This window comes from Dromiciops gliroides, chromosome 6, assembly GCF_019393635.1.
Source record: "Dromiciops gliroides isolate mDroGli1 chromosome 6, mDroGli1.pri, whole genome shotgun sequence".
Lineage (NCBI taxonomy): Eukaryota > Metazoa > Chordata > Mammalia > Microbiotheria > Microbiotheriidae > Dromiciops > Dromiciops gliroides.
In genome coordinates this window covers 228,757,378-229,045,735 of record NC_057866.1, presented here as the reverse complement: position 1 = coordinate 229,045,735, position 288,358 = coordinate 228,757,378, and the positions used below count along the sequence as shown (strand labels likewise).

Here is a 288,358-nt window from a genome sequence, read left to right as displayed (position 1 = left end):
TTGTAGTCTCATTTCATGTGCTCCCCTACTGTGTGTCCTAGCCAAAGTGAACATTCTACCTCACTATCTGGAGAGTGCACTTCCTTCTTTCAAACACTCAGATTCCTCATCTTCCTTTAGGGCACAGATCATGTTTCTCCTCCTTGGTAAAGTCTTTCTAGATCTACTCCCTCCCTTCCCCACACCAGTCATCAGTGCTCTCTTACTCCTTAAGTTATTTAGTATTATGCATTAAGTTGAATCTTAACTCACCACTCACCCTCACCACCTCCACCCCTACCACCAGAATGTAATCTCCTTTAGGGTATGGGTGGCTCATTTCCAACTAGGATAGAGGTAAAGGGGAAATTTCACGAAGACGATCAGAAAACATAGTATTAATATTCTTCCAGGCTTGGGAACAGCTATGAAAGTACAAAATACAAAATGATCTTCCAACCAGAGGAAATAGTGAGAGCTAGAAAGAACACCTCTCTACCTTCCAGATTATCATAGAGTGCTACCAAAGGAAAACAGAATTTGCTTTTTTTCAATTGATTTTTTTTTTCTAATGAAGATGTACCTTCTCTCCCTCCTACTTCACCCCACCCCCACTGAAAAGGAAAGAAAAACAAAACCGTTGTTCCAAACATGTATAGTCAAGAAAAATGCGCTCATACATTAGCTACATCCAAAATAAATATATCTCAATCTGCATACTGAGTCCATTCCCTCTCTATCAGGTGGAGGGCGGTGTGTTTCATTAAAAGTCTTCTTGAGGGGCAGCTAGATGGTGCAGTGGATAGAGCACCGGCCCTGGATTCAGGAGTACCTGAGTTCAAATCCGGCCTCAGACATTTAACACTTACTAGCTGTGTGACCCTGGGCAAGTCACTTAACCCCAATTGCCCCTCAAAGGAAAAAAAAAAAGTCTTCTTGAATCAAGGTTGGTGATTGTGTTGATCAAAGTTCCTAAGTCTTTCAAAATTGGAAAACATATTAGTTATTTTGATTTTGTTTTTTAATGTAAAAAAAGAAAAAGGAAATTAATTATAAGCTATATTAGGAGGCTGACTGGGGAAAACATGTAACACAGAGAAGGAAGACAAATATTTGGAGCTAAGTAATAGATGTGAGTCTTCTCCTGTCAATCAGAAATTCTTAACCTTTTTTGCTGTTCATGGAAAAGCCTATGGACCCCTTTTCAGAATAATGACTTCAAATGCATAAAATAAAATATATAGGATGATAAAAGAAACTAATTATATAGGGAAAAAAGATTTAGATTGTTCCCATCCAGGTTCATGGATCCTTTAGATCTATCCCCAGTTTCCTTGAAGGGTATGTGTACCCCAGGTTAAGAACCTTAGCTGTGGATGATAGAATTGAATTGTCTGAGTAGAAAGCAGTTTCTTAAGCCAAAAGGAATGATGATGAGAGACAACACATCTCAATATAAGAAAAATTACCCAGAATGGGTCAGAGAAAGGAGAGCACAAGGTGGGCACAAGTGATTGTTGAATCCCTGCTGAGAGGTATAACCCATTATGAACAATCTCAATATATGCTTTCTCCCTTTGAGAATATACTCAGTTCATGATAAGGGGGGTTCCCAAACGTGTCAGAGGTGACAACCACCACCCACATCTAGTGATTTACATGAGGATAAATATAACCAGAAAGAACCTAGAAAACATTGCTAGGAACCAAGAAGTCTAAGAAAAGATGAGGACCTCGTAATTAGCCTCTGAAGAGGTATAGAGTGTATCTAACAAAAATTAGTTTAAAATAAAACATATTTGCCTGAGTCTTGAAAATTTGATCGAGGGTTTCAGGGACCTCTCTGAAAACCCCAATTCAAACTGAAAATAGGGGAGCGTGGAGGAAGAGAAAGAAACCTTCCCACAATTGTCTTCCAAGAAAGATACCACAGAAAACATCAGATACAATGCAGCAAGAAGAATGTATCTTTCTTTATATTTTTTAAAAAGGCTAGTGCTCTCTCTCTCTTTCTCTCTCTCTCTCTCTCTCTCTCTCTCTCTCTCTCTCTCTCTCTCTCACACACACACACACACACACACACACACACACACACACACACACACTCACCTGGGTTGAGAGCCTAAGGGTTACTCATGAGTCCAACCCCATTGATTAATATATAAGAGTTTTGGCATGCTTCATTCTCTAATTTGTACAGGTGTGTCCCTCCTCAGGCAACCCATTGACCCCATGTCATGGGGATTTCATCAAATTAATGCAAGACTTACTGAGAATACCCAATTAGCTTAGCCGGTTGAAGCTGAGAACTCTTGAGTTCAAGTGAACCACCAGCCTCATCCTCTCCAATAGCAAGAATTATATAGGTATGAGCCACCATACCTGACTTTAAGATTAACATTTTATAGGAGACAATATTCAAAAAATGGTCTACTAAAGAAATCCATGGCCTAAGATGTTTAAAACCAAATGTACTCCTTTCCCCGCTACCGAGAAGAGGGGTCCATACTGCGTTGTTCTCGGTTTCCGTCTTAACTTTAAAGGGAAACTTTCACAATGTCTGGAGCCCTGAATGTCTTGCAGATGAAGGAGAAGGATGTCCTCAAATTTCTCATGGCAGAAACCCATTTGGGTGGCACGAATTTGGACTTCCAGATGGAACAGTATATCTACAAAAGGAAGAGTGACAGCATCTACATCATTAATTTTAAGAGAACCTGGGAAAAGCTTCTGCTTGCTGCTCATGCCATTGTTGCCATTGAAAATCCTACTGATAGGGGCAGCTAGGTGGTGCAGTGGATAAAGCACCGGCCCTGGATTCAGGAGAACCTGAGTTCAAATCCAGTCTCAAACACTTGACACTTACTAGCTGTGTGACCCTGGGCAAGTGATTTAACCCCAATTGCCTCACCAAAAGAAAGGAGAGGAGAGGAGAGGAGAGGAGAGGAGAGGAGAGGAGAGGAGAGGAGAGGAGAGGAGAGGAGAGGAGAGGAGAGGAGAGGAGAGGAGAGGAGAGGAGAGGAGAGGAGAGGAGAGGAGAGGAGAGGAGAGGAGAGGAGAGGAGAGGAGAGGAGAGGAGAGGAGAGGAGGAAAAAATCCTGCTGATACTAGTGTTGTCTCATCCAGGAATACTGGCCAGTGAGCTATACTGAAATTTGCTGCTACCAACCGCACTGCACCTATTGCTGGACCCTTCACCCCGGGCACCTTCACTAACCAGATTCAGGCAGCTTTCAGGGAACCTCGCCTCTTGGTGGTCACTGATCCTCGGGCAGATCACCAGCTTCTAACTGAAGCATCATATGTTAACCTCTCAACCATTGCATTGTGCAACACAGATTCTCCACTTTGCTATGTGGACATTGCCATTCCATGCAACAACAAGGGAGCTCACTCTGTGGGTCTGATGTGGTGGATGCTGGCCCGTGAAGTCCTACATATGCATGGTACCATCTCCCATGAACACCCATGGGAAGTGATGCCTGATCTTTACTTCTACAAGGATCCAGAGGAGATTGAGAAGGAACAGCTGAGAAGGCCATAACTGAGAAGGCAGTGACAAAGAAGGAATGTCAGGGTGAATGGACTGCCTCTGCCCCAGAATTCACTACTGCTCAACCAGAGGTGGCCGATTGGTCTGAGGGAGTGCAGGTGTCATCTGTGCCCATTCAGCAGTTCCCTACTAAAGACTGGAGTGCTCAGCCTGCTACCCAGGACTGGTCTGAGGCTCCTACAGCTCAGGCCACTGAGTGGGTAGGGACTACCACAGAGTGGTCCTAAATTTTACCCCAGGTACTCTAATAGATATGGAAAAGATTCTTGAAGGAAAATAAATCTTGATTTCTTATTTTTTAAAAAAACAAATATAGTAAGTTTGAGTAATAAAAACATGAACTTAAAATCTTAATTCAAGGGATCAAATTAAGTAATCAAAATAATCACTGAGAAATGGGATGAAACTCATGAGTTGAATAGGGCACATTATATTCAAAAGGAAAAAATAGAAATAACTCATATATAGACTCATACTTGAGAAAAATATACCGTGTGGAAAAAATACAGGAAACAAAAGCATCCAGCATGGTGTAATGCATTTGGATGAGAATCAAAGGAGGAAGAAACAGAAGTGATACCATGATAGGAATCTACTACAACCCCCCCCAACCCACCCCACCCCCAGATAAAAGGAGGAAATGCATAGGGAATTCAAGAAGCACATATAAACATGGGAGGAGGTCCAGGGGGAGGGGAAAAGACTTGACTTATCCAGGCATTTGCCACTTACCAAACTCTCCCAAAAGCAGAGCAACTAGTCAATTCTTGACTTGCTTTAATAATGATTTGGTTCATTAAAATTAGGCAGAAGCAATGAGGGAAAATGCCCCTCTGACCCTGATTATGATGATCAAGGGTGAACTTGTTGCTCATATGAAAATTATGGGAACCTTGGAGGTGAAGAGGCCTGCCTTGTCTTAGAATTTGTAACAAAAAGAAGTAGAGAGAAGCTAAGCATAATCAGACACACCCCGCTAGATTTGGGGACAGCAGATTTCAGAGAGTTCAGAGAAAAAATAGATTCTCATGGTCTAAAATTTGGTAGGGGAAGTTAGCAAAAGAGGTATGGGAAATTTTCAGCAAATAAATTCAGAAGACATGAACACAATTTGCAATTTGATGAATAAAGGGGAGGGGAGACATTTCTAAAGAAATTAGTATGAATGCATAGGGACATCATCATCTAACTTAGATTTTAAGAAAGACTTTGTGAAATTCGGGAGCAAGATTAGAAAATGAATGAACTTCTCTTTTCTTCCTTGGAGAAATGGGAAACTATTATGTGTGGAAGGCAGATCATTGCATATGGCATTAGATATAATCATTGCACTAATGGGTTTTACTTAACTGTTTTTCTTTGCTAGGAGGCATGCTTTATTTGATAGCATGGGGTATATTTAGAAATGACCATGATTTAAAAATGAAACATATCAATAAAATATTAATTTTCAAAACTCAAAGATAGCAACAAGGGAAATGCCACAAGCATCCTAATTTTGCAAAATGGGAAAAGGACAAAACCTTTAAACTATTTTGATTTGATCATGTATTATTAAAGTAATATTTTTTGATAATAAAGTTATTTAGATAATAAAGTAGTGATCATCAAAAAGCAAGGCTGTATGAGAATAATGTCATTTCCTTTTTCTTTGACAAGGTTACTACATAAGTAGATCAGGATCATGGAAAAAGATATGGTTTGCCAAGATTTCAACAAATTGACTCATTTAGCAAATTCTCATGCTAACCTTGTTGACAAGGTGGAGTGCTATGTTCTGGGTAAGAGTGATTAGGCAGATTGGGAACTCTTTGTATGACCAGATCCAAAAAATTTGATGGAACAATATCAGCCTAGCAGTAGAGCGTTCCAGGAATGTCATTTTTATCAATGCTTTCATTAAAGCCATAGATGATGTTTATATCAAGTTTGTAAGTGGTACAGACTTGGGAAGAAAAGTTAACACAGATAACACCAAGTTACAAGCACAAAAGATCTCAACAGGCAAGAACTTTGGGCAAAATCCAGTAAGATGAAATGTAATGAGGGTACTTGTGAAAAACTGCATTTGAGTTCAAAAAATAAATTTCACAAGTAGAGAAGGTATGTCTAGACAACACTTCCTATGAAAAACATCTGAGAATAATTTAATAGACTAGAAGCTCAACATGAGTTAATATGATGAGGTAAGCAAAAAACCAATGCAGTCATCATTGAGAAACATGGTGTTCTGAGCCACTGGGACCAATCACTATCGCTGGTCCAAATATAATGCCTTTATTCTGAGATTCATTCCAATTTTGGCTGTACATATCTTGTATGTCCATAATTGTATGTATGTTATCTTCCTCATTAGACTGTAAGCTCCTTGAGAACAGAGACTGGTTTTTGTCTTTCATTCTATCTCTGGTGTTTAGCATAGCACCTAGAACATAGTAAATGCATAATAAATGCTCATTGACTTAATTTGTCAATGTTAAAATTTTGTAATTCTACGATTATCTAGACTTTTATGCCCCCTCAGCACTGACACCATGCTATCAACATTGCAGGCTATTTAATATTTATTGAATAGATTTTTGTTGAATTTAAATATAGAACCCAACCAAAATTGATATGCTTAGACTTCTCAGGGCATGTGTGTCCTTAGCTGTTTTGTTTACCCTTGAAAAAATGTGGCATCACATCTTTTTCCCCCTCAAAGGGTTTTAAATGCTTATTTAAAAAGGTCTCTTTGAAATCAAATAGCTCTTTAAAAGTGGTATTTGGATGATTTGAGTATAAATGAATGGAAAGCATATGGATTAAGTCACACATGGTTTTAAAGAATTACAGGCAAAAAGTGTCTGACAAGACACATTTAGACTTTTCCAAAATCCAAAATGTTTGAAAAAGAGATACAAAACAGGCTCTACCGCAACTGAATTTACCCACTTCTAGCTGAAACATCAATGGAGGGAAGACCATGTTTCTGCTCGGCTCTAAGTGACCAAAATGGAAAACTTGCCATCCTAGACCTCCCCTTACCATTGAACCAAGGGAATGTTTATCTCGGCAAAAAGTAAGAGTCTCATTTATTTCACTTTTATAGAGTTCTGGTTTAAGCTATTCACACATATGGCACAATTCTGGGAAAGTAATTCCATGCTGAGCAATGGGATCTGGGAGCATTCCTTAAGGGCTGGACAGGGCTTTTACTTAGGGAGAAAAAAAAGATGCTGTATTTCTTATTCATGATGTGAGATTAATTTACCACGATTGTTCTTCATGGACTATATCATCAATGAATTAATTTGATACATACAAGGGACCTGAGGTCATGGTGGTTTTGATGTTGAATTTTGATCATCCCCAGCAGGACTAGTGGTGCATGAAGAATACAACATACCCACTCTCATTTTCCCTTGAGGGATTATGTTTTTATTTTTTCAGAAGACTGGCAAACAGAGTTGAATGCAGCACAGTTGCAATCCCTCTAACCAGGGATCTCCATAAGAGATAATTGGGGGGGGGAGCAAAAGTGAGAAAGAAAAGAAGGTACCAAGTGAAAGGTACCCATTCTGATAGAAAAAGGACTCCAGACTGTTGGAATTGCCTGCGACATGTCCCTAGATACATGATTGATGCACATTTTCCAAAGAGACTCCACATTTTCTCCTGCTCCCTTTTCTAAATTACTACATCAACATAGTGTAGCACAGTGGGGAAAAACACTGGATTTGGAGTCAAGGAATCGAAGTTCTATCCTGGCTCTCATTTATTTCCTATGTGGCCTTGAAAAGTCACTTCTGTCTCTGGGACCCTGTTTCCTTATCTGTAAAATGACAGGGTTGGATTGGACAACCTCAGAATCTAAGTCTAAGAAACTTTGAAGCCTACTACTTGGTTTCTTATAAGCAAAGCATCCAACTGTATTTATTCAAGAAACTCCTCCATTATACTTTCTTGGAATTTGGGGATAGGGAGAAAATAGGTTTAGGGAAATTTTGACAAAGACATAAGTGACACTATTTAACTACCAACATGAAAAATGAAACATGCTTCAGGGGCTTAATAAAGGCCCTGGACCTTATGGTAGGTCTTTATATGGGGTAAGTAATTATAGGTCTTTCCCTCAAAGTTATCTTAATAATAGCAGTGAGAAGACTCAGGCAGACCTAAGTGCAAATCTTACCTCAGACACTTATTAGATATATGACCCTGGGCAAGCCACATAACCCTATTTGCTTGACTTTCTTCATCTATAAAATGAGCTGGAGAATAAAATGGCAAACCACTCTAATATATTTGTTTTTGTTTTTGTTTTTGTTTTTTTTTTTAGTGAGGCAATTGGGGTTAAGTGACTTGTCCAGGGTCACACAGCTAGTAAGTGTTAAGTGTCTGAGACCAGATTTGAACTCAGGTACTCCTGACTCCAGGGCCGGTGCTTTATCCACTGCACCACCTAGCCGCCCCTTAATATATTTGTTAAGAAAACTCCAAAATGGGTCATGAAGAGTCAGACACAACTGAATAGACTGAACAACAACAAAGCATTTACATAGCACTTCAAGGTTTGGTAAAGCATTGTACGTGCTATCTCATTTCATACTCCCAACAACTCTGGGAAGTAAGTACTATTTTTGTCCCTTTTTTACAAATGAGGAAACTAAGACTGAGAAAGATCAAATAACTTTGCCCAAGATCATATAATTAGTTAATACTTGAGGTAGAATTTGAACCCAGGTCTTGTGACTCCAGGTTCAATGTTCTTACACTAGCCATCTCTCCTGAGTATCCTCTGAAACTGTTAAGCCCTTAAGTGAATTTTGAATAGGAACCCTTCTCTGTAGACTTGTTGTGGGAAGTTGTTTATCCCTAAAAAGGAGGCAGGTTGTTTAGGAATCTCTGTTCTTGGGTTGCTTCAGAGCAAACACTAGGAATGTCTAAGAAATTACCTCACAGACATGGGGAATGGACAGAGGGAAAGGATATAAATTGCAGTAAAGCATATTACAATGATGTCATTGAGGAGGTTCAGAATTATCATAAAATGAATTTACACAGTTTGCCTCACTCCAATCTCAACACAACCTTCAAAGTGTCATGGTCATTCCAAAGGTCATGAGGATACAGCATTTCATGTTTTCTTTATCTCCTTCCCATTGCCTTCAGAAAGCCAGGCCCTGAGGCAGGTGAGCTAAGCCTTCTCAGCCGGGGCTCTCAACTTTCATCCCTACATTCCGTCTTTGTTGGTTGGGATCATATGGTTGACCATCCAGTTGTTTTTCCAAGCAATTCCATCAGTCCATTAAGCTTTCTGGAACCCTCTTTGTTCCTCATTGCTTTTCTAGAATAGGCAAAAGGTCAGGGAGCCCTAAGGAACTTGAAAGTGAATTAAGGGGGGCAGCCAGATGGCACAGTGGATGGAGTACCAGCCCTGGAGTCAGGAGGACCTGAGTTCAAATCCGGGCCTCAGACACTTAACACTGGCTGGCTGTGTGACCCTGGGCAAGTCACTTAACCCCAATTGCCTCACCAAAAAAAAAAAAAAAAGTGAATGAAGGTGTGAAAATTTAGGTGGGCAGTAAACCAAACCCAAGTCATAAATTTCACTACTTTTGCATTAGGCAGTCTTCTAGCTCAAGGACCTTTCACAACTCCCCTTATAGTATGTTAGGGTTATTGGTCATGAAACTCTCCTGATAGGTACCAAAGTGGAAAGGAAAGTTAACTTCCTTTCTGAAGTTTCCTGGGCTCAATGGGACTGACATTGCAGGGCATTGTCACCATAAAAGGGAAGAGAGCAATGGGGCTTTACAAAAGCAACAGCAGTCAGAGACAGGATTTGGGAATCCCACTTCCCATAGTCACCATCAATAGGAATATAATTAATACTTGCTAATCAGTCCAACATTGTGTTGCCTCAAGCACTACAGGTGCCCAAATGTAGATGAAATTCAGAAATCACCCAGGCCTTCCAACCCTGAAGGATTTTTCCTCATAATCTATAATACTCCTGGCTATAAGTTGTTCCTTCCTAACAAGTGCATACCATGATTTCAAGGGCCATTCTTATTCATTAATACCAGCTGTTTAGCAGAGCCTCAAGGTATCAGAAGAAATATGCATAGATGTTTTTGCCATATGGTTTGTTAAAAGCTTATGGAGTCCTTTCATGTAAGGTTGGGGCTGTCCAAGTACAAGGCAGACATCCAGGGATCAAGCCATATTGCAGAGCAAGAGGTCTTTTTTTCCCCTATTACCTTTGAATTATGATCTTCTTTGTACCAGCATAGTGAGAGTCCCTCAAAAATCCCAGGGTTGCCACCACAAAGCTATAAGCTATGTTCCAAAAATCATTCTTAATTATAGCCATTGATTTTTTTTAAAGTACAATTTTTGCTCATATGAAATTCCTTGATAAAAGGATAAAAATAATAGCAAACATTTATTTAGTGCTTACCATTTGCCAAGCACTGTGCTGAATGCTTTATGATTATTATTTCATTTGGTTCTCACAACAATCCTGGAAGGTAGGTGCTATTATTATCTCCATTTCACAGATAAGGAAACTGAAGCTGTTACTTAGGTGACCTGCCCAGGGCTACAGCTAGTTAAGTGTCTAAGGGTGGATGTAAGTGCAGGCCCAGCCATCTATCATGCTGTGAAAGAACCTAGACTCTATAGTGGGAGCACTTGGGTTCAAATTCCATCTATGTTACCTTGGGTGTATCACTTAATCTCCATGAGCCTCCTTTTCCACATTAGTAAAATGGGGGTGACAGTGAGGGGAGGGAGAGAAAAGAGACTAGATCTATAAGCTTCATTCCAGCTCTGGATCTATGATCCTTTGAAAATAATATTAAGTTGGTAAGAGATCACTGGCATTTATAGTTGTTACACAAACACACACACTCTCGGTTCTTTTCAGACAATGCAATATATGTTATTTGGAATTTATATTTAAGTGTAGGGGAATTTGGACTAATTCTCATTTCTAAAATTATATTGTTCTAATAGGACAGCTAGATGGCACAGTGGATAGAGAGCAGGCCCTGCAGTCAGGAGGACCTGAGTTCAAATCTTGTCTCGGATATTTATTAGCCGTGTGACCCTGGATAAGACCCTGTTTGCCTCAGTTTCCATATCTATAAAAATGAGCTAGAGAAAGAAATGGCAAACCCCTCCAGTATCTTTGCCAAATGAAACCTAAATGGCGTCATGAAGAGTCAGACATGACTGAAAAAAAAAAAAAACTGATATCAAGTAGTGGAAGTGGTAAGTGGGATTTCTGTGCTCAGACACCTAGTGGGAACAGCTCAAGATGGAAGTTCCATGAGGCACAAGACCCTCCCCTTCACAAAAATTCTCTTCCCTGACCTCTATTGTAGAAGTCACCATTGCTAATCACAAAGAAAACCAAGTCACTGCTTCTAAAAAGAAGGATTTGGAGATGTGCTTTGGTGTGCTAGTAAATGTTGAACAATTGACTCTCCAGGGGCAAAAGGCACACTCATGACTCCTTTTTAAGGTTAATATTCATTAGTAACATTTTCTCCATCTCTTAAGTCCTGACAATTAACTAAACAAAAAAATCAAGCCATGATTTGTAACTTACCAATTGCTGAAATGAAAATACTCCAACGAAACAATTTAACACCTTCTCCTAATCCTGTTCAAGCTGGTTCCAGCACATCCTTGCTAATTTCCTGAGAATGGGTGTTTACACATACTTCAACCATTGGTCCAAGCTCGTAGGTGTGGCAGTATAGAGTGATTGAAGCAGAAAGCACAGACATAGATGGCTCATATTTCTAGCACAGGAGCCATTTTCTTCTTTAAGCCCATGAACAGTGGTAAGAAGACACATCCACAGTCACTTAGTACCAAGGAAACTCTAGCCACAGCTGAAGATTGCCATTGACCACATGAAAACAAAATCTGCCATTGAATTCAGTTTCTTAGTCAATAAACCATCCAATTGGGATCTAGTTACAAATTTTTTTAAGGTCAGTGTATCCTTTGTGAAGCTGGCTAAACAGAGTACCAGATGATTATTCAATTTAATACCATGAGCATCCCTTAGGAGCACTGGGGATACAAAAACAACTAAAGGGCTAACAAAGTGATAAGAATTGACTCCCATAGCTTCTCCTATCATCTCTACACAGATAACTACTACATCAATATCTCCAGCCCAGACCTCTCTCATAATCTCCAGATGAGCATCTTGAATTCCTTATACCCTTTCACATTCCTTACTTCCTATTCACAGTTCCAGTCAAACTGGCCTACTTTGCTGTTCCTACCAAACAATATTCCATCTCTTGATGCTGGACTTTGTATAGGTTCTTCTCCCCCATATCTTCACATTTCTTCCTTCACCTCTTGGAATCTCTAGCTCCCTTTGGGGATTGGCTCAGATGCCACTGATTAAATTCCTTTCCTGATTTCACACACACACACACACTGAAGTTCTTAGTATCTTCCTCTTACCCCTCCTTACTTTAGATATTTTTTTAATTCATATTGTTTCCTTCCACGAAAATGTAAGCTCCCTGAAGGCAATGCCTGTTTGTTTTGGTTTTTGTATCCCTGGGGCATAGTGGTACATAGTGCATGGGCCTGGTACATAGTATATGCTTAATAAATGGCTGTTGGATTAAACTCTAGGTCCCCTATCACCTGGCCTCCATTTATAGGTTTTTCTCATACTATTCCCTTTTAACATACTCTACTCCAGGCAGTTAGATTAGCCACTGAGCTCTATTAATATCCCATGCTTTCCTGCCTCCAGGGTTTTGCTTGACCTCTTCCCTATGCTTAGAATGCCTTCCTTACCAGGACAGCTAGGTGGCACAGTGGATAGAGCACTGGCCCTGGAGCCAGGAGGACCTGCGTTCAAGTCCGGCCTCAGACACTTGACAACTTACTAGCTGTGTGATCCTTGGCAAATCACTTAACCCCAATTGCCTCACCAAAAAAAAAAAAAAAAAAAAAAAAGCCTTTCTTACCCTTAAAACCCAATTCAAATGTTATTACCTCCAGGAACATCACTGTGAACCCCCATCTTAGGTCTATAATGACCTCCAGAATTGCCTTGAACTTCACACAGTATTTTGTCTGTACCTCTTAGACACTCTTGTGCCCTTTTTATCACAATTATTTGAGTGTGTCACAATACTAGACTGTAAGCTTCATGAGAGCAAGAACCTATTTTATCTAAATTTATTATCTCCCTAAGCGCTTAGCAGCACACTTAATGAATTGAATGGAAATTATTAACTTAATTATTTCTGGATCCTGAATTTAAATGCCATTTAGCTTTAGTGGATTTGTTAGCAACCTTTACAACAAAACAGGATCACTTACAAAGAAGACCTAAAGAGAAATCATTATTAATAATCAATGGTTTTAGGAGATCCAGAGTTCTCCCCTTCTAAAGTCCTGATTTTTAAAAGTTCAGTCTCTTGGAGGACATTGCTAATAATGAGATTGGACTAACTTTCTTGTTCAGACCCCACCCTGGTGAAGTAGACATTGTGTTCTGCTCAGCTTTGTGGAGGGGAGGGGAGGAATATATTCTTTGAATAGATTGCCCAAACCTGGGGGTGGTCTAGGTAGAGATAAGTCTCTCTGTCTAAGGGTGACATAATGTCACTCTCTTTGAGCACTTCTATGGCCTGAGACCAATTCATATTTTTCATGGAAGCTTTGGATGTAGGAGCTTTCACAAATTTTCTTCTGAGGGTGTATTTTGATCTTCCTTGTCACCATAGAAAGTTTCTATGGTCAGCATTTTTTTCTATTTGCTCATTTTCCCAGCATATTTCTTGACTTTTAACTCTTTGTTAAAGTGGGTCACTGCTTCCACGGTGGAGTGTGCACTGTCCCAAGATTCAGGGGCTTTGTACAGCTGTTTTCAGAAATACTTTTAAGGATTTGTAAGTTTTTCGTTCTTCCAAGGTGGTTTAAGGAGAGATAAATTATGTCACTCTCAACCTCCATTGAACACCTACTGTTCAAAGGGTATATAAACTGTGAGCCCACCACCATAATTGTCTTTGGTCTGAGACAGCCTATTATTCACCATCCTTTTATTAATAATATGCTGATCTTATTAATAAAATTATTAAATTACCCAGAAACTATGTCTCTCAGAATCATTTGAATCACCACAACCTGGAATGTATTTCCTCTGACAGTGCAGAGGCTATGTCCGGCTTCTAATAAGTCTTCAGGCTTAGGCATTTGATGTCAGCTGAAACAAATAGATGTCAAAACAAAGAAACTGATCAGAGATACAATGGAATAAAAGGTCAACTGAGACACCCTCACTGACAGCTGGGCAAATGCCAAAGAAAGCAAGCTTGTCATCATACCCACCCAAAAAGTAAATGAGTAACTTTTCTGAGCACACAGTAGGCACACAGAAAGCCTTTGTTGATTGATGGGTTGAGTGTTGAGTACAAACAAGGAATCTCAGTCTGAATCTCAAAGAAAAAATAATTTAATCTTAAGTGCAATGGGAGAGAACATACAGCTGCAGTCAGACATCAAAAGAGAAGTCTTGTTTTATGATATGTCCTACTATGTAGAAAAGACTATTGGATGCACGCTGACTTTCTCAATCACACAGAGACAAAATTTGGGGTCAAAAAATCAACATGGAAAGATCCTCAGAAGTCATCTATCAATCCCCTCTATTTTTTTGATATTTGCAATGCAAAAAAATATTTGCGATGTATTTATTTTTACAAGCATTCATCTCTCCTTCCCACTGTCCCCTCCACACAGAACAATTTAAAGAAGAAAAATAAAACCCTCCTAACAATATGCCTATTCCAGCAAAACAAACTCCCACATTGGCCATATCCAAAAATATATGTCTCATGCACTTTAAATCCATCAGTTCTCTGACAGGAGCCAACCCCCTCAATTTTACAGTTGAGGAAACTGAGGCCCAAAAAGAAACAAATGACTCACCCAAAGGGACGGAGCTGGTGACACCCAGAGTTAGCACTCATTCTACTAAAGCAAGAGTTTTTTTCACCACCTCAAAAAGCTACTTCTTTTTGTAAGCAGAATGTAAGTCCCTTGAGGTCAGGAATAAGATTGGGTTGCAGGGGAGGAGGTGTGTCTTTTTATACCAGTACCAGAACTGGTGTCATACACATGGTATATGTGTTTTCTAGATCACATTGTCTTGAATTCTAATGCAAAAGCCACCAAGGAACCTCACTAAGTCACATGTTCTGGGCATTTTACCTGACTATCCCTCATGCATACCTAGAATTCTCTCCCTAATTCATTAAAGTTCCTTGAAGGTAAGACTTGCTTCTTTTTGAATCCCTGGCACCTGTCATAATGCTTGGCACTTAGTAGGTGCTTAATAAATTTTTAATGACTGACTTATTCTCATCATCATCTCCTGGCTGACCTGGCTTTATTTTAATGCTAATTCCTTCCTTCTGTTGACAATCTCCAATTTATCCTGTGTATTTCTTGTTTTTACATAGCTGCTTGCATTTTATCTCCATCATTAGACTGTGAGCTTCTTGAGATCAGAGGCCTTTTTTGCCTTACTTTGTATCCCAGTTATTAACACAGTGCCTGGTGCATAGTAGGTGTTTAATAAATGCTTTTTGATTGACTAAAGGTCATCAAGTCCCCCTGGGTTTCTTCAATCAGTTAAGACTCCTCTTAACCATTTCAGAGAATGTTTCCCTTCACTACCTTGATCACCAAGGTAGTAAATTCAAAGTTTTGTTTTGTTTTGATGGGCAAAGCAGAGACCAGGGAAGGGAAAAATCTGCTTTCATATTTTGCACTAGCTCAGCTTAAGAGGCTTGTTCACTCTACAATCTCTCCTTCTCCAGAAGCATCTGATGATTTGTCAGGAGCTAAATTCTATTTTATATTGTCTAGCTCAGGGCTCTGCCTTTGCTCCTCTGCTAAAGGGAGGGGTTGACCAGTGAATGCACTAACACTGGATTCTGCCTAAACATAAAACTAATTTGAACCATGATTTCACAGACCAACATCTAACTGAGGATAAGGAATGAAGAGTAGGGCTCAAATTCAAAACAGGCTTTGGAAAAGCTCAAAGAGTCATAAAAATCAATTTCTTTAACCATGGGTCCTAAAAGTTTCCTTTAGCTTTTTGTCGATCACCTTCCTCCAGTGGTAACTGATCTCAGGTCACTGGTGATAATGCAGGGAAGCTTGTGCAAAGGAAGGACCAGTAATCTCTAGTTGGGCTTTGTGAGGCCCAGGCAAGCATGCCACTGATTGGAAAGGACATTATGCAGAATTTGGAAAGACTAGCCTGACAGAGTATCATTAAGATAAATCAAGTGGAAAAGAATAAAGATCCAGTTTGTTGGCTCAGACCCATTAAAAAATGTTGCTTTTCATTATGAGTTCCCCTTTGTTCCTTATGGAAGTCAGGATATACATGGAAGTTATATGTATCTCTACGTGGGAGAGCCTCATCTAGGGAATATATGGTAAGGGCACTAACCAAATGCATGTAGAACAAGCCTGTGTCATGTAAGCAGGTATATATCATATGCCTAAACTAAGAGGTTAGTTGGGATCACATCATTTCAAGTCATACATTCAGTCAGTCAGTCAATCAACTAGCACTTATTAAGTGCCTGTTACACACAAAGCTAAGTGCTGGGGATACAAAGAAAAAGAAAAAAATAGTCCCAGTTCCCCAGGAGATCACTGCATGATAGGGGACATGACATGCAAACTACCATAATAACAAACAAGATACATATACAAGATAAATTGGAAATAGTCTCAAAAGGAAGGCACTGAGATTAAATGGGACTGCAGAAATCAAATGTCATCTTTTCAAAAGGTATGATTTCCAAGGGCTATTTAGCTGAGATCTAAATATCACCCAAAGGGAAGAAATAAACTCATCACACACACACACACACACACACACACACACACACACACACACACACCCAGGGTATTATTCTCTTGCTTTCCTCACTCACCACCACCACCCAAATTGACCTTTACTCTATTATCAGAAAGACTACTTATGTTGACCTTTCCTTAAACATCAAATATGATGATGAAAGCACCATTCTTTTTCCATTTGGGTGAAAGTGGGTGACTGCAGCTTACTCTTATGGAAAGCTTGGGGGAGAGGATGGAATCCATAAGGCATTTAAAAAATAAGAGCTTTAGAGGCAGAAGGGACCTTAGAGATCATGTATTTTATTTTATATATGAGAAAACTAAGACTATCAGAACCAAACACAAAGAAATCTTTTTCAACACAAGACCTGTCCTATAAAAGAGTTATTCAAGCCTATCACCTAGCAATGCTCTTCCCATGGAAATCTAGGAATCAAACATTGGAATGTAACCTAATTTTCCACACAACGAAAGGCAATTTGGCACGGTAGATAGAGCTGATCATAAAGATGGGAAGATGTGGGTACAAGTAACTTCCATTTACATTGTCTCTCTCTATTGACTCTCCCTTTAATGTCACATTGGAATGTGAGCTCCTTGAGAGCAGACTGTGTTTTTGCCTTTACATAGAACCTGTCATATAATAAACACGTAATGGTTATATATGGTTGTATGATGCTGGGCAACTCACTTAACCTCTCAGGGCCACAGTCCAGTCTCTAAAACTAAAAGTTCTGACTTTCCCCAGTCCCAGCCCCACCCCCTGCGCAATTCCTTTTCTTCTGAGATTGTCTTCCAGTGATATCTTATATGAACAGAGTTATTTGCATGCTGTGTCCATCCCAGTAGAATGTGAACTCTTTGGGAACAAGGATACCTTTTGCCCTTTTTGGCATCTCGAGTGCTTAGAATAATGTCTACCATCTAGAGTTTAATTAATGCTTGTTGACTGACTGACAAATTGCAAAAAAAAAGATAAATTAATAGAGGAAGTTGTTATTGCTGTTCAGTCATTTTTTAGTCATGTCTAACTCTTCATGACCCCTTCTGAGGTTTTCTTGGCAGATACTAGAGTGGTTTGCCATTTCCTTCTCCAGCTCATTTGGCAGATGAGGAAACTGAGGCAAACAGAGTTAAGCGACTTGCCCAGGGTCACATAGCTAGGAAATGTCTGAAGCCAGATTCGAACTCAGGAAGATGAGTCTTCCTAACTCCAGACCCAGTGCTCTATCCATTGTCCCACCTACCTGCCCTTCCCTAATCATAGGTGAGTATTTGTTTCTGAAGATGAAACTAATGATGTTGCAATGGCAAGCATTTTGAAATAATGAAAGAGCTACCCAAGGACTCAGTAACTGTAGTCTGCAGTAAAGACAATCAGATCAGCAGTCCCTCCAAAAGGTGTTGTGAGAATCAAATGAGATAATATTTGTAAAGTGCTTGCAAATCTGAAAGCTCTACAAAAATTCTAGCTAAGAATATTATTAGCTGGACTGGTCCTTTGCACCAAATGGTGTCTCAGCTTATGAGTCAATTCACTACTGGGCTGTCTCATGTCTGTTGCCAACTTGCTGGTCTGGCTTGGCCACTGCCAACACCGTGCTCTGAATCAAACCTCGGTAGCAATTTTGTGAAGGAAGAAAAGGACTCCAGGATCAGGAGTCCCAAGGCCTCCTCAGCTTCATGTTCCCTGCATATGACGCCTTTGTGCTTTAAACGTGAACCCCCTCTCCCTTAGGATCTTGGCGATGGTGGTAAGGAGATGAATGCACTTCCCAGTTTGGGAGAACTATTTTGTAACCACTTTTTTTGCAGTTTCTTCCAGGTTAATATGCCTGATCACTGTTGCAAACTGGTTAATTCATATTAAGGGGAGCACACTAGATAGGCACTTAGATAACACTAAAAGTAATAACTTGTTGGGGCTATCCATAGAATACTTAGGGGAGAAGTTGACTGCTAAGGCATCACTTGCCAGTGACTGTGGGAGTTGTGAGGAGCCCAAAGCAGGTAATAAATTATTCACAAAAACTCTAGTGCCCCTGTATGTCTTTGTTGGGCCAACTTTTAAGGCAAAGAAGAACACAAGTGAAATCCAGACATACCCCTTCTATATTATTTGTTCTAGTATATAACGTATGGGGTGTTCGGGGAGGACTAGCACCTCTGGTGTGAGGGCTAGCCAAGTCATTTTCAGGGCTACTCATCCACCTTTGGTGTCCACTTCTCACCCAACTCTCACCTGTGGTTTCAAGAAGCTATAGCATGCACAGTAGCCACACCCCAGTAAAACCGTCTTGGCAGAAAGGCTAGACCAGTTTGAGAGTAACCAGCATGTGAAGGCTTCCCCCAGCAGTATGGGTAGAGAAAACAATTTGTTCCAACAGCCATATGGGCAGCTTAAACAGGCACCATGGGGCACTTAGAGCTTGTTCAGACATTGAATATGCCGTCATCTACTGAATCCTGGGGCATCACTAGTTGTCTTGACTTTGTCTTGCCACTGGACTTCGATGATTCTAGAAGAGTGAGTGAGGCTGACTTTTATGCAACTCTGCCTCATTTAAATCCAATTCACATACAAGTCAAGTCATTATGTGTGATGCCACTGATCCTTTTCAAAAACAAAGAACAAACAACAACAGTACCATAATACAAGTGTCTATAGTCTTTTCCTGATGAGGAGCTATGTTTCATTTGCCTACAGTTGCCAATGAGGAAAGGAGGTGATTATGACAGATTAAATCACTTACCTGTAGCAGGTTTCTGAAAGAATCTACAATCGCTGGCTGAATTCCCACCTCTGCAAGTCACAGATATGGAAATGTGATAGCTACTAGCGATCCCAACCAGGCAAGATTTCCCAATCAACTAGGGTATCAACATCTACCACTTTGGTCACCAGAGGGTCATTGGATATTTAATTTAGAAGTGAAAGGCATTTTAGAGGTCATCTGATCCAATTCTCTTGTTTGACAAATGAGGAAATTAAGACCCAGGGAGATTGTGACCTTGGTCAACAAGGTCACACAGATGAAAAGTGGCAGAGCTACAATTTAAACCCATGTCCTCTGATTCCATGCCATTGCTGTGGGCTGCGCCAACTCACAAATGCTATGATTCTAGGGAAATCTAGGTGTAATGATACCTCGCTGGTTAGCTGTACACATAAGCAAAAGAGCAAAAAACAAGTAACTGAAAATAAATGTTTAAAGACCACCAGAATTTAATCATTGTCTGATCTGTTTTATCCTATGCTTACCATCTGTTTCTCTGCAGATGAATGGTCTCTATAAAGATAGTTAGAGCATGACCCAGTCATTATAGCAACATGAAAAGGAGGGAATAATTATAGGTGCAGATTTACGCAAGTCTTTTTACATCTGCGTTGAAAATAGAAATACCATTAGACTGGTATTTCTCCTTCATAGACTCTTTACCTACCACAATGACACTGAAATTGAAAGAGGTAAGTATGAATTACACCATATAGTGAACAGAAAGTGGTTTTGCTATAAAACATGGTGCTATGGCCTGTCTAGAGTAAAAATTTCCCACATGGACCTTGGCAGTCCCACACTCCCCTGGGGAAGTCCAGGTCACATTAGTTGTCCATGTAAGTTCCATGGCCCCAAGGAACATAAGTACACAAGATCTTAAAAATTGTCTTTTCCAACTTTACCACCCCATCCTCAAAAGCCTGATATTTATATAATGTGTTAAAGTTCCCTAAGTGTTTTACCAACAATTTCTCATTTGAGTCTCACAAGAACTTTTGAAGGAAAAACAAAACAAAAAAGAAACCAAAAGACACCAACCTTTCAAAGACTATGAAATTCAATTGAATTCCACAAATGTTTGTTGAGCACCTACTGTGTACAAAGTGATAGGTCCTGGAGAAGATATGAATTTTAGGAAAAGTGCAATTTTGCCTTCATGCTCCAGCTTATACTAGTAGATAGTACATGATGTCTTAGATGCCTGTTTGAAGGAGGAACTAGGAAGTGATAAACACAGGTGTGAGGAAATAACTCATTCAGAAAGGGTCTCAAGTTCACATCTGTCCCCTTTCCTCCCCCTCTTTGGTTTCCATCATAACTGGCTTCTATGGGCACAATGAATGCCACTTCTTTCCTAACCAAGATAGTTGATGCAGTGGAGTCATGAACCCTGGGTTCAAGTCCCAGCCCTACATCTTACTAACCATGTGACCCCAGGCAAAGCTCTTGGAGCTTGTTCACTCAACTCTAAAATAAGCAAGTTCCTAAGTGTTTTCCAGATCTGGCCAAAGGAATTTCCCTCCAACTTTTGCTTTAAAATTTTAAATTACTGGGGGCCGCTAGATGGCACAGTGGATAAAGCACCAGCCCTGGATTCAGGAAGACCTGAGTTCAAATCTGGCCTCAGACACTTGACACTTACTAGCTGTGTGACCCTGGGCAAGTCACTTAACCCCCATTGAAAATTTTAATTACCTTTGAGCTTAAACAAAGCAAAGTGACCAGGAGCTGAAAATTAGAGGTTATAAGAAAACCATATTGAAAAAAATATACATATAGGTTATTATGGGAAATACTATTTTATACAAACTATACACACCTCATAATCTAAATGTATTTTATCATCAAAATATATGCACAGTTGGGGGCAGCTAGGTGGCACAGTGGATAGAGCACCGGCCCTGGATTCAGGAGGACCTGAGTTCAAATCCAGCTTCAGACATTTGAAATTTACTGGCTGTGTGACTCTGGGCAAGTCACTTAACCCCAATTGCCTCAACAAAAAAAAAAAATTAAAATATATGCACAGTCTATAGAAATCACTTAATATGCGATGTCCCAAAAGTCTTAGTGCAGTTTTGAGTCTCAATAACTTTAGAACTAGAAATGCTGCAAAATTACCCCCAAAATAATTGTTTTAAAATATGACTATCTAAATTTATTTTCCACTTATTTTATTTTTGGAGTTTCAAATAATACAATTTAATATTAATTTTAACAAGATGGAGTATCCTGTCATAATATGCATTGTGTGTGCAACAAATACTGGATGGTTAGTGGAGGAGATCCTCTTGGTTATTCATCATGGTCACCTGAAACTGTCATATAGGCATCAATACCTCATTCTTTGGATGATCTTAAGGCTGTGATTACAAATGCTATCCTTTCAGTCATTGAGCAAATGCTGATGAAAGTTTTTTAAAGTTCAGAGATTGACTAGAATGATACATAGCACAAGACAGTGATTATGTTAAATTCCAATAAGATATAGATATATAAATATAAATATATATAAAATAATCAGCCCTTTGAATGTTGTTTTTTTTAATAAGTTTGAACATTTATACTTCAGAAGTTATTAATGCTTAAAACTCTACCAAGAGTTTTGGAACACCTATTTGCAAAGTCATTTAACTTTAAAATATATTACATGAAAATCTTATTAGTTTGCATCTCTGACATCCATTCCTTTTTCTCCATGAATATGGTGCTTCCCTTTATTTAGGCCCTTATCACCTGAACTATTGCAATAGCCTCCTAATTGATTTGCCTGCTTTCAGGTTCTTCCCTCTTCGATCCATCCTTAGAGACTAAGTTACTTAAGAGATTGTTACTTGCCCCAGATCGTTCAATCAATAAGTAATTAGTATTCAAATCCAAGGCTCTTGGGGCAGCCAGGTGGCACAGTAGATAAAGCACTGGCCCTGGATTCAGGAGAACCTAAGTTCAAAGCCAGCTTCAGACACTTACTAGCTGTGTGACCCTGGGCAAGTCACTTAACCCTCATTGCCCCACAAAAAATAAAAACAAATCCAAGGCTCTTGACCGTAAATCCATACCCTTTCCTCTAAACTACACTGCCAGGGTCTTTCCCCACCTTCACACACAGTGTAATATAAACTGGCTATTTCCTATTCAATCTATAAATATTTAAGTACCCAAAGGCAGGAATTTCTAAAAAATATCTTAACAGAGACTACCTGAAAAATTAAGAAAAATAGATTAAATTTGTATTCAAATAATTTGGGAAAGGAGGTATTTACCACATTAACAGCCTCTGGGAAACACTAGAAATTAGCCAACATCATTGTTAGTATTTGGTTTCTTACATATCTGCAAGCATCTACACTGTTCTCTACCCACCCCCACCCTCCCACACCCCCCAAACCCCCCACCCCTATCCTATGAGTTGCCTGCTGCAGTTCAGCTCCCCTTAGCTTTGATCTAGCTAATGGTCAATCATTTTTCAAAGGCTTAGGATAGATTCCTGCTCAACCCCCTTTGGCTCTTCTATACTCACGCAGTCAGCATGGCAGGAAGGCCACCCTTGTGTCTACTTTGGTCTTTCATAAAGTCCCCAAAGTATTTGGCAGATTTTATAACTATTGCTAACAAAGGCTGCTTGTAGCAGCTAACAGATGTGCTGGCTCCTGGAACTCAGTGGTGAAGGACAAAAACACAGCCCAGTGCCACAGAAAGGGCTGTTGGCTGCAGGATTTCCAACAGTTTCTGAGTGTCCACTGTGTGTTTGGCCCAGTATTAGGCAATATAGAACACTGAGACCTCCTCCCTTCCCTTGGGAAAGTCTATTCACAGATGGACATATTGTAAATCTTATAAAGTGGCACAGCAATAAGTAACAGATCTCTCCTTAGTATGATATTTTTGGTCAACTAGAAAAAAATAATAATAATTAAACAATAATAATGAGAGAGGAGGAGAAGAAAATGAAAACAAAAATGAAAAAGACGAAGAAGATGTAGCATTTATATAGTGCTTCATGGTTTGCAAAACAATTTGCATGTTTTCTCAGAATGTCAAAGTTGAAAGAACCCATAGAAGACATCAAGTCCAACCCCCTGAATTTCACAGATGATAAACTGGTACCCAAAGAGACTTACTTATTGAGTGACTTGCCCAAGTTCATATTCCCAATCTAAACAACAATTAAAAAGAGATATTACTATGACATGGGCTCTGCAGAGTTGGTTTCATAGTTACTCATTGTCTAAAACACACAAAAACCATTACTGGGGCATGGTGACTCCTAAAACTCTAAGGTCTTTGTGAATGGAAAGAGATCAGTGGTACTGAGGCATCTATTAATTTAAATATTTTATCATCAATAATGATGGAGTGGAAATAAATGGCACTGTTCTTGAAATCCAAAGTCCTAGGTTCAAGTCTCAGCTTCATCCCTCATGAGCTATATGACCTTATGATCCAACATACCTCCCTTGTAAGGTAATCATGAGAATAAAAGGAAATTGTAGACCATAGATTTAGGGCTGGAATGGACCTTTGGGAACAACTAATCTAATCCCCTCATTTTATAGATGAAGACAATGAGGCTCAGAGAGGTTAAGTAGCTCACTCTTTGGCCCAGCAATATCACTACTAGTTCTGTATCCAAAAGAGATTAAAAAAAAACAAAAAGGAAAAGGATAGATATAGACATAGGCATAGGCATAGATATATTTTATATATGTACACATATATACACACAAAAATATTTATGGCAGCTTTTTTAGTGGTGGAAAAAATTGGAAATTGAGGCAATGTCCATCAATTGAAGAATAGTTGTATACGTTTGTGATGGAATACTATTTTGTTATAAGAAATTATGAGCAGGATGTTCTCAGAAAAACCTAGAAAGACTTACATGAAATGATACAAAGTGAAATGACCAGAAGCAGGAGAACATTGTATATAGTAACAACAATATTGTATGATGATCAACTGTGAATGACTTAGCTATTTTCAGCAATACAGTGATCTAAGACAGTTCTGAAGAACTTATGATAAAAAAATGTTCTCCATCTCCAGAGAAAGAACTGATGGGATCTGAATTCAGACAGAAGCATGCTTTTTATTTACTTTATTTTCCTTGGGGGTTTTTTGGTCTGTTTTCTTTAACAAAAAGACTAACATGGAAATATGTTTTGCATGACTGCACATGCATAACCTATATCAAATTGCTTGCATTCTCAATGAGAGGGGAAGGCAGGAAGGGGGGGAAGAATTTGGAACTCAACTTTTTTTAATGTTAAAAATTGGTTTTATATATAATTTTGGGGAAAATATTTTTTTAAATGCATTTCTCCTCTGTTCGGTTATCTGTAGGGTCTTTGGTTCTTCTTCAGAAGCTAAGGCCTGTTGGGGTGAAACCTAACTTCAGCTGGTGACTAGCACCACCGCAACAAGTCTTTCCTCACCCAGCTCCTAGAATGACTGTCTCAAAACTCTTTTGCAGCAGGTGTAAAAGCTGAACCATTCTGGCCTGTCTTATTTGCAAAGGTAGTAAGTAGTTCTGCCCCTGCTGGAGGAGACAAAAGAGGAAGCAAAAAGAAGAATCAGAAAATAACTACATGGGCTTTGGTCTATTTAACTAAATATTTTTGTATCACTGAATAGAAAACAACTCAAAAAAATAGCACACATTGCTATGGAATTGTACAGATAGAATAAGTGTTCTAGTATATGGTGATCTCTCTCATCTCTGAACATATCTTGTGCCATATAGTCCCTGGGCAGCTAGGTGATACAGGGGATACTGTACTGGGTCTGAAGTCTACTAACTGTGTGACCCTGGGCAAGTCACTTAACCCATTTGCCTCAGTTTCCTCATCTGTAAAATGATCTGGAGAAGGAAATGGCAAACCACTCCAGTGTCTCTGAAAAAAACCCTCCAAATAGAGTCAAAGAGAATTGGTCATGACTGAAAAATGACTTAACAACAACAAAAATGCAGTCTCTCTCTCTCCAAAAAACTTTTGTGGAGCTATGAGTACCCACTTTGAGAGTGTTACCTTATGAATTGGAAAATGTACATCCTACCTGAATACTGAGCATTATGTATTTCTGAAGGCCTCCAAATTATTGGTATCTCAGTGGATAATGGAGGTGCTGGTTGCCATAATGAATAAAGCACTAGACTTGGAGTCAGGAAAACTTGACTTCAAATCTGGCCTCAAACACTAAGTAGTAGCTTGTGACCTTGAGCAAGTCACTAGAACTTCCCAGCCTCAGTTTCCTCTTCTATAAAATGGGGGTGTTAACAGCACCTACCTCATAGGCTTGCTGTAAGAATTGTGAGATAATATATGTAAAGTGCTTTCCAACTATTAAGACACCATATAAATGTTCCCTTAGAGACCACAAGGCACAGTGGAAAAAGTCACAAAATCCAAAATTAAATCCTGTTTCTAAAACCAGTGTGACCTTAGACAAATGAAGTGGATTATGCTAAATTATCTATGAAGTCCTTTCCAGCTCTAGGTCTCTTATACTCTCATCATACCTGATAAATAACAGGCTTAGGGAAAGATCCCCCCACCTAAAGTAGGCAAAGAAAGTTCAGGAAATTATATTGACACTCAACCAAGACAAGGTTTTCAGGGAGAGCAGGATGTTAGAACTTCCTCCTCCTATATGGAAAAATGCAAGTAGCCATAAGAGTGAAAATTAAGGTAGACTGTGGCACAAGGTTAAAAGCATGATCAATTTATTAGTAAAGCATGAAATTTACTAATAAATAGGATCTCTGCTTCCCCTGCAAAGCTAAAACCACAAATTAGGGAGATAGCTCTCTTATAATTTGGGGAAATAGGAAAGCTAGCAACATAAATGGAACAAAATATAACTGGATAGAAATTGGAGATGAAGGCTAACAACAACCCCTTCCTTCCCTCTTGTAACCAAGAAATGTTTATTGTTTGAGTACAACTGCATCTGCAAGGACAGAGATAGCAAACTGGACTTCTTTGGATGATAAACCAGATGCCCTTGACACAAGAATAGAACAGTCATTAATAAGAGAACTGGATTTCTAAACTTAACTAATTATAGGACAACTGAATTTCCAAACTAAGCTCAGAGACAAAGAATCACATCTTAGGCAGTTATGGAATAAAAGCAATCAATTACAAGTAGGATCAATTTTTTTTTTTTAGTGAGGCAATTGGGGTTAAGTGACTTGCCCAGGGTCACATAGCTAGTAAGTGTTAAGTGTCTAAGGCAGGATTTGAACTCAGGTCCTCCTGAATCCAGGGCCGCTGCTTTATTCACTGCGCCATCTAGGTGCCCCAGGATCAATTTTTAAATGATACAAAATTAAACTGATTATATCAAAACACAGATCATTCCTTAGGTCAATGAAGAGATGCCCAATTGCCCCGAGAAGTATTTATGTACCTACATAATTAGGTGACATCATGGCAAAAGACATGGATAAAAAGCAAAGTCCTCTTTAAAATGTATCTTCCCTGTGCCTAGGCATGGCTCCAGATCTAATTGATGCTAAGTGATAGCACCAAAAAGTTAACAAGACAGGTTTTTGCAGGAGATGAACCTTGCCTTCTTAGATCTTCCCTGGTAACTGGGTTTCAGATTCTTGGAGAGAACAAGGGCACCCACAGAGACAGGCTAGCTATCAGCTAGCTAGCCAAACAACTCTTAGCAAAACACCCTGGGCCAAAACAGCTTTCATAAAATATTTGCCATATTCCCCCCTCCCTCATTCATTATTCAAGAACACACTAATTATATGTCTCTTCCTATTGCCCCATATTTTTGCAAGTGTTTAAACGAGGAGTAAAAAACATAAACTTTTTATATCCAAAAAATATCTAAGATGAACACATACCTCATATTCTAGAACAGGAGTGGATATTAGTCCCAAAATTTCTTCTGGTTCCAGATGATCATGTCTTCCTTTCATGAGTCTTAAGTCATTCTGGCAACTGCTTTGGCTATGTGTAGCCTTAAATGTTTGATATGTCAACTCCATGAAAACAAACCAGTCATGTGAGCCTTCTATTTACTTGGCAAAATAATGAGTGACATTTATACATGAAGCTTAAATGAGATAGTACTTCACCTCTGATACATTGGTGTGGGCACAAAGACATTGGCTGAGCAGTGTTGATATAGCAGCAAGAATACTAAATTTGAAGTCCGAGGTCATAAGTTCCAATCCCAGAATTGCCATTTACTACACAAGGGGATAAGAGTGAATCTCTTCCTTGATTTTCTCTTTTGAACATGTCAATGTATAGGATGTTTCCTCGTGTGTTGAGTTTGAGATATCTATGGTAAATACAGTTTGACTTGTCCCGTAGATTGTTGGTAATACAGAACTGGGACTCAAAAGACTAGGCAAGAGTAAGGTTGAGATTCACTTCCATAGAAGTGATAATTGACCTCATGGGAGCTGATAAAGTCAACAACTGAGAGACTAGAGAGAAAAGAAATGAGGACCCATGACAGAAGTTTGGGGTAGTTTCACCCATAGTTAGTAGGCAAGGCATGAGTAAAAATCCAATCAGAAAGAGTGGTCAGTAAGGTAAGATGAGGAGAGAGAAGCATCATGAAAACTCAGAGAGGAGAGATTATCTAGGGGGTCAACAGTATAAAATGCTACAGAGAAGCAAAAAAAGAGGAAAACGTCAAGAAAGAGAAGAACTATGAAAAAACTAAGAAAAAGCCATTATATTTTAAAATTGAAATACCATTAGTAACTTCAGAGAGGGTAGTTTCAACAGAGTGATGAGGCCAGAAGCCAGATTGAGAAGATGGACATCAGAGGCAGTGAAAGGTATAGGATGTTAGCTACCAAGGATGGCAGGCCAAAATTAAGTTTTTCTAAGGATGAGGGAAAGTAGACAGCAAGGGAGGAACCAATAGATTGGGAGAAACTGAAAATTACACAGGGAGAATGATGGTAAGAACAATCAGCTAGAGAACACAGGAAGGCATTAGATCAAGATATACATGTAAAGGGATTTTTCTTAGTGTGTAGGAAGGCTATTTCATCATCCAACTATGAAATAAAGGAGGAAATACTGGAAAGATTGTATCAAAAGATCATGAGATAAGGAAGAGAGGGAAAAAAGCTGCTCTCTGGGAATGGCTTCAATCTTCTTAATAAAGTACAAAGTACCAACTTCAGCTGAGAAGGTAAAAGGTGAAAACACTACAGAAGATGAGGAGAGAAGAGATGTTTTTTGAACAGTCACTATGAAATAAATAAGCAATTAAGGGTAAGACAAAAGACTGCCTTGCTGCAGTGAGGTCCCAGTTGAAATCAGATAACATAAATTTATGATGTATTCAACTGGTGCCCTTGCAACAACTTCCTCCAGCTGTGTTCAGTAAGATGTGAGTAGGAACAGAAGAAGCAAATGGTGGAAGTAATATAGAGTCTGGGGGTTGGCAGGAAAGAGCGGACCAGCCAGCTTCCAAGACCTTTCATTCTTGACTTCCCTACTCCCCTCCATTAACTGAACAATCCCCAGCTCTCACTCTTAGCTAGATTAGCATAAGAAAATTCCTTTCAACACACTCACTCCCCTCCCCACAGCTATTGGAGCCAGGCCATGAAAATTATCTTCGATAAGCCTCAAGGGGAAATATAATAATCCTAGAGGTGTAATTTTGGATTTTTTACCTTTATGCTGATTTCTTTTTGCCATAGCAAAGGTCTCTGTCCTCTTTATATTTCATGGAATACCTAAGCAGCACAATATTGAGCCCCCTCAACATTGTGGTCCATATGGAATTCAGCCGAAGTTCCAGTGAGCAGAAACATAGGAGAAATAGTCAGAAAAGGAGAGGAAAAACCCTTACCAGTAAAGGCTTGACACTGACTTTCCTGAGGCATAAACATTTTTCTGGACTTATTGAAAATATATTGTTTAGAGTTGCAACAAAACATCAACAACTTTGGGTTAGTTGGTCATGCAAAAAAAAAAAGTTTAACTTCTGATGTAAAAAATCCACTCATAAATGGAAGGTGAAAGAAAATAAAACACTTATGATCATCAAAACACAATTTCAGGAAATGCCCTGAGGTAGATGGAGTCATTTGGGAAGAAAGCACACAGAGTTTTTGTTTGGTTCTTCATTATCTCCTTTTTTAGGTTATAAGTATCTTCTTGAGCTGAATGCCCTGACTTATTCATCTTCTCCAGGGCCTAATATTATGCTTTAGTAAATGCATAGTAGATGACTAATAACTTTATGGAATGAATGTTCACCATCCTAGTCCGGGACTTCATTACCTTCATTACCAACATTACTTCAATAACCTCTTAATTGATCTATCATTTCCACCCCCATCAATCCATTTAGACCATCACTATCAGACTAATCTTGAAATGCTATTGTCTTACAGCTATCCTTCTGATCAATGTTCTGTAATGGCTCTGTCATCAAGACCAAATTCAAATGCCTCATCCTGAGATTCAGGAGTTTCTATAATTTTCCTATCCTGACCCCTCCACCACCATTTGTAATTAATCAGTTTAACTTTGTTCAAAGCATTCTATTTTAGGGGATAGGGGCTTTTTCAAGAAACAACTTCTGATTTGTCTGTCAGTCAAGACACCATGCTAAGCACTGGGGATATCAAGAAAAAAAGGTCTTTCATAGAAGTCCAAGGGATTGCCTGTAGCCTTAGTCTCATAGAGCACTATTCCATGGTATTTACTACTTAAAAGGAAAGAGTGTGGTAGGACCCTTCCTTCTGATTAGGGAAGAGGAAAGTTACAAAGGGCTTTTTTCCCCACAGCATCGAGATTATAGCTTAAAAATGTAAGCCTTGGGGGGCAGCTAGGTGGCACAGTGGATAGAGCACTAGCCCTGGAGTCAGGAGTACCTGAGTTCAAATCTGGCTTGAGACAATTGACACTTACTAGCTGTGTGACCCTGGACAAGTCACTTAACCCCAATTGCCTCACACACACACACACACACACACACACAAATGCAAGCTTTTTGAAGTAACAGATGAAGGAGAGAAATGACATGGATACCCAAAAAGAACAGAATGTCCAGGAAGAGGAAGTAATCAACGATGTCAAATAGTGCAGAGGTAAAGAAGGATGAGTTTTGAGGGGGAAAATGATTTGATTTGGCAGCTAAGATTACAATGGCAACTTTGGAAGGATCAGTTTCAGTTGAATTATGAGATCAGAAAATAGTCTACAGAAGGTTTAGAAATGAATGAGAGGGGGCAGCTAGGTGGCACAGTGGATAAAGCACCAGCCCTGGATTCAGGAGTACCTGAGTTCAAATCCGGCCTCAGACACTTGACACTTACTAGGTGTGATCCTGGGCAAGTCACTTAACCCTCATTGACCCACAAAAACAAACAAACAAAAAGTCCATAAAAGAAATGAATGAGAGGAGAGGAAGTGAAATCACCAAATGTAGATGTCTTTTTTCAAGGGGTTAGCTAAAAGGGAAAGGAGGTCTAGAACAATTCCAATATCTATTAATCAATAAACATTCAGCAAGTGCCAGGCACTGGGGATACCAAATGAGATCCTAGAGGGGATGTATAATGTAGTAAAGATGCCTTAAGTATAAGAAAGACTTAAGTGTTTTTATAGCTCTCAAAGAAGGAACCAGGTGATATTGAGGGACTGAAGATAGAGAGGGGATATGATAGTGTGGTCAGTCTGCTGGAGAAGACAGGAGGGTACATGTAAAAGGGTCAGCCTCATCAAAGGGAAAGGCTGCTTCATCATTAGAAGTAAGGAAGTCAATAGTGTGGGTTGGGAGAAGTATCTAAGGGGATGTGAAATAAGGATGAGGGTAGAAAGGGGGCACCAAGAAGAATAGGTTTGGTTTGTTAAGTATGAGGCAAAGATTCTAACTGAAAGAGTCAGGGAGGGAGACTATGAGAAGCTAGAGAAGAAGAAAAACAGGTTTGGAATAGCAGTGATGAGTGGAAGAGCAAACAATTAAGGAAGACAAGAAGGGTCACCTTGCTGCAGTGGGGAAACAGTTAAAATCAGATAATATAAACTCGTAGTGGACCCAGTGACTTCCTCCTACTCCAATCAACAGCACATGAGCAGGAGTGAAAGAGGCAGGTGGCACCAATAAACCAAGGTTGTGGTTAGAGGAGTCAGGAGCAGTGATGGGTCAAGGGAGGCAAAATTCAAAAGCAGAGGAGAAGATAGGGTTCAACTGGTTCACAAAGTGATTGTGATTGGAAAAGAAGAAGAGTGCAGCAGAAGAAGGCATGAAGATCTGTAGAAGTACTGAGAGGGGCAAGGACTGGAGGCCATGGTGAAGATGTAATAAGGCATAAGAAGAGATGGAGCAATAAAAGAGCAATACTGAATAAAGAATGCTCAAAAGTTCTTAAACATGGAAGCAGATGGAACACTTGGGGGTTAAGGAAAGATCAAGGGTATGATTATGACTGTGGATAGTCAAGGTAAAGTAGAGGAGTGGGTCATGAGAGATTAGTATACTGAGGAAATGGAAGTTAAAACACCTGAGGGAGCATCAGTAATAATAATAGCTAACATAACTATGTACCAAACATAATACCTAAGTGCTTTAAAATCATTTCATTTGATCCTCACAACAACCTTGGGAATGTGGTGATTAAAATTATATGGGGTTGCCCTATAATTGTCCCAAGTTTTAGGGAAAATTAGCTGGGGTTCTAATATAGAACTACTTAGAAATTAGAGGCTACTGCACCAGTTTGGGGGCATTAAGCATTTATTAAAGCATATTAAATATTAGTAGAGAGAGAGAGCACATGGCTCAGAAAGATCAAGATACATACCTAGGATAGAGGGGAGAGAGAGAATAATCTGCATCCTGCTTCCTTGAGTGTTAAAAGCCAAGAGCCCATGTCAGAGCAGAAGCCTCCTACAGGTATGGAGGAGAGGTGGCCCTTCCAGACTTCTCAAAGCTAATTGGCTAGCATCATTCAAATCTATTGGTTTACTGGACTTGAGGAGGGTGGTCCATGAGCTAACTTCCTTTAGGTAGTCAGGAAGCTCAACCTACATTTCCTGAAATGGTTCTCTGGGTCTCATAGAACCCCATCATTTTCTCACAGGAGGTAGATGCTATTATTACCCCCATTTTACAGATGAGGAAACAGGCAAACAGAGGTTTAGTGACTTGCTCAGAGTCACACGGCTAATAAGTGTCTGGGGCTGGATTGGAACTCAGGCCTTCCTGACTCTAAGCCCAGCATTCTATCCACTGCACCACCTAGCTGCCCAACATGTATGCTGCAGTCCCCTTTTTGACATCAGGACTTGGAGTGGAGTGGCTGTGAGCCAGACTCTGAACTCAATGAGAAAGGGCAATGTTCTAGAGAGCTAGTATATCATTCCACCAAGATAAGGATTGAGTATATCAGACTGCTCGGTAGCACTGTGGATACAGCACCAGGCCTGGAATCAAGAAGACCTGAGTTCAAATGTGGCTACATTTACTAGAGTGAAGGCAAGAGTCAGCTCAAGCTGGTTTTAACAGCTCTCCCTATAACCCTGAAAAACTTACTTTTCTTACACTCTTGAGTTGACGTAATTCACTGGATAACGTTGCCTTACTGGTCCTTACATGCTGTTCCCTAACTGAGAAGAGTCCACTACACTAACAGGCACAATCCCTCCTCTTCTAATTGGGAGTAATGGAACTCGTCTCATTCCCTCTTTCCGAGAGTGTTTCTGCCTCATGTTCTAAATCCATGTCAATATTTCTACTCTTCTCTCATTGTCATCATTGTATACCCTGGTGGTCCTATTGGGGAGGGTTTTGTTATGGCAGTCTCAATCAATCTCTGTATCATCCCTTGGAGAAAGGGTATAATGCAACATCCTACAGCTCTGAGTATTCCAATTATTGTTATAAAAGTGGTAAAAATAAGTACTACCACCCCTTTGCATTTTCCAAACCAAGTATTTAACCATTCAGTCTAAGTTGTGTCTACTTCAAAATTTTCATCTGCTAGTGTAGAAAATCCTTTCAATGCCCTCATAATTGACCTATCTAGGGCTGTATTATTTGCTATAAATGTACAGCATTGTCCTCCCTTTTCTGCTAGCATCATATCTAACACCATTCTATTTTCCCAAGCCATCTTACTCATACAGCACAAAGAACAAATGTCAGTATCTACCAATATTATAACAGCAAATATGGTTAACAGCATTAGCTTTGTAATTTCAGTAACACTCTCATTGTCCATTTAATTAGCAATTTCATCTTGGATCTCAGATGTCCCTTGTAATTGTCTGGTCTCTGGAACTCCTTTTCTTGGGGCAGTCTGGAAGATGCCAGGGCAACACTTCAGTAGATTTACTTCTCTGGTTTCAAATGACTTGTAAAGACTCTTCAGATGTTCCTGTTAAAATCTCTTGCAAAACAGAACTCAGTACAAATTGGTACAGTCTCTCAAATTCTACTTCTCCAATAACTAGTCCATGTGGTAAAAATTACCTTAAAGTGTTTATAACATGAGTGTCCCATGCTGTTCACAACTTTATCTAATTCTGTATCTGACATGAACATTGTTAATATCAAGCGGGGGGGGGGGGGTGCAGCTAGGTGGCACAGTGGATAGAGCACACCAGCCCTGGAGTCAGGAGGACCTGAGTTCAAATTTGGCCTCAGACACTTGACACTTACTAGCTGTGTGACCCTGGGCAAGTCATTTAATCCCAATTGCCTCACACACCAAAATATATACTCATAAGATATACAAGCTAAATATTTCATAATACTACAGAAAGTAGAACTTTTAAACCTTTCTCAATTATATATATATATATCCATTTGACCCATCACTACTACACTTGATAATAGACTTATTAATATTAATTTCTCCTCCCATGCCTAAAATCTCCACCCCATTTTTGATCATGGGTTGCATGAAGGTGTATGTGGATGGGAGAGGTAATGCATCAAGGAGAATTTAGTTAGAACTCTTCCAGGAAGACTGTGAACTTAACATAACTTGGGGGAGGGACTTAGTGTGTTAGAGTTTAGGATAAATATGGGCTACACACTCTTAGCACTGGCATTCACTGATTGTTTTTACTGTGGGTGCACATTCTCATGAGAATGCAATAAAAAGCTTTTGTCATGCAAAAATTGCCTCTGAAAGAACTTATTTTGAGAAGGTGGTCAGCACCTGTTTCTCACAATTGTGAGAAAATCATGGCAAATCACTCCAGTATTGTTGCTAAAAAAAAAAAAAGCCCCTTTGCTAAAAAATTTAAAAATTTTAAAAACCCAAATGGGAGAGTCAGACATGACTAAAACAACTGAATAATAACAATAACATACATTTGAATAGAGTGAACCTCAAAGGAAATTGCTGAATTCTCAAAGAATGAAAGAAAGTGTGTTAATTATAGAGTGAGAGTTTCAGAAGTCAGAGTAAAAAAGGTGGGCAGATGTGAAATAGGGCAGTGCTAAACAATGGGAGTGAGGCATCAGACATCTGGAAAGAAAGGAGGGGTGAATTTGCTAATCACTGAGTAATGAGTGCAGGTTAAGGATCAGTAGAGAAGGGAAGCTCAGTTGATGAAGGTAGGTGATTGAAGCTTTGAGGTCTTCAAATCAATGTTGCCCCCTTGAATGGTTTATCTCTACACTTGGTGACTGTTTTCTAGCTGAGATAGTTACTATGCACTTTGGGTCTTCATGGGTAAACTACCATAGAAAATGGTGATAGTGCAAGTTAATATCTACTTGTTTTTTGGTCTCCTACTTTTTTAATATTAATTCTTTGTTTAAATGTTATCATTACCACCACTGCCTGCATTTATATAATACATTATCTTTTTTAATCATGTGATATTTGCTATAACAACCAAGTTAAACATAGAGCCATGGAAGAAATCTGAAGAGTTCTCACTCTGGCTTTTGGTTAAGATCTATCCAAACTGAAATACATGGAATTCTCTCCCTTCTCATCTCCATCTCTGATATCATTAAACTCAACCAAAGTCCCACCTTTTGCAAGAATCTTTTTCCAGTCCCTCATAATGCTAGTACCTTCCATTTGATATAATTTTCAATTCACACCATACATACTATATATATGTCATATCATGTTTGTACACAGGTGTTTACATATTATCTCCCCCCATTAGTTTGCAAGATACTTAAGGGAAGTGACTATTTGGAGACTTTCTTTGTATCCCTAGCACTTAATACCATGCTTGTCATATAGAGGGCACTTAAATTCTCATTGACTTCCATATGCTTGACTGACCATGCTTCAGGCATTCCAGGATGCAGCAACTGTCCCACTTATTGTTGGAACATCTGGTGAGTTGAAAGATTCTACTAGTTAATGAGTCAGTTGGCCATGACTTAGCATATAGTCTATTAATTCTTTCCCTACCTCCCTCTGTGAGTCCTGTCCACATGGCATAATCCTGCCACAGAAGTGACCCTCAGTTCTTGAATCTCCCAACAAAACTCAAGTTCTAGTAGGTACTACCCCTCTGAAAGGCCAACAAGTAGGATAAAATCAACATGATTGTAGTACTGCTGTTCTTTAATTCATTCATGGTCTCTATTTGTCATGGTGTGCTTAAAATCAAAATACCTACTCAAGTGGCCATGCCCAAGAATACACATCTCATTCTGCATTTTGAGCCTGTTCCTTTTCCATTAGTAGGCAGACAGTATGCTTTATCATTAGTCCTCTGGGACTAATTGTATTGAGTTCTGAAGTCTTTCAAAATTGTTTGCTTTTATAATGTTATTGTTGTATACATTGTTCTTCTGGTTCTACTCTCTGCATTGGTTTATACAAGTCTTCCCAGGTTTCTTTGAAACCATCCCTTTCCAGGGGCAGCTAGGTGGTACAGTGGATAAAACACTGGCCCTGGATTCAGGAGGGCCTGCGTTCAAATCCAGCCTCAGACACTTGACACTTACTAGCTGTGTGACCCTGGGCAAGTCATTTAACTCTTATTGCCCCACAAAAAAGGGGGGGGGAGAGAAACCATCCCTTTCCTCATTCCTTATGTTGCAATATTATATTCATAAACCATATTCATATGTTCATTATAGTCATAAACCATAATTGGTTTAGTCTTTCCCCAATAAATGAGCTCCCAGGGTGGCTCTTTTTAAAATTTTTATTTCATGCAGATTTTAAAAATACAGTATTTTATTTTCCCCAAATTACATGTAAGGGCAATTTTAACATTTGTTTTAAAATATTGAGTTCCAAATTCTTTTTGTCCCTCCCTTCCTCCCTCTCCTCCCCCCACCCGTCACTGAGGAGGGAGGCAATTTGATATAGGTTATACATGTGCAGTCATGTAAGACATATTTCCCTAGTAGTCTTTTTGTGAACAAAAACACAGGCCAAAAATAAAAACCAAGAAAAATAAAGAAAGTAAAGAAAAAGTATGCCTTAATCTGCATTCTGACTCCATCAGTTCTTTTTCTGGATATGGAGAACATTTTTCATCACAACCCCTTCAGAATTCTTAGATCATTGCATTGCTGAAAATAGCTAAGTCATTCACAGTTCATCATATAATATTGCTGTTACTATATACAATGTTCTCCTGGTTCTGTTCATCTCACTTTACATCAGTTCATGTAAAACTTTCCAGGTTTCTCTGAGAGCATCCTGCTCATTATTTCTTATAGCACAATAGCATTTCATCATGATCAACTTCTTCAGTCATTCCCTAATTAATAGGCATCCCCTCAGTTACCAATTCTTTGCCACCACTAAAGGGGCTACTATATTTTTGTACATGTATGTCCTTTTCTTTTTTATCTCTTTGGGATACAGACCACACAGAGGATGGCAGGATCTAACCTCACTAGCCACCTTTTCTCCTCACTGCCCTATGGGGCAACTGGACCATTGACCAAAAAGAGGAAAGGATTTCACTCTCTAGAAATCCCCCTAGAGTTCTGTTACTAAGAAGTAAAAATGCTTTAGGATCACCAATGAGTATGATTTTTTTTTTAATTCTGGGTCTAGGTTATAAAAAAAATAAAGCATCTTTTTTTCCTGGTCCTAGTCTCACCAGAATTGCAAAAAGGAAAACAAACAGAAGCAGCACTGTTAGCCTATTTTACAAAGCAGGGGAATACATTCTCTCCCTGAAGGAGCTTAAGATAATGAGATGCCAATAAGTAGAGTGTGAACTTCTTGAGGGTAGGGTTGAAGTTTTTATCTTTGTATCCCAGTGTGTAGCATAATGACCTATACAATTTAGGCATTTAATAAATAATAATAATTTTTTAAGTAATACATATTTTTATTTATAGTTTTGAGTTCCCATTTTTATTCCTCCTTCCCTCCCTACCCCCCACCCTGAGGCAGTAAGCAATCAGATATGTGTTATACATGTGCAATTATGTAAAACATTACCATATTAGTTATTTTGTATAAGAAAACTTGAATAAAAGAAAAAATTAAAGAAAGTGAAAAATAACATGCTTCAGTTCTTTCTTTGGAGGTGGATAGTATATTTCATCAACAATCCTTTGGGATTATTTTGGATCATTGTATTGTAGAGAATAGTTAAGTCATTCACAGTTCTTCATTAAATAGCATTGCTGTCTCTGTGCACATTGTTCTCTTGGTTCTATTCACTTCATGATACATCAGTTCATACAAGTCTTTTCCAGGACCTTCTGAAACTATCCTGCTTGTCATTTCTTATAGCACAATAATATTCCATCATCATCATATACCACAGCTTGTTTAGCCATTCCCCAACTGATGGGCATTCCTTTGATGTCCAATTCTTAGCCAGCACAAAGAGCTGCTATAAATATTTTTGTACAAATAGATCTTTTTCTCTTCTTGGGGATGTCTTTGGGATATAAACCTAGCAGTGGTGTTGCTGGATCAAAGGGTATGCACAATAATAATAATTTTAATGTTAATGAATGTTTATTGGATTATATAAGGGAGATAAAATATGTATATAAATTATTATGAGAGAACCACTGCTAAGCTGCTGTATAGATAAGTGTTTTAGGAGGCAAATGAGAGCACAGAAGAAGGAGAAATGAATTCCCACTTAAGTAAATAGATAACACATCAGAGAGAAGTCACCATTAGATTTAGACCTTAAAAGTTGGATGGGTGTGGGGCAGCTAGGTGGCGCAGTAGATAAAGCACTAGCCCAGGATTCAGGAGGACCTGAGTTCAAATCTGACCTCAGACACTTGACACTTACTAGCTGTGTGACCCTGGGCAAGTCACTTAACCGCAATTGCCCCGCAAAAAAAAAAAAAAAAAAGCAAGAATGGATTGGAAAGACCAAGAATTGAAGGTAGAGACACAGGTTTTGAGGCATTTGGAATAGCTGGAATACTGAAATAGCAAGAGGTAATGAGGGACTGGGGGGGGGGGGCGGTGCCACTAGGTGATACAATAGATAAGAGTGTCAGGACTGGAGCCAGGAAGACTCCTTTGCCTGAGTTCAAATCTGTGTGACTCTGAACAAGTCACTTAACCCCACTTGCCTCCATTTTCTCATCTGTAAAATGAGCTGGAGAAAGAAACGGCAAACCATTCCAGCCGTCTCCTCGAAGAAAACTCCAGAGTTAGACAGGACTGAAAATGACCAAATAACAACAACAACAACAACAACAACAACAACAACAACAAGAGATTGAATAAGAGTAGAGGCAGTGGCAATGAGAAAAGATATTTTTAAGGTAAAATTTACATAATTTGACATCAGATTTATAGAATTCAGAATCATAAAATATTGCAGCTAGAATAGTGATAACTATATAAATGAGGAAACTTAGACCTAGACTGATGAAGTTATTCATTCAGAGTCACAGATAGCAAGTAAAAATGCTGTAACTCAAACCCAAATCAAGGTCTTTGGGGCCCAAAGTGAGTGATCTTTCCACAGTACCCCACTGACGTGGGGGCGAGAGAGAATGCACAATATAACTGGAATATGACTGAGGTTTTGAGCTTGAATGACAGAGAAGATGGTACCATAAAGACAGAGGGAAGATAAGAAGAGGAAGAGGTGGAAACTTGCCACTTTAAGCGCAGTCCATTTCATCTAAATAGAATAGCCTGCAGCATTGGCCACTTCTCTGGAGGTGCTGGCTCTTAGCTCTCCATTGTACACTAAAGAACTGCAGTTGGTCCTTGTCTCTGGCAGGTTCTTTCCCAGTAGGTGGCAGCAGAAAGTAGCACATGGACCTGAAGAGCAGAAGTCCAGCAGAAGGTAGCAGATAGCAGTGGAGTGGCCACCAGAGGAGAGAAATGAGACTGTGGAGAGCAGGGATGTGCCCAACAGCGAGCAGAGCCCCAGAGGTTAGCAGAGAATGTGGAGAGGAGGAAAAATATTGGCAATTAGGTGGTGCAGTGGACAGAGCACTGGACCTGGAGTCAGGATGACTTCCTGAGTTAAAATCTAGCCTCAGTCACTTATTAGATGTACGACCCTGGGCAAGTCACTTAACTCTGCCTCAGTTTCTTCATCTGTAAAATGAGCTGGAGAAGGAAACTGCAAACCACTCCAGATTTTTTGCCAAAAAAACTCCAAATGGGGTCACAAAAAGTCAGACATGACTGAAACAACTGAACAACAACAAAGGGAAAATATTACACCCAAGGAAATGGGAGGCTCAGGATAAAAAGTCCAAGGTATCTCAGCCATGCATGGCCCCTAGCCACAAAAGAGCTCTGTGTGTGCCTTCCTCCTATGCTCACTGGCCATGTGCGTTCCTGTTCCATGATCCCTCATGTATGCTCTCTGCAGGTGCCCTTCCTAGAACCAGGAATGCAGATCACCCCAGAGTGACTCGGAGATGGCTGTCTTGTTTTTGAGAAACAAAAAGAAGCATTGAAGAACTCCTTAAGCAGGATTAAAAAGACTCCAGGGAGGAACAAGACTCATGTTAAGAATGAAGTCGTTACTCTAGACTTCATTTCATATCAAAATGCCCCAAGCGTCATCAATCAACAAGCATTTAATAAGCACCAACTCTGTGCCAGACATTGTGCTAGATGAGGAAGATATAAAGACGTAAGTGAAAAAGTTCCTGCCCTCATTGGGCTTACAGTCTATCAGAAGATACAAGTACATATACAAGTAAGGTTAGGGACTGGACCTGTGATTCCTCTTGTATAGGGATGTCCCAGGTAGAAAAAGTTCCTCTACTAATGCAGTTTGACACCTTCACTGCACCTTGGAGTCTTAGAGAATTGTCTAGAGCAGACTCCTGACCCACCTGTAACATGACTGCTGCCCCGACCAGAAAACATGTAACAAAATAAACAAAAATACAATGAAACATAGAAAATGTTAATTTATGGTTTTCTAAGTCAATATGCTACCCACAGGTATACATTTCTATTTGAATCTGATGCTGCTTGCTTAGAGTACTGAGAGATTGTGAGACTTGCTCAAGGTCACACAGCTGATATGTCTTGGAGGTATAACTTGTACCAAGATTTTCTTGACTTCAAGGCCAGATCTCTACCACCCTGCCTTTCTCATACACATACAAGAATATACAAAATAGATACAAGGTGTTGGGGAGGGGAGAGTATCAGGAAAGGCTTTGTGCAGAAGGTGGTAGTTCAGAGCTAAGTCCTGAAGTTAATGTAGGGTTCTAAGAGGCAGAGGTGAAGAGGTACTACATTCCTGGCATGGGGTACAAAGGTATAGTGAAGGGAAATGGAATACCATATATAAAGAACACTACAAACTGCCATCTTGAACCTCAGATTTGCCAAAACACTACAGTAACCGACAGTCAAGTCGAAGGTCCTGTGAAAATCAAAAAGATTTAACTTTCAGAGTAAAATATACTATGAAAAATATTAAAACAGATTTAGAAAAAAAACTCTGCTGTCTCAGCTTTTGGACTTTCCTCAAGGAAAAATAACACAGCTGCACAGAAACCCTTACATATTGTCTCTCAAGAGCCAGTTCCTTTGCAGCTGTTCACTTGTCAGCTGGGGTTGCAGAGCAGAACACTTGGCCTGAAGGAAGTGCTGGGACACTCAGCTTCTAGTCTTCGAATTCTATTTCGCTGAGGATCTATGTTAATGATAGTGAGCTAATTGTTGCCAGAAGGGCAAAGAAAGGAATGCATTGGAAAAGAGAGTCAGACCAGGCTATAAACAAATCAGGTGTTATAGTCAGTCAATAAACATTTATCAAGTGCCTACTGTGTGCCAAGCACCAGACTAAAGGCTGGATAAAATGTAAGGACTCACTGAGGCCAGGGGTTATTCCACACTGTAGGACCAACCATTACCATTCAAGAGGTGCTAACTCCTGAACATTCTGGTTAAATCACTGCCCTAAAGTGGCATTCTGAAGCCAATACTATACATTCAAAAGTTGGGGGGGGGGGGCGGTGTTTCATTTAAGCTGAAATTTTCCATATTGGTAGCATCTTTTTGGTTTGGTTGTAACATCCCTACTCCTGCCCCCGCCCTGAGGGTGAGCAGTTAGTGGCTGATACAACCTTGCAGAATAACACTTATGACCACACTAGAGATATGAGAATACAAAACCAAATCTTTCCTGGTTGTCCCAAGAACCATTTTAAAAGCATTTCCTATAGACCCCATTGCAGTTTTGAATTATCCATAATGCCTGCTCTGAGACACAGTAGTATAATGTTTTTCACTCTTTCCCTCTCTCCTTCAAAAAGGAAATGAAAGGGGAGAGGGAATGATTCTTACAGCCCATGGAATGCAAATTTAAACATGGAAGTTAGGAAATACAAAAGATGAATGTTCTCTGAAGACCATTAAGTAACCTACACTAGATGTGTATACAATCGTCTTCTGGACCTCTAGTTGGGCATTGAAATGTTCACTTTTGCAGACTTGTATTTCCCTTTACTATGCCAGCACACTACCCTGGTCACTACCTGCAGTGTGGTGCAAGGGTGAGCCAAAAAAAAAATTGTCAGATACTCTGGGTATAGCGTTTCCACTGGTTCTCCTTTCATGTCTTATATCTTATTCTTTACTTGGCGGTTTTAAAACTGAAAAACTAGTGTTTAGTTTGGAAAAAAGAAGACTTGAGAATTGTGATTGATATCTTCAAACATCTGAAAGTCACTCATATGGAAAAAAGATAAGACATTTTTCATACGCTCCTTCCAAAGCACTATAAGCCCATGGCAATAAGACCCAGACAAAACCAGAGTTCAGAATGGAAATGGTCTGTTTTTGTAGGACCTGGCCAAGTAAAGACATGGAATTGGTTAGGGAATTCTGGAAAGATGGAGGACAGGTTATAGGAAATGGAATTCTCTAGTAGCCTCCTCACAAAGAGCAAACCAAGAGGGGAAGAAGAACACCAACGAGTCAGCACCTACTATACCTTAGGCACTGTGGCTGGTTCTCCAGGAGCTCATGTCCTGTTGGGGAAGACAACACACAAGTACATCCAAGATGACCTTCTGGAGGCAGGCACTGGCACTCAGGGAGTGGGGGGAGGAGTGGTGAAAGGTCCCAGTCAGAAGATGGCACCTCTTTTCCCCTCCTTATAACTGAGAGGGTTGGACTGGGTGATTTCTTTTGGCATAATATGACTGAATTCCATATTGTGGACAGGGATCAGGACTGATTGGTGACATCTACCCATCACCTCTATGTATACCAATGAAGACTGGCACAGAGCCAATGCACAAAATGAAGTGAACAATTTAAATAAACAATATATCCCTGCATCCCATTCTTCCTTTCCATAGCTGATAGATTGTAAGCTACTTCAGGTTAAAGGCAGCTTCATTTCTGTCTTTGTAGCCCCAGCACCAGCAAGAGGTTGTGTGATGGTGCAGAGAGAGAAAGAGGGCTGGCCTTAGAGTCAGGAAGATCTAAGTTCAAGTTCCACCTGCAACACAAAACACATGGGCTGTATAGCCCTGACTGGACTTCTCTCTGCCTTAGGTAACTCTAATACTATAAAATACAGGAGATGGCACCAATCTACCTTGATAAAGGAAGTTCTCAAACTTCTGGTCAAAATAAAAATATCCCGGGCAGCTAGGTGGCGCAGTGGATAGAGCACCGGCCCTGGAGTCAGGAGTACCTGAGTTCAAATCCGGCCTCAGACACAACACAACACTTACTAGCTGTGTGACCCTGGGCAAGTCACTTAACCCCAATTGCCTCACTAAAAAACAAACAAACAAACAAACAAAAAATAAATAAATAAAAATATCCCTAGGATTCAACACTGTGTTTCACACATAGCTATTGTTCATCCTTCGGGTTTTTTTTTTTCTTTAATATAAATTTATTTATTTAGAATTTTCCCCAAGTTGCATGTAAAAACAAATTTTCACATTGATTTTTTAAAACTGTGTTTCAAATTCTCTTCTTCCCTCCCTCCCCAACCCTCACTAAGAAATCAAGCTGAATTCAATTTGTTATGAATTCAATATGTGCAGTCTTGAAAAACATCTCCAACTTAGGTTGTGCAAGAAAACAGACAAAATAACTTTAGAAAGAGGAACTAACAAAAAAAATTATACTTCAATCTGTATTCAGATACCATCATTCTTTTTCTGTAGATGGATTGCATTTTTCATAAGACCTTCTGATAGCATCCTGCTCATCATTTCTTCCACAGTTACTATTGCTAACTTCATTGCCCTCTACCCTATTCCTTCCCCTTGATATTTACTCTATTTTCTATCTTCTTTCACCCTATCCCTCCTCAAAAGTTTTGTGCTTTTTACTGCCCCCTCCCCCAATTAGCCCTCCCTTCCTTCACCTCTACCCCTTTATCCCCTTCCCCTCCCACTTTCCCACAGGGCAAGATATATTACTATACCAACTTGAGTGTGTATGTTATTCTCTCTTTGATCCAATTCTGATGAGAGTAATCTCACTCACTCCCCTGCTCCTTTCCCATTTTCCCCTCCACTCCATCAGCTTTTTCTTGCTTCTTTTATGTGAGCTACTTTACCCCATTCTACCTCTCCTTTCCCTTTCTTCCAGTGCATTCCTCTCACCTCTTAATTTTATTTTAAAGATATCATCATGGGGAAGCTAAGTGACACAATGAACAAAGACCCAGGAGACCCTGAGCCCAAGTCCAGCCCCAGGCATGAGCCACCCCACCCTGCCTGCCCACCACACACACACACACACACACACAAAGGATAAACAAAAAATAAATGTTTTACAGGTATCATCCCTTCATATTCAATTCACACCTGGGCCCTCTGTCTAAGTATATTCCTTTCGGCTGTCCTAATACTGAGAAAGTTCCTATGAGTTAGATGTATCATCTTCCAATGTAGGAATATAAACAGTTTAACCTTTTAACATCCCTCATGATTTCTTTTAATTGTTTATCTTTTTATGTTTCTCTAAGGTCTTGTATTTGAAAGTCAAATTTTCTATTCAATTCAGGTCTTTTCATCACGAATACCTGAAAGTCCTCTTTTTCATTGAAGTCCCATTTTTTCTTCAAAAGATAATCAGTTTTGCTGGTTAGGTGATTCTTGGTTATAATCCCAGTTCCTTTGCCCTCCAGAATATCATATTCCATGTGCTCTGATCCTTTAATGTAGAAGCTGCTAGATCTTGTGTTATCCTACTGTAGCTCTATAGTACTTGAATTGTTTCTTTCTAGCTGCTTGCAATATTTTCTCCTTAACCTGGCAGCTCTGGAATTTGGCTATAATATTCCTGAAAATTTTCATTTTGAGATCTCTTTCAGGAGGTGATAGGTGGATTCTTTCAATTTCTATTTTACCTTCTGCTTCTAGAATATCAGGGCAATTTTCCTTGACAATTACATAGAAGATGATGTCTAAGCCTTGATCGTGGTTTTTAGGTAGTCCAATAATTTTCAAATGATCTCTCCTGGATCTATTTTCCAGGTCAGCTGTTTTTCCAAGGAGATATTTCACATTGCCCTCTATTTTTTATTCATTTGGATTTGCTTTATTATGTATTGATTTCTCATAAAGTCATTAACTTCTATTTGCTTAATCCTCATTTTTAAGCAATAATTTTCTTCAGAGATCTTTTGTACCTCCTTTTCCATTTGGCCAATTTGGCTTTTCAAACTGTTGACTTTTTTTCATGACCCTCCTGCATCACTCTCATTTCTCTTTCCATTCTTTCCTGTACCTGTCTCTTACTTTATCTTCAAAGTCCTTTTTGAGCACTTCCATAGCCCGAGACCAAATCATATTTTTCTTGGAAGCTTTGGATGTAGGAGCTTTGACTTTGTTATTATCTTCTTCTGAGAGTGTATTTTGATCTCCTTTGTCACCAAAAAAACCTTTCAATGGTCTAAAGTTTTTTTTTTTTCTGCCTCCTCACTATCCTAGCCGATTTCTTGGCTTTTAACTTCTTCTTAATGTAAGGCACTGCTTTCAGGACATACTGTCCCAAATTTCAGGAGGTCCCAGGTGGTATGATTTAAGGAGAGTCTTGTTCTGAGTTCGCCTGGCCTGTAAATAACCCCAGGCCTACTTGCTCTTTAATCAGGAAGCAGAAATCTGATTCTCTGCAGTCCCAAGCTTGGCATGCCTGTGCCCCTCCCCCACTGGGCCACTGTCCCTCAAGTCTGCTTCCTGGGCAACACCACAGCACTCTGCCTCAGCTTCAGCAGAGACTCCTGTTATCTCTCCCCAGCCAAGCACTGGATCCCCTCACTACTCTGTGAGCTGAATTCCAGAAGTAGTCACTGACTGATGATTCAGGGGCTCTAGAAGTATGACCTTCCTAGGGTTGGGTCTGTGCGATGCAGCTGCACTCCTCTCTCGGCCCACTACAGCCAACCTTCCCTGCTCGTCTATTAAGCCATCTTTGGATGAAAAATGATCTCTCTGGTTTTTTGTGGGTTCTGTTGCTCCAGGAATTGTCTTATGGAATTATTTGGAGGTATGTGGACAGATCATGGGGAGCTCCAAAAGTTACAGCCTTTCCTCTGCCATCTTGGCTCTAACCCTGATGAGGAGAGTGCTTACCAACTGACTGCAAGTCCAGACCAAAAGTGAATTCCAAGATGGTGGTGCTGGCCTCATCCTTCATTTTTTGAAAAGGACCAATGACATCGTAGGTCCATGTCTAGACTTGCAAGTGAAATAGATTTAAGTGAGGCAGTTGCACAAAGTCATCAGTATCACTCTTTCTTCCAAAGTCACTGGACTCGAGTGGCAAGATGAAAGTCAAGATGACTGGCAATGGTCCAGAATGCAGTGAATGACCTTGGCATCTCTGATGCCAGATCAAACTCTAAATGTCTGCTTCAGCTACCTCCATGGCCTTTTGAACAAATTGTTCCCATCTGCCCATTCCTCAGAGGAGAGTCTTCACATGCTTGGAGTAGACACCCCCCTAATTCACTAATGGGTTTAAGGTATTTTGGTTACCCTTAATCTGGTTTAGCCCATCTGCTGAGCCAGTTTTGCCAGGGTATGGCCACTGTACATGCTCTTTTGAAACCACAGGAATGGGCTAAGTGGCAGGTGGACACCAAAGGTGACAAATAGTAGGTATTTAATAAAGACTTGTTTTATTGACCTCTTCTTATTTTGATATAATCCTGCCATTCATATCTGATTTTCAGTAATTTTATCATGTTTTATTAAATTTTCATAAATATTTGTAACTGTGTCCTTGATTTAGTTAACAGTATTCAATACAGAATTTCCCTACAGATATACAACTTAGTCCCTCAAGTGATAGGAAAGTGTAGACCCATGAGAGGGAGGTGATGTAACCAAATCAGGAGATATTTTTGACAGACCTCTATATTGTGGGGTTTTTAAATTTTTATTTGCAAATAATTATATAAGCAGACTAGCTCAGCTATCATCCAAATAATTAATAAAACTGTTCAACAGTACAGGACCAAGGGCAGATATGTCTGTCATGCTCCACTAGAAATTTCTATGTTGACACTGACCTAGTAATGACCATCTCATTTACAAAATATAGCACACTTCACTTATTCTGAATCTGGACATATTGACATGTCCACACATATCATGGTCTGTCCAAAAAGTGTTCCAACTGAGAATATCTAAAACTTCCCATCTATACCTAGAACTATCCCACAAATTGATGTCTACCAGTTATTTAGCATTTCATCTGCCTGTGAAGCATTGAGTCTTTTCGTAATGCTTATAAACTCTGAGTCTCAACCGTCCCCTCTGCAAAATAGAAGCATCCCACACTTTTCTGATTGTTAATTGCAATATTCCAAGAAGACAATACATCAGAAACTGTGGTGAAAACTACAAGGTAATTATTGTCATTGTCATCACTTATGAAACCACTACTAGAGAGAGGTCTCTCAGGAGGTGCTTTGAAAAATCAGGAACATATTAATGACCTACTGGGGAATACTGGTAGTCTGATAGAAAATTTGATTTGAGTATCCATTGGAGAGATCAGAATTCAACAGGTTTCCATAACTTGGAAACAAGAGGGACTAAAATAATAATGAAATGTACCATTATCCCTAAACCCTGTGACAACATGAGAGGGCATTGAGGATATTGTAGCAAAAAGAGGCCATCTCAAGACAAATATACAATATTTCTGTGCATTTGTCTTTCTGATGAAACAGCTATGGTTAGCATGAATTCAAGGTCTTTCACCCTTTGGCCCTTCTGGTAAGGATGACAGTTATATAGATCAGTTTGAAAGGTCTATCTGCGGCAAAGAATTGGAAATTGAGGGAATGTCCATCAATAGGGGAATGGCTGAACAAGTTGTCGCATATGAATTTAATAGAATACTATTGTGGTGTAAGAAACAATGAGCAGGAATTAATCCCGAGGACTTCTGGGGTGGAGCCAAGATGGTTGAGGAAAGGCAGTGAGCTCTTGAACTCATGACATGATCTCTCCAAAAAAACCATCCAAATAATGCCATAGGAAAATGCCCAGAGCAGCAAAACTCACAGAAGAATGTGATGAAATCATCTTTTATTTTGGGGGGGGGGGGGGGGCAATGGGCATTAAGTGACTTGCCCAGGGACACACAGCTAGTAAGTGTCAAGTGTCTGAGGCCAGATTTGAACTCAGGTACTCCTGAATCCAGGGCTGGTGCTTTATCCACTGCGCCACCTAGCTGCCCCTGAAATCATCTTCTAACCAAGAACGGCTTGGTCAGAAGGAGGGAGCTGCTGTGCTGAGACAGGAGTAGAGCCCAACCCCACAGTCACCATGACACAGATGCAGTCCCAGGAAGGTCTCACCAGAGAACAGAGAAGGAAACCCCCAGAGCCTCTGAATCACCTGAAGCACCAGTGTTGTCTGGAACTAAGCTCACAGTCTGGTGAGTGGGCTGAGCCCTGGGCAGGGGAAAGACTACAGGGGTCTATGCTGGTGCTGAGGCAGAACTTGGATTTTTCACCCCTGCTGAGAACCAGGAGGTAGGCTTGAGTAGCAGTGGCCCAGGTTGGGGAGGGGCACAGGCTCCTCAGAGCTAACAACCACAACACACAAAGCTGGTTGATTAGCAAGTTGGTCTGGGGTCATCTAAGGACCAAGGAACAGGCCAGGCCACTGAAGAACCTGATCCTCCTTAAATCATACCACCTGGGACTTCTTAAGTTTGGGATACTGCAGCCTGGAAACAGTGCCCCACTTTAAGGAGCAAGTAAAAAAAAGGCAAGATGAGCCGACAAAGAAAGGGGAGGACCATAGAAAGTTTCTTCAGTAACAAGGAAGACCGAGGTACACCCTCAGAGGAGGATGTCAACATCAGGGCCCCTATATCTAAAGCTTCCAAGAAAAATATAAATTGGTCTCAGGCAATAGAGGTGCTCAAAAAGGACTTTGAAGATAAGGTTAGAGAGGTAGAGGAAAAATGTAAAGAGAAATGAGAGGGATGCAGGAAAGACATGAAAAAAAAGTCAACAGCTTGAAAAGTCAAATTGGCTAAATGGAAAAGGAGATACAAAAGCTCTCTGATGAAAATAATTGCCTAAGAATGAGGATTGAACAAATGGAAGCCAGTGACTTTATGAGAAACCAAGACACAATAAAGCAAATCCAAATGAATAAAAAAATAGAAGGCAATGTGAAATATCTTCTGGGAAAAACTGCTGACCTGGAAAATAGGTCCAGGAGAGATCATTTGAAAAGTATTGGTCTACCTGAAAACCATGATCAAGGAAAGAGCTTAGACATCATCTTCCAAGATATCCTCAGGGAAAATTGCCCTGAAATTCTAGAAGAAGAAGCTAAAATAGAAATTGAAAGAATCCACTGATCACCTCCAGAAAGAGATCCCAAAAGGAAAACTCCTAGGAATATTATAGCCAAATTCCAGAGCTCTCAGGTCAAGGAGAAAATATTGAAAGCTGCCAAAAAGAAATAACTCAAGTACTATGGAACCCCAACCAGGATAGCACAAGATCTAGCAGCTTGTACATTAAAGGACCCGAGGTCATGGAATATGATATTCCAGAGGGCAAAGGAAATGGGATTACAACCAAGAATCACCCATCCAGCAAAACTCAGCATAATCTTTCAGTGGAAAAAATGGGACTTTAATGAAGAAGAAGACTTTCAGATATTTGTAATGAAAAGACCTGAACTGAATGGCAAATTTGACTTTCAAATACAAGACCCTAGAGAACCATAAAAAATTGGAGCTGGGGGACATACCTTGGGGTGACTGTCTTGTGTCTGAGTCCGGGTTTTGGCTGGGATCCCCCTGGGTCCATGGGTGATGCTTTGTCCATTGTGTCACCTAGCTAGGTGATGACATCTTTAGGGTTAAATTGAGGGGTGAAGGGAATGCACTGGGGGAGGGGGAAGGGCAGAGGTGAAATCCTACATGAAAGAAAAAGGAAAAGGCTTATGGAGTAGGGGAAGAGATGGGAGAGGAGCAGGGCAGTAAATGAATTTACACTCATCAAAAAAGGCTCAAAGACCTTAAACTCATTAGAGCTGCCTCAAGGAGGGACTAGCAAACACACACCCAACTGGGTGGAGTAATCTATTTAATCTGGGCAAGTAAATGAGCCTAACACTCATCAGAATTGGCTCAAAGACCTCAATCTCATTAGAACTGGCTCAAGGAGGGAATATTGTACACACTCAACTGGGTGGAGTAATTTCTCTAACCCTGTAGGAAAATAGGAGGGGAAGGGGATAAAGAGAGAGGGGCAGGGCAGCTAGGTGGTGCAGTGGATAGAGCACTGGCCCTGGATTCAGGATGACCTGAGTTCAAATCTGGCTTCAGACACTTGACAATTACTAGCTGTGTGACTCTGGGCAAGTCACTTAACCCCAGTTGCTTCACCAAAAAAAATAATAATAAACTAAAAAAAAAAGAAAAAAAAAGAGGGGCAAAAGAAGGAAGGGCAGAGTGGGGGAGGGGACAGACAGAAGCAAATCCCTTTTGAAGAGTGATAGGATGAAAGATGGATAATAGAATAAATATCATGAGGAAGGGAATAGGATGGAAGGGAAACAGTTAATGATAGTAATCATGAAAAAGAGAAAAAATATTTATGGCAACTCTTGGTGGAGGCTAAGAATTGAGAATCAAGGGAATGTCCATCAATTGAGGAATGATGGAAAAAGCTGTGCTAAATGATTGTAGTGGAATGGTCTTGTGCTATAGGAAATGATAAATGGGATGATCCCTGAAAAACCTGGAAAGACTAATGAACATAGATGTATAGTGAAGTGAGCAGAGCTGGGAGGACATTGTGTATAGTGACAGCAGTATTATTCAATGAGCAATTGTGAATGACAACTACTCTCAGAAATGCAATGATCCAAGACAATCCCAAGGAACTAATGAGGAAGCTTACTATGCACCTCCATAGAAAGAACTGATAAAAAGAACGCTTGTGGATTGTACATATATAACCTGGTTGCGATCTTGTGGAGAGGGGAGGAAAGGGAGGGAAAAAAATTTGGAACTCTAAATCTTATGAAAATGAATGTTGAAAACTACCCTTACATGTAACTGGAAAAAATAAAATAAATGTTTGTTGCTAAAAAAGAAAAAAAAGAAAGAAAGAAACGATGAGCAGGAGAAGTTCAGAGAAACCTGGAAGGACTTACATGAACTGATGCTGACTGAGAGGAACAGAACCAGAAGAACACTGTACACAGTAACAGCAACATTGTATAATGAACAATGGGGATGGACTTGGCTCTTCTCAGCAGTGCAACAATCCAAAACAGTTTCAAAGAACTTGTGATAGAAAATGTTTTCAACATCCAGAAAAAAGAACTGTGAATTATGAATGCAGATTGAATCATACTGTTTCTACTTTTGGACTGTTTTTATTTTTCTTCTTGTTTGAGGTTTTTGCTTTGTGCTCTGATTCTTTCACAAGATGACTAATGTAGAAATATGTTTGATGTGATTGTACATATGCAACCTATATCAGACTGCTTTCCATCTTGGGGAAGAGGGAGGGATGGGGGGATGGGGGAAGAAAAATTTGGAACTAAAAATCCAGTGAAAACAAATGTTGAAAACTATCCTTATATGTAATATGTAACTGGAAAATAAAATAAAATTTAAAAAAATTTTAATTTAAAAAATATTAAAGAAAAAAAAAGGAAAGGTCTACCTGGAACTCCTGTACTGACTCTATTTGCTTTCTTTAGGGGGAAAAAAGTCTTTAATAGTTGTTTTATTATTTGTTTTACATCATCTAAATTTCCCCCTGTATCCTCTGTCCTAACCCTTCCCAGACAACAATCACATATAAGAGAATTTTTTTAAAGAAAAAAAATCTGCAAAACAAATCAATATATTTTTTTAATCTCCACCCCCCATTTCTACAAAGGAATAGAAGGAGGTATTTTCTCATGTTTCTTTTTTGAAGTCAAGTTTGTTCTTTATAATTTTCTAACATTCACTTTTCATCATTTTGTGGTTGTTTTTTCTGTTTGCATACTACTAGTCATATATAATTTTCTTGGCTTTGCATATTTAGCACTAGTTCATGTCTTTCCATATTTCTCCATATTCATTACGCATATCATTCTTACAGAACAACAACAATCATATAGCAGTTTGTTTATCTATTGCCCAATTGATGGGCATCTACTTTGTTTCCATTTCTTTTCTACCACGAAAAGTGTTTCTATAAATGTTAGTGTATATTTGCACTTTGTATCAGTCATCTCCTTAGGGTACATGCTAGCCTAGGGTACAATGGAATTTCTGGGTCAAAGGGTTGTAACGATTGGAATGATGCCACCTGCTGGAGACTTACTGTAGCAAAGCTCCGCCATGAGGAGAAAGCATCTGAGGGCAAGACATCCAGCTCTTTGATGTCAGGAAGTGATGTTTGCTTGTGGGAGGAAGAAGGGGTGAGACTGGCGCTCTCACTCTCTTTCCTCAGGACTCACGTGGAGAAGGGAGCTAGGAATGCGCTCTCCCTTTAATAGAGAGATGAATCTATGCCTTTCTCTTTCTTTTCACCAAATTCTTATTCTCCTTAATCAATGCTTAAAAGTTTAACTCTTGCTAAAGCTTATAATTTACTAGGGACCACTCATTAGATATTTTAGACAGACTAGCTAGAATTTTAGCCCCTTACAGGGTATTAACATTTTACATAATTTGAAATCTCTTTACAAATGCATTTCCACATATGTCCCAACATTGACTCTTCCAACATTGTGTCTCTTTTATTTTTGCCCAATTCCTGGGTGTGATGTGAGACCTCCTGGATGTTCTAATTTGAATTTCTCTTATTATTAGTGGTTTAGTGCATCCTTTCATATGTTTACTAATTTGTAATTCTTTCAAGAACTGTTTGTTCAGATTGTTGGGCCACTTATCTTTAAGAGAATGGTTTTGGCATATATATGTGTATATGTGTACATATGTATGTGTGTATATATATATGCATATATATATATATATATATATAAACACATACATATATAGATGTAGAGATATATTGGATACCAAACCCTTATGAGAGATTTCTTACAAAGATTTCCCCCATTCAACTGCTTTCCTTCTTATTCAAGATACATTAAATTTGTTTGTGTAGAAGCTTTTCAAGTTCATGTAATAAAAATTATCTATTTTATCTTTTGTAATTGCCTCTATCCTTTTTAGGGGGTTAAGACTATACCTCCTACCCATAGTTATATTGTATTCCTTTCTCATTTTTTGTGATATTTCTAAAGGGAGGTTGTATATCCATTTTAAAAGTATTGTGGAATTTGGGGCAAGGGGTTGATCAGAGCCTAATTTCTGTCAGACTGCTTTCCAGTTTTCCCCAGATTTTATCAAAATAGGGAATTCTTTCCTAAGAAATTTGTTTTCAGGTTTATAGAACACTGGATTACTGAGTTTCATTATTCATTTCTTCCCTGTCTATTGTGTTCCATTGAACCTTTCTCAATTTTTAAACTATTTTTTAATAACTGCTACTTTATAATAATAATAATTCGAGGTCTGGAAGTGTTATTTCCCTTTCATGTCTATTTTTTCTCATTATTTCCTTTTGTATTTTAGGTCTTTTCTTTCTCCAAATAAATTTTGTAATTATTTTATCAAGTTTATAAAGTATCATTTTGATAGTTTGGGATAGCACTAAAACTGAAAATTAACTTTAATAGTACTATGAATTTTATTATATTGGTACATTGAATATTCTTCCACATATTTAAGTTGTTCTTTCTTTCTTTTTTTTTTTTGGTGGGGCAACGAGGGCTAAGTGACTTGCCCAGGGTCACAGCTAGTAAGTGTCAAGTGTCTGAGGCCGCATTTGAACTCAGGTCTTCCTGAATCCAGGGCCGGTGCTTTATCCACTGTGCCACCTAGCTACCCCCTTTATTTCTATAAGAAGCATTTTGTAACTCAATCTTCATAAGTATTTTTCCTCGTATTTACTCCTTATATTCCCCTGTCATTCACTTTCTGATTCCTTTCCCCTTTGATAGTGGGTTTGCTGCTAGCTGGAATTGGACTTCAAAACTATTTCAGCCACCTCCCATTTTGGAGAATTCATTTTTCACTAACATCAGTCCCCTACTCCAGTAACTTCTTGTTAAACAGGACTGGCCATAGCTAGATGTCAGTTCTCTTTCCTTTAAACATAGTACAGCCCCATACATTGGTCCCTTGGACAAGCTGTTTCCTTTCTTTGGGTAGAATCAATGTTTGCCACTTCTTGCTGGCTGATCAGAGTTTCTGCCCCACTGGAAACTCTAATGTCTCTAAATCTTGGTTGTTGCAGGTAAAGCATGTCTTGTTATCCTATACTACCTCATCTTTCACACGTGAATGGAGAGGTTGAGATCCACTTCTTGTTCAAACAGAATGCTGGGGTAAAGACAGAAGCAGGAAAATTACGGAATGAGTCCAAGAGTCAGCTTTGCCATTCTTATGGTTCATTCTGCTGAAATGGAGGCTGGTGGGGGAAGAGTACTGAATGAGCCCTGGAGATTAGTATTCTCCCCTGTTAATTCATAAGGCTGTTATCTCTTTGGGTTTCTTGCTTTTCAAATTCTTATAATTTCTCTACTTCTTGTACAAAATTCTTTTCTGGGATTTTTTTTAAGTTAGTGGGGAATGGACAAAATTCTAGTTCCCCATCTTGATGGTCATGTCACCTAGAACTCTCTATTTACTTTCTATGTGACAGATATGTGCTCCATGTCTTACTTGGCTTTTGTGCTTGTTTGTTTCCCAGGAATCAGATTCCTCTTGCTTTCTGCATTCCCCTTTTTATAGATTCCCTACGCAAGGCCAAGCTAGGGGAGATATTTTATTACGTTGATGATGCTTCCAGCCTATGGTCAGAAGCCCAGATGTATACTTCTCCTCAGCAGGAATTAGCCTTATTGGTAATAACGTATAAACAAAGCAGATGTCAGTACTTTTCTACCTCTCTCCTAAAGGGATAGCTCTGTGGTAATGGTCCCAAATGTTCAGATTGATGGGGCCTGCTGTGTGCTTCACTGATAGGGAAGTTTAAATCTATGGCTGCTGAAGTTATAGGTTCAAGTCCTACAGAAAGTGTCCAATTGACATGGATTCCAGTTTGAGACCTGTTGTGACCACTTACCCAACAGGCTATTTATTAGTACTTGTAGGATCATAAATTTAGAAATATAAGGGACCTTAGAGGACATTGAATTCAACCTCCTTTTCTCCCAGAAGAGAAAGCTGAGGCCATAGTGGTTAAGTGACTTGCCACAGGTCACAAGTGCTTGGGACAGGATTTGAACCCAGGTCTTTCTGATTCCAAGTCCAACACTCTATCCACTGTGGCACATTGACTTTATTTCTATTTATCTTGGCAATAAAACTACCCTCACTCCACTGAAGAGAATTCAAGATTCTTGGGGATAGGTATTACCCAGGTCACCAGCCCTTTTTCCAGACTGGCTCCTCAACACTTATAAAGGTGGCAGTTCTCCTTGCCACTGCCAATACCACTACTGGTCAACTGCTACCAACAGTCAGGTAAGCCCCAAATCTCTGGGAATAGCCAAGGCACCCAGACCACATCTTGCCTCCATCACAGCCCCCATGGCATTAGCAATAACAGCATTAGTTTGACTTCAGCCTTGAAAAATGCAAGAGATGTTGCAAAGGTAGGATGGAAGAGACTTAGGGACTGATAGGATGTAGGAAGCCTGGGTGAGGGAGAAATCAAGGAAGATATCAATCTGGAACCAGAGGGGACACGCAGGATAATAGAACAATAACCAAAAATAGGATTGTCAGGAGAAGCAGTTTCTGAGAGGCCACATGGACTTTGAGGTATCCATGGCATCCCATTAACAGGCTGGAAAGCCTTACAATAGTTGGAAATGAAAGTCTAAAAGCACAAGAAAGAAGACACTGTAAATAAATAGCTGAGTCACCCACAAAGGTCCCAGTTGAAGCCATGGGACTGAAAGACTCTATTAGAGATAAAGAACATAGGCCAGAAAGGGTGGCTTTGGTTTCTGTCACCCCAACCTCCCTGGAACTCTATTTCCAGTTCTCTTTTTTAGGCTTTCTCCATTCCCCCCCCCCCATCCAAAGAATGGTACAGTCCATCAGTGAAACTCAGGGTTGGCATTGGCCCAAGGGTAAAAATTTCCAAATCCTTAAAGGCTTTAAAGCCTAAAAGTTAAGTGGGCAGGCTTTTATTTGCCTAACAGATGCAACTATATAAATGGTAAGATTGTGGGTATGGCAGAGAAAGGAATCCAACAGGATTAGTGCCGGAGGAGCTCATAGGCCCTCTATAACAGACCTCCCCCCTCCACACACAAAGAAAAGGCCCACTGGGCAAATACCTCCCTGAGTCAATCCAACACTAAATGTGCCAATAAAAAGATACCATATGTAGGAAGCATAACTTCCGAATTTTTCATGATAGGTTAAATATTTGAGCACTGGCTTCCAAATAAGTATTCATGTTTAATCGGTCCCTTCTTGGCTAAACTCAAATATGTGGTCCTGATTATCACTGTGGAGTAAGGAACTGCCAGATTTAAAACACAACATCCTTGCCCAAGATGACTGTATGTTCTTTCCCGTTTTTAAAATGCTTTTTCCATTCACTTTTCCAGCTGATCAGTTGATAAAAATGGGGCTGAGTTTTCCAGAAGTATTTGACCAAAGAGACTTGGAGGGTGAGCTTTGGGGGAGAGGGGGTAGTCTGGACCCATTTTATGGAGTAGGAAGAGGGAAAACAATTTTTGGCTACATCAGACAACTAGATTGAATACATACATAATTCCGTATTTGTCTGCTTCTCTTCTGCTTTACCTCACTGAAAATATGATGGGGTGTAAAGCCCAAGGGATCAGGCACAAAGAACCATGCACTTATCATTCTATTCTTCTAAAAGCAAAGCAAAGAGTCTAGCTGGGACTTGGTTTGCAGAAAAGTTTGCCCAGAAGAGATACATTCACCAAGTTAAATCTCTATTACCTGTCCTCTTAAACCCAGTCCCTCCTCCTTTCAGTTACTGTCCCCTCTCTCATGCACCTTCAGTCTCTCCCTTGCTTTTAGCTAGCTCTCTCCCATACACCTATAACCCTCAAGGCTCCCTTCACTCCTCTATTCCTTTTAGCTGTCATCCCATATCATTTTTCTTCTTCACTACTAAGCTTTCCCCAAAGAAAAGTGCAGTCACCCAAACTCCTCTTCCTGAACTTCCAAACCCACTTCTACTGAATCTTTTCTACAGGTACCACTCTATTCACTCATCACCAAATTCTTGGGCCTTCCGACCCTCATTCATCTTCCTCTCCAGTACTCCAGCGTCTACTCGCTCCCTGGGGTTCTGGCTTCTGTTTGGTAAGAGTTCTTTAAATCAAACCTGACCCATACCCTCCATAATGCTTCCCAATCATCACCATGTATACCATTCATACCTTCTGAATTTATGTCCCCAATGCAGTAATTTTATTAAGAATTTCACTACTGGGGGCAGCTAGGTGGCGCAGTGGATAGAGCACCAGCCCTGGAGTCAGGAGTACCTGAGTTCAAATCCAGCTTAGGACACATAACATTTACTAGCTGTGTGACCCTGGGCAAGTCAATTAACCCCAACTGCCTCACTTAAAATAATAATAATAATAATAATAATTTCACTACCTTGATTTTATGAGTAAATAATGACCTTTGGCACTTTATGAAGATACTAAATTATCGAAGAAGCCATAACCAAATGTGTATTCTTTCCTTTTTCACATCTTAAATTGCATTTAACTCTAGATTTTGAAATTTATCATAATCCCATGTTCATTACACTGAAACACCTATTCTCTTATCCCATAAACCACTTTATAGACCTTCTTCCATGTTAGAAGGAATGCCCACATTAATAGCATTAGAGATCTACTAGAGTTTTTCCTTATTCAAATACACTTAATGAGTGTTCTAAACAATCAGAGCTACAAAAAAGGGGTTAGGGGTTATCTTGGAAAGTGGTAGGTTCTCCTTCAATGGACATTTTCAAGTACAGGATAGCTCACCACTTGCTGTGTTTATAGTAGAAGGAGACTGGAGGGAAAGGGCATAGGTTGGACTACATAGGGTCACTGACTTCCAGCTCTGAAATTCTGTGGTTCTACAAATCCAACTTTGCTTTAATCAATCCATCAATAAAGCACAACTACTATAAAATTACTAACTGTAAAAAATGACAAATAATTTCGAGTAACAACCCAAGAAATAAATACCTTAGTAGTTGCACTTGTATTGTGAGTTTTCCTTCTAGTCCACTATACCAGCTTGCTTCAATACTCCAACAGTGAGCTAAAAGCAATATACAATTGAAGGTTTTCAAGAGGATTTTATAGATTTACCTGTCAGAGATCCTTTGGCCTAAAATGTTTCTTTCTTAAGGGGCCCAAGGCACTTTTTTTTCCCCTCAGAAAATGTTAAAGAGAACTTCAAACAAGCCAATATAGAGGCTTAAATCTGAAAGGTACCATAGTTTTTCCCAGGAGTATTAAAATGCTATGATTATCTATGACTGTTAAGAGAATAAAAAAGAATACATTTATATTATGTATATGTGAAGATACAAAGGTGGGAAGTAGTCTGATTTTCCTTGTATCCACTAGGGGAAAAAATGAGAAAAATCTCTATGTTTAGGGGCAGTTGTTCATATACAACTACTCAACCTTTACTTTCCAAAATACCGCACCCCCCACCCCAAAGGCTTAAATACTATGCAATAACAATATTTTTTTAGTTACCTCCAGCAACTAACAAGACCGAGTGCCTTCCTCCAATATTCCTTACTTTATGAGTCAGATTAAACCTGCCCCCATTATAAATATATTCTGTTTAGAAACAGCTTCATTTTAAAAAGTGAGGATAGTACTGTATTAGACACAAAAACAAAGCAAACATCACATGTAGGACTTGGAGTTGGAAAGCTATTTTCTTCTCTCTCTCTCTCTCTTTTTTTTTTTTTGGTGAGGCAATTGGGGTTAAGTGACTTGCCCAGGGTCACACAGGTAGTTAAGTGTCAAGTGTCTGAGGCCGGATTTGAACTCAGGTCCTCCTGACTCCAGGGCCAGTGCTCTATCCACTGCACCACCTAGCTGCCCCTTATTTTCTTCTCTTTTTAAAATAATAATAAACATTTTTATTTAAAATTTGGAATTCCAAATTCTATCCCTCCTTCTCTCCCTCCCGTTCCCCCCTTCCTGAGGGAGTAAACAATGAAATAAAAGGTATACATTGCAATTATGTAAAACATGACCATATTAGTCCTTTCGTAGAAGAAAAGTGGAAAGGTATTGTCAAAGTTTGTGGAAGAAAGCAAGGAGGACACTGGCCTCCTTGCACATAACATTCCCTATCTGGAATCAGTGTTCCCTGCCTGCCTTCCCCTCCTCTGGGACTCTCTCTGCCTCCTCCTCTCTGGCTTCCTTCAAGTCTCGGCCTTCCACAAGAGGCCTTATTTTAGCGTCTTCCTTGAGACTATCTCCAATTTATCCTGGATATATCTTGTTTGTACACAATTGTTCACATGTCTTCTCCCATTAGATTGAGTTCCTTGACAGCAGGGACTAGTGTTTTGGGGTTTGTTTGGGGGTTTTTGCTTTTCTTTGTATATTTATAAATTTGTATACTGCCTGACGCAAAGTAGGGACTTAATAAATGCTAGCTAACTGAACAACCTCTTCAGATATTTGGTCCAGAAATAAAGCCCTTTAAGATTCAACCAAACTCAACTCTCCTCTAAGCAGGGAAGGGAAGAGACCTGGTTTTTGCCAGCTTGACCTGCATCATTTTAACCAATCTATGTTTGAAAAGGCACTCAAAGAAATCAAGAAAATAGACAACACAGCAGAGAAACCTCCTTTGGTGTGCTCATTTTTCCAGGTATCCATGAAGAAGATAAAAGATCCAGAAGGCACGTCAGGTGATAACAGAACCAGACAACTCAGACAATGAAGCAAATTAAACCAAATCCTATGCAGCAAAAGTTAATTATTTTGCACTTAGAAATGAGGAAAAGAGATGTAAGCAAGGAAGGCAATATCATAAATAAGAAGCCAAAAGTTTAATTCTGTTGCATAAAGTCAGTCAATTCTGGATTTACATACATAATAAGAAAGCTTTAGATCACAATGGTTTGGGGCTTAATAAATGATTGGAAATAAAGAGTCTGATTATATTTCAGAGTAGTAAAATCTATAATTGCTACAAATGTCTCGCAGCTCACTTACAGTACAAAAGCAAGATCAAGCCATCTCTATTGTTTTGATAGAGAGCATGGGACAGAGGATGTTCTGTTTTTAAAGAGAAGGAAAATATTTCCTTTCTAAAGAATAAAACCAACATAACAGCTGCAAAAATCATGGGAAAGAAACATAAATATGATATAAAAAGGCAAGATTTTTAAATCCTAATGCAGGATGATTAACCATAATAAAATGAAATGATACATTAAAACCAGCAGTAAATAATAGAACCTACAAGGTAGGCCAAATAAAAGATGCTAAGTTAAAGAAAAAAGGTTTGTTTTTAAGGAACAACCTCCTCCCAAACACCACAACAAAGCAGTGCAAACAGTAGCTGTGTGGTCCCCTCTGTGTTAATAAACCAAGTGTCAAAGGGTTAATAAGGTTTAGACGCTCTCCAAGGCCTTGTAGTACTCAGTCAGCACAGTCCAGGCTTTGGGTGCCATGAAACCTTCAGGAGGCTTCTGTCCTTCTCTGGCAAGTTTCCGCATCCGGGTTCCCGAAATGAATTCAAAGTCTTCATGGCTGAAAAAGAGAAAGGAAAAAAAAGATAAAATTGTCTTCCGGTGAAATGAAGAGCATTTCTGCCTTCTCAAGAGGCAATATGGATGATGGCCTCACAGTCAGAGTTGGGTGCAATGACTCTCAGTGCACCAGGCCACTCTCTAAGAGAATAAGTCGCCAAAAAATGTGTGAACTCCCTCTTCCAGGAGTCCCCTAGATCAATGAAATCATAGGGCCTGGTCTTTATCCCCGTGGCCTTCACATTGGTTTTGCCTTTGTACTTGGGACTGAGCTTAATAAATGTTTGTCAACTTAATCATGATAGTAGCTTAGCAAAAAAACCACCTGTTTAACTTGTGAATGCAAACATGATTCCATAAAGTGATGCAAATAACATTATAACATTCAGTATTACATACTTTTAGAGCCAAGAAATTTTTTTCTCTAAGTCCAGTTTGACCAACACAGATTAAAAACATCTCCAGAAAATTGGTCATCTGAAACTTAAAATGCAACTGTTGTGTCAGAAATGAACAAAGGAGGGAAATAATCAACATTTCTTAACAGCAGTTAAGAAGTGATATCTATTTTACCATGAAGTTAATGTCAACAGCAAGATCACAAATTTTAGTGATAAGTTTTAGTCTTAAAGAGTACAAATACCCTCTTTTCTGTCCCTAAACTAAAAACTTAAACTCTTCTATCTTTATAACAACTTCAATCTAGACTTAAATAATCATTGATCTTATTAGTTTTGGACCAAGTTTCTGAGCTGTACAGTTTCCATCAGAGGTATGCTGGTAAATGTTTAACTACTGGCTTGGAGGAGAGGAGTGGGAATGTACAACAATAGAATTTTAAGTTTAATGTGCATTATGCACATTTACTCCAACACTTTCTTCAGTCTAGACACCAAAAACCAAATAAATAAATAGATGAAGCCCTGATTTGTGGGATTTGCTGATTTCCCAGGTATAAATACTCAGACTGAAAATTTAGTAACCAGATCTTGAGAACCAGTTTGGGCTGACTCTAGCACACCCCTGGTTTCCAACCAGTCTAAACTCCAAGACTGAATAAGAGATTTGTATACTTTTTGATCAACCTCTTTAAGTTTCTCTCTTCCCTTCTACTGAGGGACCAATGAAATCATAATAAATGCCTATGTAACTGTATACTAGTCTTCAGAGAGAAATGAGATAGATCTGTAAGAACCAACATACTAAAAGACATGCTAAGGCCAAAATATTTACTTACTGGGTAATGTGACAACGTTAAAACTATTACAAGGTGCAAGGAACTGTGAGGAGCTGACAATATAAATATCAACAAAACTCATACCAGCTGTCTGGATGTATGAGACATCAGAGGAAATCTGGGTTCAAATTAAGAGTAGTTGGGGGCTTTTTCCCTTCCTTTTCTTTTTGACATGACACAAACCTCACAAACCTCACTTCAATTCACAGCAGATGTTAATTCCAGTAGAAATTACTGTTAAAAATAAATGCCGCCAGGCCATTGTTAAACTATAACAACAATAAAAATTGTTGGGTTTTGGTTTTGTGAGGACACAGCATATTATAGAGTTGATCCCAACTGTCAAGCTACTAAGAAGCCAAAAAAAAAAAAAAAAAAGAAAGAAAAGAAAAAAGGTAAAACATTTTAAATCTAAGACATTTAGGCTCCAAAGTTATATTTTGCAGAAAGATCAGAAAATATTTCATTTTATACTAATTACCATAATAATATTAATTATCCTAATATTATACATTAATATTGCTAATCCATTTAAAAAAATCACCCTAGAGAGAGAACATGATAAAATGCAAATTGCACTGGACTAGAAATGAAGATTTAAGACCGTTTTTAAAATCTTCAATCTCTGGAGCCTGGTAGTCATCTTTCCCTTCATATGGGGATAATGATAATACTTAAGTATAATGATGATAAATACTCAAATTTAGAGACTCTAGAGTTTACAAAGCATTTTATTCAAATACTGCGAGGCAGGGAATTCAAATATTGTGGCCCTCATTTTATCAATGAGAAAAGTAGAATTTTAAGAAGTTACTTGCTCAAGATCTGACAGCTATTAATCAACAGAGCCAGAACCTGAAGAGTGCTAGATATGGCACCCAAGTACCTGGATTCAAAGCCCAGTTCTTCCACTTGTCTGGCCTGAGGTAGACATCTACAAAATGAGATGAGTGCAACTGTCCCTCCCAACTTCAAACCTAGCCTTTGTGAGAAAATTATTAATAATAAGGGTTTGGGGGGGGCGGCTAGGTGGCGCAGTGGATAAGCACCAGCCCTGGATTCAGGAGTACCTGAGTTCAAATGCGGCCTCAGACACTTGACACTTACTAGCTGTGTGACCCTGGGCAAGTCACTTAACCCCCATTGCCCCACCAAAATAAATAAATAAATAAATGAATAAATGAATGAATGAATGAATGAATGAATAAATAGATAGATAGATAAATAAATAAGGGTTTGGGGACTCCCAGAGGCCCCCCTGCTGAGAGAGCCTGGCCTGACCTTTCTTAAGGCCAGCCCAGAATCAGGAAGTTACCTCACTCAAAACCACACCCACCTGAAAGCCTTGTTCCCGCCAGAGGATGTGTTCTCTGGGCTCTGACATCAGCACAACGGTGCCGGACCACCCTCAAATCCAGTGAACCAATAGATTTGAATGCTGCTAGCCAATTAGCTTTGTGCAGTGTGTAAGGGCTGCCTCTGGTCCTTCCCTCAGAGAGCTTATGCTCACTGATCTCTCTTGGCCTGGGATGCTCAAGGAGACAGGGCGCAGATGATTCTCCCCGCTAGATCCTAGCTAGGCTTTCCTAACTTTCAGAACCATATGTTCTATCTTTACTAATACTTAATATGATTTAATAAATGCTTAATATCCCAAAACTGGTACAGTAGCCTCTAATTTCTAAGTAACAAATATATAATAAACCTCAGCTAATTTTCCCTAAACTTGAGACAGTAACAGGGCGACCACATTTAATTTTACTTGTCACAGCTTCCAGGATTCCATACCTCCTCAGTGTCCTGACCATTATATTATACTACCTTTAGAAAGGTGCTATAAATGTATGAATTTCAAATAACCTGGTCTATATTCAACTTGGAAATAGTTCCAAAACTGGGGGGGGGGGGGGAGGGAGAGGGAGAAGAAAAGAGGATTGTGTTCCACATGGGACAGTACTAGTTGGACATGAGATAAGTAAGGGAGGGCCCAGCACATTACTCAGGAGAACACAGACAAGAGTTACACAGGGCATGGAGGAATGGATGGATTACAACTTGCATCTCTGGAGGGAAATCCAAATTAAGGAAATGACGGATCCATCAGAGCACTAGATTCCCATTCTTCATAGATTCACAATCATACCAAACTGTAACAAAGTGACCCTCCTGAAACCATGGAAGGAAGAGCCCAAAGGCTTAACAACAAAACATTTCCCATATAAAAAGCCTTTCCTACTTTATATGTGACTGTATTATTTATTCTTAATACATTACAAGCTTTTTAATTAGATGACAATTGAGATGCGCTATTCTACAGCTGTTAGCACAGTGATGACAACTTCATTTGATTAAGTAGAAAAAATACAAAAGAAGTAGAAATTCATCTGTCAATGAATGAAATAGGGTGGAAAGCACAGGGCAGTAACTCAGAGGCCCACTGAACTCAGCACTCTTGGGCTTCAGGAATTTGTGATATCATCATCATAGGTATTCTCTCCACAGGGAAGAGGCAAAGTAGAAACAGAAAAATCTACCATTCACCACCACCTGAAAGAGATCCCAGAAGGAAAACTTATAGGAATGTCATAGCCAAGTTTCAAAACTCCCAAGTTAAGGAGAAAACATTGCAAGCAACAAGAAAAAAAAAAAGAAATACAGTCAGGATTTTATAAGACCTAGCAGCTTCTACTCTAAAAGATCTACATTATATTTCAAAGAGCAAAAGAGCTTGGGTTGTTTCCAAGAATATCCAGCAAAATTGAGTATAATCCTGAAGGGGGATTACCAAAAAAAAAAAATTTGATGACCTAAAAGACTTTCAGGTATTTGTAACAACTTTTTGTCAGAAACCAATGGAAAATTCTATATAAAAGATTCAGAAGAAATATAAGGAAAACATTAAAGACTAATTATAAGGCATTCATTAAAGTCACATTGTTTACTTTGTGTGTATGTGTGTGTGTGTGTGTGTGTGTGTGTGTGTGTGTGAGAGAGAGAGAGAGAGAGACACAGACACAGACAGAGACAGAGAGAGAATGTTATCAGTATTCTTAAAACTATCATTATTACTAAAGTAGTTTGAAAGAAAGATTGGGGCTAAATTGAAAATGACTGGGCGATTCTTAAGAAATAAAATTGGGTAGGAAAAGGTAAAAGGGAGCAATTATATCATAAAAATAGGGTGTGAAAGAAAGAACTAATAAAGAGGAAGCAGCTGGCGGTGGAAGGCTGGTAATATTAGAACCTTACTCTCATCTGGGTTGAAAAGGAAACAGCATGTACATCTGGAAGGGTGTAGAAGTCTTCTGAACATGTAGAGAGGTAAGAAAACTTGGGGAGAGGATGGGAAAAAGACTTTTAGAAGGGTGTAGAGATTAAGATTTAGGAGGGCAGTGGGAGATCAGGGAGAGGCACTCACAAGGGTGGATAAAATAAGGAATAGGATGGTAAGGGGAGAAGATAAGGTACCGGGGATAGGGTAAAAAGAGAAGCTGAGAAGGAAAATAGTGAATAAAACTAAGATGGAGGGAAATTCACAAATACTAATTATAACTTTGAATATGAATGGGATGTTTACAGCAGCTCTTTGTAGTAGCAAAGAAGTGGAAATTGCAGGGATCCCTATCAATTGGTGAATGGCTGAACAAGTTGTGGTATATAGTTATGATAAAATAGTACTGTGCTCTAAGAAATGAGCTCAATGATCTCAGAAAGGAATGGAAAGACTTGCACAAATGACGAAGGGCAAAGTGAGCAGAACCAAGAGAACACTGTATACAGTAACAGCAATATTTTTTAAGAATGACTTTAAGCAGCCAAGTCATTTTGACTATTATAAATACACAAATCCAGAGAAAGAACTGATAAATAGATGTATAGAATAATTTTAGATATTTTTTGTAACTATTTCTGTCTAATGGTAGCCATTATTTTTACAATAACTTATATCAAGTAGCAGGATGAAGGTTACAACTAGTTGTCAACTAGTAAAGCAAACCACACAGTCAGATGTAAGAAACCTACTTTAGCAGTGATGTCTTAAAAAACACAGCTAAGAAACAGCAAGCAAAAAACCTGACCAAAATTTTTAAAAACAATATCAAGCACAAAAAAATACCTCTAAGAATAGATATCCAGACAGGAAATGTATGTATTGCATTCAAAGAAACAACCCTCATTCAGATCCTAATGATCTCTTATTTTAGACACAATTCTAACAACTAGTCATATGGTTTCCTAAACCATAGATTAGAAGCAGCACATTAGAAAGAGTGCTAGCACCAGAAAATGATGAACAACAGTATGATGAAGAAAGAGGCAGAAAATTTTAAGACAGATCTCAATAGTCCTGAGTCACACCATGCAGGAAAGGCTGAATTCAAAAGAAAGCAAATATAAAATAGATCTTAGGAATGTTTCCACCTTAATGTAAGAGATATGTTTTAGTTATCTCAACAATTTAACTGAGACTCCCCCAAGTACATGATTAGTAAAAGGGAAAACAGGGATTAAAACTCATGTTTCCCTACAGCAATTTCTATGTTCTTTCCATAATGCAAAAAGGGATCCAACTCATGTAATTCCATTAATACTTTATGATTTTTTTTTAAAGAAAAAGAAAATAGATATATTGAGAGAAGGAATAAACAAGGGACAGAGAGTAAGTTTGACACAATGGAAACTGTGAAGAACCTAGGGTTAAAAAAGTTGGATTTCAATCTTACTACAAGCAACTTACTAGTTTGTAGGACTTTAACAAATCACAAACCCTCAAGAGTCTAAGTTTCCTGCTCTGTAAAATGAGGCAATAATTCTTGAACTATCTCAAAGGGTCCTTGTGAGGAAAGTGCTTTTCAAACCTTAAAGCATTACACAAGTGTGAATAATTATTATTTAGTGCTATATGTCAACACAACAAAAGAAAACTGGCTACCTGAAAGCAAAAGCATGTTATATGTATATATGAATATAACATATTTATTGAGATAATACATGACATATGTGTGTGTGCATGTGTGAGAGCACACACATACACACCCCAAAAGTTTTGGTGCAATTACATCCCAAGACTTTTAGGACATCCTAAATATTAATTAACAAATTAGTAGAAGACCTTGTCTTTGCTAATAGTGAAAGGTGACCTATACATGTGCATAAACCATCCCTTTGGCTAAAACAACATGATTTTATAAAATCTTACTCATTTGTGTAGGGAGCCACTTACACTCTGTAAAGTACTGTGCTTGGGGCAGCTAGGTGGTGCAGTGGATAGAGCACCGGCTGGGGAGTCAGGAGTACCTGAGTTCAAATCTGGCCTCAGACACTTGATACTTACTAGCTGTGTGACCCTGGGCAAGTCACTTAACCCCAATCGCCTCACTAAAAAAAAAAAAAAAAGAAAGAAAGAAAGAAAAAAAGTACTGTGCTAAGGCCACAGGCTGCATAAAAATGAACTGAGAAAGACAAACTCAGTATTTCTTCTCCCCCCTCCTGGTGCTGTTCTCACACATGGGAGGCACTTAATAAATATTTACTGAATGGGATATCAAGATGAACTTCTGGTCACAATTCTCAGGCCTCATTATATGGACTGAAAGTGCAAACTGATTCACCATGCTATCAGGCACCATTGTTACATGTTCAATAAAAAAGTGTTGTATGAATAAACATTTAGAAAAGCTTCCTATCAAGAAGAGTTTAGTCTGGGGGAGTCTCCCACTCCATCCACTTGTTTTACAGATGTAAGATGAAGTCAGCTCAATTCCTGTTAATGCTCATCACACACAGACCCTCACCCCCACCCAATAATTCATTCTAGCGGTTGTGGAATCATCTTCCACCCAACTTCTAAGATCCAACATCTAGTCTGAAACATGAGTTCATGAGTTATTGAGATGCTCAAACACAAAAACAAACAAACCAACCAAGAAACAAACAAACCACCCCACCACTTTCAGCTCAAAGTTTATTTGCTACTCCAGAGGACACCAGGTCCTTCTGGTACAGCAGTTCATTAGATGCAAAATCCTGTATAAAGAGAGGAAGAGCACCATGCAGGGGTCTCTGTACAATTTTCTGGTTTGTTCTACACTAAATCATAAGATCACGGATCTACAGCACCAAAAGTCACATTAGGTTATCGATATTTAATAATACCTTAATTTTTTTGTTTTTAATTTACAGTACTACAGCATCATATACTATATATATAGAAAATGAATTTACATTATGTGTGAAAAATAAAATCTCATAAATGAAGAATAATAAAGAAAAAAATAATTGTCTATGCCCAAAGGGCTATAAAACTGTGCATACCCTTTGATACAACAATACCACTACTAGGTTTATATCCTAAAGTCTTCCCCAAAAAAGACCTATTTGTACAAAAACATTTATAGCAGCTCTTTTTGTGGTGGCTAAGAATTGGAAATCAAAGGAATTCCCATCAACTGGAGAATGGCTAAACAAGCTGTGGTATATAAAGGTGATGGAATATTATTGTGCTATAAGAAACTACAAGCAGGATGATTTCAGAAAAGGCCTGGAAAGACCTTTGCATAGTGAAGTGAGCAGAACTAAGAGAACTTTGTGTGCACAATGACAGCAATATTGTTTGATGAAGAACTGTGAATGACTCAATTATTCTCAGCAATACAATGATCTAAGACAAAGGACTAATGATGGATGAAGTATATTATCCACCTCCAAAGAAAGAACTGATATTGATGTAACAGAGACTGAAGCATGCTATTGTTCTTTTTTCTTTTCATTTTCTCTTTTATTCAAGCATTATACAAAATGACTAATATGGTCATGTTTTACATAATTGCACATGTATAACCTATATCTGATCGCTTACTGCCTCAAGGAAGAGAGGGGAGGGAGGGAAAGAGGGACAGAATTTGAAATTCAAAACTTTTTTTTTTGCAATTATGTAAAATTCCAGAGAATTCCAGGCACGGAGAGAGCCCTTGAAAATGCCCACAGGTGGTTAATTAAGTATCTTGTGAGAACAATAGCAAGGAGGTAGATGTCACTGAAGGGTAAGTGGACATGAGTATGGTGTAAGAAGGCTAGAAAGGTAGAAAGGGACCAAACTATGAATGGTTTGAATAACAGATGTTATATTTGAGAAGGTAATAGGATGCCACTGAAATTCACTGAATTGGTGAGGAGAAAATGTATTGTGGCCAGACAAACAATTTAATAGCTGGGTACAGAGAACTGTGGCAGGGAGACAAACCAGAAGGTTATTGCAATAGTCCAGGCACAAGATGGTGAAAGCCTGCACTAACACAGAAGTGTCAGAAGAGAGAAAGGGGCACATAGGAGAGATGTTGAAAAGATGGAATTAACAGGACTTGGCAACATCTTGGAAATGACTGGTGGTAGAGAGTAAGGAGTTCAAGATACCAACAAGGTTAGGAACCTATAGGGAATGCCCTTGACAGTAATAAGAAAGTTAGGAACAAGAGAGCACTTGGGGTAAAAGATAATAAGAAACAAAGCCAAAAGAGACCTTCAGAGATTGTTGAGTCCAATCCAGAATAAATTTTCCATTGGACCACACTGTCTTTATTTGATTTCCATGCATAGCCTGAATACTTTGTTAGCTAATCAAGGATTGGTATAGTAATAAAACCACTGGTTGGGACACCTTAGCTTTCCCCTAATTAGCTGTATAATCACACCCAAGCCACTAAATTTAGGGTATCCACGTGCACAGTGGATAAAATACCAGCCCTGGAGTCAGGAGGACCTGAGTTCAAATCCAGCCTCAGACACTTGACTAGCTGTGTGACACTGGGCAAGTCACTTAACCACAATTGCCCACCACCCCCCCCACACACACCAAAAAAAAAAATTTACTTGGTTTCAGTTTCCTCAAGTACAAAATGAGGGGAAATAGAATAAATGGCCTCTACAATTCCTTTCAAACTCTTAAATTCTATGGCTGTTTCCACTGAAAATTATATGATAAATTCAATTAAGCACCTACTATGTGCAAGGCATCAGATATACAAAGATTCAAAAATGACAGTCTCTGTCCTTGAGAAGTTCACATTCTATAGAGGTTGGGGGGAAATATGACATGTACAATTAAGTATAATACAAGAAAGGACTAGATACAAAAGAGAAAATCAGACAAAGTCCTTCAGGAAAGCATGAGGAATATGGAGAGAATGCTTTAAAATCATTCATTTTAAATAGTTTACAGGTCATTTATCTCATCACTCTTTCACCTAGGAAAATTCTGACTCCAGAGTTTTCTCACCACTAAAATCCATATCTCAAGGGAGAAGGAGGAGGAGGACACTTTGTATACAAATAGATTGAACTCAGGCTTGATGGAAATTCAAAAGGGGTAGGAAAATGGGCCTGCTGGATGACTTCTGTGTTGACTCTGATTAAAGGCTGAAAAAAGCCAGAACAATTAAAGGCCATTATTGTCCCAGAAAGCCAAACTGTCTGAAATCCAGGAGTTTGCTTGCATTCCTCTTAAAAATACAATTTCAAACCAAAGTCCCTAGGTAACTCTCCCCCTCCCCTTGGGCTATTTCACACTCCATCTGGCCTGCATGCCACAAATGTTTCTTCATCAAGCAGAAAGCTTTTTTCCTTCCACATGTTACTGATTCCGCTCTATCCTGTAAAGAAAAAGAAGTTTTCCTGCTGTTCCCATATTTTCAGTTGTCTCTGTCACATAAGGATTTTAATTTTAGTCATTTGGACTTCGTTCAATCATTTGGTTAGGTTGTGGTATAAGACAACAGGACCAAAGAATCACAGATTTATGGCTGGAAAAGAGCCTTTACATGTAAGGCATCTAGTCCAAACCCCTAATTGTATAGAAAAGGAAATTGATATAACTGCTCTTTTTGTGATGGCCAAAGAATTGGGAATTGAGGGGATGCCCATCAATTGGGGAATGCTAAACAAATTGTGGTATATGAATGTAATGGAGTACTATTGTGCTGTAAGAAACGATGAGCAGGCAGATTTCAGAAAAACCTGGAAAGACTTACGTGAACTGATGCTGAGTGAAATGATCAGAACCAGGAGAACATTGTACACAGTATCAACAACATTGTGTGATGATCAACTGTGATAGACTTAACTCTTCTCAGCAATACAATGATCCAAGATAATTCCAAAGGACTCATGATGGAAAATGCTCTCCACATCCAGAAGAAAAGAACTGTGGAATCTGAATGCAGATTCAACCATACTGTTTCTACTCTTTTTTAGGTTTTTCCCTTTGGTTCTGATTCTTTTTTCATAATGTTACTAATGCAGAAATTTGTTTAATGTGATTGTACATATATAACCTATATCAAAATGCTGGCCATCTTGGGGAGGGGGGAGGGAAGAAAGGGAGGGAGAAAAATTTGGAACTAGAAATTTTATAAAAACAAAGGTTGAAAACTATCTCTACATGTAACTGGAAAAAAATAATAAAATACTTTTATGATTAGGAAAAGGAAAGAGAAAGGAAAGGGGAGGGGAAGGGGAGGGAAAGCTAAAAGAAGTTAAGCAACTTGCCCAAAATCAATAGCTAATGTCACAGTTGAGATTTGAACCCAGGTCTTTTGACTCCAAATTCAGGGCCCTATTTTTATTCTGGAGGCCATGAAACAGAGACAATACTATCTGCAATCTAAGCCCATATGTCACTTTCATTTTCCACTTAAACTGATAAGGAACAAGAAATAGTCATTTAAACTGAAGAATAATACTAATACAATCTAAATTTTCCTCTGGCATTTTTTTTTCTGCACTTCACTTAGAATCCACAGAAGGAAATTTGGGGAAAATGGCAAGATGGGGCAGAGCAGGAAGGAAACACTTAAAAGACCTTTGGAGGCTTGTTTTCCAAAGTTATTCTAAGCATAATTTTTTATAACATCAATTAGGAAATCTTTCATGGCACCTGAAAAAAGAAACAGATATGTCTGGGGGGGAGGTTTTCTTCTCAAAACAGAATAATATCATAAGGAGGATGAAAAAATCTTCTACCTGTGAAATCTATTGTAAGGTCTAAAATTCTAGCTGTGATATCTAAAATCTAAGGAGTGGTTGCCTTAAATTAAAAACATATAGCACCAGGGGCAGCTAGGATAGAGCATTGCCCCTGGAGTCAGGAGGACTTGAGTTCAAATCTGGCCTCAGACACTTGACACTTACTAACTGTGTGACCCTGGGCAAATCACTTAACCCTCATTGCCCTGCCCAAACAAACAAACAAACAAACCATATAGCACCAATCTTTGGACATTAAGTGTTTATCAAAGTATACTAGGAGTTAGTAAAAAGAAACACGTGGATAAAGAATGAAATTTGCCTGCTCTCCCTATCCTGCCTGCCCCTGCCGCCAAGCTGAAGTCCAGAAATGAAAAGACCTCGCTTCATCGTGGCTTCTTCCAGAAGCCCCCTGTCAAACAGGAAACAGGGCTGTCCACACACACACAGATCCAAGCTAATTGGCTGATAACACTGACTGACAGGAGCCACGGGAGGCAGACATCACTTCCTGATGCCAATGTGACCTTCAAAACCCCAGAAAAGGTCACTTCGGATGCTAAGTCACATGCTTTCTTTTCATGGTGGAGTTTCCCTGTAATATCTTTCTCAGCAGGTTAGTAGTGCTCTGATTCTCACACTATGGATAAGGGAGGAGTTTATGACCAAACAAGTGGGAGGATCACAGGAAGAAAAATGGATGATTTTGATTCTATGAAATTAAAAAGGGGTTGCACAAACAAAACCAATGCAGCCAAAATTAGAAGAAAAGCAGGAAACTGAGCAGGGGATAGAAGGTGGGGGAGTATTACCGCAAGTTTCTAAAAAAGACCTAAGGACTTCCAATGCCAAGATGGCTGAATGAGGAAGGAACCCTTGGAAGCCCTCCCAAATTATCCTCCAAACAACTAAAAAAGCACTTCCGAATTGATGTAGGAGACCAGCCTGGCAGGAAAAGTCTGTCTCACTGAGGTGGAAGGGGAGTGAGGTCTAAGAGCAGCAATATTAGCCAGTCTCACAGCAGGGGGCCTGTAGCAAGGCTCTAAACCCAGGGCAATCCACCATCCAGGCCCAGCCCACCTGCAAATCAGCAGCCCCCTAGGCAAGTGAGTATAGTTTGGGCAGAAAAGGAAGACCCCAACCTAGCCACCCCCAGCACAAACTACCAGTGAGGCCTTGACCCCACTGCAGACCTGTAATGAAGCCCTGCCCTGGAACTGGGCTCCCATTTCCATAGCAACCTAGCAACAGGGCCTCACCCCTGGGGCAGAGCAGCAGCTAAATCCCACATCCAGAGGAAGCCAACAGGGAGGCCCTATCCCCCAGTACAAGGCCAAAGGGTAGCCTGCTTTCCAGGGAAAGCAAACAGCTAAGCTTTAAAGCTCAATGAAAGCCAGCACAAAGACCCTGAGCCCCAGCACAAAAAGCTTGGAAGAGTACTAGACCAGAGCCCAACTTTCACATGAAAACACTAAGTCACAAAAAAATGCAGAAAAATAAGCAAAAAGCAAAGAAAGAACTTGACTATAGAAAGTTACTATGATGACAGGGAGGATCAAGGTATAAACTTTAGACATAATAGTGGCAAAACAGCTACATGTGAAGCCTCAAAGAAAAATGTAATGTGGTCTCAGACCCAAAAGGAATTACTGGGGGAAACTTTAAAAGGATCTTAAGACACACATTAGAGTAGAAGAAAAAGTGGAGAAAGAAATGAAAGTAATACAAGAGAATCATGAAAAACAACAACAGTATGAAAAAAGATGTACAAAAATTTACTGAGGAAAATAAATCCCTAAAAATTAGAATTGGTCAAATTGAAAAGGAAGTACAAAAGCTCACTAAGAAAATAATTCCTTAAAAATCAGAACTGAGCAAGTGGAAGCTAATGCTTCTATGAAACATCAAGGTACAATAAAACAAAACCAAAAAAGTAAATATATATACACACACACATATAAATATGTGTTTATGTGTGTGTGTGTGTGTGTGTGTGTGTATATATATATATATATATATATAATATGAATGAAAGAAATTGTGAAATTTCTCATTGGAAAAACAACTGACCTAGAAAATAGATCCAGGGAAGTAAATATAAGAATTATTAGACTACCTGGAAGCCATGATAAAGGAAAAAGAAAGCCTAGACAACAGCTTTCAAAAAATTATCAAAGAAAACTTCCCGGCTATATTAGAACTAGAGGGCAAAATAGAAATGGAAAGAATCTGTCAATCTTCACCTGAAAGAGATCCCCAAATTAAATATCCCAGGAATATCATACCCAAATTCCAAAGCCCATAGATCAAGGAGAAGGTACTGTAAGCAGCCATGAAGAAACAATTCAAATATCATGGATTACACAGGATTTGGCAGCATTCACATCAAAGAACTGCAGGTCTTGGAATATGATATACCAAAAGGCAGAAGAGTTATGATTACAGCCAAGAACCACCTACGCAGCAAAATTGAAAATAATATTTCATGGGGGGCTGGGAGGGGAGGGAAAGGCCATTTAATGAAAGAGGACTTTCAAGCATCCTAATTAAAAGAACAGAGCTCAGGGGAAAAAATATGACCTCCAAATATAAAACTCAAGAGAAACATAAAAAGGTAAAAAAGAAAGAAAACAAAAGAAATTCAATAAGGTTAAATTATTTATCTTTATATATCACAAGATATTATTAGTTACTCAACAACTTTATTACTATAAAGGAGTGAAAATTGCACTGGAAAGGGAGGGGGAATTGAATGGGGTAAATCATTCTACATAAAAAGAGGCATGAAAGAGCTATTATAATGGAGGGGAAGATGGGGGGGGAAGGTGTGTGTTGGGATGCAACACGAGCAGTACTGAGGAAGGGAGGGAGGAAAATAAACACACATACATATAAAATTGCTTACATTAATAAAATAGAGAAAGAGCAGATCAATAACTTGGGCATGTCACTAAAAAAAAAAACACTAGAGAATCAATAAATTAAAATCCCCAATTAAAAATCCTGAAAACCAAAAGAGATTAATAAAATTGAAAGTAAGAAAAACCACTGAACTAATATATAAAACTAGAAGCTGGTTTTATGAAAAAAAAATCAACACCGGTTAATTTGATTTTAAAAAGCAAAAAAGAAAAACAAATTACTAATATTAAAAATGAAAGGGGTTAGGGGCAGGTAGGTGGCACAGTAGATAAAGCACCAGCCTTGGATTCAGAAGGACCTGAGTTCAAATCCAGACTCAGACATTTGACACTTACTAGCTGTGTAACCCTGAGCAAGTCACTTAACCCTCATTGCCCCGCAAAAAAAAAAAAAAAAAAAAAAAAAAGGAAAAAAAAAAGAAAGGAGTGAATTCACTACCAATAAAGAGAATATTAAGACAATTGTTAGGAGCTATTTTGCCCAATTAAATGCCAATAAACTTGACAATCTAAACAAAATGGATGAATAACTACAAAAATATAAATTACCAAGATTAATAGAAGAAATTGTTGAATTGAAGTGAGGGAGGGCTGTGCAAGGTCACCAACCTCACTCTCTCCTCCAGAGCCATTTGGGTCTAGTGGCAAGATATAGATCAGAAGAACTAGAGATGGCCCCAGATGTTTGATGCAATCGGGGTTAAGTGATTTGCCCACAGTCACCGGAATTTGAACACACATCTTCCAGACTCCAGGGCCAGTGCTCTATCCAATATGCCAGAAGAAATAAAATACTTAAATACCCCAATCTTAGAAAACGAAATTGAACAAGCCACCCAACTGAAAAATAACATGGCCTTCTTAAGGTCAAAAAGTTTCACAAAGCAGTGCCCTTACACACATGTGAAAATAATTATGCTACTGGTATCTGTTGATTGTGATGACAAAAACTGATCAATTAATGAGGATTTATTAAATGTTTATTATGTACCAGACACTGTGCAAAGCACTAGGGATAACTGTTGGTGGAGTTGTAAAAGATCCAACCATTCTGGAGAACAATTTGGAATTATGCCCAAAGGGCTCTAGAATTGTGCATACCCTTTGATCTAACAATACCACTGCTAGGTTTATATCCCAAAGACATCCCAAAAAAGAGAAAGACTATGGTAGCTAAGAATTGGAAATCAAAGGAATGCCCATCAATTAGGGAATGGCTAAACATGCTGTGATATGATGGTGATGGAATATAATTGTGCTATAAGAAATGACAAGCAGGATTATTTCAGAAAGACATGGAAAGACTTGTATAGTGAAGTGAACATAACCAAGAGAACATTGTGCATAGTGACAGCAATATTGTTTGAAGAATTGTGAATGACTTAGCTATTTTCAGCAATACAATGATCCAAAACAATCTCAAAGAACCAATGATAACATACTATCCACCTCCAAAGAAAGAACTGATATTGATTGAACACAGACTGAAACATGCTATTTTTCATTCTCTTTCATTTTTCCTTTGAGTCTTCTTATACAAAATGACTAATATGGAAATGTTTTACATAATTGTACATGTATAACCCATATCTGATTATATGCCACCTCAGGGAGAGGACAGGGAGGAAGTAAGGTAGGGATAGAATTTGGAACTAAAAATTTAAATAAAAATGCTTAAAAGGGGAAAAATAGACTAACTATAGATAATATAAAACACTTTATAAAGCTCTCATTTATCAAATATGTAGGGAACTGAGCCAAATTTACAAAAATATGAGCCATTCTCCAGTTGATAAATGGTCAAAGAATATGAAAAGGTCTTTTTTAGATGAACAAGTCAAAGCTATCAATAGTCACATGAAAAAGTGTTCTAAATCACTAATGATTAGAGAAATGAAAATTAAAACAACTCTGAGGTACAACCTCACACCTATCAGATTGACTACTACAACAGAAAAGGAAAATGATAAATGTTGGAGGCAGTGTGGAAAAATAGGGACACTAATGCACTGTTGGCGAAGTTGTGAAGTGGTCCAATCATTCTGGAAAACAACCTGGAAGTATGCCCAAAGGGATCTAATAAAATTGTACATACCCAGCAATACAACTACTAGGTCTGTATCTCAAATAGATCAAAGAAAAAGAAAAAGGACATATTTACATAAAAATATTTATAGCAGCTTTGAAAATCAATTGGGGAATGTAGTCTGTAGAATATAGTTTTGTGATGAAGTAACATTGTGCTATAAGAAATTATGTCAAGGGCAGCTAGGTGGCACAGTGGATAAGGCACCAGCCTTGGATTCAGGAGTACCTGAGTTCAAACCCAGCCTCAGACACTTACTAGCTGTGTGACCCGGGGCAAGTCACCTAACCCCCATTGCCCTGAAAAAAAAAAAGAAAGAAAGAAAAAGAAATGCTAGCTAGAAATGATGTCAAGAAAAACTTGACAAAATTTAGTATGAACTGATGCAAAGTGAAGTGAGCAGAACCAGGAGAACACTGTACACACAGCAATATTGTAAGGATGATTAACTGTGAAAGATTTAGCTACCTTAATCAATACAATGATCCAAAACAATTTCAAAGAACACATGATGAAAAATGGCACCTGACTCCAGAGAGAGAACTGATAACCTCTGAATACAGATTAAAGTATATTTTTTTCATTTTATGTTTCCTGGTTTTTATTATTTGCCTTTTTGGGACAACATGGCTAATAGGGAGATCTGTTTTGCATGACTTCACATGTATAATTGATATCATATTGTTTGCCTGCTCAAATGGGTGAGGGAGATGCGGGAGGAAGGGAGAGAATTTGGAACTCAAAAAAATTTTAAGATTAAAAATAAATTAAACTTAGGAAAAAAAACACCACTTGGCTTGGTGACTCCTCTATTCAGTGTAAAAGGAGGGACATGACTTAGGAACAACAAAGAGAAAAGCAGCCCCACAATGTATCCTGCGCTGTCCTGCACTCATCCACCAACCACATGGGACCTGTGCCTCAAGTGACTCCACAGAGGACAGTGTGCCCTGGCCACTTGTGAAACCCTTCTCATCCCAAAGCCATCTGCTGCCCTTCTATTCACATATGCTGTTCTCAACTGACATCAGCAGAAGCTGTACATAGCGATGGGATAGGGCGGCAGATGGCCTGTCACTACATTCAAAGAGGCCAGCTCGCAAGAACAAGCTACACAATGAGACTTTCATAGAAACCACTGGTTTTTTCCTAATAGAATACAACAAAGCATTTTGCAATTTTTAAAATTATCATCCTGTGATAGGGCTTCAATTAACTTTTAAAGCATGCTATACAGAGATACCGACACACTCCTGCACAAAAGAGAAGACCTTGTTAGAGTAATGGACATAATTTCATCCGTGCATGAAAGTTCTTGTGTGGAAATCCCTTCCACCTATGCTGACTGGCAACTCCTTTGTTAACTTACAGCCTTCAAGCATTGTCTGAAACAATGAGGAGTCAAGTGACTTGTCCGTGACCACATGGCTAGGATGTGTCAAGGACAAAACTTGAATCTGGGTCTTCATGACTCAAGACCAGCCCTGAACCTGAGCCACCTGCTCCTTATATAATATACTCTCTAAGACTTCGATTTAAAAGTGGGGTCCTTCAATACCTCTTGAAATATTATCATCATGGCCTTTTCCCATAGGCTGCCCATCCAACAGAAACTAATCATTAGAGAATTTTACCCCTCAATTCTAGTGCCTTCTTTCACTTTAATTATTTCCTATTTTTCATGTTTGTAGCTTGGCTGTACTTATTTGTTTGCTTGTTGTCTGCCATTAGATTGTGAGCTCCTTGAGAACAGACTATGTCTTTTGCTTCTTTTTGTATCCCTAGCATTTAGCACAGTGACTGAAACATACTAACTTAGAAAAAATTAAAATTCAGATATCACATTAAATTTCAATTAACTAGAACCTAATTAATCAGAATCCCCAGTCAACAGCTTCTGCTCTTTCCTCTCCCTCTACCACTACATTCCAGTTTTATCACAACAGATAAAAGAAAATGCACTCAGGAGATGTATTAAGTATGTTGAACACTGACAGCATAATCATCCTGAATGAGGAAAAGAAAACTGATACTAAGAATAACATGTAAAAAAATGTGAGTGGTTGTAATTACATTAGGTGACATTTATTAATTCTTGATACTTTGGAAGTTACATTTTCTAATGATTAGGCTCATGTCAGCGAAGCCTTTTCACACAAAAGGATAAACAGCCTATAGATTTAACATCTACAAAGAGCTTTATTAAGTATCATATCATCATTTGATACAATTACTCTTCGAGGAAGATACCATTATTATTTTCACTTTACAGATAGCAGGTAACAGCTTGAGAAAGGTTAAACAACATCCCCTAGATTGGTCAAGTACTGTCCAAGACAAGATTTGAACTAGAGTCTTCTTGACTATACACCAAGTGTCATCCACCCCTCCACCCAGTCTGCAAGCACTCAGGTAATGAATGATACTCAGTAGACAACCTTATTAAGCAAATGACACTTGTGAAGGAACTGAACCACAATCGTAATGCCATTCCCACCATAAGCAAAACCAGAGGAGACAAAGAGACTGCTTCTGAGTGGAAAGCTCGTTCAAAGGCTCTCCTTGGAAGCAAATAAAGGAGTTAGCTTTGTTGTGTGCCTAAAAACAAAAAGAAATGCCATTTTATGAGACATTCGGTCATCTTGCCCTGCAGTGCTCACAGTCAACGTAAGCAAACAGACCACCATGATAATAATTGCAGTTCGTGGACCAACATCTGTTGCAAAATATGAATAGAGAAAAACTCATGAAGAATTTGACAAAATCCTCCAAATTAAACATCTGCATCTGGAATCAGAGGACCAGGACTCAAACACTCATCCTGCCCCCTGGGTGACACTCAGGCATTCTTTGCCTCTCTTTGCCTCAGTTTCCTAATTATAAAATGAAAGAGCTGGACTGGGTGATCTTCAAAGGTCCTTCTGGCCTTAAATCTATGATCCCTTGATAGCCAGAAGGTATTCCAAGACTTGCAAACACTTCAATTCTAATTTAATTTGCCACATATTTATGAAGCTCCTTTTGTTACTGAAGGTATTGTGCTGCGGCACTGGATCCAGAAAAGGCTCTTATTTTCTACTCATTAGACAGGAATTAATCAACATGAAGGATGACAGACAAAAAGTTTCACAGCTAATTCTGAGCTGACTAGAAAATTATGATTTCCTTATTCCAAAATGTACCAGGTAAGGTGTGGTGGAAGAAACACTAATTCAAGGTTCATCACTTGGACCTATTTAGATACAAAACCTAGAACTGAAAATCAAAAAAACTCCTGAAAACTCAGACTGTTTTCCAATAGGATGAACCTCTCTGCGAGACCCAAGACCTGAAGTCCTTGGCCCAATTCTCATTAAAATTTTTATCATCAATGAATGGAATGAAAGCATAGATATGAAATGCTTATCAAATGTGTGGATGGAACAAAGACGGAAAGACAGTCCACAAATCATAGAATTTAGTAGTAGAAGGAGCCTTCCAGATCACCGAAGTCCAATCCCTTCAATTTATAGATGAGGAGACTGAGATCCAAAGGTGAAGCAACTTTCACACAGCTAGCAAGCAGCAGAACAGGAATTTGAATTCAGGTCCTCTGACTCTAAATCCAATATTCTTTCCATTTCATTCCCTGGACAAGCTGGAATGAGGGACTGAGGCAAATAAAACAAAATTTAGTATAGCAACATCAAATGCCATTAGAAATGTAAACTTCCTAAAGACAAAGACGATTTTAAACTTTTTTGTAACCACACAGTTTAACAACAGTACCTGAAACCCAGTAGGTACTTAATAAATGCTTGCTCCCTGAACACTTTAATAGGGATTAGTGTAAACCTGTACTAAAGTTTTATTCTGTGGGCACTGGGAAGTTTGAATCCTGCCTCAGGCAGTCACTCACTTCTCTCAACCTCAGTTCCTCATCTGCAATCCTCATTTCCCTTACAGTGTTGTAAAGATCAAATGAGGGCAGCTAGGTGGCGCAGTGGATAGAGCACCAGCCCTGGAGTCAGGAGGACCCGAGTTCAAATCTGGCCTCAGACACTTGACGCTAGCTGTGTGACCATGGACGAGTCACTTAACCCCAATTGCCTCACTAAAAAAAAAAAAAAAAGATCAAATGAGACAAAGTAAACCTTAAAGTGCTGCAGAAATGCCGTCAGTTATTTTTGCTGTTAGAATGAGGACAATGTGATCACTGGATTTAGCAAAAGTTAAGAGAGAGAGACCTGCGTTCAAATACTGCCCCTGATAGTGAAGAGCTGTGACCATGGGAAGGTCCCTTAACCTCTCCCTGAACTTCAGTTCCTTCGAATATTTGTTAGATGAAGTGCTTTGCAAAATTTAAAGTTGAAAATGATCAGTTTTACAAAAGCCATGCCAGCGGAATGGAAGCTTTGATTGGTCTTATCAATCAAACCTTATCAAGACAAGGGCTGGCAACCACTGAACACAATTCAGTTTAAAGATTAATTAAATACCTAATGCTAGGCTTTGGAAATGTGCATTGTTTAAGAGAAAATATATGCCACACTCATACATTAATCTTAGCATAAGTTCAGAAGACGTATCCCTCCTACCTATTAGCAACTCATAATTGCCCTTTTCCCCACAATAATGTACTTTGGATTATTTGATGTTTGCTGGGAAAGGTCTACTGTGTCAAAACAATTGTATCATTGTTTTTTTTAAAGAAGCATGCCTTCTCCTGGAGAACTATACATAGGTAAGGATGATACGGGGTAGAATATGCTGGGAAGTAGAAGCAGCAGAGATCCAGACAAAGTACTCCAGAAATATTTGGGGAGAAAGGAAACCATTTTCACTGGAAAGATCAGGGAATGTGGGTCTTGATGCAGAATTGGGAAAGGTGGTGTCTCAAAGTGGGCAAATACACCGAGGTAAGAAACTTGGTCTGTCACTGGAGAACCCTACAGGGCAGAGAGGCTGGCTTGTCACTAGAAAATGGACTGACGATGACTGACAAATTGTAAGGGCCACAATAATTCCTAAGAACCATCTAGGATGCTGTGGAATGGCTGCAATTTGCATTGGTGATTTGCATCACACCAATGAAATCATGGGCCTTGTAAAATACTGAAAGACAAAAATGGAAAGTCTTTTGTATGAACTAATGTGTAGTGAAGTGAGCAGAACCAGAAGAACATTATGCACAGTGACAGCAATAGTGTTTGATGAAGAACTGTGAATGACTTAACTATTCTCAGCAATACAATGATCCAAGACAATCCCAAAGGCCTAATGATGAGGCATACTCTCCACTCCAAAGAAAGATCTGATATTGATTGAACACAGACTAAAGCATGCTATTTTTCATTTTCTTTCATTTTTTCTTTTATTCAAGTTTTCTTATATAGAACAACTAATATCGGCCTCAGACACTTAACACTTACTAGCTACGTGGCCCTGGGCAAGTCACTTAACCCCAATTGCCTCACTTAAAAACAAACAAAAAAAAACCCCAACTAATATGGTAATGTTTTACATAATTGCACTTATTATTATTATTATTATTTTTTTGGTGAGGCAATTGGGGTTAAGTGACTTGCCCAGGGTCTGAGGTCCTCCTGACTGACACCAGGGCCGGTGCTCTATCCACTGAGCCACTAGTTGACCCAAAAAATGTTTATTATTTTAAAATTTTTCAAAGAAAAAAAATGTAAAGTCTTGTGGATTTTAAAGACCTATCTATTGCTTTAATGAACTCCAAACCCAGTGATTCATTCAGCAGTGTGTGATGGTAGACCAAAAAAAGCTAAAAGACTATCAGGCTGCAAATATTGATAAAAGCAACATCCAACACAAAGATAGTGATAGTCCCAATGTACTTAGCAACCTGGTCAGTCATATAAGGACATCACCACTTTTTTTTTTGGGGGGGGGGGGGAATGAGGGTGAAGTGACTTGCCCAGGGTCACACAGCTAGTAACTAACTGTCAAGTATCTGAGTAAACTCATGTCCTCCTGAATCCAGGGCCGGTGCTTTATCTACTGCGCCACCTAGCTTCCCCCAACATCACCATTTTTTAAGAAAGACAAATTGGACCATGCCCAGAAAATGGCAACCAGGATGTTCAGTGGACAAGAAATTATCTCATAGCAGTATCATGCAAAGAACTAAAGAAGAAAATTTTGTTATTATTTAGGGTTATTTTTGTTTTTAAGAGGGGGAAAGAAGGGGAGCCACTAAACTTGTTCTTGGCTCAAGAAGACAGAACTAGGACCAAAAGAAAAAGCCACAGGACTAGGATTTGTATCAATATAAGGAGAAGCTCCCTAACATTTAGAGGTGTACCAAGAATGGAATCAGCTGCCTTGGGATGGAGTAAGGTCGCCTTCTTCGGACATCTTCATTTGGAAGTTGGATACCCATTTCTTGGGGAATTCATATCATAACTGGATTAGGAAAAACAAAAATTGAATGAATGAATGAACGAATGAATAGATAGATAAATAGATGAATAAATGGATTAGAGACTAAATGGCTTCAAAAGTCTTTTCTACTCTACAATTCTGAAATTCCATGCTTAGTATAGTACAAATCCCCACTTCTGTTTCATTTCAGATTATGTCAAAGTCAGAACGAAAAACAGACAAGACCTAAAATTTTGCAAAACTGATTAAGGCCAACATCATTTGACAGCCAGGAAAACACGAACATTTTTGTTTTGTTTTTAAAGGAGGAAGTAAATATGCCGATCTAGGGGAATAAACATGCCAATCTTGAGAGCAGTTGGCAGACCTCAAAGACAAGAAAATACAAAAAAATCTCCTCAGAAGCTGTACTGTTAGGCTTGGTACATTTGAAAGAAAAATTTCTGTAATGTTTTCAACTCTCCTTTTTAAAAAATTGTAAATTTGCTTAATTAAAAACTATCCTGTCAATTATACAAGGATGATTTTATAAGGGGGATAATCAGTTTCATACATCTAAGCTGAAAATAATTTTGAATTAATCTCAAAGCTACCAGGTTAAATGAAAATTGTTCCACATTAATCATTCCACTTTCTAATTTCCATAGACATATATGCTGATATGAATACTAATACTAAAATCCAAATGTACAATAAGATACTTTATATACGTTTTCTGAAATGAAACAAAGAACTGAATTTTCAATTAGGTCTCAGCATCTTTCAGCTTTGAATGCATCCCACTAGAACAGGTGAAAAACATGCACACAAGCTGAGGCTGGTTTCAAAATTCAATACCGACAGTTTCCTGAAAACCTTATGATGGAAAATGATCATTTTTCTGTGTCCCAATTTAAAAAAAAAAAAGCAGTCTACAGTAACTTGGTATTATTATTTTCTTTTCTTTTCTTTTAGTGAGGCAATTGGGGTTAAGTGACTTGCCCAGGGTCACACAGATAGTAAGTGTCAAGTGTCTGAGGCCAGATTTGAACTCAAGTACTCCTGAATCCAGAGCCGGTGCTTTATCCACTGCGCCACCTAGCTGCCTGTATTATTTTCTAAAGCAACAGGGGTCTGTGAATTTTTTAAAACTATATTTTGGGGGCGGCTAGGTGGCGCAGTGGATAAAGCACTGGCCCTGGATTCAGGAGTACCTGAGTTCAAATCCGGCCTCAGACGCTTGACACTTACTAGCTGTGTGACCCTGGGCAAGTCACTTAACCCCCATTGTCCCGCAAAAAAAAAAAAAAAAATCAAAAGAAAAACTATATTTTGATAACTATTTCAAAATAATTTGGTTCCATTGTAATCCTATGTGTTTTATTTTATGCATTTAAAACCATGATACTTAGAAGGGGTCCATAGGTTTCACGAGACTGCCAACAACATTTTAAAGCAACGTTTTAGTGCCTTGGATGTTCATGATCTTTTTAAACCCAATCTAATCCAAATGCCCACAACATGGAAATTGTTGTGCTGGATGCAACAGGAAAATGCAAGTTTAAAATAATGTCCCTGATTTTAGCGAGTTCCCAGTAGTGCAACTGGTCAAAGAAGACACGGGCATCTAAAGAGAAGGCAGCCTGGGCCTATGTACCAAAATGAATAGCCCAGACATGAATGCCCCTGAACTTTCCTATATTTCAGGGTTATTAGTTTCCTTTGTAATCCTCTATATTTTGTTTTATGCATTTCAAAACATTATTCTGAGGAAGGATACATAGGCTTCACCAGATAGCCAAAGGGGACCAAGACACAAAAGGTTATGGGCTCCTATAATAGAAAATGTAGATCAGACTTTGAAGAATGGACAAGGGTTAGACAGGTGAAAGGAAAGGTGTTTATAGAGGAAGGCAAGAGGAGCGCAATGTAAATATTGAGGTAGGATCCCTTGAAATCATGCTTCCTTACTGTCCTTTTTTTTTTTACATAATGATTACATCCTAGAAGCTCACCATCATAAGGCAATGCTCCATTGTTAAGAGATCAAAACTAGTGCTCCTCCAACCAAATCTTACTTTTCCGAGCCTATTTTCCATCCTCTAACCCCCCTGGCCCCGACAGAATCTGCTCTCTGCCAACTAACCATAAATGACTCAATCAAATCCATTAATAACTCCCACTTCCCCCCAACCCCATCCTGTAAGATGGCTGCACTAACTAGACTCTCTCCCTAATCTAGAATCCAGTCAGTTAAAGCAATACTACCCTTGTTCCCACACTCAGGCTCCCAGTCACAGTATCTCTGACTTTTCCCGCTTGCCTTTTATTCCAATCCTTGTCCCTGGTTCTTCCGTTTCTACTCTCCCTATGTCATCCTTCAGCTATTAGAAGAGCACACAAAAGCACTGAAGCTGACATAAGGGCCATTCATGAAGTCTGTCCTAAGTAAGCCCTTAGCAGGAGCAGCTCAATGATCCTTTCATTCAACTCTAGATGACCTCAGAGCAGATCCTTCTCTGCTCAGGGGAGGCTTTTTATCACAATTACAATTTTAAATGGCAGGGTGGGAAAGAACCTCCGAACCTTATTGGTATCAAGATAGATACAGTATTTAATTGAGAATAATGATGAAAACAACGTTTTAGTGCCTTGGATGTTCATGATCTGATGTGGCATGTGGGACAGTCTGGAAGGCACGAGGCATGAAAGACTCGAGACAAGGAGATGTCAGGGGCCCACAGAGTAATCAAGCCACAAGCTGTCAAAGATCCAGCCTGAGAGTGGCCACAGTAGTACTGGGTGCAAACAAGAACAAGAGCAGATGAAGAAATGGTAAGACCTGGTGACTGGAGAAAAGAGACAAGTCAAGAGGGCTTTAAGACTCAGCGACTAAAGAAATGGTGACATAACCAGCAGCTATAGGGGAATGGGAATGGCTTCAGACATTGGTGAGTCAGTAGTATTGATCCAGTCCCTATGGACACTGTGCCAGAGAACAGTCCCACGTAGAAGCAATGTCTATTCAAAATGAACTTACACTGTGGGGATCAGACCATAGAAAATGACACAGACACCAAGTCAACAAGCATTCATTTTGTGCCTAAGTGCTGGGGAAACAAAAACTCTTCAGCACAAATACCACGTTAGCAAATCTACACATACACATTAACATGGAAGGAGGAAAAGTGAAATACAAGGTACCATGAGAGGGAGAGCACTGGTAGTCAGAGATCAACAAAGGCTTCATGCAGAAGATGGCGTCTAAGCTAAAACTCAGAGGAAAAGAGAGACTCGGCAGGATGGAGGTAAGGGGTGGGGGTGGGGGTACATTCCAGGCATCAGGAACAGCATGCAAAAGCACAGTGATGGGGGACAGGAGTCTCACGATGGCATGGTTTGAAAGAGAAAGATGAATTCCATTTTGGACATGTGAACTTTAGGTGAAAGTAAGAAATCTAAGTAGAAATGTCCAAGTGGTACTTGGAAACACCAGCCAGAGCCTGAAGAAGAGGCCAAAATAGGAATGATAGTTGTTACATTTGAAAATTGAGGGAAGGGTAGCTAAGTGGCACAGTGGATAAAGCACTGGCTCTGGATTCAGGAGAACCTAAGTTCAAATCCAGCCTCAGACACTTGACACTTACTCTCTGTGTGACCCTGGGCAAGTCACTTAACCCTCATTGCCCTGCCCAAAAAAAAAAAAAAAGGAAAGAAAGAAAATTGAGGGAACTGAGAAACAATGGCCTGAGCATGATCGATTTATTAATTAAACTAGAGTCAATAGCCTCTCAATGAACAAATAAAGACCCCAAGGTTGGGCTCACCAGCTTTAATATAGTTTTGAGGAGTAAAAAGTCAAGTAGGTGGGTAAGATGTACAGGGTAAAATAGCATCGTGGGGATGGGAACAACATGATCGTGGAGGTGGGCTAGCACCCACACGGGGCTGGTAACCATGCCTCTCTTACAATTAAGGAAAGTTAATTGTTTTATGGGACCTGTCCACATCTTGCAGACCATCATTTGTTAGGGAGGTAAGATTCTTCTTAATTGTACAAGGACAGGCAAGAATGAACAATATACATTTAGGGGATGATAACAAGTTAACTTGTAACTTTAAAGTAATTCATAGGAAAAGCTGACTCAATTATAAAATTAACACAGCATAAAAGAGTAATTAATATAGAGGGAAGAGTTTAAAATATGAGAAAAGAAGAATTCTCCCAAGAAAAATAAAGGATGAATGGAAGACAAGAGACTAATCACTAAGAAAAGCTCACATTTGGACACTTTAAAAGACTATTCTTGTTTATCTTTGTGCTTTCAAGGGGAGGATTTTGTGGCCTAGCATAGGAAAAATCAGGGGAAAATGCTATCAGCTTAAAAAATGATAACTAAATCATAAACATTTTCACTGGTCCCCTATCTTATTCACCAGTGTGAAAGTAGAATTGAGGTTGGAAAAGAATAAGCCATCTGAAAGAGTAACAGAGAAATAACCCTGTCCTAGATGCTGTCATGTTTCTGTGGCAGAGCTAACTTGCCCTCTGTCTGCTCTCTCTTTGGTGAGAAGCCATCTTTTTATATCATGGGTTCATCATCAAATGACCAGCTGAGTGGAGAGGAGCCTGAGTTAACCTGGGTTTGTCCTCAGAAAGCAAAGATAATCTCTTGCCAGGACTATATATGAAACCTTTCCAGAACAGTGGAACCTGTCACAACTTGGGCTTCTAAGACATAGTCCTGGAGATGCCAGAATTTACCTCTACACCATGGGGTGCCAATAAAATAAACCACACCAGCATCTATAGAGTGAATGAACCCCTTGTAGAAGATTAATGAGAGATATGGACAAGAGTCACACAAGATATGAGAAGGCACAGACAGGTGGGGGAAGTAGCAAAATCAATGAGATGCATCTACATATTGAAATAAGTGACTTTAAAAGTCTTGGTTTAACCTGACACCTATCAGATTGGCTAAAATGACAAAAAAGGAAAATAATAAATGTTGGAGAAGCTGTGGGAAAATTGGAACACTAAAGCATTGTTGGTAGAGCTGTGAACTGATCCAACCATTCTGGAGAGCAATTTGGAATTATGCCCAAAGGGCGATAAAGCTGTACATACCCTTTGACCCAGCAATACCACTATAGGGTCTTTTTCCCAAAGAAATCATGGAAAGGGGAAAGGGACCCACATGTACAAAAATATTTATAGCTGCTCTTTATGTGGTGGCAAGGAATTGGAAGTTGAGGGGATGCCCATCAATTGGGGAATGGCTGGACAAGTTGTGGTATATGAATACAATGGAATATTATTTTGCTGTAAGAAACGATGAGCAGGAGGAGTTCAGAGAAGGGTCTTGCGTGGGCTGATGATGAGTGAGATGAGCAGAACCAGAAGAACATCGTACACAGTATCATCAACATTGAGTGTTGATCTACTGTGATGGACTATATTCTTCTCACCAATGCAATGGCATAGAAGAGTTCCAGGGAACTCATGATAGAAGAGAATCTCCAAATCCAAGAAAAAAAAAACAAAACTGTGGAGTATAGATGCTGAATGAACCATACTATTTCTTTTGGTTTTGGTGCTGTTGTTTTTTCTATTTTGAGGTTTTTCATCATTGCTCTGATTTTTCTCTTACAACATGACTAATGCAGAAATAGGATTAATGTTATTATGTGTATATGTATATATTATGTGTATATGTATATGTATATGTATATATATATAACCTATATCAGATTACCTGCTGTCTAGGGGAGGGGGGAGGGAGGGAGAAAAATCTGAAATTGGAAAGCTTGTATAAACAAAAGTTGAGAACTATCTTTACATGTAACGGGGAAAAAAATAAAATACTTTATTAATTTTTTTAAAAGTCTTGGTTTAAAGCTAACTTAAGGACAACAAGCAATAACAATGTGAAGAACAATAAGATGATAATCTATTACAAAGGCACCTGAGAAAGCATGATCTAGTCCCTCTACCCCCACCCCACCCCAATCACAGGGGAAGAGGATGCTGTGACATAATAAACTGTTGTGCCTTGCTATCATTACAGTAACTTGAATTATAGAAGTATGAATTTTATTAAAGATCTATGTTCTCTACAATGAATAAAACAAATGAGGCTACAATTAGGAAAAATAGATTTACCACTAAAAGCTTAATCCTAACATCTGAAAGGAGGGATTATTTTTCCTTTCTAACTTAAGATTTCTTGACAATTTGAAGACCTTGTGGCTCTATAATTTAAGCCTGCCCTTTTTTCCAGTCAGATACGACTGAATACATAAATGCATGTAATTTTTTTTTAACATTATCCCACACACTATAATAAACTGGCCAAATAAGAAAATGCAAAATCATTAATTACTTTAAAACTGGCATGGTATGACTTCCATTAATCAAATATTAGACAGCCTCATATGTGCATAATTAATAACTGTTTCTTTAATACTTCAAAGACTATCTCTTCACCACAAAATTTTAATCACTTTCCAACATAGTCCCATCAACTTAATTCTATTTGAATACACAAATATAAAAAGTTAGGCAACTAAGAAGGGTTTAAAGCTTCCCAAGTCACAACTTATTAAGATTTGGTAACAAACAAAAAAAAAATTTTCCAAGAAAATGAACCACTCATGTAACTAATATAGAATTCATCTTTGGAAAATCTTATGAGAGCTGATGTAATTATTTATCTTTTGAATGATTAAAAGAGAGACTGCTTTAAAGCGATATTCGACAGATTTAAGAAAACATGAAAGTTATCAAGGACATTTCTAACACATTAGTCAGCTATACACGCATGAATTCTGAGGTCCTGCACGTGATTGAAACAAAACGCCATGAATACAACAGGGTTTGCTAAACAAAAGCCACGGCTCTTTAGAATTTTTTTCCTCTGACTCAAAGAACAACCAGAAACTGTGAACTTTGGTTATACAAAGTTGTTTTAAAGTCATTTAACCTCGTTCATCCTGCTTTCTCATCCATAAAATAAGAATAAATCTTCAAGTAATACATAAATGCCAGAAATACATGTCATTGTGATATAAATCAAAGCCGACCTTCCTCTGATTCTGCAAGGGCAACAACTATCTTCCTTTGGTGTCTGTGTATGTAGTGCCTGGCCCAGAGCTTGGCATATAGAGCAAGCACTTATTGTTTAGAAAAAAAGCAAATATGGGCAGGAAACACCTGAAGAGGCAGCATCCTGTGCTAGGAAAAATTGTAAAAGACAAAACCATTTCTATTTCTTTTTTTTCCTCCAGATGAACAAAAGTTATGGTTTTTATTGAGAATTAACAGTCAATCAACAAGAATTTGTTACAAATGCAACTGAGTTTAAGGCCATTTGTTCTAAAACTAGTCAATCACAAGCACAAATGAGGAAAGAGGGGTCTGGAAAGGGGTTAGGCAGTTCTTGTGTTTCCCTGGGGAGCTTCTGATGGTCATCTCCAGTAGATGAGGTCTGCCCTTACGTTCCTCATGCAGTAAATCAAGCGAAATAGGAAGACCCAGTCTCAAAAAAATAATCAAGACTAAGAATTTGCCTGTCTACTTAAACTTGCTACCAGTAGACTCATTCCAAAAGAAGCCACTGAAATATTCCAAGAAGCTGTGACTTCTCAGTAGCATGAGTACTCTCTCCATACTAATCAATATTAATCAATCAATATTTATTAAGCAAAGAAGCAACAGACAGCCCTTGCCATCAAGGAACTTACAATCTAATATAGACCCAACCAGTCTACAATTATACTAAGGTTGTAGAATTTATGCAGGGTCATACAGCTAATTAAGTGTCATGATTTGAACCTAGAGTTTTCTAGTTCTAAGGCCAGAACTCTACCCACTACACCACCCTACTTCTATAATAGAAGTCAGCCATATAGGCAGAAAATACATTTTTAAAATTCATAACCTTTCCTACTTTCTAGGCAAAAATTGCCACATGCCTTGGAAAAAGGGGTAAATAGATGTAAGGTTCAAGTAATACACAAATATTTATTAAGAACCCAACTAACCCCAACATTTATGTGAGATGCAATAAAGGGTTAAAGTTATGAGATGGGATTCAGTGTTGGGCTCTACACTGACTTTAAATTGATGAAAAATTAAATTAGGTGGTCCAGTTTCCTCTGAGAAATGGGTCCACAAAAGCTGTGACCAGCTGTGCCAATGAGAAAACATGCTAAAAGCACTGGAAGACCATCATAATAAAGGCCCTACAGAAAATAAAGAAGCAGCAGAATATGCTGATTTTAAAACTTACTGTTGAGAGTCATAATAGTCCATGCGTTTCTTTTTCTTATTGTAAGCCGCTACACGAAAGGGAACGATTTCCAACGTGATTAAGCCAGGGGCCATCGTCAATACTTTGGCCCCATGGGTGGGCTCATAAAGATCCTTCCCTGTCTCTGGGTGAGGCATGCCAGCAGGATCCCTTCCAACAATGTAAAAATTAGCTCCTGCAACCATCCGTGACCTGCAGTGCCACTGTACCTAGAGACAAAATGATAAGCAAGTCAGATGACCCTATTTCCACTTTATAAATATTCATAGACCAATGGAAGAAAACGTAAACAAATCCTCCTTAACCAACCAATACCCAGAAATATTATCCTCCAATGCTTTAAAAATCAGTGATTTAGGGGCAGCTAGGTGGCGCAGTGGATAGAGCACCGGCCCTGGAGTCAGGAGGACCTAAGTTCAAATTCGGCCTCAGACACTTAACACTTACTAGCTGTGTGACCCTGGGCAAGTCACTTAACCCCAATTGCCTCACTAAACCAAAAAAAAAATCAGTGATTTAGGAACTACAATGCTCCTGAGGGCCCCCCAAATCAGATTTAAATGCAATTGGGACACACTTAACAAAATAAAAACACAATAAAACACAGATAACCTTACATTTTAAAACCAAGTCAATATGCAGCTCTGCTGCAGATACCCTTCTGTATGCACAAGGCCCCCACTGCTGTGGAGAGCACAACCCCCTTTCTGACTGAGCAGGGTTTTGGGAGTGTTGTTGAGACTGCAGTCTACTTTCTTTGGGGGGGGGGGGGAGCAATGAGGGTTAAGTGACTTGCCCAGGGTCACACAGCTAGTAAGTGTCAAGTGTCTGAGGCTGGATCTGAATTCAGGTCCTCCTGAATCCAGGTCTGGTGCTTTATCCACTGTGCCACCTAGCTGCCCCTGCAGTCTACTTTCTAATGAGCCTCTTAGGGCTGGGCCAGGCTAGCCCTCCAATGACAAGCAGATATATATGGGGGCACAGACTGGCAGGACCTGTGCAAATGGGATGAAGACCTCATCAAGAAGAGACATGAGAGTAAAACTTTAGTGGAAGACATGGCGATATAACATTACTTTAAGCACATATCTAATATGAGTATCATCTTATGAAGCCAAAAACAATAACCAATTTTTTAAAATCATGAATAAATCAATCAACAAGCATTTCACAAGCACCTACGTGCTAGAAATTGGAAATACAAAAAAGTGAAAATCCCTGTGCTAAAGGAGTTGATATGGGGTACCTTTATCTATTTATCTGTGCAAGATTCAGTTCAAATCACACCATTCAACAGGGTAATCAGATCAAAGGTGACTAGACATATGGAAGCATAGAATATAAGCCTTCATTCTTCACCTATAGTGAGGACACTGGACTAGGTAATTTTGAAAGGTTTTTTTCCCCACTCTAAAATCTACGCCTCTATATGTCCAATCAACTTTGATGAAGGCTCCCCTCTTACCTCTTTGAGTATAAATTTAATTTGAATATGCAGTTTATTAATCATCACTTTCAACTAGGCCTCAGTGCTTCCGGAGAGGGAACAGGGATTAGACTTGTAATATCACTGGTTCTTGGAACTTCTGAGTGTGGAAAACCCCTTTCCCAATGCAAGTTGGTACCTTCTCTGCAATGTAGTCTTACAGAGTTGTTTGAGGCACTGAGGAGTGAAGGCACTAGCCCAGGGTCACATAGTATCAGAGGTGTGGCTTGAGCACAGGTCTTACTGGCTTCAAGACTGGCTTTACCCTCTACACCAGTGAGAATCACTGGTGAACCCCTTTCATCAAAAAAAAAAAGTGTGTTGTGAACCTCCAGAGCAATTTAATATAATATTAATAAACTTTGTTACAATTATTTATTGCTTAACGTGCTATTTAAAAATTGAACGCAGGTTAATGGTGAAGCATTAAATGGGAACCAATTGCTCTGTCATACCTCCTAAATACACAGGTTTTCTACTCAGAGTGGCCAAAGTAAAATCAGCCTCTGTTGCTCTGCAGGCCATTTCTTGCCTAGTTAAGTATTTTATAGGGACAAGCATCCCACTAAAGTCAGGTATAGTACATCTAAAGCATATTAAAGGAACCTAGAAGACTAAAATGAACTTCTTAAACTGTGCCTTGACTCTGGAATGGGTCATCAGGTTCTTCCAAAGACACTAAAGTGTATGCCAAGACACCCAGATTGTGACAATGTATTTGAGTTATAAACATCTTATAAAGATGGAAAGAAATTGAAGAATGTCTAAACCCTGGACAAACTTTCCATGGTACTCTGACATAACATGAAAGTTTCTCTGAAAGTGTTTTATTTTTCCTCTTCTCTTTTGTATTTTATTAGTCTACAATGAAACATGAATACATTTCATTGCCGGAAGGAGAAGCTTTTGCAATCACATTCCAGGTTCCCAGTCTAAAGGAAAACATTCATTCTCTTGGGGGGAGGGGAGGGGGAGATGACATGCTGCCTAGGGAGGTGGCTGCCAAAAACCAGTAAAAGCAATAAAAAAATTCATGTAAACAACATGTTTTAATCCTAAGTATTAATACAGTACAGATTAGATGACCTATCTAAAACATTTACCCATTTGGTTATAGGCTTAAAGTGAGCCAAAATAGGGAATTAAAGGAAGGAGGAGGAGATCTACTAGCTGAAATCCTTGTCCTGCTATCCTGGGACACGGAGACTTATTTCTAGGATTGAATGCAGACCCTGGGAGAATCTGGATTTTTACGTATGTCTTCCCTGTTATGAAGACATTAAAAAAAAAAGTGTCATGGGTTGCAGAGCACCCCAGAAGTTCTCTGGGGCACACCAAGGAATCTTCTCCTTGAGAAACTAAACCAGAGGACAGATAACACCTAGAGAGATAAGCTGAACCAAATTGGACTGAGCTAGCTTCGGATTCCTACCCTTCATTCTGGTCTCCCTCACCCTGGGGAGATAAATTTGGGTGTGGCTGCGGCCTTTGTGTTCTGAAGAGGGATCTGTAGCCACCCCTCACCCAATTCCTTTAGTCACTACCAGTGGGGGATGGTCCTCCACTCCTCACCCAATTCCCCCAGCTACCACCAGTGGGGGATGGTCCTCTCTCACTAAAGGAACTTTTCACTGGCAGATGGGCCACCCCCATCAGTTCCCTATAAAAGTACCTTCCAGTCTCCTGTTCGAGGAGATTTGGTACCTCTGAGCCATGTGCTTTATGCCAAATCTCCCCATGAAAAGTCCAAGGATTTCTTTCATGGTTTCCCTCCCCTCACCCTTCCCTTCCCTTGCTCCTAAATAAACTATCACCTTATTCTAACTAAGTTTTGTGTGCAAGAGGGTGTAATTCTTTAAAGAGGAATTCCCAAGAACCCCTCCCACCAACCCGTACCCCATTTTCCCACTATATCAAAAGCTTATGGAAAGGTTTTTTGGTAATCAAAGCTGGCACATAAATAGGAGAACACAGCCTGCCTGAATATGTATTTTCCCTCCCTCTTTGAGCTAGCTCCTCCCCAAGGTAACCCCACTCCAGAAAGAAGTAATCACTCTACAGAGTGAAGACTTCTACATAATTCTTGTTCTATCTTTCATGTCTTTCCTACTGACTCAGAATTTACTTACTTCTTAAATCTGTGTTCAGTAATGACTGAAATAAAAATCTCTAAGCAGTTAAGAGTCTCCTTTAAAATGCAGCTCCTTAGATATTAAAACACCTACCAAGACGAAAGAACTTCATATCCATACGTAGAAAATACTTTTATTATTCATGAATATGAAAGACATGAAGATCAACATTTTAAACCTCTAGGTAGACTCTTTCACAGGGTACTAAAGTAATAATTCAAGCAAAACAAGGGTTATAGAGAAACATACTAATTTCACCTGTTTTTTATTAATGAAGCCCCTTTCGACCCATCCTCATCAGCATCTCAAGCTTTAGCTACACCACCACCTTTTCCCATGTCCTCATTAATCTTAGCGCCTTCCATCTGACACTAGCCCCAATTTATCCTGTGTATATTTTATTTGCACAAAGTTGTTCACATATTGTCTACTTCATTAGAATGTGCTCTCTTTCAGAACAAGAACTGTTTTTGCCTTTCTTTTTATCTCCATTCACTTAGCACACTGCCTGGCACATATTAGATGCTACAAGTCAAGTGACTGCAGTTTCTAGTTATCTCTGATATCTTTACTTTTTTTTTTTTTTGGTGGGGCAATGAGGGTTAAGTGACTTGCCCAGGGTCATACAGCTAGTAAGTGTCAAGTGTCTGAGGCAGATTTGAACTCAGGTCCTCCTGAATCCAGGGCCAGTGCTCTATCCACTGTGCCACCTAGCTGCCCCTCTAATATCTTTAAATAGCTTAAAATTGTCATGGGGCGCAGAGCACCCCAGAATTTCTCTGGGGCACACCAAGGAATCTTCTCCTTGAGAAACTAAACCAGAGAACAGATAACGCCTAAAGAGATAAGCTGAACCAAACCGGACTGAGCTAGCTTCGGATTCCTACCCTTCATTCTGGTCTCCCTTACTCTGGAGAGATAAGTTTGGGTGTGGCTTCGGCCTTTGTGTCCTGAAGAGGGATCCGTAGCCACCCCTCACCCAATTCCTTTAGTCACTACCAGTGGGGGATGGTCCTCCACTGCTCACCCAATTCCCCCAGCTACCACCAGTGGGGGATGGTCCTCTCTCACTAAAGGAACTTTTCATGGGCAGATGGTCCACCCCCATCAGTCCTCTATAAAAGTACCTTCCGGTCTCCTGTTCGAGGAGATTTGGTACCTCTGAGCCATGTGCTTTATGCCAAATCTCCCCATGAAAAGTCTAAGGATTTCTTTCATGGTTTCCCTCCCCCCACCCTTCCCTTCCCTTGCTCCTAAATAAACTATCACCTTGTTCTAACTAAGTTTTGTGTGCAAGAGGGTGTAATTCTTTAAAGAGGAATTCCCAAGAACCAACCCCAACCCGTACCCCATTTCCCACTATATCATCTGGCGCCCGAACGTTGTAGGGACGTGGGATTTTCCTCTTTCCTCTTAGCACACAAACTGGGGGGTGGGAACCTCCCTTCTGGGTTTCCTTTCTCCCTCTCCCGCCTGACTCAACCTCCCATTTGAGTCACAGAGAGGTAGAGAGAGGGTCAGCTTTCGCACGCGACAGTGGAGGGCAGCCTGAGTCTCCCTCCCTCGCTGAAAGCTCAAACAGACGTCTGGACCACGCTTGGCACAAAACCTGGAGGTAAGGCCCTACCTTCTGGGTTTCTCTTCTCCCTCTCCCACCGGACTCAACCCGTTTGAGTCACAGAGAGGTAGAGACGGTCGGCGTCTGCACGACAGCAGAGAGCAGCCTGGGACTCCTAGATGTCCGAACCATGCTAGGACCCTCAGACTACACGTTTCTGGGTAAGAACATTTATGCTTATGTGTCTATCCCTTACCAGCTCTCTGCTCTTGGTTCAGACTATTCTCCTTAGACAGTAGTTATGGGACAGAAAGGGAGTGTTCCGAAAAATTCACCTCTGGGGTGCATCCTAAGAGATTGGACTAGACTGGAACTTAAAAACCTAAGAAAGAGATGTATGATACATTTTTGTAACAATTTATGGCCACATTATCCTCTAGGAAGTGAAGGAAATTGGCCTGTACACGGCACCCTTAATTATAATACCATTTTGCAATTGGACAAGTTTTGCAAGCGTGAAGGGAGATGGACAGAGATTCCATACGTATCGGCTTTTATGAGTTTGAGCCAGAAGTCAAAGGGAAAGGATGAGGTCCCCTTGCTGGTTGAGAATCACCACAAGCCCAAGCAATTAGCTAACTCTTCGGGCACCTACTCTGAGACCTCAGCCTCCCCTCCTCCTCAAACTCATTCCCTACCTGTTTCTCATTCCACTCCTTCTCCGCCTGCTTCCGTACCTATGGGTCAACCACAGTCATATCACTCTACGACTGAGACCTCTCCTTGCCCACCGGCTGATCTCAGAACCAATTCCCTGTGCCACACGGGGAGTGGATATCAGTCTCCTTCTATCCTGCTCTATCCCATTTACAATCGGGGGGAACTCCAATATGTTCCCATTTCTCCTGTTTTTTCCATTCAGCCGACCCCATCTGCTTTACCTAATCTGCAGTCACCTACGGCTATCTCCCTTTCCCCATCTCCACCCATGCTGCAGCCAAAGACTGTTTCCCCTCCCCCACCTACTCCACAGCCAAAGGCTGTCACCCCTCCCCCACTGGGCCCTGCGCCCAATCCTCTGTCTCCACCTGAGCTATCTCCCCAACCCAGGTCCTTACCAGCGTCTCCCACTACTTCCCTGCTTCCATTAAGGGAATTTCCCATTGGGAAGGGCACAACAGTAAGGCATGCCCCTTTTTCTATAAGCAGGTTATCTCAGATTAAAGAGAAATTGGGGAGCTACTCAGAGAACCCCACAAAGTTCATAGATGGCTTTAAGTCTGTGACACTGGAGTTTGACCTTTCCTGGACCGATTTGCAAATTATTCTTGCTAGCTGTTGTACCCCTGATGAGAAAAAACAGATTTGGGACCTGGCGGTACAAGTTGGGGATGAACACTCGCAGGTTGGAAATTGGGTTGGGGTCCCTGGTTTTACAGCTGTCCCGGTCATAGAACCGAGATGGAACTATGATAACAGGGAAGACAGGGCTCGTAGAAATCACATGATCACCTGCCTAGTTGAGGGAATGAGAAGGGGGGTTAAGAAACAGGTCAATTATGGAAAGGTGAGGGAGATAACACAGGGGTCTGATGAAAATCCTGCTGTCTTCATGAGCCGCTTAGCAGACTCTCTGAAGAAATATACTAACCTAGACCCCCAAAGAGATGTAGGAATTACTGTCCTCAATATTCATTTTATCAGCCAGTCTGCTCCTGACATTAGGAGAGAGCTCCAGAAGTTAGACTGGGGTCCCCAGATCCCATCCTCACAACTCCTTGACATTGCTTTTAAGATTTTTAATAACAGGGACCTTGCAGTAGCCAAAGAGAGAGAAAAGATGGCTCGTGCCCGCTCCATAGACCAAGCTCATATAATAGCAGCAGCCATCACCACATCTGCTACCAGCAGAACTCCGGCTGGCCGAGATTCTGGCAGCTGCAGTAAACCGGGACACAGAAGTGGGGGACGCCGCACGAAGGTGAGGTCAGCTCTCCTACCTCTTTGTCCCCAGGGCAGCACCCAAGAGATCGGCTCTGCAGCTTGCTCTCCTGACCAGCATCGTGTCAAGCCTATGGCCAAGCTGGACATAGGAGGCAAGCCTAGGAATGGTTTTGGGGCGACCTCTGTCTTCCTCTCTGGTTTAGGTCCTAGCATGCAATCAAGGCACAAAGTGGGGATGGGATAAAAGGACCCTTAATGTAGACAGACACTGCCTATCACAGAATTAGGCTTGAACTCCCTCCTGTAAAGCAGGCCACACCCTGTCCTGCAAAAAGGTCCCACTTGACTCCTGATCTGATAAAGTCCCTTTTCCCTTTTGCTCTGGTCAGTTTTAATTTTTTTGTTTAAGTCTGTTCCATCTAGGCTCAAGGATTCATGGCACTGTGCCTACGTGTTGCCTCTGGACTCTCTGGGCCCCTCACAACTCCGTGCATTCTAGGCCTTCTCCACTTCTCTCCCCTCCCCCTCCCTTGCGCCGTGATTCTTCGACCCCCGGTCAGCATGAAGCAGTTTCAGAAGAATCTTCGTCCCCTTTCCTTATATATAGAGAAGTGGGGAATGTCATGGGGCGCAGAGCACCCCAGAATTTCTCTGGGGCACACCAAGGAATCTTCTCCTTGAGAAACTAAACCAGAGAACAGATAACGCCTAAAGAGATAAGCTGAACCAAACCGGACTGAGCTAGCTTCGGATTCCTACCCTTCATTCTGGTCTCCCTTACTCTGGAGAGATAAGTTTGGGTGTGGCTTCGGCCTTTGTGTCCTGAAGAGGGATACGTAGCCACCCCTCACCCAATTCCTTTAGTCACTACCAGTGGGGGATGGTCCTCCACTGCTCACCCAATTCCCCCAGCTACCACCAGTGGGGGATGGTCCTCTCTCACTAAAGGAACTTTTCATGGGCAGATGGTCCACCCCCATCAGTCCTCTATAAAAGTACCTTCCGGTCTCCTGTTCGAGGAGATTTGGTACCTCTGAGCCATGTGCTTTATGCCAAATCTCCCCATGAAAAGTCTAAGGATTTCTTTCATGGTTTCCCTCCCCCCACCCTTCCCTTCCCTTGCTCCTAAATAAACTATCACCTTGTTCTAACTAAGTTTTGTGTGCAAGAGGGTGTAATTCTTTAAAGAGGAATTCCCAAGAACCCCAACTCCAACCCGTACCCCATTTTCCCACTATATCAAAATGATCAAGAAGGTGAAGAATTTAAACAAGAGTAGAAGGAGGTGAGTTGTCTTTTATGCTCTAAGTACTGCAACCAATTCACTAGGCAACAACTTTCCATTTTCCTTCCCCCAGTGGAAAAAGAAAGACAGTGACCTCACAAGAGGGACAGCAAAGATTAATGAAGAGATGTTTGAATAAGAATCACAGATGAGGAGAGCTACTCCATTTTGGTAAAAACCAGGAACACTTCACCTTTGATTTCAAGAAATTTAAGAAGTGTACAATCAGGAAGGTCTCCAATATGCCATTTAAAGTATTTCATACTTTCAAATCTGTTTAAAAAAAAAAAACAACAATGGTCCACCCAACGTGCTTAAATCCAAGTCTCTTCCATCTTCAGGATCCTGCTGCACTAGATGGCCTCTGAGGACCTTTCAAGCTCAAATCTATGATGCTACAATCCTGTGCATCTTCTATAGCTCCCACATCAATGACACCTTCCCATTCAATTCAACAAACATTTGACACAAGCAGATGAGCCCCTAGGCTGAAGGATAAATGGAGTTGAACTCAGTCTTGAATAACAATCGATATTTGACATAATCGCTGAGAGGATTTCCAGTTAAACAGCCTCTTCATTCCCTTCCCAGAGCACAGAGATGATTTCAGTCCTATTACAGCCAATATATTATCTAAATATTTATTTTTATTATTTGATTCTGTTAATAAATCACAAGGCCAATAACAGTGATGTTTGCTTAAGCCACTAAATTCAGAGTTTAAGGCAGATTAGCCTATGGGAAAAGAAATTATCCCAGTGTACTCCAAAATAGGGGTCGATTCCACATGGTTCTGTAATGTTACTAATTTCTTCTCATTATCCAAAACATAGAAACTGTGACAGACCACATTTGAACTTTGTTAGAAACAAGCCAGTGTAGGGTGAGGGGTAGGAGGCTAGAATATCATCCCCTGAGATCATCTAAGAGATAAACTGTATCATGCACCCACAACCCCAGAGATCTCTACATGCAGACTTGGGAATCATGTGCATAGAGATGATCATCAAACCAATGGGAATTGATGAGATCACTTACGAGTATATAGACAACCAGGCATAATGGAGCACTCCTGGAGGATGAGGCTAGGAGCTCAGGAGTTCTAAGATGCAACCAAGCCAAGCTGACCAAGTGTCCTCACTAAGACCAATTACCAAAAAGCCACCAGGCTACATAAGGAGAAGGAAATTGGCCAGGTCTGAAAAATGGAGGTTAAAATTTCCAGGATGACTGATAATGAGATCAGGCCTGGACAAGATAGGGAACTCCAGTCTTCAAAGAAAAAGAAAAACAGTATATAGAGAGCAAAGAATTTTCTGTATTATTTCTGGTCTCCCAAAGTCTAAAAACAAACAAAACTTTTCCTTTACCTTTCTATCCCATTAATTAATGGATGTCCCTCCTTTCACTGCTAACTTTTATAGAAAAAAATGCTTACATCTGAGGTCTATCTTTTCTCAACTATTCTAGTGAATATGCTCTCCCAAGAGGCACCAAGAACCTCTAAGTGCCAACCCAATAACTTTTTTTCAGACTTCATCTTCCTTGATCTCTTTTTGAAATTAGTAATTAATTTCACCTCCTAGACTGGAAATTCTCAACCTGTGTCTTGTGGCCCCCTTGTGAATCCTATGTGTCCCTTTCTTAGAATAATGTTCTATAAAAAATAAAGTACACAACCCATTATAATGAAATACAGTTATCAAAATATCTTAAAAACCAAGTTCATGGTGCCCAGGTTAAAAGGACTGGGTAGGTACTTTCTTCTTCCTTGGCTTTAAAGATGACACTCTTTAAACTCTCTGTTGTCCTCTAACAGCTTCCTCCCTATTTCCTCATCATCCTGACCTCTTAATGTGTGTTCCTTAAGAGCCTGTCCTCAGTTCTTTACAATCTATCCCTGGGCATTTCTATTTAATCCCTTAGTTTCAGTAGTGGCAAATAAAGGATATTTTTAAGAATCTGTTAAAAATGATAAACATACATAGCTTAACAACTGACCAACTTCTTAAAGGTATTCAAAAATATCTTGATGTTTCTGAATCCAGGCTACTGATTTTACTGCTAACAACCAACAAGTTAAAAATGAGGTCTTGAGGACATCTTGGTTTGTCTCTTTATTACAAACACAATAAGATCCTGAATGTGTGAAGTTTTGAGCTACCTAAGAAAATCGATAGGGCAAAGGAAATGAGGAATGAATGGACAGAGGACTGGATTTAGGCTCAGAGGTCATCAAGTGCACATCATGGCTGTGCCACATACTACTTTGTATGACATTAACCAAATCACTTAAACGCTCTGGGCTTCATCTTCCTTATCAGTATAATGAGGCAAGTGGAGCATCATCTCCAAGGTCCCTTAGGGCTCTAAATCTTTGATCCTATGAATATCCCAATCCCACTTTTTGTACTCTTCTAAATTTAAAATACGTACCGTGCAAGTATTCTGAGGCAGTTAGGTGGCACACTGCTAGGCCTGGAGTCTGCAAAGTCTGAGTTCAAATCTGGTCTCAGACATTTATTAGCTATGTGACTCTGGACCAAACACATAGCCTCTATCTGACTCAGTTTCCTCATCTGCAAAACAAAGCCCCTACCTCCCAGGCATATTGTGAGGATTCTGTGACCTAATATTTGCAAAGCACTTTGCAAACCTCAAAAGCTTTATATAAATGCCAGCAATTTTTTCCCACACACATTTTTAATAGGGTATATAGCTAATTCCATTCATCAAATATAACTCATGATGGTTACATCTCACACACTTGTTAAATTAGCATAAATAAACACGAGTGCTCCTAAAGCATTGGTCTCAAGCTCAGAGTTAACAACTGATAATGTGTCTGGGTTAACAGGCTTTCAGAAACACTGGCAGCTCTGATCCTAAAGACCAAACACCCGCACCCCAACCCGATTTCCAACAACTAGGTTTTCGAAAATTCAAATTTTGTTGGCTTGTCATTAAAGGGTCATTTTGTTTAGGCTCTATGACTTTTTGGGTCAAACATGTAACTTCATGGTGTGTAAGGGGCCACCAGTGAGGAAGTTCCTTCTACCAACAGCAACAACTCTTAGGCACTTCATTTCAATGTTGCTGCCAGGAGGCACGTTAAGTGAGTTGCCCAGGATTCCACAGCTAATATGCATCAGGGGCAGGACTTACTCCTGCATCCTCTTGACCCTTTAAAGAGTCATGATGGGGGGAAAAAAGAGCCATGATGCCTCTCTTTATGATATCAAGCCTAATTTGAAACTTGTAACTAGGGAACATAATGGGACATTTCAAACAACCTAGATGCATACTATATGTCTTATTGATAAATGAACCCCTTTTTCTACTGCTACTTGCAGAGGTAGCAAATGGAATTTCTAGCATAGTTGGTAATGCCCCATTAAAAAAATCCATGCACAAAAATGCATATACAGTCACCTCTTTACTGTTAGAAAAGTACAAAAAGGCTGGGCAGGAGGAGAGAGAACTCAACAAGCACTTAAGAAACATGCCCATTAAATCTTTACAGACTGGAAAACCATGGACATCCTGTTGATAACTAAACAGGCTTAACAGCTGTTTGCTGTTCTGTAAATCATTTGTGCTACAGAAATAAATCTGGTACCAATGTCTTCTAAATGACCTACAGAAAATGATTAAAGGAAGAGTCCTTGTTGGGGGTTTTTATTAGCTGGCAAAAGAACATTCTTGGCAGCCTTCTTCCTGATGTCACTGGAAAAGCTGCATAAATTAAACAGTTGGGTTTTTTTATTTTACAAAACAAACTTAAGGCTGTGGATAAGATGGACTTGAAGCACACACATAAAGGAGAAAAGGCATGGCTGTCATTTACAAGCCATTCAATTTGGAGGCCCGTGCTTCTCAAACTATACTTGAATGTAAACCAGTGGCTAGAAATTCACTGCCAAACTTCAAAGCAAGAACAGAATTTATTTAGTCGCCAGCCCCATTTTTCCATTAAAAAATGTACACAACTGCTACCATTAAATTGTTTGGCATCAGTACTTTTTTTTCTTAAATACATTCATGGTTTTTTTTTAAATTAATTTATTCTATTAGAATTTAACAGGTTTATGTTTGTCTGTATTTTGGTTTTTTTTTTTTTTAGTGAGGCAATTGGGGTTAAGTGACTTGCCCAGGGTCACACAGCTAGTAAGTGTTAAGTGTCTGAGGTCGGATTTGAACTCAGGTACTCCTGAATTCAGGGCCAGTGCTTTATCCATTGCCACCTAGCTGCCCCCTCTGTGTTTTTGTTTGTTTGTTTGTTTGTTTGTTTGTTTGTTTGTGGGGCAATAGGGGTTAAGTGACTTGCCCAGGGTCACACAGCTAGTAAGTGTCTGAGGCCGGATTTGAACTCAGGTACTCCTGAATCCAGGGCTGGTGCTTTATCCACTGCGCCACCTAGCCGCCCCCCTCTGTGTTTTTTTTAAGAAGTCTAAACCCACAAGTCTGGAAGTTAGGAGAAGGTTTGAAAATGGACACTAGAGTGGACATCCTTTCAAAGGAACCACACCTCTTCTCTCCTGTTTTCTAGTGGGGAAAAAGGAGCCAACAGGCAGAGCTGTGGGAAAATGGAAAGTGCCCTGGAGTTAAGGGCTAGGAGCTGGATTCATCTAACTAGCTTAAGAAAGTCACTTAGGAACCTCATGGGGTCTCAGTTCTCCCTCTGGATAATGAGAGGAAAGATAATGCTATTCCTTTGTATCTAGGTGCCCTGTGCATCTCTTTGGCTTTATGCTATTTCTCAATCCCCTATTTGTAATGGGGAGAAAGGAAAGGGGGAAAACTGCCAGTGGGCTACTCCTAGGGGAAAGTGTGTGGGATAGCTGAGGCAGCAGCTCTGGCAGGACTTGGAGACAAGATAAGAATGGCCTAGGGCATTTATTCTGGCCAGTCACCTCCCAAGGGGAAGGCTAATTTAACCCCTTAAAGGATCTGAATTGCTTGTGAGAGAATATACCACCTGATTCTAAGACATTTACAAAAAGGCTTAAAGCTCCTAAGACAACTTCAGAAATAACTTTTTGTGAGAATCCCAAATCTGCACCAATCTTGATGTGGCCGATGTGTATGAGTATGTGTATGTATGTAAGTTTATGTGTGTGTGTGTGTATAAGTACACACAGCTGTACATATATACATATACACATACATTATATATACACATCAACATACATATGTGTATATATGTAGACGTCCATACACATATACATGTGCATGTATACATATGTGTGTATCTATATCCTTAAAGGGCCTTGGAGGTATCACTGAATGGTGTTAATAGAGTTAAAAGATAATAATGAAAAACAAAGACTTCAATTATTTTCCTACTTCAGCTGATGATTAATGTGGACAGTCCACTTGCCAGTGCAGACTACAATCCATCCATACCTTCTCATCCCAAACCATCTTATCTTAACCATGCCCTGTGCCCTAAATCCTCAGATTTCCGCTAGGAAGGAACCAGGGAAGCACTCAAACTGTCTGTCTGCTCTCCCCAGCTCTGCTACACAACTGGCACAGCCCCCTTTCCATCATTACATTTCTTCAAGGATGTCATTGAGACCACTTCTGAGGCACAGGCCGGTAGGTCACCATGGCAAATTACTCTCAGCCATCATGCATTCCCCTTTGGGTCATTCACAGTTTTGATTCTTTCGCATACTTGTGTCAAGCACGCGACTAACAATCACCTTGACTGCGGCCCAAATGTTAACTTAAGATTTAACAAAAGATAGTAAACTAAGTCAATATGCAGCTCACAGGGATTTTTATGTATGGCTTAATGGTACCTATTTCTATTTTAATTTAATTTAATTTTGAAATTTCTGTATGTCATTACTGCTTTAGAGAACTGTGGTGCTGCAAGATTCACAAGTGCACAGGATCACTAGAATTGTTGAAAACACTAAGCAATTTCTCAAATGCTACTTAGTCCACTCTCTTTCTCCTATGGTACCAATTCATTATCTATCTGCATTGTCTGTCCTACATACACATAACTATGAACTCATTCAACTATTTGATCATTCAAACACAGAGAATGGACAACAGACATTTTTCATCCACTTAGATTTTCCTGTGTGAACTGTCAGTCCAATCTCATGCAAGTCTTCTTAACACAACAGTGGTAAACATTTTTGGCAAGCCTTCATCTCTCTATTTTATATGCTTCATTTGATGATAACCATCCTCTCCTCCAAATTCTACAGGAAACCTGTATAAACTTAGCAGATACATGAGAGATCACCAGATGGAAAAAAGTCTCTAAATCTGCATTTTACTGTACTAATAACAGATTGCAATAAATACCAAGCGACTTATATTTTCTGCACCTATCAGTCAACTGTGACTGTGAAGATGTAGCCTGCCATAGAGAATGCTTCGCAAAGAAAGTACAGTCCTGAAAAAAAAGCAACAAGTGCAACTTTCTCAGGAGGGCTTCCAACCAGGTACAGTGAATCACTGGCAGCTGAAGATCAACAATTAATTTACTAAACGTGTACCTGGTGACCCCCAAGGTAAAAGCAGTCCACAAGGAGATTCTTTAAAGACCCACAAGGCAAAAGAAGCCCCAAAGGAGGGTCCATAGAGTTACAAGAACCTCCTTTGGACTTCACTTCTTAGCCAAAAAGCCCACAGACGGGTCAAGAGCTGGGCCTATTGAATTCAATGAAGCAAACAGCAAAAAATAACAAGACTGTATAGTGGACCAGAACTGCTCCAAATGCCTTTTCCCTTTTTTAAATCTCCAGAACCTCTCTCTAACTTCCTTATTTTTGCTTGGGGGGGGGGGGGAGAAGGCTCCTCTTTCTCAAACTCCCTTCAAGGGCTGTTCAAAACTCAGGAACTAAGAGCCCAGTCTCCCCCACGCCTCTTCTGAAAGAGCTAATTTTTCAAAAGAATAATAGACACAAGAAATCCTGGGAATAGGAGGGAAGGAAAAGAAGAAACTCTCATTATGGGAGTACCATTGCTCATGTACCTTGTCCCCTTTAGTGGTCCTGACACTACGAGATACAAATCTAGAGAATTACCAGGGGGGCAGCTAGGTGGCACAGTGGATAATGCACCAGCCCTGGATTCAGGAGGACCTGAGTTCAAATCCAGCCTCAGACACTTAACAGCTGTGTGACCCTGGGCAAGTCACTTAACCCTCATTGTCCCATCCCCCACCCCCGGCAAAAAAAAAGAAATACCAGTAGGTATGCTCATAAGTGAAAACAAGATTTCACTAGGACTAGCTTTTATGTCACTTATTCCAAATTCTTGAAAACAAGTCTACCTCAGTTGGTCCAGCATACATCATGGGTGATGGAAAGATGGCCACCACTGTGTTTTCAGGATTCAGGATTCCCTCTTCCAACACTGCAGCGTGCTGCTTCATCCGCCACATCAAAGGAACATCATCATCTTTTGTCCAGCCACCAAGAGGATGCAGGAGGAGAACTGGGCGCCGGTATCCCCTTTCCAAAAGCTGCTTATGAGTATCCTGCATTAGCAGAGCATGTCCATTGTGCACTGGGTTGCGTAATTGAAATGCAAAGACAGCATCTGAGAAGATAATTTCTAGCATTAAAATAGATACAGCTTAGTCGTGGATTACAACCTGAAGGAGAAACAATACATCTTAACTCTATCTAGATTTAATTTAGTGGATGTACTAAGGGTTAGCCAAATATGATGAATGCTCAGAACCTGAGTATAATAAACATAAACCAGCTTGGGAGGGTGGGAAGACAAAAGGGAAACTCACTTTGTCTTAGATCAAAAAGACGTGTAGTACTTTATTTTTCATGAATGAATATTATGTAAATAATGTATTTATATTATTTATATTAAAATATCTTTTTCATTATTTAAACAAAGTCAATGCGCAGGCATTTAGAGTATATGAATGCATTCCATAGTCAAGGGGGCCACTTAAGTAATTCTCAAGCTTTATCTAAACTTCCTTCTTTATGCTTAGTTTTCACCTTTTGCTGTGCCTCTCTAAATCAGTCTAAAAACTTAGCCCAACCTAATACCCACCCTCCAGGATGAATCCACCCATGCAACCCATGGCACTGACCTTAAAGGAACCAGAGAACTTGAATTGTTGGTTCAACAAATGGCTTGCATATGTTTATCACCATTATTCAGTTTGCTTGGCTTGACTTAGGCTCAATCTTGACACCAGCTTCAAATTTTGGAGTCTACTTTCACTACCTGTATCTTCTGGTAATGACCCCACCCTACCCCTATACTTAAAATGCAATGGTTAATTCTATGTCTCCCGGTTCTGAGCATGGCTGTACAGCCCTAATCTAAGCCTTCACTTGTTTTTTCTCATCAGAGGGGCAGGCTGGTCCAGTAAGAACACTGAATTTGGAACCAGAGGACTTGAGTTCATATCCTAGCTCAGCAAGTTCCTTGGTTTCTCTTAGATTCCTCAACTGACCTTTGACTTCTTATCTGTAAAATGAAGAAGCTTGAAGATGTTCTGAAATGTCACTTCCAGCCTTAAATCCAAGCTCCTCCCTGGAAGCCTTAATTTAGTCCCTACTCATGCCCCCCTGGTCAGTAAGTGTCTGAGGTCAGATTTTTTAACTCAGCACCATCTGACTCCTAGTCCACTGCACCAGCTAGCTGCCTGCCCCTAACAACAACTCCCTCCCAATGTTCCTCCAAGCATTATAAGGAAGTCTTATCTATTTTACATTGCAGCTAACTGTAAAATCACAAACAAAAGCAGCCTTTATTTGAAAGATACATTGTTATCACTTAAAATTCACAAAGTATGAGCTCAGGGATTTTCTATTTTTATCAGTAGTACAAAAAGATGTTAGCTGAAGGAAACATGATTTTTTAACCTAACTAAATCACTAAGAAATCCTAAGCTGTGATTTATGTAATTAATCCCATGATCCAGACTGCAAAGCACAGAATTTTAATTGAGAAGCAAACAAAAGAGAGGGTAGCCTTAACCACTGTCATTGAGTGGACAAAGTACAAACTGACATCAACATGACCAAAACAATATCTGTCATAGAGCAGACGGCAGTGACTTCAAGTGTTATGACTTTGTATATTACATTAGACATCACGTTGTTATCCCTAACTGTAATAGTGGTTTTTGTTTTTGACAGGGGACCTGGACCTTTGTCTTCACTAAGAAAACTCCCTCTAGCTTAAGAGTCTTAGAGAGCTGTCCAGACCACTTCTCACTGTTAAGCAATTTACCCAGGGTTACAGAGCCAGCATAACAACAGTAACAATACAAACATGTATGTTATATTATCTTATTGACTAGTACATGTCAGAGGTGGGACCTGAGACCCAGTCTTCCTGATTCTGAGGATGCCTCTCTAGTCTATTACTTTTACCCTCCAAAATTTACCAGGCTCCATATCTGCTCCACTCTTACCTTGAGACTTAGCCAGACCCTTTCACTGACTGCCCAGTGGTCACTAGAGCATTAACTTCTGGTTTGACTTTCCAAGGTACAGGGTGTTTCTGATAAATGGTCCTTCTCCTTCCCAGTGTAACGATTGGAATGACGCCACCTGCTGGATACTTACTGTAGAAGAGTTCTGCCCATGAAGCAAAGGTCTTTGAGGGCAAGACCAGGCTTCAGGAAGTGACGCGGACTAGTGGGAGGAGGAAGGAAGAGACTGGCGCTCGGTCTCATGCTCTTTCCTGAGGACGCTGGCGGAGAAGGGAGCTAGAAATGTGCTCTCCCTTTAATAGATAGGAATCTAGGCCTTTCTCTCTCTCTTTACCAAATTCTTATTCTCCTTAATAAATGCTTAAAAGTCTAACTCTTGCTAAAGCTTGTAATTGATTGGCGACCACTCATTAGATATTTTAGGCAGTTTAGCTAGAATTTTAACCCTTAACAGATGGCTGACCACGAAGAGGAAAGCTAACCCCCAGTCTTCTTCTGATCTTCTGGTTGGGTAAGAAATTTCCCCTCCCTCTCCCTTTAACTGCTAAGTACTGGTGTACTGGCTATGTTTTCCTTCAAATTTTTTCGAATGGACCTTTTAGACTCCCTAATTATCCTATTTTTGATTTTAGTCTGTTTAACCAGACAAATGGGAGATAAGATCATGTTAATGCTTTGTTTTTGTGGATTTTCTATTTTTCTTTTTATTTTTGTTAGAAGAGCCAGCAACATACTCCCACAAAGAAATATCTCTCCCTCTCCCAACCATGCTTTTTCAGAGAAACCTGAAGAGATTCCTGCAGCTTTTCCCAGTTCTAACACTAATTGTTGCTCTAATTTTGCATGCCTGGAGGCAATGACCCACCCTCTAGAAGCTTTTAATCCCCTAGCACCTGGAGGCAAAGTGGGGGAAGAGGAATCCAGGCCTGAGTTCAAAATCAAGTCTGATTCAAATTGCTCTGGTCCCTCCCCTCCTCTCCAGACCCCACCCTCTACTCCTCACATGGCCAAGCCCATTGCTTCCCCTGCCTGGGAAGTCCAGAGATGTGATGCGCATGCTCAACTTTTTCTACCTGCATTTGCAGCTTCAGGCTCAGCCCTTCCCCGGCCTGGCTGTGCTTTTGAGACAATCTTAGAAAACTCTTTAAATTCCAGATATGCTCGTTTTGTTCATAATTTTGCTAACCTGCTTTTGTCTTTAATTAGTAATCTTATAAAGCATTTGTATGGTGAAAAGCCCGACAGACAATATAGAGGGGTTAAAGAAGAAAAACTTAAGCTGAATAAGAATGACAATCAACATAGTTCAAGACTCTGCTTCTTTTGCCATGGAAGGGTATATATTTTACAGAAATGTAGAAGTAAGCAGCAAGGTATTGATATGAGTATTGGGGATTTTAGATACCAGAATCAAAAGTGTTCTGAATTCACTCAGAGTAATAGTATCAGTTCAGAGGTTACATAGGATTTCTATGCTATTATATATACATTTTGAAATTAATGGTATGGGTTTATTTTCATAGAGATTTTCATGCTTTTGAGATTGTGTCTTATACTTAGTTTCTAAAAGAAGGAGAATATTTGTAAAAGCTTTTTATAGTCATGTGATCAAGTTTATATTTTATAATACTCTTATTAATATTAAGTTCATATTCATTTAGATTTCCTTAGTTTGAATTTCATTGTCTTTTATTGTTCCATGTGTATTTTCTTCTATTCATTTGTCTATCTAATTTTGAAACATTGCAAGATGGTTTTGATTTTATTATACAATGTTAATTCTAGGAGTATTGTGCTCCCATATTCTGAGTTGTTTGTTTTTGTTATTTTTTCTCAACTGATTATTTGATCAAACTCTTTAAAGCATTTCCCTGGCAAATTGTTTGCCATGGCAAGTGTAAATTGATTCTTGAAGTATTATTTTTGATAAGCATATTCCAAAAAAAAAAAAAAAAGAGGGGAACATTTGTAAAAGTTTTCTTTGAGATTGTGTTGTGCTTTAACTTGTATTTAAATATGTTCAGATTTTTCCAAAAAGTAATTGTATACTAAGTTAAAAAAAAGGGGGTATTATTTGAAATTGTTGCATAATTATATATTGTGTTCTGAGTCAAGATGTATTCACATTTTTTGCAATCATTTATTATCCTCAATTTTTAAATCCATATGAGACTTGGATTATGGGAACTTATCATTTAAAACATTAATTGCCTTTATTCTGAGTTATCAGATGCCAGTTGGCCAAGATGCCATCCAATCACAAGAGGAATACATGCAAGAGCAGACACTGAACTGTCACATGAGGGGAGACATGCATGAAGTCAAGGTATGGCCGAGGGAATGGCTTTTGACTAATGTTGAGGTTGGATTCTCTTGGTTTAATATTTTATTTTATTTTTCCCCACAATATTGTACAGATGGCTGGAAGTATTGATCCCACCCATCTCACTTCTACACCTGGCTTCTATGCTCCCTCCTATATGCCTGATGCCATGGACCATCTCAATCCCATGCATCTGATTAAGTCTGACTCAGTTTCCTCCAATATGTTCAGTGGCATGGACATATATTCCATCCACCTATTTTAAGCCTGGCATACTGCATGGGCAGTACATATTGCTCAAGTGTGGGAATGCTCATATCCCATCATTTCTCTGTTCTTTTATGGTAACCCCCATAATTATCTCAGGTGTCATGATAAATACAGTGTTGAATTTGGCCTTGACACCTGTTACCAATTATATTAGATTTTTTAATTTCTCATAATGGCATGAGGATAATTAGGCAGATGATGCAAAAAGTGATGAAACAAAGATAAAAATTATTTTTAAAAATTAATATCGCAGCAATTGTCTTCTCAAATACCCTCCATAAGGGGGGACTATAGTAATATTATAATTTTAAAGAATGGTTCAATTTTTGTTTTATTATATGTTTCATGTGTAACAACTAAGATTCTGAATTCCCTTAGACATGTTTTTGAGAACTTTCATTGTTTGATTTGATTATTGACAAAGCTATTTTAAAGTTGTGTTAAGCTCAATTTTGTAGGAAATTTCCTGGCTGATTACCAGTATCCACACATCAACACCTGAAAAGACTTCCATTCCACGACTACACCTAGAGGACATCTGAGAAAAGACTTTCAGAGACTTTAAATGAACAGTTTTGATTTGTTGTTTTTGTTGTTTTTTTTCTCTTTCTGTTATAATATACATCATCTGTAACATGTATTCTCTGCAGAGGCCCTCCCTTTGCAAGACTAATGTCAAAGCGTCGGTTCATGAGGACAAAAAAAAAATCGCTCCTCTGGACAAAACTTTCCTCTCTTCCTTTTCTATATTGTTGTTCACATATTATTAGTTAGCAATAGTTATCATATTGTTTTTACTGTTCCGTCAAGGAAACATTTTGTTTCTTGAGGAACAACAGGGGGGACTGTAACGATTGGAATAACGCCACCTGCTGGATACTTACTGTAGAAGAGTTCTGCCCATGAAGCGAAGGTCTTTGAGGGCAAGACCAGGCATCAGGAAGTGACGCGGACGAGTGGGAGGAGGAAGGAAGAGACTGGCGCTCGGTCTCAGGCTCTTGCCTCTGGACTCTGGCAGAGAAGGGAGCTAGAAATGTGCTCTCCCTTTAATAGATAGGAATTTAGGCCTTTTTCTCTCTCTTTACCAAATTCTTATTCTCCTTAATAAATGCTTAAAAGTCTAACTCTTGCTAAAGCTTATAATTTATTGGAGACCACTCATTAGATATTTTAGACAGTTTAGCTAGAATTTTAGCCCTTAACATGACAAAGCTATTTTAAAGTTGTGTTAAGCTCAATTTTGTAGGAAATTTCCTGGCTGATTACCAGTATCCACACATCAACCCCTGAAAAGACTTCCATTCCACGACTACACCTAGAGGACATCTGAGAAAAGACTTTCAGAGACTTTAAATGAACAGTTTTGATTTGTTGTTTTTGTTGTTTTTTTTCTCTTTCTGTTATAATATACACCATCTGTAACATGTATTCTCTGCAGAGGCCCTCCCTTTGCAAGACTAATGTCAAAGCGTCGGTTCATGAGGACAAAAAAAAAATCGCCCCTCTGGACAAAACTTTCCTCTCTTCCTTTTCTATATTGTTGTTCACATATTATTAGTTAGCAATAGTTATTATATTGTTTTTACTGTTCCGTCAAGGAAACATTTTGTTTCTTGAGGAACAACAGGGGGGACTGTAACGATTGGAATGATGCCACCTGCTGGATACTTACTGTAGAAGAGTTCTGCCCATGAAGCAAAGGTCTTTGAGGGCAAGACCAGGCTTCAGGAAGTGACGCGGACTAGTGGGAGGAGGAAGGAAGAGACTGGCGCTCGGTCTCATGCTCTTTCCTGAGGACGCTGGCGGAGAAGGGAGCTAGAAATGTGCTCTCCCTTTAATAGATAGGAATCTAGGCCTTTCTCTCTCTCTTTACCAAATTCTTATTCTCCTTAATAAATGCTTAAAAGTCTAACTCTTGCTAAAGCTTGTAATTGATTGGCGACCACTCATTAGATATTTTAGGCAGTTTAGCTAGAATTTTAACCCTTAACACCAGTTAATAAACAGCAGGCTCCTAACCTTAAATGGGGTATTTATTTTGGTGGCATGTCTCAAGAGAACAATGAGTAAATCCTTAGATTACCAGCAGGTCAAAGATGATTTTAAAATATAGCCACTTAAGGGGCAGCTAGGTGGCACAGTGGCACTGGCTCTGGATTCAGGAGGACCTAAGTTCAAATCCGACCTCAGACACTTGACACTTACTAGCTGTGTGACCCTGGACAAGTCACTTAACCCTCATTGCCCCACCAAAAAAAAATAGCCATTTAGTAACATTATTTACAGGCACACATTTCCAACAGAAACATAAAAAGACACCAAAATATATGTCTATATAAATGATTCCATAGGTTTCCTCCCAAAAAAGGACTAATCTAGTTCTGCATTAGATAATGCAAACAGTTAAGACTGATCATCCATACAAAGTCCCTATTAGCAGTATATGTAAGACTTTACTGCCAAAAGTCTTTCAAGTAGAATTATCTGCCTGCTACAATATCATCTGAACTCGAGAATCCTGGGGCACACCCGAACTCACCCATTAACTTCCTCGTCTTCCCCCCATCCAACCCCTCCATTCCTGTCACCTATTGGCCAAGGAATGAAAAAAATGGCCTCGTCCTCCTGTGGTACAGACTTCTGCATACAGCATGTCTATGAATTACTCTACTCTTGTGCCCATGGAGCTGAGCACGGAGGTAGAGTGAGCAGGCCCCAAGCTCACACTCTAGTACTACTACCTTAGGTGCTCCAAGGCAACAATAAACACTAAAAGCAAAGTTGTCAGTGTATTTTGTACCTTTGTCACATTTTCAATCTGTAAAGGGGGTGAACAAAGAATTACATTTAAATAAATTGTGGTGCATGAACATAATGAAAATCACTGTGCTGGTGTCACGGATCCAACGAATACTTTTTCTTAAGGTAGCATTTATACAGCACTTTAAGGTTTGCAGAGAGCTTGACAAATGTCATAATATTATCCGATTTGATCCTCAAAATAACCCCAGTAGGTCGGTGCTATTATCATCTTTTTTAACAGATGGGGAAATTGAGGCAGATTGTGAAGTGATTTTCCCTGGGTCACACAGCTAGTAAGAATCTGAGGCTGGACTGAACTCGTCTTCCTGACTTTACATCACCTAACTGCTCCTATTCACCCTTGTTATGTGTCTGTGGACAAAGTTGTTCCATCTCTGTCAGCTATAACTTGTTCTGCACCTGTAAAATTAGGTAAATGATCACACCACTCACCCCCACCCCAGTTCTCAGTCTGTTTCCAGGAAAGTGCTTAAAACCACATACATTCCAGTAAGTGGCAGAAATGGGACAAGAACTATTGGTCTTGGCTGAGCATTTTCAGTAGAATATGTACCAAATATGTGGTGGGCATGATTGCTAAACCACTGTCAATGACTGCTAAAAGGTCAGAATTAACAGGAGAGGTGCCACAGAACTGAAAACAGACAAATAACTACTTCCATCATCAGGGACAGGTAGCCTCAGTCAGAACAAGAAAACAAAGTATGTTAAACATATAGAATAAAAGGTTTTATCTTCCCCCACTCTCCTCCAAAAAGGGAGGAGGGAGAAAAGGCAGTGGAATCTGCAAACTTTAAGCTGGTAAGCTTTACTTCAATTCCTGGTAAAATCTAGAAAGTGTAATTAAAGGGATGGCTTGTGAATGTCTGGAAAGGGAAACAGTGATCACTAAAGCCAGCATGGCTTGATGAAGAATGAGTCTGAGTCATACCAGACAATATTAACATATCAAGTAGATAACTAGGCCCAGTAGTACTTACTACTGGAGTGGTAATTAGGGGCTCGTTGTCATTTTGGAGAATGATTTCTAGTTTAGTGTCTTGGGACTCTCTCCATGGTTATCAAATATATAAAAGGGATTGGCAGGATAGCTAACATACTGAATGAAAGATTCAAGATCTAAAAATCCTAAGGAAGAAATGAAGATGAAATTTAATGCAGAAAACTGTAATCTTAGATGTGGTTTCCAAAAAGTCAATTTCATAATTATGAGAATAGGAAAGATATTTAGTCAGGAATTCTTATGAAAAAAAGATCTGGGAATTTTAGTGCACTTCAAGTTCAATATAAGTGAATAGGGGCAATGGCAACTCAAAAAGCTACGGCAATCTTAGGCTTTATTAAAAGAGAAATTGCGCCCAGTGGTGAAGAAACCATGGCACTCTTCTCCAGAGAGATCAGTGTATGGAGTTCAGTTCTGAATGCCATGTTTTAAAAAAGACACTGAGAAGCTACATTATATTCACAGCAGAATCAGAGCTCATGGGAGGAATGGAGGTGAAGCCATAGAAAATTTTGTTAAAGGAAATGCAGAATATTTAACCTGGAAAAGAGAAGGCAGGGAACATGATTACTTCTTTTTTTTTTTTTTTTTTGCAGGGCAATGGGGGTTAAGTGACTTGCCCAGGGTCATACAGCTAGTAAGTGTCAAGTGTCTGAGGCCAGTTTTGAACTCAGGTCCTCCTGAATGCAGGGCCAGTGCTTTATCCACTGCACCACCTAGCCGCCCCATGATTACTTATTTAAGTACTGATGAGCTCTAATGTGGAAGAGGAATAGACTGGCTTTACTTAATAATAATAATGGCTAACATTTATATAGTACTTACTATATGGCAGGCACTACAGTAAGCATTGTTGTTTGTCCTTTCGTTCTCCAAGAGGACCATGACATCAGGGTGATGTTAGGATTTGCAGTGAAATGGATTTAAGGGAGGGCTGTGCAAGGGTACTAACCTCACTCTCTCCTCCAGAGCCATCTTGGTCTAGTGGCAAAATATGTATCAGGATGACTGGAGACGGCCCCGGATGTTTTAAGGCAAATACACTTAAGTGGCTTGCCCAGGGTCACACAGCTATTAAGTATCTGAGGTGAAATTTGAATTCTGGTTCTCCCAACTTCAGGGCTAGTGTTCTATCCACTACACCACCTATCTGCCCCTTTGGTAAGCATGAAGATCCAAAGAAAGGCAAAAAAAAAAAAGTTATTACTCTCAAGGAGCTTAACATTATCTTCATATATCATAATTTGTTTAACCACTGCCCAAAAATCAGCACAAAAGAGATCTTTAAGCAAACGATGACTACTTTGAGGGCATGTTGTAAAAAGCATTCCACTGTGCATAAATTAGCTGAGATAGCCTCTGAGCCCCCTTTTTTTTTTTAAAGTGAGGCAATTGGGGTTAAGTGATTTTCCCAGGGTCACACAGCTGGTAAGTGTTAAGCGTCTGAGGCCGGACCTGAACTCGGGTCCTCCTGACTCCAGGGCCGGTGCTCTATCCACTGCGCCACCGAGCTGCCCCTGAGCCCTTTCTAACAATAAGATTCTGAGGGTATTTGAATTACTGCAGAGGTAAACTAAACAAGACTGGGCAACAGACAGAATAGATTGAGCAAAGGGTTTAAAAAATTTAAGATAGATTTAAAGATAACCTAAAACCGTGGTTACAAGAACGGGTGACTTGGTTTTATCGAAAAAGAGTAGAAAATTCAGAGACATACTGGTGAAGAGGAGTGACACATAGGAAGGCTTAATGAGCTCAATTTGGGAGGAAGAGGGATGGTAAGTTAAGGGCTAGCTAACATCCAGATGAAGTTATTTAATAGGAAAATGGAAATAATGGGTTAGAGGTTACAGGTAAAGACACATATAAAGGTGATAACTGAAGCTTTTGGAGTAGATGCATGTGGAGAGAAGAAAGTCAAAGACAACTCTGGGACTCACTCAAGTTTATGAGCCAGCAAGAGAAACAGAAGGAAGAGTCGGAGAAGAAGGAAAGACAGGAGTACATTATCACAGAAGTCCTAGAGATGAGTTCCATATCTATAGTTCATGGCTTAATCGCTCATCTCTCCAAGTTTTGTGTTTACTGTTGCCTATAAAATGTCAATTTATTTATCACAAATCTAAAAATAAACCAGCTTAAAACAACTCTCCTTAATTATCCCTCTAAATGTTCAACCCTTTTCCAATTCCCTTCTCATTGTCTCTAATATCAGTCTTCTAACTCTTCTGGACTTATCTCCGTTGCGTTTTCCTCAGACCCTCTTTACTTTAGCATCTATTTAATCCAGGAATCTGAAACCTTTGAAAGCTTATAGTGCCATCTTTATGTTCCTTCTTCTGGCTACTGTGTGTGTGTGTGTGTGTGTGTGTGTGTGTGTGTGTGTGTGTGTGTGTGTGTGTGTGTGTATGTGTGTGTGTGTGTGTGAGAGAGAGAGAGAGAGAGAGAGAGAGAGAGAGAGAGAGAGAGAGAGAGAGAGAGAGAGAGAGCGCCAGAGAGAGCAAGAGAGATCGAGAGAGAGAGAAGATAAGTACTTGTCACCAACCCTTTTGGTGAAGTGGCCCAAAACATGCTCTCCTAAGCATGGACAATGGAGTGTGACAATAACAGTGGACCGTGGCACAATTCTGAGACACACCGCCATGGGTTGCTGATTCCTGACCCAGGCCATCATTCAATTTTCCAGATTCTTCATCCACATTTCCAAAGCTCATTTTTCTTTCCACTCCTTCCATCTTAATCATCCTAAATCAGAACTAATAGCCTTTCCACATAGTACAAATGAATCTAAGCATCATAATGTTTCTGTGCTTTAAGCTGCCTCCCTAACCAGCATGTGTGTATGTATAAGAACATATATAAATATATTATATGATACTTAAAAACTATGTCTCTCAAAAAATTGAGCCTTCACATAAACTATGTGTTCTCACTATTTGGAATACTCACCCAATGCCTAGATTTATGGAGTGGGGATAGGATGGGAAGAAGGGGGACATTGGGAATATGGTTTATTTTGTTTTGTAAGAAAAATCATGTAATTTTAGCGACCATTCCTACAACATATTTTGCCAAATAAATGTTCATTATTGTAAGAAGAAAAAAAAAGTTGCGATTTTTAATGTTTTTGTCATGGGTCCCTTTGGCTACAGCCTGATGAAGCCTATGGACCTTTTTCTTCTCAAAATTATGTTTTTAAATGCATAAAATAAGTGGGGTACAATAGAAAAAAATTGTACTGAAATATAGTTATCAAGATATTAAAAACAAAAAACATCCCAAGTTCACAGATCCCAGATTAAGGACCCCTACTATAAAGAATAGAATAGTAGGAAGTACCACAAGGCACTGGAAAAAATTCTGGTTTGGAATACAAGAGAGACTTGGATTTTAAATCTGGCTCAGACACTTAGCTGTGTGAATTTGGTCAAATCGCTTAAACTCTCTAAGTTTCCATTTTCTTGTCTGTAAAATGGAGATAAAGGAATACTTGCTTACCTGTCTCATGGAGGAGCTGCTAGCAGAGTGCTTTATAAATCTTACAGCACTCTCTAAATGTGAGCTACTGTTATTTAAAACACTCCTTGCAACTCATTTCTTTCATGAATCCTTCCTAGACTTCCCTATTAGATGAGTTTCTTGATAGGAGAAGCTCTGTTAACGATTACTTTGTAACTCTTTAATCTGTCAGTCAATACACATTTATTAAGTTCTTAATATGTACCAGGCATTGTGCTAATCAGCAGGTGTTTAATGTACAATAACCATGGATTGAGACTTGCCTCATTTGAATCTTCTCCTCATTTCAGCATTGTTGGTCCACCAATAGATCAATTCCCTTACCCAGCCCTCTTCTAACACTTCTCACATTCCCTAATGGGGACACTAAAAAAAAGACCTCTTAATTTTCCCAGAGGTAGAACATTCTACAGGCCATTCAAGGTGATGAAGTCAGGAAGTGATGTAAAAGTCTGAAAACAGGACTGGATCACTCACAGCAAAGACAATCAGTTACTTCTAGGGTAAAGAGGAGGGAAAAAATTAAAAAGAAGACCGAAGTGAGAAGCCATCTATTGCTCTCTACCCCTTTGTAGTACATCTTGGATTTCAGCCGTGGCTCGTTGCTGCCCTACCAGCAGAACAAACAAACAAACCATAACAACCATGCATGACCCTTGAGTCTGTTACTTATTTGTCTAATAGCAAAGAGGGTCTGAAATATAAAAACGAATAAAACAATACTCTGTGGCTCTTTGCTCTCTGATGTCAGGCTAATGACATGAGCTCTGAACTACTTTTAAACAAAAGTTAAAGTACCTCTCTTATTCAAAAGATATTTGATTCTGAGTTACCTTTCTTTAGCCATATATATAATATGTATATATGTACAGATACGTGAGTATGTATACACATGTGTGTATATGTAAAAAATCAATGTTGAAGGCCACATGTTACCAACAATTAGCACACACAATCTTAATATGAATTCAAATACAAATTTCCAACCTTAAGTCAAGTCCCCCTCCCTAAAGCCTTTGCAGAGACAGAAGATTCAACAGGGTTGAATTTTTGTATTTTCCAGATTTTCTCAATGTATTGGTGGGTTTGCCGGTTCTTTTTTCTTTTTCTTTTTTTCTTAAAATAATGTATTTGTCATATGGAATGGCTTCCTAAGACAGGAAAAGAGAGAGAGATGGGGGGAGGGGAATGTAGGTGATATTTTTAAAAGACACTCCTGAATTTTTTAATCAATGAGAATCTCACCAAGGCCTCCAGCAAACTATTTTCACTAAGTTTTCAAGAATAGAACGCAGGGCAGATAAAGAAGAAAAGCTAAGTGTTACTTTTTGCAAGGCAAAGAAAGTAGAGTAACAAAGAGAATAGATTTGGAGCCAAAGGACCTTGGGTTTGAATCCCAGATCTACCGGGGTTTGACATCAGATTGATGTCTATGACATCGTATGAGCCATTTAATTTCTCTAGGCTTCTGTTTCCTCATTTGTAAAATGAGAGACTTGGACTCACTGATATTGAAATCCCTTCAACTTTAACTCCTATAGACTCAGTTTAAGTTTTTACTGCTTGGTCTATCAGCAAGAAGACCCTCCATCACAAAGTTAGTCAATAAACATAGTGCTTGCTATGTGCCAGGGACTGTGCTAAGCTGTTGTTCCTGTTGTTCAGTCATTTTTCAGTCATGTCCAACTCTTTTTTTTTCGGGGGGGGGGCTGGGCAATGGAGGTTAAGTGACTTGCCCGGGGTCACACAGCTAGTAAGCGTCAAGTATCTGAGACCAGATTTGAACTCAGGTCCTCCTAAATCCAGGGCCAGTGCTTCTATCCACTGCGCCACCTAGCTGCCCCCATGTCCAACTCTTTATGGGATTTTCTTGACAGAGGGACTGGAGTGGTTCACTATTTCTTTTTCCAGCTCATTTTAGAGATGAGAAAACTGAGGCAAACAGAGTTAAGTGACTAGTCCAGGGTCACACAGCTAATAAGTGTCTGAGGCCAGATGTGAATTCAGGATGATGAGTCTTCCTGATTCCAGGACTCTATCCACTGTGCCACCTAGCACAGTATCCACTGTGCTAAGTTATTAAGCACATACTAAGTGCCAGGCACTACTAAGTTTAAGTGCCTACTATGTGCCAGGTACTGTGAAACCACTGGGGATACAAAGAAAGGCAAGCTCACAGTGCAATGGGGGAGTTGACACATAAACGACTATGGGCAGACAAGGTCTAACCAAGATAAATAGGAAACAATCCACAGGGGAAGGCGCTAGAATTAAGAGGGACCAGGACAGCCTGGAAGAAGACCCTGTGTCTCCTTCCCTCCCTTCCTCAGACACTGGAGACACAGGCTAGAGAAAAAGCAGGATCCCTCCCCAGCTTCTCTAACAAGTCACTCAGGGCCCAAGTTGCTTTTTAGTATCAGAGAATGGTTCAGCTTCTTCAATGTCAATATACAGGCTCATGTGAGCAGACTGTGCCTCCATTCCTCCCTGGATAACCAGGAGACTTAGGACCCAGTGAGGTCTCTGGGTGTGGGGAGAATGAAGTCGGCAAAGGTCTAAAGCAGTTCAAGTATTTTCTGAATTTTAGAAAATGTTCACTAGAAAATATCATGTGCAGAGGCCCAGCCTCGCAGTCAGAAAGACCTAGATTTCAGTGCAGCCGCCTGAACATCTCAGGCCCCAAGCAACTGCCTACAACCTGAAGCTGTGGAAGAAATGCCTAACAGGAATGTTGGAGGGCAAGGCTCTCAGCGTTCCCTACCCAGATGAAATCACAAGTCTAACCCCCACACCCCCCACTCATACCCCATACACACCACACACAGCCCACAGAAAATCTCAGGCCAGGACTGCACCATACTGTGCACTGATATTGCCAGTGCTAAGGATCCACACCAGAGGCAGCACGATGTTTTGGAGAGAAGGCTGGGCTTGAACCCTGCCTCCAACACACGCTAGCCGTGTGCCCCTGGCCAGGTTTGTGAACTTCTCAGTGCCCCCAGGCAGTTCGCTAAGTCTGTACGTCATATAGATGAGGCACCAACCTTCAGTGGTAGAGGGAGTTTCCTCATCTGGAAGCACCCTCCATTAGCGAGCTTACAAACCCAGTCCCTACCACCATCTGCACATTCTAGCTGTGGACATGGGCAATCTCCTAGCACTGACCCCAAACCAAGTCCAAATGGGAATCTGATGAAAGACCCATCTGAGCCAACATGAGACCCATCAGCACGTGTTGCTCTGCCTTGTCTTCTCACACTTCTCTCCATTTTATTGTCCAAAACAGTCACTGGAAAAATAGTGTCACCTATGAATAGCCTTTTCCCTTATTATTCTTTGTAAGTTCTGTATGTAGTGCCACTGACTGCTAAAACAAAGCATTTTGCTAAAATCGGGTTTTTTGATGAATATGAGATATTTTTATCCACACATTCATCCAGATATTTATTAAGGGGAAGAAAAGGAAGCAAGCATTTACTATGGTAGGTGGCAGGCACTGTGCTAAGTACTTATAATTATATCATTTGATTCTCACAATAACCCTACGAGACAGGTGCTATTATTATCCCTATGTTACAGGTGAGGAAACTGAGACAGTCAGAGGTGAAGTGATTTGCCCTGGGCCACACAGCTTGTAAATATTTAAAGCAAGATTAGAACTCAGTTCGTCCAGTCTCCATATCTAGTGTTCTATCCACTGAGCCACCGCTGCCTACTTTGTACACATCCTATTAAAAATAAAAATTTTCATTTTGCCTTCAAACTTCTATTTTTTGTGTTAAGTTTTGTAACATACAACTTACTGATGAGTTTTTAGAATATTTCTTTCACACATCATCTAAAAAAAACAAATGAAGGTACAAAAATGCCTCTGCTGCATGCTGCCTTCCTTCCCAGTATAAATTCCTTTCCTACAGTTCTTATCCTTCCCTCTTTTGTTATGTAAACTGTCGTTTTTAGATGGCAGTGAGAGGGGGAAAAAAATCAAGTAACAAATATTTCTTAAGTGTCTACTATGCTTCAGGCACTGTGCTGTGTACTGAGAACACAAAATAAACAAATAAATGAACAAACAAATAAATAGGTAAATAGATGAATAAATAAATGAATAAATAAAGCGACCTCCAACTTCAAAGAGTTCACATAATGTCAGAGGAAAATCAAATGTACAAATATAAAAAAAATTAAAATTCATTACAAGATAATTTCTGTAATGGAGGGCACTGGAACCTGGAAAAGTAAAGGGATAACAACTGAAATAAACAAGGATTCCCAAGAAAGAATCAAATTACAAACACCAATTAGAAGTCAGGAAAATTTTGCCCAGGAACTTGACGATATTACAAAGCTCAATGGGGGCAGCTAGGTGGCACAGTGGATAAAGCACCGACCCTGGAGTCAGGAGGACCTGAATTCAAATCCAGCCTCAGACACTTGACACTTACTAGTTGTGTGACCCTGGGCAAGTCATTTACCCTTCATTGCCCCATAAAAAAACCAAACAAACAAACAAACCAAAAAAAAAAGCTCAATGAGCACTTCAGCAAATTTGGAACTACTGTTAATATTCAGATTGCTTTTAAGGGTGATCCTGAAACAGCAACCAACCACTATATCACTAATGATGAAGCCAGAAAAGTCATTTCCAGCACAGAAGCTATTCTAAATAAAAATCAGGAAAAGCCTCAAGCAGGAGGTGAAAAAGAGTGAAAAAGAGAGCCCTTTGCAGGCACTGGAGAAGTGAGAAGAGGAGATCCATATACTGTCACACGTCGGGATCAGCAGGCAGGGTGGTCTGGCCCCAAAGTAGAGGGTAGAAAAGCCTGGAAGAGTCAGATTGTGACAGAACATTCCATTCTAGAGGCCAGAGGAAGCCACTGTGCAGTTTTTTTGATCAGAGAGAGCTAATCTGAACTTTAGCGATTATCACCTCCTCCCAAGCAAGAATTCTACCAGTCCCATCCTGAGCTGACAAGGACACATCCAAGTGAAATGATAATGACACCAGATCTGAAAATAAGGCAAATGACTTACCAGCATTCATATCTTTAAATTTCTGTTTTAATTCAGCAGGAGTGAGGCGGTACTGGTCAAGGCCGTCATTCCAATAAATTCGGTCCAGGACTTGAAGATCACCCCCAACCAGCCAATCCCCTTGCTCCATCACCATCTGTCAGGAAGGGAAAGGGAAAATTTGAAGGACAAAAAAACAAGGAAGAGTTCCCTTTAGAAGCAGAAATACAAAGCCCAATAAGCAAATATACTTCTTTTGGTGGGATAGGGAGGTAATAAGCTTTTATGCACCTATTATGTATATGCATATTATGCTGCTAAGCACTTTACAAATATTATCTCATTTGATCCTCAGAACAATTCTTCCAGGTAAATGTTGTTATTATGCCCATTCTACAGTTGAGAAAACTGAGGCAGAGGTGAAATGACTCACTCAGGGTCACACAGCAGCAAGTATTTACGGCCACCTTTGAATTCAAGTCTTCCTGACTCCAGGCCCATTGGTCTTCCCACTGTGTCACCTACCTGACTCATATAAGGTAAGAAAAGCTGATACAAAAGGCTTCCATTCCCATTACACCTGAAGGCTGAAAGTCGTAGAATGTAAATGTTCTCTTAGTGATTTTAAGATATGATAACTTCTTTAATCAAACAAGTATTTATTAAACTCCTACAATGTATAAGGCACTGTGCTGAGGATACAAATACAATGAAACAACACCCACACACAAGAGCTTATATTATTTTATAATTTAAATTAATTAAACAAATGTGCTCTTAGGAACAAAAGGGAAAAGGGGAAAGTGAGTGGAAGAAAATCTCAGAAAAGGAACAAACCCTAGAGAAATGAAGGTCACTTGGGAAGCAATGATCACAAGTATTCAAGTAGTGAAAGAATCTTCATGTGGAAGAGAGATAATATTCGCTGTGCAGTGCTACAGATCAGCAGAGTAATGCAGTGGATGGAGCACTCAGGAAGACCTGAGTCCAAACATGGCTTCGGACCCTGGGCAAACCATTTAATCTCTTTCATACTCAGTCTCCTCATCTGTAAAATGGGGATAATAACAGGACCTACTTCATAGGCTTGTTGTGAAGACCAAGTGAGATAACACATGTAAAACAACTTGCAAACTTTAAAGCATTCCAGGAATACTAGTTACAGTTAGTAAACTCTGAACAGCAAGTAGGAGTTAAAGGGGAGGAGATTTGAGCTCAATATAAGAAAGAACTATGAGCACTGTCTGAAAGTAGAAGTGCTGCTTGCCTCACCAAGCTGTGAACTCCAGGCCAGTGCAAGCACCCTAAAGGGGAATAGTGTAACTAACTGATTTCGCACAGGACTACAGTGACAGGCCAGCTGGGGGCTGGTCCCTTCCAGCACTAACCTCCTTTGATTCTACAAATGTATAGAGAAGGTGCTGCTCTGGTTAAGAAATATCTGGCAATGGACAGTAACCCTCAGCTCAGGGAAGCCCTCCTGCAAACTGCCTCCTTTCTTCCCTCCGGAACTGCTTAGGGAAGCTGGACAGCATTACAGACCTCTTACTGCTGGGTAGTAATCTTCCTCTTCTTAGTAACCACCTTTCAAAATGCCTTTAACAACCCAACTTATCCACAGCAATTGTTGGGGGAATCTTTGGCCCATGCCCCTAAGGTCCCCAGCCTCCTTATCTTTCAGATAACATCAGAGTTCCAAGTAATACAAGTGGAACTATTTCAACTCTCATCCTCTCTGTCTTGCAAATCCTCTGTATCTTGTCTCTCTTTCTTTCCTAAGGGACTGAGATGTCCTTTTGTACTTAGAGCTAACCCTTCTCCAACTGTGCTGACACCACCCCACTTCCACCTCCTCTACAGAAACGGTGTCAAATTGAAATAGAAAGTTATGGGGAAGGGGAAGGAAATAAGTATTTGTTAAGCACCTACTCTGTGTCAGGCACCATGGTGAAGTGACTTCCCCAGGGTCACACAGTAAGTGTCTGAGGCCATAGATGAACTCAGGTCATCCTGAATCCAGGACCAGCACTCTATCTACTAAACCACCAAGCTGCCTCAGATAGTACATTTTTGTATCCCCCACCACACCTTACAAGGTTCTGTGCACAGTAAAGATTTGCTAGATTGACCAATAGAACTTCAGAGCTAGAAGGGAACTTAAAAATAACATAGTTCAAACTCTACTTACAGAAGAGGAAATCAAGGTACAAAAAAATTAAAGTGATTTGCTCACAGAAACAGTGAGTAACAAAAAGGACCAGAACCCAGGTCTCTTGGGTTCCAGTCCCATACACTTTCTACTTCACCACACAATAACATAAACAAAAACAAAAACCGTTGTACAGTGATTCCCCACTTGCCTGTTTAACAAAGTCACTTGCTTCTTGCTCATATTTTCTACCATACTCAATCATGTAAGTAGCTAGTTAGGAAAACAATCACTAGTTTTGCCTACTGAATCAAATATGTATAAAAAATAAATGACCAAATTTAAAAGTTATAAACTTTCAAAATCAAAGCTTGGGTTATTATAAATTTGAGAATTAAAAAATAGCCATTCTGCTTACAATTAATTATACTTTTCAAAAGAACACAGCCTCAAAATACATGAAAAAGACAAATGTCAAATGTATAAATCCTACTGGTCTTTTCTTCTATTCCATGGAATTGGTCCAAGTACAGGGCTTTCTGAAAGCAGGGGACACTGTTGCTACAATCATCACCCCAAAACATGGCAAGAAACAGACTTTACATCTGAAAAGTGTGTTCCATACCATTGCATTACTGATATAATTTTGTGTACATAAGCAAACATCTGCCAACAAAGCAGAGATGTGACTTAATTCTGGCAAACTCTGGTCCATTATAAGTGCTTCTTTGAAAATCTTATCCCATTTAACATTCACATCTATCACACCTAAATTGTTCTTTCCTTCTCAAACAAAATCCATGATACACAAACACCTAAGATGCCTAGAAGCATACTAGTGTATAACACATCATATAGATGTCATGAAGGATAGGCTCCCTCATCAATAACAGCCAACAGGGGAAAGTACTATAAAGTAGTTTCTGACCAGCTGAAACAACCAAACTTTCCTAATTGCCAGAGTTGGAGAAGAGCCAGGAAAAGTCCAACTGGGAGAGGCCAATAGCTTGATGAGCTGCCATATGTGTGTGACAGGGCACCTTCTCAGAGAAGAGTATTCACAACAAACAGCTAAGTCAGTGATCATTTTCGACCACAAATACCTATGGCTAGAAACAGCAAATACAAAAGGAGAAAATGCCTCACACCCCAGAAATCTAGCCAAAATCAACAAATTATATTGTAGAAAAGAGCAAAAGACTGCTTTGATGCTTGCTAATGAGAATCTGGTAAAGTCAGAACAAACGGGGAAAAGAGAGCTCACAATGAGCTACGTCTAATATAATTTTAAGTTTATAGCTAGTCCTGGATGCAATGAAGAATTCTTCTCACAATTAAAGAGTGAAGGGCGTCCAGGGTATGGCATGGAACACTCCCCCGTGTACGCCCTGCAACCTCTAGCAATGGCCTCATTCCCCTGAAGAAGAACAATTACAAAGACTTTAATGCACTGTGACAGGAATAGGAAATAGGATGTTCCTGTGAAGCCAGGAAATAAACAATTAAATTTTCCATCCAAATTTATAGCAGATTGTAGACAATCCAAAGTGGACAGTGGGATGGTGCCACCTCAGCAGGCAAAGCTTCTGAGAAGGAAAACGTAGACAGCCTTAAGCTAGTGAAGCAGGATTCAATTTCCAGAGAAGGAAGGATTCAGGAAACATTTTTATCCCATCTTTTTAAAGCCTTTATTTTATTTATCTTTTTTCCCTTTTTGGTGGGGCAATGGGGGTTAAGTTACTTGCCCAGGGTCACACAGCTAGTGAGTGTCAAGTGTCTGAGGCCAGATTTGAACTCAGGTACTCCAGAATCCAGGGCCAATGCTCTATCCACTGCACCACCTAGCTGCCCCCTAAAGCCTTTATTTTAATAGGGCAATTGAAATGTGTGTCCTATTCTTATTTGGTGACTAGCTCTCATACCCTTGTAGTCTAGGGATCTGAATGACACTTTCAATTGAATACCAGTCATTTTCAATTACTACGTAGCTACAACACTCTATGAGAGGCAGCTGGGTAGTACAGTAGAGGGAGTGGAGGGCCTGTGGTCTGGAAGAGCTGAGTTCACATCCAGCCTCAGACACTAACTAGCTAAGTGACCCTAGGTAAGTCATTTCACTACTTCTTGCCTCAGTTTTTCTATCTGTTAAGATGAGGATAATTAATAGCACCTCTCTACCAGGGTTACTGTGAGGATCAAATGACAATGTGTTTGTAAAGCACTTTGTAAACCTCAAAACGCTACAAGTGTTAGGGGCAGCTAGGTGGAGCAGTGGATAAAGCACCAGCCCTGGAGTCAGGAGTACCTGAGTTCAAATCCGGCCTCAGACACTTGACATTTACTAGCTGTGTGACGCTGGGCAAGTCATTTAACCCCAACTGCCTCACCAAAAAAAAAATGCTATAAGTGTTAGTGATTATGACTCCTGTTATGTCATGAAATCAAACCATGACAGAACTCTAATCCAACAAAGCTTTAAGACTTCATTAATTTGGACTCCAAGTAATCTGTGGTAATTCAGACAGTGCTCAAATGAAGTTTACCCATTAAAAATCATATAAACTAGTAGCACAAAGAACATTACACGATAAATTCATCTAATTAACAGAATAAAACTCATGTCAAATTACATTAAAGAGGGGACAGGGCCAAGATGGCCAAGAAAAGATAATGCTTCAAAAATTCTAGAGCAGCAAAACTCACACAAAAGACGGGGTGAAAAAATTTGCCAGCCCAAGACAACTTTAGAAGGTCAGCAGGAAAGTTCTGTTACACCAGGGTGAAAAAGGAGCACAGTCCGCTGCTGGCCCTGCCCCAGCAAACCAGAAGCAGGCCTTAGGGAAGACTGAACCAGAGGCAGCAGTGGCAGCTTCTGGACCTCTCAGCCCCAAAAGACAAAAAGGTCAAAGGAGATTGCAGGGGCCCCTCTGCTGGTAGCAGAGGTAGGACTCTATGGCAGTGTCCATACTTGCATCTGGACTGCAGTCCTGGGTCATAGTCCAGGACAAGGAGGAGCACTAGCACACCAGAGGCTTGAGACCACAAAGGAGTAGGGACCCTGGTCATAATTCCAGGGCAGAAAAGAGTGCTTGTGGTCTCTCATAGAGCAGAGCACAGGCCAGGAGATGAGAAAAAGATCTCTCCCTAAATCATACTACCCTAAAAGAACTGAAAACTTACGGGTCTCCAGAATTACCTGTGAAAAAAGCTGCACAGAAAACTTGAAGCTTGGGACAGTGCCCCCCCCACTCTAGAAACAGAACCCCACATTAGCATAGTTAAACATCAAGAAACAGACTGGAAAAATGAGCAAACATCAGAAAATGTTCCCAACTATAGAAAGTTACTATGATGACAAGAAAGACCAAAACACAAAGTTAGAAGACAACAAAGCCAAAACTACTATATCCAAAGCCTCAAAGAAAACTGTGAATTGGTCTCAGGCCATGGGAGAGCTCAAAAAGAATTTTAAAAATAAAGTAAGAGAGGCAGAGGAAAAATTTGGAAAAGAAATGAGAGTGATGCAAGAAAATCATGAAAAAAAAGACTTGATAGCTTAGTAAAGAAGGCACCAAAAAAAAAAAAATACTGAAGAAAATAACACCTTAAAAAACAAATAGGCCAAATGGTAAAAGAGGCACAAAAATCCAGTGAAGAATGGCTTGAAAAGCAGAATTGCCCAAATGGAAAAAGAGGTACAAAAATTCACTGAAGAGAAGAACTCCTTAAAAAACAGAATCAGCCAAATGGAAAAGGAAGTACAAAAGCTTACTGAAGAAAATAACTCCTTAAAAATTAGAATTGGGGGGCAGCTAGATGGCGCAGTGGATAGAGCACTGGCCCTGGAGTCAGGAGTATCTGAGTTCTAATACGGCCTCAGACACTTAACACTTACTAGCTGTGTGACCCTGGGCAAGTCACTTAACCCCAATTGTCTCACTAAAAAAAAAAAAATTTTTAATTTAAAAAAAAATTAGAATTGGGCAAGTAGAAGCTAATGACTTTATGACACATCAAGAAACAATAAAACAAAATCAAAAGAATGAAAAAAATTGAGGACAATGTGAAATATCTCATCAGAAAGACAAATGACCTGGAAAATAGATACAGGAGAGATAAGTCGTTGCATAGGATTGTGATAGAATACTATTGTGCTATAAGAAATGACAAGCAGGATGCTTCTCAGAAACACCTGGAAAGACTTACATGAACTGATATAAAGTGAAATGAGCAGAACCAGAATATTGTATCCAGTAAAAGCAATATTGTATGATAATCAATTATGAATGACTTAGTTATTTTCAAAAATACATGACTCAAGATAATTCTGAAGGACTTATCATGAAAAATGCTATTCATCACCACAGAAAAGTGATGCAGTCTGAATGCAGACTTTATTGTTCTTATGGGGTTTTTTGGTCTGTGGTTTTGTTTCCCCCACAACATGACTAACATGGAAATGCTTCACATGACTGCACATATATAATCTATATTAGGTTGTTTGCCTTTTAAATGAAGGCAGGAAGAGAGAAAAGAAGGGAAAGATTTTAGAACTCAAAAAATTGTTTAAAAAAGAGTATGAAAAATTGTTTTTTACATGTAATTGGGGGAAAATGAAATATTAAATTTTAATTTAAAAAAACATTAGAAACTTAAGATACTTGCAGAATTTTGAGGGCAGAAATGAATAGAATGAGTTGTTTCTGACCCAAATATAGTCACCCCCCCAAAAAAAAATTCTCTCTGGTATATAATACTATTGCCACTGCAAATTACCAACTCACTATGGTAATTTTCTTAGTTTTTAGGTACCAAAATTCAAAGGTATTTCATAAACTAAAGACTTGGTAGAGACCTTGGGGCGACCTATCTAGCTTCCTAACCCTTTACAGCAGCAGTGCCTCCCCATGTCCCATGGAGCTTATCACTTCACCAGGCAACTCACTTTATTTTCAGACAGATTTAACCCATCAAAAATTCTTACGCAGGGCAGCTAGGTGGTGCAATGGATAATCCCCCAGCCCAGTTACTGTGCAAAAACAAATGGAACACATTATTCTAATTTGACTTTTTCTTGGTGAACCCATGATGCGTCCGTGTAACTGCCCATCCAAACCTAAATGCAAGGTGAGAAATAAATAAATGGTTTCAATCTCCACCTGGGCAAGATTGATCTTGAATCTGCCGAGCTTAAGCTATCTCGATCAAGCAGTCAATAGGGTTAGGGTTAGCCAAGAGGGAGATCACAACAGTCATGATAAAACAAAAGCTAAGTAGAAATGCAAATACTTGGGGGAAGGGGTTAATATAACCTTGATGTATGGGTGTTCCTTGCATGTTGTTCCCCACTGTCTTGCACAGCGTTCCTCTTTTCTGTGTTCGAAGAACTCTGGATTTCGGAGAATGGCAACTCGACGACCCTCATACATCAGGGCAAATGCTGTACAGCCATCCAGTCTCTCTCTTTCCTCTTGAGTAGCTGACAGAACTATAGGAACTGACAAGTTAATTACTCCCCCTATGGAACAAGAAAAAAAAACACACACATACATAAGGCCCAGGTTATCAGACGTTGGCTTAAAACTTTAGGGTGTGGGGGCAGCTAAATGGCACAGTGGATAGAGCACTGGCCCTGGATTCAGGAGGACCTGAGTTCAAGTCCGGCCTCAGACACTTGACACTTACTAGCTGTGTGACCCTGGGGCACTTAACCCCCATTGCCCCGCAAAAAAAAAAAAAAAAAGTTTAGGGTGTATTCTTAGTACTAAGACATTTTAGGTTCAAGTCTATAACTGATGCTCCACTGGTACTTAGAAAATAGGTATAGAATGCCGACAAAGAAGCAGCTTCCTTTCAGGGCAGGCAGGCCTACCACCAACCAGCACGTCTGTTTTAGAAAAATGGCCAAATGAAGTGTAATCAACACAACGGCCCTGCACCAACCCATGAACCACGCTAGCTCATGCTGGGGACCACAGAGCAAACACAACGGCGGTATAAAGGGCAGAGTGTGCTAGGAAGGTAGTTTATAACGCTTGACTTGCCATCATCACCTTCATTAAACTGTTACTGGGCACTTCATGTCCAGCTCGGCCTCTACACCACGAGGTCTGGCCCCTTCGGCAATACGAAAAGGCCCACAACCCCTTCTCAGAACCCTGTTTCTCAATCATTGAAGGAAATGCTAAATTTCACTTTGAGGTTGATGAAGATAAATATGTAACATTTTTCCACACCTAAGTTCACAGACACTAAAAAAATCTATCCACAGACCCCAGATGAAGAATTCTGGTTCACTGCAGGGCGCCAGGGTGCTGGCAGTCCAGGCCTTCAGGGCCTGTGGCCTGGCTCGGGCTGCCACTAGCTCCATGGCAAGCGGAGGAGGCATCCCTTCTGATGAAGAGCAGGCTACTGGTTTGGAGAGAGAGATTATGATGGCTACAAGGAATGACCTGGATGCCTACAATATGTTAGCCCCAAAGGCTGCTCCAGGGACTAAGGAGGAGCCGGACCTGGTCCCTTCCATCACTGACAAGCAAAGAGTGGGCTCTATCTATGAAGAGGACAACACTGCAGTCATCTAGCTCTGGCTTCACAGAGGCAAGTCACAGCGCTGCCCTAACTGTGGAACCCATTACAAGCTGGTACCCCCACCAGTTAAGCCACTGAGCCCCTAGACTGGTTTACCTGAGATATGGTGTAATGTTTTCTTCCCTCCAATAAAAGATTAGCCATTTCCCTGGCTCTCCCATTTAAAAAAAAAAATCCTGGTTCTATACAGCCTGTATACTCCATTAAATGGATTATTTCTCAAACATACTTAGCCCTTTCTTGACTCTGAACCTTTTTAACTGGTATGTTCTATGTTGTTGTTGTTTTTCAGTCATTTCAGTCATGCCCAATTATTTGTGAGCCCAATTGCAGTTTTCTTGTCAAAGAAACTACCATTTTCTTCTCAGCTCATTTTACAGATGAGAAAACTGAGGCAAACAGGGTTGAGTGAATTGTCCAGTGTCATATCGCTAGTAAGTATCTAAGGCCAGATGTGAACTCTGATCTTCTGGACTTTAGGCCCAGCACTCTATCCATGATGTGACCTACATACAAAGAGAGGCAGTTCCCCCCCCACCCCAGAGCATGAGAGGAATGTGCTACATACCATCTTTCCAAAGATAACAGAATCCCTGCTAGTGATAATAAACTGCCATAAGTAGTGCACTGTGGCAGAAAATCCACTCCTTACAGAGTAAGAAAGCAAAAATTCCTTATAACCCAGCCAGACCCTAATTAACCTCAATATCATTGGGCAAAAAGTGTAAGGAGAACTCACAGGTTGGCAGGCTCAATGTGAAGACTTTCCCCCTCTCCCCCCTCCTCTCCCCACTCCAAGCTGACCAGCAGGTCAGGTTCTAACCTGAACCATTTGTCTATGTTTGCTCCCTATTCACATGGTAAGAAAATAGAAGATTTTCTTGGATGAATGTCCAACACAGCCATGTGGATTTGTTTAAGTGAAGTCACCCAGGCTGAAATGACATATACTACACTTGTTTCAGAAATCAAAGAATCAGCAGAAACTTCTTTGGATAAAAGAGGCAAAAACAAAATTAAAAAATGACTGTCTGACTGCCTAAAAATTACTAACATTCCTTTCAGATGAATCCCAGGATGAAAGGGTCCATTTGCATCACATGTAGACAGTCTTTCCTATGGAGTAGGGATTCTTAACCTTTTCCGTGTGTCATGGACCCCCTTTAGTAGTCTTGTAAAACCTGGGGATCCCTCTAAGACTCATTTTTTAAAATGCATAAACTAAAATACAAAAGGTTACAAAGGAAACCAAAGATCATTAAAAATAAAGATAATTTTTTTTCCTATTCAAGTTCACAGATGCCCTGAAACCTATGGGTCCATGGAGCTCAGGTTAAGACCCTTGCTACAGAGGAAATGACAAATGGCTCTTGCTATTTAGAGCTGAAGGAGAGAACCAAAAGGTGATATGTCATCTATATGTTTGCAATAAGATCTCTAAGAAAGAATGGCTAACACACCCAGGTCCAAAAGTAGTTCTCAGAAAAACTGCCTTTGAAATGTGACTGACATTAACAGTAGTTTACCAGGCGACCACCACCAATCTACTCAATGTTGGATGTTAAATTTTTTAACAAAAATTAGTTTGCAGAGTTAAAGGTTGGTCTGGGTTTTAACTGTTATAAATTAAGAATGACAACCATGATCCTTAGTAACTTTCATGATTTTATATATTTGTCAGTAAATCAAAATTACGATACCTTCAAAAATGATGTCTTTAAATTCTTAGAAAATTATGTTTAGAAAAGGCTAAAATTATTTCTGCATAGATGTTTTTCCTTCATAATATTTAAATATCTCTTGAGGAAAATTTTAAACTTTTCATTACCCATCTTTTTTATTTTAGTTTGGTGAAATAAAAGATAACTAAAAGAATGATAAACTATTTTTCATCACTTTTGAATTGAAGAACGTGGTAACTAGTAAGTAACTATTTACAAATGATTTTTCTCTAAAAATCAAAAGGCTACAATTATTTCTGGGAAGCAAAGGCTGATGTGATATAGAAAATGCACCAACTAGTCCTAGATTCATAGGACCCAAGTTCAAATACCAACTCGGCCGGAAATTGTCACTTAAGCTCCCTAAAATTCAATTTATTCATCTGTAAAATGACGGGGAGAACTAAATGTGATTTCTAAAGTCCCTTCTGAGTCTAGAGCCTACAAATCTTTTCATAAGGAAACTTTTATCCATGTGGATCTTTCTGCATTGGCCCAACCTATTTATTAATAGGAAGATACAAGACAGAATTGAAAATGCATAACATTCATTCATCAAAGAACAGGAAGGCAAAGGAAAAGGAAATTGATTTTGCTTCTTAGGTCCATGTTCAATTGCTCCCATTCCATTCTTTTCTTTTAAAAAAAAAAAGATGCTGACTTTTTTTTTTAAGAAAAAAGTAAGAAAAATGGAAAATCAATTTTTCTAAAAAAAAATTAACTAAAATAAAAAGTTAATGGCCTCACATGAATTTTTAGTATTGAAGTAGGTGTATACTATTAGGAAAAACTTGGAGATAGAAAAGCATTAAAAAAATAATAAGCCTAGATGTTATAATTTCTCTAAATCAATACAATATTTAATGTAAAATGTCTCACCATCCAGCAGGCAATCAAAATGAAGGCACTGCAAGTATTCCCTCTCTCTCATGAAACCATTTAGTGGAGTCGCCCAGCCTTCTGCCAAAACCTGCACCCACTGCATGTCCAACTAAGAGATGACAAAGAAAAGCAAAGTCCCACATATCCATTATTCGAAAAAGTAATCAAATGCCATGTTACAAAAGAGAATCACATCCATCCACCCACCAATAGACTAACATTTATTAAGCACCTTCTATGTGCTAGGCAATGTGCTAAGCAAACCAATGGACTTTAAGTTTTTTATTTTGAAAAAAGTGGAGACCAACTTTTCAAGGAAGAATATAAAGGTAATCTAACAAGACACACTAAGAACAGAAGTTAGAGACTAGGAAACTACTAAGTTATACACAAACGGCAGAGCAGTCTTCTTTGAGAAATATGGTATAAGAGAAAGGTAAGTGACATAGTGCAAAGAGTGCTGAACTTGGGAGTCAGGAAGACCTGAGTTCAAACCCAGGCTCAGACACTTACTAGCTATGTGATCCAGGGAAAGTCACTTCACCTGTTTCCTCAACAGTAAAACGGGGCTAATAGAATTTAGCTCAAAGGGTGTTGGGGGATCAAATGAAATAATATCTGTAAAGTACTTGACAACATTTAAAACAGGAGGAAGAAGAGGGGCGGCTAGGTGGAGCAGTGGATTAAGCACTGGCCTTGGATTCAGGAGGACCTGAGTTCAAATCCAGCCTCAGACACTTGACACTTGCTAGCTGTGTGACCCTCAGCAAGTCACTTAAGCTTCATTGCTCCGTAAAAAATAATTTTTTTTTTAAAAAGAGAAGAATGTTGTAGTGAAAAGAATTCAGAAGAAAAACTAAGCAAAGTATAGAGAACAAGCAGCCAGATCCAAAGCAGTCACAGAGGTTTTAGAGCAGTAGTCATTCAAAAAGCAGGGGTGAGTATATAAGACACTGGGAGAAGAGCTTTTGTTTATAGATCTTTTAAGTGTCACAGATAGGTAGCACAGTGGATAGATGGAGAAATGCATTTGGAATCAAGAAGACCTAAGTGTACAGCTGGTCCCTTCTCTTCCTGGAATTTCCCTCAGCACCTGGGCCTTTTCACCCTGCAGCATCCCTCTGTCATGCTAGTCTCCCACTGGCTTGGCCATGATGAGCTCGTGCCAGCAATGCTGCATTTCCATCACTGCTAGAAGGATTTGGCCACCATGGCTTGGGATACTAAATAAAACATTCTGAAAGACCAGTGTCTAAAACAAGTACAAATATACAAATAAGCGTAAATATTTTTATCTGACATTACTATAGAGATAGAAGTGACTAGGCAAGGGATATTCCACAGCAGACCACATCTTTACCATAACGTAAATGACCAAAAGATGGAAAGAATACAAGATCTCACTGTGATACTCTTCACTGACTATAAAAATATTTTATTTGTCAGACAAGACACTACTTTAAAAGCTCTCCTCCAACAAGCTATCTACCATGAATAAATGAAAATTATGAAAAGTTTCTTGAGAAGTAACAACTGAAATGTGCTTGTTAAGTGACCCAGTGACAGTAATTGATATCAAAACAAGCATAAAACAGGAAGATGTGTTTGCCAAAAGTGTTTATCACAGTTCCCATCATAAAGCAGGTGCTTAATAAATGCTTAGCTCACAAAAGCTATTATTCACATAGTGCTTTATGGCTGCAATGTTATCTCATTTGGGTCTCACAACAATATTGTAAGGTAGGTGCTATTATTATTCTCCTTTCATGGAAGAAGAAACCAAGAAAACAGAGATTAAATGACTTGCCCAGGATATCACAATGAGAAATTGTCTGAGGCAGGCTTGAAACTCAGGTCTTCCTAACTCCCAGTTTACCACCCTATTCACTGTATCTTCTAGGTGCCTCTAGTCACAGAACCCTGATCTAGAAAGAATTAAAAATGAATCTCACACAGAATGGGTGATGAAGAAGCACATGGTGAGGATAAGTAAGCTCCTGCATAACAAACAAGGAGATACAAGGAAGCACCAGAGGAAAAGATATCCCCAAAAAAAGGTAGGTTCAAGAAAGGCAGGCAGGTCACCTGACAAAGAGTGAGAGATAGCCAATGGACGTCCCTGTGTGTTCCAGTGGTATCCTCAAGATTTCAAAAGAAATCATGTCAGGCTCCCAGACATGTTAGAAAGAAGAAAACTGATGAGAAGATATGGACAAGAAATGCATAGGCTGGACAGGTATTGACAGGCATCTACAAGTTATCAATCTTCATCATGGTATAGAAAGTGTACATAAGTAAAATCACAAATCCATTTCAGTAAAACTATCCACATTAAAACAAGAAATTACAATGGCCATCACCAAGTCAGCAAATTAAGTATTCAATGAGAAATATGTCTGATATTAAAATCAGAAATAATGGATTAATGGAAACCTTTTTTAAAAACTGAAGGAAAGAGGAAGCTGAGGTGTGGGTGTGGGTGAAAAGTGCATTTTGTTTTTTCAAACATACTTTTGATTGAGAGTAGTGGATTTGAGAGTTAGGAAGTCCTGGGTTTGACTCCTGCCTCAGACACTTATAACTAGGCTAGGTGATCCTGGATAAGTCAACCTCTCAAAAAGCCTCAATTGTCTCACCTATAAAAATAACAAATGTAAAATCCTTTGCAAATCTTAACACACTACCTATTATATATATATATACTGTCAATGTTAGCTATGATTATTATTTTGTTAAATTACAAATCTCAATACTCTATATTAATGTCAGCTATCATTATTACTCAGTTAAAAATATATTGGTTCTAGTAACTCTGGATACCTCAGTACTGAAAGCTTACTTCACTTTAGTAGTAGTAGTAGTATTTTAATAGTACTAGTAGATATTTTGTCTGGAAAGTAAAGAGATGTCCTCTGACCCCTACCTTATTTATTTTCAATGCTGGTAAAGTTTCTGCATCTGTTTTTGCGAGTTCAAGTTTATTTTCTGGAACATACAACTCCTTGACTTCATAAGAGGCATCTACAGGCACAATATCCTATATAAAGAAAAAAAATGAAAGAAACATTAAACATTTTTTCAGATGGTTTATATTTATCCAAAAGGCATTCTTACTACTACTGAATAATACAGATGTCTCATTTGGATTAAATATTTTGATCTTTACTATACATTAACCCCAAAACGGTTGGGGACTGTTTTTCTCTAGTTGTTGATTAACAGAAGTGACCAATTCTAGAGTAAGAGTTGTTAAATTCTGTAGGTGTGCCTTATTTTGCCCCACTCACTCACGGAGCATCATGGAGAGCTAGATTATCAGGGGGAAAAACGGGAAGTCCTCCAGCTGAGCCCACTAATGTAGAAAGCGTACCCATCAACTCAGGATTAATGTCTTCCTGTTGACTATGACACTAAGAGATGGCCTGGAAAGGCTTGTGTGAACTGATACTGAATATACTATAGCAACATTGTAAAAATCAAACAACTTTGAAAGATTTAAGAGCTCTGATCGATGCAAGGACCAACCATGATACCAAAGGACGAGTGGTAAACTATGCAGACTGCTTCTTTATAGAGATTTACAGAGACATCATGAACTCAGATGCAGAAATGAGATATATTTATTTATTTTAAACATGGACAATGTGGGAATTTGTTTTGCTTGACTATGCTTATTTATTACAAGGTTTTGGGGTTTTTTGGTTTGGTTTGGTTTGGCTTTTTTCTTTTTTCAGTTCAGGGTAGGGGGTGGAGATGAGAGAAAGAAATGAATGCTTGTTAACTGAAAAATTAAATTAAAAGAAATAAGTAATCCTTTAATTTTCCACATAATGCTCTAATACTACTAGGTATAATTTTTCTTTTAAACTCTTATTTGGCCATATTTTAAAATTAATTATGGTCTCAAACTATACCTAATTCCATTTGCCTATGAAAAGAAGGGCTGTGTTTCAAAATAAAATTTTAACACTAACAACACTTTCTAAGAATGCTGAAGCCAATGAAGCCATTCCAAAAACGCTCTCCTACAGAAAATAAACATATTAACTTTGGAAGTTTGCAATTCACTATTCTCCAAGAATAGTACTTTGGACAATGAGAGAGACTAGTGCTTAATGAACATCTCAGATTGTGATGTTATGATAAGCCCCTTATGGGGAGACAGCAGGGCACAGTGAAAAGGCCCTTGAGTCGGAGGAGCAGGATTCAAATCTTGACTAACATTTACTATCTGTGTGACTTGAACCGGTAACCTAAACCTTCCTAGATCTCAGTTTCTTCATCTGTAAAATATGGAAGTTGTACTAGACAGACTCTAAGGTCCCTTCTAGCTCTAGATCTACAACCCTATTAATTAAGAAAACATGATTAAAGGAAAATAATTCTTCCAGGAATACAAAAGCTAAAAGGAGTTAAGTAAGAAGTAAAAATGCTTTCTTCTCCTTTTCTTTAAGTGTTTCTTAGTCTGTTTCTTGGTCACATGCATTTTACACAAAATTCTTGATTAAAAAAATACTACAGTTTACATTTTTTAAAACCCCTCCTCAGTTATATTTTCACATTAATTTATAGTCTCAGAATTCAGACACTAAATGCTACCTTTAGTTACTTAAGTTTAGTTTAGTCACTACGTTTAGTTACCTAAACATCAAAATTAAAGCAAAAAAATCAAAATGGGGGGGGGGTTCTTTTTCAAAAAACATCTAAACTATACTTCTGGAAGTAATACACAAAGCTGCAGCATAATAGGAATAAAGAGGGGAAACCTACAAGCTGCACTGCATTGCTGCCACATCAAAAGCAGAGACAAAGGACATAGACTATCACTCGAGCAGGAATCTAAAAAAGGGCAAAGGAGGACAAAAAACCATCTCTAGCACATTCTAGAGACAACATGAATTATCACAAAACCATTATCCAATCTCTAAAAGGGATAAAACCACCTCAAAGAGAAAGCCAGGATATCTGGAAAACAAACTGAAATTATTTTCCAGACACACACAAGCTGTCCATTTGACTTGGGATTCCTTAGTGTGTGCTCTTTGCAACTTGCACATAAAATAATTTATTTCAGGCAATTTCCCTTAAAACAAAAATAACAGATCACAGGCCAACCAAGTAGCAATGAGCTAACCCCAACAGCAGAACTATGAGTATTTAGTAAGAAAGCAACAAGAGGTCTTCCTCAGATGAGCATCTATTATGAATCCAGTCTGTCAGTGGGGATAGTTAAAAAGTCAGTTTAGTGACCCAAATGAAGCCTGAATCACCGAGGGTTTAGGGGCCTGTTCTGGATTGGACCCATAGTTATCCTGATATAGGTAACTCTCATTCAGGAAACTCCCTTTACCCAGACAGATCAGCACCCGCTGTGCAGCTACATGGCAATGCTGCAAGGCTGAGCTATTGTCCTCTCATACCGAGAGCAGGAGTCAAAAGCTGGTCATGAATTCCAGTCTCCCTAACTCTGAGATCAGCTCCATTACCCACTACACCATCCTGTCTCTCAAGCATGTATATGAACCCCAATAATTAAAGCAGAGGTGATCGTTTTCCTGCCACTAGAAATAGCTTAAAGAAGACCCATGAGACTTGTATACAGAAGGCACTTAACAAGCATTTATAACTTAACTGATTAAAGAAAGGATATACACTGGCTATATAGCTTTGTCATGCAATGATCGCTCACCATTACTTTTCTCAGGGAGAAGATCCGCAGGTCATACAACAGATGCCCCCTAGAAATAGTAGCCCTCGTGTTTTCATTTCAATCTCCATAAATAAGCCACTAACAAGTTAATGAGCACATTGATCCCACATTTTAAAAGTTTCCCCCTCCATTTTCTGCACTTTTTTCTTAAGCCAAGTACGCCTTTGAACATTAAGATGTTCCTATTTTTAATGTACCTATTAAATTTCTATTATCTGAACAGCACCCATCCCAAGCATGCAGACCAACACAGAACATTCTGGAAATACTTGAGAACTGAGCTGCGAAGCCTGGTTTTTATGTACAGAGTAAAAGACATTTTAGGGCATTAAACCACCATTTTGTAGAAAGACAAACCTTTAAACAATTTATAGCACCAGTAAAATCTAGATTTAAAAACAGCATTTAAAACATCACTTCAGATTAAAAACAGCAGCAGAAAGCCTTATTTCTTTCAGCCACGAGAAGGCTGATAAAAAGACAATGCTAGCAGGCCATCTAGTGACCATTTCAAGATTAGAAAGAAATTCTATCCCAAATCCCATCTCCGTTAGTGTCATCCTTGTATACCCTATATAATCACGTTATCATGACTCATGTAATCACACATCCACAAACAAAAAGAACCCAGGGACTGGAGGTGCTGCAGTCTGAGACTGTGAGCAGGTGAGGGATCCAAGTCACTAAAAACCTACCTGTAGATAGTGATATCCTGAGGCCGGTCCACTATTGACGGCTGTGTGAGGAATGCACTCCTGATCTCCTCAGACAAAACACAACAAACCAACAACTTTCTCTAATGGAAATATATTAAAAGGAGCAACTCCAAACAGAGATCCCTCCAAAATGTAGTCCCTTCAGAGTATGCAGAATTGAAAAGCTAGCATTCCCACTGCCTGGGGTATTATGTTCCAACAATGGTAAGCAAATCTCTTCATTCACTGAAACATAAGCTCCTATGGGGCACTTTTCTTTGTCCCCAGCACCTCACACAGGGCCCTCTAATCCTTCTCTCCTTGGTTTTCTCTTTCCTTTTCTCCTTTCCCACTCTTCTCTCTCTGAATGTCTCATTTTCTATCTCTCCCCATGTCTCTGACCCTGTGAGTCTCTGAAGATAAGCAACTTTTCTGTAACTTATGGTTTCTGAGTTTCGCAGGCAATGAATGGCCCAGGGTTGGTCACAAAGCTGACACCAAAACCTGTCTATTCACTGTACCAAAATGTGGATTTTTATTTAATTGTTCAGATATCTTATTAATTATTATACTGTTTAAATCCAACTTTATGTGATTAGAGACTGTTTGAACCCAGGATGTGACCCTGACCTCAGTACCTCTCCAGGAATGCTGTCAATGGTTACAGGAAATTATACAATGGGGTTCCTCCATATCCTAGATCGACCCAAAACATTCTTGTTTTGGGTCCCCCACACCCAGGTCTTATTTTGGGGCCTACCCAAGCTTGTGTTTTGGCCTCAATTTTTTTGTTTATGTTTACTAATATTCATCTCAATTTACCTTGCTTCCAAGTTGCCCTCTCAGTAAAATTATTGCATACACATGGTTCATGTTCCTTTGTCTAAATCCTATATAATGTAAACCTTCTAGAGCCTGGACCAAAGGGAGCCACACCTCCTTTCCAGCTCACTCTCTTCTACCAAATGACCTTATAAATTTCTTTCTAAAACTATTTCATATTTGAGGTTTGTTCTTCCAAACAACAGTATCCACTCTCTCTTTGCCTGTAGCAGGTGCTTAATAATAAAGGTTTATTTATTGAAGGTCCTGGGCACCAAGAGGATCAATTTCTTGGCTGAGAAGAGAGAAGGCAAAGCACAGGGGAAAAGGTTATTGTTATCCAAGAAACTGGGTCTTCAAGGAGAATGCTGAAAAACCTATTCTGGGAATGCATATCTAGTTACATGTACCGCACTTTTATTGTCAGATACTAACAAATTCAGCTTTCTTTATTTCCTTATCCTCTTTTGCCTAGATTATTAAAAATACACTCCTAACTGGTCTCCTTAGGAGCAACTAGTTGGTTCACCTGGCCTCAGATACATACTAGCTGTGTGACCCCAGGAAATTCACTTCACCCTGTTTGCCTCAGTTTTCTCGTCTGTAACATGAGCTGGAGAAGGCAATGGAAAACCACTCCAGCATCTCTGCCAAGAAAACCCCCAATGGGCTCATGAAAAGTCGGGTCTGACTGAAAAACGACAACAAGAACAAGGGGTGTCCTTGCCTTGTCTCTCCCCATTCTAGTCCTACCCTTTCAAGCAGCCAAAGTGATTTTCCGGGGCAGCTAGGTGGCCCAGTGGAAAGAGCACCGGCCCTGGAGTCAGGAATACCTGAGTTCAAATCCGGCCTCAGACACTTAACTAGCTGTGTGACCCTGGGCAAGTCACTTAACCCCAAATGCCTCACTAAAAAAGAAAAAAAAAAAGAAAGTGATTTTCCACATGCACATATCAAACCATGTCATTCTCCTACTCAGAAAACTCCTGCTATACTCTTGCTTCTCAGTTAAATTTAAAAATCCCCCTCCACTTGGGGGCAGCTAAGTGGCACAGTGGCTAAAGCACCAGCCCTGGATTCAGGACTCCCTGAGTTCAAATCCGGCCTCAGTCACTTGACACTTACTAGCTGTGTGACCCTGGGCAAGTCACTTAACCTCCATAGCCCTGCAAAACAAAACAAAACAAAACAAAAAAAAACAAACAAAAAATCCCTCCACTTACCTTTTAAAGTCCTTTACAACCTGCCCCCACCCTATTTTTCCCAACTGCATTATATACTCTTTGTCCTCCTACACTCTGGAGCCCAGACAAAACGTCCTTCATCTGGTCCTCTATCCCTCACCTCAGGGTTTCTGCAGTGGCCTAGAAAGCATGACATGCTCACCTCTGCTGCACAAAACCCCTCTCCATCTTCAAGTCCCACCTTCAACTTGAAATCTTTCCTGATGCCCAAAATGCTAGTGCCTTCCTCCTTCCCTAGCTTGGATTCCACTGCATTGTACTTTTCCTTCTTCCACAGATTCTATTTCTACTCTTAAGTATATGTCTTTATGGTCCTGCCCTCACCCACCTCCCAATTAAGAGTGAAAGCCCTTAATAGCAAGGACCACTCCATTCTTTTTATTTGTATTCTTGGCACCTCACACAATGCCTGGTGCATTAGGGTTTGTTTTGGGTTTGGGTTTGAGTTTTTTGTTTGTTTTTTGGAGCCAGGCGATGAGGGTTAAGTGACTTGCCCAGGGTCACACAGCTATTAAGTGTCAAGTGTCTGAGACGAGATTTTAAATCAGGTCTTCCTGAATCCAAGACTGGTGTCCCTATGGTATGCTTTGTAATTCATTATTTATTTCACTCTCTCCAATGATAGCCAGGGCCTGGGGGATTTTCCTGCTATGCTAGTAATTTCCAACTTAAAATGTAAAATCAACCTTCCTCTAATTGTTCTAAAAGTGGTGTCCAAACTTTATTTGTGATTACATCCAAAAGTACAACTTTTTAAGCATGTATCCATATTGTATATTTAGAAATTATATGGGTGTATTTTTATGCTATTGTTACAAAATATAGAGAAAAATAGAAAGTTTCTCCAGAGAGAACAAAAGTTTTATGTATTGTTGATAAATAAAACTCATTTTTAAATACTATTTATTTCTTTATATCTCATCCTTCTAAATTTTAAGTATTAAAATAGCAGTATGATTGAATTCCCTTCATTAACTCTTTAAATGCAAAGGTCTGGTTCTAAGATGAGTTAATTTCAAAACTTGGTTGTGGCTACAAAAGACACCACACAAAAAGCTAAAAGAAGTGCAACATTGACTACACATAACTAAATAAATCATGAGGTTCACCTTTCAGGTCCAGCCATAAATTCGGTAAAGTTTTTTGCTGAAATTCAGTGCATAAAGTTCTATCCTCACAGATGTCAAACAGTAGTGGTTAAATACTAATCTAACTGTATTGCATTATCTTATTTTTAACATATCAGTTAATTGTATGAACTGATGTATAGTAAAGAGAGCAGAACCAAGGGAACATTGTTTTTGTTTTGGGTTTTTTTTTTTGCTGGGCAATGAGGGTTCAGTGACAGCTATTAAGTGTCAAGTGTCTGAAGCCGGATTTGAGATCAGGGCCGGTGCTTTATCCACTGCGCCACCTAACTGCCTAACCAAGAAAACATTGTGCACAGAGACAGAAATATTGTTTGATGACTAACTGCAAAAGCCTTAACTATTCTCAACACTAAAATGATCCAAGACAATCCCAAAGGACTAATGATGAAGCATACTATTCACCTCCAAAAAAAGAACTGATATTAATGGAACATAGACTGAAGCATTCTATTTTTCACTTTCTTTCATTTTTTTCCTTTATTCAAGTATTCTTACACAAAATTACTAATATGGTAATGTTTTACATAATTGTACATATATAACCTAAATCTAATTCCTTACTGCCTCAAGGAGGGCAGAGGGATAAACATTGGAACCCAAAACTATAAATAAAAATGTTTATTACTTTTAAAAAATGCCAGTTCAAAACCGACTGAAATTCTTCATTTGGAAGATTTTTTTTTAAACTGTAGGTTAAAAAATTCTCTTGCCAAGTTTATAAAATACGCAGATAAAGAGTTTTTATAGGTAACTGTTGTTGATCATCATCATCACACTTCGATCATTGGGCAACAAAATCTCATGAAATGTAAACCTTCCAAATTCTGTTTCCAAGAATTTTATACATAACAAACTTTCATTGTTTGGCAAAAACGTTACATAAGTGTGGACACATTTCGAATAAGAATGATGGGAAGCAGAACATAAAGTGCGCGGAAAGCTTTAAAGCACTTAAGAGGTGCTGGCTGCTATGATCTCTAATTTTCAAACGGCTTTTTTCAATGTGCTCTCCCAGCGTGACTCTTTTTCATTCATTTTATAGTTACTTTCTCACCCGTTGTTAAAAAATAACTTTTACCTTTAAGGAACAGACTCGGTGTATTTATTTTTTCCAAACTATCTACTGGGTCACATGCTACCAAGAGCCCACTGAGCATCCCAGAAACAGTAAGTTTCACCCATGTATAAGGATGACAAGGCCAATGAGATTCTGTGTGATACAAAACACTGTCATGGTTACTTTCTGATTTCTTATCCTGACCAGACAATTATTGTTTTTACCTCTTAATGTGATAAAGATGGACCTCTCAGAGCAGAAGGATCAGGTCTGCCATGATTAGCCACCTTATTAGTACTAGCTTCCACAGTTTCTTGAAAAGAATCTTTTTAAACTGCTTACCAATTTTATCTAGTTAAAACTAAGTAAACTAACCTAAAAATACACCTAACTGGGGGCAGCTATGTGGCACAGTGGATAGAGCACCGGCCCTGGATTCAGGAGGACCTGAGTTCAAATCCAGTCTCAGATACTTAACAATTACTAGCTGTGTGACCCTGGGCAAGTCACTTAACCCCAACTACATCACACACAAAAAAAAATATACCCAAGTGGGCACTGGTAAATTATAATAGGTCACAATACAGTGACAGGGAAAGAAAGAATGAAGGCACTTGTCAACCCTTTTCCTTCAGGATATCTTAAACGACAGATGACTGTCTGACACACAGACTAAGCAAGGGTGCCAGTGTCAATCCATATATTAAATATTATGAAATTGTAAGGATTTTTCTCAAGATTTAAAAAGAATGTAAATAGGGATTGTGACCAGATATTTAATTTCACTGTTATGAAGAACTTCCAATGGGCAATGAACAGGGTCAAAGTGCTAATATGATTGGATTTGAACTAGGGGGGACTTCTGGGGCAGAGCCAAGATGGCAGAGGAAAGGCAATGAACTCTTGAACTCATGAGACAATCTCTCCAAAAAACATCCAAATAACGCCATAGGAAAATGCCTGGAGCAGCAAAACTCAGAGAAGAATGTGCTGAAATCATCTTCTAACCAAGAACGGCTTGGAAGGTCAGAAGGAGGGAGCTGCTGTGCTGATACAGGAGTGGAGTCCAACACCACAGTCACCATGACACAGATCCAGTCCCAGGAAGGCCTCACCAGAGAAGCAAACCCCCAGAGCCTCTGAATCAGCTGAAGCACCAGTGTTGTCTGGAACTAAGCTCACAGTCTGGTGAGACGGCTAGGCCCTGGGCAGGGGGAAGAATACAGGGGTCTATGCTGGTGCTGAGGCAGAACTTGGGTTTTTCACCCCTGCTGGGAACCAGGAGGTAGGCTTGAGTAGCAGTGGCCCAGGTTGGGGAGGGGCACAGGCTCCTCTGAGCTGACAACCACAACACACACAAAGCTGGTTGATTAGCAAGTTGGTCTGGGGTCATCTAAGGACCAGGGAACAGGCCAGGCCACTGAAGAACCTGATTCTCCTTAAATCATACCACCTGGGACTTCTTAAGCTTGGGATACTGCAGCCTGGAAACAATGCCCCACTTTAAGGAGCTAAAAGTCAAGTAAAAGAAAGGCAAGATGAGCAGACACAGAAAGGTGAGGACCACAGAAAGTTTCTTCAGTAACAAGGAAGACCGAGGTGTACTCTCAGAGTAATCATCAGGGCCCCTATATCTAAAGCTTCCAAGAAAAATATGAATTGGTCTCAGGCCATAGAGGTGCTCAAAAAGAACTTTGAAGATAAAGTTAGAGAGGTAGAGGAAAAAATGGAAAGAGAAATGAGGATGATGCAGGAAAGACATGAGAAAAAAGTCAACAGCTTGAAAAGTCAAATTGGCCAAATGGAAAAGGAGGTACAAAAGCTCTACGATGAAAATAATTGCCTAAGAATGAGGATTGAACAAATGGAAGCCAGTGACTTTATGAGAAACCAAGACACAATAAAGCAAATCCAAATGAATAAAAAAATAGAGGGCAATGTGAAATATCTTCTGGGAAAAACTGCTGACCTGGAAAATAGGTCCAGGAGAGATCATTTGAAAAGTGTTGGTCTACCTGAAAACCATGATCAAGGAAAGAGCTTAGACATCATCTTCCAAGATATTCTCAGGGAAAACTGCCCTGAAATTCCAGAAGAAGAAGCTAAAATAGAAATTGAAAGAATCCACTAATCACCTCCAGAAATATTATAGCCAAATTCCAGAACTCTCAGGACAAGGAGAAAATATTGCAAGCTGCCAAAAAGAAAGAATTCAAGTACTGTGGAACCCCAACCAGGATAGCACAAGATCTAGCAGCTTCTACATTAAAGGACCAGAGGGCATGGTATATGATATTCCAGAGGGCAAAGGAAATGGGGTTACAACCAAGAATCACCTACCCAGCAAAACTCAGCATAATCTTTCAGTGGAAAAAATGGGACTTTAATGAAAAAGAAGACTTTCAGATATTTGTGATGAAAAGACCTGAACTGAATGGCAAATTTGACTTTCAAATACAAGACCCTAGAGAACCATAAAAAAATTGGAGCTGGGGGACATCCCTGGGGTCATACAGTGGGTGACTGTCTTGTGTCTGAGGCTGGGTTTTGGCTGGGATCCCCCTGGGTCCATGGGCGATGCTTTGTCCATTGTGTCACCTAGCTAGGTGATGACATCTTTAGGGTTAAATTGAGGGGTGAAGGGAATGCACTGGGGGAGGGGGAAGGGCAGAGGTGAAATCCTACAGGAAAGAAACAGGAAAAGGCTTATGGAGTGGGGAAAGAAATGGGAGAGGAGCAGGGCAGTAAATGAATTTTACACTCATCAGAAGGCTCAAAGACCTCAAACTCAGCAGAGCTGCCTCAAGGAGATACTAACACACACACACACAGACACACAGACACACAGACACACAGACACACACACACCCCCGAACTGGGTGGAGTAATCTATTTAATCTGGGCAGTAAATGAGCCTAACACTCATCAGAATTGGCTCAAGAAGGGAATAATGTACACACTCAATTGGGTGGAGTAATCTCTCTAACCCTGTAGGAAAACAGGAGGGGAAGGGGATAAAGAGAGAGGGGCAAAAGAAGGAAGGGCAGAGTGGGGGAGGGGACAGACAGAAGCAAATCCCTTTTGAAGAGTGATAGGATGAAAGAAGATGGATAATAGAATAAATATCATGGGGAAGGGAATAGGATGGAAGGGAAACAGTTAACAATAGTAATAATGAAGAAGAGAAAAGGGGGGAAAATTGTACAAAAAATATTTATAGCAGCTCTTGGTGTAGGCTAAGAATTGAGAATCAAGGGAACGTCCATCAACTGAGGAATGATGGAAAAAGCTGTGTTATATGATTGTAGTAGAATGATCTTGTGCTACAGGAAATGACAAACCTGGAAAGACTAATGAACATAGATGTATAGTGAAGTGAGCAGAGCTGGGAGGACATTGTGTGTAGTGACAGCAGTATTGTTCAATGAGCAATTGTGAATGACTTAACTACTCTCAGCAATGCAATGATCCAAGACAATCCCAAGGAACTAATGAGGAAGCTTACTATACACCCCTATAGAAAGAACTGATAAAAAGAACACTTGTGGTTTGTACATATATAACCTGGTTGCGATCTTGTAGGAGGGGGGAGGAAAGGGAGGGAGGGAGAAAAATTTGGAACTCTAAATCTTATGAAAATGAATGCTGAAAACTACCTTTACATGTAACTGTAAAAAATAAAATAAAAGTTTGTTGCAAGGATTTGAACTGGGGGAGGGAGAGAGAAGTGTATATACAAAAGAACATAACCAAGAGAACACTGTACATAGTAGCAACAACACTGTGTGATGATCAACTGTGATAGACTTAGCTCTTCTCAGCCTTCTTCTCATGATCTAAGACAATGTCAAAAGACTCATGAAGGAAAATGCTCTCCACATCCAGAAAAAAAGAACTGTGGGCTCTGAATGCAGATTGAAGCATACTATTTTCACTTTTTTTATTGCTTTTGTTGTTGTTTCTTCTTGGTTTTTTTTTCCTTTTGTTCTGACTCTAATCTTACAACATGACTAATGTGGAAATATGTTTAACATGATTATAATGTATAACCTAATTCAGATTGCTAGGTGGCTTCGGAAGTGGGGGAGGAAAGGAGGGGTAGGAGAAAAATTTGGAACTCAAAATCTTACAAAAGTGAACGTTGAAAACTATCTTTACATTTAATTTTTTAAAAAAAAGGTCTGGTAAAATGAAAAAATAAAAATAAAAAAGATGTGCAGACTCACTCACAGTATCTCAGGATCCCATGCAATTATTAAATAGAAATTCTCCAGGCAGAATGGGACTTTATTTCAATCAACTAGCATTTATTAGGTGCCTACTATGTACTTACTATGAGTCAGACATGGGGAGTACAAAGTTAAAGAATGGAAGAAAAAGGGCAGCTAGGTGGTGCAGTAGATAAAGCACTGACCCTGGATTCGGGAGGACCTGAGTTCAAATCCGACCTCAGATTTCCTAGCTGTGTGACCCTGGGCAAGTCACTTAGCCCTCATTGCCCCACCAAAAAAAAAAAAAAAAATGGAAGAAAAAAGTCACTCTTCTTAAGGAGTTGACTTCCTGGCCAGGCAGTGACTCTGGGTTCTCAAAGGCCACAGCAACAAAGCACAGCGGTATGAGGTCTCATACCAAATTCAAGTACAGGCTTGGCAAAGAATTCCTGCACAAGGCCTCCCCCTGTCCCCTCCACTGCTAGACCAAAATGAGGCTCCTTCATCTGGAGACCAATTTTTTAAAAAAATATTTTGACAGCTATATGTCAACTTAGCACAATGCCTGGAACACAGCAGGCACTTAATAAATGTTTACTGATTCTTCACTATTCACAACAATACAATGATCCAAGACAATCCCAAAGGACTTTGGATGAAACATACTATCCACCTCCAAAGAAAGAAATGATATTGATGGAACAGACTGAAGCATGCTATTTTTCACTTTTTTTCTTTTTCTTTTAATCAAGTTTTCTTGTATAAAATGACAAGTTATCGTAATGTTTTACATAATCATACATGTATATCCTATATCTGATTGTTTGCTGCCTCAGGGTGGGAGCAGGGCGGGAGAGGGGGGGAGAGGGAACAGGGATAAAAATTGGAACCCCAAAACTATAAATAAAAATGTTTATTATTTTTTTAAAGGAAAAAAAAAGAAGAAACCAAAAGGTTGAACATCTTACAGTTGAAATTTATCATTTGTGGTTTATTCTTTTAATAAATATATATGTGTATATATATATATATATAAAAACAAAAAAAAATTTACTGATTGACTGATAGACTTGGTTTCCCTTGCAATTCTATGTATTTTATGGAATTTAGGAGCCATCACAACTAGAAGCCATCTGCCAAGCCTTAGTGAAGAAGTACCCACATGAAGAAAAGCACAAATTCCCAAAGGGTACCAGTCAGAAAGGCTGGATCTGAGTCACACATCTGCTCTGTACTAGAAAGATGTGACAGAACAAACCACCTACATAGGCTCAGTGAGCCCATCTCCTTATCTGGAGGAGGAAGAGAGCAAACAAGAGAGCCCCATACAAATGTCTTAGAAAGTGACAAGCAAGGGAAGAACAGCAGCAAACATCTGGAAAATTACTTAACCTCCTGAACCTCGGGCTGCTCTTCTGGAAAATGACAGCCTTGATTTGGTAATGTGGGAGAAGGGAAAAGTCTGAGGACTGACAGGGGGTCATATCTGCTACTTACTTCCTTAAGTTCTCAGGGCCTGACTGTTCCTCATCTGGAAATAATGGGGATTGAAGGAAGCATTATACAGAGAGAGTACTGTTTTGATTCACAAGATCTGAGTTCAAATCCTACCTCTGATTCTTATTTGTTTAACCTTGGACAAGTCATATAACTTCCTTGGACCTCAGTTTCTTCATCTATAAAACAAGAGGGTTGAACTAGACAGACTCTGAGTTTCCTTCAAACTCTAAAACTATGATCATGTGACCCTATGACATCAAAAGGTCCCTTCCATCTCTAAGTCTATGATCTTATAATCCAACATAAGGAAGAACTGTTAATTTCATTAAATTAGGGTCTTATCATTAACTGTCTTATGGAAAAACAAATTATTTGTTCACTGAAGTAAAAACATGACTTAATTACAACCATTGTTTTATGCAAATATCTGCCTTGAATACTACAACTAGGTCTGTGTCCCAAAAATTTCAAAGAAAAGAAAAAGGACACACATGTATAAAAGTATTTATAGCTGCTTTTTTGTGGTGGCAAAGAAATGTAACCTGAGGAGATTCCCATCAACTGGGGAATGGCTGAATAAATTGTGGTATATGATTGCAGTGGCGTATTATTGTGTTATCACATATATAGACATGTTGAGCAGAATGGTTTCAGAAAAACCTAGGAAGACTTATATGAACTCATGCAAAGTGATATGAACAGAACCAGGAGAATACTGTAGATAATAACAGCAATATTGTAAGGATGACCAATTATGAACAACTTAGTTACTCTGATGCAGACAATGATCCAAGACAATTCCAAAGGATCCATGATGAAAAATGTTATCCACCTCCAGAGAGAAAACTGATGGGCAAATTGAAGAATATTTTTCCCTTTGTTTTTGTTACTTTTTCTTTTTTTACAACATGGCTAACACAAAAATAAGTTTTGTGTGACTTTACATGTATCATATTCCTTTCCTTGCTCAATGTGGGAGAGAAAGAATTGGGATTATTTTAACGAATTTTACAATAAACATTAAAAAACTCTTAAAGACATCAACTCCATGATTAAAATCAAATGAGAATTTTGACAAATAGACACCTCTTGATCCTCCCCCCAAAAAAGAAAACACACACAATTTTTTTTAAGAGTCCTTCTTGGAAATTTTGTCTTTGTAACCCATATTTGGCATCATTTTCATCCAAATTTCAAAAATAACAATTCATAACCTTGTCCATATGACCTCTGTTTTACCTCAGAGTCTGATTTTTCACTTTCACTTATGTGGGAAGAGGTGAAAGAATGTATGCAGGATAAACACACTTGACTCCTAATGTTTCCCCCCTTGACCTCTCCTTACCCTTTCTTGTAGCAGCTCTACAACTTGCTGGATGCAATCATTCACATCACACGAATCTGTTTTCAGCACCAATTCAGGGGCCTCTGGCTTTTCATACTCAGAATCAATCCCAGTGAAGCCTATTAATAAAAGTGGAGAGAAAAGATTTAAAAACACACACACACACACACACACACACACACACGTTCTCCAGCTCAGACTCACTCACTACTCTATAACCCCAGTGTTGACTGCCACACTTTGGCCATAAGTAGGTACACAACAAAGTGAAACCTAGCTCACTAAGATAAGATTTCTGCTAAAGTATGGTAGCAGGTTGGTTGTTTTTTCCTTTGGGTGGTTTTTTGGGTGGAAGAGGGATGTTTTGCTTTATTCTTCATTAAACATATGCATCAAAATACTCTTTTATGTAACTTCCCTGACAGCCTGAGAGGACATGGGGATTTAATATAACTGGTGAGCCAGAGTGCCTTTGTTTGTTTATAAGAATCAATTAACAAGGGGACGGCTAGGTGGCACAGTGGTTTCACTGGCCTTGGATTCAGGAAGACCTGAGTTCAAATCCAGCCTCAGACACTTGACACTAGCTGTGTGACCCAAAAAAAATAAAAATAAAATAATAATTTTTTTAAAAATCAATTAATAAGCATTATTTACTATGTGCCAGTCACCAGGGATGTGATGAATGGAACAATCCCTACTGTAGGGAGCTTTCACTCTAACAAGGGAAGCAAAAAGGATGTATATGAAAATATACAGAATAAATATAAAAGTAAAAATACAAATAATGGCCAGGTGGTCCAGTCAGTCAGGTATTTGTAAATATCAGTTTAAGGAGGAATGGAATTCAATGGACAGGGAAATTCTCAGTAACTGCTCACCTAGGGAATTTTAAGTTCATATGATCATAGATCTAGAACTGGAAAACACCCCAAGAGGTTATCTAGTCTCACCCATATGTTACAAATGAGCAAACTGAGTCCTAGAGAGAATGAGTGACTCACCATAGGTCCCTATTATATACATAGTAAATGTCAGAGGTGGGCTCTGAACCCAAGTCCTCTGACTGAAGTTCACTATAGTACAGTGAAAAGACTTCAGAGGTGCCCTTGGGCAGCTAGGTTGGGCAGTGGATAGAGCACTGGCCCTGATGGTGGGAGGACCTGAGTTCAAATCTCATCTCAGACACTAACTAGCTGTGTGACCCTGGGCAAGTCACTTAACCCTGATTGCCTCAAACATCCTGGGCTATCTCTAGTCATCCTAATCTCTATCTTGCCACTGGACCCAGATGGCTCTGGAAGAGAGAGGTTAGTGACCTTGCACGGCCCTCCCCCACTTAAATCCAATTCCCTGCAAGTCATGACATCACCCCCTGATGTCATGGTCCTCTTCGAGATCAAAGAACAACCAACAGGCAATGTGTCCTGTCAAGGAAACTAGGCACTAATAAAAAGTGCCAAGAACCCATAACAATACTTCCAGTCTCTACCCCTCGCACAATGATAAACTGGAACATATCTAGAGAAAGGTAACCAGGTAGATAAGGGAATTGAAGTTTAAACCATAGGAGAAGGAAGGAACCAGATAAGATTGACAAAAATTGCAGGGAGGGGGAGGAGAAGAATGGAAGGAGGAAGTCCTGAAAGGTCAGGGGAAAACACAAGGGCTCCTGTCAGGTATCTGAAAATAATCCCTTCTTATCCCATTAAGCCCAAAGGGTACAACTAGATATAATGTGAAGTTGCAGACAGCAAAGTTTTGGTTTGATATAATGAAAAACTTTCTAAAGATTACAGCTTCCCCAACACAGTTTTCCGGGATAGTGAAGGGGTCACCTCATCACCAAAGATTTTCAAAAAGAGACCAAATGACCCATTTGTTAGAAATGTAGAGAAGTATGGGTTGCAATAACTGGCCTTTGAGATTTCATTCAGTGAACTATGAATTTTATATACAAGTGCTTATTATATGCAAATTTTATGTACAAACAAGGAATTTTCAGATTTCAAAATTTAGTAATTTCCCTCATTATTATGTGACCTACAACTCCCTTCCCTGGAACACAGGCTTACCACTTTATCTCCATTTAGGTTTCTAAGACTATCAGGTGGGTTATCTCCAATCTGCATAAGTTCTACCCCTCTAGTGCCTAGATCTCAGGAGAATAACTCCCACCAACTAGTAACTCAACAAGTATTTATTAAATACCTGTTATGCACCAAAGACTATGTTAGTTACTGGAAACAAGACAAAAATGGAAACTGTCCCTGTCCTCAAGGATCTTGTTATTCTAACAGGGTGACAACAAATACAAATACAGTGTACAATGTGTAGGGAAGAGCATGAGTAGCAAAGAAGGGGTGGAGGCAAAAGAGAGATTCGAGAAAGGTCATGTAGAAAGTGGATCCTGAGCTGAGTCTTAAATGGAAATTACAGATTCTAAGAGGCAGAGTTATGGAGGGAGTTGCCTCCAGGAAAGGAAGGTTGAGTCAAAGTTGTGAAGTTGTGAAAATCCCCAACAGGAATTGCATTTGCTCCTAGAAGCAACAAGCTGGGGAGTGACTTGAGTCCTTCCCATTTGCCCAAACTGTCAACTTCTACTGTGGTTAATAAGGTAAATCTCTAATGACAACACAGAAAATGTCACCTTTGTTTACCTTTAATTTCTCCTGCTCGAGCCTTTTTGTAGAGTCCTTTGACATCTCTTTCTTCACACACATGCAGAGGAGCATCAACAAACACTTCAAAAAAAGGTAAACTTGCCCCTTCATGAATTTGCCTTGCATTATTACGATCCTTAGGGAAAAGAAAACCATTTTAGGAGTTTAAAAAATTGAGGAAAAAAAACACCTAACACAATCTTATGCTACTAGCTTGGCCAAGCTCCCTTATATTCCCCGGTCAGAGGGAACAACGGATAAATAAGAGCAACTCACTGGGCAAGACTCTGGCAAGTCATTCGGTGTCTGTCAGACTCAGTCTTCTTATCTGTAAAATGGGGATAACAGCACCTACTTCCCAGGGTTGTTGTGAGGATCAAATGAGATGCTATTTGAAAGTGGTCTGCAAGGCTTATTATTACCATTTAGTAGCTACCTCAAGAAAGCAAGCCTGTTAGCTTCTTTACCTAGTTATTTGCCCACGGTCACAAAACTCAGAAGAGGAACTAAATTTGAAAAGGCTCTCAGAACTCCCCTTCATTGAAGGGGTGGTTTTAGCAGACATATAAATGCCTTATCTCAACATGGGCTGGGACTAGATGTTCCCCAAAGCAAAACTCAGGCCTCAGAGCTCAAACTCCAGTGAGAACAAAGACAAAGTATAAAACAAATGAAACTGTAAGAATCATTTAGATCCTAAGACCTTAGAGAGCAAGCACTGAACAAAGCATGAGGACACAGGACTTTACCTCTAGAAACCAGTTTCCATCTTTTCCAAAACTTTGTTTTTTAATCACTTGCACTCCCACATCAGTTTATCATAAAGATCAAGTGAGATGAAGTATATGAAAACCATATAACATTATGATTAGCTACTTGTATTCTTAAATAAAGGTAGTTTTCAATGAAATATAAAATATTTTCAAACAAATAGGAAATATAATTCAGATTTTTGAAATAAATCTCAGTAGATTTCTTCAAGCACACTTATCTTCCCCCATGAGACAAAAAACCAAGTATGTGCTGAATGACTTAAAACTGAATTACATCATTCTTAAAGAGAATCAATTTAAAAATAAGCATCATTAAGCAAATGCTCTGATAGGCACCTGAAACAGCACCTGTTCTCAAGGAATTTGCATTCAAACAGCAGAGATATGTGAATATACCTGCATAAACTTGGAACCATGCCCAAAGGGCTATGGGGCTATGCATACCCTTTGACCGAGCAATACCACTACTGGGTCTGTATCCCAAAGAGAAAAAAAGGGAAAAGGACCCACGTGTACAAAAAATATTTCTAGCATCTCTCTTTGTGGTGGTGAAGAATTGGAAATTGTGGGGATGTCCATCAATTGGGTAATGGCTGAATGAGATGTGTTATATGAATGTAATGGAATACTATTGTGTTGTAAGAAATGATGAGCAGGCAGATTTCAGAAAAACCTAGAGACTTAAGTGGACTGATGCTGAGTGAAGTGAGCAGAACCAGGAGAACACCGTACACAGTAACAGCAACATTGTGTGATGATCAACTGTGATAGACTTTGCTTTTTTCAGCTATATAATGATCCATGACATTTCCATGATGAGAAATACTCTCCACATCCATAAAAAGAACTGTGGAATCTGAATGCGGATTGAACCATACTATTTTTATTTTTTCTTTTGTTTTTTTTTCTTCCTTGAGGTTTTTTCCCTTTTGTTCTGATTTTTCTTTCATTACAAGACTAATGTGGAAATATGTTTAACATGACTGTACTATATAACCAATATCAGACTATTTGCTGTCTTGGGGTGGGGGGAGGCAAGGAAAGGAGGGAGAAAAATCTGGAACTCAAAATCTTATAAAAACAAATGTTGAAAACTATCTACATGTAACTGGAAAAAAAATGAAATACTATTGAAGGAAAAAAAGAATACACATATATATCCTAAATCCACACAAAGCAAGTACAAAGCAACCTCAGGGAAGACTGGCAGCCAAGAGATCAGGGAGGGCTTCATAAATGAGGGGGCCCTTGAACAGTGTTCTTGAAAGCAACTAGGAATCCTAAGATGAGAGCACATTCCCAGTATGGAGAACAACCATATACTGGACCATAGAGTGCATGGAGGGGAGTAATGTCTAATAAGGCTAGAAAAGATGGAAGAGGGCAAAGGTGTAAAGGCTTTAAATACCAAAAGGAAGGGCTTATATTTAATTCTGGAAGTAAGAGAGAGCCACTGGAGTTTACTGAGTAGAAGTGAAACTTTATTAGATCTGCCCTTTAGGAAAATCATGCTGATGGCTGTGTGGACACCAGACTGCAATGGGGATAAATTTGAGGCAGGCAGACCAATTAGGAGGGTGATATCTGAGTGAATGAAGAGGAGGAGATTAGATGAGATATGTGGTGGACATGGAAAAAAAGAAAGATTTGGCAACTGAGTATATCTCTGAGTTTAGGGAAGTGAGAGTGAGGAGTCAACGATATGACACTGAGGTTGCAAACCTAAGTGACTAGAAGATGGTACATATGGCAAAAATAGGGAAGACTGTAAGAGGAGTGGGTTTGGAGAGAAAGAAAAAGAATTTCGTTGTGGAAATGTTTGAGATAATGCAGAACATTTGGTTGAAATGTCCAATAAGCAGTTCATGACACAGGATCAAGAGATTAGGGCTAGATATATCAATTAATCAATAAACATTTATTAAGAGCCTACTATGTGCCGGGCACTGTGCTAAGCAATGAGGATAAAAACAGAAGCAAAAGATAGTCCCTGACCTCAAGGAACTTGCAGTCTAATGGGGGAGACAACGTGCAAGCAAATATATATTTAAAAAAAGCTATAAATAGAATAAATAGAAAATAATTAACAGAGAGAAGGCACTGGAATTAAGAGGCATTGAGGAAGGCTTCCTGTAGAATGTGGGATTTGGGGGCAGCTGGGTGGTGCAGTGGCTAAAGCACTGGCCCTGGATTCGAAAGAGAAAGAAAGAGGGGCAGCTAGATGGAGCAGTGGATAGAGCACCGGCCCTGGAGTCAGGAGTACCTGAGTTCAAATCCAGCCTCAGACACTTAACACTTATTAGCTGTATGACCCTGGGCAAGTCACTTAACCCCAACTACCTCACTAAAAAAAAAAAAGAAGAAAGAGAAAGAAAGAAGGAAAGAGAGAGAGAGAGAGAAAGAAAGAAAGAAAGAAAGAAAGAAAGAAAGAAAGAAAGAAAGAAAGAAAGAAAGAAAGAGGGATTTTAGTTGGAACGTAAAATCCCAAGGAAGTCAATGGAGGAGGGAGTGTGTTACAGGCATGGGGGACAGGCTGAGAAAATACTACAAGCTGGGGGCAGCTAGGTGCCACAGTAGATAGAGCACTGGCCCTGGATTCAGGAGGACCTGAGTTCAAATCCGGCCTCAAACACTTGACACTTACTAGCTGTGTGACCTTGGGAAAGTCACTTAACCCTCAATGCCCCGCCAAAAAAAAGAAAGAAAGAAAATACTAGAAGCCAAGAGAAGTGGAACAGCCAGAAGGCGAGAGGACAGAGATGATAACTGAATCAAGTCAGAGAGAGGAGGTAACGAAGAGAAAAACACCTGAGACAGAGCCCTAGGGCACTGCTTATACCAAGGGGGTGTGGCATGGAGGATGGTTCAGTGAGGGACATCACTGAGGAAACGGGAGGATCACGAAAACCCAGTGAGGAGAAAGTACTCCCAAGGAGAGGATGGTCAATAGTGCTAAATACTGAGAGTAAAGAAGGGGGGAAAAATAAGAGCCATCAGATCTGGCAAATTAAGAGAAGATTGGTCATTCTGAAGAGAAGGATAAAGTGAGAAATCAGAATTCAAGGGTTTTAGAGAAGAGTGAGAAGAGAGGAAATGGGGTAAACATAATCAGCTTTTGCAAGGAGTTTGGCTGAGAAAGACAAAACGGATCACAGGACAAGACAGCCAGTGGGAATGATAGGATCCAGGGAGAGATTTTTTGTTTTGTTCTGTTTTTTAAGGATGGAAGAAATTTAAGCATGTTTGTAGGCAGCAGGAAAGGAACCAGTAGATAGGGAGAGACTGAAGATTCGAATCAGCATGATAGGGGCAATCTGCAGGAGAATGGGAGGTTCAGGTACAGAGGTTGGCTTTGGTAAGAAGGGCTCTACCTCTTCAACATAGATTGGAATGAAGGAGGAGTAAAGGGGCAGCTAAGTTGAGTACTAGAAAGAGCATTAGACCTGAGTCAAGAAGACCCGAGTTTGTATCTGGCCTCAGACAAATTACTAGCTCTGTGACCTCCCTGCCTCAGTTTCCTCAACTGTAAAATGGGATTAATAACGGCACCTAACTCCCAGAGCTGCTGTAAGGATCAAATGAGATCATATTTGTAAAGCACAACACATGGCAGACAGCAGGTGCTATATAAATGCTAGCCATATATAAGCTGCAAGATTACAGGAGATGAAGGAAAGGGATTGGGAGATAAGAAAAGACAAACAGGCTTAGAGCCAAGGGCCTTGATTTTCTCTATAAAGTAGGAGGTGAGAGAATGGGAAGGAGGGGATGCTATACAAAAAGGGACCTGGAGCAAGCACTGTAGGAAGTAGGGAAGAGCATCGATAAGAGAGGAGTAAGAGCTGCCCGCTGAGTAAGAGCCCAGCAGACATTAGCTCATGTCTGGGTAGAATTCTGTCTGCAAGGACAGATGGCTGAAATGACCCACGTTTGGGGTTTGTCAAGGCACGAAGGTGACATGATGAGAAAGTAAGAGATCTGAAGACAGAGCTGAGCATGCCCCTGAGCTTGTTCGCCGTAGGGTTGAGACTGGGGAGGAAAGAGAGCATGGATCCAGTAAGGGCAATGGTCTGGGAAAGGGCAAGCCAACTCACGATCTGTCACAGCCAGGCAGCCACTCAATCGTGCACCAGAAAACAGAAAGGTGAGAGGGATCAGGAAAGGCAGGCCCTCCACACAAAAAGACTGCGGAGCCCTTTACAAAGATGATGCCAGTTATGTAAACAATTACCTCAACTGTAAGTGACGTGTGAAATACACTCCGCATCAGATCATGCCCAGCCTCTAAAGACAACAGGCCAGGATCTTTTAAATTAAATTGCACTTGTATGTAGGGTGATAAAGAAGAGGGACACCAACGAACTGAAGACTAAAAAGTCTCGATGAGCCCCACAACATCAATGATCATAAAAATACTTGGAAGAGCACAATTTATCACTTTCCCAGTGCAACGGGCTTTCACCAAAAATACTCTGAAAGAATGTCTTCAATGAATTCTCTGGTTACATGACCCCCAAATTCTATTATACCTAAGAATACTTAAACTTGGGGTTTTGTAACATAAAATTTACTTAATCTGATTGGAGGAGGTCATACACCGAACAAACCATCACTGCTGTTTAGTCAGTTCAGTCGTGTCCAATTCTTCATGGGTTTTCTTTGGCAGAAATACTGGAGTGGTTTTGCCATTTTCTTCTCCAGCTCATTTTACAGCTAAGGAAACTGAGGCAAACAGGGTTAAGTGTCTTGCCCAGGGTGACACAGATAGTAAGTGTCTGAGGCCAAATTTAACTCATGAACATGAATCTTCCTGATCCCAAGACCACTACTCTATCCACTGTGCCACCTAGCCACCCACCATCACTACAATTTGCCTTTTCATTTTTAATTTTCAAAGTGTATCAATATATAAACTCTTTGCTTCCTCTGCAATTTGCCTTTTATCTTTGCAGAAGCATTGAAATTGAAAGTGGGCATTGAAATTGGCCTCAGGCTCCCTGAGCAGAGCTGCCGCTGCCCCTCCCCCTCCACTTCAGCTGGGGGGGCGGGAGGGCTCTGAGCCAGGCCAGACGAAAGACCCCAGGCCACAAGGAGCACAACACAGGGCTTGGCCAGCCCAGGGGCGGCCAGCCCTGAGTTTCACCTGAGAAAGAAAGTTAATAAAAAGGGATGCTAGAGACGCTTTGGGTGGGGGTGGACTACTGGAGCGGACAGACAGAGAATGAATGGTATGGAGAAAAGGGGACTCCGGAGAACTAAGAGAATGCAAGGAGGTCTATGAGAGAGAGACACAGGGGTTCAGATATAATTTTTCATATAAGTACAGTTATATAATTTTTTAGATTAGTTATGGTTAAAATTTTTTTTACACTTCCCTTAGAGTTAAAAAGTATTACTTATGGGGCAGCTAGGTGGCACAGTGGATGGCGCACCGGCCCTGGATTCAGGAGGACCTGAGTTCAAATCCGGCCTTAGACACTTAACACTTACTAGCTGTGTGACCATGGGCAAGTCACTTAACCCTCGTTGCCCCGCAAAAAAAAAAAAAAGTATTACTTAAAAAAAAAAAATGGCCATTCAAGCCAAAACACCTACCTGGGTATAAGGAGATATAAAACTGGTGATACACACCAGACCAGCATCTGCAAAGAGCTTCGCAACCTCCGCAATGCGGCGGACATTTTCTTCCCTGTCTTCTGGAGTGAAGCCCAGATTTTTATTGAGACCTTGACGGATGTTGTCGCCATCAAGAGTGTAGCATGGAATGCCATGGCAGACCAAATATTCCTCCAGTGCCATGCTCACTGTGGTCTTTCCTGCTCCAGACAAACCTGGGAATTGAAAATCGCCAAGTACACTTTAGACCAGGGCTCTTCACCTGGGATCTATGAACTCTTTAAGTTATTTCCTTTGAATTCTTCCAGTTTTTGTCATACTTACTGCACTGTACTGTAGCCAAAGGAGTACTACTACCAAGGCAAAAGGATTATAATGTCTTCATATAATAAATAGATTTAAATGTCATGTTTAATATTTGCACAGCACTTTAAATGCGTTACCTCATCTGATCCTCACACAACAACCTGATGAAGTAGGTGCCATTAATGTGCCCATTTAACAGTAAATATATAGTTGGAAAAGAGAGGAGAGTTTAAGAGACAAATAACATCATAGCACATCAAATAGTTTATATGTTTAAATTGTTTTAGATGTAAATATGTCTAAATAGTTTGGGCCTTGCGGAATCCCTAGGAAGGGACCCCCAGAGGTCTGCAGACCATACTTGGAGAACCACTGCTCTAGATTATACTCAGACAGTTTTCACTTTACAGAAATTCAAATTACACAAATTCTACTTTCTTTAAAGAATTCTGAAAGAAATCCACATTCCAAAAAAAGGAGAAAAAATACCTGTGTTAACTTTACTGTACGGTATTGTATTTGTTCACTCTCTGTTCTTGGCCCTTAACTTGCCACTCTGAAGTCTCCCACCCACCCCATCACCACCAAAAAATAATAATTACGACAACAAAAACATTAGAGATGACCAACACTTGACAGATCAGGAGATTGGCTTGAGACCTCCTTCCGGTGCCAAGAGAGGAGCTTTGCCCCACACATATCTGTTTTGTCGGTGTGTACTTGAGGAGCTCATATCTGTCCCTGGTCCCCACATCATCCATCCTCTCCTGTCTGTATCTGCGTCCAGCCCCAACATCTGTCCTCCTCCCCAATGTGTTCTTCCTCTTGGTTCCAGGCAGTCCCCCCAACCTCCACCTCATGGCTGGCTGCTGCACCTTTCTCCTCCTACTCTTACTACTGTCCCAGGACCCCACGTGTCCTTGAACCATGTGCCAGTCCCAACCCTCCACAGGCAAATTTACATTACAAGAAAATTGCTTTACATAGAGGTGTGTGGAACAGTTCACTTACAGTGTTTATACTTGATCTAAAAATTAATTTGCAAGACAAAATGACTATACCTGTTAACCAAACTGTACAACCACGAAATCCACCTCTGGTCCCCACAACTTGACCTCGTTTATTCCTGCTGACATGATGTGCTTGGTAAGTGACATTGGTTGCCCTCTGCATCCCCTATAAAAAAAGAGAGAGAGAGAAATATACTACTTTTATAAGATTTTTCCAAAGTAAAGACATATTCAATTCTAGTACCTAAGGTACTCCTCCATAAGCTGGATAAGGAAAAAACTGAACAAGGAAGGTAGACCAGTGGTTCTCATGATGTGGTTGGAGGACCCCTGGAGGTCCCCAAGACTCTTTAAAGAGGATTCTCAAGATCAAAACTATAGTCACAATAATACTAAGATGTTTTCATTTCTTTTTTTTCTAATATTAAATTTATTTATTTATTTAGAATTTTTCCCCAATTTACATGTATGAAGAAATTTTCGCATCAATTTTTAAAACTTTGTGTTCAAAATTATCTTCCTCCCTCCCCACCCCTTAAGAATTCAAGTAATTCAATATGTTATACACGTGCAGCCATGCAAAACATTTTCACATTAGTCGAGTTGTGAAAGAAAACAGACAAAAAAACTTTAGAAAATGGAACTAACAAAAAATATATACTTCAATCTGTATTCAACTACCATCAGTTCTTTCTCTGTAGATGAATTTCATTTTTCATAAGTCCTTTTTTTGTTGTTGTTTTTTGTTTTCACAGGATTTTTAGTTCCAAATTTTTTTCTCCCGCCCTTCCTTCCCTCCCTCCTCCCCAAGATGGAAAGCAGTCTGATAAAGGTTGTATATATACAATCACATTAAACATATTTCTACATTAGTCATCTTGTGAAAGAAGAATCAAAGATCAAAGCACAAGGGAAAAACCTCAAAAAAGAAAGGGGGGGGATGGTCCAAAAGAGGAAACAGTATGGTTCAATCTGCATTCATAATTCACAGTTATTTTTTCTGGATGCTGAGAACATTTTCTATCATGAGTTCTTTGAAACTGTTTTGGATCATTGCACTGCTGAGAAGAGCCAAGTCTATCACCCTTGTTCATCACACAATGTTGCTGTTACTGTGTACAATGTTCTCCTGGTTCTGCTCCTCTCAGTCAGGATCAGTTCATGTAAGTCCTTCCAGGTTTCTCTTAACTCCTCCTGCTCATCATTTCTTACAGCACAATAGTATTCCATTACATTCATATACCACAACTTATTTAGCCATTCCCTTGATTTCCAATTCTTTGCCACCACAAAGAGAGCTGCTATAAATATTTTTTGTACATGTGGGTCCTTTTCCCTTTTCTATGGTCTCTTTGGGATACAGACCTAGCAGTGGTACTACTGGGTCAAAGGGTATGAACAGGCCCATAGCTCTTTGGGCATAGTCCCAAATTGCTCTCCAGAATGGTTGGATCAGTTCACAGCTCTACCAATAATGCATTAGTGTTCCAATTTTTCCACAGCTTCTTCAACATTTATTATTTTCCTTTTTTGTCAGCTGATAGGTGTCAGGTGGTACCTCAGAGTTGTTTTAACTTGCATTTCTCTGATCAATAGTGATTTAGAGCATTTTTTCATATGGTGTTTTCATTTCTAATACAGTAAATGTTGATGGTTATAGTTCACAATAACAAAAGCTCTTAGGGGAGAGGCAGTTCTTAATTTTTTTAGGAGTGTAATGAGAGTCCTGAGACCAAAAGTTTGAGAACCACTACCCTAGACTACAACTTATGTTGTGTCCCATGTCACATCTCAGGAGAGACACTGACAAAGTACAATACATGAACCAAGATTGTGAGAACAGAATACCATGTATCATATATGGATGGAAGAACTGAAGGAACTAAAGTCAGTTAGACTGGAAAAGAAAATACTTGAGAAAAAAGGATGAGACAAAAATCACTGGTTTCAAATACCTGGGAGGAACATTAGATTTATACTTTTTTAATCCAGAGGGGAAGAGTAAGCCTAAGATATTGAAGTTTTTCAGGAGCAAAATTTCAGCTCAGTATTAGAAGCACTTTTCTTTTCATTAGAGTAGCCCAAATATGGAATGGGTTATACTATTTATTAGACTGTAAACTCCTTAAGGGCAGAGGTGGGTTTGGCTTTTCTTAATCTCTCTTGTCCTTAGCACAGTGTCTGACATGTAGCAAACACTGGATAAATGATAGCTGACATTAAATGTCACACAACTCAAAATATTCCCCTCCAATTCTAAGGTCTTTTCAAGGAGGCCAGAAACTTTTTTTCAAAAGCCAATGGCCTGAGGCAGCTAGGTGTCATAGTGGATAAAGCACCAGCCCTGGATTCAGGAGGACCTGAGTTCAAGTCCCACCTCAGACACTTGACACTAACTAGCTGTGTGACCCTGGGCAAGTCACTTAACCCTCATTCCCCCACCAAAAAAAAAAAAAAGCCAATGGCCAGCAAAATACTAAAGCAAACCTTTCATAACAGGAATTTTTGTCTGCTACTTTCCCAGTAATCAAACTTATAGTCTATTAAATAACAAGAAGCCACTTGACTGGTTAAAATAATAGCACTTTCAAAATTTAAGTCCTTTCTTTTCCAAAGTCAATAAGGTTAAATTTTCAGTGGATTTTTTTTTCTCAAAACAAAGAAATAAGGCAAGTTCTATGGGATACATCAGACCTTGGAAAAGGTTAAACAGGAATCAAAAAAAGACTCATGATGGAAAATACTCTCCACATCCAGAAAAAAGAACTGGAATCCAGATGTAGATTGAACCATACTGTTTCTACTTTTTTTGTTTTTCTTTTTGGAGGTTTTTCCCTTTTGTTCTGATTCTTCTTTCACAACATGACTAATGCAGAAATATGCTTAATGTGATTGTACATATATAACCCATATCAGATTGCTTTGTGTCTTGGGGAGGGGAGAAGGAAAGGAGGGAGAGAGAAAAATTGGGAACTAGAAATCTTATAAAAACAAATATTGAAAACTATTTTTACATGTAACTGGAAAATAATAAAATATTTTTATTATTAAATAAAATAAAACATGTTGATAAATCAATTTTAAAAGTCATAAATATCATTAATGTTCAGAAGTTCAAGAGTGTGGATACATGTGATAAAGGTCTTCATTTGGCATGAAATGTATCACTACTCTTTATGAAAACATGTTTTTGTCCTACATCTAAATGACCAAATCGCTCTTAAAACAGGAAAGCACAATTTATTCCAATTTAATATAAAACATAAGGTGCATTGGTATCACTCATTTGATTGTATTAAAACTCATTACTGATTTATCTTTGTAAGACAAAGTGCTCTTTGATTCCCACCAAACACACATCAGACACAGTTTTCCTTACTGTGAGAAATGGGTGGTTGTCTCCTCTCAATGTGGATATAACAGTCAGTCATACTCCTCCTGACCTGTTTGTAGGACAAAGGTCTCAGATCCCCTCCTCCCCCTCAGGTTAACAAAATCACAGGGTTCAAAGAGCCCTGGTCTCAATAAGGTCCACTCCTGAGTTATGCCCATACAAGGAAGAGGGGTGGGAATACTGCGTTTGATGAGCTAGTTTTTGCTCGTAGATTGTAACCCTTGAGTAATTGGACCAGTGATGAAAAAGGGGAGGGTCCATTCGAGTTAGGGACTAGGGTATAAAACAGGGCCTGCAAGCCCCCTTTCTTTGCACCCACTAGCTGCACACTAGGGTGCCTCCTTCTCATGAAAAGGAAATAAAGAGCATTTGTCACATCCCTGTTGAGTTCCTGAGAATTATTGAGAAGAGGATGGGTTTTTTCCCTCACACTTATTAACCTAAGTGGACAAAGAAAATGAATGGGGAACAATATATACGCTAAAGTTGAAAGCTCAAATTTAAAAATAAATCCAATTTCAAAACAATATTAAAAAAAAGCAAATAACTTTTAGCAAGACTTATATGTAAAATTCTTTATTCCTTACCCAAAACAGATGAGGAAACAGAACACAATTTGAAGTCACCTCTCTCTACTTCTCCCAAGAAAGCTCCCAGAGAGAAAAAGAGAGACACGTTTCTTTCTATTGCAACCAATTTGACCTTAATTTCATTCCACATCCATTTATTAAATGTTTACTGTGTATAGAAGACAGAGTTAAGGACCAAGGGAGATAAAGCTTAATTAGGACAAGCCCTTCTCTCGGAAGTAAACAGTCCTGAGACTGACAGATTCTTAAAAAAGCAAACTGTCTTTGGCCTTTCTTTGTATCCCCAGTGCTTAGTACACAGCATGCATATAGAAAGTTACTTAATAAATACTTGTTGACTGAATAAGACACAAACATAAATAACTGTAATACATTAATATATGAAAACTGCATTAAAAGTGCAGAACAATGCTATAAATGGGAGGAGCGGGGGAGTCATTACTTCCACGTGGACTATATAGTGGATAAAAAGCTCAGAGTCTAGAATCAAGATGTGTATTCAAATTCTGCCTCAGAAACTAACTAGCTGTTTGACCCTAGTTAGGACACAACCTCTGTCTCAGTTTCCTCATCTTAAAAAGAGAGAGTTGAACTCAGGAGGATGCCCATAAAGCTCCACATAAGAAATGGCTTCTGAAATGTTAGGAATTAAATAGAAGGGAAAGGGAGTAGTGAGCAAGAAACTTAGCAACAAGGAAAAGATACTTGAATACAATGAATTAAAGCACATGCCTGCAACATCCGGTTTGGCTAAAGGACAGAGTAAGTGCATAGAGAAGAATGTGCCAAGCTGAAGGAGTTGGGTCAACAAGCACTTATGAAAAGCCTACTATGTGACAAGGCACTGAGCTTGGCACTGAGGCTCACAGTCTAATGGAGGAGACAACATGAAAACAATTATCTATGAGCAAGATATATGCAGAATAAACTGGAAATAATCTCAGAGGGAAAGGCACTAGCATTAAGGGAGGAAAAGGGCCAGGAAGTAGGCTACTTTCTTCCCAGCTTCTAAAGGAGAAAGTTGTATGTAATAAGTGGGGGAAGAAAATTAAGCTGAAGGAGGAATTGTGAAGGTGATTTTCAAGGGCTCTGAAACTATGAAGAAGGTCAAAGACTGAATCTGAGGAGAAAAAATTTGGAAGATTGAAGAATGCAAAGGAGAAGGGCTTCAACAAGGTCAGGACAGAGGGATGAGCTGTGCAGAGGATCTGAGAAGAGGGGAAAGCAGAAGGGGGCAAACCCTGGGGACAAAACAACAGCAGATTCAGCAGCTAAAGATATTTGAGAAGGATCAAAGAAGGGAAAGACATAATGGATAAAGGACTAGGCTTGAGAGTAAGAAAGACCTGGGTTTGAATTCTGTCTCAGAAATTTACCAAGCTACTTGAAACTCCCTGAGTCTCCGTTTCAAATAATAAACGAAGGGGATAAGCACTTATTAAGTGCCTATTAGAAGCCAGGCACTGTGCTAAACACTTTACAAATATCTCATTTGATCCCCATAATAACCCTAGGAGGTAGGTGCTAGTATTATCTCCATTTTACAGTTGAGGAAACTGAGGCAGATAGAGATGTCTCAGTGTCGTGGGCTTAGCTGCTTGAGCAATTGACTTGCCCAGGGTCATACAGGTAGTAAGTCTCAAGCTGGATTTAAACTTAGGATTTCCTGAGTCCAGGTCCAGTGTTCTATCTACTATACTACCTAGCTCCCTCTGCCATACCTTCCAGCTCTAAATTTGTAATGCTGAGTCTACTTCCTAGCAATGTGACCCTGGGCAAGCATCCACGTGAGGGAAGTTCTATCTCCCCCAGGTACCACTTAGAACAGAACCACGAATTCCTAGCATGGGAGCAGGCTGGAACAACTTTCAGAACCAGCTCCCAGAGAAAATGCCATCAAATGAGAAGGAATCAGAAAGTGCTCAATAGAGAAAAGTAATGAAAAGAGACTAAAATTACCAAAGATCTCAAGAAGAAATAAAATGGAGTAAAGAATTTGAGCATAAGCAGATAAATCAAAACGGCAGATATTAACAATAGAAGGGAATATGGCCTCCAGATAGGTTAAAGAGTACAGAGATCTATGATAAATTATTATAAGACAATGGAAAATGAATCAATACCTGATGAGTCAGAGAATTCTGTGGATTCCCAAGACAGCATGGCTCCACAACAAGATATTATTGAATGGTTTTTAAAAAAGAAATAAGAATTCTGAAAAACCACTCCAATAACTTCTGGAACTCAGCATTGGTGATGTGTCAAAGGCTCATTTATTGTCATTCTCACCCCTCATCCATCTGGTGGAGTAACCAAGGATGCAGGTTTTCAGAACTGCTTTTATCTCTTCCCATCCCTAACAGGCGAAATGGCCCCTCCCTTTTTCAAGGGTTACAATCTATGAGGAATTTCCACCCCTTTGCCAAAAACTTCCCATTGGAAGTTTCACCATCCACTCTCCCAGATGGAAATCTCTCAATCTGCATATACCAGGGGATCATTCTGAGAGGAGTCAACCTATCCCCCAATTCCTCACAATTCTGAAAGAATTTATGACCTGCAAAGCAGAAATAACTGGCAGAACAGAAAAACCCAAATCCATGATGGCAAGTCTCATAAAAGAAATAAAAGGGGGCAGCTAGGTGACGCAGTGGATAGAGCACTGGCCCTGGAGTCAGGAGGACCTGAGTTCAAATCCGACCTCAGACACTTGACACTTACTAGCTGTGTGACCTTAGGCAAGTCACTTAACCCCAATTGCCTCACCAAAAAAGAAAGAAAGAAAGAGAGAGAGAGAAAAAAGAGAGAAAGGAAGGAAGGAAGGAAGGAAGGAAGGAAGGAAGGAAGGAATTAAAATAACTGATTGGGAAAGCATAATTTTCACATAAGCAAAAAATGCTGATCCTGAAAACTGGAGGCATAAAGACAATTTAAGGAATATAAGATTTCCTGAAGAACACAAGTCAAAACCTTGTAAGACCATAATGCAAAAAACAATAGAAGAAAAACTACCCAGAACTTCTGCCAATGAAAAGAATTCACAAATTACCTCCAGTTAAAAAAACAAACAAAAAAACCCCTATGCTACATAATGGTTAAGTTCCAAGAGTTTGTAGCATAATGGTAATGTGTCAATAGTGGTTAAGTTTAACAATTCTACTAACAAACAAATTGTTCAAGTAACCAGGAGAAAGACCTTTAATTTTTTTTAAAGGGGGGGAGAGGAAAAGGGGGAACCTATTAGTCACTTAACAGAAACTGCAAGAGGGAATGGAATGACGTGAGTGAAAAAGCAAAGGAGTTAAAGATACAACCCAAGGTGATCGATCTATCCTGAAAATCTAAGACTGATGTAGGAGGCAAAAAATGGGTTAACAGAAAAACCCAAGCTCTAATTTAGATATGAGCTCTAAAACAGATTCAGACCCCAGTTAATGGATAACATAAGACTTGAGTCTTCATTAATACAAGTCCCACATTAATCAGCACCCGTAACAAGAACATACAGAGGCAGGTCATAGAGACCTTAACTATAACAATGATACACTGGCAGGGTATAGAAACTCAAACTGAAAAATGAAAATATTTTGAAACTAAGCATGGGAATCAAAAGGTGACATGCACAGAAAAGGCCAAATTTGTCCCCAGATTCACCTTATGACATGTAAACCCCAAAAACATACCTCTAAAAAGGTCCATGATGTAGGAGGCAAAAAGGGGTTAACAGAAAAACCTAAGACCCAAGCTTTAATTCAGATATTAGCTCCAAAAGGGAGTTAGACCCCAGTTAACGGATAACTTACAAGTCAGAATGCTAAGTTCTCTTACCCACAGAAATCAGTACCCATAACAGGAACAGAAGAAGAGAGACCATGATGACCTTAAATAAATTGACAGGCTATAGAAACCTAGACCAGAAATAAATGAAAAATGAATGTTTTGAAATTAGTCATGGGAATCAGAAAGAAATATGCACAGAAAAGGCCAATTTTGTCCCCAGATTCAATTTATGACGTGTAAACTCCAAAAACACACCTCCACTGAAAAAGGTACCAGCCTCGGGGGTTGGCTTAGGACCCCAGGAATTCCAAATTAGGATAAGCCCTCCCCTGTAACACCCCAAGGGGGAGAATATTATAATGAGACTGATAAATCAATTTATCTGTACTATAAATATAATTTCTTTTCTTTCACTATTCGAGAGATACCTATCCATTATTCTGATTCTCTCCCTGTGGTCATTCACAGTATTGCAACAAAACTTGGGAAACTGAGTCACTGAGTCTTGTAATTCTTTTGGGACAACTCACGATCAATTTGACCCTAAATCCATCCCACATCAAGACTATTAATGGAATAAAAAAAATGGATGTTCAATAAAAGAGGATTTCAAAAATATTTTAGGAAGAAAATCAGACCTTAAGAAAATGGGTGGCGCAGTGGATAAAGCACTAGCCCTGGATTCAGGAGAACCTGAGTTCAAAACTGACCTCAGACACTTGACACTTACTAGCTGTGTGACCCTGGGCAAGTCACTTAATCCTCATTGCCCTGCAAAAAAAAAAAAAAAAAAAAGGTTTGCTTTTCAAACAACCCAGACAAAAGAAATACAAAGTAGGGTAATGTAAAGGGCTAAAATTCTAGCTATACTATCTAAAATCTAATGAGTAGTCGCCAATAAATAATAAGCTTTAGGGGCAACTAGGTGGCACAGTGGATAGAGCACGCCCTGGAGTCAGGAGGACCTGAGTTCAAAACTGACCTCAGACACTTAACACTTTGTGTGACCCTGGGCAAGTCACTTAACCCCAACTGCCTCACTAAAAAAAAAAAAAAATTATAAGCTTTAGCAAGAGTATTTAAGTGTTTAAGTATTTATTAAAGAGCATTAGGATTAGAGAGAAAGGTAAAAATCTAACTATTTCTAAGAGACCCCATCATCCAACCCGCCATGGCAAGGTCAGGAACCAAAAAAAGAAGAACCCCTCCGCCAGTGTCTGCTTCCTACTTCATGTTCTCCTCCCAGAAATAGGAGGCTCCTCAAGTTGATTGGCTGGTAGTTTGATAGACAGTACCCACAAGCAAACGTCAGGTCCTGACGCCAAGGACCTGACCGCATGGCTTGCCCTCAGACACCTTCTCCTCATGGCAGAGCTTTCCTACAATAACTCTCCAGCAGGTGGCATCATTCCAATCATTACAGTAAACAAACACAGTGTGAGAAAATGGGTAGTTGTCTCCTCTCCATGAGGATATAACAGTCAAGCATACTCCTGACCTGTTTGTAGGACAAAGATCTCCTCCCCCTCAGGCTAACAAAATCACATGGTTCAAGGAACCCTGTTCTCAATAAGGTCCACTCCAGAGCACCCCAGAAGTTCTCTGGGGCACACCAAGGAATCTTGTCCTTGAGAAACTAAAGCAGAAGACAGATACGCCTAGAGAGATAAGCGGAACCAGATTGGACTGAGCTAGCTTCTGGACCTCCAACCTTCATTCTGATCTCCCTTAGCCCTGGGGAGATAACATTGGGTGTGGCTGCGGCCTTTTGTGTCCTGAAGAGAGAGATGGCTTGAGAGATCCTTAGCCACCCCTCACCCAATTCCTCTAGCCACCACCAGTGGGGGATGGTCCTCCCTCACTAAAGGAACTTTCCACAGGCAGATGGTCACACCCCCATCAGCCCCCTATAAAAGTACCTGCCTGTCTCCTGCTCGAGGAGATTGGTACCTCAGAGCCACGTGCTTTGTTCCATACCTATCTCCCCATGAGAAGTCCAAGGATTCCCTTCATGGTTTCCCTTCCCTCCCCACTTCCCCTCCCTTGCCCCTAAATAAACTACCATTTTATTCTAACTGCTTTTGTGTGCAAGAGGGTATAATTATTTAAAGAGAAATTCCTAAAAACCTCCACCCCTAACCCAACTCATACCTCATTTCCCCTATAACATATCCATATAAGGAAGAATAGGTCCACTCCTGAGTTATGCTCATATAAGAAAGAGGGATGAGAATATTGCGGTTCCGATTAGCTAGTTTTTGCATGTAGATTGTAACCTTTGAGTAATCGGACCAATGATGAAAAAGGGAAGGATCCGTTCGTCTTAGGGACTAGGGTATAAAACAGGGCCTGCTAGCCCCCTTTCATTGCACCCACTAGCTGCACACTAGGGTACCTTCTTCTCATGAGAAGGAAATAAAAGAGCCTTTGTCACATCCCTGCTGAATTCCTGAGAATTTTTGAGAAGAGGATTGGTTTTCCCTCGCACACAGCAACCAAGAAGGACAACAAAGAGACCATTCAGAGATTTTTTTTTTCTCTAAATGCACACAAGGAGACAAGGGTGAAAGCACAAGGCAAACAGAAGTGGTAGTAGAGAAACAAGCCTGAAACACAGTGGACAATCTCACTCACACAGGACTCAGTTGGTTTTGTTACAGGACTGAATGACAGAATGGGAGGCTACAGAGGATGAAGATAGATAGGATATATTCTATTCAAGTCAAAGGATGGCAATGAAGGAAAAACAACTCCTGTAACTTCTTAGAGAGGAGAGATTACAAGAGAAGGGGTCAAGTGACAAAGAGAGGGATTGAAAAGAGGGAAAAGAAATAAGGAAATCTTGTTTCAGTGATGTATGAGAAAATAATTATTAATAATGGTTTCTTGGGGGGACCCAGAGATCAGTTCTTCAGTCCTTTCCTCCAGAAAGTTCAGACCTCCTTGCCAGGGACAAACCCCAGGGAACAAAAGAATTGGAGATTGATTCTTTTGTCTAGCCTCAGAGAAGGACCTACCTACATAATGGACTTTGCCTTGGGCAACTTGAGAGAGGGTCTACTCCAGATGTCTTCAGTAAGGTTGATTTTAATTTAGACCACCCTCAAGTCAGGTCAACCAAAGAATTGAATGATGCAAACCAATTAGGTTTGATCAATGTATAATGACCCACCTCTATCAAAAGAGGATAAAAACTAGCTGACTAGCACTTGGCTCTCTATGGATGCTTGCTCTGGACCTACTCTCTGAACTGGGTAGGTTTTGTAGGTCTTCTGACCTCTCCTTGAGATTTCAGAAAGACAGCATGGGTCTTCTGAAGCTTTTCTCCTGTTCCTGCTAACTCCCACATGGTTAATTCTTTACTGGCATATATAATATTAATTTTTTTTTTTTGCAGCCAATGGGGGTTAAGTGACTTGCCCAGGGTCACACAGCTAGTAAGTGTCAAGTGTCTGAGGCCGAATTTGAACTCAGGTACTCCTGAGTCCAGGGCCGGTGCTTTAACCACTGCGCCATCTAGCTGCCCCCTATAATATTAATTAATAATAAATGTATATTGTCAAAACTGGTACAATAGCAATTAATTAATAAAACACAGTTGTAGCTTAATTAATAAATTTATAAAAAACACAGTGGAGGTACCACTGATGGAGAAGAGAGAGATTATATAAAGGGAAATTTGGACCTTACAACATGTACAATCTAAAGAGATTTGGTGCTTAGAGAAACCACATTATGTCGCAAAACAAAAGGAATCAGACTAGCTGGAAACTCTGATACTCAGAAGAGCAGAAGGGCAGGGACCTAGGGGAGATTTCAAGACAAATTGGTGAGGGGTGAATTACCATCAAGAGGACAAAGATTAATAATAAACTTCATAATCAAGGACATGGGAAACCTTTTTTTTACTTTGAGACAATATCTCTCTAGTTCCTTCAGGAATTAGTATTTTTAAAAGCAAGGTACAAAAGAAAAAAGGGAACCATAACAAAGTAACAAAGGCAAGAACAAAAACAGTTTAAATGAAAGAACTCAAAAGCAGTAGCTTCCATGAGGAGTATAGAAACTAAATCAAAACTTGTAAGTAATACGGGCCTGAATTAAAACAAATGGAAAGGGAAGTTAAATAAATGAAGAGAATAAGGGAAAGAAATTTTTTTGAAACTAAAAAAACTAACAAATAAAACAAGTTCAATGGAAGGAGAAGTGAGATTTACTTGACTATGTAACAAAGAGAGGAAAAGGAGGGGAAGGGAGGAAGACTTAAACAGGAAGGTAAAAAGCAAAGCAAAAATGAACCTAGTAAGTTAGGCAAAACTCCAAAACTAGGGAGAGATGTAAAGATCAAGAAGAGCATAATTGAGAGTGAAGGGACAAAAGGCTGTAGAAATAGGGTTGTAAAAATAGAATAAGTTAAAAGCAGGAAGGTGGCACAGTGGATAGAGCACTGGCCCTGGATTCAGGAGGACCTGAATTCAAACCCAGTCTCAGACCCTTGACATTTACTAGCTGTGTGACCCTGGGCAAGTCACTTAACCCCAACTGCCTCACTCCCCCCCCCAAAATAGAATAAGTTAAAATAACTAAAAACATAGTATTGTGTTTACAGAGGAAGGGGGAAAATATTCTAATCTGGAAAGAAATATTAGAAACAAATGGAGGAAAATATAAAACTAACTCATAACTTTAAATGTGAATGGATTAAGCAATCCAATAAAATGAAAAAGAATGACAATTTGGATAAGAAAACAAAAGTCCACATATTTTTGCTTAAATGTTTCAAAAATGACACACACAGAAAAATGAGAGATTGGGGGAAAAAATTTTAGGAGTTGCAACCATGCTAGCAGAAAAAACAAAAAGAAGCATTCAAAATATAAAAAAGGATAAAAGAAACTACATTATGCTGAAATGAACCATACTCAATAAACCAACATTAAATTTGTATGCTCCAGCAGACAATTCAAATATCATGGAGCCACAGTCAGGATAACACAAGATTAAGCGGCTTCTATATTAAGGCACAGGAGACCTTGGAATACAGTGTTCTGTACAGCAAAGAAGCTAGGATTACAAGAATCACCTACCGAGAAAAACTAAATAAAATAATACTTCAAGGGGAAAAAAATAGATATTCAGTGAAAAAGACCAGAGCTAAATAGAAAATGTGACTTTCAAATACAAGAGTCATGAGAAGCATAAAAAAGAAAACAGGAAAGAAAAATCATAAGGGATTTAATAAGGTTAAAATGTTTATCTTCCTACATGGGGAAATGATACTTGTAACTCCTAAAAACTTTTTCATTATTAGGGCAGTCTAAAGGAGTATACATAGACAGAGAACATGGATGTGAGTTGAATATGAGAAGATGGGGTTTTTTTGGTTTTTTTAATTTTTTAAATAAGGAGTAAGGAAAAAAGAATGCACTGGGAGAAGGGTAACAGGAGAGGTAAAATGGGGCAAATTATCTGACATAAAAGAGACCCAGAAAAGATTTCATAGTGGAAGGGAAGATGAGAAAAATTGAAAGGTGAGAAGGGAAGAACCTGATTCTCCTTGGAATTGACTCAAAGAGGATATAGAAATCTACCTTATCATACAGGAAAATAGAAGGGGAAGGAGAGAAAAGGGGTGGGAGTGAAGGCGAGCTGACAGAAGGGAGGGTGGACTGGGGGAGGTAAAAGTTAAAGCAAAATACTTTTGACAATGGACACAGCGAAAGGAGAAAGAGAGCAGGATAAACAGGGAAAACAGGATGGAAGAAAAAACATAGTAATCATAACTAAAAAAAATTTACAGAAAGTTTCTCTGATAAAAATCTCGTTTCTCAAATATATAGAGAACTGAGTAAAATTTATGGAAATAAAAGCCATTCCTCAAGTGATAAATGTTCAAAGGATAGAAATAGGTAGTTTTCAGATGAAATAATCAAAGATATCTAGTCATATAAAAATGCTCTAAATTACTATTGATTAGAGAAATGAAAATTAAAACAACTCTGAGCTACCACCCCATATTTTATGAGATCAGCTAATATGACAGAAAAGGAAAATGACAAATGTTAGCGTGGATGTGGGAAAATTGAGGCACTAATGTACCATTGGTGAAATGGTATATTGATTCAGCCATTCTGTAGAGTAACTTGAACTATGCATACCCTTTGACCAAACAATAGCACTACTAGGTCTGTATCTCAGAAAAAAAACAAAAAGGAAAAAGATCACTATGTACAAAAATATTTATAGCAGCTCTTTTAATGGTAGCAAAGAATTGGACATTGAGAGGATGCCCATCAATTGGGGAATGGCTGAACATATTTAATTGTGAATGAATATTATTGTGCTATAAGAAATGATAAGCAGGATACTCTCAGAAAAACCTCTAAAGAATGAACTGATGCAAAATGAAGTGAACAGAAACAGAACATTGTATACAGTTAACAGCAATATTGATGATCAACTGAGAATGACTTAGCTATTCTCAATAGTACAATGATCAAAGACAATTCTGAAAGATGATGAAAAATACCATCCATCAGCAGAGAAAGAACTGATGGAGACCAAATGCAGACCAAAGTATACTTTTTCTTTACTTTCTTTATTTTTCTTTTTTTTTGTCTGTTTTCTTTTACAGCATGACTAAACACAGAAATATGTTTTGCATAACCTATATCAAATTGCTTGCCTTCTTAATGGGGGGAGGGAGGCAGGAAGGAAGGAGAGAATTTGGAACCCCAAAAAAATTTTAAATGAATGTTAGAAATTGTTTCACATGTGATTAGGGGAAAATATTAAATTTTTTAATTTTTATATGTTCCAAACGTCTTAGGCACCTAAATTCATAAAGGAAAACTAAACTGAACTAGAAAACAAAATTACACAGTGGCAGGAGATTTCAATGTCCTTCTCATGGTTGTGGATAAATCTAACAGAAAGATAAGCAAAGGGGAAATATAGAACTAAACAAATTGCTTGAGGAACTAGAGCAAAAAGATTTATGGTCAATTAGGCAATTAAAAAAACATTTATTAAGTGCCTAACACATAAGTGCTTAATCTGCTCTAAATGCTAGAAATACAAACGCAAAAAAGGAAGATAGTCCCTTCCCACAAAGAACTTACAATCTAATGGGGGATGATGTAGCACAAAAGGATTTCCAAAGGGGAGGAAGGAAAAGATCAAAGGAGTGCATCTGGATGGAAAATAAAGAGATAAGGCCCCTTCATAAAAGGAGACTTTGGGAGGACCTATTTCCTCTGCTCCCCAATCAAAAGTGCAGAAGGTACTGGTAACAGATAAATGCCAAGGTTGATCCAGTCTCACAGGATGATGAGTTTTCTCAATTATTAGGTCCCTAAGAACATGATGGGAAAGTCCAAAAGAATGCAGGTAAGAAATGAAAAGGCATCTTCTAAGTGCAACTACAAAAGAATTTATGACAAATAACTTTCATAAAAACTGACCATATATTAGGCCCTGATATTTTAGCCCTAATAATAGGGAAGAAAAGGAAAGAGAGGAGGGTAAAGGGAAAGAAACGGGTAAAGGGATGATATGGAGAAAAGGAAGCAGAAAAGGGAAAGAGAAAAGGGAAAAAGGAGAAGGAAGGGAAGAAAAAGGGCAAAGGGAATGAGAAGCAGAAGGGGAAAGGAAAGAGGAAGGAAAGGAAAAAGGAAAAAGGAAGAAGAAAGGGGAATGAGAAAAAGAGAAAGGAGATAAGGAATGGAAAGGGGAAAGAGAAAAAGAAACAGAAAGGGGAAGGGGAAAGAAAAGGAAAAAGGAGACCATTACAGACCATAACTCAATTAAAATACTAATACACTCAGGACACACAAAAATACAGACCCAAATAAAGTCTTTTTCTTTTCATTTATTTAGAATTTTATTTTTACCCCAATTGCATGTAAAAACAATTTTTTAACATTCATTTTTAAAACTTTGTGATCCAAATTCTTTCTCCCTCCCTCCACACACACCCCTTAAGAACGCAAGCATTTCAATGTAAGTTATACATGTGTAATCATGCAAAACATTTCTACATTAGTCAGGTTATGAAAGAAAACAGACCAAAAAAAAAAAAAACAAGAAAAAGAAACTAAAAAAATATGCTTCGATCTGTATTCAAACACTATCAGTTCTTTCTCTGGAGATGGATCACTTTTTCATAAGTCCTTCTGAGTTGTCTTATTCACGGCTGATCATCTTACAATATTGTTGTTACTTTATATATAGTACATCTCACTTTGCATCAGCTCATACAAGTCTTTGCAGGTTTTTCTGAGAGCATCCTGCTCATCATTTCACACTTACTATTGCTAACTGAATTTCCCTCCATCCTACTCCCTCCCCACGTCATTTACTCTATTTTCTATCTCCTTTTACCCTTTCCCTCCTCAAAGGTGTTTTGCTTCTGACTTGCCCCCTGCCCCAATCTGCCCTCCCTTCTATCACCTCCCTCCTTCTGCTACCCCTCCTACTTTCCTGCAGGGTAAAATAGATTACTATACCTAATTGAGTGTGTATGTTATTCCCTCTTTAAGCCAATTCAGATGATAGTAAGGTTCACTCACTCCCCAGCACCTCCCCCATCTTCCCCTCCACTGTATAAGCTTTTTTTTGCATCTTTTATGAGATACTTTACCCCCATTTCACCTCTCACTTTCCCTTTCTCCCAGTGCATTCCTCTCACTCCTTAATTTTATCTTATAAAAGATATCATCCCTTCATATTCAACTCACACCTGTGCCCTCTGTTTAAATATATTCCATCCAGCTGCCCTAATAATGAGAAAGTTCTTATGAGTTGCTAGTATCATCTTCTCATGTAGGCATGTAAACAGTATAACCTTTTATATCCCTTCTGATTTCTTTTTCCTGTTTACCTTTTTATGCTTCTCTAGACTCCTGCATTTGAAAGCCAAATTTTCTATTCAGCTCAGGTCTTTTCATGAAGAATGCCTGAAAATCCTCTCTTTCACTGAATTCCTATTTTTCCCCTGAAAGATAATATTCCGTTTTGCTGGGTAGGTGATTCTTGGTTGTAATCCCAGTCCCTTTGCCCTCTAGAATATCATATTCCAAGCCCTCTAATCTTTTAATGTAGAAGCTGCTAAATCCTGTGTTATGCTGACTGTGGCTACACAGTACTTGAATTATTTCTGGTTGCTTGCAATATTTTTACCTTGACCTGGGAGCTCTGGAATTTGGCTATAATATTCCTGGAAGTTTTCATTTGGGGACCAACCTCTTTCAGGAGGTGTTTGGTGGATTCTTTCAATTTCTATTTTACCCTCTGGTTCTAGAATATCAGGGCAATTTTCCTTGATAATTTCTTTTTTTTTTTTTTTGGCGGGGCAATGGGGGTTAAGCGACTTGCCCAGGGTCACACAGCTAGTAAGTGTCAAGTGTCTGAGGCCGGATTTGAACTCAGGTACTCCTGAATCCAGGGCTGGTGCTTTATCCACTGCGCCACCTAGCTGCCCCCAGATAATTTCTTGAAAGATGATGTCTAGGCTGTTTTTTTGATCATGGCTTTCAGATAGTCCGATAATTTTTTTTTAAAAAATAATAATAGGGGCAGCTAAGTGGCGCAGTGGATAGAGCACCAGCCCTGGAGTCAGGAGGACCTAAGTTCAAATCCGGCCTCAGACACTTAACACTTACTAGCTGTGTGACCCTGGGCAAGTCACTTAACCCCAATTGCCTCACTAAAAATAATAATAATAATAGCAATTTAATGTCACTTTAAGGATTGCAAAGTACTTTACAAACATCATCTCATTTTGTCCTCACACAATCCTGGGAGGTAGGTGCTATGATTATCCCCATTTTAAAGATGGGAAAATTGAAGCAGTCAGAGGGTAAGTGACTCGCCCAGCTTCATATAGTTAGTGAGTGTTCCAGGCCAGATTTGAATTCACGTCCACATCTTCCTGACTCAAAATCAGTACTCTATACACCATGTTATTTAACAGTAAGATATTTCTAGAAGATGGTACACACACTTTAAGTGAAATCATTTCATTGGACAAAAGCAGTTATTGCACCATTTGCTTTCCATTTTATAACACATGATACTTGCATCATAAATTGTCTTTTAGTAAAATGTATACTGCCCCTTTGGCTAGATTTTTTTTTAATGTAGGTGACATTTCATTTATTTATTTACTTACTTTTCCCATATAAATATTTTATTATTTTCCAGTTACATTTAGAAATAGTTTTCAACACTTGTTTTTATAAGAGTTCTAGTTTCAAATTTTTCTCTCTCCCTCCCCTCCCTTTCTTCTCGCCAAGACAGCAAATAATCTGATATAGGTTATATATGTACAATCACATTAAACATATTTCTGCATTAGTCATGTTATAAGAGAAGAATCAGAGCAAAAAGGAAAAATCTCAAAAAAGAACAACAACAACAAAAAAAACAACAATAGAAATAGTAGGGTTAGATCTGCATCTAGATTCCACAATTCTTTTTTTTTTTTTTCTAGATTTGGAAAGCATTTTCCATCATGAGTCCTTTGGAACTATCTTGGACCATTGTATTGCTGAGAAGAATCAAGTCTATCACAGTTGATCAACACATGATATTTTTGATACTCTGTACAATGTTCTCCTGCTTCTAGTCCTTCCAGGTTTCTCTGAAATCTGCCTGCTCATTGTTTCTTACAGCACAATAGTATTCCATTACGTTCATATACCACAACTTGTTCAGCTATTCCCCAGTTGATGGGCAACCCCTCAATTTCCAATTCCTTGCCACCACAAAAAGAGCAGCTATAAATATTTTTGTACATGTGGGTCCTTTTCCCTTTTTTATGATCTCTTTGGGGGAAAGTCCTAATCGTGGTATTGCTGGGTCAAAGGGTATGCACAGCTTTATAGCCTTTTGGGCATAGTTCCAAACTGCTCTCCAGAATGGTTGGATCAGTTCATAGCTCCACCAACAATGTATTAGTGTTCCAATTTTTCCACAGCTTCTCCAACATTTATTATTTTCCTTTTTTGTCATATTAGCCAATCTGATAGTTGTCAGGTGGTACCTCAGAGTTGTTTTTATTTACATCTCTCTAATCAATAGTGATTTAGAGCATTTTTTCATATGGAAATTGATAGCTTTGATTTCTTCATCTAAAAACTGCCTGTTCACATCCTTTGACCATTTTTCAATTGGGGAATGACTTGGATTCTTATAAATTTGATTTAGTATCCTTTATCGGAAGTACTGGCTGTAAAAATTGTTTCCCAGTTTTCTGTCTCTCTTCTAATTTTGGATGCATTGCTTCTGCTTGTACAAAACCTTTTTAATTTAATGTAATCAAAATCATCCATTTTGCATTTCATAATAGTCTCTATCTCTTGTTTGGTCATAAAATGTTCTTCTTTCCAAAGATCTGAGATGTAAACTATTCCTTCCTCTCCTAATTTACCTATGGTACCTTTTATGTCTAAATCATGTACCCATTTTGACCTTATTTTAGTATAAGGTGTAAGATGTTGATCTATGCCTAGTTTCCACCATACTCTCTTCTAGTTTTCCCAGAAGTTTTTGTCAAATATTGAGTTCCTATACCAGAAGCTGGAGTCTTTGGGTTTATCAAACAGTATATTACTAAAGTAATTTACTACTATGTCTCCTGTATCTAACCTATTCCATTGATCCTCCACTCTATTTCTTAGCCAGTACCAAATAGTTTTGATGACTGTTGCTTTATAGCAAAACTTCATATTTGGTACAGCTGGCACACCTTCCTGTGCATTTTTTTTCATTAGTTCCCTTGATCCTCTTGACCTTTTGTTTTTCCAAATCAATTTTGTTATTATTTTTTCTAGCTCTATAAAATAATTTTTAGGTAGTCTGATTGGTGTGGCACTGAATATGTAAATTAACTTAGGTAGAATTATCATTTTTATTATATTAGCTGGGCCTATCCATGAGCAATTGATATTTTTCCAATTATTTGGATCTGATTTGATTTCTATGAAAAGTATTTTGTAACTGTGTTCATAGAGTTCCTGGGTTTGTCTTGGCAAGTAGACAACCAAGTATTTTATATTGTCTATTGTTATTTTAAATGGAATTTCTCTTTCTATGTCTTACTGCTGGAGTCCAATTAATTTTCAAATTATCTTTCTAGGATCTATTTTCCAAGTCAGTTGTTTTTCCAATGAGATATTTCACACTACTTTCTATTTTTTTCATTCTTTTGGTTTTGCTTTATTGTTTCTTGATTTCTCATAAAGTCATTAACTTCCATTTGCTCAATCCTAATTTTTAAGGAGTTATTTTCTTCAGAGAGCTTTTGTACCTCCTTTTCCATTTGGCCAATTCAGTTTTCCAAGGCATTCTTTTCCACATTGGCTATTTGTACCTTGTTTCTCATTTGGCCTAGTCTGTTTTTTAAAGTGTTATTTTCTTCAGTATTGTTTTGTGTCTCCTTTACCAAGCTGTTGACTTTTTTTTTCATGATTTTCTTACATTACTCTCATTTCTCTTTCCATTTTTTTTTCTCTACCTCTCTTACTTTATTCTCAAAGTCCTTTTTGAGCCTTTCTATGACCTGAGACCAATTCATATTTTTCTTGGAAGCTTTGGATATAGAAGCTTGGACTTTGTTATCTTCTTCTGACAGTGTATTTTTGTCTTCCTTGTCACCACAGAAACTTTCTATGGTCAGCATTTTTTTCTGTTTGCTCATTTTCCAAGCCTATTTCTTGACTTTTAACTCTTTGTTAAAGTGGGGCATTGCTTCCAGGTTAGAGGGGTTACTGTCTCAAGCTTCAGAGGGTTTGAGCAGCTGTTCTCTGAGATACTTCTAGGAATTTTAAATCCTTAGTTCTTCCAAGGTGTGTGATTTAAGAAGAGGTATGTTTACCCTGTACTGTGGTCTGTAAGCAACCAGAGGCCTGCTTTTCTGCCCTGAAACTATGAACAGAGTCCCACTCCACTGTGGCTGCTAGCTCTGGTGTGCTTGTGCTCCTTTCCTGCCTGGGACCCACCACCCAAAACTGTGACCTAGATCTGAGTATGGACAAAACAGAGTCCTGCCTCAGTTCAACCCCATTACTGTCTGTGGGCTGAGTTCCAGAAGCAGTTGCTGATATTGCTGATTCAGAGGCTCCCAAGGCCTGCTCCTATTTTCTGTGGCTGGGTCTCGCTCTGTGCCAGTAGCCTGCTGAGCTCCACTCTCACCCAGTTACAACAGACCTTTCCTGCCAACCTTCTAAGTTGTTTTTGGCTGGAAAATTATTTCACCCTGTCTTTTTATGTGTTCTGCTGCTCTAGCAATTGTCTTATGGCATTATTTGAAGGTATTAGGGAGAGCTCAGGCGAGTCACTGCCTTTCCTCTGCCATCTTGGCTCCGCACCCCGCTCCCCAAAATGAAATCTTTCCAAAGAAATCTTATTGAGTGGGTCAAAAAATAAATCAGAGAAACAAGAATTATGTGAAACAAAATTATAATGATGAAACATACAAAAATTTCTGAAATGCCACTAAAGGAATCCGGGGGAAAGAGAAGCATGTCCCTACAAACATACATTAACAAAATGGAGCAAGACCAGGGAAGGCTAAAGCACAGGAGAAGAAAAAATTAAAGACAAGTAAAGATGTTGATGATATTATAATTTACTTGGAAAATCCTCAGCAATCATCAAAGACACTAAGTGAGACAATTAATAGTCCCAGCAAAGTTTCAGGCTACAAAATTCACCCATAAAAATATCAGTTGTTTTTCAGTCAAGTATGACTCATTGTGACCCCACTTGGGAGTTTTCTTGACAAAGATGCTGGAGTGATTTGCCATTTCCTTCTCCAGCTCATTTTACATGTAAAGAAACTGAAGCAAACAGGGTGAAGGGACTGGCCCAAGGTCACACAGCTAGTAAGCATCTGAGGGCAGATTTGAACTCGGGTAGATGAGTCTTCCCCTGACTCCAAGCCCAGCACTATCTTCTTCACCACCTAGCTATTCCTTTGATCAACACAATAACTTACTACAATTCCAAAGGACTCATATTGAAACATGCCATCTACCTCCAGATAAGGGAACTAATGGATTCAGGGTGCAGATTAAAGCATATTTTTTTTTCTCTTTCTTTTTCTTGCCTTTTATTTGTGGAACATGACTGCTGTGGAAACTTGTCTTCCATGACATATTTTAATGGGTTTTGTTTTTCTTTCTTTCTCAAAGGGTAAAGAAAAGGGAGAGGAAGGGAGAGTATTTGGAAATAACATAAAATAAAATTCAGTTAAAACAAAAATTAAAGTAAATGGTGTCATCGTGATTTTGAATAAACGGAAAGCACAGAGTGGAGACAGCGTCCTCCACAGGAGGATTATGCCTAGCACCTTGATAATATTTGATAGCATTTGTAGCCACATAATGATGGCCCTTCTCTGGGAACCCAACACCTATTCCATACCCTTAATTTCTGAACTTTTCAGTGACGACACATTTTAAAACTAGAAATTTTGGTCTGCATATTGTATATTGAAGTCCTCCAGAAATCCTCTACTAGCAAATGCCACAGGTTTTTCTAACTAGCACTTTATTGAGATAAAACTGCTCCCAAGCCTTCCACTACACTGTGAGGCATCATAAAGGGTTTGTTTGGGTCAACACATGCCAAAACTGGTGCATTTGTGAGGCATTTGACCAAATCTTTAAAAGTTTGTTCACATTCTCTATCCCAATGGTCTCTAAAAGGTATCTGATAATTTAAGCTAATTTGATTTTTCTTGTCATTGTTTTTTATTCTTTTATTTTATTCTTTTATTCTCTTATTTTATATATCCTTGAATGAGGGCTGGCAATAGCAACATAATTCTTCACATATTTGTGAAAGTAGCCACTAAATCCTAGAAACTCTTTGATCACAGACAGTCGAGGAGTGCTTCTATATGTTCTGGATCAGTGGTCACTCCATATTTTCTGGACCAGTGGTCACAACCATTATACAACACAAACTTGTCAGCCTGATTATACTTATTATACTTATTTGTTATACTTATTATTATACTTTATACTTATTACTTATACTTTATTATACTTATTTGTTAAAAAGGAAGAGTTTAGAGAAGGAGGAGGTTTCATATGCAAATACTATGTGACCCACACACATACTTAACAGAAGCTCTACAAAGATGGCATTTTATCAATTGCCAATTTTAGACCAGCTTCCTCATTCTTTAACGTCTAACACTCTTCCATCACTCTTTTCTCATATTGTTCTAATGGTTTTATTCCAATTACGTGGAAGTAACATTATCATAACGGGATATTAGCAAGCTGTCTTGGGAAGTGGTATGGATGAGATGAATTTGGGTGTAACAGACCAGAGACAAGAAAACCAGTTAGGAGGTTACTTAAATAGTTTGGAGGAGAAAGGAAGCAGTCCTAAACTAGCCTGCCTTATATTGAAGAGAATATGGATCCTCTGCAGCCATACCACAGGATGTACTTACCTAAACCACTGTCTGCTCCCTTCTTAGCCAATACTCATTAAAGAGGTAAAAGACCAGTCCAACTGTTCTGTACAGTAACTTGGAATTATATCCCCAACATCACTAAGCTATATCCCCTTTGGCCCAGTGACACCCACTCCTAGCCTTATGCCTCAAAGAAAAGAGAAAGTGATAGAAGAGGCTAAAAGGGTTAACACATAACCCAAGATCAATAGAACCTAAAAGGGTTAACAGAGAAACTAAGGTTTGTGTTCTTACAATAACCAAGAGGGTTTGTCCCTATCAACCCCCACCATCAGCAGAGACTGTAACTAGGGACCATTAACCATTAATAGCCATTAATATTCCTAGATGACAGGACACCTAGAAACCAGATTTTCAGGAGAGAGAGATCATAAACACAGAGACCCTCTGGGTCTGACAAGTTTAAGTGTATCTTTAGGAACATGTGCAGAAAAGACCAGATGTGTCTTTAGGTTCCCTTTATGATGTATAAACCCCAAAAACACACCTCCAGGGAAAAAGGGATCTGTGTTGGGGGTTGTCTTAGGACCCCAGGAAGTCCAAATTATTTTAATCTCCTCCCACAAGAAGGAGATTAAGATAATGACAAGATAACCTACTTTTTCTTACTATAAATGTAACCATTTTCATCCCCCTATTGGAGACACCTATCTCCACAGCGCTCTCCCTAGGGTCAGCAGTCTTTCAATAAAACGGGAAACTGAGTCACTGAGTCTTGTAATTCTTTGGGACACCTTGAGATCAATTTGATCAATTAAACCCACCCCCCCCCATCAAAAGGACCCATCATGTGAACAAAAAATACTTTAGAGCAGCACTTTTGTTGAAATAAAGAGGGTGGCCATCAATTGGAGAAGGGCTGAATAATAATAATATATTACTGTAATGAAATATTACCATTCCATAAAAACTGACAAACTCAGGATGAATTAGAGAAAACAGACTTGCATAAACTGATGCAGACCAAAGTAAGCAATTTTCACATGGTCTACAACACAGTAAAATTCAACAACTCTGAAAGAACGGGATCAATACAATAAACAATCATCACTTGAAAAGACTGATAATGAAGCTTGTTTCTCACTTCTTGAAGGAGGTCAAGAGGTTAAAGCCTGTAAGTATGAAACGTGACACATTTTCAGACACAACCATTATATAACACAAATTTGTCAGACTGATTATACTTATTTGTTAAAAAGGAGGAGTTTAGAGAAGGAGGTTTCATATGTGAATCTTTTTAGCAGTCTTTTGTATGTGGAAATGTTCATATCTGTTAATGACTGTCAAATTTGTAATAAATTTAAAGGTTATGTATCTTTATAAGTAATTGCAATCAACAAAGCAATGTGGACTTTCAGATAGCTGGTTCATGTTTCAAAATGTAAATTGCAATAGAAGGCTATAAACTTTAATATGCCTTTTTAATTAATAGGAAACCCATTGTTTCTCCCTCCCAACCCACACCCCATTGAAAAAATGTTTAAAAACAAAAAATTTATTGTTAACAAATACACATAGTCAAGCAAAACAAATTCCCTTATTGGCTAAGTTCAAAAAATATTTCATTCTGTACCCTAAATCCACCATATTTTTGTCAGGAGATGGATGAATCAAGTAGATAATATGTTTCATCATCGGTCCTTTGAAATAGATGATAATTGCATCGATCACAGTACTTATAATTTTCAAAGTTGTTTGCCTCTACAGTGTTGCTATTTTATAAATTGTAACTCCCTGTTCTTCCCATTTCATTTTCATCAGTTTATAAAAGTTCCCAAAATTGATAATTTTTACAGTACAGATTTATAGTATAAATTCTTCTTCTGGTTCTTCTCACTTCACTGATTCAGTTCTTTCTATGCCTAGTTGAGACCATCTATTTCCTTATTTTGCACAGTACTGCATTATATTCATATACCATAATTTGTCCAGTCATTCCCAAAATCATGGGTATCCCCTTGGTTTCCAGATTTTCAGAGGGTTTTGTTTATGATGCCACAAAAAGAGCTGGTATGAATATTTTTGTACATATAGCACTTTTCCCTTCTTCCTTTGATTTCTTTTCAGTATAGGCCTAACAGTGTTATAGGTGGGACAAAGGGCAAGCCCCATTTAATAACTTTCTATACACAAAGACCTCAGCTAATGGAATAAAATTACCGCAAAAAATTTATCAGTGTTTTACTTGATAGAAGACAACTATATGGATTCTCTTACCTATTTCTGTATTCAATATGTAGTAAACATGTTGTTTTGGTTCTAGTATATGAAGGGAGTAGGAGAAGTCTTCCTATAGATGGTAGGATTTTAATTGGGATTTAAAGCCAGAAAGATCAGCAGAGGAGCAGAGGAGGGAGAGCATTCCAGGCATGGGGGGACAGCCAGAAAAAAATGAGCAGAGCAAAGAGATGTCATGTCTTGTTTATAGTGTCACTGCGTAGAAGAGCACATGTCAGGCAGTAAGGTCGAAGAAGACTTTAAAAAAAAAAAGGAAAAAAAAAAAGATCATTGGTAACCTTTGAGGGAATGGCTTCAGTGGGATGATGAGGTCAGAAGGAAGAAATGAGTTAAGAGGAGATGTTGTGGAAGCACCTATTGTAGAAGGCCTTTTCAAGGAGTTTGGCCACAAAGGGGAGAAGAGTACAGGATGAGAGTTCAAGAGGATGAAATGATCAAGGGAGTGTTTTGTTTTGTTTTTTCAGGATGAGACAGACACACACACAGTAGGGAAGCAGCCAGTAGACAAGGAGAGATTGAAAATAAGCAACAGAATGGGCATGACAGAGAGGGCTATCTGTTGAAGAGATGGAATGAGATCACTTGTGCAGTTAAAAAAGGATTAGCCTTAGTAAGAAGTTCAGACCCCCTTTGCCATGTGAGATGGGTGAAGAAGTCATCTGAATGATGAGATGAAAGAAGGGAGAAGAGAAAGCTCACAGAGTTCTTACTTTATGTAAGTGGACATTCTTCTATGCAAAGCCATTTTTACATAATGCTGATCTGTCCAAAGATGTGGGGAAGGGAGGGAAGAAAAAAAGGGGTTGCATGCTTGTGGAGGGAGGGGGCCAGCACACCATTCCAAGGACCCATGGGTGCCAGGCACAGAGAAACAGAGCAAAAGGAGAAACAAGCAGGGGACCAGGGCCAGCCACACAGGGGCCTGACAGGAAGTGAGAGGAAAAACACGAAGAGGATAGACACATGGGGGCTGGACACAGACACATACAAGAGGATAGGCGACGTGCAGGAGCTGAGGACAGACAAGCCAACACCCGGCCTTAGAGGAAGAAAAAACAGATCGAGGGGACCAGACACCGGGGCAGGTGGGCAGAGCAGGGCATGGGTCTCCTCTCTCTTGGTGTAGAGGTCTCAAGACAACCCCTGAGTCTGGCAGTGGCAGAGGTAGTGGTGATGGGTCTCTCTGCATTGGTTCTTCTGCTTTCACTTGGAGGCTTTTTTTTTTTTGGTAAGGCAATTGGGGTTAAGTGACTTGCCTAGGGTCATACAGCTAGTAAGTATAAAGTGTCTGAGGCCGGATTTGAACTCAGGTCCTCCTGAATCCAGGGCCAATTCTCTATCCACTGGGCCACCTAGCTGACCCGTGGAGGCTTTTTTTAGGGTGTATTTTAAGGGTTGGGGGAGCAACAGAGGGCCAAGCTGAAGGGGAGAAAGGAAAGAAGCAGCACAGTATTGTACAATGAAATTTGCAAAGATTTTCTTTCAGAATTCTTTATATAAAGTCACATTTAAAGTGAAAACTCTGTAGTCTCCATTTTTTCTGTAAAATATAAGGCAAGGTTCATATCTAAGGAAACGTGGGGAGAGGAAGCTATGAGAGGTCTGAGAAGGGTTAAAAAGGTTTGGAAAAGTCATTGTGGAGAGTGGGATAAAAGTTGATAAAAGAGGTATAGGAACATTGTTTAGCAACAGTGAGAGCCCAATTGAGGGTGGTTAACATTTTATGTTTATATTTTATTTTATTTTATAATTAATTTTATTAATATTCATTATCTGTAGTGGACCCAGTCAGAAAGACTGGATTTTCTCCATTCAGCAGCACGTGAATGCTTGAAATGGTCTAAGGCTGAGGCTTGGCACAGAACTATCAATTTGATAAGGGGGACAGGGACTCTACAGAGGAGGACAGTGTAGAGTTGAATTGGTTCACCAAGGCTTCAAGGTGGGGAAAAGAGGAGAGAGAGGCTAGTGCAGGAGACGGCCTGAGAGAAAACTGAGAGGCTAAGGAACCAGACAAAAAGTAGGCACAGGGAGAAGCGGAAAGCCAATAGATTATGGTCAGATATAGGAAATCTGGAATTCTTGCACATGGAGGTGGTATATTTGTGGGCAATGGTAAGATCAAGGGTATGGCCATGACTGTGTATGGCAGAGGTGGAGTGAGTAGTTGAGGAACTGAATAGTTAGGGTGTTTGAGGGAGAGTCAGTATGCATGTTGAAGTCACCTAGTATGATGGCAGGAGTTAGAGAAAACTGTGAACCAAATACTGAACTCACTGAAGAAAGAAGGGAAATTCCCTGGGACTTACAGACAAGATACCAAGATTCTGATTGGGTGGTTGATATGGATTATATGAACCTCACAGGAGGAGATGCTGCTGAGTGACTGCTTCCCATGCCCACTTACGATGGCAATGGGAAGCAAAGAGTACTCCAACTCCCCTGCCTAGTGAAGGTGCTATATCATTAGAGGGAGCCAAGCCTCAGTGACTGCTAGAAAATGGGGAGACAAAGGGAAAACTGCTGCCTATAGAACAGGTATTCCAGAGGTGTGGTGGAAGGGTTAAGCAGTGCTTGGATGGGACTTTGGGACAGGAAGGTTGAAAGAGATAGGAATAAGGAATTCAGTGGTGGCGGTTAGAAATGTAATTTGGATGATTTATCCCTGTGGTTCTGAATCACTGTTGATGTATAAAGTATGACCAGATACAGGTTCATTAACGAGTAGAGGGTGACATGGATGGAGATCAGCCAAGAACAGCACAGAGAGGGAAGGCACAGGCTTTTGGTGCATTTGTTGTTGATTGAGTGATTGATCTCCACCTCTCAGAAATTTTGTCTTTTTTCTAGGCTGAACTTAGCGCTACTTCCTCCATCCAACCTTCCCTGATGTCTCCCCACCCCCTTTTTGGTAGCCAAGTACTAAATGCTGAGGATACAAATGCAAGCAAAAAGAAAGGCAGTCTCTGCCCTCAGGAAGCTTAAGGTCTGAGGGAAGAAAACACATAAAAGGAAATTAGAAAAGCAGAAGGTGGGAGAGCTGACAGTATACTGCTAGGGACACTGTAGAAAAGGTCCAAAAGGATCCATTTTCTTTTCATTTCTCTACTTGTAGGATACAAAAGCTCCTGAAGGGCTGAGGCTTTTTCATTTTTGTCTTTATATCCCCAAATTCTAATATTGTGTCTGGCACATAACTATTTGGTAGATGTTTATAAAACTGAACTTAATGCTATCTATAACTGAACTTGGCTTCCTTTGCCCCAAAAACCATCTGCACCCTATTTTCCTTCCCTATTTTAGTCCCCAACACCACTATCTTTCCAACCATTTAGGCCCCAAACCACAAATTTATCTTTTGACTGTTCCTTCTCTGCTTCAAACTCTATGTGCAGTTAGCCACCAAGGTCTACCTACTGTTCCTCTGAACCTTCAGATTCCTTTTCATCTTTCCCTTCCTGTCTGCATGCCTTTGACCAACACCTTAATGCAATACTACCATACTCTTCTCCAATTAGACTTTCTACTACCTGTGTCTCCTTTTACTCAGGTCTTACATAGGGTGGACAAGCTGGCCACTGATTCCCATTTGCACACCATCAAACTGTCGCTCTCCTATCAGCATGTGCCTCTGCTGAAGGGCATGGCCAAGGTCGGTTTCCCAGCAACAGGGTTGGTCCAACAGGCAGGAAGCAGGCCTGGCTGCCCACGGGCATCCTGAGAGGCATCAAGAGCATCTCAGCAAGATACCTGAGATACCTGAGAAGCTAACAGCCTGCTGAAACCCCACCACGGAAACCTTGCAAAAGTATTCCGTGGAAGACATGCCCATTTAAAAGGCATGACACCTTGCTCAGAAATCTCCCAAAGCTCCACATAGTCTGTCGCCCTTACCACCCTAGGTGACTCTCATTATTAAATTAAATTCCACCTACAGAAGTCTCTTCACTGTTCAACAAAATTATTTATATATATATATATATATATATATATATATATATATATATATATATATATATATATAATTTTTTGCGGGGCAGTGGGGGTTAAGTGATTTGCCCAGGGTCACACAGCTAGTAAGTGTCAAGTGTCTGAGGCCAGATTTGAGCTCAGTTACTCCTGAATCCAGGGCCGGTGCTTTATCCACTGCACCACCTAGCTGCCCCCTTATTTATTATTTACTATATGTAAAGCACTGGCGTTATAAAAAGATTTTAAAGTAATCATTGCCCTCAAGAAGAACATCATCTGATGGAAGTGAGAAGGAGCCGGTCAAGCAACACACTTAAGTGCGATTCTAAAAACGTGAGGCATTCAAAGGGAAGGTCCAGACACAGCAGTATTAACAATCTGAGTAGAAAGAGATGCACTCTGTGGAAAAGAAGGCTTTCTTGCCCGGGTCCCACTTGAGCTGGGGATTAGGGGAAGAATTTTAAGATGTGGACAATGTCACCACCAGGGCCAAATCTTCCCACAATTTTCAAAGTCAAGATCAAACCCCACCTCTCCCACAAGCTGTCCTTTCAAATTCCCTCTTTGATAAACTGCTAATTAGCGGGAAAGACAGCAAGGAAGAGAAAAGGAGCAAGCATTTATCCAACACCTGCTATATATGCCAGGCCCTGCTCTAAGAGCTTCCCAAACTTAATGTGATCCTCACAAGAAGACTGGGAGGTAGGGCTACTATAATCCATAATTTACAGCTGAGGAAATCAAGGTTGGCAGAGGTTAAGCAACTTGCCCAGAGTCACACAGCTAGGAAGTGTCTGAGTTAGTATCTGAACTCAGGTCTTCCTGACTCCAAGCCCAGTACTCTATCCACTGGGCCACTCTCTCCTCTAGTTAGTTTGTTCTCAGCTAGGTGGCAAAGTGGATAGAGCACTGGGCTGAGAATCCAAAAGACTCATTTTCCTGAGTTCAAATCTAGCCTCAGATACTTCCTAGCTGTGTGACCCTCTGCAAATCAGTTTCCTCATCTAGAACATGAGCCAGAGAAGGAAATAGCAAACCATACCAATATCTTGGCCAAGAAAAACCCAAATGGGGTCACAAAGCATCAGACATGACTGAAAAACAACTGTGCTGAAAAATGTCAGGATAAGATCACAAATTTGGAGCTAGAAGTCACGGAAATCCTCCTTTTACAGATGAGGAAAGTGAAGGTCAGAGAGAGTAAGGGACTTGCGCAAAATGTATAGTGTTCGCAGCAAGATTTGAATTCAGGTGTTCCTGATGCCAAGCCTATACTCTTCGTTTTTCCACCACACAAGCTTAATTTTCTTATATTTCTTCTGTATCCTCCTTAGAATCTAGCCCAATGTTATGTACATCAACAGGTACTGGATTTATCAAATGAATAGTAGAGTCTTGGATAACTAATCTTCTAAGATAATCACAAAAATTAATTGAGCCTTTAGTTTAAACCTTATTTCCCACTAAACCTTTTGGAAGAAGTAGTGAAAGTTAACAGAGTGTCATAATAGTCTCTAAGAAACAGCTAAAACACCATCTTCTGCTTGAAGTCTTTCCTGATTCTTCCAATTGCTAGTGCCCTCCTTTCTTCCCAAACTACCTTGTATTTAGTTGTTTTGCATATATATAGTTATCCACTTTCTATTTCTGCTGTATATATTTGGATATGGCCTTGGAATGTAAGCTCCTTGTCTCATTCTTTATCCTCAGGACCTAGCACATTACCTAGGAGATAGCAATGTGCTTAATAAATGCTAATGGCTGACCTCATCTGTCCAGATTTCGTTTCCCTCCCCACTGGGCTTCTGACCCTCCAACTTCACCCAGGTGCTTCCTTGTCCTCCCACTTCCTTTCAGATTCTTTTTTGAAGTGTCTTCCCCCATTAGTATGTACTTGCCTATGATGGAATAAACAACAGGCAAGATGGTTTTCAGAAAAACCTGGGAAGATTTATATGAACTTATGCAAAATGAAAAGAGGAGAACCTGAACACTGTACACAGTAACAGCAAAACTGTATGATGATCAACTATGAACTCAGCTATTTTGATCAATACAATGACCCAAAGGCCATTATTATTGAAGGACTTATGATGAAAAATGCCATCCACCTCCATAGAAAGAACTGATGGAGTCTGAATGCAGATAGAAGTATACTTTTTGTACTTTATTTTTCTTGGCTTTTTGGGGGGTCTGAGTTTTGACACATGGCTAATATGGAAATGTTTTGCATGATTTCACACATATAATATATATGAAAATGCTTGCCTTCTCGAGGAGGGGGGAAGGGTGTCATCCTAGCTACCTACTCCTTTCCTACTTTGCTGGTCTGTCTGCTCTTTCCACTAGTAGAAAGATGCCTTTCCCCTTTCTTTGCTCACACCATATGGAGATCAGTGAAATGAGCAAATGTAAAAGGACACCTAGTTTATCAACCCCTAAGCAACAGAGAGGGGAGAAAATACATATATGTGTATTTATATTTAAATATTTATATTATATATTACATATTATATTGCATATAAACTATTATGCTTATATTTGTATTTAAATATTAGAGACATATATAATAAATCCACCAGAGTAACCAGGGAATCAAAAGGTTTCCCCAGTGCTTGGCACATGATAAGGGGTTAATAATTGCTTGTTGACTCAACCTGGATCAATCAACTTGTTCCATGACCCATACATGAGGCCCATCAATGTCCTTATAATCTTGTCTCAACAAATGAGGAAGAAACTGGATGCCACCAAAACTTAGCTCCCTCTTTAGGAGGCAGGGAGAGAATTTGGAACTCAAAAATTTCTCATTTTTTAAAAAATTTTACATGTAACTTAAAAATATTTAATGAAATAAATAAAACATATTGGAAAGGAAAATGTAAGCTCCCTCAGGACAAGGACTGGTCTTTCTTTTTTCTGGCATTTGTATACCCAGCACAGTTCACAGTAAGCACTTAATGTTTTTGGCCAGATTGTTTTACAACTCCAGATCTAAAATCATAGAGATTAAGTAAATGTGTTTTATATCACTTTCAAATACATCACCTCATTAAATTACCACAATAAAAGGGGAACCAAGCCCTGCTACACCTGAGGAAATGGAGACTCAAAGAAGTTAAACTAGTAACAAAATTCTTACCAAGATGCATCCAATTGTTGCAAGTGCTTTTTAAAAAAATCGATGATGCAAAGAAAATAGGATGAAAAGTTTTATTTCAAAATAAAAGCATAATAAAAAATTTGCTTCAATTGACACACCTGGTCCTTCTGGTGTTAAATGATTTGCCTAAGGAGACATAGCTATTGTATAGTAAGTGTTACCAGGACTATATTAGAACTCGGAACCAAGAAGCCAAGCTCAAATCCAGCCTAGGACACCTATTAGCTGTGTGACCTTGGCAAGTCACTTAAGTTCCCTTCTTTCTCAGTTTCTTCTGTAAAACGAATATAAAAACAGCACCTACATCTCAGGATTGTTGAGAATCAAATGAGAATATTTCTAAAGCATTTCGCAAACCTTAAAGCTCTATATAAATGCTACTGTATCTCTTCGTGCACTAGTCTTTACAATAATGAAGTAGAATTTGCAGGATTGGATGTTTGGACCTGAATCCTTAATCTTCTTGGGTGGTCCATATTTGAATCATAGGTTTGAGTCACCAGGTACAAGGCTGTCTTATATGGAGAACTGCTTAACCAACCCTGCTCCTGCTGGAGTTTCAGATGATCTGTCTGTTCTTTCCACTCATGGAAAGGTGCCTTTCACCTTTCTTTTCTGTTCATGAGCCAAGGTAAGAGGACACCTAGAGAATCAATCGACCCCTAAGCAACCGAGAAATCCCGCTCATAAGATAAAGAACTTTTTTTTTTAAATCCACCCAGGGTAATTAGGTATTTGATAGGCTCCCCAGTGCTTGGGACACAGTACGTGGTTGAAAAACGCTTGTTGACTTGACCTGGATCTATCAACTTGTTCCATGACCCAAACCACAGGCCCATAGAGAGGAAGAAATAGGGTGCCCTCAGGACAGAAGTGGCTTCACCACCAAAACTTAACAGACAGGAGAGCTGAAAACGGTAGAAATCCCACATCTTCCCGTACACCTTCCAAGAAACCCAGCCTCCAGGGGCAGTCACAAGGCTTTGCAATGTCCCTAGTTAACCACTCAGCCACAAAAGCTGCTCAGTTCGGGTCTGCCCCAGGCCCCGTGAATGGCTACATTGTTGCAACCCTTCAACCACAGAAGGGGGGGCTACTGAACCCAACACCCCCTGACTGCAACACGCCTGGGCCAAGTGGAACCCGAGGAAGGCCAGAGAAGGTGCCCACCAGGCATCAGTGCAAGGATGCTCTCCAAAGACTCCCCCTGCCCCCGTGGGAGTAAGAATGACGGGCGTTAAGGATGGGGGAAGGGTGCAACAATTTTAAAGGCTGCTTTTTAGTAGTAACCCTGAATAGTTCAGGCTGCGGATGCTGGTAAGTCCCCCTTGAAGAGGCGCCTGCCCCAAAGGTGCGGGGAAGAAGCAAAGGCTCGTTCTCCAGCAGGGCTGGGGTCGGGGAAGAGCGGGCGGGGAGTGGGGGGCGGTGCCCCAAGGGTCTCCAGCCCCGAGCTTGAGCCGACCCTGCCACATCAGCACAGCCCCCCGCCCCGCCCCCAGCACTGATTCCAAGAGACCCCAGGCCGCCCGCCCTCCCTCCTGGCGGGCCAAAAGAGGCTCCCGCCTCCTCGCCCCAGCCTCGGGCGCTCACCCAGTTCTGTACTTGGTTGCTCAGCTTGACTTTCTTGCACAAGCTCCCAGGGAGCTCCATGGCCGCCAAGGTTCACACTCAGACTGATAGATACCCCTGGCCGGGGGTGGAAACTAAGGAAGGCGCGTGCGGGGCGGGGACAGGGCGGGGGCGGAGTCTTAGAGGGCGGGGCACCGAGGGGCGGGGTAGGTAGCTGGGACTAGCGCTCATGCGCAGAAACAAAACAGAGGGGAAGACGGCTCGCGTCGGCGCCAACCCGCGGAGAGGGACTTAAAGCGAGCTAGGTGGGTGGGGAGGAGCGAGCGAGCGCGCGCGCATGCGCATGCGCCGCCGGAGGAAGCCAATGGGGAAAGAAAGGAGAGCAGAACGGAAGAGGGGCTGTGGAAGAGACAGCTAGAGAGTCCTCCGCGGAAAGGGCGGGGCCCGGAGGGAGGCGGAGCAGGGCGGCTGAAGAGAGATGGGGCGTGCGCCTCAGAAGCCAAAGGGAGCTGGGTTGGAAAGAGAACGGAAAGATAGTTTGGGTCGGCGAGAGCCCGCGCGGAGAAGGCTGGGATCTTGGAGGCCGGAGATCGAACAAGATTCGTCTCCAGGCTTGTGTCGTGAAGTAGGAGCGCGTTCTTGCCGCAGCCTCAGACTCCTTTCCCTCGAAACTGGGAGAACGTTGGGAGGCTGCGCATGCGCACTGGAGTGTCGTAGCCGGACTGCAAGCCTTGGAGTTCTTGCTGTTCTGCATCCAGCTGCCAAAGGACATCCTCTATGGTGGCCCAATTTGGACGTGATTTTGTCTTTAATCCCAAAGTTAATCTTGCCTTTCTACCTCTATTTGATGTAGACTTTTTAAAAAATGTTGGAGGTGGGGCAGCTAGGTGGCGCAGTGGATAGAGCACCGGCCCTGGATTCAGGAGAACCTGAGTTCAAATCCGGCCTCAGACACTTAACAATTACTAGCTCTGTGACCCTGGACAAGTCACTTAACCCCAATTGCCTCACACACACAAAAAAATTTAGGAAAAAAAATGTTGGAGGTATCATTAATAAACATGTAAGTGCCTACTATGTGCTAAGCATGGAGATAGAAATAAAGGGGAAAAACGGCCCCTGCCTCAAGGAGCTGAATGTCTAATGGGAAAAATAATATACAAATGACTATACACGCCATAGGCAGCATCCAGTGGAGGTATCTCAGAAGGAAAGGCACTAGAATTAAGAGAAATTCTTCCCTTCCCCAGGAAAGGCTTCCTCTACAAGGGGAGATCTGAAGTGGGATTTGAAGGAAACCAAGGAAGATAGGTGGAAATGAGGAAGGAGAGCATTCCAGGAGTGGGGAAGTCGGGGGAAAATGCCTTGAATTGGGAAATGGATTTTCTTGTTGGAGAAACATCGAGGGGTCCAATATCACTGGATCGCAGAGTACATGGCCCTGGAGTGGAATGTGGAATAGAGTGGGGATAGACCTCTTGAAGGGACACTAATAAACAGACTACTGAGATGTTTCAGGCATGAGATGATGAGCTCTTACACCAAGATGGCAGTTATGAGTGGAGAGTAGGGGGTGTATTGGATTAGTTTTTGCAAAGGTGAAATTGACAAAGGCTTTGGATGTGGAGAGAGAAGCAAGAGTGGGGACTCATGAATGACACCTAAGTCATGAAATCTGATAACTGGATATGGGGAGGGGGTCACAAAAAACTTGGCATTAAATGTTTAATGTGTACATATTTTATACACCTATATACCCAGGGTAGTAAAAAGAAGTTTCTCAAGCGAAAAGAGAAAAATTTAAGAAGCCCTGGAAAGCCCACAAAGGTCCCATCTACCTCCAACTCTGATTGTATGATGTTAGATCCCCTTCCAATTTTTTTTTTAATTGTCTAGGTTCTGTATGGGCATTCTCACCCCACTTCCAAGCCTTCTATCCTCTAAAACATATCAAGATTTGTCTTAAGTTAAAAAAAAAACTTTCACACATACATCAACTCATATTTACAGTCATCCCTAGATAATGATTCAGATCTCCCGTATTCCCCAAAACAAACAAGATCCAGGCTTGCCAAAAATCCAGCTTTTCCCCAGGCATTTTTATATTTCAGTTTTGTTTTATTTTCAATTCCAAATTCTCTCCATTCTCACCTTTCCTACCTATCGAGAAGGCAAGAAAAACAAATATATACACATATGTATGTATGCACACATGTATTTATGTATTTATATACATATATGATACATATATAACCATGCAAAACAAATGACAGCATTAGCCATATGGAAGGAAGGAAAAGAAAAAAAGAAAATAGGCTTCAATTTGCAATATGAGTCCATCATCTCTCTATCTGAAAGAGGGTTGGAATTGTGGTGGTTGTGTTGATCTGAGTTAAGTCTTTCAATTTTTCTTATCTTTGCAATATTGCATTTATTGCATAAATTGTTCTCCTGCTTCTTCTCACTTCACTTTGTATAAGTTCATACAAGTCTTCCCAGGTTTTTCTGAAACCATTCCTTTCATCATTTCTTCCATCACAATCCTATACTAAAACTTCTTAAGTCATTCTCCAAATGATGGGCAGCTCCTCAAGTTTCCTTTTCTTTGCAACCACAAAAAGAACTGCTATCAGTATTTTTGTACATGAATCCCTGTCAAGATAATAGCTTTTTATTATAGGGTTCTTATTTTTTTTGCTCATTTTCCAACCTCCTTTTTTTTTTCTTTTTTTGCAGGACAATGCAGGTTAAGTGACTTGCCAGGGTCACACAGCTAGTACATGTCAAGTGTCTGAGGCCGGATTTGAACTCGGGTCCTCCTGAATCCAAGGCCAGTGCACCACCTAGCTGCCCCTCCATCTTCCTTCTTAATGAGAGTTTTATTTAGACTCTGAACACTTCTGGGGGTGAGGGAGTGATGTCTGGCTTGTTGCTTTCATACCTCTGGCTGTAACAAGCTTTTGGTGCTCCCAAAGTAGAGTGATCTGTGGAGGTCTGTTCACTGCCCTCAAGGCCTGAGTTCTACAAATTCCTGGCCTATGTCTGGATCTCTCAGCTTTCTTCTTGTTTCTGGTTGGGAGTTTCAGTAGACTGCTGCTTGATTCAGCCTGTATGGACCCACTTGGAGGCTCTACAGGTTCAAAGGGACTGAATGGCCAGCTCTCCTTTGGTTCAGGAAGCTGTACTCCAGTGCTGGGATCAGAGCCACATTTGTTTCCTGGAACTTGTTCCATGCTCATTTAAAGCTAGTGCCAGTCCTTACAACAATTCCTCTTTGCCCTGGGCCTGTGACCATGCATTGGGTGACAGAATAGCCAGATGGCACTTGTTTCTGCACTTAAGGATGCTCTGGAATCTCTTCATGGTGTCCTGTCTTGGTCCTCAGTCCCCAAGTGCTAGAATACTGCTCAAACCCCCTCCCCAAAGTCTGAGCCACCCTGGGCTGGAAAACGACTCACTACGCCTTCTCAGTTTTCCCATAAGAACTCAGTTTCATACATTCTCTAGACCTTTGTTGAAGAGGTGTGAGAGGACAGCTAGACTCGAATGCTTCCTCTTACCCTGTGTAACGATTGGAATGAGGCCACCTGCTGGATACTTACTGTAGAGGAGTTCTGCCCATGAAGGGAAGGTCTTTGAGGGCAAGACCAGGAGTCAGGAAGTGACGCGGGCTAGTGGGAGGAGGAAGGAAGAGACTGGCGCTCAGTCTCGCTCTCTTTCCTCTGGACTCTGGTGGAGAGCGGAGCTAGAAATGTGCTCTCCCTTTAATAGATAGGAATCTAGGCCTTTTTCTCTCTCTCTTTACCAAATTCTTATTCTCCTTAATAAATGCTTAAAAGTCTAACTCTTGCTAAAGTTTATAATTTATTGGCGACCACTCATTAGATATTTTAGACAGTTTAGCTAGAATTTTAGCCCTTAACACCTGCCATCTTGATTCTACCTCCTCACCTTAAATCTGTCTTTCAGAAACACTTGTCAGATTACTTCTTATCATTTTTTTTCCTTTTTGGTTTTTATTTGGGGGTCTTAGTCAATACCAAACAAATTTATAGTAATTCTCTTTTCATTCTTGAACTTGTTACCTTTATTGTACCTTTACTTGATCAAGTGCACTAATTGATTTTGTCCTTAAGGTCTAGCTTACTTTCTGGCTTCTAGTCTTCCCTTATAATTTTATAGCATGTTTATTTTTTCTAGACTTTGGAGCATGCTAACCTGGGATTACCTTCTCCACATTATTTATTTTTATTTATTTATTTTTTTTTTAGTGAGGCAATGGCTCCCACGGTCACACAGCTAGGAAGTGTTAAGTGTCTGAGGCTGGATTTGAACTCAGGTACTCCTGACTACAGGGCCAGTGCTTCCACATTATTTCTAAAATTATCCCTCTCGACAGGTATAAGCACTACCCAACTTACCTGAACTCAACATTTTCCCACAGAAACAATGCTATAGAAGGTAATGGTACAGGCTACAAAAGCTTATTTAACCAATACTTTCCTCAAAGTACTATACAATAAAACCTAATCCATATCTAGGACGCTGGTTCTGTGAACTAGAGTTCATGCACCGAACCCACTGTCCACTGTTCTAGCACAGGAGCAAACTCATCCAGGTGTAATTTACTGATGGGAACCCTGTGAGATGAATTACAGGAGTAAGCAGAGGTGAGAGCCTATGGATGAGTAATATTTGTGGAGAGGAATAGGGAGTGAGCTGTTAAAACATTATGACAGATTTCCTTTCCCCCCTCCTGTGGTGAACCCAGAAGACTCTCTGTCGCCCCTCTGACTGAGTTCCCCCTCCCCATACTTGGGCCAGGGTCACTGAAGCAGCAAGAGATTCCAGAGACAATGTTTGTCCTGTCTCCCAGGGTCTGAAGAATCAGCTGTACAAACCTTGCTCTGTTAAGGCCTAAAACAAGTTCTGACATGTCAAGGCTAAAAGGTTGAAAAATGACTCTTATTCTCTTAGACTTACTCTTGCAGAGACTTTATTTGATTTCTTTGTGGTTTTTTGCTTTAAATACTGAATAATAAATCGCACACAGTTATTCAAAAATAATGTGGTGCTGATGTGTCCTCAACCACCATCAAAGGATTGAACCCTCGACCCTGACACACTCCCTTCTTGTGCTTCACAAAGTCTATTCAGAAATAGGGAGTGAAGTTAGGCTAGGGACAGGTGTAAGGCATTGGAAGTGTCCTCAGCTGTTGAAAAGGAAGGTATGGAAAACCTAAAATGACACAGAAGAATAGGAGTTCTGGCTGCAGTTGCTAAAGGAAGCAGGAAAGTAAAAGATTACCTGTATTTTCTCCCTTTGGTGCAGCTAGATGATAGTGTGCCAGACCTGGAGTCAGGAAGACTCACCTTCATGAGTTCAACTATGGCCTATGGGCAAGTCATTTAACCCTGTTTGCCTCAGTTTTCTCATCTGTAAAATGAGCTGGTGAAGGAAATAGCAACTTCTCCAGTATCTTTGCCAAGAAAACCCCAAATGGGGTCAAAGTATCAGGCACAACTGAACAATTTCCCTTTTAAATCTCTTTTCTATACTTAATTCATTTCTTGTTTCCTATAATTAAATAAGGGACTAAAAAAATCTTTCCTAGTAGGTCTAAAAGTTTTATAAAAGTGAAGAGGATAGAGAGCACTTCAGGCAGGTGAAATAAGGTTTCAGTCAAGTTCATAGTATAAAATGTACTGTCCCTTTAAGACATTGATTGCTCCATTCACTTGGAGCTCCCTAGTTCTCAAAGGGACAGAAAACATTTTATCTACAGAAAAAGAGTCATATCAATTGTTAAAGACTGTAAGATATGCCTGAAAGTCACAGGAACAGAATTTTAGTATATATTTTAAAAATTCTAAATTATGAAAAACGCAACTTTCAGATGAGATTTCAGCAATTTTAGATAGAAAATTAATGGAAACACAAATATAAAGACTCAAATGACCTTGTGAATATTGTAGAATGGCATATTGTAAAGGCACACATAAAGAACTCTTACTGATTTTAAAAACTGAGGAAATATAACTCTAATGAAACAGGTCAAGGATACAAAATGGGTTGAAGGACCTTGTTGATGACTTTAGAACTGCAGGTCATTATGCTCTCAGGTCATTTACATATCATTTGTATCACTAAATGGGGTAACTAGAAATGGGAAATCATATCAACATTTAAAGACTGAGGTCTGATTTTTTAAAAGGGCTATTGATGGGGCAGCTAGGTGGCACAGTGGATAAAGCACCAGCCCTGGAGTACCTGAGTTCAAATCTGGCCTCAGACACTTACTAGCTGTGTGACCCTGGGCAAGTCACTTAACCCCAATTGCCTCACTAAAAAAAAAAAGGGGGGGGGTATTGATTTCATAGGGGAAATTTGCTGAGTAACTGGTTTCCTATAAAGTGAAAGGTGAGTTACTGAATACCAGGAAAATCTCATTTAAGTCAATGGACATTTAAGAACACGGCATAGGAGCATGATATAACAGGTTAGTGTTATGAAGAATCTGTGGTGAAGATTAAAGACATAGCAGTTGGGGCAGGGGGAATCTGTGCTGTGGTGGTTTTAGTGGCAACAACTAGATGCAGTTAGGTGTGTCAGGATCCCCATGCCAAGACAACCCCTCTCCTGTTCGTCCTCTTTTTGAGGAGACACCCTGTTTCCTAGAGCTAAGGCCCAGAAAGCAAGCTGTGCCCTAGCTTGGCGAAACAACAATCCTTTGTGCTCACCCTCCAGTGAACTCAGCCACAGCAAAATCCCAGAATTGTTTCCCACCAGCACCAGGTAGTCCCTGAGCTTGAACAAGCACCTGCAGGACCCACGTTCCAGTCATAAAGCCCTGCTATGAATCAAACTTGTCTCATTGTTACTGTTACCCCTCATTGTCAAGCTCACTGCCCAACCGTTGCTAGATGTACATTGACATTTGTCCACACTAAAGTGGGTCTCCTCCTAGAGAAGACCCCGGCACAAATGCCTACTTTTCCTCTGACAAAAGAAAGCAGATTTTTTGCTTATGACCCACTGTTGGACCTATTTTTTATTTTATTTTATGTCTTAGAGTTAACTGTGGTTGTGATAACCTGTGTGAGCTCTTTGGTTTTTTTAGAGTTAACAGTAGTTGCAAAATCTCAGGGACTATTTGGTCATGTATTTTCAGAGTTGACAGATGACAGAAGGCTTCAGCTAAATGATTTGAGATTTGTGAGAGAGAATTTATTTTATTATCCAAGAGCTTTCACTAACTGCTGCTGCCTTTTGGAATCACCTAGACTGATGAGCGGCAAAGCTTTTCCTAAATGCCTATGGCTCTCTTCTGCCACCTCCTTTAAGAGAAGGAAAAGAGGGACAGAAAACAGACTTTGCAGCTGCTCTGTATCCTGACGACCTGTTTAAGCTTGTTTGCCTGACTTAAAAAATCAGCCTAAACTGTGTTGATGTGAGTTCTATTCCGATGAGACAAACGATAACTGGCTGGGCTTTCTAAAGGCCCTTTTAAGGGTGACTGCAAGTTGTAAGAGCTTGTAGATACTATGTTAGAGTAGAGTAGACCAGCAGAGGATTTACCTCTTGAAAATGTGAAGACTAAGCAGCCAGCAATAAGATGAGTGGTACAGACATTGCAGAATGGATGATGGTTTGTCTCTATCGACCCTCACGATCAGCAGAGACCCTAACTGGTAATCAACAATTGAAATGTTCAAATTAGATGACAGGACACCTAGAAACCAGGCCTAAGCAAAGAGAGATCAAAAACACAGAGATTCTCTGACCGTGGCAAGTTGAGGCATGTCTTTAGGAACATGCACAGAAAGGACCAATTGTATCCTTAGGTTCACCTTATGACGTGTAAACCCCAGCAACATACCTCCATATTATTGTGCTATAAGAAATGATGAACAGGCAGATTTCAGAAAAACCTAGAAAGACTTACATGAACTGATGCTGAGTGAAGTGAGCAGAACCAGGTGAACATTGTACACAGTACCAGCAACATTGTGTGATGATCAACTGTGATAGACTTAGCTCTCCTCAGGTATACAATGATCTAAGACAATTCCGAAGGACTCGCAGTGGAAAATGCTCTCCACATCCAGAAAAAAGAACTGTGGAATCTGAATGCAGATTGAACCATACTATTTTGTTTGGGGCGGGGCGGGGGTTTGAGGTTTTTCCCTTTTGTTCTGATTCTTACATCACAGCATGACTAGTGGGAAAATGTTTAATGTTATTGTACATATATAACCTATATCAGATTGCTTTCTGTCTCGGGGAGGGGCGAGGGAAGGGAGGGAGGGAGAAAACAATTGGAATTCAAAATCTTATAAAAACGAATGTTGAAAACTATCTTTACATGTAACTGGAAAAAATAAAATACTATTAAGATTGAAAAAAACCCCACAAAACCCTAACCCTCTGACACCTACTAACTCTATGACCTTGTGCATTCTATAAAATGAGAGGTTGGACTAGATAAGTTCCAAGGTCCCTTCCCACTTTACCTGAGTGATCTTATGATCTAAACAAGACATGGCATCTTGATAGTGACAGAACATTCTGAGAGAAAAGGCAGTTTAGTTGATCCTGAATAAAGATTTATCACATTCCCCTACTAAGTCTCACAGGAAGTTACAGAAAGAGAAACTCTTACAAATGAAGTCTAGGGTTCTATGCTGTCAGAGGCTAATAAAAAGCTAACCGTCAGGGAACCCAACCAATTGCTAACAGTGGCATGCACAAAAGTTCGTTGGAATTTTGGACGATCAGTTCTAATCCTTACCAAGGAAAGATATGGTAGAAGGCCGCATTTATATGTCCCATGGAGCCAAACTGGGAAAACGGCTTCAGAGAATTCTGCAGGAGGTTGCAATCTGAGGGGAAAAAATATTAAAAGTAGTCCATTAGTAGGCATGCAGGCTAATAGAGAAATAGGAAATTTGACAACAAAGAGATCGTTCTTTATGAAGGCAATTTCTTATTACACGGCAAAGATAATGGAGTGGTTTGCCATTTCCTTTTCCAGCTCATTTTACAAATGAGGAACTGAGGCAAACAGGGTTAAATGACTTGCCCAGGGTCACAAAGCTAGTAAGTATCTGAGGTCAGATTTGAACTCAAGAAGATGAGTCAGTCTTCCTGATTCCCAGGCCAGTGTTGTATCCACTTCTCCAACTAGCTGCAAAGAACTTTACATATGAAGAAACTGGCTGAAAGGGGGTAAGAGAGTAGCCCAGTGTGACACCATGAGATAAGTGGCTAAGACAGGATTTGAATTCGGGCCTTCCTGATTTTAAAGCTGGCAACATCTTCCCTGAATTAAACATATGCACACAAACACATATAACTGTGTATTGGGCTAGGTGGGGTATGTTGGTAAATGTTTACCATTTTCCCGCATCACTTTCTTAACAAAACAATAAATCAAGCCCTGATGTGTAGCATTTGCTGATTTCCAAGGTTTAAATGCTTACCCCTAAAATTTAATAATTGGCTCTGGGTTCAGCTCCAACATGACCTACATCAAGGCATAAATATTTGCATCCCCAGTGATTTCTGTCTCAGAATGGTGACCCACAAGGAAAATAGAGAAACAGAATAATCACCTAGAATGCAGAGAGGGACACCATCTGCAAAGCCTACTTCAGGATGTGACAAATAAAGAGCTCCACAGAGTCAGGAGTACTGGATTCATCATCAGTCCCCTGGAATGATGCTGATCATTGCACTGATCAGAGCTCTTAGGCTTTCAAAGTTGTTTGTTCTTTCATTGTTGTTATTATAACATCAATTCTTCTCCTAGTTCTGCTCACTTAACTCAGCATCAGTTTTCCAGCTTCCCAGGTTTTTCCTCAAACCATATCTTTTATCATTTACTTTAATATACCATAATTTCATTTTGTTTTGGGTTTTTTTTTTTTTGGCAGGGCAATGAGGGTTAAGTGACATGCCCAGGGTCACACAGCTAGTAAGTGTTAAGTGTCTGAAGCTGGGTTTTAACTCAGGTCCTCCTGAATCCAGGGCCGGTGCTTTATACACTGTGCTACCTAGCTGCCCCCATACCATAATTTCTTACTGTTAGTAACACAACTAACCATTCTTCATGTTGCACAGCTCTAGTGTTAGCAGCTCAAGTGTTGGCAGCCCTATTGTTGCTAGCAGGTCGCTGTTCAAAAATCCCAAGCAGGCAGCAGTTGGTGAGTGAAGGCTTTATTCATCTTCATGAAGATAGGCACTCTTCTGAATGTGCTAGAGAGTGCACTGAAGTGAGGTCTCTCACCTCTATTTATACCCCTCAAGGGGTTCCCTCCAACCAATCACATTAAGGCCTCTTGATATCCCTCATTTACATTTCAGTTATTACAGTTGCTATTTATACAGAATAACAGTAACAACCTAAGAACCAGTTAACCAATCAGATTTTACAAACTATGATACCAGGCCTTAGCCTGTTCTGGGCAAGAGTGTCCACACACCCCGCCTCCCCAACAATGCTGTGTTAACATACATAACTCTTTAAGAAAGAAAACTGGTCTTGGGGTTTGACCAATCAGATTGCTCCGTTGACCAACTAATTAGATTGCGGCCTTAGGCCCCAACCCTATGCTGGAGTGAGAATGTCCCCATTCCCCACTAAACAGTGCTTGTGTAAACATAAACTTTCAAAACAAAACAAAACAAAACTCAAGTCGGGCTTCAGCTCCGAGTCATGTGGGGATCACCTCGAGCACCTCAAGGTAAACTCCCAGCCCAGCCCGACTTCCACAAAACCCAGGCCCTTCTTCAGGCCCTTCTTCAGGCCCTCCTTGGGCCTAAGGCCCAGGAGCCTCAGCTCGAAGCCACCTGTGCCCATCGGCCCCCTGCTGGGAGGTTGGGGGGGGGGGGTGGCACAAAGCTGTTGGCCTGAAACCAGACTCACTCTTTGCCTTTAGGACACTGAGAAGAGTCCAGATATAGTCTTTTCTCTCATTACTTAATACGCCATAATTTTTTTTCATTTATTCCTCAATCGAAGGGCATCGCTATAGCTTCCAATTTGGGGCCCCTACAAAAAAAACAGCTATGAATATTTTTATGCATATGGGTCCTTTTGGAGAAGGGCAGACTCAAATGTGACTAGAGTAATAGACTGTTTTTCCAAAATCCACCTATAGTTTTCTTTCAACAGGGAGGAAGGCCTGAGAATTCATCAATGTGGGGAACCCCAAGTGTGGGAATTCCATCGACTTACATAGATCAGTAATTCATCTCTAATTTACAGCACTAAGATTAAGTGACTTGCCCATGGTCAAATAGCAAATAAATGTCCAAGGGAAGACTTAAATGCAAATCTTTCTGACTCCAAAGCCAATTCTCTATTCATTATACCTTTCTTCTCAGCCATATGTAAGAAAAAAAAAGTAAAAACAACATTAAAAAAAGCAATAGAGGAATCAGCTAGGTGGTGCAGTGGATAAAGCACCAGCCCTGGATTCAGGAAGACCTGAGTTCAAATCCGGCCTCAGACAGGTGACACTTACTAGTTGTGTGACCATGGGCAAGTCACTTAACCCTCATTGCTCCACCGGAAAAAAGAAAAAAAAGCAATAGAGCAGTGATACAAAAAAAAAATTATTTACATCTTTACATCAGTTGAAAAAAATTACAAAAATCTTTCACAATTCCAGTACTAAGATTAACAATGGATACATAGACAGAAAGACAAAGGTTGAATTTTTCTTAATCGTATAAATAGTGCATTCCTCCTAGATAAAAATTTCAATATTTGTTTAAAAAAATCTTTCACACAAAGCATATTTTATTATTCAAGTTATACCTGCATATATTTCTATACTTTTTTCCTCTCAAAACTATCTCATATCATATCTGTATTTGGTGGAAGACATCACTAGAACATTATAGTATTTCTGTAAAACTGAGGAAAATCTCTCTTAAAATGGAATTTAGATCTGTCATGGGGTGCAGAGCACCCCAGAAATTCTCTGGGGCACATCAAGGAACCTTCTCCTTGAGAAACTAAACCAGAGGACAGATAACGCCTAGAGAGATAAACTGAACCAAATCGGACTGAGCTAGTTTGGGATTACTACCCTTCATTCTGGTCTCCTTTACCCAGAGGAGATAAATTTGGGTGTGGCTGTGGCCTTTGTGTCCTGAAGAGAGGTCTGTAGCCACCCCTCACCCAATTCCTCTAGTCACTACCAGTGGGGGATGGTCCTCCACTCCTCACCCAATTCCCCCAGCTACCACCAGTGGGGGATGGTCCTCCCTCACTAAAGGAACTTTTCACAGGCAGATGGTCCATCCCCATCAGTCCTCTATAAAAGGACCTTCCAGTCTCCTGTTCGAGGAGATTTGGTACCTCTGAGCCATGTGCTTTGTGCCTATCTCCCCATGAGAAGTCCAAGGATTTCTGTCATGGTTTCCCTCCCCCCACCCTTCCCTTCCCTTGCTCCTAAATAAACTACCACCTTATTCTAACTACTTTTGTGTGCAAGAGGGTGTAATTCTTTAAAGAGGAATTCCCAAGAACCCCAACTCCTACCCCAACCCCATTTCCCCCCATATCAGATCTATCATTCCCCAAAGGAGAAGACTGGAGAACTCAAAGGCCAGTTCTTAAAATTTAAATCCCCTTCTTTTTAAAAGGGAAGGAAAACCAGAGAAAGACAATGTTTGTAAAAAAATAAAAGAAAGGTTTTATTAAGCAGGGAAGAAAACCTAGCATGATCATGGGTGTCATTCAGCCTATTGCCAAAAAGGACACCATGAAATAGTTTGCAAGGATTTTTATATAGTTTAAACAAGGAAAGGTAAGAATCTGGAGGAAAGGTGAGTTTAGAAAGGCCCACTCCCAGAGGGAGGGGAAATGTGTAATTGTATAATGTAAATTCCTGAGGTGTAGTATGTGGCCATTGTTACACAATCAGAAGGCATTCTTGATATTAAGCAGTTCAATTCAAGATTTGATTATGCAGATTTCCTTGAAAAGAAAAGGATTTTTCCAAAGTTAGAGAATAGCTGAAGATAAGGACCATATCCATAGTCATATATCCTGCAGTTGGATAAGTCTTTGATTGGTTTCAGGGTTACTGATTTCCTGCACACCCAGCTGGATTTATTCTCAGTCCTGCAAAGGACAAAGGACTGTTAGTGAAGACAGATGTTCTGGTTACCTGGATAATTGGGGGCTCGAGCAAATCAAGGTACCCATTTTCACATGACTGTGCTATATGTTAATTAAATGGACCCCCAATATCCTAAATTCTATAATGAACCTATTATCATCAGCACCATAGTACTTTGGAGGAAGCCCTGGGGAACAACTTCAAACTTAACATCTTCACCAATTTTTCATTTCTGTTCAAGTATGTGACCACTCAACTCAAGGTAGGGGTGGGGTGGAGACTGGGGGTGAAAAGATTATATCAAGAATAAATGATAATTAGTAAAGAACTATAATCTGAAAAATAATATACTTCAACCCATAAAATTCAAACTCTTCCCTCTATTGGCTTTTCTTCCACCTCAGAACAAAAATTTGTCATAAACATTGGAACTATACTTACTGAAAAGACTTGATTAGTTATAGAAGGAGCAGACCCTCCCTGTGTGGTCATACTGGCCAGAGGAAGGCCCACAGGACACCAACTTGAAAACTCCTGAACCCAGGATTGCCAATTTGTATGAAAAGAGAAGGTTACAGAGTCATCCACAGCAGCTGCTAAACAAATGATAGAACCAAACTGAAGACTAGACACAGACAGAAGAGACCACGTAGACTACCAGAGCCATATTGAGAGAAGGGAAAGATCCATTGCAAGATCATAATCAGGAGTTCTTAGCCTAGAGCCCATGGACTTGGGTTTTTTCAGACATAGGTGTTTGTATGACTATATGTATACATTAATATAATATAAATAACTTTTTCAAATATATAACTTTTCTGTTATGTAATTGAATAACTGAAAAACAGTTATTCATATATATTCATATATATATATATTTGTGTATATAATTGAAAAAGTTATCCACACATATGCATATATTGGATAGGATTACTCAATATCATTGGTTTCCTTTGTAATCCTATGGACTTTATTTTATGCATTTAAAAATTTTATTCTGAGAAATGGTCCACAGGCTGCCCCGACTGCCAACGGAATCCATGACACAAAAAAGGGTTAAGAGCTTTGATCTAGGCTGAGAAAGCAAAGACTTGCAATAGAAAATGCCATATTTCTAGGATCTTTTTAAATGTGTTACTGAAGGTCTAAAGTCAATCAGGATGTCCAGGCAAACCCACCTACACTGGAAACTGGAACAGGTAAAAAGTTTGTGACATTCAACCATAGGAGCTACCTGAAGGTGAGATAGGAGATTCAGTCTCAAGTAAACAGATGAATGAATGAATGAATAGAGAAATAATTGCATAAATAAATGAATGAACAGATAGATTGATAGCTAAATGAATGATGGATGAATGAATGAATAAATAAATGTAATAAATGTGCTGCTGACAGCTGTGGAACTGTGACCGAACTTCCGCAGGGAAAAAAGAAATGAGCTCATTGCATGGAGGACTATAAGGAGAATTTTACTAAGTAGAGACTCTTTAATGAGATTCTCCTTTCTTTAAAAATATGTTGTATGTTAATTCTTTGGAAGCCTAATGCTTGCAGTGTGGTGCCCAGGTGAAACCTAAGCAAGATTCTAATGTTGTATGAGGTAGTTCTTGAACTTTTTGTGTCTTGTGAGACCACCAAAAGAGGACAGGTCTATTTAAGTATTATTAAGCATCTGTTTTGTCCCTGGCACTATTACTAACAAAAACCATATTACTGGGGCAGCTAGATGGTGCAGTGGATAGAGCACTGCCCTGGAGTCAGGAGTACCTGAGTTCAAATCTGGCCTCAGACACTTAATACTTAACTAGCTGTGTGACCCTGGGCAAGTCACTTAACCCCAATTGCCTCACTAAAAAACAAAAAACAAAAAAATATTACTTTGTCCCAGATCTTGAACTTACAATCATTGAAAGACATGATATGTATGTACAAACACCAGTTAGGAGACAATACAAATACCAGTGTTCAAAGTACAAGATACAATTGTTAGGCACTCTGAGAAATCAGCAAGGGCAGATAGCTGTTTGCGGTGGAATTTCTGAGGAAGGTCTTATGGACCAAGTAAACCTTAAAGTGAGACCTTAAAGGATGTGTTCCAACATGAAAATAAAATAAGATTAAATTAATTTTTCTTAAAGGATATGCTCAATTGGGCATCAAGGTCACTCTAGTTGAGAACAGCATGATCAGGAATAAGAATAAGCATAGTTTATTCGGGGGACAAAAAAGAAAGTAGAAACTGTAGAGAAAATATGATTGGAGCAGTAGGAATGGGAAGGTAAATAAAACCAAATAAAGAAGGTATAGCCAAGTTATAGAGAGCTTTAAATAGTGGCATAGAATTTTGGCCATGCTTTAATAGGCAAATAGGCAATAGTGAAAGTGATAACTTAAAGAAAAATAGCTCTGGTGTATTCTTCATGGTGTCAACCTGAAAAATTATGAAAGCAATCAACATAACAAAATTAAGGTCTTTAATGGGGCAGAAGAATTATAATTCGTAATACTATTGTCAACTGACTTTTCCAGAATTGGTCTCCAACCTATGTATGGCCGGAGCTACACAGAATAGGCCAGAGACAGGTGAGTCAGAAATTAGAAAGTTTATTTTCTAAGTGAGGAAAAAGGCTTGCAAGCAAAGTAGAGCTATAGACACATGTGCCAGGGCCCCACCCCTAGTAGGGGGGACCCAGGGCAATGTGGGAGGATCTCAGTTCTTATAGCAATAACTGCCCAGTGAGTTGTAGCCCTAACAATAAAGAAGTAGCAGGCATGTGACAAGTTTGATTCACTGCAGGACATTCTGACTTTGTCCAGTGTTTGTCTTTGACCAGAGAACACCTGGTGAATTGTGTGACTAGCCCAGAGGGTGAGACTATCCAGAGGGTGATGGCAAAGGATTGCTGTCCTCCCAAGCTCAGGGCACCGTTTGCTTGCTGAGCCTTAGCTCTGGAAACAGGTAGTCTCAATTTTACTTTGTCATTTTCCCCTTTTGGCCAAAGGGAGGGAGTCTGAAAGAGCCAATAACCACAAGAGGCCAACTGGGTAGGATGATATGTTGACCAGGGATTAGTTCCTTGAGGGGACTACCCAAAGGGTGGGAATTGATTATCTTTTGTTTCACCTGTTAAACTTTTTTACATAATAAACTGAGAGTAACATGGGGATTATCTTTGGAAGATCTACTAAGTAATCAGAATTGGACCTATATTCAACCCCCACATAATTCATTGGTCTAAGGAAACAAACTAAAAGAAGCCAAGTGGTCAGTTCTCAGATAATTTTGTATGTCAATAGTATTACAAGCCTTTTTAAAAAAAAACAAGTTCTTTTGGAGAAGACCCCCAAAACACGACTTCTACCTCTAAATAGCTGTATTTCTATCTACACCACACAAATTTACAAGGGAGCAGCCAAGATGATGTTATTTTAGGGGCCATGCCCCAAATACATTGCAACCACCTAGGCAGCATAGTACAATGCAAAAAGTATAGAACTTGGACTTTGTGGGTGGGTTTTGTGTTTTGTTTTATTTTTTTAAATCTTTGTATACCCACTCTCTAGCACAATGTAGAAAATGTTTTGAATTGAATTCAATCTTAGGGTTAGCGTAGCAACAATTGTAAAAGCACGTATTCTCCACTAGGGGGAGCTAAGTGAATAAAGGATATTAAGATCTCCGGACAGGACCTTTAAAAAGTCACTAGGCAAAATTATAACTTTTAAAGTCAGTATTTTTTATTTAGTCATTCAATTGCCATGTATAGATAGTATCTTTTCTTTTCTTTTCTTTTCCTTTTCTTTTTTTTTGGCCAGGCAATGAGGTGTCAAGTGTCTGAGGTTAGATTTGAACTCAGGTTATCCTGAATCCAGGGCTGGTGCTTTATCCACTGAGCCACCTAGCTGACCCTATAGATAGCATCTTGAGTTTGAAGGCCCTGCACCTTCAGGTACCAGGGATTTATTAAAGCTAGCCCCAACCTTTTCTAAGCCAATTCTTAGAAGCAGGCCTGGTTGATTCTTTTCTTTCACTAGCATATAAGCTCCTACCATGTTTTTGCCTTTCTTTGTGTCTTGAGTGCTTACCACAGTGCCTGGTATATAAGAAGCACTTGAACTGATTGTTGATTGATTTCCTTATCTGGTTACATGGGGGTGATCAAACCCAAAGGTGATCAGAGGTAACCAGATCCAATGGCCTGTTGTAACACAGAGATAATAAAGCCAAGGTGATAGTTTCCATCCAGGTATAAATCAATGAACTTCACCCTAATCCAATCCTGGACAGCCAGGATTTCATTCCATTCATCATAAGAGAGCTCAGGGAAAAGAATATGGAGGAATTTGTATAATTCCATCACTACTTACGGCAGAAACAGTTCAATCCTGTACACACTAATAATATAAGAGACCATGCAGCCTAATAGAAATTTGGCCTTGGGGGGCGGCTAGGTGGCGCAGTAGATTAAGCACAGGCCCTGGATTCAGGAGTACCTGAGTTCAAATCCGGCCTCAGACACTTGACACTTACTAGCTGTGTGACCCTGGGCAAGTCACTTAACCCCCATTGCCCCGCAAAACAAACAAACAAACAAAAAAAGAAATTTGGCCTTGAAGCCCTAGCTCTGAAGACAAAGGACCAGGTTCAAATCCTGCTTCTGATACTTAATACCTATGTGACCTTAGGCAAGTCACTTAACCTCCCTTGTCCTTATAAAATGAGAGGGTTGAATTTGATGGCCTCTAAAGACCCTTCAAGTTCTCCGGCTAGGATGACCCATCCTAGCTGTGTGACCCTGGAAAAGTCTTGTTTAACCTCTTACAGCCCTAGGCAACTCTCTGAATTTATGAATTATAGAGAAATGCTAACCCACATTTGTAAAGGGAGTTTCCTAACATAGGAATTCTATTTACTAATGAGATCACAAGGCCAATCCTATCCCTTTCTTATCCTGAGGCTACATCTACAGTGTCATCTTAATGTATAAAGGACAATGGAAATGTGGTATGTACTATAAGCCAAGACAATGACATTAGGAAATATTTTCTATTAGAACACACCCTAAAACAAGTTCTCCAAACAGAGAATAACAAACAGCCACAAAAATCAAACTTCACACCTAAAAGCAAAAATAGCATTCATTTGCTTTGTTCAGTCACTTTCCAGTCATGTCTGATGCTCCATGACCCTATTTTCTTCTCTAGCTCATTTTACAGATAAGGAAACTGAGGCAAATAGGGTTAAGTGACTTGTCCAGAGTCACACAGATAGTAAATGTCTGAGGATGGATTTGAATTTAGGAAGGCAAGACTTGCTGACTCCCGGCCTGGTATCCACTGTACCTTTGTTTTCTGCTAATACTCAAATTCCAATGCATTTTTCCCAGGCCTCAAAATGACAGCTGATAAAACCTTGTTTACATGTATCCCACTCACTATATTGAGGCTATGATCCAGAAACCTGGCCTCTTCTCAAAGTAATCCTTTCTTCCCAAAGCAAAAAGCTCTGTCCCTGATTATTATTGTATTATTATGATATCATTACTGTAGCTCTTCTTCTCCATAATCTGTGGCCTTTTTTTTAGTTTTTCTAACAGGCTGGAAGGAGGAAAGTAGCCAAATAGAATGAATATGGGACTTGGAGTCAGAAAACCTGAGTTCTAGTCTCACCTAAGCCATGTAACCTTGAACAGGGTCATAACTTCTCCAGGCCTCAGTATCCTCATCTGTACAATGAAGGGGTTATGAACCCATCCACCCCCCTCCCTGCAATCTGGTGAAGCCTATGGACCCATTCTCAGAATAATATTTTTAAATAATTGGGGAAATATTAAGTTTCAGGTAAAGGTTAGTGAAAATAGGGAAGTAATTTTTTTCCCTCAGTCAAGTTCATTTCATGGCCTCCTGAAATTTATCCCAGGACCCCTTCTTAAGGAGAAGGGTCTGTAGATCTCAGGTTAAGAGAATCCTTGGAACTATATGATCTCTGAAGTCCCTTTTAGCTCTGATTCTAAGATTCTCCTAGCCAGGTAAGTATCTTTTTTTTTTTTTTTAGTGAGGCAATTGGGGTTAAGTGACTTGCCCAGGGTCACACAACTAGCAAGTGTTAAGTGTCTGAGGCCGGATTTGAACTCAAGTACTCCTGACTCCAGGGCGGGTGCTCTATCCACTGCACCATGTAGCTGCCCCTCAGGTAAGTATCTTTTAAAAATTGTTTTTACCATTTTACCATGTGGTAAACCTACGATGATATTAATGTGTTATGGGAAACTTCCAATATGGAAGCTACATCCACTGTTGCAAATCAGCAACTCCTCCATAACTTTGGCTGAGACACTGAGAAGTGAAGTGATTATTAGACCCATAGTCACATGACCAGTATATGTCAGAGGCAGCTGGTCATCCAGCTCTGTCCCTTAATGGTAGCTCTACCATACACCAACAAACAGACATGAGGTCACAAGCATATAAGTTGTGTGAATTCTCCAATTTTTCCTGGGGTGGCCTTATTTTTTTTTTTAATTTTTTTTAGTGAGGCAATTGGGGTTAAGTGACTTGCCCAGGGTCACACAGCTAGTAAGTGTTAAGTATCTGAGGCCGGATTTGAACTCAGGTACTCCTGACTCCAGGGCCGGTGCTCTATCCACTGCACCACCTAGCTGCCCCTGGGTGGCCTTATTTTTTAATAATGTATACCATATTCTTCAAGCTTCCCTGTTGTCCATTCTATCTCTGACAGCAGGGGGCAAAAAATGAAAACATTTTTAGCTCAAGGATCAGTCATAGCTTGAATTCACTGACATCTAGAAATACAGGGAAGTAATTTGCTGCTGCAATTTGTGATTTAGGGAGGTGGTTCAAGCATTGTCCTTTTCCTGTAACTTGTACTTTTTTCAAGGTCTCAAAAAAAGTCTATGTATGGGGCACAGTTCACAAACAATCTGGAAATCAACATATTTCCAAGTATAAGACTTATACAACTTAACAACATATATCATTTTGTAAAATTCTTATAGATCACCTGTCTCATTTACAAAAGCCTTCCCCAACCTAAAAGCAATAAAGACAAGAAAAAGAGAAAGACAATTAAGCTCTCAACTCCCAGAACCTATGGGACTCTCCTCACAAGGATTAGAGACTTAGGGTTGACTGGACACTTCCATGATTTGCTTTACTATATAACAATCCAAATGGAGAGCCTAGATCCATTCACAAGTAGGGCATACCAAATGTCTCTAGCCATGCATTTCATAAATAAGGTTATCCCACTAGAGGTCCAGACTTAAATTTCCTCCAAGTCCCTCTACCATAAAATGCCTCCAATCCCCCAATGCATTAAAGCAATTTATTATTCCCTCCTCAAGTTAAGAGAAAAACAAATTCAAAAAAAGGTCCAAAAAGGTATTGGGCTCCCTAAAGGGTATTATGGAGTTGGATTTAATTACTCAGTGTGTATAGGACAGCCAGCAAACTTTATCTTATGGACCTGCATTCCATATGGATTTCAGACAGGTTATATTCATATCTCAAATAGGGAAAGCAGTATAGATTTGCTTAAAAGAAAAAGAAAAAAATAACTTTTGTGATCTATCATAGTGGTACCAAGAAAACTACTTAAGGCACCATCATCTTAAGGATTCACAGTCCACCATATTCATATTACCTTCCATACTTATAATTCATATTACCTTCCATATGCTTATTAATGAAATGGACATTAGTACATAAGTAATCAGACAATCATAAGTTATCTCAAGGGAGCAGGTCTGACTTGTAAGGAAATATACCATAAAACAGACTAATTATAGTCTAAAACAAAAGAGGGGGAAAATGCTATTTTTTCTCCAGTAGATCCTTGCAAATTAGGGTATCCAAGAATAAGAATTCTAGATGGAGAATCTTCTCTCTAGTGAGTCATTACAAATCCAAAGGAACCCCAAATTTTATCCCAGAAGAAGTCCTCAGAGGGTACTGTGCCAGATGGTGGGTACAACTTTTCCATTCAGAGTTCTGAGAGTTTGGGGCTTCTAGTACTATTGCTCAGGAATTTCCACTGATGACAATCAGCCAGTCAGACTTCTTAACTTTTATGAAACATATTTTACTAAGAAGCAGTAATGAGAACAGTAGTTACAAAAACATTTCCCTCAAACAGGCACAGACAAGTCTTAAATACAGTAATAGTGAAACACGTATGTAGAGAATACAGGTGGCAGAGTTACCTTGAAGCTCTTAGTTAATGGAAGCTCTTTTCCACCTTTGTAAAGTCTGCATGAAGTTTCCCTTAGGTGTAGCTCTCTTCTGGGCTCTGAGGGTCAGTGCCCTTGTCAAAGCCCATAGATGCTGATTCTCTTTGCCCCAATTGCTCATGCTCCCTGAAGCAGCTTTCCTTAGTCTCTCAAGTTTGTACCCAATATGCCTCTCAACTCCCAATTCAGATGATGCCATCAGATACTGTCGCTCCCTTGGATACTGTTACCAAGGTTGATGGAGCTCTAGAACTTTCAACTTTTAATTCATAAGATCATAACAACCTGTTTAATTATGTCTCTGGATGTTGTGAGGTTGCCTGTGATCAGGAAATAATAAACACATGTGCTATGTGCCATTTGCTAGAGAGCCTCTGTGACTAGGTGGGAGACAAGGCACCTGCCATTCCCCCCTTCAGGTCACCTACAATATAGAAGGTGGGAGAGATGTAGTCTCTCCTCTTCTAAAGAATTTGCCTTTGGTTGCTGGCTCTCTGCCCCCAGTTGGATACTGTCTCCTATTGGTTCACTCTTTCCAATAACAAAGTATTAATGAGTAATATGGAAAGAACTCAGTTCTAACTTCCTTCTTCTCCACCCCACCCCCACCATCTAAACCCGAGTCACCACTTACTTGTTCTACCTCTTTTGCAAAACTCACTGAAGGACTAAATGTTCTTTCTTTGAACAGAGCTCAAGACTTGATCTTCTCAGCCAATCACAATCACTCCCTTTGTGGCGTCATCTGCCTCTCACCCACTGACCAAAAGTCCTTTGAGGGCTTGTTCTCACATTGTGATAATTATAGGAAAATTCCTTAACACTTAGTTTATTCTGCTGATTGACTGATTTATTAGGGTGGGGATGGAAGCCCACCTTTACATTTAGACTGGAAACTGTCAGAACAAGTATAGAAGGGTGAATGCCAGCAGCATGTGCTTCCCCACAGTTTCCTTTATGTATGCCCTCCAAATAGGGCTCCCCACCCCTGCTAATTTCCATAGATGTGCTGTGCCATTGATCTATGGATGAGGAAAACGAGACCTAGGGAGAACTGTGGGGAAATCATTTCTCCAGCATAAAGCACTGAATTGGTTATGGAGCTAGAATTAAAACACAAGTCTCCTGCCATCCAGTGCGCTTTCCTTTACAACAGTGATTCTCGGCTTTTTTACATTTAAGACTCACACACCCCCTTTAAAAAAGCAATTGATGTTTTATTAACAAATTATTAATGCACTTTCTAATGTGAAATTAGAGTATTACAAATGAAGCCATAACCTAACTAATTAAGTTTGTTTATAAAGGGATAGACTCTCTCCTATCCGCCTCTTACTCTCTACTCATATGACCATCACTAAAGCTCAGGCTCTCATCTCCTCTTGCCTGGACTATTACAGTATCCCCCTAATTGGTCACTCTGCCTGTCCTCTCTCCCTTCACCAATCCTATGGCTACCAAATTGATATGTCTGTCCATGTAAACCCAAGTTTTGGTAGTCTCTATAAATCAAGGTTAAAATGCAAACTCCTCTGGCTAGCATTTAAAGTCCTTTAGAGTCTAGTTTTAACCATTTATACCTTTTTTTTCCTTTTTCTTTTTTTCTCTTTTTTTGCAGGGCAACAAGGGTTAAGTGACTTGCCCAGAGTCACACAGCTAGTAAGTGTTAAGTGTCTGAGGCCGGATTTGAACTCAGGTCCTCCTGAATCTAAGGCCAGTGCTTTATCCACTGTGCTACCTAGCTGCCCCTCCATTTATACCTTTTTTAAAATTAATCAGCTAATGAAAATCTATCTTTTCTCTTTCCCACCCAACTGAAAAATAATATGGCCTTCTTAAGGTCAAAAAGTTTCACCAAGCAGTGGCCTTACACATGTGAAAATAATTATGCTACTGGTATCTGTTGATTGTGATGACAAAAATTGATCAATTAATGAGGATTTATTAAATGTTTACTATGTTCCAGACATTGTGCAAAGCATTGGGGATAACTGTTGGTGGAATTGTGAAAGATCCAACCATTCTGGAGAGCAATTTGGAACTATGCTCAAAGGGCTATAGAACTTTGCATAACCTTTGATCCAGCAGTACCACTGCTAGGTTTATATTGCAAAGACATCCCCCAAAAGAGAAAAAGACCAATTGGTACAAAAATATTCACAGGAGCTTTTTCTGTGGTGGCTAAGAATTGGAAATCAAATTCCCTATCTATTGGGGAATGGCTTACAATAATTGCCTGAGTCCCTAGCCCAAAGCACAAGAACTACTATGCTAAGTGCCTACTGTATGCCAGACACTTTGTTAGGTTCTGGGGATACAAAGAGGCCAACAAAAGGAGACATTTCTCTCAAGGCCTGGAAAACTGAGTAGTCTAATTTCTTATTTCACTTAAGAGAGTATAGTATTTCCCATAATATACAGTGGAAGATATGGGAAATTATTGTCAGAGTAAATATATTAACTTTTAAATGAACAACTGTGTAATCTTTGTGGAGTATGAACATGCATGAATAATTTCAATCTGGATCTGTAATATCATCAATCTAGAGTATTTTTCATGTGTAAACTTTTTCTGCAGATGAACTGGAACACTTAGAAGCTAAATAATAACCTAAAATTCTGAACCTGGCCAAAAGCTTGAAGAGATTAAAAAAGATGTGAGTACCCTCAAGTCCTTACTGACACCTCTAGTGATGTCTTCTGCCTGCTTTGATCATAACCTTGAAAGGATACCCTTTTCTCTTTGAACCCCAAACCCCTATTCTCACCTCCAGAACTGGGTGATTTTCTTTATCCTGAGACACACTGAGCTGCTTTTAAACTAACATACCCCCATAACATAACATAACATAACATAACATCCCCCTACCCCACCCCAACTCCTCTGATCCCTCTACTTGCTGGGGACATTGGGGACTTGAATCATGATGCTTGATTAGGAAATACTACTTCTGCCATGTTCATCCTTTAACCCCAAAATACCATGAGCAGGTCAAAGAGAAAGGAAAAGGGCACATTTATACAAAAATATTTATAGCTGATCTTTTTGTGGTAGCAAAGAATTGGAAACTAAGGGTATTCCCATTATTTGGGAAATGGCTAAATAACTTATGGAATATGAATGTGATGGAATAGTGTTGTGCTCTAAGAAATGAAGAAAGGAATGATTTCAGAAAAACCTGGGAAGTCTTATCTGAACTTATCCAAAGCAAAGTGAGCAGAACCAGAACAATCTACATGGTAACAACAATATTTTGAAAATAATTACATTTGAAAGACTTAGTAACTATTCAACACAATGGCCCACCACAATTTCAAAGGACGCATGATAAAACCTGCTACCCATCTCCAGATGGTCAACAAATGGTCTGAGTGCAAAATGAAGTGTAGTTTTTTCTTAATTTTTCTTGTTTTTTTTAAAATTCATTTAATGCAGAAACATTTTGCATGACTTCATCTGTTTAATGTGTATCACATATTCTTGCCTTTTCAATGTATGGGGGAGAGGGTGAAGGGAGGAACTTTGAAATTGAAAATAAAAATTAAATTTAAAAATGTCTGTGAAATGTTTAACATGATAAATAAAATACAATATGATACAATAGATAATGGTTGGGGGCTTTTTTAAGGGGGAAAATGCTAGTTTTGATTATGATTATTCATCTCTCCCTTTGCCTCTTTTTTTTTTTTTTTTTTTAGTAAGGCAGTTGGGGTTAAGTGACTTGCCCAGGGTCACACAGCTAGTAAGTGTTAAGTGTCTGAGGCCGGATTTGAACTCAGGTACTCCTTAATCCAGGGCCAGTGCTCTATCCACTGTGCCATCTAGCTGCCCCTCCCTTTGCCTCTTTAATGGTGGGTTTCTAGTGTATAAACCCAGTTCTTCCCATTTCTAGAACTGACCCTTTATGCTTATACTGTCTCTTAGAATGTGTATGTATGGATACACATATTTGCATGTGTATTTTAAACACTGCACATATACACAGTACACACGTACATACATACATATGTACATACATACATGCATACGTACGTACGTACATACATACATACATACAAGCTTATGAGGCAGTTAGGTGGTATAGTTCAGGGCTTAAAGTAATCAGGAAAACCTGAATACAAATCCAGCCTCAGAGACTAACTAGATCTTGAAGCCTGTTTGCTTATCTGTTAAATGGGGATGGGACAGCTAGGTGACTAGCTGTCCAGAATAGAATGATGGAAAAATTTTTCCATGACAACTCATGTATAACTTGTTTTGAATAGCTTGAGTTCTTGTGGGTGGGGGGTGGGAATGGAGGGGGGAAGAGAAGTTGGAACACAAAGTTTTTTAAAAATTGATGTTAAAATTTTGTTTTTACATATATTTTGGAAAATAAAATTCTATTCAAAAGTGAAAAAAAAAAAAAAGAATGCTGGGCCTGGAGTCAGGAAGATTCATCTACCTGCGTTAAATTCTGGCCTCAGACAGTTACAAGCTGTATGACCCAGGGAAGTCAACCCTGTTTGCCTGAGTCTGTTAAAATGAGCTGGAAAAGAAAACCACTTCAGTATCTCTTGCCAAGAAAACCCCAAATGGGGTCACAAGGAGTCGGACACAACTGAAAAAAAAAAAAAAAACCAAAAAACAACAATGAAAGTAGGGATGATAACAACACATTTCCCAGGGTTGTTGTAAGGCAAATGAGATATTTGTAAAGTGTATTGCAAAACTGAAAGCACTTTATAAATGCTATCATATGTAAATAGCACTTTCTAGTTCACAAAGTACTTTCTTCCTTTCTCTCCATTATTTATAAATACCCAAATGGATCTGTGGCCTCATTGACTTCTTAGCTCCCTCCCATAGACTGTACTACATAGATTTTCTTATATTATTTATAAATACTTTAATAATTCACCTGGCTACAGAAACAATTTCATTTAATTTACTTTTGCAAATAACCATTTTATCAGTAAAATTAAAACCTATAAATCGAATAAAAGAAGTTATGAAAAATCAATCTTAATTATACATATTTTATAACATATACTAAATAAGAATAGTACAGGCAGAGAACCAAGAAACAATTGAATCGAATTGAACTTGAGACATCCATTTGTTTCTAATAAGAAAATGTAATTTAATGGCACATCTGCTTGCTTAGGCTTGCAGGAGTTCTCAATTTCAATCATTGACATGAATTTCAAATATAAAAGTAAATTCCACAAATCAGTAAATTTGAATCTTCCCCTTACATATCTAAGGGTTCTAGCTACAGCCCTAAGCTTTCCTTTTTTCTTTTCCATTTCTTTCTTTCCTTTCCCTTTGCTACAAAAGGCATTTACTAAGTATCTTCTATATCAATCAATCAATAAACATGTACTATGTGAAATCCACCATGCAGTCATTATTTAGGAAGAAATGAAAAATTTTAAGTTTTTCATAAGTAAAAATTTACTTGTACCCAGTAAACAAAAAAGAAAAGAAAAGAAAGTCTTTGTACCCAAGACTGAATTTAGAAAACAAAAACATAAAGAAAGTTTTAACTTCTCTTGGGAGCAGTGAGGTTGTGCTGCTGGGCCTGGAGTCAGGAAGACCTGAGTTCAAATCCAGCCTCAGCCACTTATTACCTGTGTGGCACTGGACAAGTCATTAAATTCTGTTTGCCTCAGTTTCCTCAACCATAAAATAGGGGCAATAACAGCACCTAACCAGATGAGTTGTTGTGAGAATTATATGAAATAATATTCTGCTGTTTAGCTCCGCATCCAGCACATAATAGGTGCATTATAAATTCTTATCCCTTCCTTTTCCCTTCCTAAACCATAAAGTCACCATCATATTAATCTTCCTAAGCACTGCATACAAAGAGCTCTGAGCTTCATCGTCATTATCTGTAAGATGAGAACATTGGACAAGAGGGTGCCAAAGGTCCCTTATATCCCTAGATCTTTGGTCCTAAGATCTCAGTTTGTGCAATAAAAGAGGCCTTTGAAACTCCCAGATGCTATCTATCCCACAAGGAACTATTTCATCTGAAGTTTTTGCTTTTCTGTTCATAAATAAGTGACAGCCTCTTCCCTATCTTTGCAGGAGTATAAGTCTATGAGTGTGGACTCATAAAGGGTCAGTTCTAGAATTAGGAAGGACTGGGTTTATACACTAGAAACCCACAATTAAAGAGGCAAAGAGAGCAACAAATAATCAAAACTAGCATTTTCCCTCTCAAAAACCTCAATCATTATCTATTGTATCATATTGTATTTTTATTTATCATGTTAAACATTTCACAATGACATTTTTACACTTTGAGTCATATGTCGTCAGACTTAGTTGATGGGTTGGTTGGTTTTGCCCCTCTTTTTAAATATTTCGCTATAGCGGATAGATTTGGGGGTAATAGAGGTGTAAAAATATATAACTTTTATGAATAAAATAAAAAGTACTCTAAAGCATTTTATTCAATTCAACCAAGATTTATTAGGCTCCCACTATATTTAGGGCACCGTGCTGGACACAAAAGATGCAACAATTAAAAACAACACAATCTTGAAACTTCGGGTTCAGTACAGGGAAGCTTGATCTATTCAGAAAAGCGCTGAATTCTGAGGAACTTTGAATCCTACTTTCTCATACTTGCTGGAATCTCTGAGCCTTAATGATGTCATCTGTAGGATAGTGATAACAAGAACCATAGTATCTACCTTAGAGATACCCTGGAACCTCCATTTTAAGGAATGTATGTGGCAGGCCACAGTCCCTCTTTCACTGGGGCCATTTACTCTTTTATTCCTTCTCCATCACACTCTTGATCAGGGACCTTTGCTCCCTATCTCCCCCTCCTCCCCCATCTTTCCAGCAGAAGCAGGCCATCCTCTGCACCCTGTGATCTTGACTTTTGTCCTGCCCCTGGACTTTGATGACTCTGGGAGAGTGAGGGTGAAGACTTCAAGCAACTCTGCCTCACTTAAATCCAATTTACCAGCAAGTCAAGATATCTCCCATTATGTTACTGGTCTTTTTCAAGAACCACTCCACTTTTATCTGTTGTCTTTCCCCAATTAGAATATAAGCTCCTTACCTTAAAATGATAAGGAGTAATTATCTAAAACCATCAGTGAGCATTATCTGTAATAGGGATAAGCTAGAAGCTTTCCCAATACAATCAGGGGTGAAGCAAGGGTGTCCACTATCACCTCTATTATTTAATATTGTAATAGAAATGTTAGCTATAGCAGTAAGAGAAGAAAAAAGAAATTAAAGGAATTAGAATAGGTAATGAGGAAACGAAACTATCACTCTTTGCAGATGATATGATGTTACACTTAGAAAATCCTAGAGAATCAATAAGTTTTTTGACTTCTTGAAATTATTAATAACTTTAGCAAAATTGCAGGATATAAGATAAACTCATATAAATTATTAGCATTTCTATATATTACCAACAAATTCCAGCAACAACAGATAGAGAATTTCCATTTAAAATAATGGTAAAGAATATAAAATACTTGAGAGTCTACCTGCCAAGACAAACCCAGGAGCTATATGAACAGAACTATAAAACACTTCACACAAATAAAGTCAGATCTAAAGAATTAGAAAAATATTAATTGCTCATGGGTAGGTCAAGCCAATATAATAAAAATGGCAATCCTACCTAAGGTAATTTATTTAATTAGTGCTATACCAATCCAACTATCAAAAAATATTTTATAGGGGCAGCGAGGTGGCGCAGTGGATAGAGCACCAGTCCTGGATTCAAGAGGACCAGAGTTCAAATCTGGCATCAGACACTTGACACCTACTAGCTGTGTGACCCTGGGCAAGTCACTTAACCCCAATTGCCTCACCAATCCCCCCCCAAAAAAAAACAAAAAATATTTTATAGAGCTAGAAAAAATAATAACAAAATTAATCTGGAAGAACAGAAGCTCAAAGATATCAAAGGAATCAATGAAAAGAAATGTGAAAGAAGGCAGTCTAAAAGTAACAGATCTCAAACTATTATAAAGCTGTAATGATCAAAACAACCTGCTACTGGCTAAGAAATAGAGAGGTGGATCAGTGCAATAGAATAGGTACAAATTACACTATGGTAACCTAGTATATAATAAACGCAAAGATCCAAGCTTTTGAAACAAAAACTCATTATTTGACAAAAGCTGCTGGAAAAACTAGAAAACAGTAGGGCAGAACCTAGATATAGGCCAACATCTCACACCATATACTAAAATAAGGTCAAAATGGGTATATGATTTATACATAAAGGATGATACCATAAGCAAATTAAGAAAGTATGGAATCATTTAAATTCAAAAGCTTTTGCACTAACAAAACTAATGTAACCAAGATTATAAGAAAAGAAGAAAACTGGGAAAGAATTTTTGAAACAGGTATCTCTGATTAAGGCCTCATTTCTCAAATATATAGAGAGAACCCGAGACTAATTTATGAAAATACAAGTCATTCTCCAATTATAGTCAAAGGATATAAACAGACAAGCTATCTATAGTCATTTGAAAAAAATGCCCTAAATCACTATTGATCAGAGAGATGCAAATTAAAACAACTTTGAGGTATCACCTCATACCTATCAGGTTGGAAAATATGACAAAAAAGGAAAATATTGGATGTTGGAGGGGCTGTGGGAAAACTGGGATGCTAATCCACTGTTGATGGAGTTGTGAACAGATTCAACCATTCTAGAGAGCAATTTGGAACTATGTCCAAAGGGCTATAAAACTGTGTATACCCTTTGATCCAGCAATACCACTAGGTATTATATTCCCCAAAAAAATCCCCCAAAAGAGAAAAAGACCTACTTATACAAAAATATTTATAGCAGCTCTTTTTGTGGTGGCTAAGAATTGGAAATCAAAGGAATGCCCACCAATTGGGGAATGGCTAAACAAGCTATGGTATATGATGGTGATGGAATATTATTGTGCTATAAGAAATGATAAGCAGGATAATTTCAGAAAGGCCTGGAAAGACTTGTATGAACTGGTTTACAGTGAATAGAGAAGAACCAAGAGAACATTGTGCACAGAGACGGCAATATTGTTTGATGAGGTACTGTGAATGACTTAACTGTTGTCAACAATATAATGATCCAAGATAATCCCAAAGGACTAATGATGAAACATACTATCCACCTCCAAAGAAAGAACTGATATTGATGGAACACAGACTGAAGCATGCTATTTTTCACTTTCTTTCATTTTTTCTTTTATTCAAGTTTTCTTGTACAAAATGACTAATATGGTAATGTTTTACGTAATTGTACATGTATGATTGCTTACCACCTCAAGGAAGGGTGAGGGAAAGAAAGGAAAGAAGTATATAATTTGAAACTCAAAACTTTAAATAAAAATGTTTATTTTTTAAATCTCCCAAAAAAAGAATGATAAGTTCTTTGAGGGCTTTTCTTTCTTTTTTGCTTGTGTTTGGCTTAGCACAGTGCTTGGCATACAGTAGACAATAAATGCTTGTTGACTTATAGACAGGATTGCTTTGAAAATCAAGTGAGAAGGTATGCAAAAGATCTCATAATTCTTGAATCAGTTATTGTTAGAGGGAATGGAACTCATATAAGCATAATATAGGGGCAAAAGAATGATCCAGACAAGGAGATTTGGGCAAATTTGCCAACAGAAAGAATACTTTGCTTCCAGAAATGTAAGCTATTCCTCCAACCAAAAACAGTTGTTCCCACTGTCTGCTCTGTGGCAGTTGATTTATGATGAAAAAACAAAGGAGAGTTAGAATAAGTCTGTGATGCTAAAATAACAGTACAGTATGCTTATTGTTTCATAGAAGGTAAAGTCAGTATCACTGGACCCTATTCTCTTGCTGAAAGGGGGAAAGAAGGCTGACATAAAGCATGGGCTTATCCATCAGCAGCCAGTACCCTCTCTGTGCTCAGGGCATCACGTGAAGCCAGGGCAAGTATGGAAGAAGCCTGCTAAGGAGAATAGATAGTCAGCATGAGGTGAGGTGAAGTTTGAAGTGTGTGGAGCTGGGCCCTGGCCTGGCCTTCCATCCATCAACCAGTTAAACAAAAAGCATTTATTAGAAGCTGACTTTGTGCCAGGTTCTGGGCTAGGTGTTGGGAACCCAAATGAAAAAAATGACACAACTCCTACTCACAATGAACTTGCATTCTAATGGAAGAGACAAGTGTTCATATAAGTAAATGCAGTGAAATAGCAAGTGAAAGGTAGTTTGGGAAAGAGGGAGGCCAATAGCATTGGGGGAGCAGGAAAGATTTCGTGGAAGAGGGAAGGGGAAAGGGGAAGGAAATCAGCATTTATGAGTGCCTATTATATGCCTCCTCCCCTGGAGAAGGAAATGGCAAACCCCTGTGGTATCTTTTCCAAGAGAACCCCATGGACAGTGTTGGTGTGCTATGATCACAAAGAGTCAGACAGGAGTGAACACCTGAACAATAACGATGTGCCAAGCAGTTTACAACAACCCTGGAAAGTAGGGGCTATTATTATCCCTATTTACAGCTGAGGAAACTGAGGCAGCAATGAAGTGACTTGATTAGGGTCACACAACTAGGAAGTATGAGGCTGCATTTGAACTCAGCTTCCTGACTACAAGTCCATCATGCTATCCACTGCACCAACCCACTGGATTCTATGAGATGGAGGCGAGGAGAAAGGGCATCTACATATATAGTACAGGAGGACAAAGGCATAGAGAAGAGATGGAGAGCTTTGATGGAGTGATTGTGGTGGCAGTCTGATCACCAACTCGAGGCCCTTCCCAAGGCTGGCCACTTTCTGACGGAGCAGTTACTAACAAGTAGCAAAGTCCAACTGTTACCATGTCCGGGTGGTTCCAATCTGTTACACACATTTGCCATTGCCTCCCCAGGGCATCTCAGCTCAGAAATCCAGTCACTGACAGTAGCCTATTGAGAGTCATGGCTCCAGTGAGCATGCACAGGGCTGTTTGCATCCTGCCCGACCTGCACACTTCAACCCCAGAGGATCTGGGTTCCTAAAACCCAGACCCCTGACAAATCACTTTCTTCCCACTCCAGGGGAATGTACTGCCCTCCTTCCTGTTTTCATCCAGCACAGATCGGCAATCCCTTTCTCACACATATATACACATCTCCTTTAATCCCCTTCTTTTCTTCTCTCTAGCAACCCTTGTACAGTTTCTTCAGGGAAACCTCTCACTATGCCTCCCTTTCTTCCTTTCTCCCTGTCCTCTTCCTCATACTCTTTGCACTCTCCCTTCCATCCCTTAGCGAAGTGTCCAGGCACAGAGTAGACAATTCTGGATTTCACTTGACTTTATTTCCCCACACATTTTGTTTTCTCCCTCCCTTCAAGTGCCAAACAACCAACTTAATGATTAAAACAATTTATTTGTAAACTGTAAGCCTGTATCATACAGAAGAAAGTCTTAAACTTAACGCTAGATGGCTACATTTCTAAATTGTTATTTTTAAGGCTCTAATAAACTTACTTAAAGGTTACAGGGAAAAAAAAATCTCTGTGTATAGATATATGTTGGATCCCACAAAAGGCTGCGGGAGTAAGTTCTCCCATAAGTGGAAATAAAAGAGATACTAAAGAATGATGCTGGAACAGCCAGTATTGCCAATCATAAAGAAAGATTTATTATAAATAACTCACGCATGGGTAGCACAGGTCTGTGATGGCAAGCAGACAGCAAGGAGACAACAAATGGAACCGGATCGCTGGCACTATCCCACCCAAAGGGCCTCCTCTTATAGGGAGGGGTAAACAAAGCATTCAGGAGAGGCCAGATGTGCACATAGACTTCCCTGAGAAACTCTTGATAAGAAAGTCCTCAAGATTTGTCAAGGACAGGCTAAGGATGTGGCAGTGTGCCTGGTAGCTATGCATGCACACATGCCTCCTCTTATGTAATAGAGTGAATGGGAGGTCACATTTCCTTGTGTGACTGGGCCATACGGCTGAAGCCATAGTGCCCCACAATGGGGGACTGATGATTCTGCTCATAGTATCTTTTTGTTTTTTAAAATAATATTAATGATGTCTTTTTACGTTACCGATATTTTCTCCTGTGTCGTGCAGTGGATAGAGTGCCAAGCCTGAAGTTAGGAAGACTCATCTTCCTGAATTCAAATTTGGCCTCAGACATTTACTAGCTATATGATGCCAGGCATGTCACTTAACCCTGTTTGCCTCAGTTTCCTCATTTGTAAAATAAAAGAAATTGTAAACTACTCCAGTATCTTTGTCATGGAAACCCCAAATGGGGTCACAGAGAGTCAGACATGACTGAAATAAGTGAACAAAATATTTCCCCCTTCCCCAAGGGCCATCTCATATAATAAAAAATGTAAAAAAAAAATAAACAAAACTAATCAATACATCAAAAAAAAATCCAAAAATATATACACCATTGCACATCTGTGAACCTCCTAGATCTTCAAAGGAGTAGGAGTGTAGGTACCTTTGAATATTTTTCTTTCAGGCCACACTTGTACTTTGTAATTTTGCAACATTTATTTTTGATTATTGATTTTCCCCATTACATTGTTGTGATCATGTTGTATATTGTTTTCTTGACTCAAATTCCTTTATTTTGCATCACCATGCTTCTCTGTATTCATCATATTTTTTATTTCTTTTGGGGGGGGGGGATTGGGGTTTTTTTGGTGAGGCAGTTGGGGTTAAGTGACTTGCCCAGGGTCACACAGCTAGTAAGTGTCAAGTGTCTGAGACCAGATTTGAACTCAGGTCCTCATGACTCCAGGGCCAGTGCTCTATCCACTGCGCCACCTAGCTGCCCCATATTTGTTATTTCTTATGGAATATTACTGTATTCCATTCATTCATGTAACACAAGCTGTTCAACCTATACCCAATCAATGTGTATTTGCTTTGTTTCCAGGCTTTAGTACCACAAGTGTGCTACCATAAATATTTTGGCATATGTTGAGCCTTTTGATGAATCATTTTGTAATCAAATTATTCTTTTTTTTTTAATGGAAGGCAAAAGGGGGTCCTGTCTACCTTTATATGATTCGATGAATAAGGCCTTTTAGATACAATAATACAAATAGCTCAGTTAGTCCCTACACAACAATGTAGCTCAAGTGAAATACAGTTTTAAACTTGAGCTGGCTCAAAAGCTCTCCCACTGTCTGCATGTCCATTTAATTGAATTCTGTCCTATTTTATAGTAACAAATGACCGTTAGGAAAAAGACTTAATGTAATTATACTGTGTTTAACAGAGGAATGGTTTCTGGCCCCTGCAACAGTCAAAAACATAAAATGCCTGTAGTTTCCCATTTTACACATTTTCTTAAGCCTAAAATAAAATAAAATCTGAAAGCCTTTTTCTCTAATGACCCCAATTTTTCTGGAATCTTTGTCCCACACATCAGAAATGTAGGATGTTTTGAAAATGTGTATTATGACAGATAACCTTTCCAGTTCAGTTCTACTAAGAGTTGCTTTCATCTTATGAATTTATAGCAAGGGGAAAACTATGAGTGTTCAAAAAAAATTACAGATAGACCACAAGAATATACTGAAATTTTACATTAATAAATTCAGTTCAATTAATCAAATACTTGTACTTTTTACAAATATTATCTCATTTGATCCTCAAAACAATGATGCAAGAGAGATATAATTGTTACCTCTGTTTTACAGTGACGAAGAAACTGAGGCAAACAGGTTAAGTGATTTGCCCAGGGTCATATAGCCAGTTGTCTGCAGGCAGATTTGAATTCAGGTTTTCCTGACTCCAGGAACATTCTTGAGATTTATATAAGATATTGTATATGAAGTAAAAGTTGTCATGTGTATGAAGTCGGGCATTTGGCATTGATCAAAAGAGAAAAAAGATAAACTACATTTCCAAGGATATTTTAAAAAATTTATTTTTGCTGGGCAATGAGGGTAAAGTGACTTGCCCAGGGTCACACAGCTAATAAGTGTCAAGTGTCTGAGGCCGGATTTGAACTCAATTCCTCCTGAATCCAGAGCCAGTGCTCTATCCACTCACTGTGCCACAGAGCTGCCCCCCCTTTTTTCCAATTATATTTGAAAAATACTTATATCTGCACTAAGGAAACAAAATGCATTGCTTTTTTTTTCTCCCTAGAACTCCAGGGTGGGAGCATAACATGGAAAAGAGTGCGACAAAAGAAACCTGACCTTTAGGATCCTTCAGGACTGAACCTGGTCCAAGCACCACATGCATGTCCAGAGCAAATGAGTCCCTTAGTGGGCAAGAACTCCTAGCTTGCCTGAACCCAATCGTCCAACTTTTCATGACCCTATTTGGGGTTTTCTTGGCAAAGATACTGGAGTAGTTTGCCATTTCCTTCTCCAGCTCATTTTGTAAATGAGGAAACCAAGGCAAACAAGGTCACACAGCTGATAAGTGTTTGAGGCCTCATTTGAATTCAGGAAGATAAAGTTTTCTGACTCCAGGCCCAGCACTCTCTGCACTGTGCCATCTAACTTCCCATTCCTAGCTTCCCACATAGGGAAATGGTATTTTGGGTAATATCTAAGAATATGAAGCACAAGCATGCATCAAGAGAATTTTATTTTGTAAAATTCTTGTTTTTCTTTCACTTTGGTATAGATGAGCACATCAATGATGAAAACAGACTACAGTTGATGATCTGTGAATCACAACTGCATCCTTCCAAAGCACATTGATCTAGACTTGTAAGTACCATTTATTAAAATTTTCAACACAAATTTAAGGAAATTTTCAATTAACTGAAAAAAACAATTTCCCCCTCAATTACCTGTTTATTTGGCATTTTATTTTCTCCCAATTACATGAAAAAACAATTTTTAACATCCATTTTTAAAACTGTGTTCCAAATTCTCTCCCCACCCTCATCCTGTGAGAAGGAAAGCAATTCAACACATTATACATGTGTAGTCATGCAAAACATTTCCAAATTAATCACAAAAAACGTCAATTTAACAAACATTTATTATGCACCTACAATGAGTGAGGAATTGGGCTAAGAAATCTGGGTACAAAAACTTTCTTAAAAAAAAAATCAGTACCTGCCTTCAAGAAGATGTCTCATCTGTCTATTACATACCCATCTAGCTCCCATCCCTGATTTATAGCATTTTCCAGTTTCTAAAGTCTAAATTCTCACACTAAAAATTTAACAATCTCCTTTTGAGAGACACAGTTCAGTTGGCATAGGCCTGCCTTGTGAGGCATGCCAAAGTTTACCTTGGGAAGGGTTATGCTCCTTTTTACAGTATCTGAGCAGGAAACCCTTTCCTGAGCCCTGCAATTGTAAAGTCACTGGCTTTTGAATTTCCCCTGCCTGTGCCACATTTGGGAAAATGCTGGTGATGTTAGTCATATCACATACACTTAGATCCAGTTCCTACTAAACCTTACTACTTCCTACAGGGAAGCAGAGCCAAAGGCTGTGAAGAGACTGATGCAGATTTAGCCTTTTAATCGACTGCCTTTAATAACATACTTCTTCCCATCCACTTGATGCTCTGCCTAGACATATTCCCTAATAATTGGCACACCTTAATTTTTTTCCTAGCCACAAATATGTGTAGTTAAGCAAAATAAATTTCTACACCCAAAAAAAGTCCCAATGTATATCCTGAGTCTATCTGCTCTCTCTTAGCATTCTTCTTCATGAGTCCTGTGAAATCATGGTTGGTCATTACATTGATTATTAGGTCTTTGCTCTACACCACTACATATGAGTCTTCCCAGAATTCTCTGAAACTTGGAAGCTATATTTTCTCTTTTCTAGGGCCAAATTTTCTCATTGTAATTATACAGTGGTCAGTTTCACTTAAAAAAAAAAATAACTGTTTGGAGGTGGAGCCAAGATGGTGGAGAGGAGCCAATAAGCTGCCTGAGCTCTCCCAAGTTTCTCTTAAAAACAACATTAAATTAAGCCTATAAACAGATTCTGAAACTACAGAACCTACAAAGAGACAGAGGGACACAATCTTCCAAACGGAGATAATTTAAAAGACTTCAGGAAAGGTCAGTCTCACTGCCACATGCCAGAAGCAAGCACAGAGAGCAAGCCCAGGGTGGTTGAGAAATGCACAAGCCATAGAAGCCACGGAGTAGAAAGCCACTAACATAGCCCCTATCTCCCAGCACAAGACGGTTGAAACAGTGACCCTGGTGCCCAAGGAGTGGACCTCAACTTAAAAAAAATAATAAGCTGCAATATGAGCAAGAAACAAAAAAGAGCTCTCACTATTGAGAGCTTCTGTGTCAACAGGGAAGAGCCAAACACAAACTCAGATGCTTACATGTGAAGCATCAAGAGGGAAGGTGAATTGGTCTCAAGAACAAAAAACCTTCTTGGAAGAGATCAAAAAGGATTTTAAAAATCAATTGAGGGGCAGCTGGGTGGCACAGTGGTGTGATGAAATAATGGGATTTAGCAGATACTCAAAGACCCACCTGGAGATTAATCTATACTGATTGAATCAAGTGAGAGTGATTGACTGCTAATTAAGCCTACTTCAAGTTAATTGGATTGTAATCACACCTGGCTATCCCTTAAGAAGGTATTGTTCTCAGAAACTAGACTGTGAACTCAACTTGAGAACACCTTCAAAGACAATGAATTTGGATGACGCCAACCAATCACCTTGAAGCAGTGTGTAAGGAACACCTCTGTTCCAGATCTATAAAAAAACTTCCACAAACAGCTTGCTAGGGAGTTCCTGATTAAAGCAGGCTTGTGGAGGAGGACTTCAGGAAGAACCCAACCAGGCTGGAACTCTAGGCTAGACTGGAGCTGAAGCTTCTGATTTAAGGTGACCACAATTTAGATTTTAAACATCACAGTGGATAGAGCACCAGCCCTGAAGTCAGGAGTACCTGAGTTCAAATCTGACCTCAGACACTTAACACTTACTAGCTGTGTGACCCTGGGCAAGTCACTTAACCCAAATTGCCTCACTAAAAAAAAAATCAATTGAGCAGCAGCTAAGTGGTGCAGTGGATAAACACTGGCCTTGGATTCAGAAGGACATGAGTTCAAATCTGGCCTCAGACACTTGACACTTACTAGCTGTGTGACTTGGGCAAGTCACTTAATCCTCATTGCCCCACAAAACAAACCAAAAAAATTTATAAATCAATTGAGAAAGGTAGAAGAAAAAATGGGGAGAGGAATGAAAGCAACACAAGAAAATTATGAAAAAAGAATAAGCAGCTTGGAAAGGGAAGCACAAAGATTGACTGAAGAAAATAATTCCTTAAAAAATTCATTTTGTGAAATGGAAAGGGAGGTGCATAATCTGACTGAAGAAAGCAATGCCTTAAAATTTTGAATTGGACAGTTGAAAGCTAAGGACTCCATGAGACACCAGGAATCAGTCAAACAAAATCAAAAGAATGAAAAAAATAGAAGAAAATGTGAAATACCTCATTGGAAAGACAACTGACCTGGAAAACAGATCCAGGAGAGACAATTTGATAATCACTGGACTGCCTGAAAGCCATGATCAGAAAAAGAGTCTAGACACCATATTCCAGGAAATTATCAAGGAAAACTGCCCTGATATTATAGAATAAGAGGATAAAATCATTATTGAAAGAATCCACCAATCACCTCCTGAAAGAGACCCCAAAAGAAAAACTCCAAAGAATATTGTAGCCAAATTCCAGAATTATCAGGTCAAGGAGAAAATAATCTAAGCAGCCAGAAAGAAGCAATTTAAATACCATGGAGCCACAGTCAGGATTGCCCAGGACTTGGCAGCTTCAACATTAAAGGATCTCAAGGCATGGAATATGATATTCCAAAAGGCAAAGGAGCTTGGATTGCAGCCAAGAATCTATTACCCAGCAAAACTGATTGTTCTCTTTCAAGGGAAAAGATGGATGTTCAATGAAATAGGGGACTTTCAAGGTTTCCTGATGAAAAGACCAGAACTGAATAGAAAATTCAGTCTTAACATCAAGGCTCAAGAGAAGTTTAAAAAGGTAAATGGGGGGGGGGAATTATTCAATAAGGTTAAATTGTTTACATTCCTACATGGGAAAATAATACCTATAACTCTTGAGAACTGTTGGGCTGCCTGCCTTTGGGCTAAGATTAAAAAGCCACGTTTGAACTCAGGTATTCCTGACTCCAGGGCTGGTGCCACCTAGCTGCCCCTCAATTGATTTTCTGTGTAAGAGGGGCTGGGCCCCCTCCCCCTCCCCTTCAGCTGAGCAGAAAAGTCCCATGGACATTATGGGATGCCCTGTCAGATGGCTGGGGAAAAAGTCCCAGCTCCCTCCACCCTGAGGGGATCTACCCCAGAGATCCTGGGCTCTTCCAGGCCAGCCTCTGACGCAGCCCATGACAGGCTCCAGGTGCGCAGCAGGAGGCATGGATCTCTCGAGCCATGGGTGTGGTCGAGCACACCCCCCCCCCCCCCCCTCAGCCCTAGCACAGCTGACAGATTAGCTTGGCATGTTCGGGGGTGCAGGGATCCCAAGGTTTGAGGGGAGAGAAGGAAGATATATACCTCGGAGTTAGGCAGTGAAGGAGGTTGAAGAAGACAGTGATGGAGAAAGTGAAAGAGGGATAACAGACAGGGGTTCGCAACAGTAAAAGGCTTTTCAGGGGGGTTGGCAAGAGTATGAAGCATGGGGGCTTTTCAGTGAGGGGAATGCTAGAAGAAGGTCCATTGGTACAGAAAGTGGAGGATGCTAAGAAAGTTGCAGGTGCGGCAAACGAGTTCATTGGCAGAAATTCACAGGTTGTATTTTACTTTTGTTATCCTTGTTTCTACATTTGACTCTAAATTTATTCACCTAATAAACCCTGCTTTGATTATTTAATTAAGAGGCTTCTTAATCATTTGCTTATCAATTTGGGAGCAGAGCAGTATGGAGAAATTTTTAAAAGTCCCTAATAGATTGGCTTAGGAAATTAATAGCAGTCAGAAAGCCAGCCAGTCAAACATCCCCAGAGTAGCCCCAAGTTAGTTAAAAATATTCTTTATATATATATATATATATATATACACATACATACATACATACATACACACACATATACATACATACATATATATTTGGGCAGACAGAAGGATTATACACAGAGGGCATAAATATAAATTGTCTCTGATGTGATGATATAAAGAAAATTAAGGGGTTAAAAAGTAGTTTAAGGGGAGAAGAGGAAAGGGGAGGAGGAATGGGGTGAATTACATCGTATGAAGAGGTGCAAAAAACCTATTATAATAGAGGGAAAGAAGGGAGGGGTGAACATTGTTTCAACCTTACTCTCATTAGATTTGATTCAAAGAGGGAACAACATATTACATTCATTTGGATAAAGAAACTTTACTTCTTTGGGGAAGTAAAAGGGAATGGGGAAAAGGCAGGGACTGATAGAAGGGAGGGCAGAAGCAGGGGAGAAAAAGGTAAAGAAAAGGGAGGGAGGCTGATAAAAGGGAGGACACATTGGGGGAGGCAGGGGTAAGAAGCAAAACATTGGTGAGAAGGAATAGGGGGAAAGAAGAGGGGAAAGTACAAAGGGGTTAAATAGAATAGAGGGAAATAGACAGCTAGTAATAATAACTGTGAGTTTGAATGGGATGAACTCTGCCATAAAATGGAAACGAATAGCAGGGTGGATTAAAAACCAAAATCCTACAATATGCTGTTTACAAGAAACACCTTTGAAGCAGAGAGATACACACAGAGTAAAGGTAAAAGGTTGGAGCAGAATATATTATGCTTCAGCTGAAGTAAAAAAAGCAGGGTAGCAATCCTTATCTCAGACAAAGCACAGGCAAAAATAGATCTAATTAAAAGAGATAAGGAAGGAAACTACATCTTGCTAAAAGGCACTATAGATAATGAAGTAATATCAATCTATAGCATCCAAATTCTTAGAGGAGAAGTTAAATGAGTTACAAGAGGAAATAGACAGCAAAACTATACTAGTGGGGGATTTGAATCTTCCCCTCTCAGAATTAGATAAATTTAGCCACAAAAAAATAAGAAAGACATGAAAGAGGTGAATAGAATGTTGGAAACATTAGATATGATAGATGTCTGGAGAAAACTGAATGGGGATAGAAAGGAATATACTTTTTTCTCAGCAGTACATAGCACATATTCAAAAATTGACCATGTATTAGGGCACAAAAACCTCATACTCAAATGTACGAAAGCAGAAATAGTAAATTCATCCTTTTCAGATCATGATGCAATAATAGTTATGTGTGATAAAGGGCCATGGAAAGATAGACTGAAAATTAATTGGAAACTAAATAATTTCATTCTAAAGAATGAGTGGGGGGGGCAGCTAGGTGGCACAGTGGATAAAGCACCAGCCCTGGATTCAGGAGGACCTGAGTTCAGATCTGGCCTCAGACACTTGACACTTACTATCTGTGTGACCCTGGCCAAGTCACTTAACCCCCATTGCCCCCCACCCCGAAAAAAGAATGAGTGGATCAAACAACAAATCATAGAAACAATCAATAATTTCATCCAAGACAATGACAATAATGGGACAACATACCAAAATCTATGGGATGCAGCCAAAGCAGTGCTTAGGGGAAATTTTATATCTCTAAATGCTTACATCAATAAAAAAAAAAGAGAAAGAGGAGATCAATGAATTGGGCATGCAACTTTAAAGGTTAGAAAAAGAACAAATTAAAAATCCCCAATTAAATGCTAAATTAGAAATTCTGAAAATTAAAGGAGAAATGAATAAAATTGAAAGCAAGAAAACTATAGAATTAATCAATAAAACTAAGAGCTGGTTTTATGAGAAAACCAATAAAATAGACAAACCATTGGTTAATTTGATTTAAAAAAAAGAAAGAAAACCAAATTACCAGTATCAAAAATGAAAGGGGTGATTTCACCACCAATGAAGTAGAAATTAAAGTAATAATTAGGAAATATCTTACCCAACTGTATGCCGATAAATTTGACCATCTAAATGAAATGGATAAATATTTACAAAAATACAAACTGCCCAGGTTAACTGAAGAGGAAATAAAATCCTTAAACAAGCCCATATCAGAAAAAGAAATTGAACATGCCATTATTTTTTTTAACATGCCATTATTGAACTTCCTAAGAAAAAATCTCCAGGGCCAGATGGGTTTACAACTGAATTCTACCAAACATTTAAAGAACAATTGATTCCAACATTATTCAAATTATTTGGAAAAATGGGTGAAGGAGTTCTACCAAATTCGTTTTATGACACAAATATGATGTTAATACCAAAACCAGGCAGAGCCAAAACAGAGAAAGAAAATTATAGACCAATTTCCCTAATGAATATTAATGCAAAAATCTTAAATAAGATATTAGCAAGGAGATTACAGCAAGTGATCACCAGGATAATACACTATGACCAGGTGGGATTTATACCAGCAATTCAGGGCTGGTTCAACATTAAAAAAAACTATTAACATAATCAACCACATAATAAGAAAACTAACCAAAATCATATGATTATCTCAATAGATGCAGAGAAAGCTTTTGACAAAATACAGCACTCATTCCCTAATATAAACACTAGAGAGCTTGGAAATAGGTGGTGCTTCCTTAAATAATAAGCAGTATCTACCTAAAACATCAGCAAGCATTATATGTAATGGAGATAAGTTAGAGGCATTCACAACAAGATCAGGGGTGAAACAGGGATGTCCACCATCACCTCTATTACTTAATATTGTGCTAGAAATGTTAGCTTTAGCAATCAGAGAAGAAGAAAGGAACTAAAGGAATTAGAATAGGTAAGGAGGAAACAAAATTATCATTCTTTGGAGATGATATGATGGTATACTTAGAGAATCCTAGAGAATTAACTAAAAAACTGCTTGAAACAATTAACAACTTTAGCAAAGTAGCAGGATATAAAATAAATCCACATAAATCATCAGCATTTCTATACATGACCAACAAAGTCCAGCAGCAAGAGAAATTTCATTGAAATTAATGATAGATAATATAAAATACTTGGGAGTCTGCTTGCCAAGACAAACCCAGGAACTCTATGAACACAATTAAAAAACACTTTTCACACAAATCAAATCAGATCTAAATAATTGAAAAAAATACCAATTGCTCATGGATAGGCCCAGCTAATATAATAAAAATGACAATTCTACCCAAATTAATTTACGTATTCAGTTCCATATCAATGAGACTACCTAAAAATTATTTTATAGAGCTAGAAAAAATAATAACAAAATTCATCTGGAAAAACAAAAGGTCAAGAATTTCAAGAGAAATAATGGGGAAAAAATGCACAGAAAGTTGGGCTAGCTGTACCAAATCTGAAGCTTTATTATAAAGCAGCAGTCATCAAAACTATCTGGTACTGGCTAAGAAAGAGAGTGGAGGATGAATGGAATAGGTTAGGCACAGGAGACACAGTACTAAATGGCTTTAATAATGTACTGTTTGATAAACCCAACAACTCCAGCTTCTGGGATAGGAATTCAGTATTTGACAAAAACTGCTGGGAAAACTGGAAGAGAAATACTCTCCAAATCCAGAAAAAGAACTGTTGAATCTGAATGCAGATCTAACCATACTATTTCTATTGTTTTTGTTGTTGTTTTTATTTTTTAAGGTTTTTCTTTTTTGCTCTGATTCTTCTCTCATTACATGACTAATGCAGAAATATGTTTATGTGATTGCCCATACATAACCTATATCAGATTACTTGCTCTCTTGGGGAAGTAGGAGGGAGGGGAGGGATGGAGAAAAATTTGAAACTAGAAATCTTATAAAAACAAATGTTGAAAATTATCTCTAAATGTAACTGGAAAATAATGAAATATATGGGAAAAAAAGAAGTTAGGAAGGCTTGAGTTCAATCTTGCCTCAGTCACTTACTAGGTGTGTGACTCTGGATAAGTCACTTAATCCTCTCTGGGTCTCTGTTTCCTAATATGAAAAAGGGAGATAATAATAACATGAATGTGTTAACATTCATGTAAAGTGTTTTGTAACCTTAAAGAGATAAAAACTTCTCACATCATTTCTTTTTTTTTATCATTTCTTTTTTAAACACACCAAAAACTGCAATGACCATATTTCCTTGGGTTACATCTTATTTCCCCAACCAGTTAATTAGTCCTTTTCTCCACATGCTCTGCTTTGGTCATCTCACTCTCATAGTTTCAACAACCAACTTTGGGCAGATGATTCCCTGATCGATATCACTGCTTTTCTGGGCTCTGATCCATCTTCTATGTCTTTCTTCTTGTCCTACCTATCCCCCACAGAGGACAAGCTCCTTGGGAACAATTACTACTTTCCTTCTGCCTTTTTTTCTCAGCACATGGTACATGGTAGGTGTTTTAATAAACATTTGTTGATTGACTTACATTGATCCAACTCTCCATAGGACATATGGACCTAAATGTACTTCTATGGCCCAAACTGAGTTCTTTGTCTCCTCACCCTGAATCCCTATGAAATTGCCATTCATTTGATCCCTGATTTTTGTGAACTTGGAGTCCTCCAACTCTTGCCTGGTCCCTCACCTCTCCATATACAATAAATTACTAAGTCTCATTGATTCCACTTCTGTCAGCATCTCTCCTTCCCATACCCTCTTCCAAGGGTGCATCACTACACAAGAGCTGATTGTTAAACATTTCAGTGTGAGCATTGACACCTCAGAACCTATTAAATGCCATAAATCATAGCTTGATTTATGGAGTTTTTTTTAATTGTGTAAACTTAAGAAAGTGATGGAAGAAATTGTTAATAGTGCAAATAAAACTTAGAAGTGTGCTCTACATTTTTGGTGAGCCAATTATTAAACGTTTTACCAACACACCCCTACTCTTCTCTCTATTGCCATAAAACCTCATTACCACTACTTATAGATAACTTCCTAACAGGCATCTCTGCCTCAATGTTCTGCCTTGCCAAATCCATCCTCTGCACTGCTAACCAGAATAATTTGCATTATGCATAAGATAAAGGATCCTTGGACTTTAGAGTTAGATGGGTACTTAGAGATCATCTTAGTCCTGCCCTTTTTATTTTTTAGATGAGAAAAGTGAGATCCAGAAAAGGAAGTCATTTGCCCAGTTACCCAAATAAGTGGCCAAGTTAGGACATAGTCCAGGTTTTCTAACCTACTGCTCCTTCTATTTTCTATGCATCTCCTCAGTCATGTGTGTCACCTCTTCCACTCAAAAATCTTTTTTGTTCAGTTGTTTTTCAGTCACGACCTTTTGTGACTCCATTTGAGATTTTCTTGGCAAAGACACTGGAAGTGGTTTGCCATTTCCTTCTCCAGCTAATTTTATGACAACACAGGTAGTAAGTGTCTGAGGCCAGATTAGAACTCAGGAAGATGAGTCTTCCTAACTCCAGGCATGGCACTCTATCCACTGAGTCACCCAGGTTCCCAGTATCTATAATGGAGAGGCATAAAGTTGATATACTTAATGGAGGGAACACAAGTTTAGTAACAAGCCTAGATGCTTATAGATTAAATGGAAACCTCTTATTGAATGGAGAAACCGAGTCAATGGTTTAGAAATAAACTGGATCCAATTTTTTTTTTTAAAACTAATCACTTATGTCTCAAAGACAAGTAAGTATCTTATTTTGTAAGAGGGGGGAAAAACAGAGAGGAAAGGAAGCAAAGGATGAGGAACAGGAAGAATGTGGGAAAAACAAGAAAGGGGCACAGTAGGGCTCCAAAGCTTCTTAGGCATGCATAGGTTGCCATGCTCAACCTACCACCACTCCCAACCCCCATAAATTCTCACTGATTGGCCAATTGGTCCCAGCCCAAGCTTCACTCGCTCATTGTTTAGGTTTTGATGGCTCAGCAAGTGGATAACAATTGTTTCTGTTCTGGTCAGAAACCCAGGTCTTCCCCTCCCAGACTGATTCTTTGTGAAGGCAAACTAAGACATCTTTTGCCTCAATTCTTACCTAGCCTTTAATCACTGAATGGGTGTTGCCTCAAACAACCTGGGAAAGACCTTAGGTCAAAAAGACCAAGGTCTCCCCCTGCATCTCAGGCCCATCACCCATCAGTCCTATGTGTTGCCACTGAACTCCAATGACTCTGGAGGAGAGAGTGAGGTGATGACTCTACACAGTCAGCCTCACTTAAACATAATTCACTTGCAAGTCAAAACATCACCCTCCCCAAGACAAAACATTATCATCATCATTGACCAACAACAACAACACACACACACAACACACACACACACCAAAATGAGTCTCATGCTGAGGTAGTACATTCCCAGCCCCCACACCTATTCAAGCACAGCAATCAAGAGTCGTCTTATTGTTGCACCATTGTACTAGAGTAGAGCCACTCCATGGTAACCAGTGACACCCCTTTCCATAAGCATCTGGACACCCCTGTCTTTGTGGGACATTGATGTGTATGTATGCTTTTGATCCATAGAGCTTTTACTCCAGTTATAGGTAGACAAATAGCTATCAGATGACAGACATCCAGCATATAACACGTGCTGAGTTGGACTTCCTAAAAAATGAGATCTGAACATAGAAGAAAAAGAAAGAGAAAGCAAGAAAGAGGGAAAGAGAGAAAAAAGAGAGAGAAAGAAAAAAAGGAGAGAAAGGAAGGAAGAAGCATAAATAGCTCAGGAAATCATCTGAGACCCTAAATGGTCCCCTAATTTAGACAAATAATAATTATAAAAACAACTCACTTTTTATATAAAGATTTAAATCTTACGCTCTCCTCACTAAAATCCTGTGAGGCAAGGGAGGGCCTATATTATTGCACCCACTTAACAGATGAGGAAACTGAGGGTTACAGGGGATAAATTATTTGCCCAGAATCTCAGTTTATAAGCTTAGAAACCAAGATTCAAACCCATATCCCTTGATACTAGCAGCTTCAAATTGATTCAGGGGGCCCAGGACTTTTCCAGCTTCTGATTGAAAGGGTCTTAGCACAGTTTCTGACACATAGAAAGCACTTGTCTACTTGTATATCTACCTACCTATCTGTCTTCCTCTCTCTACCAGTCTATTTCTCTCCCAAATTGCTCCCTCTATGTTGTATGCCCTGAATACGAATAAAGCCTTCACACAAGCAATTGGATCATATCAATCTTGACATTCTTGCTAAAATTAAACTAGGAGGAGAGAATCAAATACTTATATGGCACCTACTATGTTCTAAGCACTTTACAAATGTTATCTTATATGTTCCTCACAACAGCCCTTGGAGATAGGCATTATTATTACTCTTATCCCTCTTTTACTGTTGAGGTAATAGAGACAGAAGTTAAGTGACTTACCCAGAGTCACACAGCTAGTAAAGGTCTGAGTTCACATTTGAACTCAGGTTTTCTTAACTGAAAGCCCAGTGCTCTATCCACTGTACCACCAGATACCTCAATTTTTACTTAGTTGGTCAATCAGATAAATCCCTTGGATTTAGTAGAAAATTTTGGAGAAAGAACTAGAAGCTAAATGGAAGGAGGGGTCACAGGTCTCTCTCTGAAAAAGCAAATAAAGGAGTTTTCTAAGTTGATTTTATTGTGCACCTAGAAGCAACCATAAATATCATTTCTTGAGACATTTGGGACTTCTGAGTCACATGAGCAACAAGATGGTGGATTAGGGCAGCTAGGTGGCATAGTGGATAAAGCACCAGCCCTGGATTCAGGAGGATCTGAGTTCAAAACCGGCCCTCAGACACTTGACACTACTAGCTGTATGACCCTGGACAAGTCACAACCCTCATTGCTCCACAAAACAAACAAACAAACAAAGCCAAGATGGCCACTAGACATTTACTCCAATCCCCACAATCTCTCAAACCTCTCCAAAACAGAAATTATGTACCAAAACTAAAGTAACGTCAGCTGTTTCTATGGTCTAGGATATCTAGAATTTAAATAAAAGTTAAAAAAAAAACCCAAGAACTGAGACTCACTGTCTTGGAAGGCGACTAAGAACCCTTCTTGTAGCACCAAACTATATTAACAGATTCAAGGACATCATTCAAGGACACAGTTTTACATCAAAACCCCTACACTGCAATTTCTCCTTTCTCTTTCCAGTGCTATGAAGAACCTGTTTCCAGATTGCAGAAGTGTGCTCAGGCCAACAGCCAGGTTGGCTACAACCCTTTAAAAGTAAAAAGTCTGCTAAGGGCTGAAACCAGAAAAGGACCAATGCTGCAAAGCTCTGCACTACCAGTGCTGGGCTCTGATCTTCTGATGCCAGGACAGAGAAACTTAGCAACAGAGGGAATGGAACAGCAAACAGGTCAGAGTCATTTAATCAAAATGTACACAGAAGGAAGGAAGTTAAGAAGACTGGAAAGATAGCAAGGTTTAGGTTTCACAGAACTTTAAAAGTCAAACCAGAAGATTTTATATTTGATCTTGGAATTATAAGGAGCTACTTGAGTTTGTTGAATAAGGGATCTCTTAAAGATCATTTGGAGTTTCTGGTTGATCTTGGACAAATGACCTAACTACTCTGGACCTTAGGTTTAGGCCAAGCAGATATTAATAAAAGGACGGTCATTTGCCAACCTCTCTTGGGCCAAAGACAATTGTAGCAACAAACTCATTTTATATACCCTTCAAAACAGTAGGTGGCCCTTCAGAACAACAATCAAATCTAATTGCTGTTAACGTGATTCGAGTAGACTAAGTAAAATATCTCTATGCCAGACCACCCATAGCTTTACCACTACAAATTCAAAAAATTTATACCTTTTCAATGGGAGGATGAGAGTGACCCCACACACACACACCACACACAGAGAACTGGGACAGAGAGATTATCTCTACTCAAACCATACCTCAACTTTTAGCTATCTACACAAAAGGATCTATCTCTACCCAAGCATGGATAGAACACAGTGAACTTCCCCACCTTTAGATTAAATTCCTTGCAAGGTCGGGTATCTCATTATCAGTAATGTCTTTCAGGAAAAACTGGACCAAGTATCTGAATCTCCCCAAAATATTGGTTATTAATAATGGGTTAGAGTAGAAATACATGAGGCAGGGAGAAAAATAGCATGCTATTGTGATAGTTTATCATATTCATATACAACAAATTATTCAGCAATTTCAATGGTTGGGCATTACAGTTTTTAAAGAGTTTTTGGCTATTACAATTAAAAGCATGCCATCATAGATTTAAAGGTGGAAAAGACAATAGAGGCCATCTAGTTAAAACCCTTCCATTTATAGATAAAAAACCTAAGGTCCAGAGTAGTTAGGTGATTTGTCCAAGATCAATAACAAGTCTGAGATTCAAACCCTGGTTGTCTGACTTACATGTTAGGTCTCTTTTACACAAGACACCTACTATTCTAGAAATGTTTTTCCTGGTTGATAGTTATTCATTTTTCCCTTATCAATAATACCCTTGGGGTATAGTGATAACATTAACATAATCTGCTTAAGGCCAGACATATTTTGTCACAGCCTTTATCTCCAAAGCCTAGCACAGTGCATAGTATGGAACAGGTGCTGAATCAATGCTTATTGACTGATTTCTCATGGACACAGAGAGTGAAAGCCTATCAAAAATTTTACAGTGAGTTTCTACGGTATAATGCCATATTGCTTTCTAAGAAGAACAAAGTTCCTAGTTCCATCAGCCGTGTGAAGTTTGCCTGTCCCCTTAGGATCATAGATTTAGGGCAGGAAGGGACCACTGAAATTCATCTAGTCTAAGACCTTCTTTTGATAGAGAAGTTGCATGATTTCACCAGTGTCACAAGAGTATTAAGTGGCAAAGCCAGGATTCAAACCAGACACTCTGACTCCAGATCATTTTCCACTACAACCTCACAAAACATCAAATGATTATCTTTTATTAAAATAATCTTTGTTAATGTAATGGGTGCGGAAGGGACCTTTTATTTTTTAAGTCAATTTTAACTGATACCTTATGTTTTTACATCATCTATGTTTCCCATTGTATCCCTACCCCCACCCTCCCAGAGAATCATGCTTCATAACAAAGAATTAAGAAAGAAAAGCACAGTTCAGCAAAACTAACCAACATATGGGAAAAGTGTTATATTATGTACAGTGTTCCATAACCATAACTCCCCATGAAGGCAAAGGGGAATGGGCAGGGAAGGATAAGGAGGTAGATGGCACATTTTTATCTCTTCTTTGGGGTTGAACTTAGTCATTATAATTTCAAAATATTCTTTTTCTTTTAATTTACATTGTTGTAGTGACTGTGTATAATGTTTTCTTAGTTTTGCTTACTTCATTTTGCATCAGAAGGGACCTTGGAAGCTGAAGCACTTAACCTCTTATAATCTAGGGAACATGTAAGCCAGAAATATCATAAACAAAAGCCAGTAGGGGGAGAATTTCCACTCAGCCTGGTGCTTTTTATTATTCTTAGAGACAAGCGTATTTATCTGCAGTAGAGTGGGAGGTGCAGAAGCATTCTAAAAATAGCAAAAAAAAATTTTTTTCCAGTTCCTCTTTTAGTTAGCTATTCAGTGTTGCTTTATTTTTCATTCAAAATGTGATTTCTCAAAACATTAGACACACCCATATACAACTGAAAGTCCAAAACCAACCCAAAATGACTTTTGAATTATGTTTTGTTTGGATTAGCTCTCTATCACTGTTTTCCTTTCATCAATGTGGTTGTGAGAAAATGGGTAGTTGTCTCCTCTCAATGACCATACTCCTCCTGACCTGTTTGTAGGACAAAGGTCTCAGATCCCCTCCTCCCCTCAGGCTAACAAAATCACATGGTTCAAGGAGCCCTGGTCTCAATAAGGTCCACTGCAGGAATTGTGTCTATATAAGGAAGAGGGATGGGAATACTGTATTCTGATTAGCTAGTTTTTGCATGTAGATTGTAACCCTTAAGTAATCAGACCAGTGATGAAAAGGGGAAGGTCCATTCGTCTTAGGACTAGGGTATAAACAGGGCCTGTGAGCCCCCTTTCTTTGCACCCACTAGCTGCACACTAGGGTGCTTCCTTCTCACGAGACAGAAATAAAGAGCCTTTGTCACATTGCTGCTGAGTTCCTGAAAATTATTGAGAAGAGGATTGATTTTCCCTCACAGTAGATTATTAGTATTTGACTGTAAAGAAGTTTTTTATGGGTGCTTTGGAAAACATTTGTCACCCATTAGAGGATGATAGATTAAGAGTTGAGAGTGATTTTACTGTCATCCAATCTACCCCCTCGTTTTATGGATAAGGAAATTAATCTGGGTTAATTCTCAGTCTCTCTTGCCAGCATAGTAGTGTTTTTGTTTTTGTTTTTGTTTTTGTTTTTGGGGTTTTTTTGCAGGGCAATGGGGGTTAAGTGACTTGCCCAGGGTCACACAGCCAGTAAGTGTCAAGTGTCTGAGGGCCGGATTTGAACTCAGGAACTCCTGAATCCAGGGCCGGTGCTTTATCCACTGTGCCACCTAGCTGCCCCCCAGCATAGTAGTGTTGTGGAAATGCAGTGGGACCCCAAGAAACCTAAAGAGCCCAATCCCTAAGGCCAAGGGAAAAGCAGCTCTGTCTCCCAACTCAGGAATAAGGTGTATGACCCTGGTAAGCTTGATGTAGGAGGCAAAAAGGAGTTAACAGAAAAACCTAAGACCCAAGCTCTAATTTAAATCTGAGCTCTAAGAGGGATTCAGACCCCAGTTAATGGATAGCTTAAAACTTGGGAAACAAGTCAGGGCCTATGTTCTTGTTACCCACATTAATCAGCACTCATAACAAGAACATAGAGGCAGGTCATAACTATAACAATGATACACAGAAAGGGTATAGAAATTCTAACTGATAAATGAAAATATTTTGAAACTAGGCATGGGAATGAAAAGGTGACATGTAGAAAAGGCCAAATTTGTTCCCAGATTCACCTTATGATGTGTAAACCCCCCAAAATACACCTCTACAGAAAAAGGTACCTGCCTCAGGGTGGGCTTAGGAGCCCAGGAAGTCCAAATTAGGATAGACCCTCCCCTGTACCTTCCTAAGGTGGAGATTATTATAATGAGACTGATAATCAATTTATCCATACTACAAATATAACTGTCTTTCCTTTCCCTATTTGAGAGACACCTCCATGATGCTCTCCCTGTGGTCACTCACAGTATTGCAATAAAACTTGGGAAAGTGAGTCACAGAGTCTTGCAATTCTTTTGAGAAGACTGACAATCAATCTGACCCTAAATCCATCCCACATCAGCTGATAAGGAATACCAGGGTCTGCAAGATGCTATGCAGGCTATGGATGGATGCTGCATATCCTCCTCATGCCCCGTTATTCAAAGATCCCCTCATAGTGATCTTGCCCTGCCCTTTTGTTTTGTAAAGATACAAAAGACCAGGTCTTCTCTTACTCCAGTGGGGCAGTCACCATGGGATCTATTCCTTGCCCATTATTCCTCCCTCCTAATAAATCTCTTTTTATTTTACAAGCTTTGTGATGAGCCTCCAATTTGGGGGGGGAGCTAGCCCCTGATCCAGGTCACAAGTCCCCCCCAATAGTATCATTTCCAATATCCCTCCATGCAACAATAAGGCATCCAAGTAGGACATTTATATAGAGCTTCAGAGTCTTTCTAAGATTCTTTGGTTTCATCCTCTCTCTAAGGTGGGTTATTACGTTATAAACCTGAAATTAATGAAACAATTAATATACAGAATTAAGGTCTTTAATCAGGGCAGAGGAGTTATATAACTTGTGATACCGCCATAATAAGCTAGGAGTACCCAAAGATGGGGACTGGAGACAGGGTTTATATATAGGGTAACAGAACAGAGAGCTATGAGACTGCCCTTGGGAAGAATAAGTTTCATAAGTTAAGTTGTTTTACATAAGAAAAGGACATAAAGAAAGCTTGGGAATTTCTGGAAGGGGGAGTTTGGGAGATCTACAAAATAATAGAAGCTAGAATTGACAAAGTTTGGTCAGCCCCAGGCAATTCATTGGCCTGAGAATGGAGAATGGTTCTTAGTAAACTGTGTTTGTCATTTCCTCCTCTAGGTCAAGAGAAATTATGAAATTTCTGCTGTTGATCAAAAAGTAGAAGAGTCCAATGTTTTGCTGCTGGAACAAGAGTTATCCTGCAGAAAGTGACTTAGAGATTTTATACATATTTACCAACTTTGAAAAGGATTTTGCTCATGGGAATAGACAATACAGTAAGAATAACAACTAGGCCAGATTCAGTAACAAGTACATAGTTTGCAAAAGTTTAAATTAAAATAAGCTGGGGTAAGGAATACAGGATTCTCAGGCCATGTCCAGCCAGTGTCTACCCTAATATCATCTGCTTTTTCTTGGTTACTGGGAGATCCACTTGGAGCTCCTCTTCAGATGAGAAAGGTATCTGGTTGTCAACTTAGCTTCAGTTTTAGAGCAGAGGGGTTGGTCAGCAGTACTTAGTAGGGCCATTTTGCAATGGGGCCTAGTCTCTGGGTTCCGACTGCAAAGTAAACTGATTCAGATTTGAGTCCTAGCAAATGACTGAGAAACAAGGTAGTTAAGGTCTTAGAAGTTTTGAATGAGTCCCAGAAGCTGGAAAGATAGAAAGGAAATCTTGGTGAGGAGCCGCTAGAGTTTCAGAAGAACTAGGGGAAGGGTTTTTGGCCTGGGCAGATCCAAATCATCCACATATTTGTCAAGCTCTGCTGGGGTCAATGTTAATTTGAGGTGAGCCCAGCAGATATAAAGGAAGACAGACCAATAGGGATGGAGGGGCTTCTGAGCAGCCTGTTTGGCATGCAGGTTGGCAAGGGCATTACCTCAGGCATGGGGAGAATCTTTCCAGGAGTATTCTGGAACATTAATAACAGTCACAGCTGCTAGCAACAAAAGGGAGTCAAGCAATCTCCAGCCTTGTGCCCCATTCTTACTTAATGGGACTGCCCAGAGGAACCCTTGATATTTCCATAACATCCCCAAATCATGTGCCACTCCAGACACATACCTGCTATCCATGTAAAATGTTCACTAGTTTTCCTTTTTGCTAATTCACAAGCTCGATTCAGGGCTTCAAATTTGGCCTGTTGTGCTGAGGATGCCAAAGGAAGGGGGTCCTGATTCAGTGACCTCCTCAGTGGTCAAGATAGCACATCCAGCAGTTGACTTACCAAAATCATTTGAGGCAGGAGCCCATCAGTGTACCAGGAATAATACAATCAACGATCTTGAGTGTGTCAGAGTTCCCATCCTCTTTTGTCAGGGAAGAAAGTGATGGAAAAGAAGAAAGCTCTACACCGGGAGATAGTTACATTAGGTTTGGATAACAGATCTCCAATCCTGCAAGACAGAGACTAGTGGCTGATATCAGATGTCCTAAAAACTTAAAGCCTGAGAACAAGATACTTTATGGCCTTTTTGAGGAAGGAGGTGAGAAAAATGGAATCAGCTTTTGAAGACTGGAGATCTGGGAGCAAAGGAATAAGTAAATCATCTACACACTGGAGAGGGTGGAGCCTAAAGGAAAATTAAGGTCAGCAAGATCTGCTTTCAAAATTTGTGAGAGGGGATGCAGCTAGGTGGCACAGTGGATAAAGCACTGGCCCTGGATTTAGGAGTACCTGAGTTCAAATTTGACCTGACACTTACTAGCTGTGTGACACCTGGGCAAGTCACTTAACCCTCATTGCCCTGCCCACAAAAAACAAAACAAAACAAACAAAAAAATTGTGAAAAGTAGGAGGGGCTCTCTTAGGCAGAATAGTGCCAAGCTTACTGTAGGCCCTCCCTGGTAAAAGTAAAAAGATACTACACAGGGGCAGCTAGGTGGCGCAGTGGATAGAGCACCGGCCCTGGAGTCAGGGGTACCTGAGTTCAAATGCGGCCTCAGACACTTAACACTTACTAGCTGTGTGACCCTGGGCAAGTCACTTAACCCCATTTGCCTCACTTAAAAAAAACAAAACAAAATCAAAGAGTTGGACATGACCTGAAAAACAATTTAGGGGCAGCTAGGTGGCACAGTGGATAGAACACCGGCCCTGGAGTCAGGAGTACCTGAGTTCAAATCCAGCCTCAGACACATAACACTTACTAGCTGTGTGACCCTGGGCAAGTCACTTAACCCCAATTGCCTCACTAAAAAAACAAACAAAAAAAAAAAAAAAAGAAAAACAATTAAACAACAACTACACTGACTTGGACATTCCCATACAAATCAGTGTTGGCCCCTTAAGCCAACTGTCAATACCTAATAATGGTAGAGCTGCTGGCTATCCTTCCATCCCCAGCAGGGGGCACCAAAGACCTGTGGAAACAATTGGCATATCCCTAAGCAGCTGGCCGGGCTGCCAGGTGCCCTGTCTACTCCTTGGGAAGTCAATTGCTGCCTTGGGCAGCATTTGAAGTCCACCAAGATGGCCCCAAACAGCCTCTGGAGTTCCACCGATGACTTTGACAGGCAAGGAATGAGCAAGACCTTTGTAAAGTATCTTATCTCCTTTCCAACATGCCAGACTGGTCCAGCCAGGACTAGGACCACACCAGGGAGCAAGGGAGACCTGAGTTTGAATCCTACCTCAGATTCTTACTAGCTATGTGACTGTGGACTAGTGTGTTAACCCCGGGGAAGCTGGACTTTGTGGGTGTGCTAAGATTCCTTCTAATTCTCAATCTGTGGTCCTACAGCCTAAGCAACAGGAATTCATTAAGCACCTACCACATTTCCCCCACTGTATTAAATGCAAGGGGCACAAAAACAAGGGATTTTATATTCTGATGAGAAGGCAATCTGCACATGCGCATATGTCCATATCTATCTATCCATGCCTCTAGATATAGGTGCATATGGGTGTAGAGAATATAGATGGAGATGTATATCTATAGGTATGTATGTGTGTGTATGCTATTATTTTGCTGCAAAGTTCTGCATCTTGACAGCACCTCTCAGCAATCTGCTGAAGCATTCAAAGTCTTTCCAGTGGCCACTACGGGAACAACTCCAACAGTTCTTTTTGTTATAGTTGTTAGATCTCTGATTTCCTTGGTGTAGGAGACTCCTAATAAAGAACAATCCTTTACTATGCAAATCAACAACTATTTGGCAATGTTTAGGCTGAGAGGATTGAGTGTGTGCCAGTGTGTGTCAGGCAGGACTTGAACACACCTTCTTGATTCTGAAGCTGACTTTCTATCCACTTGCCCCATTCTGCTGTTGCCTTCATATAGCCAATTAGATGGAAACAAGTTCATCTTGAAAAAAAGCTAGGTGATATAGTGGATAAAACTCTGGATCTGGAGTCAGGAAGACCTGAGGTCAAAGCTGGCCTCAGACACTAACCAGTTGTGTGACACTGGGCATGTCACTTAACCTTTGTTAACCTTGTCTGCCTCAGTTTCCCCATCTGTACAATGGGGATGATAATAATAGCACCTAGTTCCCAGGGCCGATATGAAGATAAAATAAGATAATCTTTGTAAAATACTTTGCAAACCTTAAAATGTTATATAAATGCTAGCTATTATTGTTATTATTAATGTGCTATAGCAAAAGCCCAGATTTGGGCCAGATGAATCAGTTCCCTGGATAGAACCTTCGAAAGTTTTAAAAAATTCACAGAGTTGAAATGAAACTCCTAGGTCCTCTAGTGAACCCATCCCTGGACAAGTCTGTTCTACAACATCCCCCAATCCTCGAAGTCCTACATTGTCTCTTGAGGGTAGCCCATACTGCTTTTGGATAGCACTAATTGTTAGAAATCCTTTTATTCCACAGCGCCTGGGTTATCCCTTTCTCACATTTCGATTATTCAGAAAAACTCCCCTATATTCAAGGTACTCTGTGACTTTTGTATCACAGACGGTCCACAATCTCTAGGTGGTTTAATACAATGAGTGACTCAGCCGTCAGAAGCTGTTTTACTCTCTGTGACTTCATCTAAGTCGCTTAGCCTCTCCAGGCCTCAGTTTTCTGACCCCACCTGGCTTTTGGGGTTATATTTCTTGGATCTTGAATGAGATCCTGCTCCTTTTTCCTAGAAGAGATAGCCACCCTCTACTACACTGAGAATTATGAGTCATTTTTGTTTGCTGTTCATCAGGGTTCTCAATTTTGTTTGTACCTGTAAGATAAATCTATCCTTTAGAAAGGTATTTTCCAAAACCTTTCCATTGTGGGGACCCGGGGGGAGGGGTGGAAAGGGGTGGCACGGGAAGACACATTTCTGCAAACTGTTTGGCAGAAACAACAGCAGCAATGAACATGAGACTCACAGTTCCATAGAACATCAGAATTATTCATGAACCAAAATATTAACAGTCATTGGTATTAGTCATGCTCAACTCTTTTTTTTTTTTTTAGTGAGGCAATGTGGGTTAAGTGACTTGCCCAGGGTCACACAGCTAGTAAGTATTAAGTGTCTGAGGCCGGATTTGAACTCAGGTCCTCCTGAATCCAGGGCCAGTGTTTTATCCACTGCACCACCTAGCTGACCCCCCCCCCACCAGATATAACTTTTACATGTGAAATTATGTAAAACATTACCATATTAGTCATTTTGTATAAGAAAACTTGAATAAAAGGAAAAAGCGCAAGAAACAAAGTGAAAAATAGCACTCTTCAGACTGTTCCATCAATATCAGTTCTTTCTTTGGAGGTGGATAATATGCTTCATCATTAATCTTTTGGGATTGTTTTGGATCCTTGTATTGCTGAGAATAGTTAAGTCATTTGCACTTCTTCATCAAACAAAATTGCTGTCACTGTGCACAGAATTCTCCTGGTTCTGCTCACTTCACTATACATCAGTTCATACAGTCTTTCCAGATCTTTCTAAAATCATCCTGCTTGCCATTTCTTATAGCACAATAATTTCTTATAGCACAGTTTATTCAGCCACCACAAAAATTTCCACCACAAAAAACTCTGCTAGAAATGTTTTTGTACAAATAGGTTTTTTTCTCTTTTGGGGGATGTCTTTGGAATATAAACCTAGCAGTGGTATTACTGGACAGTTCTATAGCCCTTTGGGCATAGTTACAAATTGCTCTCCAGATTGGTTAGATCTGTTCACAACTCCACCAACAGTGGATTAGTGTCTCAGCTTTCCCACATCCCCTCCAACTTCCAACATTTTCCTTTTTTGTCATATTTGCCACTCTGATAGGTTTGAAGTGATACCTCATAGTTGTTTTAATTTGGATTTCTCTGATCAATTGTGATTTAGAGCATTTTTCATATGACTATAGAGAGTTTTAATTTCTTTTTCTGAAAACTGACTGTTCATATCCTTTGACCATTTATCAATTGAAGAATGATTTGTGTTTTTATAAATTTGACTCAGTTCTTTATATATTTGAAAAATGGGCCTTTTATCAGTGATACTTGTTACAAAATTCTTTCCCAGCTTTCTGCTTTTCTTATAATTTTGATTACATTGGCTTTGTTTGTGCAAAAGCTTTTTAATTTTATAAAATAAAAATTATTTATTTTACACTTTGTAATGCTTTCTATTTCTTCTTTGGTTCTAAATTCTTCCCCTGTCCAGATAAACTACTCTATGCTCTCTTAAGTAGCTTATGGTGTCACCCTTTATGTGCAAAACATGTACCCATTTTGACCATATTTCAGTATACAGTGTGAGATGTTGGTCTATACCTAGTTTCTGCCATACTGTTTTCACAGCAGCTTTTGTCAAATGATGAGTTTTTGTTCCAAAAGCTTGGATCTTTGGGTTTATCATATACTACTTTACTATAGTAATTTATTATGGTATAATCCATATCTATTCTATTCCACTGATCCACCACTCTGTTTCTCAGCCAGTACCAGATTGTTTTGATAATTACCACTTTGTAATACAGTTTGAGATCTGGTACTTCTTTGTTTTGTTTTGTTTTTTGTTTTTTAATGGGGCAATTGGGGTTAAGTGACTTGCCCAGGGTCACACAGCTAGTAAGTGTTAAGTGTCTGAGGCCACATTTGAACTCAGGTCCTCCTGACTCCAGGGCCAGTGCTCTATCCACTGCGCCACCTAGCTGCCCCGATCTGGTACTGCTAAACTACCTTCTCTCAAATTTCTTTTCATTGATTCCCTTGATATCTTTAAGTTTTTGTTCTTCCAGATGAATTTTGTTATTCTTTTTCTAGCTCTATAAAATATTTTTGATATTTTGATTGGTATGACACTAAATAAATAGATTAATTTAGGTAGGATTATATTGGCTCAGCCTACCCATGAGCAATTAATCTTTTTCCAATTGTTTAGATCTGACTTTATTTGTTACAACAACATCTCAAAGCAGTGGATGTTCTCTGGTTATGTGATATCTCTGCTGGGCATAGAGTTCTCTGTTAGTTCAATGCTCTCTGCTAGGCATTGTCCCCAATGCTTCTTTTTGCTGGTCTTATGGTGACTGACCTGTACTCAGTTATTTATCCTCTTCAGGGACTGAAGAGCTTCTCTCTGCTGCTATCTTCTGTGGTACGATGCCTGGAATGCACTTCAGCTTGTAGCTGAAGGATATAAGTCAGGCAGCCAATGAAAGTCAGCGTAGCCCCCTACAACAAGATTAAGTCTATTTAAAAAAAAAAAAACAACTAACTGCTCCTTTGTAGCCTCCTCTGTCTCCTGTTTTTCATCTGAATTCTGCCCCCAAAGCCTCTACTTCAGCAAACTATGAAAGAGCTAGATAAAGCTGAGGTATAGAAATTGCTTTCAAGTTCACCATTCTCCTCCCCTTTCCCCCTACTACCATCATGTCTGGAACAAAATGAAAAAGGTTACATTCTGGCTGACACACGAGATCTTGCCTTTTATCCTCAATTCTGGGTCCAATTCATTTTCCATCTACAGTAGTTGAATAATATATAAATATTGACAGAGAAACTCAATAGGCTTCCTGTTCTACTTCATCAGTCTCAATAGTGTACTTCTTACCTACTGGTGTTTCCAAGAGGGATGGTTATACTATGAATTATATTTCAGGAGACTTTGTAGTATCCTGATGCTTATTACAATCTTCAATGAATAGGAGCATTGGAGAACTTCACCATCAATATGGAACTTTACCTCTTTTGGATAGGAAAATTTTTATGTTGCATAGGGCATCTTCCATGACATTGGCAAGCATTTGAGGTGTCCCTGCTTTACACCTTATTTGAGATCAAACTTAGATCATCAAACAAATTTGTCTTTATACTTGCATCCTTCATAGAGCTTTATATAATTTTAACATATTAGGGAGACACCACGTATATGGAGAGCCTTCAAGGCTTTATTTTATTCCATAGGATCAAATACAAGGAAACACAAAAGTATCTTATATTCTTCATACCTCTAAGTTTTGTTACTGTAAATGTGTGTTCTGCCATAAAATGTATCTGCTCTTACTAGCTGTGTGACCCTGGGCAAGTCACTTAACCCCAATTGCCTCACCAAAAAAAAAATGTATCTGCTCTATAAAAACCATCTGTAAAAGCCTATTTGTCTTCATATTTTCATCAAGGATACCCTGAATGTATTCATAGACCATTATGTTAAAGAGATGAAAAAGTAGATATGGGATATCTTCTTGATAACCCTTTTTGGTAGAACCACTGCCTGTGATCTTTTCATTCAGTTGTTATCTTCCCTCCTTTGAGATAATTTGAAAAATTGTTGCGTAAATGATACTTTGTGGTAGCTAGCCACTTAATTATTTCAACTTTCTAAATGCTGATTCCACTTTTTCCTACAGTGTATCAAGTACTGAAATGGTGGAGTCTCAGTGTGATGGTTCCATTTGTCATATGAAAATAGATTACTTTAAAAGTGCCATCAGATAAGTGTGCTCTGCAGCTATTGTTCATCTTTCTGCAACTTCTGGTGTTCTAAGAATTATCTGATTCAGCTGGATCTCACACCAAAATCTCATTTCCTCATTTTCTCCCTATTTGTTCCCTGTTTTATGAAGATTTACTTAAAACAGTCTACTCTCTCCCACTGACATGTTTGCAAATGAGCTTCTACTTCAACTAGTGTTACGCTTTTCCTGCCAAATGTTTTCTCTTGTCAAGGATGAAGTATTTATTTGTATGAAGCGATTTCTGGTTCCTTTTGGTTTCCAATAGATATAGTATTACTTATAGAAGGTGTGGAAACTTCATGGCCCCTCTCCTTTTCTGTCACTGTAGAAGTGGAAGGGAGATGTGGAGGACAAAGGACCATTTTGTACTTCTATCCGTTTAATTGATTATCATGAGCAAGAAAGAGTTACCACTGACTTGCCAACTTTTTGGTAATGAAATATTTTTCTTCACTACTAGCTTTCTTTGTCTGTGAATATTTTTTGTTGTTGTTGTTGTTGAGGCAATTGGGGTTAAGTGACTTGCCCAGGGTCACACAGCTAGTAAATGTTAAGTGTCTAAGGCTGGATTTGAACTCAGGTCCTTCTGAATCCAGGGCCTGTGCTCCATCCACTGCGCCACCTAGCTGCCCCATCTGTGAATATTTTTAATGGCAGTGTGAAAGTGTGTGATGGAATGATATTTATTTCCCCCACTTAAGAAAAGAAGAACATCTGGTATTAATGACAAGTTATGAACATCACTTTGATCAAAAGATGAGCAGGTAACATTTGATAAAATCTTAAATAATTAATTTGCTTAACAAGCCCTTTTTGGAATAGACCATAGCTTTAGAGTTGAATGGACCTCCAACCCTCTCATTTTACAGATAAGGAAATGGGGTCCCAGAGAGGTTAAATACCTCTTTTAGAATCATAGGGTGTAATGGTATGAGTGGGGCAAGGGAGCAGAGACCAAGCCTCAATTTTGGGAGCTCCATTGAGAAGCCATGTGATATCTCTGCTCTTGACATATGCTGCCCTCCTCCTGCCTGGCACCATTCCCCTGCCCCCTTTTTAGAACCTTTAATACTTGAATTCTTTTGTGCTAGAGTTTCTTATGCTGAAAATCTCTCTAATGTAGAAGCTGTTATTAGGAAACTGTTGCAGGGGCTGGAGGTGGTGGTATTCATTCCTCCATATTCTGTACCAAGATATGAAGTGGGATCCCCAGTTCTCATATTCATTGGCTTATCACCCCTACCCTAGATTCTCTAGGGATACTTCTACTATTATCTTTAATCTAGCATTTTCCAAAATGGGTGGTAGTGGCAGTGGTTTAAAAAAAGTATGAAAATGAAAACAAAGTAACTATATGAAATAGAGTATGGAAAAGATCCTTTATTCCTACACAGGAAAGGAAATGCTAAGCACAGAAAAATCATAGCATACATTACAGAATGCTTTGAACAGAATCTAGTAGTTTATTACAATTTGCAGTCCATTGAGAAGCTAGTATTCAAGGCTCTTTGACACAAGGCAGGTTTTTGTTTTTTGCAAGGTTGCTAATTAGCCATCCTACATTTCACCCCCATTGAGTCTGATCAAACACTGAGTATTCTTTCCAATGGCCTGTCATTCTCTGATGCTGATTTTCCCCCTCCTATCAGTTTGCTCTTAATACTGTTTCAACTTCTTACCATTGGAATGGGCACCACTGCCCTGGGGACACTGCTGACAGCTTGCTGTTGGAAAATGCTGCTGCAGCCACAGGGCTCTAGGTATTTCTAGTTTTCACAAGGCACTATAGCACAAGAAAGAAGGACTCAACACCAAGGCCATCCTCCCCATCTTCTTTCCTTCCCTTTGTCCTCTCTCCTGATCCCCAGACCACCCAAATTCTACCCAGGATGGCCAGTTGGCAGGAAACCCTATCAATGAGATCACCATCCTCCATTCTACCTTCCCTTTGCCCATTCCCCTGACACAGTGGTCTTCCAAACACACCATCTATTTTCCTCCCTTGCCTTCCCATGATACCTTTCCCAAATCCTACACCATCTAGACCCCATTAGGACTTCCAATCAGGAAGAGTGACACAATTCCTCACAACACCTTGATAAGATGAATCACCAGCTTTGATCCTTTCTGTAAAATGGAAGACCAGCAGTCTTTATCATCTACCTTGCCACTGTGTTCTAAGCTTTTCTAAGTCCTACCATGTACTCTAAATATTTTTGATAACTTTATTTCATTATAATTGGTTTACTTTGTAATCCTAAAAACATTCTGGTCACCAGAGGCAAACAGGTCTATGATAATAAAAGGGTTAAGAATTTTACACCCTATTAACCTCCCCCCACCCAGGACTGTAACAGGAGCTACTAAAAAGCCCTAAGATCCCCCAGGCCCTGCCATGCCCACCACTGCTGTGCCCTTAGGGTTTGGGGAGCTTTCTGTCCACCTTGAAGCTGAATTCAAGTATTCTTTCCCTCACTCAGAGTGTGAGAAAAGCAAAGACTGTCCTACTTTTTCTGTTTGTGTCTCCAGTGCTTAGCATAGTAACTAGCGCATAATAAGCACTTGGTAAACATTTTTTCATTCGTTCAAATGAACAAACAGAAAAGTACACAAAAGGGAAGTAGTTCTGTGTGAGGCATCAGCCCCCTAAGCAGAACATGACATCCTGACTTGAGATTGATTTGTGGCTAGCTCAGAGTCTGAATACTTTGAAGTCAGAAGGACACAATAGAGCCAAGGTGACCCCTTTATTATATCCATGAAGTTCACACTCAGCAGCCAATCCAGCAATAATGGTGCCTGGAATCCCCTTATCCCCAAACTTCAATGTGATTACTAGGAATGATCACCGAACATATTCCGAAAAAGGGGGCAGGGAGGAGAGATACTTGCTATACTCCTATACTAGGAACATCCTAGCAATCTCCCAGATTGCCCTGCCCATAACATGAGGGATGGAATGTCAATCAGATTATCTGAAGGAATAATGTGTCCCTTGCCCACAAACTCTTGGTACTAAACTGCATCAGTAAACAGCCCTCATTGGCAGATGAATCTGGGTGTTCCTATCTTGAACCAAGAGAACCAAAAGAACCAAGAGAAGATTGACATAGTCTGGGTGTGTCAAGTCCAGAGGGCAGCCTTTCACATGATTATTGACATCCTTCCTCCTCCTTCAATAGCCCAGAGATTATTGGACCTGGGGCCAGCAACCTCTTTTTAAGACCTGATTGTATCCTTGTCTCTCTGATGAGTGAGATCTGTATTCATTCATTCCATGATCATTTATTATATAGCCTTTCCCTTGACCTCTTTTGGTCCACTCCTCCCCACCCCATGTTTCTCAGACTGTCAAGTTTTTGCCTTCCCTTTTAGGAGTTAAAATGTGCCTTAATAAAAGCCCATTCTTCTTAATTTTATTTTTATTCAGAATTTAACAAATACCAAATAAGATGGCATTTCCATTTGTATCATGAAACTGCAAATTGATTGTGTACCACTTGCTTTTCTTTTTAAGTCTATAATAAATACAACCTGCAGTTTTCAAAGCTGTCCTGCTTGTCTGTGCTTTTTAAAATCCTCCAGGCCCTCTCTCACCTGGAGGGGAGATGAACCCGAGAATGCATAGCCTTAATATTCCTTCTGCCTCTACGGTGTCTATTTTTTTCTGGTCTTAGGTGAAGGAGATTGTGGTTGGCCAAGACCTAGCGTGCTTCAAATGGTCAGGAGAGGAAGCCACCCTAAGTAAGTCTGAGATATAGAGGCCATGCCAGGATTTGCCAGGAGCCAAATAGTGAGGAACGGTCCTGAGTGACCTGCCCAGCCCAGTCCAGTGTAGCACAGAGGCAGATTCATCCAGCCATCAGCCAGTTGAATTTTGAAGTGAACTTAGTGGAAGAAATACTATGTAGAAATTATGTTAAGTCCAAATATGATCTCCCTAAAGACTGGGTCTGTATAGTGTACCTTCCAGGTGTTAGGAGCAAATGTTGGTATTTATGTTTTTCCTATATCTTCATAGAAAAATCTCTTTCCCAATCTCTAACTGATGTTAATTGGTTAAATGGCATTAATTGCTGTTGACTAACCAGCATTAATAGGATATTAATTGTTGGTGCCTTAACAATGGGGAAAATATACCAGAATGGAGTCTCAAGTCAATATAGTTAGAGAGCCATGCACAGGTCGATACATGCACCCTTAGAAACATGAAGGGATTTACAGCTAGCCTCTCTCAGGAAGAGGCATTCAGAGTCATCACTCCATTTGTAATATTGTTATTATTGTATAAATTGTTCTCTTGATCATGCTCACTTTATTCTGCATTAGTTCATACAAGTCTTCCCCCGTTACTCTGAAACCATCCATTTTATGTTTAACCATTCCCCAACAGATTGAAGGCCACTGCTTTTAGCATGTAGACCATGCCCATCTGCCTCTTCTGTGAAGCTTCCAAAAAGCAGTTGCAAAGGCGTGGGACAGAGGAGTTAATAAAAAGAAAAACTTACTGTGTTTTCAATTTAATAAAAGGCTTACCTCTCCTTTCCAAATGTCTCCATCTACATTTGTACCAGAGAGTCTTGTTTTTGTGCTCTCTAAATAGGCAAGTCAATGGCTTTTCCCCGCTCTCTGATTCAGAACCTTTCATTCTGAATGAATCCTGGAAAGGCAACCCCTGAACGAGCATCTATCAAACCTTTGTCGAAGTCAGCTCTGTTACAACTCTTCTGAATCTGCAAGGGAAAATGTATATCTGTAGCTCTATCAATCTTTCATTGTTCTTGCTGGCCTTTTCAGTCTTTAGAAGGGAGCACTTTATACCATTTAGATGCTGCAAACTGTGGGGTCCATGCCAGCCATTTCAGGTCACCACTAAAAGGGAGCACAGCTCACCATAGGTAAGATCCTCTGTCATCAGAAAATGGCAGTAGAGATACCTGTTGACTGGAAGCTGAGGGGACATTGGGAGTGGGAGGGCAGGAACAGTAGCGATTAGTCTTTGATTTAAAAAAGAGAGCAAGTAGCTTCCTCATATAATATTTATTTATTAGGTTTCTAAAGATGTGACTATTGTAAGGTTTCTGGGCATAAGCACAAAACTTTAAAACCACAAAAAACCAAATTGATATCAAAACCAATTTGCCCTTTTCAGTTCACCAAATGACTGGCTTTTGAAGGCTAAGGAACTCTGATATGACTGAAGCAACTGGAGAAATCAATTTAAGAGTCAAGGAAGGGGCAGTGGATAGAGCACTGGCCCTGGATTCAGGAGGACCTGAGTTCAAATCCAGCCTCAGACCCTTCACACTTACTATCTGTGTGACCCTGGGAAAGTCACTTAACCCCAATTGCCTCTCCAAAAAAAAAAAAAAAGTCAAGGAAAGGACATCTTCAAAGATATCACCTTGACCAGCACACTTTGACCTTTTCACATTTACCATGGGAATGAAGCAGCAGCAATAATACACTGAAAATGAAATCGTTCCTTAGACATTATAATAGAGGATGTGATTAGTGTGAAATCTACATAACTTGGTAAACAGTTTAAAAAGCAAAACTTTTTCCAATAACCTGTGCATCTTTAATATGTATTGATTGCATTCTCAGAGTATTTGTCACAAATCATAAGATTTAGAGATAAAAGTGACCTTAGAAATATTTGGTCCAACCCTTTCATTTTACAGATGAGGAAACTGAGTCTCAAAGAGGTAAAATGAATCATGTTAGACCACATAGGTTCTCATGACCAGAATCAATATTATTAGAATCTAGATCCTCAGACTTCAAATCCAATATTCTTTCCACTATGCTGTCCTGCTTTCTCTATGCAAAAGAATAATTCCCTTTGTTGATATTATTTTTTTAATAATAAGCATTTTCCAATTTTAACCCTCTTTCCCTCCCTCCCCTTCCCCTCCCTGAGGCAATAAACAATGTATGATTATGTAAAACATTACCATATTTGTTGTTTTGTACAAGAAAACTTGATTAAAAGAAAAAATGAAAGAAAGTGAAAAATAGCTTGCTTCAGTCTCTTCCATCAGTATCAGTTCTTTCTTTGGAGGTGGAGAGTATGTTTCATTAATAGTCCTTTAGGGGGACAGCTAGGTGGCACAGTGCATTAAGCACTGGCCTTGGATTCAGGAGGACCTGAGTTCAAATCTGGCCCCAGACACTTGACATTTACTAACTGTGTGACCCTGGGAAAGTCACTTAACCCTTATTGCCCAGGAAAAAAAAATAGTCCTTTGGGATTGTCTTGGATCATTGTAATGTTGAGAATAGTCAAGTCATTCACAGTTCTTCTGTTGATGTTATTTTTATGGCATTCATAGTTCACCCACAAAATCTTAAAAGAGTCAAAGTACACTGGGAGGATCCTATATGTAGGATTTACGGGAGGACATGGACAAGAGCAAGCAATGAGATGAGCTTATGATTTTCATTGATGAAGCCGGAACTACTTTGAAGAGCTCACAAATCAATCCTATTGAAGAATACTCACAACAGTTCATGTTGCTATTATTGGTCACATTACCTGATAGTTTTGTTGTCCCAGAAATAAATAATTGGCTAAGGATGAAAAGGGATCTTAGATAGGTTAGAAGGAGGAAAAGAAGGAAGAAAGAAACAAGCATTTATTAAGCAACTACTATGTACCAGTCACTATGCTAAGTGCTTTACAAATACAATCTTATTTCAGCCTCGAAACAACACTAGGAGATGGGTGCTATTTATTAGCCTCATTTACATTTGAGGAAATTGAGGCAGACAAAGGCTAAGGTACTTGGCCAGGGCCACACAGCTAGTAAGTGTCTGAGGTCAGATTTGGACTCAGATCTTCCTGATTCCAGAAGCAGTACTCTGTTGACTGTACCAGAGAGAAGAAATAGATGGAATATTACTAACATTAAAGGTCACATACAACGAGCACACTGGAGCACAAAGGAGGCACATTCCATTTGTAATATTTCATGAAGTCTCAGTTGAATTTTTAATTTCAAACAAGTGGCTAGAGGCAGCAGATGCTGAGCCTGCAATTAGGAAGAACTGAGTTCAAACCTCGCTTTAGACACTTAATGGCTCTGTAACCTTAGGCAAAGTCATTTCACTAATTTGCCTCAGTTTTCTCAAATATAAAATGGGAATAACAATAGCACTTATCTCCCAAGATAAAATGAGATAATACTTGTAAAGTGCTTTGTAAACCGTAAAGTGCGATATAAATCTGACCTATTATTAGAGTCAGGTCCATGTGTATTTTGATCATTAGCTGGTCAGAGCAGAGTGTTTTTTGGTTGCATTCATGAAATTCCCATGTGTACCTTATTTTATACAGTCTGTAATTATTTTAAATGGAGTGTTTCTATCTTCTACCTGGGTTTTGTTGGTAATATATAGAAATGCTGATGATTTATGTGGTTTTATTTTACCTTCTGCAATTTTGTTAAATTCATTAATTGTTTCAATCAATTTTAGTTGACTCTATAGTGTTGTCATTTAGTGTTCATATTATCTGCAAAAAGTAATAGTTTTATTTCCTCTATGTTTATCTACTTGGTATTGCATTTTTTTGGTTATTGCCATAACTAATATTTCTATATACTGGTCAACACAAAGGTGAAAGTGAATTCTAAATTCAAATAAAGATCATAGAAACATAGATTTGTAGCTGAAAAGAACCTTAGAAGTCATCTAGTCCAATACCCTCATTTTACTGATGAAGAGACTGGAGATTAGGGGAGGCAAGTGATTTGTCCAAAGTCACACAGCTAGTCAACATCAGAGTCAGGATTCAAACTCAGGTCCTTTTACACCAAATCCCATGCTGCTGATGCTGTGGTTGTTGTTTTTCATTGCAGATAACTCCTGGAGAAGATAGTGTATAATTAGTGTGGCCCATGAATCATCTCAGGAAGTCTCCATACCTACTCATATGGTAATAGTGGATTCATGACACGTCTTGTTTAACTTTACTACTTAAGCTTCTATTTCTTAGAAATCAGTTACCCCCAGCTTCTGCCTCTCTTTTAGAGATGCCCAGAATCAGGCTGTCCTGGGGAGGTAAGACAATGATTAATCTTTCAACCAGAGTCCCAAGGCTTAGATGACCTTTTCCATCCTATGAGAATTTCTCCATCACTTTGGCCTCTGTGGAAAAATCCATGTGTGTAATGTCTTATTTTGTTTCTGCCTCACTCCCAAAAGGGTATAAAACCCTTCCCAGAGGGAAGGAGAATTTAGGGAGCAAAGGAGCCAGAGTCCTGAGTACTGCAGCCTGTCCTGACAGACTGCCATGAACCCTAGAACTGGGAGATTAGCACTCAGGCCGAATGCTGATATGGCCGCCGAGTGTTGGCCTTCACTGATGCTTCAAATTCCCACCTGTTCTTCTGCACCCTTGCAAAAACTCTCCCTATTAATTGTGACTACATATCTCTCACTGAGTCACTTTCTGTACCTCAAAATTTGACCCAGAGCACTGATCAGCCAGACCAACAGCCAGAACAGCTTTGGGTCTGCCTTTCAAATCCCTCGTTAGACATCTCCACCTGGTGTCCTGTTGGCATCTCAAACTGGCACGTCCAAGGATGATCTTATCAGTTCCCCTTCCAAAATTCTTCCACCTCTACTGTTTCTGTTGATAATGTGACCGTACTTTCAATTTGACCATTCACCTTATGCCCACCCCCCACCAGACCCGCCCCACCGTGTGTCCTACAACCCTCTGACTCCAGCCAGCCTTCTCGATGCTTCTCTCCGAAGACCTCCCCATCTCCAGACTCCGGGCATTTTCTCCGGTTGTTCCCCATGCCAAGAAGGCTCCCCCTCTTCATCTCCATGTCCTGGTTTCCCTAGCTTCCTTCAAGTTCCAATGACAATATCACCTTATGCAGGAAGTCTTTCCTGATGGATCCCCCTTCATTTTTGTGCCCTCTCTGTCAATCGTCTTCAGTTTATCTTGCATATGTCATGTTTGTATATCTTTGTCTCCTCCATTAGACCCCGAGTTCCTCAGGTGTGGTGTGCCTTTCTTTGCCTGGAACAGAGTAGGTACTTAATAAATGCTTGTAGATGACAATGGTGATGACTGTAAGTTCCTTAAGAGTAAAGCTGGTCTGGGCAGCTAGGTGGCGCAGTGGATAGAGCACTGGCCCTGGAGTCAGGAGTACCTGAGTTCAAATCCGGCCTGAGACACTTAACACTTACTAGCTGTGTGACCCTGGGCAAGTCACTTGACCCCAATTGCCTCACTAAAAAACAAAAAAAAAGTAAATCTGGTCATTTGGCATCTTTGCATCCCTGGCACACAAAACAATGCTGTACATGTCGTGGAGCAGCTGGATGCCATGTAGATAGAGGGCTGAGTCTAGAGTCAGGAAGATTCACCTCCCTCAGTTCAAATCTGGCCTCAGTTTCCTCATCTGTAAAATGAGCTGGAGAAGGAAATGACAAACTATGACAGTATCTCTGCTAAGATATAAGTTAAAATAAGTTGTGTAGGACACAACTGAAAAATGACTCAACAACAACACAGAGTGAATGCTTAACAAATGGTTGATAAATGATAAATCAATTAGTTAAAAGGTTAACAACTAAGGGAATCTTGACCTTACGTGTAGGTAATTCTCATCTAAGTCTAATCATAGTTTATTATGTTTCAGTGCATCAGGAATCAAATTCATTACTAAAAGAACATCTTTTAGCTTTAACTTTTTGGGTTTTTTTGGTTTTGTTTTTGTTGGGTTTTTTTTAGTGAGGCAATTGGGGTTAAGTGACTTGCCCAGGGTCACACAGCTAGTACGTGTTAAGTGTCTGAGGCCGGATTTGAACTCAGGTCCTCCTGACTCCAGGGCCGGTGCTCTATCCACTGCGCCACCTAGCTGCCCTAGCTTTAACTTTTTAGCCCACTTCAGCTGCTAAGACCGCAAAAGGACTTAGCAGCTGCAATGATTCCTATAAGTCTATGATGTGAAGAAGAATGAGAATTCACCTAATAACTCAATTGTTCCTGCTAAGTGGTAAGCATATTGACTAGGCCCTGGGAACATAAGCAAAAATCTAAACTGGCCCCGCCCTTAAGGAGCTCACACTCTTTGGAGAGTAATGATTAATGAAGGTGCTGATACCATTTATGCAGTGCTTTAAGCTTGTAGAGCTGCACCTGTAATATCTCATTTGATCCTCACAACAACCTTGTGAGGTATTATAACTTCATTTCATAGATGAAGGAACAAGCTGAGAGAGTAACTTGCCCAGGGTCAGCCATTCATTGTCTAAGGCAGGATGTGAAATCATACTTTTCAGACTCCAAATCCAGTACTTTTACCCACTAGTATATAATTTACTGTTGAAAATTAAATATAGTTTTTATCTGCCTGTCTCCTACAAAAATAATAAACAGATCAGAGAAATTAAGTTTATAATATCTCCTACAAAAATTAATAATAATAATAATAATAATAAACAGAGACATGTCTCCCACAGAACAAAACCAGATCAGAGAACATAAAGTCTCCTACAGGATAAACCAGATCAGAGACAGACAGGAAAAACATAACACTGATTTGTTTTGTCCCAAGAAGAAAGAAACATGATTGTGCTGGAGACCCTGTCCTAAGAAGGGAGCTCAGAGACTCCCTCTTTCTGAGGGTATATAAGGGTGTTTTTTGCTTACTGGTTACAGGGCATTGTCAGTTACAGATCAACCCAAAATCAAATACTGTAACAAGAATGGATGTGATTCAAAGCAGTTTCAACAATTTCAGTTATAAGAAGTATGGAGAAAATACAGAAGCATCATGATAAGATTATAGGATTCCAAAAAGAGTCTGGCAAAGATGAGGATGCTCAGATGTCCCCATAAGATAGGGACTTACTATCCTGAGGAAAGAAGTCAACTAGCTACCTGGGTTCAGTGTGGAGTTCAGTTGAAGGGCATTTTGCTCCTATTAACCTAGGGTTTCATAAAAAATACTTTTGGATAATAAGGCACTTCCATCAAATCCAGGTGATCCATACATTCATATTAATAGTACCTAGAGATAAATGAAAATGAAGTAACTTAAGCAGGGAGAAAGAAGCATTAGCAACTGGGGGAGAGAAGGTTAGGAGATCAGTAAAAACTTCTTAGAGGAGGTAGCTCCTAAGATGAGTCTTGAAGGAACAGTTCTAAGCATTGTTGTTGTTGTTGAGTCATGTCTGACTCTTCATTATCTCATTTAGGATTTTCTTGGCAGAGACACTAGAGTGGTTTGTTATTTTCTTCTCCAGTTCATTCTACAGATGAAGAAACTGAGGCAATTGGAGTTAAGGGACTTGCACAGGATCATACAGCTAGTGTCTGCAGTCAAATTTGAACTCAGTTCTTCCTGACTCCAAGTCTGGTACTTTATCCACTGTACCACCTAAGTCGATGAAAATTCACCTAGGTGGGAGATAGAATAAACAGCTTGTGTTTGGACTATCTAGGAGTACAGTTTGGATGGAATAGAATGAGGGAAGAGTGAGGTGAGATAAGGCTTTGCTGTAAATGTGTCTTCTTCCTGACTTGAAAGGCCATGGTAGCACTGGGGAACCTCTCATTCATCTAGTTTATTGCCCCTCTCAGGTAGAGCCTTTAGTATTTATAACATACCTCTTATCAGCATTCAGGATCACAAGGTTGCAAAGCAGAGCAGTTGTATTTACACAGTTAAGAACACAGGAAGGAGTCACATCCAAACCCATAGAGTCCAGAGACACCATTTCCATCTCTATCCGTCCCCCACCCCACTCCACACACACCACAGACAACCTTCCTTCCAGTAGCCTTTAAAATCCTCTGGCTTGGGGCAGCTAGATGGCGCAGTGGATAGAGCACCGGCCCTGGAGTCAGGAGTACCTGAGTTCAAATCGGCCTCAGACACTTAACATGTACTAGCTGTGTGACCCTGGGCAAGTCACTTAACCCCAATTGCCTCACTAAAAAAAAAAAAAATCCTCTGACTTACAGTACTCCCCTGCGGTGGGCCCCAGCGAGGAAGAAGGTGAGTGGTTTGCTCCTACACACTTGGGCTTTGGGATCTTTCAACAGCAACTCTCCTCTGCTGCCATCTGCCATTCTTGGGAAGTTGCTTTATTGCTTCCTGTTGCCCCCTCCCCCCTTCCTACAGCATATCAAGTTAGTTACCTCTTCTTCAGGTGCCAGTTCCTTAACACCTGGACCATGGAAGCACCCACAATGTGGCTTCAGCTCTCTGCAATCTCTGGGACAAAGGATTACTCTGGCCTGTTTAAAACTGATTTTTTAAATCTCAAGTCCACAACTTCTTTGGTTACATAAAGGCTTGCTTCGGGATCCAGTGGGAAAACCTCTCTCTTGGGATGCTCAAATGAGCCTATGTTTTCTGTGCTAAGTCAGGTTACCCCACAGGACTATAGCTATCTCCCTCCTTCTGCCCTCAGGGCCTGGATGCTGTGCCTCCTGCTGTTTTGGCCCTCTTTCACCCAAACTTTCCAGGTTGGAAGAGGCCCTCTCACCCTCTGCGTGTCTCAATGTCATCTTCATGCCATCCATTTTCCTCCCAGACAAGAGAGATGTTTTATGCAAATTATCCCCAGCTGTTAGTTCGTGGAACAAGCAGCTTCTTTCTGATGCTTGCTCCCAGCTTAGATAATTGGGACTTGGATAAAGAAAGGCAATTCATTCACTATGGCACAAAAGGTAGGTTGGCTCCAGATTGTGGAGGGATTTCAGTGTTTTCCTGGAGAGTCTGTATTTTGCCCTAGAGTCATTGAGGTTTTTGAGAAGAGGAATGATTCCGTTAGACTTGTGTTTTAGTCAGATTATTTTAGCAGCTGTGTGGGGAATCTAGAGACTGGAACCAAGGAGACCGATTAGAAGACACTTCAAGAGTTGAAGTATCTAGATGTTTTGGCTTAGGGAGCCTGAGGCTAATGGTTCTTTTGAGTTTGGGGGTGAGGGCAGATCAGACCCATGCATGGGTGGCCACTGATTAGGGGAAATAGAGACTCATTTAAAAAGAAAGGATTTGAGGCAAAATGGCTATCAGAGCCTAAACTAGAGTGATTTATATGAGTGGAGAGAAGAAAACAGAAGCAAGAGATGTTGTGGGGGTAAAAATGGTTGGACTCAGAACCCTAAGATGATTTCGAGGTTATAAACCTTGGTAATGAAAGATTGTGGTGTCTATAAAAGAAGGAGTCTGGAGGAGAGGAAGCTTTAGGAGGTTGGAAAACCAATTCTCTCTTAAATATATACATCCAGTAGAATATAAACTCCATGAGGACAGGAATGGTTTCATTTCAGTCTGTGTATAGTATCACCAACACCTAGCACAGAGTCCAGAACTTAGTAAGCACTTTGTAAAAGTCTGTGGAATTAAAGTGAACATTAAATTCAAAATGTCACTGGGAAATCTGGGTAGATATATTCAATAGGCAGTTGGTGACATGGGATTGAAGTTCAAGAAAGTAGAATATAGCTATACAGAGATTCAAGAGCTATGTGTGTAAGGATGATCCCACAGAAACAGATAAAATCATCAAGGGAGCGAGTATTAGAAAGAGAAGAGGGCTCAGGAGAGAGCCTTGTGACATCTAAACTTAATGGGTGGGAGGTGGGTGATGATGCAGCAAAGGAGACTTGAGGATGGGCCAGGCTAGTATGAAGGGAAACATAAGAGAGCAGAGTTCCAGAAACCAAAGTGTCTGGAAAGGTCAGGTAGCACTGTCAAAAGCAGTAGAGAATAAGGACTGAGAAAAAGCATATTTTTGCATGACTATAGACTGTTGGGCAGCTAGGTGGCACAGTGACTGGAGCACTGGCCCTGGAATCAGGAAGATGTATCTTCATGAGTTGAAATACGGCCTCAGCCACTTTCTAATCTTGTGATCCTGGGCAAGTTACTTACTTAAGCATGTTTTCCTCATCTGTAAAATGAGCTGGAGAAGGAAATGGCAAACCACTTCCGTGTCTTTGCCAAGAAACCTGGAATGGGGTCACAAAGAGTTGGACATGGCTGAAACGACTCAACAAGAAGAGAGATTGTTAGATCACCTATCTTTACTATTAGACTGCAAGTTTAGCCCACTTCCTGACACATAGTAATAAATACTTGTGTCTTGACTTTAAGAACAAGTTAGCTTATTTATCTGCAAGAGACTCCCTCGACTTAAACCAGCTCAGGCACTAATTCTTTTCTAGCCTTCACCTGTGTCCTAAGAGATTGTCTGCCAACTATGGCAGGCAATAGTTGTGTGTAGCTTTTTTTCCTCTGCTGAATCTTCTGAATGGCTATCCTAATTCAATGTCCCATACCAATTTAATGGCCATTCATTCTAAATGGGCTTCAGTAAAACAGGTATTCCTTTCTGCTTATTGGTACTATTCTACTTTAGGTTTAATCTCATCCCTCTAATACTTTATAAAAATATGTAATGATCATGAAAAACACTTGTGTGGTATGCACAGTCAATTTTTAGGTACCATTCTTTAATTTATTCAGGCAGTAGTATTCTCAGGTTTTTATCTCTATTGTGTCTCCATAATGTTCTTAGTCTTGAGGAGACTTGTGGCCTGGATGGGGGATAGGGGGTAGCTCACACAAAGAATTGGAAGCTCATAGCAAATCTCATAAAATAAAAAGATTTGTTAGGAGAGAGGGATATAAGGCTGGGAGACAGTGTCACTATGGAGACTGTCTTGCTGAATAAGAGAAGAGCTGGTCTTTTTGTATGTTTACAAGCAAAAGCTGTCAAAACAACTGGGAGGGGATGGAAACTGGGAAGGGATGCAAAGCAACTGGGAGGGAGTGCCTGGAGTTTGAATAATAGGCAATCAGCAAACATCCATATCTTGTAAATCATCTTTGTTCCTTTCAGACCAAGGTCTTGGATTTCTTGGGGTCCCACATCCCACTACACTTAGTACTTATTTTTCATAGTTTGGTTTTGGATAGAGTACTTCGGTCTTCTCCGATTTTCACTGGGAGGTCTCATAGTTGAGGGGTTTTTCAGCACAACTCAAGGCACCTAATAAAATGTAAAATGTGATAATTTTCACTTTGTCAATATCCATCAAAACCATACCACTAAATAGCACACATACAAAATGACCAAATATAACAACAACAACAAAAAGGTATGTTTCATCTCCAGTATGAAACCCTATAGGATTTTAGAGCAAGAAAGAATTGTCACCATAATGTAACTCAACTATTCTATGTGTTAGGGAATTAATTGGCCCTAAAAATATCCCTCTGGGCACCTTCTAAAGGTAAGTATTCAGATTCTTCCGAAATACTAATACTTTTTAAAATTATCTCATTTTGATCTTTTTTATTGTTATCTCATTTTTCTTGCATTTTTAGTGTTTCAGATAAAAATAGTCTTGAGACATAATACTATTCTGCTATTAATCTTTTGTATGTAATGTTCTAGGAACACAGGTAGGTAAAATAAAGTCCTTGTAGTTGAATAAAAGTATTAGGGTCTAAGCTCATTTTTCCATAGGCTCACTGAAGGCCTCCAATGGTTTTTAGACATGTAAAATTCTAAGGGGATGAGAATTTGGGGAAAAGCAGCTATATTATATGAATTTTATCATCTGGCTCTCATTTATCATTTAATTTCATTGGCAGAGAAGCCAGAGCTTTAGCCTCCTCCATGGTATGGGATTATATGGCTTTTCTAAATAGAACTCAATAGAACAATTGAGAATCACTATTGGCAGGATTGATAGGAATACAATATGGGAATGGATTTCAATTAATCTGGATCATAGGAATTTAAATGGTAAGAATTAAGAATTTATCTAATCCAGTTCCCCCATTGTGCAGATAAGGAAACTGAGGCAAAGAGTAAGGGGCTGTGACTTGCCTCCTATTTAATGCTCTTTTCAATACATTGGGCTGTAAATTTATGCTGTTTGCTGGAGCCAAACAATATAGCCGTGCATCAGTGAAACCAGATTACCCTGTTTCAGGTATTGTAGAGAAAACTTTTGCAGGTCACTAAACCCAATTTCACCCACCATGGCTCTTGATCAGGCCTTTACTTGTGTGGACCCAGCCAAAGTTTGCTTTGAGCTTTATAATAAATTTTTTAGTAGTTTGGGTACAATATCACTTATAATAAAATTTATTTAACAAAAGTGTCAGATAAAATTAATATAATTTGTCTCATTGCTCAGTTAAGCAAACTACCGCAAGGGAAGAGAAAGTCATTCTTCTGCGTGTAGTAAGAAATGACTTCATGCTAGTCAGGATCCACAGCCCTGGAGGGTGAAGCTACCATTTATCTATACAACTATGAAACTGGTAAGTACTTTATATATTTTAAACTCCCCTGAGGTCCTAATTACCTTAGGAGGGGTAGCTAGATGGTGCAGTAGATAGAGCACTGACCCTGCATTCAGGAGGACCTGAGTTCAAATCCAGCCTCAGACACTTGACACTTACTAGCTGTGTGACCCTGGGCAAGTCACTTAACCCCAATTGCCTCACACACACAAAAAAAATTACCTTAGGAATGGAGATGGGAAGTGTTATTCTAGAGTAAAATCATCCTTATCCCATAGGCACATAGTAGGAAGAGGCCTAAGAGATGACCTCTAAAATGACCTTCCCATAATGTAACACCACTTCTCGGTTTATATTTCCAATTACCACTTAAACACCGATTCCCCCTGACTAGTGTAGACTGAAGCAGAGGTTCTCTTGATGGAATTTAGATCTCTCTTTCCTTAGACTGGAGAACGCTAAGGCTGGTTCTTGAGATTTAAATCCCCTTCTTACTAAAAGGGAAGTGTCAACCTGAAAATTAATGAAACAACTACTGTAACAGAAGTAAGGTCTTTAATCGAGGAAGAGGAGTTATCACAAAGCACTTGCTAGAAAGACCCAAAGATGGGGACTAGGGACAGGGTTTATATGGGATAACAGAACAGAGAACCATGAGACTGCCCTTGGGAAGAGTAAGTTTCTCAGTTTCACAAAGTAAGTTGTTTTATATAAATAGCATAAGTTCATAAAGAAAGCTTAGGAATCTCTGGAGGGAAGAGTTTGGGAGATCTACAAAATAATCAGAAGCTAGAATTGACAAAGTCTGGTCAGCCCCATGCAATTTAGTTCATTGGCCTGGGAATGGAGAATAGGTGAGGACCCTCAGTTCTTAGTAAATTATATTTGTTAGAAGGAGATCAGAGGAAGACAATGCCTGTAAATTTCAAAAAAAAAAGGTTTTTATTAAGCAGAGAAGAAAAGAAAAATGTAACATGCTGCACAAAATTTTAACATGATGCACAGGTACTATCCAGCCTATTGTGTGGGTTTATATACATTTTATTTTATTTATTTATTTATTTTTAGTGAGGCAATTGGAGTTAAGTGACTTGCCCAGGGTCACACAGCTAGTAAGTGTTAAGCGTCTGAGGCCGGATTTGAACTCAGGTACTCCTGACTCCAGGGCTGGCGCTCTATCCACTGCGCCACCTAGCTGCCCTTTATATGCCTTTTAAACAAAGGCATATAAAGAATTTTGAAGGGAAAGGTGGGCTTAGAAAGGAATGAGTCAGTGGGTCCCATTCCCAAGGGGAGGGAGAATGAGGAATTCCAGGTGTCAGCTTGCTGGGGTAAATTAGAGATTACTCTTTCCTTGGAAAAGCAAAGTAGTTAATTAACCAGATAGTGGCTAGTCAAACACAGAACAAAGTGGACACGCACACCCAGAAAGCTGGGCACCTTGAAATTTATAGCATGACCTTAGTTGAGATCCAGTTGTGTTTGCTATGTGATTAGGACCAGGTAGTGATAATAATCTCAAGTTAGAAATGTGGAATTTTTATTATTCATGTATCCCACTCCCCAAATAGCTAGCATCATCATTTTCCAAACTGCAGTATCTTTTCAGTTCTAAGTCTTCCCCCCCACCCCCTTCTCTCCTCTATCTCCTTTGTTTGGGGAGTTGAAGTTTAGACTTCTTCTCCCGGCCATACCTCTGTGTGCCAAATAATAAAACTTTTACTTAAATTTTGATTGGATCATGTGTGCAAGTAATAATTTGAAAAAGGAATATTTTCAGACCCAGTTTTGCAGTGACAAAGGCTTGATTAGGAGATCTCTCAAAAACCAGATAATTCTGAGAGTCCTATAACCAAAGTCAGGGCAGTTGTTGAAGACAAAAAGACCACAAATGGAAAAGGTTCATAGTCTCATAACTTGCAGCCAAGTAAGTCTTTGAAGATAGGGATGTCTCTTGAAGGTCCATAAACCACCACCAAGATCTGCTTCAGTATCGACTTCAAAGCTGGCATGAGCTTCGCTGGCTTCAGAGTTACTAATCTTCCAGCTAGGTTTACTATGGTCACTGCAAAGGATTGTTGGTGTGTTAGCCAATGTAGCCAGTCCTCATACAATTGTTCTCATTACCCAGATAATTGGGGGACTCAAAACAAATTAAGGTATCTATTTTCTTTCTTTCTTTCTTTCTTTCTTTCTTTCTTTCTTTCTTTCTTCCTTCCTTCCTTTCTTTTTTTTTTTTTTTTTGTGAGGCATTTGGGGTTAAGTGACTTGCCCAGGGTCACACAGCTAGTAAGTAGCAAGGCCGGATTTGAACTCAGGTATCTCCTGAATCCAGGGCCAGTGCTCTATCCACTGTGCTACCTAGCTGCCCCAGGTATCCATTTTCACACTACCATCCCCCTCAGAGTTCTAGGGGCAACCCTGAGCCATTTGAGTTTCTAGTACTCTTGCACCTGTACCCCATACCAAAGGCTTCTTTCAAGGCTTATCTCAAGTGCCACCTTCCACAGGAAGCCTAGCAACTAGGTGACACAGGAAATAGAGTGCAAGGCTTGGAGTCAGGAAGACCTGAGTTCAAATCTGACCTCAAACACTTATTGGCTGTGTGTTCCTTGAGTGAGTGCCTCTGTATTTCAGTTTCCTCATCTGTAAAAAGGGGATAATAACAGCACCTGCTTCCCAGGGTTGTTAGGACAAAATACTTATAAAACACTTTGCAAACCTTAAAATGCAATATAAACGATTGCTGCTAGAAGGAGGAAGAGCCCCTCCCCTCCCACTAGTATCTTCCTTCAAGAAAGTACTGTGTCTAATTTATATTTATTTTGTATTTAATTTCCCTACCCCATGTGACTGCACCCGTGTACATTATTTTCCCTTAATAGCATAGAAGCTGCTTCTTCTTTTTTTTTTTTTGGCGGGGCAATGGGGGTTAAGTGACTTGCCCAGGGTCACACAGCTAGTAAGTGTCAAGTGTCTGAGGCCTAATTTGAACTCAGGTACTCCTGAATCCAGGGCCGGCACTTTATCCACTGTGCCACCTAGCTGCCCCAGCATAGAAGCTTCTTAAAACAAAGGACTGCTTTATTTTCCCCTTTGTGTTCTCCAGCAATGGCATTGTACCTGGCACACAATAGGCACTTGATAAATGCCTACTTACTAATAAATCATCAATTTATTAGCTTAAATACCAGTGTTTGTGAATGTTAAATCTTGATTTATTGATAAATCTTGATTATTATTAATAAATGCCTCAAGAGATCATTTGGTCAAATCCCCTAATTTCACAAAGAAACCATATAGCAGAGGGAATTGAAATGCCCAGGGTCACACAGCTCAGAAGCAACAAAGTCAGGACTCAAAGTTGGGTCTTCTGACTAAATCCGCTTCTCTTTCCCCTGGCCTCATGGGTTTGTTTTTTTTTAAATACTTGTTCTCAATATCTCCTAGAAGTTTTGGTTCATTGGTTCCTCATTCTGTTAATGCTAGTTCTTGAGCAGGTATGATTTCAATCTATAGTGTTTGCTTAAAGCCAAGAATTTATTATTGCTTTGCTGTGGCAACCACCCATTAACCACCAATCATGTGAACTCCTTCAGGGGTTCAGTAAACAGTGCTCTTACAGAACAGCTTCCTTATTTTGTTGGGTTTTGGATTCATATCTCCAACCTAGAGTACATTGCATAATACTATCGAAATTCTCTCACTTTGTTAGTCCATAGGGTTCCATTTGGGTCTGGGGGTCATTGTGGGCTTTTATGGGTATCCATAGGTTCCATGTAAAAACAGCTGGAACTGGGAAAGGAAATCTATCAGGGAATAAGTTCTTTGGGGATTACTGTGAGGACACTAGTCTAAAAGTAAATCCCAGCTCAGGATTCGAGAATGTCAACTGTATCCTTGGCATTCTTTGGAGTGTGAAGAATTTACCTTGGGATATTTTGTTGGTGTTCCTGCTTAAAGTGAGGGAGGAGACTCTTTTTAAGTTGAAAGAAGTGTCCATATAGAGGGATAATATTTAGGAAGCTGGAGAGAGTGGATGGATTCATGTTCCTTGAGCTTTGGCGGAGGGGGGGGGCTGGCATTCTTATATCTTCAGCGTCTCCTTTAGTGCTCAGTCCCCAGAAGTGTTCCTGGTTTGGGCATTAACCCCATTGTGCTTGACTCTATGTATATGTACACACATACATTTGCTTTTGACATTGGTTAATTGGAGAAGATCTGATCCAAATAGACAATGTGATAGAGAGCTAGACTTGGAGTCAGGAAGAGCTGGATTCAAATTCCACCTCAGACACTTACTGTAAAACGAGGGGACTGGACACAAAATGACATCTAAGATCCCTACTCACATCTGTGCCAGGCTCTTTTCCAGCTATCATTTGTGCCTTTTTTCCTCCAGATCACCTCCTGATGTCTAGACCCTCTGGGTACCTTTGACACCTGTAGGGTAGGGCCTCTCCTCCTAGTCTGTTTTAGGCAATATAATGCCCATAACCAGACTAGGGATTCCTACTTCCTGAATGGATTGGTTTGGTGCACACAGAGCTTCCATTACATTGATGGACAACTTTCTAGGAATTTAGCCAGGAGGGCTTTAAGGATCATCATTTCATCAAAACTGTCCAGGTGCATGAAAACCAACACAAACTGTGTTTAAGAAGGGTGACCTAATGCTTCCAATGGCATTCCTACTTCTTGACATTAGTTTGGGAGAGTTGCTAACAGATTCTTTTCCACTTGTTCACAGATACCACAATGCCCCCAAATAATTTGTTTTTGAAACTGTCCACAGGAAAGCCGTAGAAATGGGAATGTTTTTGTATCCTCAGGGCCTATATGCAGTGCTGGGGAAAGGGACTGGACCTGTGATTACATCAGTATAGGGAACTTCCAGAAGAGGGAATTCCCTCTAATAATGCAGGTTAGTTCTTTCTCTTCAAGTTATAGTCACACATGTGCCCTACAGGCTGTATGCAGCCCAAAGCACTCCTGAATGCTACAGAAAGCAGATTAAAATATAATTGGGAGGGGCAGCTAGGTGGCGTAGTGGATAAAGCACTGGTCCTGAATTCAGGAGGACCTGAGTTCAAATCTGACCTCAGACACTTCACACTTACTAGGCCTGTGACCCTGAGCATGTCACTTAACCCTTATTGCCCCGCCAATATGTATATATATGTATATATATGTATATGTACATGTATATGTATATGTACATGTACATATATATAATTGGGAAATATTTAGCAAAATTTGAAAAATCAAATAAAAATAGATAAAATTAATATATGGTTTTCTGATTCAATATTCAGCCCCCAGGGATCTTTATGTATGGTGTAGAGGCTCTTGTTTCTATTAAAATTTGACACCACTGGCCCAGAATACTGAGAACTTCCATGTCATACAGTTTGGGTCAAAAGTGGGATTTGAAATCAGGACTTAAACTACCCAATCTAAGGCCAGTTGTTTTCATGTAGTAAGTGCTTAATAAATGCTTGTTAAGACCAGTCTTGCTTCCTTGTGTCACCTGCTTTGAAACTGTGGTTCTTTCCATCTCCAAGAGCTGGACTCAGAGAGATGTTATTTTTTTCTGCCATGATGAGTGATTTCTAGACCCCCTTCCCACCTTGGGACAACAGTGATTCCTTTGTATTGCTCCCCTGGGATCAGACAAGTGACACCTTCCCATACACACAGATACACACACCAGATAACCTTTATACACCTATACACCTGAAGTTAGAACTGGATTAAACAAAGGACACCTTTGTGGACCTGAACGCCCAGCCTGGGTGACTGTATCCAGGTGCCAACCTGGCCTCCCCTTAAAGCCCAGGGCCATCTATGCTCCCCCCACAAAGATTGCCTCCCCACCCATATCACTTGACTCCTCCTTATTCCAGGGTCCAGTCCTCCCTTGGCATTTTCCCCCTTAAATAAAGGATTACATTTTTTTGTTGTTGTTGAATTAGGTAGGACTGGATTATTCAAATAACCTGAAGCAGTTAGCCGTGTTAGTATTTTATCACAGTAATGCCAAAGTCATGAACGTTTTCAGATTGTTTGAAATTCCTTCAGTTTTTCTTTTTCCTCTGAAATAAGATTCTGTTCTTATTCTCCCAATCCACATGTGCACCCACAGTTGGATGCCCAGAAAATGCCTGGAATGTATCCTTGTCAGTGTTCTAGGGGTACCCCTGAAGGGAAGTGAGGTTCCCATAATTCTATCAGTTTAAATCCTCATTCTGGAGAATGGAGAAACACATTCCTCCAAATATCACTGCTAGTATCGTTTAACCCGTTGATATCCCCTTGTTATCAGTGGTAACCATTTGACATCAAGTAGCTTTTACAAAGGAATATTTACTAAAATGATATAGTAAGAATCAAACTAGAATCGCATCTGAAACTCGGAATGCTTTCTTCTCCCTCCACACTCCTCAGTCCCAGAGAGAGTAGCTTCAGACTTAAAGTGGTGATTACAAAATATCTTTACCACTGAGTTCACTTCTCAATGCAGCATAGCTGATAGGGAAGCTTCTTTCTTGCTTGCAGGATAGACTCTCTTGGCTGTCCGGCTCATCTTCTGCTGACTTGAGTTAATCAGATACTTCTTCAGGGCTGGCTTCTTCCAAAGCTCAGCTGTTGTTGGTGACTCTTCTGACTTTTCAAAGCTCACAAGGTCATTCCATCTCCAGTCCACTTTTAGCTAGAATCAACAAAGAATAAACACAACAGGGGCAGAAAAACCATCAGGATGATGCATTCATAGGCCATATTGAGACTTGGTTGGGAAGATCAGGGAATGAGACCTCATTCCCAAACTGGAGGCATATAGCATTTCTTCCCTCTATCACCACCAGGCAAGTGATAGGGCAATTTACTCTTCTCTCTTATGCACACTCAGTTTTAGCAGAAACAGTCACAGAATATCTGTGGATCCTTTGAATCAGGGCCAGGATCTCTCCTTTAAGGAGGATCTCCATCTCACATTTTCAGGAGTAGACTCACATACTCTAAGAATTGGGAGTACTGACTTCTTTAGAAGTTTCAGCAACCAGAAACATCTCTACACACCCCAAGCCAATACTAACCTCCAAAATGTGAAACAAACCTGGAGTGAGGTAAAATCTTTCCCCTTGGGGCAGCTAGGTGGCGCAGTGGATAGAGCACCAGTCCTGGATTCAGGAGGACCGGAGTTCAAATCCGGCCTCAGACACTTGACACTTACTAGCTGGGCAAGTCACTTAACCCCAATTGCCTCACTAAAAAAAAAAAATTTTTTTTAAATCTTTCCCCTCCCTAGCTGCTTCACTCAATTTCCCTCACATGAGTATAGGCAACATAGGTAATAGAAGGAATATTGGAGTCAGGAGATATGAGTTCTAGCCATGATTCCCAACACTTATGACCTTTACCAAGTCACTCCACCATTCTTAGCCTCAGTTTCCTCATATGTAAAATGGGAATATTTATATTACTTTCCTCACAGAGTTGTTATGAGGGCAGTGCTTTGTCAACATTAAAGTTGGAAGAAGTCATAGAGATTTTTGATGAAGTCATTCTTGGGTCATTCCTATAAGTGATTTCCACACCACCCTGTTGACATATCAAAGTTGCAGGTAACTAAATCCTTCAGATCTTTTTCAGATGAGCCTATGTCTAGTTATACTCCTCCCTTTCCTTCTCTCCTTTCACCAATTATCCCACTCTCACCTCTTTCATCAAGGTCCTTCTGAGGAATGGGATGCAGCCATCCCCATTTTCACCACCCTTTTATCTCAGCATGGTTACTGATCTCATGTTGTTACCATCACCTCTGCTGCTCCAGGCCACCCTGACTTGCAGCTGAACTTTCTCCATGTGAGGTTTTGTTTCAGCCCCTAATGTCTGTGTTCCAAAGTGCTGCATCATTTTCTCAGCACTAACTCTGGTATTGTTGACATTCTAGCCTATAAACATTTTGCACATAGCTGGTAGTACTAGCAAATCCATTATTGTTAGAAATGCTTTCTGTAAGCCAGACAACTTAACAGTACTCTTCCTACTTGGTTTCAGGGTGGATCCCTTACAGTTTGTTCTACAGCTTGGACCATGCATAATTTATGGACATCTATTAGAAAGGGCTGTCTGGGATCAATAAAGATGTAAACATGCTCGCTATTGTAAATACTTCTACAGCAGCTAAAGTCTAAAACCAAGTTATTCTTTTCACAGAATATTGTTGTTGTTTTTAGCTGTATCTATCTAAAATTTTATTCTATCAGTTACAAAACAACTTAGAGCCTCAGAGAGTTACCTGGGGCACAGGGACTTGCCCTGGATCACACTGCCACTATGGATCAAAGGTAGAACTGGAACCTTGCTCTTGCTGACTCTAAGGCTGGCTCTCTACCCACTACATCATAACTGCATCTTCATGAAGTTAACTGAGGGAACTGGCATCTTTTTTAACTCAGTGCCTTCCTCTCAATCTGCCCCAAAATATAATAAAATATGTCTATCCATCAGTCAATAAATTTTTATTTGTCGCCTACTCTATGACAGGCACTGTGCTAAGTGCTGGGGATTCAAAGAGAGCTCCTGGTCCAGTGGGGGAGATGACATGTAAGTGACAGTGTACAAATAAGCCATAGACAGGGTAAATAAAAAGTAATCAACACAGGGAAGCACTAGAATTAGAGGGGGTCGGGATGAGCTTCCTGTAGGACGTGGGATTTTAGTTGGGACTTGAAGAAAGCTAGGGAAACCAAAAAGCAGAGATGATGGAAGAGAACATTCCAGGTATGGGGGACAGCCAGTGAAAATGCCTGGAGCCAAGAAGAAAGGAGGCCACTGTCATGTGATCAAAGGGAAGTGGGGAAGCAGGAACACATAAGAAGACTGGTAACATTTAAAAAAACTGGAAAGAAGGAGGGAGGCAAGTTAGGGAGGGTTTTGAAGACCAAACAGGATTTAATATTTGATCCTGGAGGTGATAGAAAGCCACTGGAGTTTGCTGAAAGGGGTGGCATCGTCAGATCTGTGCTTCAGGCAGATCATTTTGACAGCTAAGTGGAGTGGAGAGAGGCCCGAAGCAAGCAGAGCCACCAGCAGCTGGGACAATTGTCCAGGTGTGAGGGGAGTAGGCCCTACACCAGGGAGAGGACATGGTGTATTCACGAGATGTTACAAAGAGGAAATCGATAGGTCTTAGCAACAGAATAGATAATGGTGGGTGAGAAGTAGTGAGGGGGACTCCTCAGTTGTGAGCCTGAGAGACTGGGAGATTAGTATTTGAGGCAGGGTGCACCCTTGACTACAGCCCAGGGCTTTTCACTACAGAATACACCAGTGACCTAGCATAGGCTTTTGTTATCATTGTTGAGTCATTTCAGACATATCCGACTCTTTGTGACACCATTTGGGGTTTTCTTGGCAAAGATACTGGAGTGGTTTGCCATTTTTCTCCAGCTCATTTTACAAATGAGGAAACTGAGGCAAACAGGGGTAAGTGACTTAACCAGGGTCATACAGCTAGTAAGTACCTGAGACTAGATGTGAACTGAGGAAGATGAGTCTTCCTGATTCCAGGCCTGGCACTCTATCCACTGTGCCACCGAGGCAGAGCTCAGCATGTTTACAGAAGAAAGGTATGTCAGTCTGTTATCAAACTGGCCTGTAGAATAGGTGGGGATTCCACACTTTATTATCAATACATATTTATGGCTTTCTACTACACACAAGACACTATTCACTTGTTCCTTATCTAGTGAATACATATGGCCTTGCTATAGTTATCTAACATCTTAGTACTACACTGGTAGTTGTTACATAAATATACAATATTGATTCTAAGCATGCTTTTTATTGAGAGATAGCAAAGACTAGAAACCACAAATACTGAACTATAAAAGGATTCTTGTACTTTCATGAAGAGATATAACTGGAGTCCTCCATATTCAGCATGGTCTATGTGATAATACCGAAGCCAGCATGGTGGGAGAGGGGGAAGTCCACAACCTGAAGTAGGGCTCACTGCTGGGAGGAGACTTGCTGTTTGCCCTTCGTTCTCAAAGAGGACTGACTTGCAATGAATTGGATATAAGTGAGGGAGGGCTGTGCGAGGTCACCAACCTCTGGGTCCAGGGGCAAGATATACATCAGGAGAACTGGAAATGGCCTTGGAGGTTTGAAGCAATTGGGGTTAAGTGACTTGCCCAGGGTCACATGGTTAGTGAGTATCTGAGGTGACATTTTGAATTCTGGTCCTCCTGACTCCTGACAGTGCTTTATCCACTGTACCATCTAGCTGCCCCAACTGGGAGGAGGCACCTCTGGTCTTGATGGCAGCTAAAGGCAGCCTCAGGGGGCTCCTGCAACAGCATGGCCAGGAAAGAGCCTGAGGCCAAGGTCACCTCGAGGAGGTAGCAAAGCCTGGGAGAGTCCTGCAACCTCAACAAACAGCCTGCCAAGCTAGAGGACCCACCCCCACACCCAGGAGCACTTCAGTGATCTGTTTGAGAACAAGCCTCTGGCCCTTACCTTTTAGCCATCCCTGTTCCAGCAAATCTCATTCCTCAAATACACCCATGAAATCATCCCAGATCCCCACCCTACCCCAGCCAAAAGTAATCCCCCCCCAGTCCCACCCTGATTTCCCCTAGCACTTTATTCCCTCTTAGGAACTTGTCATGTGCGAATTTGTATTCTAAATTTGTGTGTGTATGTGTATGACATTCCCTAAACTGGATTATAAACTCCTTCAATCCAGGAAACCTGTCACATTTGTCTTTATATCCAATTATTTTTATATCTCCTTATCTAGAAATATGCCATGCTTGACTGAGTAAGTAGAAGAATAATGTTGTGTAATGGACACTTAATGTTAGGAGACCTTAGACACAGCCATGGGTGAGGTATTTCATCTCTCCTAGCCTCAGTTTCCTTATCTGCAAATAGAGATTACTTATTACTAACGATATAAACTAAATATGCATACAATTAAATATACAGTATGTAGTATTTGCTAGTTAGTACAAGTATCATATATATGGATATATAGGATGAGTGTATACATGAACTTCGATGATTCTGGAAGAGAGAGTGAGGCTGACAACGCACGAGTTGAGACATTCACTGTCAGCTTCACTCTCTCTTCCAGAGTGATGTGATATCATCGGTCCTCTTCAAAAATGAACACCACCAATACATTCATATGTACATGTGTATATACATATTGTACCTTGTGGGGATTTCAAAATTGTTCAGTCTACAAGGGAAAAAAACCACTGAGGCAGATCTCTAGGTCAATGGTACTTTATTAAAGGATCCATGGCCCTCTCTAATGAAGTGGACCTCAAATCTTCCTCACTATCTGAGAAACTCCCTTCCTCCAGGACTTTGTTTTATAGTGCTTTATACCCAGACATTATAGATGGAGCAGACCAAAAATACAGAGTCCTATTGGCGGATAGACCTTGTCCTTGACCCTCTAGGATGGTCTACACAAATTACATAATCCCATTGGTTGACAAATGGGCTAATGAGCAGAACTTGACAGACCCATCTTGACTTTTCAGTAGGTCCTACCAAGTGGGGGAACACACCCATGGGGTGATAGAAAGGCAGACTACAGGCTGGCAACCAGGGTCACTCATTGGCCAAGTGCTCATGGTCATCTCCCCACGTTGGACAATAGAGTGATGACAAGAGATGGAGGGGCAACAAAAATACCTGGGGACTTTCCATGTCATTGAGATACCTTAGTCACCCTGGGCTTGGTCACCATAACAAGAAAAAATAAGGGTGGTGGACTGCTGGTTAGTTTCCTATGATTAAGCAAATGAATTTACACTCTGCAGTTCACAGTTCTGAGGCCTACTATCAGGAATTATAATTACCACCCCATGGAATCATATCAAACTAATTAATACTTATTGAAATAAAATAGGGGCAGGGAGCAGCTAGGTGGCTCAGTGGATAAAGCACCAGCCTTGGATTCAGGAGGACCTGAATTAAAATCTGGCCTCAGACACTTGACACTTACTAGCTGTGTGACCCTGGGCACATCATTTAACCCTCACTGCCCTGCAAAAAAAAAGAAAAAGAAAATAGGGGGCCAATAAATCATCGATCACAGCATGTGGGCATACCTGCATGTATGTGCACACATATACACAGTACAGCAGTACAAAACCCACACATTACGTATATATCATACGTGTGGTTGCACATGTGTATGTTATATACGTGTGTGTGCACTGCTGCATACATGCAACCATGTACATGTGTGTTAGAGGCTCCTCAAGAGCAGGCACTAGTTCACATTTGCCTTTGTATCCCTGGCACCTTGTACAATGCCTAGCATAGAGCATCAATAACTTCCTGTTGAATGATTTACTGACAGAACTACCTCACAGGATGGTCACGAGGACATTGCTTTGCAAACCTTAAAGAATGATACAAATGTGAGTTATAAACTCTTAATAAATGTTTATTGAATTGCTCAAGTGCTAATAAGATTCTCCCTGCTGCTCCTAGAATTCTGCCACTCTAGCCCCAACCCTGAGTAGAGAGAATATAAGGACTCAAGGATTTTC

The 288,358-nt window shown here is 39.6% G+C and overlaps 1 protein-coding gene and 1 pseudogene across 2 annotated transcripts; one reads left to right on the top strand and one right to left on the bottom strand.

The window, feature by feature from the left end:
* The first annotated feature begins 2,535 nt into the window (after positions 1-2,535).
* Positions 2,536-3,759, top strand: LOC122732005 (annotated as a pseudogene).
* A 56,440-nt stretch (positions 3,760-60,199) lies between these two features.
* Positions 60,200-198,502, bottom strand: PAPSS1 (3'-phosphoadenosine 5'-phosphosulfate synthase 1). 2 transcript variants are annotated; one of them, XM_043973386.1, is made up of 13 exons: positions 198,342-198,445; positions 172,616-172,656; positions 164,173-164,287; positions 162,785-163,020; positions 156,414-156,552; positions 153,754-153,872; positions 138,942-139,055; positions 136,016-136,127; positions 132,137-132,342; positions 124,697-124,832; positions 107,583-107,851; positions 91,857-92,086; positions 60,200-60,927 (listed from the first exon to the last, which is right to left on the bottom strand). In XM_043973386.1, the coding sequence occupies exons 3-13, from the start codon at positions 164,282-164,284 to the stop codon at positions 60,789-60,791; spliced, it is 1,812 nt and encodes a 603-aa protein (XP_043829321.1). In that variant the 5' UTR covers positions 164,285-164,287; positions 172,616-172,656; positions 198,342-198,445; the 3' UTR covers positions 60,200-60,788. The 2 variants fall into 2 exon arrangements, with proteins under 2 accessions (XP_043829321.1, XP_043829320.1); XM_043973385.1 differs by lacking the exon at positions 172,616-172,656 and having other exon boundaries at positions 198,342-198,502.
* Positions 198,503-288,358: the final 89,856 nt, after the last annotated feature.

What these genes read in the sequence shown, in the direction of transcription:
- PAPSS1 (XM_043973385.1), bottom strand. Translation starts at nt 198,401, where the DNA reads ATGGAGCTCCCTGGGAGCTTGTGCAAGAAAGTCAAGCTGAGCAACCAA. An exon ending in TTATATCTCCTTATACCCAG is followed by an intron (nt 156,553 to 162,784) that starts GTAGGTGTTTTG and finishes CTTTTCCCTAAG; the next exon opens with GATCGTAATAATGCAAGGCA. An exon ending in CAGCATTGAAAATAAATAAG is followed by an intron (nt 136,128 to 138,941) that starts GTAGGGGTCAGA and finishes GTCATCTCTTAG; the next exon opens with TTGGACATGCAGTGGGTGCA.